The following is a 227,500-nucleotide window of genomic DNA, read 5'->3' on the forward strand; positions in this document are numbered from 1 at the left end:
GCCCTGAGTGTGTGAGCCGCCCTCTGTACAATCACTGTGGGAGCTGGGTGACCCTCGAAGTGATGTAACCATGATTCTGTCTTCCTGGGACACACTGAGGGCTGGGCTGGCAGTCCAGTGGGGGGGTACAGATGACGGGGGGGGGGGGTGGGGAATGATGAGGGGGGGTGAGGGGTTAGGACGATGGGGGGGGGGGGGGGGGGGAACGACGATGTGGGGGCGGGGAGGGAATTTGGGGTTGCCATGGCCGTGCTTACCGCAGGAAGCGGTTGAGATCTCCATGCTTCATGTACTCGAAGACCATGATGAGGGGCTCTCCCTGCGTGCACACACCGTAGAATTTAACAATGTGTTCATGCTGCAGAAAGGTGAGCAGCTCAGCCTCTCGCTGAAAGTCAATACGCGTACTGTCTGTCGCCTCCTTCAGTGTCTGTGTTCACAATCAAAAAGAGCCACTGAATACAAGGCACAGGAACCACAACCCACTCTCACATTTAACACAAACTCTCACTAAGATTCATCTTAGCACCCAATAGAACCCATCCCTCACTCACTGCCTCCCACTGTGTCTCACACTGTCTCTGTCCGTCACTGCCTCCCACTGTCTTTGTCCCTCTCCGCCTCCCTCTCTGCCTCCCACTGTCTCTGCCCCTCTCTGCCTCCCACTCTGTCTCTGTCCCTCTCTGCCTCCCTCTCTGTCTCCCACTGTCTCTGTCCCTCTGTGTCTCACACTGTCTCTGTCCCTCTCTGCCTCCCTCTCTGCCTCCCACTGTCTCTGTCCCGCTCTGTCTCCCACTGTCTCTGTCCCTCTCTGTCTCCCTCTGTGTCTCACACTGTCTCTGTCCCTCTCTGTCTCCCTCTTTGTCTCCCACTGTCTCTGTCCCTCTCTGTCTCCCTCTTTGTCTCCCACTGTCTCTGTCCCTCTCTGCCTCCCACTGTCTCTGTCCCGCTCTGCCTCCCACTCTGTCTCCCACTGTCTCTGTCCCTCTCTGTCTCCCTCTCTGCCTCCCACTCTGTCTCTGTCCCTCTCTGCCTCCCTCTCTGTCTCCCACTGTCTCTGTCCCTCTGTGTCTCACACTGTCTCTGTCCCTCTCTGTCTCCCTCTTTGTCTCCCACTGTCTTTGTCCCTCTCTGCCTCCCTCTCTGCCTCCCACTGTCTCTGTCCCTCTGTGTCTCACACTGTCTCTGTCCCTCTCTGTCTCCCTCTTTGTCTCCCACTGTCTTTGTCCCTCTCTGCCTCCCTCTCTGCCTCCCACTGTCTCTGTCCCGCTCTGCCTCCCACTGTCTCTGTCCCGCTCTGCCTCCCACTCTGTCTCCCACTGTCTCTGTCCCTCTCTGTCTCCCTCTGTGTCTCACACTGTCTCTGCCCCTCTCTGCCTCCCACTGTCTCTGTCCCGCTCTGCCTCCCACTCTGTCTCCCACTGTCTCTGTCCCTCTCTGCCTCCCTCTCTGCCTCCCACTGTCTCTGCCCCTCTCTGCCTCCCACTCTGTCTCTGTCCCTCTCTGCCTCCCTCTCTGTCTCCCACTGTCTCTGTCCCTCTGTGTCTCACACTGTCTCTGTCCCTCTCTGCCTCCCACTCTGTCTCTGTCCCTCTCTGCCTCCCTCTCTGTCTCCCACTGTCTCTGTCCCTCTCTGCCTCCCACTCTGTCTCTGTCCCTCTCTGCCTCCCACTCTGTCTCCCACTGTCTCTGTCCCTCTCTGCCTCCCACTCTGTCTCTGTCCCTCTCTGTCTCCCTCTCTGTCTCCCACTGTCTCTGTCCCTCTCTGCCTCCCTCTCTGTCTCCCACTGTCTCTGTCCCTCTCTGTCTCCCACTGTCTCTGTCCCTCTCTGCCTCCCTCTCTGTCTCCCACTGTCTCTGTCCCTCTGTGTCTCACACTGTCTCTGTCCCTCTCTGCCTCCCACTCTGTCTCCCACTGTCTCTGTCCCTCTCTGCCTCCCACTCTGTCTCTGTCCCTCTCTGCCTCCCACTCTGTCTCCCACTGTCTCTGTCCCTCTGTGTCTCACACTGTCTCTGTCCCTCTCTGTCTCCCACTGTCTCTGTCTCCCTCTGTGTCTCACACTGTCTCTGTCCCTCTCTGCCTCCCACTGTGTCTCTGTCCCTCTCTGCCTCCCACTCTGTCTCCCACTGTCTCTGTCCCTCTGTGTCTCACACTGTCTCTGTCCCTCTCTGCCTCCCACTCTGTCTCCCACTGTCTCTGTCCCTCTCTGCCTCCCACTCTGTCTCTGTCCCTCTCTGCCTCCCACTCTGTCTCCCAATGTCTCTGTCCCTCTCTGCCTCCCACTCTGTCTCCCACTGTCTCTGTCCCTCTGTGTCTCACACTGTCTCTGTCCCTCTCTGCCTCCCACTGTCTCTGTCCCTCTCTGCCTCCCACTCTGTCTCTGTCCCTCTCTGCCTCCCACTCTGTCTCCCACTGTCTCTGTCCCTCTCTGTCTCCCTCTGTGTCTCACACTGTCTCTGTTCCTCTCTGTCTCACACTGTCTCTGTCCCTCTCTGTCTCACACTGTCTCTGTCCCTCTCTGTCTCCCTCTGTGTCTCTCACTGTCTCTGTCCCTCTCTGTCTCACACTGTCTCTGTCCCTCTCTGTCTCCCTCTGTGTCTCTCACTGTCTCTGTCCCTCTCTGTCTCCCTCTGTGTCTCACACTGTCTCTGTCTCCCTCTGTGTCTCACACTGTCTCTGTCCCTCTCTGTCTCCCTCTGTGTCTCACACTGTCTCTGTTCCTCTCTGTCTCACACTGTCTCTGTCCCTCTCTGTCTCCCTCTGTGTCTCTCACTGTCTCTGTCCCTCTCTGTCTCCCTCTGTGTCTCACACTGTCTCTGTTCCTCTCTGTCTCACACTGTCTCTGTCCCTCTCTGTCTCCCTCTGTGTCTCACACTGTCTCTGTTCCTCTCTGTCTCACACTGTCTCTGTCCCTCTCTGTCTCCCTCTGTGTCTCTCACTGTCTCTGTCCCTCTCTGTCTCCCTCTGTGTCTCACACTGTCTCTGTCTCCCTCTGTGTCTCACACTGTCTCTGTCCCTCTCTGTCTCCCTCTGTGTCTCACACTGTCTCTGTTCCTCTCTGTCTCACACTGTCTCTGTCCCTCTCTGTCTCCCTCTGTGTCTCTCACTGTCTCTGTCCCTCTCTGTCTCACACTGTCTCTGTCCCTCTCTGTCTCCCTCTGTGTCTCTCACTGTCTCTGTCTCCCTCTGTGTCTCACACTGTCTCTGTTCCTCTCTGTCTCACACTGTCTCTGTCCCTCTCTGTCTCCCTCTGTGTCTCTCACTGTCTCTGTCTCCCTCTGTGTCTCACACTGTCTCTGTCCCTCTCTGTCTCCCTCTGTGTCTCTCACTGTCTCTGTCCCTCTCTGTCTCACACTGTCTCTGTCCCTCTCTGTCTCCCTCTGTGTCTCACACTGTCTCTGTCCCTCTCTGTCTCACACTGTCTCTGTCCCTCTCTGTCTCCCTCTGTGTCTCTCACTGTCTCTGTCCCTCTCTGTCTCACACTGTCTCTGTCCCTCTCTGTCTCCCTCTGTGTCTCTCACTGTCTCTGTCCCTCTCTGTCTCACACTGTCTCTGTCCCTCTCTGTCTCCCTCTGTGTCTCTCACTGTCTCTGTCCCTCTCTGTCTCCCTCTGTGTCTCACACTGTCTCTGTTCCTCTCTGTCTCACACTGTCTCTGTCCCTCTCTGTCTCCCTCTGTGTCTCACACTGTCTCTGTTCCTCTCTGTCTCACACTGTCTCTGTCCCTCTCTGTCTCCCTCTCTGTCTCACACTGTCTCTGTCCCTCTCTGTCTCCCTCTCTGTCTCACACTGTCTCTGTCCCTCTCTGTCTCCCTCTCTGTCTCACACTGTCTCTGTCCCTCTCTGTCTCCCCCTGTGTCTCACACGGTCGCTGTCCCTCTCTGTCTCCCTCTCTGTCTCACACTGTCTCTGTCCCTCTCTGTCTCCCTCTCTGTCTCACACTGTCTCTGTCCCTCTCTGTCTCCCTCTCTGTCTCCCTCTGTGTCTCCCACTGTCTCTGTCTCCCTCTGTGTCTCTCACTGTCTCTGTCCCTCTCTGTCTCCCTCTCTGTCTCTCACTGTCTCTGTCCCTCTCTGTCTCCCTCTGTGTCTCTCACTGTCTCTGTCTCCCTCTGTGTCTCTCACTGTCTCTGTCCCTCTCTGTCTCACACTGTCTCTGTCCCTCTCTGTCTCCCTCTGTGTCTCACACTGTCTCTGTCCCTCTCTGTCTCCCTCTCTGTCTCTCACTGTCTCTGTCCCTCTCTGTCTCCCTCTCTGTCTCACACTGTCTCTGTCCCTCTCTGTCTCCCTCTCTGTCTCACACTGTCTCTGTCCCTCTCTGTCTCTCACTGTCTCTGTCCCTCTCTGCCTCCCACTCTGTCTCCCAATGTCTCTGTCCCTCTCTGTCTCCCTCTCTGTCTCTCACTGTCTCTGTCCCTCTCTGTCTCCCTCTGTGTCTCTCACTGTCTCTGTCCCTCTCTGTCTCCCTCTCTGTCTCTCACTGTCTCTGTCCCTCTCTGTCTCCCTCTGTGTCTCACACGGTCGCTGTCCCTCTCTGTCTCCCTCTGTGTCTCACACTGTCTCTGTCCCTCTCTGTCTCCCTCTGTGTCTCACACTGTCTCTGTTCCTCTCTGTCTCCCTCTGTCTCTGTCCCTCTCTGTCTCCCTCTGTGTCTCTCACTGTCTCTGTCCCTCTCTGTCTCCCACTGTGTCTCCCACTGTCTCTGTCTCCCTCTGTGTCTCTCACTGTCTCTGTCTCCCTCTGTGTCTCTCACTGTCTCTGTCTCCCTCTCTGTCTCTCACTGTCTCTGTCTCCCTCTGTGTCTCTCACTGTCTCTGTCCCTCTCTGTCTCCCACTGTGTCTCACACTGTCTCTGTCCCTCTCTGTCTCCCTCTGTGTCTCTCACTGTCTCTGTCCCTCTCTGTCTCCCTCTGTGTCTCTCACTGTCTCTGTCTCCCTCTGTCTCCCTCTGTGTCTCTCACTGTCTCTGTCTCCCTCTGTGTCTCACACTGTCTCTGTCCCTCTCTGTCTCCCACTGTGTCTCACACTGTCTCTGTCCCTCTCTGTGTCTCTCACTGTCTCTGTCTCCCTCTCTGTCTCCCTCTGTGTCTCCCACTGTCTCTGTCTCCCTCTGTGTCTCTCACTGTCTCTGTCCCTCTCTGTCTCCCTCTGTGTCTCTCACTGTCTCTGTCTCCCTCTGTCTCCCTCTGTGTCTCTCACTGTCTCTGTCTCCCTCTGTGTCTCACACTGTCTCTGTCCCTCTCTGTCTCCCTCTGTGTCTCTCACTGTCTCTGTTCCTCTCTGTCTCACACTGTCTCTGTCCCTCTCTGTCTCCCTCTGTGTCTCCCACTGTCTCTGTCTCCCTCTGTGTCTCTCACTGTCTCTGTCCCTCTCTGTCTCACACTGTCTCTGTCCCTCTCTGTCTCCCTCTGTGTCTCTCACTGTCTCTGTCCCTCTCTGTCTCCCTCTGTGTCTCTCACTGTCTCTGTCTCCCTCTGTCTCCCTCTGTGTCTCTCACTGTCTCTGTTCCTCTCTGTCTCCCTCTGTGTCTCTCACTGTCTCTGTCTCCCTCTGTGTCTCACACTGTCTCTGTCCCTCTCTGTCTCCCTCTGTGTCTCTCACTGTCTCTGTTCCTCTCTGTCTCACACTGTCTCTGTCTTCCTCTGTGTCTCTCACTGTCTCTGTCCCTCTCTGTCTCCCTCTGTGTCTCTCACTGTCTCTGTCTCCCTCTGTGTCTCACACTGTCTCTGTCCCTCTCTGTCTCCCTCTGTGTCTCTCACTGTCTCTGTTCCTCTCTGTCTCACACTGTCTCTGTCTTCCTCTGTGTCTCTCACTGTCTCTGTCCCTCTCTGTCTCCCTCTGTGTCTCTCACTGTCTCTGTCTCCCTCTGTGTCTCACACTGTCTCTGTCCCTCTCTGTCTCCCTCTGTGTCTCTCACTGTCTCTGTCCCTCTCTGTCTCCCTCTGTGTCTCCCACTGTCTCTGTCTCCCTCTGTGTCTCACACTGTCTCTGTCCCTCTCTGTCTCACACTGTCTCTGTCCCTCTCTGTCTCACACTGTCTCTGTCCCTCTCTGTCTCCCTCTGTGTCTCTCACTGTCTCTGTCCCTCTCTGTCTCCCTCTGTGTCTCTCACTGTCTCTGTCCCTCTCTGTCTCCCTCTGTGTCTCTCACTGTCTCTGTCTCCCTCTGTCTCCCTCTGTGTCTCTCACTGTCTCTGTCTCCCTCTGTCTCCCTCTGTGTCTCACACTGTCTCTGTCCCTCTCTGTCTCCCTCTGTGTCTCTCACTGTCTCTGTTCCTCTCTGTCTCACACTGTCTCTGTCCCTCTCTGTCTCCCTCTGTGTCTCCCACTGTCTCTGTCTCCCTCTGTGTCTCTCACTGTCTCTGTCCCTCTCTGTCTCACACTGTCTCTGTCCCTCTCTGTCTCACACTGTGTCTCTCACTGTCTCTGTCCCTCTCTGTCTCCCTCTGTGTCTCCCACTGTCTCTGTCTCCCTCTGTGTCTCTCACTGTCTCTGTCCCTCTCTGTCTCACACTGTCTCTGTCCCTCTCTGTCTCCCTCTGTGTCTCTCACTGTCTCTGTTCCTCTGTGTCTCCCACTGTCTCTGTCTTCCTCTGTGTCTCTCACTGTCTCTGTCCCTCTCTGTCTCACACTGTCTCTGTCCCTCTCTGTCTCCCTCTGTGTCTCCCACTGTCTCTGTCTCCCTCTGTGTCTCTCACTGTCTCTGTCCCTCTCTGTCTCCCTCTGTGTCTCCCACTGTCTCTGTCTCCCTCTGTGTCTCCCACTGTCTCTGTCTCCCTCTGTGTCTCTCACTGTCTCTGTCCCTCTCTGTCTCCCTCTGTGTCTCTCACTGTCTCTGTCCCTCTCTGTCTCACACTGTCTCTGTCCCTCTCTGTCTCCCTCTGTGTCTCTCACTGTCTCTGTCCCTCTCTGTCTCCCTCTGTGTCTCTCACTGTCTCTGTCCCTCTCTGTCTCCCTCTGTGTCTCTCACTGTCTCTGTCCCTCTCTGTCTCACACTGTCTCTGTCCCTCTCTGTCTCACACTGTCTCTGTCCCTCTCTGTCTCCCTCTGTGTCTCCCACTGTCTCTGTCCCTCTCTGTCTCCCTCTGTGTCTCACACGGTCGCTGTCCCTCTCTGTCTCCCTCTCTGTCTCACACTGTCTCTGTCCCTCTCTGTCTCCCTCTGTGTCTCCCACTGTCTCTGTCCCTCTCTGTCTCCCTCTCTGTCTCACACTGTCTCTGTCCCTCTCTGTCTCACACTGTCTCTGTCCCTCTCTGTCTCCCTCTGTGTCTCACACTGTCTCTGTCCCTCTCTGTCTCCCTCTCTGTCTCACACTGTCTCTGTCCCTCTCTGTCTCCCACTGTCTCTGTCTCCCTCTGTGTCTCTCACTGTCTCTGTCCCTCTCTGTCTCACACTGTCTCTGTCCCTCTCTGTCTCCCTCTGTGTCTCACACTGTCTCTGTCCCTCTCTGTCTCCCTCTGTGTCTCCCACTGTCTCTGTCTCCCTCTGTGTCTCTCACTGTCTCTGTCCCTCTCTGTCTCCCTCTGTGTCTCTCACTGTCTCTGTCCCTCTCTGTCTCACACTGTCTCTGTTCCTCTCTGTCTCACACTGTCTCTGTCCCTCTCTGTCTCCCTCTGTGTCTCACACTGTCTCTGTCCCTCTCTGTCTCACACTGTCTCTGTTCCTCTCTGTCTCACACTGTCTCTGTCCCTCTCTGTCTCCCTCTGTGTCTCACACTGTCTCTGTCCCTCTCTGTCTCCCTCTGTGTCTCTCACTGTCTCTGTTCCTCTCTGTCTCACACTGTCTCTGTCCCTCTCTGTCTCCCTCTGTGTCTCTCACTGTCTCTGTTCCTCTCTGTCTCACACTGTCTCTGTCCCTCTCTGTCTCCCTCTGTGTCTCCCACTGTCTCTGTCTCCCTCTCTGTCTCACACTGTCTCTGTCCCTCTCTGTCTCCCTCTGTGTCTCCCACTGTCTCTGTCTCCCTCTGTGTCTCTCACTGTCTCTGTCTCCCTCTGTGTCTCTCACTGTCTCTGTCTCCCTCTGTGTCTCTCACTGTCTCTGTCTCCCTCTGTGTCTCTCACTGTCTCTGTCTCCCTCTGTGTCTCACACTGTCTCTGTCCCTCTCTGTCTCCCTCTGTGTCTCCCACTGTCTCTGTCTCCCTCTGTGTCTCTCACTGTCTCTGTTCCTCTCTGTCTCACACTGTCTCTGTCCCTCTCTGTCTCCCTCTGTGTCTCACACTGTCTCTGTCCCTCTCTGTCTCCCTCTCTGTCTCCCTTTCTGTCTCTGTCCCTCTCTGTCCCTCTCTGTGTCTCCCACTGTCTCTGTCTCCCTCTGTGTCTCTCACTGTCTCTGTCCCTCTCTGTCTCCCTCTGTGTCTCTCACTGTCTCTGTCCCTCTCTGTCTCCCTCTGTGTCTCCCACTGTCTCTGTCTCCCTCTGTGTCTCTCACTGTCTCTGTCCCTCTCTGTCTCCCTCTGTGTCTCTCACTGTCTCTGTCCCTCTCTGTCTCCCTCTGTGTCTCCCACTGTCTCTGTCTCCCTCTGTGTCTCTCACTGTCTCTGTCCCTCTCTGTCTCCCTCTGTGTCTCACACTGTCTCTGTCCCTCTCTGTCTCCCTCTCTGTCTCCCACTGTCTCTGTCTCCCTCTGTGTCTCACACTGTCTCTGTCCCTCGCTGTCTCCCTCTTTGTCTCACACTGTCTCTGTCCCTCTCTGTCTCCCTCTGTGTCTCACACTGTCTCTGTCCCTCTCTGTCTCCCTCTGTGTCTCTCACTGTCTCTGTCTCCCTCTGTGTCTCTCACTATCTCTGTCCCTCTCTGTCTCCCTCTCTGTCTCCCACTGTCTCTGTCTCCCTCTGTGTCTCTGTCCCTCTCTGTCTCCCTCTGTGTCTCTCACTGTCTCTGTCCCTCTCTGTCTCCCTCTGTGTCTCTCACTGTCTCTGTCCCTCTCTGTCTCCCTCTGTGTCTCCCACTGTCTCTGTCTCCCTCTGTGTCTCTCACTGTCTCTGTCCCTCTCTGTCTCCCTCTGTGTCTCACACTGTCTCTGTCCCTCTCTGTCTCCCTCTCTGTCTCCCACTGTCTCTGTCTCCCTTTCTGTCTCTGTCCCTCTCTGTCCCTCTCTGTGTCTCCCACTGTCTCTGTCTCCCTCTGTGTCTCACACTGTCTCTGTCCCTCGCTGTCTCCCTCTTTGTCTCACACTGTCTCTGTCCCTCTCTGTCTCCCTCTGTGTCTCACACTGTCTCTGTCCCTCTCTGTCTCCCTCTGTGTCTCACACTGTCTCTGTCTCCCTCTGTGTCTCTCACTGTCTCTGTCCCTCGCTGTCTCCCTCTGTGTCTCACACTGTCTCTGTCCCTCTCTGTCTCCCTCTGTGTCTCCCACTGTCTCTGTCTCCCTCTCTGTCTCACACTGTCTCTGTCCCTCGCTGTCTCCCTCTGTGTCTCACACTGTCTCTGTCCCTCTCTGTCTCCCTCTGTGTCTCTCACTGTCTCTGTCTCCCTCTGTGTCTCTCACTATCTCTGTCCCTCTCTGTCTCCCTCTCTGTCTCCCACTGTCTCTGTCTCCCTCTGTGTCTCTGTCCCTCTCTGTCTCCCTCTGTGTCTCTCACTGTCTCTGTCCCTCGCTGTCTCCCTCTGTGTCTCCCACTGTCTCTGTCTCCCTCTCTGTCTCACACTGTCTCTGTCCCTCGCTGTCTCCCTCTGTGTCTCACACTGTCTCTGTCCCTCGCTGTCTCCCTCTGTGTCTCCCACTGTCTCTGTCTCCCTCTCTGTCTCACACTGTCTCTGTCCCTCTCTGTCTCCCTCTGTGTCTCTCACTGTCTCTGTTCCTCTCTGTCTCACACTGTCTCTGTCCCTCTCTGTCTCCCTCTGTGTCTCACACTGTCTCTGTCTCCCTCGCTGCCTCCCACTGTCTCTGTCCCTCGCTGTCTCCCTCTTTGTCTCACACTGTCTCTGTCCCTCTCTGCCTCCTTCTGTCCCTCTCTGCCTCCCTCTGTGTCTCTCACTGTCTCTGTCCCTCTCTGTCTCCCTCTCTGTCTCCCACTGTCTCTGTCTCCCTTTCTGTCTCTGTCCCTCTCTGTCCCTCTCTGTCTCCCACTGTCTCTGTCTCCCTTTCTGTCTCTGTCCCTCTCTGTCTCCCTCTCTGTCTCCCACTGTCTCTGTCTCCCTTTCTGTCTCTGTCCCTCTCTGTCCCTCTCTGTGTCTCCCACTGTCTCTGTCTCCCTCTGTGTCTCCCACTGTCTCTGTCTCCCTCTGTGTCTCACACTGTCTCTGTCCCTCTCTGCCCCTCTCTGTCTCCCACTGTCTCTGTCTCCCTTTCTGTCTCTGTCCCTCTCTGTCTCCCTCTGTGTCTCACACTGTCTCTGTCTCCCTCGCTGCCTCCCACTGTCTCTGTCCCTCGCTGTCTCCCTCTGTGTCTCACACTGTCTCTGTCCCTCGCTGTCTCCCTCTTTGTCTCACACTGTCTCTGTCCCTCTCTGTCTCCCTCGCTGCCTCCCACTGTCTCTGTCCCTCGCTGTCTCCCTCTTTGTCTCACACTGTCTCTGTCCCTCTCTGCCCCTCTCTGTCTCCCACTGTCTCTGTCTCCCTTTCTGTCTCTGTCCCTCTCTGTCTCCCTCTCTGCCTCCTTCTGTCTCCCTCTGTGTCTCACACTGTCTCTGTCTCCCTCGCTGCCTCCCACTGTCTCTGTCCCTCTCTGTCTCCCTCTCTGTCTCCCACTGTCTCTGTCTCCCTTTCTGTCTCTGTCCCTCTCTGTCCCTCTCTGTGTCTCCCACTGTCTCTGTCTCCCTCTGTGTCTCTCACTGTCTCTGTCCCTCTCTGTCTCCCTCTCTGTCTCCCACTGTCTCTGTCTCCCTTTCTGTCTCTGTCCCTCTCTGTCCCTCTCTGTGTCTCCCACTGTCTCTGTCTCCCTCTTTGTCTCACACTGTCTCTGTCCCTCTCTGTCTCCCTCGCTGCCTCCTTCTGTCCCTCTCTGTCTCCCTCTGTGTCTCTCACTGTCTCTGTCCCTCTCTGTCTCCCTCTCTGTCTCCCACTGTCTCTGTCCCTCTCTGCCTCCCTCTGTGTCTCACACTGTCTCTGTCCCTCTCTGTCTCCCTCTGTGTCTCTCACTGTCTCTGTCTCCCTCTGTGTCTCACACTGTCTCTGTCCCTCGCTGTCTCCCTCTGTGTCTCCCACTGTCTCTGTCTCCCTCTCTGTCTCACACTGTCTCTGTCCCTCTCTGTCTCCCTCTGTGTCTCTCACTGTCTCTGTTCCTCTCTGTCTCCCTCTGTGTCTCACACTGTCTCTGTCTCCCTCGCTGCCTCCCACTGTCTCTGTCCCTCGCTGTCTCCCTCTTTGTCTCACACTGTCTCTGTCCCTCTCTGCCTCCTTCTGTCCCTCTCTGCCTCCCTCTGTGTCTCTCACTGTCTCTGTCCCTCTCTGTCTCCCTCTCTGTCTCCCACTGTCTCTGTCTCCCTTTCTGTCTCTGTCCCTCTCTGTCCCTCTCTGTGTCTCACACTGTCTCTGTCCCTCTCTGTCTCCCTCGCTGCCTCCCACTGTCTCTGTCCCTCGCTGTCTCCCTCTGTGTCTCACACTGTCTCTGTCCCTCGCTGTCTCCCTCTGTGTCTCACACTGTCTCTGTCCCTCTCTGTCTCCCTCGCTGCCTCCCACTGTCTCTGTCCCTCGCTGTCTCCCTCTTTGTCTCACACTGTCTCTGTCCCTCTCTGCCCCTCTCTGTCTCCCACTGTCTCTGTCTCCCTTTCTGTCTCTGTCTCCCTCTCTGCCTCCTTCTGTCCCTCTCTGTCTCCCTCTGTGTCTCACACTGTCTCTGTCTCCCTCGCTGCCTCCCACTGTCTCTGTCCCTCGCTGTCTCCCTCTGTGTCTCACACTGTCTCTGTCCCTCGCTGTCTCCCTCTGTGTCTCACACTGTCTCTGTCCCTCTCTGTCTCCCTCGCTGCCTCCCACTGTCTCTGTCCCTCGCTGTCTCCCTCTGTGTCTCACACTGTCTCTGTCCCTCTCTGTCTCCCTCTGTGTCTCACACTGTCTCTGTCCCTCTCTGTCTCCCTCTGTGTCTCACACTGTCTCTGTCCCTCGCTGTCTCCCTCTGTGTCTCACACTGTCTCTGTCCCTCGCTGTCTCCCTCTGTGTCTCACACTGTCTCTGTCCCTCTCTGTCTCCCTCTGTGTCTCACACTGTCTCTGTCTCCCTCGCTGCCTCCCACTGTCTCTGTCCCTCGCTGTCTCCCTCTTTGTCTCACACTGTCTCTGTCCCTCTCTGCCTCCCTCTGTGTCTCTCACTGTCTCTGTCCCTCTCTGTCTCCCTCTCTGTCTCCCACTGTCTCTGTCTCCCTTTCTGTCTCTGTCCCTCTCTGTCCCTCTCTGTGTCTCCCACTGTCTCTGTCTCCCTCTCTGTCTCCCACTGTCTCTGTCTCCCTTTCTGTCTCTGTCCCTCTCTGTCTCCCTCTCTGCCTCCTTCTGTCCCTCTCTGTGTCTCACACTGTCTCTGTCTCCCTCGCTGCCTCCCACTGTCTCTGTCCCTCGCTGTCTCCCTCTGTGTCTCACACTGTCTCTGTCCCTCGCTGTCTCCCTCTTTGTCTCCCACTGTCTCTGTCTCCCTCTTTGTCTCCCACTGTCTCTGTCTCCCTCTTTGTCTCACACTGTCTCTGTCCCTCTCTGTCTCCCTCGCTGCCTCCCACTGTCTCTGTCCCTCGCTGTCTCCCTCTTTGTCTCACACTGTCTCTGTCCCTCTCTGTCTCCCTCTGTGTCTCCCACTGTCTCTGTCCCTCGCTGTCTCCCTCTGTGTCTCACACTGTCTCTGTCCCTCTCTGTCTCCCTCGCTGCCTCCCACTGTCTCTGTCCCTCGCTGTCTCCCTCTTTGTCTCACACTGTCTCTGTCCCTCTCTGCCCCTCTCTGTCTCCCACTGTCTCTGTCTCCCTTTCTGTCTCTGTCCCTCTCTGTCTCCCTCTCTGCCTCCTTCTGTCTCCCTCTGTGTCTCACACTGTCTCTGTCTCCCTCGCTGCCTCCCACTGTCTCTGTCCCTCGCTGTCTCCCTCTTTGTCTCACACTGTCTCTGTCCCTCTCTGTCTCCCTCTCTGTCTCCCACTGTCTCTGTCTCCCTTTCTGTCTCTGTCCCTCTCTGTCCCTCTCTGTGTCTCCCACTGTCTCTGTCTCCCTCTTTGTCTCACACTGTCTCTGTCCCTCTCTGTCTCCCTCTCTGTCTCCCACTGTCTCTGTCTCCCTTTCTGTCTCTGTCCCTCTCTGTCCCTCTCTGTGTCTCCCACTGTCTCTGTCTCCCTCTGTGTCTCTCACTGTCTCTGTCCCTCTCTGTCTCCCTCTCTGTCTCCCACTGTCTCTGTCTCCCTTTCTGTCTCTGTCCCTCTCTGTCCCTCTCTGTGTCTCCACTGTCTCTGTCTCCCTCTTTGTCTCCCACTGTCTCTGTCTCCCTCTTTGTCTCACACTGTCTCTGTCCCTCTCTGTCTCCCTCGCTGCCTCCTTCTGTCCCTCTCTGTCTCCCTCTGTGTCTCACACTGTCTCTGTCCCTCGCTGTCTCCCTCTGTGTCTCACACTGTCTCTGTCCCTCTCTGTCTCCCTCTTTGTCTCACACTGTCTCTGTCCCTCTCTGTCTCCCTCTCTGTCTCCCACTGTCTCTGTCCCTCTCTGCCTCCCTCTGTGTCTCTCACTGTCTCCCTCTGTCTCCTTATCTCTCTCTTTATGCCTCTGTTTCTCCATCGCTCTCTTTCTCACTCTCTCTGTCTCCCTCTCTCCATCTCCCTCTCTCCATCTGTCAATCTCTGCCAGTCTCTCTGCCTCTGTCTCAGTCGTTTCTCTCCCTCGATGTTTCTCCCTCCCATACACTGACGAGGAATTGGAGCCTAGAGGAGGGAAGGGGAGGGGAGGGGATGGGAGGGAGGGGGGAAGGAAGGAGGGAGGGAGGGGGGAGGATGGGAGGGAAGGGGAAGAAGGAGGGAGGGGAGGGGGAAGGGAGAGGATGGGAGGGGAGGGGAGGGGAGGGAGGGGAGGGGAGGGAAGGGGAGGGGAAGAAGGGAGGGAGGGAGGGAGGAGAGGGAGGGGAGAGAATGGGAGGGAGGGGAGAGAAAGGAGGGAGGGGAGGGAAAGGAGGGAGGGGAGGGAAAGGAGGGAAGGGAGGTAAGCAGAGAGGAAGGGAGGGAGGGGAGGGGGGACAGAGGGGAGGCGGAAGGGAGAGGGAGGGGAAGGAGGGGAGGAGAGAGGAAGGGAGGGGAAGTTGCAGGAGAAGGTGAGGGCTGTAAGTGGATTGTTTCCTACCTTGACTGCCACCAGCATTCGGCCGTGCTCGGGGCTCAGGTTGTCACAGTCAGCGAGGAATACTTTCCCAAAGGCTCCTTCGCCAAGTTCCCACTTCAGCACAATGTCTCTCCTCTTGATGTGCTGCACACCTAGAACAGGAGGACATTTATCAGGCAAGAGCTCTCCTGAAGCAACATCAGACACTGTACATATCAAAACTGCTGTACTATGTGCAGTCATGCTTTGGTTCCCAATGAACTACATTTTGAAGTGTAGTCAGTGTTGTAACTTAGGAAAGACGGCAGCCAATTTACGCACAGCAAGATCCCACAGATAGCCATGGTAATGACCCAGATCATCTGTTCTTAGTGATATTGGCCCCAGGACACCAGGGAGAACTACCCCCTGTTCTTCATCCAATTGTGGCTCTGGGATCTTTCACATCCACCTGACAGGGCAGACAGAGCCTCGTTTCAACACCAGTACTGACCCTCTGACAGTGCAGCACTCCCTCAGTACTGACCCTCTGACAGTGCAGCACTCCCTCAGTACTGACCCTCCGACAGTGCAGCACTCCCTTAGTACTGACCCTCCGACAGTGTGGCACTCCCTCAGTACTGACCCTCTGACAGTGCAGCGCTCCCTCAGTACTGACCCTCCGACAGTGCAGCGCTCCCTCAGTACTGACCCTCCGACAGTGCGGCACTCCCTCAGTACTGGCCCTCCGACAGTGCAGCTCTCCCTCAGTACTGACCCTCCGACAGTGCAGCACTCCCTCAGTACTGACCCTCCGACAGTGCAGCGCTCCCTCAGTACTGACCCTCCGACAGTGCGGCACTCCCTCAGTACTGACCCTCCGACAGTGCGGCACTCCCTCAGTACTGGCCGTCCGACAGTGCAGCTCTCCCTCAGTACTGACCCTCCGACAGTGCAGCGCTCCCTCAGTACTGACCCTCCGACAGTGCGGCACACCCTCAGTACTGGCCCTCCGACAGTGCGGCACACCCTCAGTACTCACCCTCCGACAGTGCAGCGCTCCCTCAGTACTGACCCTCCGACAGTGCAGCACTCCCTCAGTACTGACCCTCTGACAGTGCAGCACTCCCTCAGTACTGACCCTCTGACAGTGCAGCACTCCCTCAGTACTGACCCTCCGACAGTGCGGCACTCCCTCAGTACTGGCCCTCCGACAGTGCAGCTCTCCCTCAGTACTGACCCTCCGACAGTGTAGCACTCCCTCAGTACTGACCCTTCGACAGTGCGGCGCCCCCTCAGTACTGACCCTCTGTCAGTGTAGCACTCCCTCAGTACTGACCCTCCGACAGTGCAGCGCTCCCTCAGTACTGACCCTCTGACAGTGCAGCACTCCCTCAGTACTGACCCTCCGACAGTGCGGCACTCCCTCAGTACTGGCCCTCCGACAGTGCAGCTCTCCCTCAGTACTGACCCTCCGACAGTGTAGCACTCCCTCAGTACTGACCCTTCGACAGTGCGGCGCTCCCTCAGTACTGACCCCCTGTCAGTGTGGCGCTCCCTCAGTACTGACCCTCTGTCAGTGCGGCGCTCCCTCAGTACTGACCCTCCGTCAGTGCGGCACTCCCACAGTACTGACCCTCCGTCAGTGTGGCTCTCCCTCAGAACTGATGCTCCGACAGTGCGGCGTTCCCTCAGTACTGACCCTCCGACAGTGCGGCACTCCCTCAGTACTGACCCTCTGACAGTGCAGCACTCCCTCAGTACTGACCCTCCGACAGTGCAGCACTCCCTCAGTACTGATGCTCCGACAGTGCAGCACTCCCGCAGTACTGCACTGGCGGTGTCGGCCTGGATTTTGTGCTCAAGTCCCTGGAGGGGGACTCAAACCCACGACCTCTTGACTCAGAGGCGAGAGAGAGAGAGAAAGTGACCCACTGAGCCTCAGCTGACACCTTCAGAAAGGGGGAACAGTCACACGGAAATCCCACTGCACCCTCCCATCACTGGACAGTGATCAGGAGGAGCAGTGCCTGCATTATACCCCAGACGCCCACCCTCCCTCCCTAACCCTGGGGCTCTGCGGAACATTATAGTTACCACTAGCCCCACTCAGACTGAGGTTAGCTGACCCGAGTAACAGACTGGGGGAGGGTGTAAACTACCACCTCCCTCATTAGTGTGGGTCACGTTACTCCCCACAGGGACAGGAGGATGGTCCTCTTTCCGGTGTCTATCTCGATAGGGAGAAGGGTATCTCACAGGTGTTCTTGTCCTTCAGGAAGCTGTTGGTCTCCCAGATTGGTCTCCCAGAAGTACTGTGGGTTCTCAATGGTGTGGCTCTTTGCTTCCTCCGGGTTTCCAGTTACCATGGAGCTGGGGCTCACACCCATGTTCATGAAGTGCAACGAGACGCCATTTTCCTCCTCCTGGGCCAGCATCTTGGTGTCTCCTTCAACACCAGGACAGAAAACAAAATGGGTGGGTCTGTTTGTTCCAGGGTGGAGACCCTCCCTGCTCCCAAGTCAGCTCGCTCCAATTCATCCCCCACCCCAGATACCCCTCCGTACCCTCCCCAGATACCCCTCCGTACCCACCCCAGATACCCCTCCGTACCCTCCCCAGATACCCCTCCGTACCCACCCCAGATACCCCTCTTTACCCAACCCAGATACCCCTCCGTACCCACCCCAGATACCCCTTCGTACCCTCCCCAGATACTCCACTGTACCACCCCACATACTCCTCTATACCCACTCCAGATACCCCATGTACCCACCCCAGATACCCCTCCGTACCCTCCCCAGATACCCCTCCGTACCCACCCCAGATACTCCACTGTACCACCCCACATACTCCTCTATACCCACTCCAGATACCCCATGTACCCACCCCAGATACCCCTCTGTACCCTCCCCAGATACCCCTCTGTACCCTTCCCGGGCCCAGATACCCCCATGTACCCTCCCCAGATACCCCTCCGTACCCTCCCCAGATACCCCTCCGTACCCAACCCAGATACCCCTCCGTACCCAACCCAGATACCCCTCCGTACCCTCCCCAGATACCCCTTTTTACCCAACCCAGATACCCCTCCGTACCCTCCCCAGATACTCCGCTGTACCACCCCACATACTCCTCTATACCCACCCCAGATACCCCATGTACCCACCCCAGATACCCCTCTGTACCCTCCCCGGGCCCAGATACCCCTCCGTACCCTCCCCAGATACCCCTCCGTACCCAACACAGATACCCCTCCGTACCCAACCCAGATACCCCTCCGTACCCTCCCCAGATACCCCTTTTTACCCAACCCAGATACCCCTCCGTACCCTCCCCAGATACCCCTCCGTACCCTCCCCAGATACCCCTCCGTACCCTCCCCAGATACCCCTCCGTACCCAACCCAGATACCCCTCCGTACCCTCCCCAGATACTCCGCTGTACCACCCCACATACTCCTCTATACCCACCCCAGATACCCCATGTACCCACCCCAGATACCCCTCTGTACCCTCCCCGGGCCCAGATACCCCTCCGTACCCTCCCCACATACTCTGCTGTACCACCCCACATACTCCTCTATACCCACCCCAGATACCCCATGTACCCACCCCAGATACCCCTCTGTACCCTCCCCGGGCCCAGATACCCCTTCGTACCCTCCCCAGATACCCCTCCGTACCCTCCCCAGATACCCCTGGGTTGGGTAAAAAGGAGTAACTGGGGAGGGTACGGAGGGGTATCTGGGTTGGGTACGGAGGGGTATCTGGGGTGGGTACGGAGGGGTATCTGGGGTGGGTACGGAGGGGTATCTGGGTTGGGTAAAGAGGGGTATCTGGGTTGGGTAAGGAGGGGTATCTGGGGAGGGTACGGAGGGGTATCTGGGTTGGGTACGGAGGGGTATCTGGGGAGGGTACGGAGGGGTATCTGGGTTGGGTTAAGAGGGGTATCTGGGGAGGGTACGGAGGGGTATCTGGGGAGGGTACATGGGAGTATCTGGGGAGGGTACATGGGAGTATCTGGGGAGGGTACATGGGGGTATCTGGGGAGGGTACATGGGGGTATCTGGGGAGGGTACATGGGGTTATCTGGGGTGGGTACATGGGGTATCTGGGGTGGGTATAGAGGAGTATGTGGGGAGGGCACGGAGGAGTATGTGGGGAGGGTACGGAGGGGTATGTGGGGAGGGTACGGAGGGGTATGTGGGGAGGGTACGGAGGGGTATGTGGGGAGGGTACGGAGGGGTATGTGGGGAGGGTACGGAGGGGTATGTGGGGAGGGTACGGAGGGGTATGTGGGGAGGGTACGGAGGGGTATGTGGGGAGGGTACGGAGGGGTATGTGGGGAGGGTACGGAGGGGTATGTGGGGAGGGTACGGAGGGGTATGTGGGGAGGGTACGGAGGGGTATCTGGGGAGGGTACGGAGGGGTATCTGGGGAGGGTACGGAGGGGTATCTGGGGAGGGTACGGAGGGGTATCCGGGGAGGGTACGGAGGGGTATCCAGGGAGGGTACGGAGGGGTATCCGGGGAGGGTACGGAGGGGTATCCGGGGAGGGTACGGAGGGGTATCCGGGGAGGGTACGGAGGGGTATCTGGGTTGGGTAAAGAGGAGTATCTGGGTTGGGTACCCAGATACCCCTCCTTACCCACCCCAGATACCCCTCCTTACCCACCCCAGATACCCCTCCGTACCCACCCCAGATACCCCTCCGTACCCACCCCAGATACCCCTCCGTACCCTCCCCAGATACCCCTCCGTACCCTCCCCAGATACCCCTCTTTACCCAAACCAGATACCCCTCTTTACCCAAACCAGATACCCCTCCGTATCCTCCCCAGATACACCTCCGTACCCTCCCCAGATACCCCTCCGTACCCTCCCCAGATACCCCTCCGTACCCTCCTCAGATACCCCTTCGCTCCCTCCTGAGATACCCCTCCGTACCCAACCCAGATACCCCTTCGTACCCTCCCCAGATACTCCTCTTTACCCAACCCAGATACCCCTCCGTACCCTCCCCAGATACTCCTCTTTACCCAACCCAGATACCCCTCCGTACCCAACCCAGATACCCCTTTTTACCCAACCCAGATACCGCTCCGTACCCTCCCCAGATACCCCTCCGTTTCCAACCCAGATACCCCTCCGTTTCCAACCCAGATACCCCTCCTTACCCAACCCAGATACCCCTCCTTACCCAACCCAGATACCCCTCCGTACCCTCCCCAGATACCCCTCCGTACCCTCCCCAGATACCCCTCCGTACCCAACCCAGATACCCCTCCGTACCCAACCCAGATACCCCTCCGTACCCAACCCAGATACCCCTTCGTACCCAACCCAGATACCTCTCCATACCCTCCCCAGATACTCCTTTTACCCTCCCCAGATACTCCTCTTTACCCAACCCAGATACCCCTCCATACCCAACCCAGATACCCCTCCGTACCCAACCCAGATACCCCTCCATACCCTCCCCAGATACCCCTCCATACCCTCCCCAGATACCCCTCCATACCCAACCCAGATACCCCTCCGTACCCAACCCAGATACCCCTTCGTACCCAACCCAGATACCCCTTTTACCCTCCCCAGTTACCCCTTTTACCCTCCCCAGTTACCCCTCTGTACCCACCCGATACCCCTCCGTATCCTCCCCAGATACCCCTCTGTACCCAACCCAGACACCCCCTGTACCCACCGCAGACACCCCTCTTCATCCTCCCCAGATACCCCTCCGTACTCTCCCCAGATTCCCCTCTGCACCCACCCCAGATACCCCTCTGCACCCTCCTGAGATACCCCACTGTACCTTCCCCAGATACCCCTCTGTACCTTCCCCAGATACCCCTTTGCACCCTCCCTAGATACCCCTCTGCATCCTCCTCAGATATCCCTCTGTTCTCTCCCAGTTACCCCTCTGTTCCCTCCCCAGATACCCCTCCCTACCGTTTCTCCGAGATAATCCTCTGCACTCTCTAACTATCCAGATAGCCCTATGAACTCTGAGCTCAGATAAAAATGATGCATAGGCCTGAAACATCAACTCGGTTTCCCTCTCTGCACAAATGCCGCCTGACCTGCTGAGTATTTCCAGCACTTTCTGCTTTTATTTCAGGTTTTCAGCATCCGCGGTATTTCGCTTCTGCCTGAACTTCGATAGCCTGGTGAACTGTGGACCCCAGATAGGCCCCCTTTACCCAAACAGACCTTCCAAACTCTTGAAAAACAGACTGGCTCTTACTGCTGTTGAACTTGGAGTTCTGCCTGTATTTGTGGATGAAAATCAGCATCAGTGTCAGGAACAGTGAGGCCAATAGTGCCAGGGTTACAGCCACCCAAATCTGTAAAATCAGAACAGCACACAGAGGTTAGAGTTTGGAAAAACAGGGTGACCCCACACTCGACCTCCCCTGCCCCCTGGAGGATGTCGAGGTCTTGGAGAGGGTGCGGAGGGAGATTTACCAGAATGGGAGCAGGGATGAGGGACTTCAGTTAATGCGGAGAGACTGGGAGAAGCTGGGATTGTTCTCCTTAGAGCAGAGAAGGTTAAGGGGAGATTTAATAGAGCTGTTCGAAATCAGGAAGGGTTTTGATGGAGTAAATGGGGAGAAACTGTTTCCAGTGGCAGGAGGGTCGGTAACCAGAGGGACACAGATTGAAGATAATTGGTAAAAGAACCAGAGGGGGAGATGAGGAGAATTTTCTTTTAACGCAGCGAGTTGTTGTGATCTGGAACGCGTTGCCTGAAAGGGCGGTGGAAGCAGATTCAATAGTAACTTTCAAAAGGGGAACTGGATAAATACTTGAAGGGCAAAAATGTGCAGGGCTGTGGGGGAAAGAGCAAGGGGGAGTGGAGGGGTAGTGGATCTAATTGGAATAGCTCTGTTACAGAGCCGGCACAGGCACAGTGGGCCGAATGGCCTCCTTCTGTGCTGTAAGATTCTATGATTCTATTCTATTTTCTGAAAGAGAAGAGACGGCCGGTTCCTCACCCCAAAGGAAGGCTCCTCATCCCTCGCTGCCAAGTTCTGCGAAGTGCTGCTCTGCTTCACTGTCACCCGTAGAGAAAGGAAACCATATTGTCAGTGACTGGCAGCAGAACTGCAACCTGACCAACTGAGAAAGCGATCATGTGACCCCCTCCCAACCCCCACCCACCCTCAGTTCATCCCACATTTTCTGTCTCCTCCCCCAATCCCAGCTCTCTCCCAAAGGTGTTGACTTTCCCGCCTGTGCACGGGTTCCACTCGCCCTCATGGACTGTCCTCGTGTGTTTAATGTTCTTTCTTGGGATATGGGGAGTCGCTGGCAAGGCCAGCATTTGATGACCACCCCTCATTGCCCCTTGACAACTGAGTGGCTCGCTCGGCTATTTCAGAGGGCAGTTAATAGTCAACCACATTGCTGTGGGTCTAGAGTCACACGTAGGCCAGACCGGGCGAGGCTGGCAGATTTCCTTCCCTGAAGGACATTAGTGAACCAGATGGGTTTTTACAACAATCGATGATACTTTCATGGCACCATGACTGAGACTAGCTTTCAATTCCAGATTTTCATCATCAATTAACAGAATTTAAATTCTACCAGCTGCCCGTGGTGGGATTTGAATCCATGTCCCCAGGGCATTAGCTTGGGCTTCTGGATTACTAGCCTAGCGACATTACCATCACGTCACAGTCTGCCCTATGAGCCCAATGGTGCTGACTCACTTTATCCAGGCCCAGTGTCTCGCTCAAGGCCTGCTCGCGGGAATGCTGCCCCATGTGAGCGATGAGACGCTGGTCAGTGCCCGCGATTCCCCCATTGCCCCCTTGCTCTCCCCACCCCACTCAATCCTGTGCGGGGAGTGCCTCCTGATTCCAGGCAAGCCCCTGCTGAGGTGTCGGAGGCCACAGGGTGAGAGATAAAACTCCAGGCTCGGAACACTCGCTGTGCAGACATTGCCTCCGAACGGCGTTCTCTCCCCGCCTTTCGCCCGAGCGGCCCGGGATCCTGTCGTCCCGCCGCGAGGGGCAGCACAGTGAGATCCCGTGGCCGGAACTGGAAGAAGAGCGGGTGGGGTGGGGGACTTCCCTTTAGTGTGTGGGTACCCAATATGCATCCCTCAACTGTCATCACTTAAAAATAAAAACCCTGATTAATGCATCGCTGTTTGTGGGATCTTGCTGTGCGTGAATTGCCGCTTTCCTGCGTTACGAGAGTGCACGGAGCTTGCCTCGCTTACCTGGCTTGGTGGGCTCGATCTGGCAGACGTCAATCGGCCCCTCCATGAAGTAGCCTTCTGCCGTCCGCCTGTCACTGCCCAGCTCGTTCTCCACCACCAGCGTGTAGTTGCCGTTGTTGCAGTGGGTGGGGCTGGCCAGCTCCAGGCAGCCGTGGATCTCGTTGGGGGCCTCGTCGTAGATGACCGTCCAGCTGATCAGGTTGTCGGGCAGCTCCTTGGAGTCGTGGATCCAGCGGGTGGTGGGCCGGGGGTTCCCCCGCACCACGAACGCGAAGCACCAGTTGTGGTGGTTGACAGCATCCAATAGGCTGAGGATCTCTGGCTTATCTGTGGGAGGGTTTGGACAGAGAAGGTCAGCTCTTCCCCGTGGGGGTGGGGGTGGGGGGGGGGGGTGGTTAGGGTCAAAGGGCAAGCGGAATAGGAAGAGCCAGGACAGTCTTCAGACTGATCCGAAATAGAAATAGTCTGGGAAGGAGCCGGGAACTGAGAGATCACCGGGGAACGAGGACACAAATTCCCCAACAGATCACCAACAAACTGGGACCCCTCTCCCCACTGGACCACCAGAGAGCTAGGACCCAGCTCCCAAATTGAATGGATTAGCCAGTGTCGAGCTCTCAAAAGGCTTGCTCAGCACAGGCTGGGGAGAGGTGCCGGGCACTTGACGTCCTACGTGGGTCGGTCCCACATCGAGCAGGAGAAGCCCTGAGGAATTTGCCCGGAGTAAAATCAAGTTGACGGTAAGTTTCTGTCGATTGTAGGTGGATGGGAAGACTGACAAGGGTTGGGGGGGGGTGAACAAGGTGGAGGAGGAGGAGGGTGTAAAGAGTCTCGGTTTCAACACAGTGAGGATGCGAAAAAAGGAGAGTGAGGAGGACGGGTGATTTCGATCAGACAGACGATAAGAGAGGAGAGTTCAGGGGGGATTGATCATTGTAGAATTGAAGGAGGGATTAAGAGAGAGACTGACAGAGAGAGAGAGAGAGAGGGAAAGAGAGAGAGAGAGAGAGAGAGAGAGAGGGAAAGAGAGTGAGGGAGAGAGAGACGAGAGAGAGAAGCAGAGAGCGAAAGCGAAAAAGACAGAGAGAGAGAGAGAGAGAGAAAGAGAGACAGATAGATAGAGAGAGAAAGAGACAATGGAAGAGAGGGAGAGAGAGAGAGAGAGAGAAAGAGAGAGAAAGCGAGAGAGCGACAGAGAAAGAGAGAGAGATATGGGCAGGAAAGAGAGATGGGAGAGGGAGACAGATAGAAAGAGACGGGGAGAAAAAGAGAGACGGGGAGAAAAAGAGAGACGGGGAGAAAAAGAGAGACGGGGAGAAAAAGAGAGACGGGGAGAAAAAGAGAGACGGGGAGAAAAAGAGAGACGGGGAGAAAAAGAGAGACGGGGAGAAAAAGAGAGACGGGGAGAAAAAGAGAGACGGGGAGAAAAAGAGAGACGGGGAGAAAAAGAGAGACGGGGAGAAAAAGAGAGACGGGGAGAAAAAGAGAGACGGGGAGAAAAAGAGAGACGGGGAGAAAAAGAGAGACGGGGAGAAAAAGAGAGACGGGGAGAAAAAGAGAGACGGGGAGAAAAAGAGAGACGGGGAGAAAAAGAGAGACGGGGAGAAAAAGAGAGACGGGGAGAAAAAGAGAGACGGGGAGAAAAAGAGAGACGGGGAGAAAAAGAGAGACGGGGAGAAAAAGAGAGACGGGGAGAAAAAGAGAGACGGGGAGAAAAAGAGAGACGGGGAGAAAAAGAGAGACGGGGAGAAAAAGAGAGACGGGGAGAAAAAGAGAGACGGGGAGAAAAAGAGAGACGGGGAGAAAAAGAGAGACGGGGAGAAAAAGAGAGACGGGGAGAAAAAGAGAGACGGGGAGAAAAAGAGAGACGGGGAGAAAAAGAGAGACGGGGAGAAAAAGAGAGACGGGGAGAAAAAGAGAGACGGGGAGAAAAAGAGAGACGGGGAGAAAAAGAGAGACGGGGAGAAAAAGAGAGACGGGGAGAAAAAGAGAGACGGGGAGAAAAAGAGAGACGGGGAGAAAAAGAGAGACGGGGAGAAAAAGAGAGACGGGGAGAAAAAGAGAGACGGGGAGAAAAAGAGAGACGGGGAGAAAAAGAGAGACGGGGAGAAAAAGAGAGACGGGGAGAAAAAGAGAGACGGGGAGAAAAAGAGAGACGGGGAGAAAAAGAGAGACGGGGAGAAAAAGAGAGACGGGGAGAAAAAGAGAGACGGGGAGAAAAAGAGAGACGGGGAGAAAAAGAGAGACGGGGAGAAAAAGAGAGACGGGGAGAAAAAGAGAGACGGGGAGAAAAAGAGAGACGGGGAGAAAAAGAGAGACGGGGAGAAAAAGAGAGACGGGGAGAAAAAGAGAGACGGGGAGAAAAAGAGAGACGGGGAGAAAAAGAGAGACGGGGAGAAAAAGAGAGACGGGGAGAAAAAGAGAGACGGGGAGAAAAAGAGAGACGGGGAGAAAAAGAGAGACGGGGAGAAAAAGAGAGACGGGGAGAAAAAGAGAGACGGGGAGAAAAAGAGAGACGGGGAGAAAAAGAGAGACGGGGAGAAAAAGAGAGACGGGGAGAAAAAGAGAGACGGGGAGAAAAAGAGAGACGGGGAGAAAAAGAGAGACGGGGAGAAAAAGAGAGACGGGGAGAAAAAGAGAGACGGGGAGAAAAAGAGAGACGGGGAGAAAAAGAGAGACGGGGAGAAAAAGAGAGACGGGGAGAAAAAGAGAGACGGGGAGAAAAAGAGAGACGGGGAGAAAAAGAGAGACGGGGAGAAAAAGAGAGACGGGGAGAAAAAGAGAGACGGGGAGAAAAAGAGAGACGGGGAGAAAAAGAGAGATGGGGAGAAAAAGAGAGATGGGGAGAAAAAGAGAGATGGGGAGAAAAAGAGAGATGGGGAGAAAAAGAGAGATGGGGAGAAAAAGAGAGATGGGGAGAAATAGAGAGATGGGGAGAAATAGAGAGATGGGGAGAAATAGAGAGATGGGGAGAAATAGAGAGATGGGGAGAAAAAGAGAGATGGGGAGAAAAAGAGAGATGGGGAGAAAAAGAGAGATGGGGAGAAAAAGAGAGATGGGGAGAAAAAGAGAGATGGGGAGAAAAAGAGAGATGGGGAGAAAAAGAGAGATGGGGAGAAAAAGAGAGATGGGGAGAAAAAGAGAGATGGGGAGAAAAAGAGAGATGGGGAGAAAAAGAGAGATGGGGAGAAAAAGAGAGATGGGGAGAAAAAGAGAGATGGGGAGAAAAAGAGAGATGGGGAGAGAAAGAGAGAGAGACAGAGAAAGACAGTTAGAGAGAGAGAGGGAGAGAGAGAGGGAGAGGCAGAGAGAGGGAGATGGGAGAGGCACTGGGATGCCGTGGTTCGAACTCGGAGAGGATATATAAATAGAAGGCTGAAACTTACACAGCACTGAGAGGGTGACTGAGACTTCGACAGGTCCCACTAGGTTCTCAGCCATGCAGGTCAGATTGCTGCCGTTCTCCTCGGGTACAATATGGAGCAGTCTGAGAACTGTCTCCTGAGGGTTCTCGTCATCCACCTGAAGGGCAAAGACAAGTAAACCAGTCACTCGGAAGATCCTGGGACGTGTGCCCCTCCCCTGCTAACCCTCACACAATCCTCGACGGACCCAGAAAACACTCTTCCGCCAACAGGTGATCCTCCTCTCACCTCTCCTCCTGGGCTGGCTGTGAAACTTGGCTTCATAGGTTGGATCCAATTGTGTTGCAGTTAAATTACTCACCTCACAACCCCTCGCCCACCAACCCAGCAACACTCCTACCCCCTGCATTACCTGGTCCGAGCTGTGTGAATGAGCATATTGTTATGGCCAAGGGTCTCACAAGGGATGGAGTGTGAGTTATGCAATTGAGCTCAATGCCATTGGTCTGGATGGAGGACAGAGAGATTGGGAGTAGAATTGGCAATGGGTTCTGCTCTCAACACAAGTCCTGTAAGCTTTGGTGGGACAGCCCCATTTTGGATGAGGGCAGGCCCTTGCTCAGCTGGCGATGGCCCACTCCAGTGAATCAGGGAAAAACTCTCCACTGGTTGGCGTCATACCTAGCACAAAGGAAGATGTTTGTGGTTGTTGGAGGTCAATCATCTCAGTCCCAGGACATCACTGCAGGAGTTTCTCAGGGTAGTGTCCTAGGCCCAACCATCTTCAGCTGCTTCATCAATGACCTTCCTTCAATCATAAGGTCAGAAATGGGAATGTTCGCTGATAATTGCACAATGTTCAGCACCATTCGCAACTCCTCAGATACTGAAGGTCCACGTCCAGATGCAGCAAGACCCTTACAACATCCAAGGCTTGGGCTGATAAGTGGCAAGTAACATTCACGCCACACAAGTGCCAGGCAATGACCATCTCAAACAAGAGAGAATCTAACCATCTCCCCTTGACATTCAATGGCATTACCATCTCTGAATCCCCCACTATCAACATGTTGGGAGTTACCATTGACCAGAAACTGAACTGGAGTAGCCATATAAATACCATGGCTACAAGAGCAGGTCAGAGACTAGGAATCCTGTGGCAAGTAACTCACCTCCTGTCTCCCCAAAGCCTGTCCACCATCTACAAGGCACAAGTCAGGAGTGTGACGGAATACTCTCCACTTGCCTGGATGGGTGCAGCTCCAACAACACTCAAGAAGCTCGACACCATCCAGAACAAAGCAGTCTGCTTGATTGGCACCCCATCTACAAACATTCACTCCCTCCACCACCGACGCACAGTGGCAGCAGTGTGCACCATCTACAAGATGCACTGCAGCAACTCACCAAGGCTCCTTAGACAGCACCTTCCAAACCCGCGACCTCTACCAACTAGAAGGACAAGGGCAGCAAATACATGGGAACACCACCACCTGCAAGTTCCCCTCCAAGACACACAACATCCTGACTTGGAACTATATCGCCGTTCCTTCACTGTCGCTGTGTCAAAATCCTGGAACTCCCTTCCTAACAGCACTGTGGGTGTACCTACCTTACATGGACTGCAGTGGTTCAAGAAGGCAGCTCACCACCACCTTCTCAAGGGCAATTGGGGATGGGCAATAAATGCTGTCCGAACCAGCGATGCCCACATCCCCTGAACAAATGAAAAAAAACAGTGGTTCAGTACTCTGGAGATCCTCAATGCTTGGGCTTGCCTTAGAGAATGAACCAGTTACTCAGGTAACAGCTGCTCAGTGCCTCATGGAGCCTCCGTACTCCTGGTGACAGGCAGCACTGTCCAGGGTGAAGGGAATCTTCCAATCTTCTCAGCCGAGCGAGCCCCCACTCACCCACACGCACCGCTCCCCCCAAACCAAAAGAGACCCCACGGCTCTGCGTTACCTCGACAGAGTGATTAGACTTCAGGCCCGTGAGGATCCAGCTCACGGATGGGCGGGGCACTCCCGAGGCGTTGCACCACACCGTCAGGTTCTCGCCTTCATACACGGTCACATTCTCCAGGCTTATACTGGCCTTGGCAAAATCTGCAAGGTACCCGGAAAGGTCAGTGAAAGTCACGGAAAAGGTCATGGAAAAGGTTACATGGAAAAGGTCGCGAAAATGTTCAGGGTAATTGTCATGGAAAAGATCATAGAATCACACAGAACAGAAGGAGGCCATTCAGCCCATCGTGCATGTGTTGGCTCTTTGAAAGAACAATCCAATTAGTCCCCACCCGCCCTGCTCTGTCCCCATATCCCTGCACATTTTTCCCCTTCCAGTATTTATCCAATTGCCCTTTTGAAAGTTACTATTGAATCTGCTTCCACTGCCCTTTCAGGCAGCTCGTTCCAGATCACAACAACTCGCTGCGTAAAAAAAACATTCTCCTCTTCACCCCCTCTGGTTCTTTTACCAATTATCTTCAATCTGTGTCCCTCTGGTTACCGACCCTCCTGCCACTGGAAACAGTTTCTCCTTATTTACTCCATCAAAAACCTTCCTGATTTTGAACGCCTCGATTAAATCTCCTCTTACCATTCTCTGCTCTAAGGAGAACAATCCCAGCTTCTCCCAGTCTCTCCACATTAACTGAAGTCCCTCATCCCTGGAAACATTCTGGTAAATCTCCCTCCGCACCCTCTCCAAGACCTCGACATCCTTCCGAAAGTGGAGTGCCCAGAATTGGACCCAATCCTCCAGCTGGGGCCTCACCAGCCCAAGCCTGTTTCAGAGTCAATGAAGCTCCAGTTGGGCAGATGAGCTGGTGTGAGACATCCATTCAGCATGTCCTGAAACTTGGCAAGAGATGAGGATGTGCCATAGGTATCAAACATATATGTCAGTGCACAACACCCTCGTTTCTGAGTCAGAAAGTTGTGGGTTCGAGACCCCGGCAAAGACTTGAGCACAAAATCTAAGCTTAAATTCTCACTGGAGTATGAAACAGCAGAGTAATGTCAGAGGGTCAGTACTGAGGAAGCGCTGCACTGTCGGAGGGTCAGCACTGAGGGAGCGCTGCACTGTCGGAGGGTCAGTACAGAGGGGGCGCTGCAATGTCGGAGGGTCAGTACCGAGGGAGCGGTGCACTGTCGGAGGGTCAGTACCGAGGGGGCGCTGCACTGTCGGAGGGTCAGCACTGAGGGAGCGCCGCACTGTCGGAGGGTCAGTACTGAGGGAGTGCCGTACTGTTGGAGGGTCAGTACCGAGGAAGCGCCGCACTGTCGGTGGGTCAGTACCGAGGGAGTGCCGCACTGGCGGAGGGTCAGTACCGAGGGAGTGCCGCACCGTCGGAGGGTCAGTACCGAGGGAGTGCCGCACCGTCGGAGGGTCAGTAACGAGGGAGTGCCGCACTGTCGGAGGGTCAGTACCGAGGGAGTGCCGCACTGTCGGAGGGTCAGTACCGAGGGAGCGCCGCACTGTCGGAGGGTCAGTACAGAGGGGGCGCTGCAATGTCGGAGGGTCAGTACCGAGGGGGCGGTGCACTGTCGGAGGGTCAGTACTGAGGGAGTGCTGCACTGTCGGAGGGTCAGTACTGAGGGAGTGCTGCACTGTCGGAGGGTCAGTACTGAGGGAGCGCTGCACTGTCGGAGGGTCAGTACTGAGGGAGCGCTGCACTGTCGGAGGGTCAGTACTGAGGGAGCGCTGCACTGTCGGAGAGTCAGTACTGAGGGAGTGCTGCACTGTCGGAGGGTCAGTACTGAGGAAGCGCCGCACTGTCGGAGGGTCAGTACTGAGGGAGCACTGCACTGTCGGAGGGTCAGTACTGAGGGAGCGCTGCACTGTCGGAGGGTCAGTACTGAGGGAGTGCCGCACTGTCGGAGGGTCAGTACTGAGGGAGTGCCGCACTGTCGGAGGGTCAGTACTGAGGGAGCGCCGCACTGTCGGAGGGTCAGTACTGAGGGGGCGCTGCACTGTCGGAGGGTCAGTACTGAGGGAGCGCCGCACTGTCGGAGGGTCAGTACCGAGGGGGCGCTGCACTGTCGGAGGGTCAGTACTGAGGGAGCTCCGCACTGTCGGAGGGTCAGTACTGAGGGGGCGCTGCACTGTCGGAGGGTCAGTACTGAGGGGGCGCTGCACTGTCGGAGGGTCAGTACTGAGGGAGCGCCGCACTGTCGGAGGGTCAGTACCGAGGGGGCGCTGCACTGTCGGTGGGTCAGTACTGAGGGAGTGCTGCACTGCCGGTGGGTCAGTACTGAGGGAGTGCTGCACTGTCGGAGGGTCAGTACTGAGGGAGTGCTGCACTGTCGGAGGGTCAGTACTGAGGGAGTGCCGCACTGTCGGAGGGTCAGTACTGAGGAAGCGCCGCACTGTCGGAGGGTCAGTACTGAGGGGGCGCTGCACTGTCGGAGGGTCAGTACTGAGGGAGCGCCGCACTGTCGGAGGGTCAGTACAGAGGGGGCGCTGCACTGTCGGATGGTCAGTACTGAGGGAGCGCCGCACTGTCGGAGGGTCAGTACCGAGGGGGCGCTGCACTGTCGGAGGGTCAGTACTGAGGGAGTGCCGCACTGTCGGAGGGTCAGTACAGAGGGGGCGCTGCACTGTCGGAGGGTCAGTACTGAGGAAGCGCCGCACTGTCAGAGGGTTAGTACTGAGGGAGTGCTGCACTGTCGGAGGGTCAGTACTGAGGGAGTGCCGCACTGTCGGAGGGTCAGTACTGAGGGAGTGCCGCACTGTCGGAGGGTTAGTACTGAGGGAGTGCCGCACTGTCGGAGGCTCAGTACTGAGGGAGCGCCGCACTGTCGGAGGCTCAGGACTGAGGGAGCGCCGCATTGTTGGAGGGTCAGTACTGAGGGAGGGCTGCACTGTCGGAGGGTCAGTACCGAGGCGGTGCTGCACTGTCGGAGGGTCAGTACTGAGGCAGGGCTGCACTGTCGGAGGGTCAGTACTGAGGGAGCGCTGCACTGTTGGTGGGTCAGTACTGAGAGAGTGCCACACTGTCGGAGGGTCAGTACTGAGGGGGGCGCCGCACTGTTGGAGGGTCAGTACTGAGGGGGGGCGCCGCACTGTCGGAGGGTCAGTACTGAGGGAGCGCCGCACTGTCGGAGGGTCAGTACTGAGGGAGCGCCGCAGTGTCGGAGGGTCAGTACTGAGGGAGCGCCGCACTGTTGGAGGGTCAGTACTGAGGGAGCGCCGCACTGTTGGAGGGTCAGTACTGAGGGAGTGCCGCACTGTCGGAGGCTCAGTACTGAGGGAGCGCCGCATTGTTGGAGGGTCAGTACTGAGGGAGGGCTGCACTGTCGGAGGGTCAGTACCGAGGCGGTGCTGCACTGTCGGAGGGTCAGTACTGAGGCAGGGCTGCACTGTCGGAGGGTCAGTACTGAGGGAGCGCTGCACTGTTGGTGGGTCAGTACTGAGGGGGTGCCGCACTGTCGGAGGTGCCAGCTATTGGTTGAGCTGTTAAACTAAAAGCGGGCGGGGGCGGAGTTCTCTTCGATGTCCTGGGGCCAATATTTATCCCTCAATCTATATCATTTAAAAAAAACAGATGATCTGGATCATATAAATTGCTATTTGTGGGATCTTGCTGTGTGCAGATTGGTTGCCGTGTTTCCTATATTACAACATTGAATACACTTTTTAAAAATTACATAATTGGCTGTAAAGCACTTTGGGACGTCCTGAGGTCACGAAAGGCGCTACAGAAATGCAAGTCTTTCTTTTCCGTCAACTGCTTCGTCTCAACTTCCAGACGGAAGTGGCACCCTCCATCTGATGAGTGCCCTGTCTCTCCTGGACGGACACTGATCACAGACTTTGCACACATTCTCTGCGCCACAGCAAGCAAACATCACACACACACACAACAGTGAAACCCCCAAGCACGCGCACAAACACAAAACACATATACGCAAACACACACACTCACACACTGCCCCACACCCCCCACCCTCCACCGGCCGCTAGTTCCCGGGCAATGTGGCTTCAGTCGCAGGTGACGGGGAGCTGGATGCTTACCACAGTCTGGCACCTGCATGCCCTCCAGCGGGATGGCACTGCCATTCTGCCAGCAGCTCAGACTCTGGTTGCCCAGCGCTGTCTCTCCGCTCTCCTGCCATTTCTGCAGCCAGAGAATCTCACAGGAGCATCTGAAGACATTCCCTGTGAGTACCCTAGGGAAGAGAAAGGGCCGAATCAGTGAAATTCATAACGTATAGGATCTGCATGTGTGTGTCTGCGTGCATGGTGGACATAATTACAGACAGTCGGTCACTGGGCGACGGAGCCACACAATTAAGAACCTGCGTGGGGGAATCTTATTTTCGACAACAGTGTAAAGCAGGTGACGGAGAATCGGCTGCCCGTTTCACACCCTGTCACGCCAACTCTCACAAACTCACCGCGTGATTTTCCCAACCTTGCTCGTCACCTCCCGCTGGGCCTTTCAAACCCCGCAATTTTGGTGGCAGTCCAGCCCTGCTAGTGTAGTGGTCCGCACGATGGGGCCTGGGAGTTCCGTGAAACAATCTCAACGCTGAGAATTTTCCAGCATTTTCTGCCCTATATCCATCACTTGTCAGGTTTGATTCTTGTAATGGTGGAAAAAGCTGTCGGTCCGAAGTAAAGCTTCCACCTTGTTGCGACCACGTGAATAACCAGCACAGGCCTGTGAAATATCCCCGAGAGTGTCACGCACATTTCAAGAGACAGAACCAGGAGGGAAGGAAACTTGTCTGTTTATGGGAAGTTTAATTTCTTTTAAATTAAAATTGTAACCTGCCGTGAACCTATTAAACATCTAAACACGCGGTCAGACTGTTATTTAGCCAATAGTCCTTTGATTTGGAAATGATCTGTGAACTGAGTGGGGTATATATAGCATTAACAGGAAATCTAACTATTTTGAACAATGCATATACTAGAATGTTACATGAGTCATAATTATCCTTCATCTCTGGTTTGTCTGCTCTGTCTCATTACTGCTTACATTAGTGAAATAGACCTCAAGATTCTACTTTAAGTAAACCCCTGGTTTTCTTAAAAGCATTATTAAAACACTTTACATGCAGCACTTTCCTATTATGAGTATTAATATTTAGATTGGGGGGGGGGGGGGGGGTGTCCGTGATTACTAGTCCATTTGGAAAGGGATTTCTCTGACCCAAACAGTTACAGGACCACAGTGCTGGTAATCGGATTTGCGTGGGTTTTATATGCGGCAAAACTTCAAATGAGTTTTATTCTCGTTCTCAAAATTGTTTATATATTTTTTTACGGTTAAGGGTCAGGGAGAAATTCATACCGCCGGTTGGCTGTGTGCGCATTTGCAAGATTATTTAGGGAGGTGTAAAGACACCAAACGTTTTACTGGACTGAGGACGCAGCCCTCACAGGGGAAGCTCTTTGTGCAACAAGCTGCATTTGGCGTTGACTGGACGTCCGCTTTGCGGAACCCCTCCGCCCGGTCCGCAAGCATGACCCCGAGCTTCCGGTTGCTTGCCATTTCAATTCGCCACCCTGCCCACATCACTGTCCTTGACCTGCTGTAGTGTTCCAGTGAACCTCAATGCAAGCTGGAGGAGCAGCACCTCATCTTCCCATTAGACTCTCTACAGCCTTCCAGACTCGACATTGAGTTCAACAATTTCAGAGCATGACTGGCCTTTTTTAAAACTTAATTTAATTCTATTTTATTTTTAACCATGTGCCTGTCTTAAACTTGTTTTTCAGGCTTTTGCTTTTGGACATAGCTGTTCATTGTTCTGCTATTAACACTCTCTGGCCTCACACTTCGTGGGGTACTAGGAGTATTGACAGGCAGAGAGATCTGGGCGTACAGGTCCACAGGTCACTGAAAGTGGCAACGCAGGTGGATAAGGTAGTCAAGAAGGCATACGGCATGCTTGCCTTCATCGGTCGGGGCATAGAGTATAGAAATTGGCAAGTCATGTTGCAGCTGTACAGAACTTTAGTTAGGCCACACTTAGAATATTGCGTGCAATTCTGGTCGCCACATTACCAGAAGGACGTGGAGGCTTTGGAGAGGGTACAGAAGAGGTTTACCAGGATGTTGCCTGGTCTGGAAGGCATTAGCTATGAGGAGAGGTTGGATAAACTCGGATTGTTTTCACTAGAACGACGGAGGTAGAGGGGCGACATGATAGAGGTTTACAAAGTTATGAGTGGCATGGACAGAGTGGATAGTCAGAAGCTTTTTCCCAGGGTGGAAGAGTCAGTTACTAGGGGACATAGGTTTAAGGTGCGAGGGGCAAAGTTTAGAGGGGATGTGCGAGGCAATATCTTTACACAGAGGGTGGTGAGTGCCTGGAACTTGCTGCCGGGGGAGGTGGTGGAAGCAGATACGATAGCGACGTTTAAGAGGCATCTTGACAAATACATGAATAGGATGGGAATAGAGGGATACGGTCCCCGGAAGTGCAGAAGGTGTTAGTTTAGGCAGGCATCAAGATCGGCGCAGGCTTGGAGCGCCGAATGGCCTGTTCCTGTGTGGTACTGTTCTTTGTCTATTAATACAACTATTACCACTCCCTTTGCCTTTGTTCTGTGACATCTTTGTCATTTAATCTCTCCGGCCCTCTGCCCTATCCCACACCTTCCCTTTTGTTCGTTTTCCCTCCTCCCCTTTCACTTGCTCAAAGCATTTCTAACCTTTGCCAGTTCTGATGAAAGGTCACAGACCTGAAACGTTAACTCTGCTCCTCTCTCCACAGATGCTGCCAGACCCGCTGAGTATTTCCAGCAATTTTTGTTTTCATTGCATTTTACGTTCAGTGACCTTTCCAGCTCTACCAACCTCTGTATTTCAGGTTCAGTGCAATCTCCCCTGGATCACTGAACCAAGGGATTTGATAATATTTCCTCCCAGGCCTTTTTGATTTGTTAACTACTGCCCAGATTTACATATCACTGTGGTAACACTTTCCCACAGGGAAAATAAGATTATTAAGGCCCGTTAATACTCAACAGCAGATTACAAGGAGAAATGATTCCTTTCCGACAGTTCTGTATCCGTCTTTTCAGATATTTTTCCCATATTGGTTTATGTGTGAAAGATTTATATTCTGAACCTCTTGATTTTTGAGAGTTTGTCTATTGATTTATGAGGTGTTGGGGTTTGCATTACCAGGATGCTGCTGCCACTTTATATTTCCAGTAAAGCTAACAACATTCTGGGATGGCAGTTATACTCACAATTCCGTGAGGTGAAGGGATGCGAAGGACTTCCAGGATAGGGTGACCAGGGCGTTCGATGACAGGTTTCTGAGGGTAAAAGCAAAGATTATTTATCTGAATTCTGCATCCCTCCCGTCAAACAGCAAACACGGTCCTCAGCATCCACAAGGGACTGGAGTTTTAACGAATCATTCAGGCCTGTACTGTTCCTGAAGCCTAGTACTGTCGCCTGGTACTATACCGAGGCCTGGCACTGTCTCTGGGGCCTGACACTGTACCCTGAGGCCTGGCACTGTCACCTGGTACTGTACCCTGAGGCACTGTCACCTGGCACTATCACCTTGGGCCTGGTACTGTCTGCTGTGGCATGGTATTACACCCTGGGGTCTGGTACTGTCCCTGGGGCCTGGTACTGTCACCTGGTACTATCCCCTTGGGCCTGGTACTGTACCCTGAGGCCTGGCACTGTCACCTTGTACTATCACCTTGGGCCTGGTACTGTCTGCTGTGGCATGGTATTACACCCTGGGGTCTGGTACTGTCCCTGGGGCCTGGTACTGTCACCTGGTACTATCCCCTTGGGCCTGGTACTGTACCCTGAGGCCTGGCGCTGTCACCTGGTACTATCCCCTTGGGCCTGGTACTATACCCTGGGGTCTGACACCATCCAGAGCGATAGATTTAGAGCAGAGAGAGAGAGATAAAGTAATAAAGAGATAGACAGGCATAGATAGACAGAGAAATAAGGAGACAGATATTGAGAAAGATAGAGAGACAAAGAGAGATAGATAGATAGAGTAATACAGACATAGATATTGAGATAGATATTGAGAGAGATAGATAAGACATGGACATCTGCAGAATTTTATTGCGTTATTAAATTAATTCATTTCCTCTTTGATTTCGAAGGCTCAGTGATTGACACTTGCTGATGACCTTTGAGACAAAATGGAGACAAAGAGACAGATAGATCCATGGACAGAGGGAGATAAACAAGTGGGTGCAGAAAAATGAAGAGAGAGCGAGAGAGAAAAAGAAACGGGGAGGCTGAGACAGTGAGACAGGGTGAGGGTGTGAGAGAGAAAGATCCCACAAACACGGGAGCGCGGGTGCAAACATCTGCCTGCTTCCCCCGCCAGTGCCCCCACAATCGGCATTCCGGGTGCCCACCCGGAGTAGAGGGTACGGAATGGGCCGACACCACTGCTTGGGGTAAGGGGGATAACTGATGTACGGGGGTGGGGGCATGCAGCGCGGGAAAGACAGGGTCAGATACCAGGGAGGTATGCGTAAAGTGGCGGGGGGTGGTGTGGACAGGCTCACTGCGGCACGACTGTCTCCTGAACAAGCAGCCCACTTTCGCCAGTTCTGGTAATCATGGCAGCTGAAAGCTTCATTGATTTTCAATTAGCAACTAACTGCTGCACAGGATTAAATATGGATCAGCTAAATAAATACTGGAAATACAAGGAGCTTAACATGAACCCATGGGGATTACCTCAGACTCGACAGAATCTGTGGAGCCTGGGTGGTTAGACAGGTTAGACATTGACCTTTCACCCCACTGAGGCCAGGCTTTAAATCCAGGCCCAGACGGATGGGCTGATTGTCTCCGCTTTCTTCTGTGGAGCCTTCAATCGACAGAGGCTGCAAGACAGCTGGATAAATATCACAAGGGGGCCACTCTTCTGAGGTGGGGGCTGAGGCATATTGACAGGACAGTGTAGAGGGAGCTTTACTCTGTATCTAACCCCAGTGCTGTACCTGTCCTGGGAGTGTTTGATGGGGACAGTGTAGAGGGAGCTTTACTCTGTATCTAACCCCAGTGCTGTACCTGTCCTGGGAGTGTTTGATGGGGACAGTGTAGAGGGAGCTTTACTCTGTATCTAACCCCGTACTGTACCTGTCCTGGGAGTGTTTGATGGGGACAGTGTAGAGGGAGCTTTACTCTGTATCTAACCCCGTACTGTACCTGTCCTGGGAGTGTTTGATGGGGGACAGTGTAGAGGGAGCTTTACTCTGTATCTAACCCCAGTGCTGTACCTGTCCTGGGAGTGTTTGATGGGGACAGTGTAGACGGAGTTTCATTGCCCCTACAACCCGATCCAGAAGCACCCATCAGCTAATAGTTAGTTACAGACCTAGAAGTCATTACTCAAATGTCCAAAAAGGTCCCCAAATTCTACCGTACTAACTCCCAGTGCCAGGCCCAACATGAGCCTGTGTTCTCTCACACTGACCAACGCCTGGTCAGAGCAACGATTGGAATACCTATCCATGGGTGACTGAAATAAGAAGTTGACATTCCTCACTACAAACTGTGAGTCTTCTCTTTCACAGTTTTTGTCTGACTCTCCCTCTCTCTGTCTGGCTCTCCTGCTTTCACTCTGCCCCCATCCTTCCCTCTCTGTTTCTTTTTCTCTTTCTCTCATTGCCTTTCTGTTGTGCTCTCTCTGTCCCATATCTCCAATTTCAGTACATCTCTTTCTCTCTCCTATTCCCTGTCTCTCCAACTCTCTCTGCCTCTCCTTTTTCATACATCTCTCCCTCTCTCTATCACTTCTGATCTTTGTCACTTCTTCTAACTCTCCCCCCCTTTGTTCTCTCCAACATCTTCTAATTTTCTCTCCCTCTTTGTGTCAAACTTTCTCTTTCTCCCTCTCTGTTAGTCTCTCTCTCCCCTCATCGCCCTCTGTGTCAGTCTCTCTCTCACTCTCTGTCTCTCTCTCCCTCTCCCTCTCCGTGCTGCGTGTCAGTCTCTCTCTCTCTCCCCCTCCCTTCTCCCCCTCTCTGTTAGTCTGTCTCTCCCTCTGTGTGTCCATCTCTCTCTCTCCCCCTCGCTCTTCCTCTCTGTCATAGTCTCTCTCTCTCTCTCTCTGTGTCAGTATCCCTCCCTTTCTGTCCCTCTCTGCATCAGTCACTCTCTCTTGCTCCTCTGCATCTCTCCCTCTCGCCTGGTCTCTTCCTCTCAGTGTCAGTCTCTCCCTTTCTCTCTCCCTCTCTCTCTCCCTCTCTGTGCTCTGTGTCAGTCTCTCTCTGTCTCTCCCCCCTTCTCTCCCTCTCTGTGTTAGTCTGTCTCTCCCTCTGTGTGTCCATCTCACCCTCTCAGTGTCTCCCTCTCCCCGTCTCTTCCTCTTTTGAGTCTCTTTATTTCTCTCTGTTCCACAGATAAAATTTCTTCAAAAATGGAACAGAAAACCCTGATTGGCCATATGGTGAAATGCTGTATTGGAATCCTGTCCTGCGCACTGGGGTGAATCTCAGAGCATCGGAGTGGCCAACCTGGACACGAGGGAGAGATCCTGGGCTGGGGTTGTGGGTCAGGCCAGACACCTCTGCACAGGAGGCTGAGGACACCCGGTTCGGAGCATGGGGGGAGAGATAGAGAGAAGAGAGACTGACACAGAGAGGGACAGAAGGGGGGGAAAAGAGAGATAGCGGGAGAGATACTGACACAGAGAGGGAGAGAGACAGAGAGAGACAGACAGACACAGAGAGGCAAAGAGGGGGAGAGAGAGTGACTGATACAGAGGGGGACAGAAGGGGGGAGACAGAGAGAGAGAGAGAGAGAGACAGACAGAGAGAGGGAGAGACATACTGACACAGAGTGGGAGAGACAGGGAGAGAGACAGACACAGAGAGGCAAAGAGGGGGTGAAAGAGAGAGTGACTGATACAGAGAGAGACAGAAGGGAGAGAGAGGGAGACAGACACAGAGAGAGCGTGACTGACACAGAGAGAGACAGAAGGGGAGAGAGGGAGGGATATTGACACAGAAAGGCAGAGACGGGGAGAGAAAGGGAGTTCCAGTGGGCAACCAACTGTGCCAAGTAAATGGGGACTGAGAGAGAAAGACAGACAGAGTGTGGAGGGAATAGCAGAGACAGAGGTGGAGAAAGTCAACTCACAAGTACTGCAGCTGAGGGTTGTGATGAAATGCATCCATGTCAATGAGCTGAAGTCCAGAGTTTGTTATTGTTCTGTAACGAAAGTAACAGTAAATAAATCACAACACAAAACTAACCCTGTCAGTGTTACATACAGAGTAAAGCTCCCTATACACTGTCCCCATCAAACATTCCCAGGCTCGGGGTTTGCGCTCCAGTAACTTGCACAAGCGGCCAAACCGCCTTCCCAATCTCCTGACTCTTCCTCATCCTTGTGAATGTGCAACACATGGAATCACAGACCACATCCACCACCTTCAACATTCACTCCGTCCACCACCAACACACAGTGGCAGCAGTGTGTACCATCTACAAGATGCACTGCAGCAACTCGCCAAGGCTCCTTCAACGGCACCTTCCAAACCCGTGACCTCTACCACCTAGAAAGACAAGGGCAGCAGACGCATGAGAACACCACCACCTGCAAGTTCCCCTCCAAGTTACACACCATCCTGACTTGGAAATATATCGGCCGTTCCTTCATTGTCGCTGGGTCAAAATCCTGGAACTCCCTTCCTAACAGCACTGTTGGTGTACCTACCCCACACGGTCTGCAACGGTTCAAGAAGGCAGCTCACCACCACCTTCTCAAGGGCAATTCGGTATGGCAAATAAATGCTGGCCTGGCCAGCGACGCCCACATCCAAAGAATGAATTTAAAAAAAACAAGCTGACAGTGTCCACAGGATATTTGGCTATCGATGGCATCACAGCAGAGTCCTCACCTGACATCAATGTGCACCTTTTTCAGTGGAACCCAGGAGGCCATTCAGCCCCTCCAGCCTGTTCTGCCATTCAGTTAGATCATGGCTGATCTGCACCTTCACCCCATCCACCTGTCTCAGGAGAACCTCGATAGTCATTGTTGCTGCTGCTGGTCACCGATTTACCCTCCCTCCCGAACCCGGGACGCCGAGGGGTACTGCCGATGTCTGGCTGAGATCAGCAAGCACGACATGGACCGGGGAAGGGACAGCGGGCTTTGTTACATGGCTTGGCACCACACCAAGGCTGAGTAATCAGGAGCTGAGACACTCGGAGGACTCGGGCTACTCTCTGAAGAATCGAAGAGGTGACATTGAGCCCAGCCAGGGATGAGACGATGACTTACAGGTTCCTCAGCTTGGTGTAATCCTCCAGGTCACTTCCAGACAGACTCCTCAATCCAACCTGGCTCTCAATATGTCTGCAGAAAGCACAAATATCAGATATTAAAGAGAGAGCATAGGAACAGGAGGAGGTCATTCAGCCCATCGAGCCTGCTCCGTCGTTCAGTTAGATTATTCCAGATCTGTACCTCGACTCCATCTACCCCTCACCCAACAAATATCTGTGAGTCTCAGTTTTGGCATTTTCAATTGACACCCACAGACGAACACACAAGCATGCAATGACAGACCATGCATGCACAAAAACGCATGCAAACACTGACACTCACATGTACTTACACAAACACACACTCACCTATACACATGCACACAAACACAGAGTGCCCGCACGTTGTAGCTCTTTGAATCACTGGACCTATTCGGTCGCGGACTGTCTTGTTATTCCTCTATTTCAGGGGTGGAAGGTGCCCTGGGGAGCTCGGTGGAACTGCAAATAGTGTCAGCAAATGGAGGCCTGATTAATGGGCTCCAGTCCCTCGCGGGCATCTGCCCTCACTTACCCATTTCTGGAGCTGTCCCAGGCTCCATCAAACAGATAAATGGGCCAGATTACTATACTGGAAGGCTGGCTGGGTTAAGCAGCTGATATTGTGGCCGTATCACTGTGTGGGAAACACATTGAAAAAGGTAGGCATGCTTTCACCCAACAGGACTAACAACCTAAGAGAAAGAGAGAGACAGAGGAAAAAAATGGAGAGACATGAAGAGAAAGGAACTCAATCTCTCCCTGTGACACTCGCCCTCTCTCTCTCTCTCTCTCGCACGCACCCTCTCTCTCTCTCACCCTCTCGCACGCACCCTCTCTCTCTCGCACGCACCCTCTCTCTCTCTCTCGCTCGCACCCTCTCTCTCTCTCTCGCTCGCACCCTCTCTCTCTCTCTCTCTCTCTCTCTCTCGCTCGCACCCTCTCTCTCTCTCGCACGCACCCTCTCTCTCGCTCGCACGCACCCTCTCTCTCGCTCGCACGCACCCTCTCTCTCTCTCGCTCGCACGCACCCTCTCTCTCTCTCGCTCGCACGCACCCTCTCTCTCTCTCTCGCTCGCACGCACCCTCTCTCTCTCTCGCTCGCACGCACCCTCACTCTCTCTCTCTCGCACGCACCCTCACTCTCTCTCTCTCGCACGCACCCTCACTCTCTCTCTCTCGCACGCACCCTCACTCTCTCTCTCTCGCACGCACCCTCACTCTCTCTCTCTCGCACGCACCCTCACTCTCTCTCTCTCGCACGCACCCTCACTCTCTCTCTCTCGCACGCACCCTCACTCTCTCTCTCTCGCACGCACCCTCACTCTCTCTCTCTCGCACGCACCCTCACTCTCTCTCTCTCGCACGCACCCTCACTCTCTCTCTCTCGCACGCACCCTCACTCTCTCTCTCTCGCACGCACCCTCACTCTCTCTCTCTCGCACGCACCCTCACTCTCTCTCTCTCGCACGCACCCTCACTCTCTCTCTCTCGCACGCACCCTCACTCTCTCTCTCTCGCACGCACCCTACTCTCTCTCTCTCGCACGCACCCTACTCTCTCTCTCTCTCGCACGCACCCTACTCTCTCTCTCTCGCACGCACCCTACTCTCTCTCTCTCGCACGCACCCTACTCTCTCTCTCTCGCACGCACCCTACTCTCTCTCTCTCGCACGCACCCTACTCTCTCTCTCTCGCACGCACCCTACTCTCTCTCTCTCGCACGCACCCTACTCTCTCTCTCTCGCACGCACCCTACTCTCTCTCTCTCGCACGCACCCTACTCTCTCTCTCTCGCACGCACCCTACTCTCTCTCTCTCGCACGCACCCTACTCTCTCTCTCTCGCACGCACCCTACTCTCTCTCTCTCGCACGCACCCTACTCTCTCTCTCTCGCACGCACCCTACTCTCTCTCTCTCGCACGCACCCTACTCTCTCTCTCTCGCACGCACCCTACTCTCTCTCTCTCGCACGCACCCTACTCTCTCTCTCGCACACACGCTTTCTCTCACTCACATGCACGCTCTCTCTCTCACACCCTCCTCTCTCTAAAATTTACTAAATTCAGATGAGGGGATTGTCCTATGATGAGAGGCTGAGTAAATTGGGCCTATGGTCTCTGGAGTTTAGAAGAATTAGAGGCAATCTAATTGAGACATACAACATTCTGAAAGGGCTCGACAGGGTAGAAGCGGAGAGATTCTTTCAACTGGTCGGGGAATCTAGAACACTGGGGCACAGTCTCAGGATAAAGGGGCAATCATTCAGGACTGAGACACAAACTCCCCGAACAACAGTTGTCAAACCACCGAGAAAATGTACAGACTTTTGAGCCTCTTTTTCTGTAAACTTCACAATCTCTATCCATGTGTAAATAACTTTGATGTTATCTAATTTTATATGTCCAATTAGCATACAAGACATATCTTTGGAAAGATAAGGGATGTTGAGTGATTGCCTTTAAAAGTAATGGACCTTAAAGATCCTAGTATGCTAATGAGCCAAGCACCGGGACGCAATCATGTGACTCGGAGCCAGATTCACTCTGTAACCGTAACACGAAGATGCAAGACCTGTAAATAGTTTCCTTCTCTCTCTCTCACTGTGACACACATACTCGCACTCTGTGACACACTCACTCGCTGTGACACACACGCTCTCGCTCTCTCTCTGTGACACACACTCTCTCTCTCTCTCTCTGTGACACACACACTCTCGCTCTCACTCTCTGTGACACACACACTCTCACTCTGTGACACACACACTCTCTCTCTCTCTCTCTCTCTCTCTGTGACACACACACTCTCTCTCTCTGTGACAGACACACTCTCTCTCTCTCTTTCTGTGACACACACACTCGCACTCTGTGACACACTCACTCGCTGTGACACACACGCTCTCGCTCTCTCTCTGTGACACACACTCTCTCGCTCTCTCTCTGTGACACACACTCTCTCTCTCTCTCTCTGTGACACACACACTCTCACTCTCACTCTCTGTGACACACACACTCTCACTCTGTGACACACACACTCTCTCTCTCTCTCTCTCTCTGTGACACACACACTCTCTCTCTCTGTGACAGACACACTCTCTCTCTCTCTTTCTGTGACACACACACTCGCTCTTACTCTCTGTGACACACACACTCTCGCTCTCCCTCTCTGTGACGCACACACTCTTGCTCTCTCTCACTCTGTGACACACACACAGTCTCGCTCTCGCTCTCACTCTCTGTGACACACACACTCTCGCTCTCTCTGTGACACACACAGTCTCGCTCTCACTCACTCTCTCTCTCTGTGACACACACACTCTTGCTCTCACTCTCTGTGACACACACACTCTCGCTCTCACTCTCTCTCTCTGTGACACACACACTCTCGCTCTCTCTCACTGTGACACACACACTCTCGCTCTCTCTCTCACTCTGTGACACACACACTCTCGCTCTCTCTCTCACTCTGTGACACACACACTCTCGCTCTCTCTCTCACTCTGTGACACACACACTCTCGCTCTCTCTCTGTGACACACACTCTCGCTCTCTCACTCTCTCTCTGTGACACACACTCTCGCTCTCACTCTCTCTCTGTGACACACACTCTCGCTCTCACTCTCTCACACACACTCTCTCGCTCTCTCTCTCTCTCAGTGACACACACACTCTCGCTCTCACTCTCTCTCAGTGACACACACACTCTCGCTATCTCACTCTCTGACACACACACTCTCGCTCTCTCTCTGTGACACACACACTCTCGCTCTCTCTCTGTGACACACACACTCTCGCTCTCTCTCTGTGACACACACACTCTCGCTCATTCTCTCTCTCTGTGACACACACACACTCTCGCTCTCTCTCTCTCTCTGTGACACGCACACTCTCGCTCTCTCTCTCTCTCTGTGACACACACACTCTCGCTCTTCTCTCTCTCTGTGACACACACACTCTCAATCTCTATCTCTCTGTGACACACACACTCTCGCTATCTCACTCTCTGACACACACACTCTCGCTCTCTCTCTGTGACACACACACTCTCGCTCTCTCTCTGTGACACACACACTCTCGCTCATTCTCTCTCTCTGTGACACACACACACTCTCGCTCTCTCTCTCTCTCTGTGACACGCACACTCTCGCTCTCTCTCTCTCTCTGTGACACACACACTCTCGCTCTTCTCTCTCTCTGTGACACACACACTCTCGCTCTTCTCTCTCTCTGTGACACACACACTCTCACTCTCTATCTCTATCTCTCTGTGACACACACACTCTCTCTCTCTCTCTCTCTGTGACACACACACTCGCTCTCACTCTCTGACACACACTCTCACTCTCTCTCTGTGACACACACTCTCAATCTCTCTCTGTGACACCCACACTCTCAATCTCTCTCTCTCTCTGTGACACACACACTCTCTGTGACAGACACACTCTCACTCTCTCTCTCTGTGACACACACACAGTCTCGCTCTCACTCTCTGTGACACACACACTCTCACTCTCTATCTCTCTGTGACACACACACTCTCTCTCTCTCTCACTCTGTGACACACACACAGTCTCGCTCTCACTCTCTGTGACACACACACTCTCACTCTCTCTCACTCTGTGACACACACACAGTCTCGCTCTCACTCTCTGTGACACACACACTCTCACTCTCAGTGACACACACTCTCACTCTCTCTCTCTCTGTGACACACACACTCTCACTCTCACTCTGTGACACACACACTCTCACTCTCACTCTGTGACACACACTCTCACTCCCTCTCTTTCTGTGACAGACACACTCTCTCTCTCTCTCTTTCTGTGACAGACACACTCTCACTCTCTCTCTTTCTGTGACAGACACACTCTCACTCTCTCTCTCTGTGGCACACACACTCGCTCTCACTCTCTGTGACGCACACATTCTCGCTCTCTCTCTCTCACTCTGTGACACACACACAGTCTCGCTCTCTCTCTCTGTGACACACACACACTCTCTCTCTCTCTCTGTGACACACACACTCTTGCTCTCACTCTCTGTGACACACACTCTCGTTCTCACTCTGTGACACACACTCTCGCTCTCACTCTGTGACACACACTCTCGCTCTCACTCTGTGACACACACTCTCGCTCTCACTCTGTGACACACACTCTCGCTCTCACTCTGTGACACACACTCTCGCTCTCACTCTGTGACACACACACTCTCGCTCTCACTCTGTGACACACACACTCTCGCACTCTCTGTCACACACACACACTCTCGCACTCTCTGTGACACACACACACTCTCGCTCTCTCTCTCTCCGACACCTACTCTCGCTCTCTGTGACACACACACTCTCACTCTCTCTGTGACACACGCACACTCTCTCTCACTCTCTGTGACACACGCACTCTCACTCTCACTCTCTGTGACACACGCACTCTCACTCTCACTCTCTGTGACACACACACTCTCTCTCTCTCTGTGACACACACACTCTCTCTCTCTCTGTGACACACATACTCTCTCTCTCTCTGACACACACACTCTCGCTCGCTCGCTCTCTCTCTGACACACACGCTCTCGCTCTCTCTCTGTGACACACACGCTCTCGCTCTCTCTCTGTGACACACACGCTCTCGCTCTCTCTCTGTGACACACACACTCTCACTCTCTCTCTCTGTGACACACACTCTCTCTCTCTCTCTGTGACACACATTCTCTCTCTCTGACACACACACTCTCGCTCGCTCTCTCTCTCTCTGTGACACACACGCTCTCGCTCTCTCTCTCTCTCTCTGACACATACTCTCGCTCTCTCTGTGACACACACACTCTCTCTCTCTGTGACACACACACTCTCACTCTCTGACACACACACTCTCTCTCTCTCTGTGACACACACACTCTTGCTCTCATTCTCTGTGACACACACACTCTCGCTCTCACTCGGTGACACACACACTCTCGCTCTCACTCGGTGACACACACAATCTCGCACTCTCTCTCTGTGACACACACAATCTCGCACTCTCTCTCTGTGACACACACAATCTCGCACTCTCTCTCTGTGACACACACACTCTCGCTCTCTCTCTCTCACTCTCTCTGTGACACGCACACTCTCGCTCTCTCTCTCTCTCTGTGACACACACACTCTCGCTCTTCTCTCTCTCTGTGACACACACACTCTCAATCTCTATCTCTCTGTGACACACACACTCTCACTCTCTATCTCTCTGTGACACACACACTCTCACTCTCTATCTCTCTGTGACACACACACTCTCTCTCTCTCTGTGACACACACACTCGCTCTCACTCTCTGACACACACTCTCACTCTCTCTCTGTGACACACACACTCTCAATCTCTCTCTGTGACACCCACACTCTCAATCTCTCTCTGTGACACCCACACTCTCAATCTCTCTCTCTCTCTGTGACACACACACTCTCTCTCTCTCTGTGACAGACACACTCTCACTCTCTCTCTCTGTGACACACACACAGTCTCGCTCTCACTCTCTGTGACACACACACTCTCACTCTCTATCTCTCTGTGACACACACACTCTCTCTCTCTCTCACTCTGTGACACACACACAGTCTCGCTCTCACTCTCTGACACACACACTCTCACTCTCTCTCACTCTGTGACACACACACAGTCTCGCTCTCACTCTCTGTGACACACACACTCTCACTCTCAGTGACACACACTCTCACTCTCTCTCTCTCTGTGACACACACACTCTCACTCTCTCTCTGTGACACACACACTCTCACTCTCTCTCTTTCTGTGACAGACACACACTCTCTCTCTCTCTTTCTGTGACAGACACACTCTCACTCTCTCTCTTTCTGTGACAGACACACTCTCTCTCTCTCTCTTTCTGTGACAGACACACTCTCACTCTCTCTCTCTCTGTGACACACACACTCGCTCTCACTCTCTGTGACGCACACACTCTCGCACTCTCTCTCTGTGACGCACACATTCTCGCACTCTCTCTCTCACTCTGTGACACACACACAGTCTCGCTCTCTCTCTCTGTGACACACACACACTCTCTCTCTCTCTCTGTGACACACACACTCTTGCTCTCACTCTCTGTGACACACACTCTCGTTCTCACTCTGTGACACACACTCTCGCTCTCACTCTGTGACACACACTCTCGCTCTCACTCTGTGACACACACTCTCGCTCTCACTCTGTGACACACACACTCTCGCACTCTCTGTGACACACACACACTCTCGCACTCTCTGTGACACACACACACTCTCGCTCTCTCTCTCTCCGACACATACTCTCGCTCTCTGTGACACACGCACACTCTCTCTCACTCTCTGTGACACACGCACTCTCACTCTCTGTGACACACACACTCTCACTCTCACTCTGTGACACACACACTCTCTCTCTCTCTGTGACACACATACTCTCTCTCTCTCTCTGTGACACACATACTCTCTCTCTCTCTCTGTGACACACATACTCTCTCTCTCTCTGACACACACACTCTCGCTCGCTCTCTCTCTCTCTGTGACACACACGCTCTCGCTCTCTCTCTGTGACACACACGCTCTCGCTCTCTCTCTGTGACACACACACTCTCTCTCTCTCTCTGTGACACACACACTCTCTCTCTCTCTCTGTGACACACATACTCTCTCTCTCTCTGACACACACACTCTCGCTCGCTCTCTCTCTCTCTGTGACACACACGCTCTCGCTCTCTCTCTCTCTCTGACACATACTCTCGCTCTCTCTGTGACACACACACTCTCTCTCTCTGTGACACACACACTCTCTCTCTCTGTGACACACACACTCTCACTCTCTGACACACACACTCTCTCTCTCTCTCTGTGACACACACACTCTCTCTCTCTCTCTGTGACACACACACTCTCTCTCTCTCTCTGTGACACACACACTCTCTCTCTCTCTCTGTGACACACACACTCTTGCTCTCATTCTCTGTGACACACACACTCTCGCACTCTCTCTCTGTGACACACACAATCTCGCACTCTCTCTCTGTGATACACACACTCTCGCTCTCTGTGACACACACACTCTCGCTCTCTCTCTCTCTGTGACACACACACTCTCGCTCTCTGACACACACACTCTCGCTCTCTCTCTCTCTCTCTCTCTCTCTCTCTCTGTGACACACACAATCTCGCACTCTCTCTCTGTGATACACACACTCTCGCTCTCTGTGACACACACACTCTCGCTCTCTGTGACACACACACTCTCGCTCTCTCTCTCTCTGTGACACACACACTCTCGCTCTCTCTCTCTGTGACACACACACTCTCGCTCTCTGACACACACACTCTCGCTCTCTCTCTCTCTCTCTCTCTCTCTCTCTCTCTCTCTCTCTGTGACACACACACTCTCGCTCTCTCTCTGTGACACACACGCTCTCTCTCTCTCTCTCTGTGACACACACACACTCTCTCTCTCTCTCTCTGTGACACACACACTCTCTCTCTCTCTCTCTGTGACACACACACTCTCTCTCTCTCTCTCTGTGACACACACACTCTCTCTCTCTCTGTGACACACACACTCTCTCTCTCTCTGTAACACACACTCTTGCTCTCTGACACACACATTCTCTCTCTCTCTCTCTCTGTGACACACACACTCTTGCTCTCATTCTCTGTGACACACACACTCTCGCTCTCACTCTGTGACACACACACTCTCGCTCTCACTCTGTGACACACACACTCTCGCTCTCACTCTCTGTGACACACACACTCTCGCACTCTCTTTCTCTCTCTGTGACACACACTCTCGCTGTGACACACACTCTCGCTCTCACTCTCTGTGACACACACACTCTCTCTCTCTGTCACACACACACTCTCGCTCTCACTCTGACACACACACTCTCGCTCTCTCTCTGTCACACACACACTCTCGCTCTCTCTGTTACACACACACTCTCGCTCTCTCTGTTACACACACTCTCTCGCTCTCTCTGTTACACACACTCTCTCGCTCTCTCTCTGTGACACACACACTCTCGCTCTCTCTCTCTGTGACACACACACTCTCGCTCTCTCTCTCTGTGACACACACACTCTCGCTCTCTCTCTCTGTGACACACACACTCTCGCTCTCTCTCTGTGACACACACACTCTCGCTCTCTCTCTCTGTGACACACACACTCTCGCTCTCTCTCTCTGTGACACACACACTCTCGCTCTCTCTCTCTGTGACACACACTCTCTCGCTCTCTCTCTCTGTGACACACACTCTCGCTCTCTCTCTCTGTGACACACACACTCTCGCTCTCTCTCTCTGTGACACACACACTCTCGCTCTCTCTCTCTGTTACACACACACTCTCGCTCTCTCTCTCTGTGACACACACTCTCGCTCTCTCTCTCTGTGACACACACTCTCGCTCTCTCTCTCTGTGACACACACTCTCGCTCTCACTCTCTGTGACACACACACTCTCGCTCTCACTCTCTGTGACACACACACTCTCGCTCTCTCTCTCTGTGACACACACACTCTCGCTCTCTCTCTCTGTGACACACACACTCTCGCTCTCTCTCTCTGTGACACACACACTCTCGCTCTCTCTCTCTCTCTGTGACACACACACTCTCGCTCATTCTCTCTCTCTCCGTGACACACACTCTCGCTCTCATTCTCTCTCTGTGACACACAGTCTCGCTCTCTCTGTGACTCTCTCTGTGACACACACACTCTTGCTCTCTCTCTCTCTCTGTGACACACACTCTCGCTGTGACACACACTCTCGCTCTCACTCTCTGTGACACACACACTCTCTCTCTCTCTGTGACACACACACTCTCGCTCTCTCTCTGTGACACACACACTCTCGCTCGCTCTCTCTCTCTCTGTGACATACACACTCTCTCTCTCTCTCTGTGACACACATACTCTCTCTCTCTCTCTCTGTGACACACACACTCTCGCTCGCTCTCTCTCTCTCTGTGACACACACACTCTCGCTCGCTCGCTCTCTCTCTGTGACACACACACTCTCGCTCGCTCGCTCTCGCTCCGTGACACACATACTCTCTCTCTCTCTCTCTGTGACACACACACTCTCGCTCGCTCTCTCTCTCTCTGTGACACACACACTCTCGCTCGCTCGCTCTCTCTCTGTGACACACACACTCTCGCTCGCTCTCGCTCCGTGACACACACTCTCGCTCTCATTCTCTCTCTGTGACACACTCTCGCTCTCACTCTCTCTCTGTGACACTCAGTCTCGCTCTCTCTGTGACTCTCTCTCTGTGACACACACTCTCTCTGTCTCTCTCTCTCTCTCTGTGACACACTCTCGCTCTCACTCTCTGTGACACACACACACTCTCTCTCTCTCTCTCTGTGACACACACACTCTCGCTCTCACTCTCAGTGACACACATACTCTTGCTCTCTGTGACACACGCACTCTCGCTCTCTCTCTCTGACACACACACTCTCGCTCTCTCTCTCTGACACACACACTCTCGCTCTCTCTCTGTGACACACGCACTCTCGCTCTCTCTCTCTGACACACACACTCTCGCTCTCTCTCTCTGACACACACACTCTCGCTCTCTCTCTGTGACACACACACTCTCTCTCTCTCTCTGTGACACACACACTCTCGCTCTCTCTCTCTCTGTGACACACACACTCTCGCTCTCTCTCTCTCTGTGACACACACACTCTCGCTCTCTCTCTCTCTGTGACACACACACACTCGCTCTCTCTCTCTCTCTGTGACACACACACACACTCTCTCTCTGTGACACACACACACACTCTCAGTCTCCCTGTGACACATGCACACGCTCTGTCTCTGTGACCTACACAGTTACTCACACACTCCTTGTTTCACCTTCCTCACTAACCTTGTCCAGTGGTCCTCCTAGTAATTGTATTAATCAAAGACTATAGACTTAGGCCTGCATTTTTTATCTATCAATATATATTACATTAACCCTAGACAGGGACATGACGACAATACAAGCACAGCCCATCCTGTGTATTTAAAGGGACAGTGTCCGAACATAACCCTGAGTCGAACCATTCACTCCATCTCTCTCACTGCTGCTATTTGTAGGCACACTCAGTTTGATAGATTCCACTTTTTTCAAGACAATGATCAGGAGCAGGAACCCTGACTGATTTCCCCCTCTCTCTAACCCAGGGGTCAGTGGACAGTGATCAGACAGTGATCAGGAGCAGGAACCCTGGCTGATTACCCCCTCTCTCTAACTCAGGGGTCAGTGGACAGTGATCAGGAGCAGGAACCCTGGCTGATTACCCCCTCTCTCTCGAACCCAGGGGTCACTGGACAGTGATCAGGAGGAGGAACCCTGGCTGATTTCCCCCTCTCTCTAACCCAGGGGTCACTGGACAGTGATCAGGAGCAGGAACCCTGGCTGATTTCCCCCTCTCTCTAACCCAGGGGTCACTGGACAGTGATCAGGAGGAGGAACCCTGGCTGATTTCCCCCTCTCTCTAACTCAGGGGTCACTGAACAGTGATCAGACAGTGATCAGGAGCAAGAACCCTGGCTGATTTCCCCCTCTCTCTAACTCAGGGGTCACTGAACAGTGATCAGACAGTGATCAGGAGCAGGAACCCTGGCTGATTTCCCCCTCTCTCTAATCCAGGGGTCACTGAACAGTGATCAGGAGCAGGAACCCTGGCTGATTACCCCCTCTCTCTAACTCAGGGGTCAGTGGACAGTGATCAGGAGCAGGAACCCTGGCTGATTTCTCCCCATTTCTAACTCAGGAGTCACTGGACAGTGATCAGACATTGATCAGGAGCAGGAACCCTGGCTGATTACCCCCTCTCTCTCGAACCCAGGGGTCACTGGACAGTGATCAGGAGGAGGAACCCTGGCTGATTACCCCCTCTCTCTCTAACCCAGGGGTCACTGGACAGTGATCAGGAGCAGGAAGCCTGGCTGATTTCCCCCCCTCTCTAACCCAGGGGTCAATGGACAGTCATCGAGAGCAGGAAGCCTGGCTGATTTCCCCTCTCTCTAACTCAGGGGTCACTTGAACAGTGATCAGACAGTGATCAGGAGCAGGAACCCTGGCTGATTTCCCCCTCTGTCTAATCCAGGGGTCACTGGACAGTGATCAGGAGCAGGAACCCTGGCTGATTTCCCCCTCTCTCTCTAACCCAGGGGTCACTGGACAGTGATCAGGAGCAGGAACCCTGGCTGATATCCCCCTCTCTCTAACCCAGGGGTCACTGGACAGTGATCAGGAGCAGGAAGCCTGGCTGATTTCCCCCCCTCTCTAACCCAGGGGTCAATGGACAGTCATCGAGAGCAGGAAGCCTGGCTGATTTCCCCTCTCTCTAACTCAGGGGTCACTTGAACAGTGATCAGACAGTGATCAGGAGCAGGAACCCTGGCTGATTTCCCCCTCTGTCTAACCCAGGGGTCACTGGACAGTGATCAGGAGCAGGAACCCTGGCTGATTTCCCCCTCTCTCTCTAACCCAGGGGTCACTGGACAGTGATCAGGAGCAGGAACCCTGGCTGATATCCCCCTCTCTCTAACCCAGGGGTCACTGGACAGTGATCAGGAGCAGGAACCCTGACTGATTTCCCCCTCTCTCTCTAACCCAGGGGTCACTGGACAGTGATCAGGAGCAGGAACCCTGGCTGATATCCCCCTCTCTCTAACCCAGGGGTCACTGGACAGTGATCAGCAGCAGGAACCCTGGCTGATTCCCCCCTCTCTCTCTAACCCAGGGGTCACTGGACAGTGATCAGGAAAAGAAACCCTGACTGATTTCCCCCTCTCTCTAACCCAGGGGTCACTGGACAGTGATCAGGAGGAGGAACCCTGGCTGATTACCCCCTCTCTCTCTAACCCAGGGGTCAATGGACAGTGATCAGGAGGAGGAAGCCTGGCTGATTTCCCCTCTCTCTCTATTCCAGGGGTCAAAGGACAGTGATCAGGAGCAGGAACCCTGACTGATTTCCCCTCTCTCTCTCTAATCCAGGGGTCACTGGACAGTGATCAGGAGGAGGAACCCTGGCTGATTTCCCCCTCTCTCTAACCCAGTGATTCCCTAGCCCACCTGCACCCACAGCTCTGAAACTGATCAGTTAACTGCACAGGAAAGTGAGCTTTCCTTGTCAGTGTGGCTCAGTGGCTGATGCAGCTGAGACAGTGTGGAACTGGGATGCCTTTCTGATTAAGCAGCACAGCCACCAGTAGCGCCTTTAACATAGTAAAACATCCCAAGGTGTTTCAGCAGAGAATTGGACTATTCAGTCACCCAAGGACCCACAACCCTAGTGGAAGAAAGTCATCCTTTTTCCCGAGGGACTGCCTAAGAAGAAGCTGATCAAACAAATAATTGACCCCGAGCCACATAAGGAGATTCCGAGAGGGTGACCAAAAGCTCAGTCAAAGAGGTCGGTTTTAAGGAGCGTCTTAAAGGAGGACAGTGAGAGAATTCCAGAGCTTAGGGCTCCAGGCAGCCAATGGTGGAGAGATGGAAATTGGGGGATGCACAAGAGGCAGAATTGGAGGATCACAGAGATCTCAGAAGGTTGTTATTTGGGATAGAAATGCAATACTGTACCAATGTGCATCCTGGCTTGCCGTATTCATGTGACCTCTATCATGGGAAACCCTGACTGGGGGCAGCCTTTACAGTCAGTTTCAATAAAGACTCAGTACACACCAGACTGGTGTCCTGTGAGCTCGTAACATGGTGTCAGAGTGGAGCTGAGACTTACTGGTGAAGAAGCACAGCTACAGAACAAAGGCCACAGGAATGGTCACAACTGCTAAAGGCCACCGGAAGCCACAGAAAAGGAACAAAGAAACAGCTGAAAGCGCAGGGTAAGACAATGGCTGCAAATTTTCCTCTGCCTGCGCCGGTCGAAATGAAAGGTGATATGAAACAGAACTGACAGTTCTTCCACTTGCAATGGCAAAATTATAAAATTGCGCCAGATTTAGTTGACAAAACAGAGCAGCTGCGAGTAGCTACACTTTTATCACTGTTGGGGAGAAACTGTTACAAAGTGTTATACCATGCTCAGTCTCCCTGAAGAAGGAAAAAAACGGACAGCAGAAATTTTGAAAGCCTTGAAGGCACAATTTGAACCCCAAGTGAATGTAACCTATGTGTTCAATATTGGGGTCCAAGGTGAAAATGAGTCCATTGATCAATGTGTGACTGCATTAACACAGCTCGCAGAATCCTGTGAATTTGCGCAACTAAAAGATGATCTAATTAAAGACAGGATTGTATTAGGCGTAAGAGATCCCGCAGTGAGCGCACGTCTACTGAGAGGGGAGAAACTGACTCTCAGGATAGTGATCGACATGTGCAGAAGCGCTGAGGTTGTAAATCAGCAGCTAGAGCATATTCATGGCAAAACAGACCAGGCCTCGCATTATGCTAATAGACATTCCAGGCCGAAAGGGCAGGAAGATCACGGACAAAGGGCAGGATGAAAATACTGAAGAGGACATCACGCACAGGAAAAGAAGGCATGTCCAGCGTGGGGAAAGCAGTGTTCTCACTGCACGAAGCTGAATCATGTTGCACACTAGTGTTTGGTTAGAAGGAAGCACAACAAGCAGGTACAGATGGCCACTGGAGAGATACAAGTCGAAGATTCTGACGAATCACTGTGCACCATACAACAGGTTGGTTCAGTCAGGTCGATAGTTGATCAATGGTTTGTGACTGTCGGAACGATGACTGCAGACGGAGAATATCAAGTCAGCATAAAGGGCCAGATAGACACCGGTGTGTCATGGAACATCATGACCTTCACAGACCTGTGCAAAGCGGCTCAACATGGCGATCTAAAAACGAAGGCTCAAAAGTAAGGTTGAGGCTATATGACGGCACCATACTAATGCCTAGAGGGCAAATTACTCTGAGAGCCCATTGCAATGACAAAAACAAAGTTCCAAATCACAGATGGCAAGCAAAAGCCACTCATCTCAGCCGAAGCAAGTTTAAAGCTTGGACTGGTAACCCTCAGTGTGCAAGAAGAAAAAACCCAGGAGATGTCCGACAGGAGCGGGCGCCGGAACGAGAATGCCTTGCCAGTCGCAAGGCGACGTGAGTCAGACAGGCAGCGAGGAAGAGGAAGATCTGGCAGTCGTCTGATCAGGCGCCCGAGGTGGAGGCTGTGGGGAAGTACTGCTCGGAGTAGAGCTGGCAGACAAAATCAAGGTGAAATGGCAGAAAGCCAAATTTCATTTTGGCAAAACTGCTGAACCACTGCCACAATTGAGCATCGGAGAGCCAGTCAGGGTACAGACCTTGAACGCGCTCAACAAGAGTCAGCCCAAGTGGCAACTTGGGACCAGCACACAGCAGTTGTCACCTTGATCGTGGCAGTGAAGGACCAGAGATACTGTCACAACCGCAGGCAAACACGCACAACTAAAGTGATGGAAGGTGTCATCGACAGTGCTATCAAGCTGCACTTGCTCAGCAATAACCTGCTCAGTAACGCTCAGTTTGGGTTCTGCCAGGGTCACTCAGCTCCTGACCTCATTACAAGCACAACTGGAGAAGCTGTTCCTTCACGGCAGGCGGCCAATCAGGAAGATGAGAACACATCAACTGAAGAACAACCATCAGCCTCAGCGGTCCACAGCACCCCAAAAATGGAAATGGAATAACAGTTAACAGGACAACTGACAAGGGAACGCCATTCACCGGAGAAGGAAAATCAACCAGATGAACAACCAATGACGACCCGTGTACACACCATTAAGAAACCGGCATGATTTAATGACTGTCTGCAATGCATGTGCACAGACTGATAAGAATGCCGAACTACAAAGTTGTGTGCATAGTGGGTAACTTGGGCAACTCACAGTGTCAATGATAATGCGTGCAAAATTTCTGATCCTTCTTTTTGTATGAAAAGGGGGATGTTTGGAACAGAAATACAACACTGTACCAATGTGCCTCCGGGCTTGCCGTACTCAGGTGACCTCTCCCACGAGGAAACCCTGACTGGGGGCAGCCTTTACAGTCAGTTTCAATAAAGACTCAGTGCATATCAGACTGGTGTCCTGTGAACTCGTAACAGTTATAGGGCTGGAGGAGGTGACAGAAATAGGGAAGGGTGTAGGGGCTGGAGGAGGTGACAGAAATAAGGAAGGGTGTAGGGGCTGGAGGAGGTGACAGAGATAAGGAAGGGTGTAGGGGCTGGAGGAGGTGACAGAAATAAGGAAGGGTGTAGGGGCTGGAGGAGGTGACAGAGATAAGGAAGGGTGTAGGGGCTGGAGGAGGTGACAGAGATAAGGAAGGGTGTAGGGGCTGGAGGAGGTGACAGAGATAAGGAAGGGTGTAGGGGCTGGAGGAGGTTACAGGGAGGGGTGTAGAGGCTGGAGGAGGTGACAGGGAGGGGTGTAGGGGCTGGAGGAGGTGACAGGGAGGGGTGTAGGGGCTGGAAGAGGTGACAGGGTGGGGTGTAGGGGCTGGAAGAGGTGACAGGGTGGGGTGTCGGGGCTGGAGGAGGTTACAGAGATAGGGAAGAGTGTAGGGGCTGGAGGAGGTGACAGGGAAGGGTGTAGGGCTGGACGAGGTGACAGGGAGGGGTGTCGGGGCTGGAGGAGGTTACAGAGATAGGGAAGAGTGTAGGGGCTGGAGGAGGTGACAGGGAGGGGTGAAGGGGCTGGAGGAGGTGACAGGGAAGGGTGTAGGGCTGGAGGAGGTGACAGGGAGGGGTGTAGGGGCTGGAGGAGGTGACAGGGAGGGGTTTAGGGGCTGGAGGAGGTGACAGGGAGGGGTGTAGGGGCTGGAGGAGGTTACAGAGATAGGGAAGGGTGTAGGGTCTGGAGGAGGTGACAGGGAAGGGTGTAGGGGCTGGAGGTGGTGACAGGGAGGGGTGTAGGGGCTGGAGGAGGTGACAGGGAGGGGTTTAGGGGCTGGAGGAGGTGACAGGGAGGGGTGTAGGGGCTGGAGGAGGTGACAGGGAGGGGTGTAGGGGCTGGAGGAGGTGACAGGGAGGGGTGTAGGGGCTGGAGGAGGTGACAGGGAGGGGTTTAGGGGCTGGAGGAGGTGACAGGGAGGGGTGTAGGGGCTGGAGGAGGTGACAGGGAGGGGTGTAGGGGCTGGAGGAGGTGACAGGGAGGGGTTTAGTGCTTCCACAGTGTGGGCCAGTGTTATTCTGGAGGGCCATTGTGGTGGGTCACACTGTTGGTATCCCTCACCCACCACCTGCACACCCACTCACACATGCGCTGTGCGCATACACACACACACACACACAGTTCAGTCCTTCATTTCAGATGGAGGGTTAAAGAGAGAGGGGAGCAGTCAGAGGGTACAGATAGACTTTGCATGGACGCTGTTTCACAGGAACTCCTCGGGAAGCAGTTATCCTTCTGGAAATGGGCGGGTGGGGGGGGGGGGGGTTGGGGGTTGATGCTTAGTTGGTGCCTTGCGCTGTGTGCAATGGTGACAGGATACCACAAAGAATGAAACAGGGAAATGTTCATATTCTGCATTGACTAAAACCAGTAAGATCTGGGAAACTCCAGGGTCACGGCTCGGCTCTCTGACCCTGGGTAAGGGAAGGAGTGACTAAATCAGACAGGGATCACTATTCAGTGACCCCTCCTTGCGTAAATTGTGTTTGGCATCCCATTGGCATCATCCTGCTATGACTCACTAACCTACACTGGTCCTGGTCCAGCAACCATTTTAAAATGTCTTCCAAACCCTCCACGGCCCTCGCCCCCTCCATATCTCTGTAACCTCCTCCATCCGTACACCCCTCCCTATCTCTGTAACCTCCTGCATCCGTACACCCCTCCCTATCTCTGTAACCTACTCCATCCGTACACCCCTCCCTATCTCTGTAACCTCCTCCATCCGTACACCCCTCCCTATCTCTGTAACCTCCGCCAGCCCCTACACCCCTCCCTATCTCTGTAACCTCCGCCAGCCCCTACACCCCTCCCTATCTCTGTAACCTCCGCCAGCCCCGACACCCCTCCCTATCTCTGTAACCTCCGCCAGCCCCTACACCCCTCCCTATCTCTGTCACCTCCTCCAGCATTTACACCCCTCCCTATCTCTGTAACCTCCTACAGCCCCGACACTCCTCCCTATCTCTGTCACCTCCTCCAGCCCCGACACCCCTCCCTATGTCTGTAACCTCCTCCATCCCTACACCCCTCCCTATCTCTGTAACCTCCTCCATCCCTACACCCCTCCCTATCTCTGTAACCTCCTCCATCCCTACACCCCTCCCTATCTCTGTAACCTCCGCCAGCCCCGACACCCCTCCCTATCTCTGTAACCTCCTCCAGCCCCTACACCCCTCCCTATCTCTGTAACCTCCTTCAGCCCCTACACCCCTTCCTATCTCTGTAACCTCCTCCAGCCCCTACACCCCTCCCTATCTCTGTAACCTCCTCCAGCCCCTACACCCCTCCCTATCTCTGTAACCTCCTCCAGCCCCTACTCCCCTCCCTATCTCTGTAACCTCCTCCAGCCCCGACGCCTCTCCCTATCTCTGCAACCTCCTCCAGCCCGTACAACCCTCCCTATCTCTGTCACCTCCTCCAGCCTGTGCACCCCTCCCTATCTCTGCAACCTCCTCCAGCCCCTACTCCCCTCCCTATCTCTGTAAACTCCTCCAGCCCCTACAACCCTCCCTATCTCTGTAACCTCCTCCAGCCCCTACTCCCCTCCCTATCTCTGTAAACTCCTCCAGCCCCTACACCCCTCCCTATCTCTGTAACCTCCTCCAGCCCCTACTCCCCTCCCTATCTCTGTAAACTCCTCCAGCCCCTACACCCCTCCCTATCTCTGTAAACTCCTCCAGCCCCTACACCCCTCCCTATCTCTGTAACCTCCTCCAGCCCCTACTCCCCTCCCTATCTCTGTAAACTCCTCCAGCCCCTACACCCCTCCCTATCTCTGTAACCTCCTCCAGCCCCTTACTCCCCTCCCTATCTCTGTCACCTCCTCCAGCCCCTACACCCCTCCCTATCTCTGTCACCTCCTACAACCCTCCGAGATCTCGGCACTCCTCCAATTCCGGCCTCTTGAACATCCCCCGATTCCCATTGCTGCACCATTGGCGACCGTGCCTTCAGCTGCCTGGGCCCCAAACTCTGGAATTACCTCCCTAAACCTCTCTCTCTCCTTTAAGACGCTCCTTAAAACCAACCCCTGACCTAGCTTTTGGTGGCCTGTCCGAATCTCTCCCGATATGGCTCGGGGTCTGATTTAGTCTGATAACGCTCCCGTGAAGCACCTAGGGACGTTTTACAATGCTAAAGATCCTATAAAAATACAAGCTGTTACTTTGGGGGTAAAGACAGGATGTGGGATCAGCTGTGAGGCCCTCTGCAGTCGAATAACCAGCCACTTGGGCGAGGTGCTGGAGAGCGGTCAGAGCTCGTGTAAGTTAGTACCTCAGCGAGAGTTGGTACCTAGGGGGGTGGGGGGTTAAGCAGGATGAGGAGCAGAGGATATGACAAAGATTAGATCCGAATTAACTGAAGGCAACACTTACATTTCAGTGATGTTTGCCCTCTCCTCCCGATCGATCGAGGGGAAGGAGTTTGCCCGACCTGTCTCTGAGCACTGGATGAAGGACGTCGAGCATTTGCAATGTGTGGGACAAGAAGCCACCATCCCGCAGGAGACGTGGGGAAGCAGTATCAGCAGAGCCTGAACGAGGAGCCCGGGAGTCGGAGAACTCTCATCCATTCTTTGTATCTAAACTCCAGGACCTGTGGCAAACTTTGGGAGACAGCACCGGAGAAATAGAGAGAGAGAGAGAGAAGCACAGAAAGAGAGAGGGAGGGGACACACACACAGAGTGAGAGACAGAAAGAGAGATACAGAGAGAAAGACTGTCAGACACTACACATGCCCTGTTTACAGCACCACTCAACAGCATCACTGAATCACTGACTACAAAAGAGGGGGCAGTCACCCAGCCGTTCTTAAAGGGAAGTGTGCAAATTAAAGGGATGATGCCTCTGAAGGCTCTTTGCTCCCTTGTGTCTGTAACCTGTCAAAATATGCTGTGTCTCTGCTTTCTTTTTTTGCCAAATAGAATTATACAATTAACTGGGCTAGGGTTTGAGCTCTCTCAGTGTTAATGTGGTGCTCTTAGAGGCACACTGATTGCTCTTAGTCAAGATGCATTTTCAAACACAATTCCCTCTGTGCGGTTCCCTGAGCTCCCTGGTTGAAGCCACTGGCTGCCTTTTCCTGGGTCAGGTCCCATCGGCACAGGGTGCCCTGAGACACATTACTTAGATTAATGAGAGGCAGAGTCACAGAGCCGGACAGAAAGATGAGGGGAAAGAGAGAGAAGAATAGATATTTTCATTTATATAGCGCCTTTAACGTAATAAAACGTTCCCAGGAGTGATTATCAAATTAAATCTGACCCCGAGCCACATCAGGAGATATCAGGGACAGGTGATAGCTCAGTCAAAGAGGTGGTTTTAAGGAGCATCTTAAAAGGAGGAGAGAGAGAGGCGGAGAGGTTTCGGGAGGGAATTCCAGAGCTTAGGGCCCCTGGCAGCTGAAAGCACGGCCGCCAAAGGTGGAGCGATAGGAATCGGGGGGATGTGCGAGAGGCCGGAATTGGAGGAGCGCAGAGATCTCGGATGGTTGTAGGGGCTGGAGGAAGTGACAGAGATAGGGAGGGGTGAGGCCATAGAGGGATTCGAAAACCAGCATGAAAGCATAAAAAGCACAGAAAATCAAAGGTTAAAAGTTACACCCACAAGATGGGAAAGAGACAAAAATACGGAGAGCCTAGAGTTAGCAGCCTATTCAACCATGAAGGTATAAAAGTCCACCTCGTCCAATCCCCGCTCAGCACCAACACACAGTTTCCAGCAGGGGTCACTGGACATTGATCAGGAGCAGGAATCCTGGCTGATTTCCCCCTCTTTCTAACCCAGGAGTCACTGGACAGTGATGAGGAGCAGGAACCCTGGCTGATTTCCCCCTCTCTCTCTAACCCAGGGGACACTGGACAGTGATCAGGAGCAGGAACCCTGGTTGATTTCTCCCTCTCTCTACCCAGGGGTCACTGGACAGTGATCAGGAGCAGGAACCCTGGCTGATTTCCCCCTCTCTCTAACCCAGGGATCACTGGACAGTGATTAGGAGCAGGATCCCTGGCTGATTTCCCCCTCTCTCTAACCCAGGGGACACTGGACAGTGATCAGGAGCAGGAACCCTGGTTGATTTCCCCCTCTCTCTAACCCAGGGGTCACTGGACAGTGATCAGGAGCTGGAACCCTGGCTGATTTCCCCCTCTCTCTAACTCAGGGGGTCTGTGGACAGTGATCAGGAGCTGAAAAATAAACAAGAAAAGCAGCGACAGAGAGAGAGAGAGAGATAGGTTGAAAATGCAAGTGCTCTCATCAATAACACCTGGGTTCAAATCCACCCCAGACTGATGGACTGAAAGTCTCTACTGTCGGTTGGCTGCACAGATCACTGTGTGAATATGGAGCCTTTTCAAATCAGTTTCTAGTAAGTATAGATATCTCTGTGGGAAAATAGAAAATGTCAACGTCAGATAGGGGGCACTCCTGTGAGTTTGGGACTGAGAGATTCATGGGCAGTGTAAAGGGAGCTTTACCCTCGATCTAACCCCGTGCTGTACCTGTCCTGGGAGTGTTTGATGGGGATGGTGTAGAGGGAGCTTTACTCTGTATTTAACCCCGATTTCTTTTTCTTTTTTCTTTGGGACAGTGTAGAGGGAGCTTTACTCTGTATCTAACCCCCGTGCTGTATCTGTCCTGGGAGCGTTTGATAGGGACAGTGTAGCGGGAGCTTTACTCTGTATCTAACCCCCGTGCTGTATCTGTCCTGGGAGCGTTTGATGGGGACAGTGTAGAGGGAGCTTTACTCTGTATCTAACCCCCGTGCTGTATCTGTCCTGGGAGCGTTTGATGGGGACAGTGTAGAGGGAGCTTTACTCTGTATCTAACCCCCGTGCTGTACCTGTCCTGGGAGTGTTTGATAGGGACAGTGTAGAGGGAGCTTTACTCTGTATCTAACTCTGTGCTGTACCTGTCCTGGGAGTGTTTGATGGGGACAGTGTAGAGGGAGCTTTACCCTCTATCTAACCCCGTGCTGTACCTGTCCTGGGAGTGTTTGATGGGGACAGTATAGAGGGAGCTTTACTCTGTATCTAACCCCCGTGCTGTACCTGTCCTGGGAGCGTTTGATAGGGACAGTGTAGCGGGAGCTTTACTCTGTATCTAACTCCGTGCTGCACCTTACTGCTTGATGGTAACACTGAGTGCCTGAATTGGAGTCTTTCATTCAGTACCGATGGATGAATGTAGCAAGTAAGAATGGAAAGGGTGAATCAGGGTACTGGTTGGAATACTGCTGCTGGCTTGATTGATTGTCGTGAGGACATGCTAGTTTAGCTCTGCTGTATATTACAAGGTTACTGAGCATATTGTAGCTGTATCTAGTTTCAACTTTGCACCTGAGAAACACTCATTCAGTTCAAAACCGCAATATTCTGAAATATCTGCTCAATGCGTGGTTACTACTCTGTCTGGTTAAGCAGATGGTCAAAGCTTTATGAAACCAATCAGCTTGGGGGGAAAGAGACAAGAGTACAAATTTCCGTGTGGTCAGGTTGCTGGAGATAGCAAGAAAGAAAAGCTTGCAATTCTACAGCATGTCCCCGAGTGTCATAGAGAGAGACAGCACCGAAACAGGCCCTTCGGCCCAACGAGTCCACACCGACCATTTATACTAATCCTACATTAATCCCATTTTCCCTCTCACATCCCCACCTTCCCTCAATTCTCCTACCACCTACCGACACTAGGGGCAATTTTTATAATGGCCAAGTCTTTGGAATGTGGGAGGAAACCGGATAACCCGGAGGAAACTCGCACAGGCAGTACCCAGAACCAAACCCGGGTCGCTGGAGCTGTGAGGCTGCAGTGCTAGCCACTGCGCCGCCCCTAAAGTGCTTCCCAGCCGATGCAGTACCTTGTTTTCCTGACGTGTAGTCGCCGTTTGCAATGCAGCAGCCGATTTGCACGCAGTAAGCTCCCGCCAACAGCAACCTGACGATGCCCAGATTATCTGCCTATTTTTCCTGTCGCGACTTTGGTTGAAGCTGGTTGGGCTTAATTGTATTGAAGGAATGCGTTGAATTTTTGGCCAAAAGGTGACCCCACATTGGAAGGTGAATGGAGCACGATATCGGTGGTGGGGAACTACCCTGGAAGGTACAGAATTGAAAACAGGCCTGGCAAGAGACAGACTCCCAAGAGTGAGTAATATCCAGATAGGGAGAAACTGTGCTGGTTTACAAGGTAGTTCGGTATCTCAGGTGCCAACTGCAAGGAGACCCAGAGTGACTTCAATAAAGAAGTGCGGTGTGCGTGTAACGTCTGGAAAGCAAAGGAGTGAGATGGCAGGGGTCGAGGCCAGAGCTGTCACGTAGTCAGGGACTATTGTTAGTGGGTCAGTACTCGGAGAGGGAGCTACGCCAGCCATTTCCCAGGACACAATACCTACCGTCCCGAAAGGTCAGCTTACCCCTGTGGCTCAGAGGGTAGTATGCTTGTCTCTGAGTTACAAAGCTTGTGGGTTCAAGTCCCGGTCCGGAGACATAAACACACCAATCCAGCTGAGGCTCCCAGCGCAGTACTGAGGGAGCAATGCACTGTCAGAGGTGCTGTCTTTTCAGATGAGATCTAAATCATTTGCCCTCTCTGGTAGAAGGAATGGATTCCACGGTGATTGCTTTGAAGAGGAGGCAGGGGGTTTCTCCCAGGGACCAATATTTATCCCTCGACCAACATCACTAATAACACACAGATGATCTGGGTCATTATCACATCGCTGTTTGTGGGATCTTGATGTGCACAAAATGGCTGCCGCATTTCCTACATTACGGCGGTGACTACAGTTCAGAGGGTAATTCATTGGCTGTAAAGGACATCCTGACACAGTCCATACCCATGGTCCACAAATTGCTTACTTAGCTACACAAAGTCCGATCGTGGCTGAAACACGACACCAGACCAGGACTGCTATCTGCGTTTTAAAATTCAGCTGGCATAGTGGAAAAACAGATCCGTGAAGCACCGACTACAGTAACAGGAAGAGGCCCTACAGCCCCTCGATCCCATTCCAACCAATCAATCAATCAATAACATCATGGCTGATCTGTGACCTAACTCCATCCACCTACCTTTGCCCCCATACCCCTTAATACCTCTGGTTAACAAAAATCTGATCGATCTCAGATTTAAAATTAACCATTGATGCAGCAAGAGTTGCAATGTGTGGAAGAGAGTTCCAAACCTCTCCCACCCTTGTGTGTCTGACTCTAGTTTTTAGACTCAGTCCTCTAGTCCTGGACTCCCCAACCAGTGAAAATAGTTTCTCTCTATCGACCCGATCTGTCCTCCCCTTAATATCTTGCAAACTTTGGTCAAATCCCCCCTTAACCTCCTAAATTCCTCGTTTGTGTAATCTCTCCTTGTATTGCCATTGGCTGCCTGCGGGCTCGACAAATGTCTGTCAAAGCGCTGGTTTTAAAACCAGCAATAGACTATTCCACTAGTTGTGGCAGCGCAGCTAGCCTGATGTTGGGACATTTGTGATCAGACGTGGGGTTCCTGGATCATTTCACCACCCCACCACTTCCCCACCCCACCCCGTACAATACTTAGCCCAAGGAAGCTGGGATCAACCTTAGCACAACCTGACCACAGTGTAGATTGCACAATGATCCTTCTGCCAGGGTGTCAGCAACCCCACATGATGGGCTCAGGCTCATTACCCAGGAAAAAAGCGAGGAGCGCAGGCAAGGTCGATCAGGAAGGATTTGCTGGGCGATGCTATGCTTGGGTTTAAGAGCCTATAAACTAGTAAGCCTCCGAGAGCTCTGCGCTCCACCAATTCCGGTCTCTTGCACATCTCCCAATTCCCATCACTCCACCACTGGTGACCGTGCTTTCAGCTGCCTGGGGCCCCAAGCTCTGGAATTCCTCCCTAAACCTCTCCCTCTCTCCCTCACTCTTTAAGAGGCTCCTGACACCCGGACCCTTTGACCGAGGTCTAGGTTCACCTGGTCTGGGGTCCAACTCTGTTAAAGCACAATGTGGCACCTTATGATGTTACTGGTTCTAGATAAACGCAAGTTGCAGTTGGAGGAATGGCAAATGGAGAGAGTGGAGCGACCCTCACAGTTTGGAGGCTCCAGAGCAGGAGAGGTTAGTGTAGGAGACGGCACTGTGAGTTTCAGTTTATGAGCAGAGTAATCTGTCTCAGACTCCATTAGCTGCTGAGGCAGTGTGCACGGGATGGTTAAAAAGCATTCTGTAATGCAGCTCCTGAATCCACGGCAGGCTAATTATAGATCGGGGTTAATCCATTAGAGAGAGGAGTTCAGAATGAAAGACACACGTACCATGTTATCCCGCTACATCTGTCTCCTGACCCTTTCTGGGCTGTGACCCTGTTGCATTGATTTTTCAATTAATAATTAATAACAGGCATTAAATTCAAGCTGAATCCATCCAAATGTGTCACCTTCTGCACTCACTGATAACGACTCAACAAGCTTTCCGCTCTCGGATGCTGCAACTGCCTACATATTATCCACTTAAAACACACGTCTAATACAGCCCCCACAATCACAACACTCTCAGATATATATCCCACATCCCTCACTGTAACACTGCGATAGACCCCACATCCCTCACTGAAACACTGATATACCCAATACACCTCACTGTAACACTCTGATATACCCCACATCCCTCACTGAAACACTGATATACCCAATACACCTCACTGTAACACTCTGATATATCCCACACCCCTCACTGTAACACTGATATACCCAATACACCTCACTGTAACACTCTGATATATCCCACATCCCTCACTGTAACACTGATATACCCAATACACCTCACTGTAACACTCTGATATATCCCACATCCCTCACTGTAACACTCTGATACACTGCACACTCTACACTGTAACACTCTGATATACCCCACATTCCTCACTGTAACACTCTGAAATACCCCACACCCCTCACTGTAACACTCTGAAATACCCCACACCCCTCACTGTAACACTCTGAAATACCCCACACCCCTCACTGCAACACTCTGATATACCCCACACTCCTCACTGCAACACTCTGATATACCCCACACTCCTCACTGTAACACTCTGATATACCCCACACTCCTCACTGTAACACTCTGATATACCCCACAGAGCGGCACAGTGGCGCAGTGGTTAGCACTGCAGCGTCACAGCTCCAGGGACCCGGGTTCAATTCTGGGTACTGCCTGTGTGGAGTTTGCAGGTTCTCCCTGTGTCTGCGTGGGTTTTCTCCGGGTGCTCCGGTTTCCTCCCACAAGCCAAAAGACTTGCAGGTTGGTAGGTAAATTGGCCATTATTAATTGCCCCTAGTATAGGTAGATGGTAGGGAAATATAGGGACAGGTGGGGATGTTTGGTAGGAATATGGGATTAGTGTAGGATTAGTATAAATGGGTGGTTGATGGTCGGCACAGACTCGGTGGGCCGAAGGGCCTGTTTCAGTGCTGCATCTCTAATAAATAAATAAAAAACTGTGGTTAACTCTTACATGCCGTCTGAAATAGCCGAGCACGCCACTCAGTTGTACCAAACTGGTACGAAGTCAATGAAAAGGAATGAAACCGGATGGACCACCCAGCATTGACCGAGACACTGGAAACGACAACGGCAAACCCAGTCCTGTCGACCCTGCAAAGTCCTCCTTACTAACATCTGGGGGCATGTGCCAAAGTTGGAAGAGTTGTCCCACAGACTAGTCAAGCAACAGCCTGATTTAGTCATACTCACGGAATCATACCTTACAGACAATTTCCCAGACACTGCCATCACCATCCCCGGTTATGTCCTGTCCCACCGGCAGGACAGAACCACCAGAGGTGTTGGCATAGTGGTATACAGTAGGGAGGGAGTTGCCCTGGGAGTCCTCAACATCGACTCCGGACCCCATGAAGTCTCATGGCGTCTGGTCAAACATGGGCAAGGAAACCTCCTGCTGATTACAACCTACCCCCCTCCCTCAGCTGATGAGTCAGTACTCCTCCATGTTGAACACCAGGTGGAGGAAGCACTGAGGGTGGCAAGGGCACAAAATGTACTCTGGGTGGGGGGACATCAATGTCCATCACCAAGAGTGGCTCGGTAGCACCACTACTGACCGCGCTGGCCGAGTCCTAAAGGACATATCTGCTAGACTGGGTCTGTGGCAAGTGGTGAGGGAACCAACACGAGGGAAAAACATACTTGACCTCGTCCTCACCAATCTGCCTACCACAGATGCTTCTGTCCATGACTGTACTGGTAGGAGTGACCACCGCACAGTCCTTGTGGAGACGAAGTCCCGCCTTCACATTGAGGATACCATCCTTTGTGTTGTGTGGCACTATCATCGTGCTAAATTGGATAGATTTTGAACAGATCTAGCAATGCAAAACTGGGCATCCATGAGGCGCTGTGGGCCATCAGCAGCAGCAGAACTGTACTCATCCACAATGTGTAACCTCATGGCCCGGCATATTGCCCACTCTACCATTACCATCAAGCCAGGAGACCAACCCTGGTTCAATGAAGAGTGCAGGAGGGCATGCCAGGAGCAGCACCAGGCATACCTCAAAATGAGGTGTCAGCCTGGTGAAGCTACAACACAGGACTATCTGCATGCCAAACTGCGTAAGCAGCATGCGATAGACAGAGCTCAGAGATCCCATAACCAACGCATCAGATCTAAGCTCTGCAGTCCTGCCACATCCAGCCGTGAATGGTGTTGGACAATTAAACAATTAACTGGAGGAGGTGGCTCCACAAATATCTCCATCCTCAATGATGGGGGAGCCCAGCACATCAGTGCGAAAAATAAGGCTGAAGCATTTACAACAATCTTCAGCCAGAAGTGCCGAGTTGATGATCCATCTCGGCCTCCTCCTGAAGTCCCCAGCATCACAGATGCCAGACTTCAGCCAATTCGATTCACTCCGCGTGATATCAAGAAACGACTGAAGGCACTGGATAATGCAAAAGCTATGGGCCCTGACAATATTCCGGCAATAGTACTGAAGACCTGTGCTCCAGAACTTGCCGCACCCCTAGCCAAGCTGTTCCAGTACAGCTACAACACTGGCATCTACCCTGCAATGTAGAAAATTGCCCAGGTATGTCCTGTACACAAAAAGCAGGACAAGTCCAACCCAGCCAATTACAGCCCCATCAGTCTACACTCAATCATCAGTAAAGTGATGGAAGGTGTCATCAACAGTGCCATCAAGCGGCACTTGCTTAGCAATAATCTGCTCAGTGACGCTCAGTTTGGGTTCCGCCAGGGCCACTCAGCCCCTGACCTCATTACAGCCTTGGTTCAAACATGGACAAAAAAGCTGAACTCAAGAGGTGAGGTGAGAGTGACTGCCCTTGATATCAAGGCAGCATTTGACCGAGTATGGCATCAAGGAGCCCGAGCAAAACTGAGGTCAATGGGAATCAGGGGGAAAACCCTCCACTGGCTGGAGTCATACCTAGCACAAAGGAAGATGGTTGTGGTTGTTGGAGGTCAATCATCTGAGCTCCAGGACATCACTGCAGGAGTTCCTCAGGGTAGTGTCCTCGGCCCAACCATCTTCAGCTGCTTCATCAATGACCTTCCTTCAATCATAAGGTCAGAAGTGGGGATGTTCGCTGATGATTGCACAATGTTCAGCACCATTCGTGACACCTCAGATACTGAAGCTGTCCATGCAGAAATGTAGCAAGACCTGGACAATATCTAGGCTTGGGCTGATAAGTGGCAAGCAACATTCGCACCACACAAGTGCCAGGCAATGACCATCTCCAACAAGAGAGAATCTAACCATCTCCCTTGACATTCAACGGCATTACCATTGCTGAATCCCCCACTATCAACATCCTAGGGGCTACCATTGACCAGAAACTGAACTGGAGTTGCCATACAAATATCATGGCTACAAGAGCAGGTCAGAGGCTAGGAATCCTGAGGCAAGTAACTCACCTCCTGACTCCCCAAAGCCTGTCCACCATCTACAAGGCACAAGTCAGGAGTGTGATGGAATACTCTCCACTTGCCTGGATGGGTGCAGCTCCAACAACACTCAAGAAGCACGACACCAACCAGGACAAAGCAGCCCGCTGAATTGGCACCCCATCTACAAACATTCACTCCCTCCACCACCGACACACAGTGTCAGCAGTGTGTATCATCTACAAGATGCACTGCAGCAATGCACCAAGTCTCCTTAGACAGCACCTTCCAAACCCACAACCACTACCAACTAGAAGGACAAGGGCAGCAAATGCATGAGAACACCACCACCTGCAAGCTCCCCTCCAAGTCACGCAACATCCTGACTTGGAACTATATCGCCGTTCCTTCACTGTCGCAGGGTCAAAATCCTGGAACTCCCTTCCTAACAGTACTGTGGGTATACCTACCCACAATGGTCTGCAGCGGTTCAAGAGGCAGCTCACCACCACCTTCTCAAGGGCAATTAGGGATGGGAAATAAATGCTGGCCTGGTCAGTGACGCTCACATCCCTGAATGAATGGGAAAAAAACTCCTCACTGTAACACTCTGTTATACCCCACACTCCTCACTGTAACACTCTGATGTACCCCACACTCTACACTGTAACACTCTGACGTACCCCACACTCCTCACTGTAACACTCTGACGTACCCCACACTCCTCACTGTAACACTCTGATATATCCCACACTCCTCACTGTAACACTCTGATATATCCCACACCCCTCACTGTAACACTCTGATGTACCCCACACTCTACACTGTAACACTGATATATCCCACACTCTACACTGTAACACTCTGATATATCCCACACCCCTCACTGTAACACTGATGTACCCCACACTCTACACTGTAACACTCTGATATACCCCACACTCTACACTGTAACACTCTGATGTACCCCACACTCTACACTGTAACACTCTTATATATCCCACACCCCTCACTGTAACACTCTGATATACCCCACACTCTACACTGTAACACTCTGATGTACCCCACACTCTACACTGTAACACTCTTATATATCCCACACCCCTCACTGTAACACTCTTATATATCCCACACTCCTCACTGTAACACTCTGATATATCCCACACCCCTCATTGTAACACTCTGATGTACCCCACACTCTACAGTGTAACACTCTGGTAGACCCCACACCCCTCACTGTAACACTCTTATATATCCCACACTCTACACTGTAACACTCTGATATATCCCACACTCTACACTGTAACACTCTGATATACCCCACACTCTACACTGTAACACTCTGATATATCCCACACTCCTCACTGTAACACTCTGATATATCCCACACCCCTCATTGTAACACTCTGATGTACCCCACACTCTACACTGTAACACTCTGATATATCCCACACTCCTCACTGTAACACTCTGATATATCCCACACCCCTCATTGTAACACTCTGATGTACCCCACACTCTACAGTGTAACACTCTGGTAGACCCCACACCCCTCACTGTAACACTCTTATATATCCCACACTCTACACTGTAACACTCTGATATACCCCACACTCTACACTGTAACACTCTGATATATCCCACACCCCTCACTGTAACACTGATGTACCCCACACTCTACACTGTAACACTCTGATATACCCCACACTCTACACTGTAACACTCTGATATACCCCACACTCTACACTGTAACACTCTGATATATCCCACACCCCTCACTGTAACACTCTGATGTACCCCACACTCTACACTGTAACACTCTGATATACCCCACACTCTACACTGTAACACTCTGATATACCCCACACTCTACACTGTAACACTCTGATATATCCCACACCCCTCACTGTAACACTCTGATGTACCCCACACTCTACACTGTAACACTCTGATATACCCCACACTCTGCACTGTAACACTCTTATATATCCCACACTCTGCACTGTAACACTCTTATATATCCCACACCCCTCACTGGAGCAGCCTGATATACTCCGCACACATGAGGGCAAGTGGAGGCAGAGAGACAGACAAAGTCACTGACAATGCCAGATGTGGGCAGAATTGGAGCAGAACCTGATCCATCCTCACTTAAAATGCTCACATTTTCAGGGGAGGTTGAGTGAACCCCGGCTGATTATCCACCCCGTTGCACCAATGGACACTGAGGCCAATTATAGCCCCTGCCCAGCTGAGACTATCGAACTCAGTATGGACCGGGAGCAGTACGTGGGTCTCTCGTAGTCTGGAGCACTCAGGCTCCATCCTGGTGTTGCACTCACCCCTAGCCGACCACCATGCTGCTGCAGGCAGTGTGTGTTCCTTTAAGTGCATGCCGGCGGGTGTGCATGTTGGCAGTCCAAATTAATCATGTGTCCCAGGGAGCTGTTGAATACCATTATCGAGCAGACTTTCCACTAACTACTCCACACTCCAGAGAATGCGATCACTGCACATTACCCAAACACTAATGGACACTCGGACAGACAGCTATAGAATCCCAACACACCCACCCCCCATGCACTTTCTCAAAAACAACCACCACCACTGGCATTTATTTCCAACCTGTAACGCAGGGAGGGGTATTGGGGATTGAGGAGGTTACAGAGATAGGGAGGGGACTAGGTGCTGGAGGAGGTTATAGAGATAGGGAGAGGTGTAGAGGCTGGAGGAAGTCACAAAGATAGGGAGGGGTGTAGGGGCTGGAGGACGTTACAGAGACAGAGATGGATGTAAAGCTGGAGGAGGTTGCAGAGATTGGGAGGGGTGTAGGGGCTGGAGGAAGTCACAGAGATAGGGAGGGGTGTAGGGGTGGGAGGAGGTTACAGAGATAGGGAGGGGTGTGTAGAGGCTAGAGGAGGTTACAGAGATAGGGAGGGGTGTAGGGGCTGGAGTAGTTGACAGAGATAGGGACGGTTGTTGGGGGCTGGGGGAGGTTAGAGATAGGGAGGGGTGTAGGAGCTGGTGGGGTTAGAGAGATACGGAGGTTTGTCAGGGCTGGAGGAGGTTACAGAAATAGGGAGGGGTGTAGGGCCGGAGGAAGTCACAGAAATAGGGAGGGGTGTAGGGGCTGGAGGTGGTTACAGAGTTAGGGAGCGTTGTAGAGGCTGGAGGTGGTTACAGAGATACGGAGGGGTGTAGGGGCTGAAGGAGGTTACAGAGATAGGGAGGGGTGTCGGGGCTGGAGGAGGTTACAGAGATAGGGAGGGGTTTCGGAGCTGGAGGAAGTTACAGAGATAGGGAGGGGTGTAGGGGCTGGAAGAGGTTAGAGATATAGGGAGGGGTGTCGGAGGTGTAGGAGGTTACAGAGATAGGGAGGGGTCTAGGGGCTGGAGGAATTTACAGAGATAGGGAGGGGTGTCGGGGCTGGAGGAGGCTACAGAGATAGGGAGTGGTGTCGAGGCTGGAGGAGGTTACAGAGATAGGGATGGGGAATGTGGGTGTTGAGGAAGTTACAGAGATAGGGAGAGGTGTAGGGGTTGGAGATGGTTAAAGAGATAGGGAGGGGCATCGGAGCTGGAGGAGGTTGCAGAGATAGGGAGGGATATCGGGGCTGGAGGAGGTTACAGAGATAGGGAGGGGTGTAGTGACTGGAGGTGGTTAAAGAGATAGGGAGGGGCATCGGAGCTGGAGGAGGTTGCAGAGATTGGTCGGTGACAGACAGCAATACTGAGAAAACATCTGGGTCAGGGCCCCCATAATTCAGCAGTGTCGGCAGCAGAGCTTTATAAGCATTGTGTGCGCAGAACAAAATGACTTGTTTGCATTACTGGCATCACAGAGCTGCTCCTTGTCTGGAGGAGGGACTGATGGTACACTGTGAATGGTACATAGCCTACCCACCAGTGAGGGCAAGACTGGGCTCAGCTGTCATTCCCCCCTTGGTGAAATGGCCAGGTGACCCTTGCTGTTTGAACTGAGACGCAGAGAGTGGGAAAGATGAGGCAGGAAGGCTGGGGGACCCACCGAACCATTACGCCAGTGTGATTAAGGTGTCAGCAGTGTCTCAGGGGGCAGTACCCTCGCCTCCGAATCAGGAGGTTTCGGGTGCGAGTCCCACTTCAGAGACCTGAGCGCATCGTCCTGACTGGCTCTCCCACTGTCAGAACCGAGGGAACGCTATTGGAGGGGGCCGCCTTTTGGATGAGATGTTAAACTGAGTTCCCGACTGTCATCTCCAGTGGATGGGAAGGATCCCGCGGACGAAGCGCAGGGGAGCTCCCCCCCGGGGCTGACATCCATCCCTCAGCCAGCGCCCACTAACAGACTGTCTGCCCATTTATCAGGTGGCTGTTTGTGGGATCTTGCTGTGTGCAAATTGGCTGCTGTGTTTCCTACATTACAACAGCGACTACCCTTGGGGAGGTGTGGGGGGGGGGGGCCGGGTGGGTGGTAAAAAGAGCTTCAGGGGTGCTCAGCGCTTTGGGACATCCCTGAGGTTTGCGACAGGCGTTACAGAAATACACATCCTTCAGGTCTCGGCACCTTCGGGGAGCTGAGCAAACCTGCGAGAATATAACAGCAGTTATCTTCCTAACTGCCCCATCACAACGGAACAGCACATGTTCGGAATGGAAGTGCAGGGATCGAATTCCACCACCACTCCCTGAGCTGGTGCTCTATCTAATACCCGCTGCCTAGCCCCCGTGTAGTGTTCAAGAAGAATTAAATATAGTCCTGTCCCAGTTGCCTTGTGGCACAGTAACAGACAGGAACAAATCAGGCTACGATGATTGCTTGACAACAGTGTTCGCCAGCAATTATCTGCACACTTCATCTTAGCCCAGACAGCACAGGGCCTTCTCCCTGAGACAACCCACCCTACACTTGTCACATGGAATTTACAACAGGCTGCGAAACGGGCCCATCAATCTTTGTCTAATTGCCATTAGGTTCCTGCTTGTCTGTCAGGCTGAGTAATGCAAAGAGTGTCTTTTTTTTTTGCTTTCTCGCTCTCTCTCTCTCTAGAGCCCACCCGACTACTTAACGATCTGGAACTTTTAACGTTGCTCAATTCAATCCCATCTCCCAACCCCACCTCGAGACTTTGCAAACATTCTGTAAACAAACAACTTTTTTTTTAAAAAAGCACAGTGTCTGGAAAGCGTCAGTGCTTGCCCCACCATTTTGGATTTCACTCAGGTTTTGAGCGACAGGCACCAAGGGTTGTTAAATATCAAATAGCAAAGAGGGCTTTTTTTTTTTGCGAAAGCTCTGTATTATTACAGCAAGGCAGGTCAGCTAAAGGGTTTGGAACAGTCTTTAACCAGAATGAATTAATTTCAAAGTAAGTAATTGCACAGGAGGAGACCAGCGCCAGTGAATCAGAGGGGTCTGGCATCTCCTGCTGGGTCCTTCACACAGCCCATGGCCCTCTAGACTGGGCCTCATTGAACGTGATGCTGCTGCCCTCTGATGGAAGGTTCCTGGTAGCAATGAGAGGCAGGAATCCCAGTATCCTCAGTGTGAGCGATGGAGTTAACAGCAAGTCTGGCCCAGGGGATATGTATCTCACCCCTTTTTTTTTGACGGGGACAGTGTAGAGGGAGCTTTACTCTGTATCTAACCCCCGTTTTTTTTTTTTTTTCTTTTTTACAAGGTGACCTTTATACCCCAGGCCCCTTTTATATTTTCACATCGAGGGGGCCTTTATCCCTCAGGCCCCCTTTATGTACATATTTACAGTTTTAAAATAACTGTATTAAAACAGATAAATAAACAAAAAACTCAAATTAAAATGCCATTCTCGGCGTCGACGATGCACTCCAGTCCCTGCGGTGCCCACCGGTCGCGGAAGGCCTCAAGCGTACCGGCGGACACCGCATGCTCCTTTTCCAGGGACACCCGGGCGCGAACGTAACCGCGGAAGAGGGGCAGGCAATCGGGGAGGACGGAACCCCCGACGGCCCGCAACCTGGACCTGTGAGTTGCCACCTTGGCCAGGCCCAGGAGCAGACCGACGAGGAGATCCTCCTCCCGGCCCAAGCCCCTCCGCACCGGGTGCCCAAAGATCAGGAGCGTGGGACTGAAGTGCAGCCAGAATTTGAGGAGCAGCCCCTTCAGATACTCAAATAGGGGCTGCAACCTCGCACACTCCATATAAATGTGGAACACGGACTCGTCCAGGCCGCAGAAAGTACAGGTGGCCTGGGAGTCCGTGAACCTACTTAAAAGCCTATTGCACGGGACTGCTCTGTGCAGCACCCTCCACCCCAGGTCCCCGATGTAAAGGGGGAAGACTCCCGCGTAGAGAGACCTCCATCGGGGTTTCCCCTCGCCGCCAGATGGCAACGCGGACCGCCAGGGCGTGTCCGGCCGGCTGACGAGGGCGAGGAAGTGGAGAGTGTGCAGGAGCAGCCCGTACAGGAAACCCCTCCGCGCCGATTGGAATGGCACGGAGGGCATTTCCGAGAGGCGGCTCGGGTTGTGCGGGACCGGCTCCCGAGGAGGGTTTCGGGGCCTGGGTCCGATGAGCAGTTCCGGCCGAGTGGGGGTCAGCTCGGCCGGGATCGCTCCGCACTCCCGAGCCTCCTCGCCACCCGCAGTGAGGGGCGTCCCGGGGGTTTCGGCTACTCCTCCGCCCGCCGGACCGTCCCCGGAGTCGGCCGCCCGGACAGCCGAGGCGCTCTCCTCCGCCGGCGGGGGAGCGCCCTGACTGGAGGCGACCATGTTCCAGACTCGGAAAAGATCCCAGTAAAAGACAGGCAACTCCCTCAGAGAGGCGCGGCTAACGGACTCCACCGGGAGCTGCGTGTCGTCTTGAAGGCAGTGACACTGGCGGAAAAAATACATCGCCAGCGCACACCATCTGGGAGGACGCTCGACGTACAGGTATCTCTGCAGGGTCCGAAGGCGGAGAGTCGCAGCCTGGGTGCGGACGCACACCAGCGACTGACCGCCCTCCTCGATCGGGAGACTCAGGACCGCGGCAGAGACCCAGTGTTTCCTCTTGCCCCAGAAGAAATCGACGAGTTTCTTCTGGATCTTGGTGGCAAATACAGGGGGCGGGGCCAAAGTGACCAACCGGTACCACAGCATGGAGGCCACCAGTTGGTTTATGACCAACGCTCGGCCCCTGTAGGAAAGCACTCGGAGCAGTCCTGTCCAGCGCCCCAGCCGAGCGGTGACTTTCGCCTCCAACTCCTGCCAGTTTGCCGGCCAGGCTTCCTCAGCGGGGCTAAGGTGGACTCCCAGATAGAGGAGGTGCGTGGTGCTCCACGCAAAAGGTGTCATCTCCTCCGGCAGGGAGTCCACCCGCCACTGACCAACCAGGAGTCCGGAACATTTCTCCCAATTGATCCTCGCGGAGGACGCGGCAGAAAAGGTCTGCTGGCAGTCGCGCATCCTCCGCAAGTCAACGGGATCTGTGATTGCGAGGAGCACGTCGTCGGCGTAAGCCGAGAGGATGACCCGCATGGCCGGCTCGCGCAGAGCCAATCCCGTCAACCTCCTGCGAAGCAGGCACAGGAAGGGCTCCACGCAGATGGTATACAATTGGCCGGACATGGGGCACCCCTGACGCACTCCTCTCCCAAATCGAAGGGGCGCCGTCAAGGACCCGTTAACTTTGACTAGACACTCTGCGGCGGCGTATAAAAGTCGGACCCGGGCCACAAAATGCGGCCCGAGTCCGAAAGCGCGCAGAGTCCCGAAAAGGTAATCGTGATCCACCCTGTCGACCACCTTCTCCTGATCGAGGGAGAGAAAGGCGACCGACTGACCAGTCCTCTGGGAAAGATGGATCAGATCCCGGACCAGGTGGATGTTGTCCTGGATGGACCGGCCCGGGACCGTGTAGGACTGGTCGGGGTGGATCATGTGGGCCAGCACGGAGCCCAGGCGGGTAGACATAGCCCGGGCAAAGATCTTATAATCCGTGCTGAGGAGGGAGACCGGACGCCAGTTTTTAAGCAGGCGGAGATTGCCCCTCTTCGGCAGCAGGACGATGACCGCCCTGCGCCACGAGAGGGGCATCTCCCCGGTCGCCAGGCTTTCCCCCAGGACCCGCGCGTAATCGTCCCCCAGGACGTCCCAGAACGCCCTGAGGAACTCCACGGTCAACCCATCCAGCCCTGGGGATTTGCCCCTCGAGAGCTGGTGGAGGGCGCCAGTCAGCTCCGCCGTGAGCGGAGCCTCCAATCCTTCGGCGCCCTCCGGGCTGACCTGCGGCAGGTCCTCCCACAAAACTCTGCGCGCATCCTCGCTGGACGGATCCGGAGAGAACAACGCACTGTAATACGTCCGGACCAGGAGGCCCATTCCCTCCGGATCTGTGATGGAGGATCCGTCGTCGGCCAGCAGCTCGACGAGCTGCTTACGGACCCCCCGCCATTTTTCCAGCGAGTAGAAGAAGGGTGAGGCGCGGTCCAAATCTTCCAGGATCTGGATCCGCGACCTCACGTACGCGCCTCAGGACCCTATGAGCTGCAGGTTCCTCAGCGCGCCCTTCTTCTCTTTGTACGCCTGCCACAGGGCCGGGTCCGCGACGGCATGACCGAGGCGGGACTCCAAGTCGAGCACCTCCCTCTCAAGGCGCCCGATCTCGGCTTCCCGCCTCTTGGTCGACCCCTTCGCGTACTCCTGACAGAAGACGCGGATGTGAGTCTTGCCCACATCCCACCATAGCCTCAAGGAGGGGAAGCCCCCCTGCTTCCTTCTCCAGTCGGCCCAGAATCGACAGAACGAGTACCGAAATCGCACGTCCTCCAGCAGCCGGTTGTTAAAGTGCCAGTACGCGGACCCAGCCCGCGTGCGGAGCGGAGTAAACTCCGCCCACACCAGGCGGTGGTCCGAGCACGGCACCAGCCGCATGGAGGCCGCCGAAACGCGGGAGACGTACGCCTGCGAAATGTAGAGGCGGTCGATTCGCGACCCCCCTCCTCCAGACCTCCACGTGAAGGCGCTGGAGTCGGGATGGAGATTCCGCCAGACGTCCACCAAGTTAAGGGAGCTGATCAGTCCCCTCAACTTCTCCACCGACGCTTGGCCGCGCTGGGGACCGGAGCGATCCCCCACCTCGAGGATGCAGTTAAAATCCCCCCCGAGGATGATGCACTCGCCGCTATCGATGGAGCTCAAGAGAGCGGACACTTCTTCAAAGAAGCGCGCTTGCAACGCGCCGGGCCTGGGCGCGTACACGTTCACAAAGTGGAGCGGCACGCTACCCAGGCGAACGGCGAGGTGGAGCAAGCGGCCCGGCACTAGCTCCTTGACCCCCAAGATCTCCGGCTGAAAAGTCGGGGCCAACAAGATAGCCACCCCACTAGAAATAGGGGTGAGGTGACTCATGTAGACCCCACCCTGCCACTCCAGGAGCCAGGTGGCTTCGTCTCCCGGAACGGTGTGGGTTTCCTGCAGAAAGCTCACCGCGTATCTCCCTTCCCTAAGGACTGAGAGATTGTGAAATCTGCGGTGAGACCCCCTGCTGCCGTTGATGTTGAGGCTGGCTATGGTTATCTTCCTGTCAAAGGTACTTAAAACCCGTCATCAACACCTCACTGTGAGGAGGGAGTGGAAGTGCACCTGGCCATCCACTCCCCCAGCAACCCATTGAGGAACACATTAAAACGGCGCCTCTCAACCAGTTTCACGTCCGCGCGCTTGCCCGCTATCTTAAGGGCGGCACGGACGGACTGGATGATCAGCGCCAGATTCGACCAACGGTCGAGGGCCAGCTGAACTTTATTGCGGCAACCTCTGCAAGCCGCGAGGAAATCCCGGAGTTCCGCCGTGGGGATGAGAGGAGATTCGGTGGGAGGCACGAGGGACTCCACCACCTCACTGGCGATGGAATCAAGATCATCCTCCGTGCCCCGCACCGAATCCCCATCCTCCTCCGGGTCGTCACCGCCAGCGGCCGACACATCCACCACACACTGTGGGGCGGACGTCCCGACCGCGCCAGCTGGTCCCGCCTCCGTCACGATCCCACCCCCAGGATCGATGGCAGAGGAGTCCTCTCTGGGTTCTATTGTGAAACTGGAGCCTGTAGGCACCAGCGGTTCAGGACCCCCCTCCACCTCCATCCCCAGGCCAATGACTGGTCCAGGGGAGACAGAAGTTCCGGACTCCGGGAAAGCAGCCGGAGCCGAGACTGGAGGCGGCGAGAGGAGGCCATCTCCCACTCCGCCAGCACCCACAGGCCCAGCAGATGGGGCAGCATTCTCAGTTATAACTGGGTCAGGTGTCTCCTGGTTGGTGGTGGACTCCGGCTGGGAGGCCCGACCCTCTGGGGCCTCGCCCTCCCCTTCATTCAGGACACCCGACCCAGTCGCAGTGGCGGAATGGGCGGTTTCCCCAGGCTCCCCCACCACAAGCAGGGCCCCACTTACTCCTTCAGGAGGGGCCTCACGTACCGGGGCCATCCCCTCCCCTCCATCCTGAGGAATAGGGAGCACCTGCCTGGACTTTGCAGCCTTGGTGGTGGCGGTAGGGGGCACCTGAGGACCAGAAACAGGAGGCAGCTCCCCTCCAACAGATGGGCCCTGCACCTCAGGGCCCTGTGTTATTTCTGTGGAGGGGTGCCTTCTCCTCTTTTTCGCACTTGGGCGCGGAGACTCAGAGACCTCCATGTCATCAGAGGCCTCCGCCTCCGCACCCTTTTTTCCTTTTTTAGTCACCCTGGGCCTGAGCCCAGCCCTGGGACAGGTGGATTCCATGGGAATGGGCTTTGGGCTGAGCTCAGGCTCGGGTTGAGTCAAAGTGTCCAGGGGACGCGCCTCACGATGTTTCTTTTTTCCCCGCGTCTTCCTTCCGCTCGGACGGACGCTCCCCTCCCCGCCAGAGGCTGTGAAAACCACAGCCTCCGGAACCGACTGAGCGGTGTCTGTTGGATGTGCGGGGGGAGTGGGAGGAGGTGCTGTGGAACCACTCTGGGCCGCCGAGGTGGAGCTGGCGGCCGGGAGGTTGGGGCAGTTCTTCCGAACATGCCCCACCCCCTTGCAGACGTGGCACCGCGCCCCGTCCGAGGTCCAAAAGACGCGGTAGGCCGTCCCCTGGAACTCCACATTAAATTGGCCCTCCGTGTCCTCCTCCCGCGCCAGCTGCATAAATAACTGGCGGCGGAAGGAGTAGACATGTTGGAGGCTGTGCTCCCGAAGACCAAGCCGGACTGGGGTGATCCCCGACCTCACCTCCCCCAGATGGTGCAGGTGGGGAAGGAGGAGCTCACTGGGAATGAAGGGTGGGACGTTGGACAACATTATCCGATGCGCAGTGGCCCCCAGAGGGTCCACTGGCAGGAAGGTCCCCCCCACAGTGAGCCCTTTACTCAGGGCCAGGGACACCGCCCGCTCGGTCTTCAAAAAGAACACAGCCTTCCCATACATCTTTGAGGCCACAACAATGGCCGAGGGGCCGACAACCACGGCCATTGCCTTAACGCAGGCCTCAATAGACATGTTGGGGTGGGGATAGCTCTTCACCCCATGGCTGCATGTCAATAATTTAAAGGGTGACGGGGCCACGTGGGCAGCCACAGAAGCTGCAGCTGCGTAGGTAGTAGAGGGCCCCGCCACCGGTGATGAAGGGCTTGCCATGGGTCCAAGAGCTAAACCCACCCCAAATTGTGGACTTGCACACTAAATAACAGATTCACAGAAAAATTTGAAAAGACAAACAAACAAACAACAGGTTAGTGGAGAGGCTGAGGTAAGAGAGGAGAGGTAAAGACAGGCTGGAAGGGATGACTTGCTTTCTGGAGGTGGTGCTCACAGTACACTTAAAACAGTCTTTGAAGTTGGTCTTCCGGTCTTCTGGTTGGGGGAGTCGTCTTCACCTGGGTCAGCTGAAGCTGCCCAGGCACTATCTATCCCCTTCCGTCTGTTTAGCTGGGCAGCTTCAGCTGACCCAGGCTTGGCAATTGGGGTGGGGAGGGAGCTTTCCTGTGTGCTTTTGCAGCAGCACAGATTCCTGTTGAATTGGCAGCCCCACCCCTTGTTGTTCCAGCCACTTGTTCCTCCCCCAACAGTCCAAAGTAAATTACTGGTGTTCAGCACCCACCTCCAGACAAAGCCTTGTTTCCACAAAATGTCCCTTTCTTCTCTTTAATGGAGACTGTTGTTGGAGTTTTCCACTGCTTGTTGGTAGCTGCTCTCCCTTGCTCAGTGCAGCTCCTCTCTCCACCTCTGCAACCTCCAACTGCCACCAGCACTCTCAGCTGCACCTCGTTGAGGCTCTCAACACTCAGGCTCCCAAATCAGAGAGCAGCCAATCCCAGTGCTGTACCTGTCCTGGGAGTGTTTGATGGGGACAGTGTAGAGGGAGCTTTACTCTGTATCTAACTCCGTGCTGTCCCTGTCCTGGGAGTGTTTGATGGGGACAGTATAGAGGGAGCTTTACTCTGTATCTAACCCCCCGTGCTGTACCTGCCCGTTTGCCTCCTTTTTGAAAACTTGCCAAAGCACTTAGAATATTCCATAGTGGAAGGAGGGCAGGGTGTTTTCCTTTGTGCCCTATTCCTAATGAACGATACGGTTCCTATTGCATATTGCTGATGATGACTTGACGATAAAAGGAGGCGGAAAGCAAGTTCCCCAGTGACTAATTGACAGCGTGAACATTGGTGAGCTTCTGAATCAGGCTGTTGGTGAAGGCTCTCTCACGCTGAATGGTAGTGGCTAATGTAACAGCAGGAGGGAGAGACAACTCTCTAACTATTCAATGCCTTTGTCGGGGGTTGCTCCAGAGGCTCTGACTGTGAAAAGGAAATTGGAAAGCATTGACTGCATCGGGTTGTTTTCACCTGGGGAGGTGACTGGCAACTGCTGTGCTAAAGCTGTCAGTCACACTCGCCTCTTAGCAACAACCGAGAGATAAGGCCCAAAATCCCCTTTGCTGAGACCATTATTCTCATCTATCTGTCTGTCTCTATCTGCCTCTCACTTCCTCTCTATCTCTCGCTGTCGCTGATAATGCCTTCCTGTCTCTGCGTTTATTTTTCTGGCTCTTTCTTATTCTCTGTCCTCCCACTCTGTCCCTGTCTCCTTATCTCCCCCTGTTCCAATTAATCTCTGTTTCACCATGTCTCTCTATTTCTTCCTCCCTGTCTATTTCTCTCTCTCTCTCTCCGAATCCAAATCTCATGAAGATAAAGGGCACACTCTACAAGGCTTTGAGCTGACAGATTGTTAAAGGGCCCTTGTTTGGTCTCCCTGCTCAGGACCGGCCTCTGGTAAGTGATGCTCCCAGAAACCCACCGCCCCCCCACAATCTTCAATCATTGTACAGCAAGGCTTTTCAACACATATCCTCCACCCCGGATTCTAGTCTCGAGGTGGACCTGCGGGGTCGGACTGACCGATCTTAGATGTTTACAGCTGAATTATAAATCAGCCCTTGACGGACTCTGCATCTTTGCAAACTGTGAGAGGAGAGATGATAAACAGCAGGACCATGGCATTATACTGGGCCGTTATAGGGAGGTTTCTATAGAGAACAGACCGCAGAGCAGCGGGGGCACTATGGGGGGCACTTTAATAAAGGACACTATTAGGGACCTCTGTAATGGAGGCAGATTTGCTATCTCACTATCGGGGACCCCGTTATAGAGGCAGCCTCACTATCGGGGACCCTCTCACTATCAGAGACCCCGTTATAGAGGGTCTCACTTTCACGTACTCCAGTAATAGAGGGTGTCCTGATCTCGGTGATCTTGCTGAGAGAGCTGTGACAGTGCAGCCCTGTAATAATTTATCACACATTGCTGATAACACAGCAGTTGTGCTAAAATCTGAAGATGAAGAGATAAGTTGGAACAGGCTGTCAGTACTGGGAGGAGCTGTGGTCCAGACAGTGACAGACAAGCACCCAGCCACGTAATCTCCAACTTCCCCAAATCTCACCATTAACTGCCAACGCACAATAATACCCCTGTTAGGTATTCGCTTGTCGCTCACTGAGAGAAGCCATGTAAATTAGATCGAAAGAAAGAATATCTTGAGTTCAGAAACACAAACAGCAATGTGACAATGACCAAATTATCTGTTCTTCTCGTGATGTTGGTTGAGGGATACATATTGGCCCCAGGACACCGGGGAGAACTCCCCCCTGCTCTTCGTCCAATAGTGGCAGGGAGATCTTTTACATCCACCTGAGGTGGAAAACTGGGTCTCAGTTTAACGTCTCTTCCTGAAAGACGGCACCTCCGACAGTGAGGCACTCCCTCAGTACCGACCCTCCAACACTGCGACGCTCCCGCAGTACCGACCCTCTGACAGTGCAATGCCCTCTCAGTACCGCCCTTCCGACAGTGCAGCGCTCCCTCAGTACTGACCCTCCGACAGTGCAGCGCTCCCTCAGTACTGACCCTCCAACAGTGCAGCACTCCCTCAGTACTGACCCTCCGACAGTGCAGCGCTCCCTCGGTACTGACCCTCCGACAGTGCAGCGCTCCCTCAGTACTGACCCTCCGACAGTGCAGCACTCCCTCAGTACTGACCCTCCGACAGTGCAGCGCTCCCTCGGTACTGACACTCCAATAGTGCAGCGCTCCCTCAGTACTGACACTCCGACAGTGCAGTGCTCCCTCAGTACTGACACTCCGACAGTGCAGTGCTCCCTCAGTACTGACACTCCAATAGTGCAGCACTCCCTCAGTACTGACATTCCAATAGTGCAACACTCCCTCAGTACTGACATTCCAATAGTGCAACACTCCCTCAGTACTGACATTCCAATAGTGCAACACTCCCTCAGTACTGACACTCCAATAGTGCAGCACTCCCTCAGTACTGACATTCCAATAGTGCAACACTCCCTCAGTACTGACCCTCCGACAGTGCAGCACTCCCTCAGTACTGACCCTCCGACAGTGCAGCACTCCCTCAGTACTGACCCTCCGACAGTGCGGCACTCCCTCAGTACTGACCCTCCGACAGTGCAGCACTCCCTCAGTACTGACACTCCGACAGTGCTGCACTCCCTCAGTACTGACCCTCCGACAGTGCAGCGCTCCCTCGGTACTGACCCTCCGACAGTGCTGCACTCCCTCAGTACTGACCCTCCGACAGTGCGGCACTCCCTCAGTACTGACCCTCCGACAGTGCAGCGCTCCCTCAGTACTGACCCTCCGACAGTGCAGCGCTCCCTCAGTACTGACTCTCCGACAGTGCAGCACTCCCTCAGTACTGACCCTCCGACAGTGCAGCACTCCCTCAGTACTGACCCTCCGACAGTGCAGCACTCCCTCAGTACTGACCCTCCGACAGTGCGGCACTCCCTCAGTACTGACCCTCCGACAGTGCGGCACTCCCTCAGTACTGACACTCCGACAGTGCTGCACTCCCTCAGTACTGACCCTCCGACAGTGCAGCGCTCCCTCGGTACTGACACTCCAATAGTGCAGCACTCCCTCAGTACTGACACTCCAATAGTGCAGCACTCCCTCAGTACTGACACTCCGACAGTGCTGCACTCCCTCAGTACTGACCCTCCGACAGTGCTGCACTCCCTCAGTACTGACCCTCCGACAGTGCAGCGCTCCCTCAGTACTGACCTTCCGACAGTGCAGCGCTCCCTCAGTACTGACTCTCTAATAGTGCAGCACTCCCTCAGTACTGACACTCCGACAGTGCAGCGCTCCCTCAGTACTGACCCTCCGACAGTGCAGCGCTCCCTCAGTACTGACACTCCAATAGTGCAGCACTCCCTCAGTACTGACACTCCGACAATGCAGCGCTCCCTCAGTACTGACCCTCCGACAGTGCAGCGCTCCCTCAGTACTGACCCTCCGACAGTGCAGCGCTCCCTCAGTACTGACCCTCCGACAGTGCAGCGCTCCCTCAGTACTGACTCTCCGACAGTGCAGCGCTCCCTCAGTACTGACTCTCTAATAGTGCAGCACTCCCTCAGTACTGACCCTCCGACAGTGCAGCGCTCCCTCAGTACTGACCCTCCGACAGTGCAGCGCTCCCTCAGTACTGACCCTCCGATAGTGCAGCGCTCCCTCGGTACTGACACTCCAATAGTGCAGCGCTCCCTCAGTACTGACACTCCGACAGTGCAGTGCTCCCTCAGTACTGACACTCCGACAGTGCAGTGCTCCCTCAGTACTGACACTCCAATAGTGCAGCACTCCCTCAGTACTGACATTCCAATAGTGCAACACTCCCTCAGTACTGACATTCCAATAGTGCAACACTCCCTCAGTACTGACATTCCAATAGTGCAACACTCCCTCAGTACTGACACTCCAATAGTGCAGCACTCCCTCAGTACTGACATTCCAATAGTGCAGCGCTCCCTCGGTACTGACCCTCCGACAGTGCTGCACTCCCTCAGTACTGACCCTCCGACAGTGCGGCACTCCCTCAGTACTGACCCTCCGACAGTGCAGCGCTCCCTCAGTACTGACCCTCCGACAGTGCAGCGCTCCCTCAGTACTGACTCTCCGACAGTGCAGCACTCCCTCAGTACTGACCCTCCGACAGTGCAGCACTCCCTCAGTACTGACCCTCCGACAGTGCGGCACTCCCTCAGTACTGACCCTCCGACAGTGCGGCACTCCCTCAGTACTGACCCTCCGACAGTGCGGCACTCCCTCAGTACTGACACTCCGACAGTGCTGCACTCCCTCAGTACTGACCCTCCGACAGTGCAGCGCTCCCTCGGTACTGACACTCCAATAGTGCAGCACTCCCTCAGTACTGACACTCCAATAGTGCAGCACTCCCTCAGTACTGACACTCCGACAGTGCTGCACTCCCTCAGTACTGACCCTCCGACAGTGCTGCACTCCCTCAGTACTGACCCTCCGACAGTGCAGCGCTCCCTCAGTACTGACCTTCCGACAGTGCAGCGCTCCCTCAGTACTGACCCTCCGACAGTGCAGCGCTCCCTCAGTACTGACACTCCAATAGTGCAGCACTCCCTCAGTACTGACACTCCGACAATGCAGCGCTCCCTCAGTACTGACCCTCCGACAGTGCAGCGCTCCCTCAGTACTGACCCTCCGACAGTGCAGCGCTCCCTCAGTACTGACTCTCCGACAGTGCAGCGCTCCCTCAGTACTGACTCTCTAATAGTGCAGCACTCCCTCAGTACTGACCCTCCGACAGTGCAGCGCTCCCTCAGTACTGACCCTCCGACAGTGCAGCGCTCCCTCAGTACTGACTCTCCGACGGTGCAGCGCTCCCTCAGTACTGACTCTCTAATAGTGCAGCGCTCCCTCAGTACTGACCCTCCGATAGTGCGGCACTCCCTCAGTACTGACACTAGGAGTGTTGGCCTAGATTTTCTGCTCAGGTATCAAGAGAACCTCTAACCTTCTGAGTCACCCTCTTTGACTGAGCTTTTGGTCACCTCTCCTCATATCACCTTCTGTGGCTCGGTGTCAAACCCCTGTCTGATAACGCTCCCCTGAAGCGCCTTGGGATGCTTTACTATGTTAAAGGTGCTATATAAATGCGAGTTGTTGTTGTAGCATGGGAATGTGCCAACCACTGAGCCACAGCTGACACCTCTGATCTGGCCCATTCAAACTAGTGACGACCGAGGGTTCCTTCCTCGGTCTGCGTTGAGACTGGGCCTACACTGTGCCCCTGGGCTAAGGAAAGGAAGAGTTGGCCAGGGGGTCCTAACTGTTGACTGCCACCTAGTAATTGGGCTTCAGGCAACGGCAGGATCAAGCTTCGATGTGATGATCCCTGCAGTCGAATATCCCGCGGACACGCACAGTCTCGGCTTCAGGAAGCTGTGTTTGTTGCCCCTCTCCCTTTTACCCTGGTATTTGGCACTGTTTCGATACTAAATGAGGGAAACGGTTTATCCAGTGATTGCAGCTTCTAACGAGAGCCTTCAAAAACGGAGCATGCATCAGTGACAGCACCATCTGTCACCCGCAGCTCCCCACTATCCAATCCCGGCTGTCGGGGGTTGCTGCCGCTATTTGTATCATACGCGGTGCAACTCAGGAGGATTTCTGACGCTGTCCCACGCTGCAGGAACTCCTTGCACACACATACTCCACTGGGGTAAGGCTTTCAAAGCAGACTCACAGTGACTGGAAAGAGCCGACATGTTGGCCCATGTTTCCTGGCTCAGACTCATAGACACTTGCTGAAAGCAGACGGGGCAATCACAGAGACATGGTTGAGGGAGGGGCAGGACTGGCAGCTCAATATTCCAGGGTATAGAATCTTCAGGCGTGACAGGGGAGGGGGTAAAAGAAGAGGTGGCATTACACTGTTGATCAAGTAAGGAGGGATGATATCTTAGTAGGTTCCTCAAATGAGGCCATATGGGTAGAACTTAAAAACAAAAAGGGGGCAATCACTTGGCTGGAAGTGTGCTACAGGCCTCCAAACAGTCAGAGAGAGATAGAGGAGCAGATATGTAGGTAAATCTCAGAGAAGTACAGTGGTGCAGTGGTTAGCACCGCAGCCTCACAGCTCCAGCGACCCGGGTTCAATTCTGGGTACTGCCTGTGTGGAGTTTGCAAGTTCTCCCTGTGTCTGCGTGGGTTTCCTCCGGGTGCTCTGGTTTCCTCCCACATGCTGATAGGTAAATTGGCCATTATAAATTGCCCCTAGTATAGGTAGGTGGTAGGGAAATATAGGGACAGGTGGGGATGTGGTAGGAATATGGGATTAGTGTAGGATTAGTATAAATGGGTGGTTGATGGTCGGCACAGACTCGGTGGGCCGAATGGCCTGTTTCAGTGCTGTATCTCTAATCAAGTGTCAGTGGGGGAGCATTTCAGGGATAGTGACCATAACTCTAAGATTTAAGGTAGTTATGGAAAAGGACAGAGATGGACCGGAAATAAAGGTACTGAATTGGGGGTAGGTCGATTTCAATATGATAAAACTGGATCTGGCCAAAGTGGCCTTGGAGCAGCTACTTGTAGGAAAGTCTACATCAGACCAGTAGGAGTCATTCAAAAAGGAAATAGTGAGAGTTCAGAGCCAACATGTTCCCGTTAAGGTGAAGGGTAGGACCAACAAGTCCAGGGAACCCTGGATGTCAAGGGATATAGAGGATTGGATAAGGGAAAAAAAAGGAGGCTTATGGTAGATTCAGAGTGCTGAAAACAGCGGAGGCCCTAGAGGAGTATAGAAAATGTAGAGGGGTACTTAAAAAAGTAATTAAGAGAGCGAAGAGGGGCATGAGAAAACACTGGCGGGCAAGATAAAGGAAAATCCCAAGGTGTTTTATAAGTATATTAAGGGCAAGAGGATAACCAGGGAAAGAGTAGGGCCCATTAGGGACCAAAGTGGCAATCTGTGTGTGGAGCCGGAGGACATAGGTGAGGTTTTAAATGATTACTTTTCATCTGTGTTCACCATGGAGAAGGATGATGTAGGTGTAGAGATCAGGGAGGGGATTGTGATATACTTGAACATATTAGCATTGAAAGGAAGTATTAGCTGTTTCAGCGGGCTTAAAAGTGGATAAATCCCCAGGCCCAGATGAGATGTATCCCAGGCTGTTATGTGAGGCAAGGGAGGTGATGGCAGGGGCTCTGACACAAATTTTCAAATCCTCTCTGGCCACAGGAGAGGTACCAGAGGACTGGAATACAGCGAATGTGGTACCGTTATTCAAGAAGGGTAGCAGGGATAAACCAAGTAATTACAGGCTGGTGAGTCTAACATCAGTGGTAGGGAAACTATTGGAAATAATTCTGAGGGACAGGATTAATCTCCACTTGGAGAGGCAGGGATTAATCAGGGATAGTCAGCATGGCTTTGTCAGGGGGAGATTGTGTCTAACTAACATGATTGAATTTTTCGAGGAGGTGACTTGATGTGTAGATGAGGGTAAAGCAGTTGATATAGTCTACATGGACTTCAGTAAGGCTTTTGATAAGGTTCCGCATGGGAGATTGATTGAGAAGGTAAGAGCCCATGGGATCCAGGGCAATTTGGTAAATTGGATCCAAAATTGGCTTAGTGACAGGAAACAGAGGGTAATGGTCGAGGGTTGTTTTTGCGAGTGGAAGCCTGTGACCAGTGGTGTACCGCAGGGATCGGTGCTGGGACCCTTGCTGTTTGTAGTGTACATTAATGATTTAGACGTGAATATAGGAGGTATGATCAGTAAGTTCGCAGGTGACACGAAAATTGGTGGTGTCATAAATAGTGAGGAGGAAAGCCTTAGATTACAGGACGATATAGATGAGCTGGTAAGATGGGAGGAGCAGTGGCAAATGGAATTTAATCCTGAGAAGTGTGAGGTGATGTATTTATGGAGGACTAACAAGGCAAGGGAATATACAATGGATGGTAGGACCCTAGGAAGTACAGAGGGTTAGAGGGACCTTGGTCTACTTGTCCATAGATCACTGAAGGCAGCAGCACAGGTAGATAAGGTGGTTAGGATGGCATATGGGATTACTTGCCTTTATTAGCCAAGGCATAGAATATAAGAGCAGGGAGGTTATGATGGAGCTGTATAAAATGCTAGTGAGGCCATAGCTGGAATACTGTGTACAGTTCTGGTCACTACACTATAGGAAGGATGTAATTGCACTGGAGAGGATGCAGAGGAGATTCAGCAGGGTGTTGCCTGGGCTGGAGCATTTCAACTATGAAGAGAGACTGGGTAGGCTACGGTTGTTTTCCTTAGAGCAGAGAAGGCCAAGAGGGGATATGATTGAGGTATACAAAATTTATGAGGGGCATTGATAGGTTAGATAGTAAGAATTTTTTTCCCTTAGCGGAGGGGTCAATAAGCAAGGGGCATAGATTTAAGGCAAGGGGCAGGAGGTTTAGAGGGGATCTAAGGAAAAAATTTTCACCCAGAGGGTGGTTGGAATCTGGAACGCACTGCCTGAAGAGGTGGTAGAAGCAGAGGCAGGAACTCTCACAACATTTAATAAGTATTTTGATGAGCACTTGAAACGCCATAGCATACAAGGCCAAGTGCTGGAAAATGGGGTTAGATGCTTGATGGCCGGCACAGACAGGATGGGCCGAAGGGCCTGTTTCTGTGCTGTATAACTCTATGACTCGTAGTGTTTGATTCTGTGCATCAATACTGAGGGGGGGAGGGAGATGGACAGAGGAGAGAAAGAGAGACAGAGGAAGAAAGAGAGATACAAGACACACCGACAACGGGAGAGAAAGAGAGAGAGAGAGAGAGATGGAGAGACAGCAGAGACAGAGATGGAGACAGAGAAAGATGGGGAGAGACAGAGACAGCAGTAGGACAGAAAGAGACAACAGGGGGGACACACGTCTTCACCAAGACCTCAGTACTGTGGATGTGGAGGCCAGACACTGAAGTCTGCAACAAAGAAATAACCCAGGCCTTCCTGGGCCATGGGAGGGCCTGGTGGAGAAAAAGGAGGAGGAAGGGGACTTGTTACAGAATGGCACAGGCTGGAAGCTGGGAGCTGATCTCTGGGATGTCCTCTTGCATGGGGATGATGTGAGGCAGCATTGTGTGCAGAGCCAGGAACTCCTTCTCCGGGTCCGTTTGGAAGACTGTGATTTAGCTGTTGTTAGATTTCAGAATCGACACCAAGTCTCAGTCTGCCTCACGCTGCTGGAGCCTCTCAGCGATGAAAGGATGTCACCCCTGCCCTTACGTAGCGCCTACCGCTCATTCCTGGTGAGCAATGCATTACCAGCCACTCGCGCACATCAACAACAGTAACTTGCATTTATGTTGTGCCTTTAACCTCGTAAAATGTCCCAAGGCACTTCAGAAAAGTGTAAATCAGAGCCACAAAGGGAGATATTAGGACAGGAGACTAAAAGCTCGTTCAACGAGATCAATTTTAAGGAGTTTCTTAAAGGAGGAGCGAGAGAGAGGCGGAGAGGTTTAGGGAGGGAATTCCAGAGCTTCGGGCCCCAGGCAGCTGAAGGCAGGGCCACCAATGGTGGAGCGATGGGAATCGGGGGATGCTCAAGAGGCCTGAATTGGAGGAGCGCAGCGATCGCAAAGGGTTGTAGGGGCCGGAGGAGGTTACAGAGATAGGGAGGAGTGTAGAGGCTGGAGGGGGTTACAGAGATAGGGAAAGGTGTCGGGGATGGAAGAGGTTACAGAGATAGGGAGGGGTGTAGGGGATGGAGGAGGCTACAGAGATAGGGAGGGGTGTAGAGGCTGGAGGGGGTTACAGAGATAGGGAGGAGTGTAGAGGCTGGAGGGGGTTACAGAGATAGGGAGGAGTGTAGAGGCTGGAGGAGGTTACAGAGATAGGGAGGGGTGTAGGGGCCGGAGGAGGTTACAGAGATAGGGAAGGGTGTCGGGGATGGAGGAGGTTACAGAGATAGGGAGGGGTGTAGAGGCTGGAGGGGGTTACAGAGATAGGGAGGAGTGTAGAGGCTGGAGGGGGTTACAGAGATAGGGAAGGGTGTCGGGGATGGAGGAGGTTACAGAGATAGGGAAGGGTGTCGGGGATGGAGGAGGTTACAGAGATAGGGAGGGGTGTAGGGGATGGAGGAGGCTACAGAGATAGGGAATGGTGTCGGGGATGGAGGAGGTTTCAGAGATAGGAAGTAGTGTAGGGGATGCAGGAGGTTACAGAGATAGGGAGGGGTGTAGGGGCTGGAGGAGGTTACAGAGATAGGGAATGGTGTAGGGGATGGAGGAGGTTACAGAGATAGGGAATGGTGTAGGGGATGGAGGAGGTTTCAGAGATAGGAAGGGGTGTAGGGGATGGAGGAGGTTACAGAGATAGGGAAGGGTGTCGGGGATGGAGGAGGGTACAGAGATAGGGAGGGGTGTAGGGGATGGAGGAGGTTACAGAGATAGGGAAGGGTGTCGGGGATGGAGGAGGTTACAGAGATAGGGAGGGGTGTAGGGGATGGAGGAGGTTACAGAGATAGGGAATGGTGTAGGGGATGGAGGAGGTTTCAGAGATAGGAAGTGGTGTAGGGGATGGAGGAGGTTACAGAGATAGGAAGGGGTGTAGGGGATGGAGGAGGTTTCAGAGATAGGTAGTGGTGTAGGGGATGGAGGAGGTTACAGAGATAGGGAAGGGTGTCGGGGATGGAGGAGGTTACAGAGATAGGGAGGGGTGTAGGGGATGGAGGAGGTTACAGAGATAGGGAAGGGTGTCGGGGATGGAGGAGGTTACAGAGATAGGGAGGGGTGTAGGGGATGGAGGAGGCTACAGAGATAGGGAGGGGTGTAGGGGATGGAGGAGGCTACAGAGATAGGGAATGGTGTAGGGGATGGAGGAGGTTTCAGAGATAGGAAGTGGTGTAGGGGATGGAGGAGGTTACAGAGATAGGAAGTGGTGTAGGGGATGGAGGAGGTTACAGAGATAGGAAGTGGTGTAGGGGATGGAGGAGGTTTCAAAGATAGGTAGTGGTGTGGGTGCTGGAGGAGATTTCAGAGATGGGAAGTGGTGTCGGGGATGGAGGAGGTTACAGAGATAGGGAAGTGGTGTAGGGGATGGAGGAGGTTACAGAGATAGGAAGTGGTGTAGGGGATGGAGGAGGTTTCAAAGATAGGTAGTGGTGTGGGTGCTGGAGGAGATTTCAGAGATGGGAAGTGGTGTCGGGGATGGAGGAGGTTACAGAGATAGGGAAGTGGTGTAGGGGATGGAGGAGGTTACAGAGATAGGAAGTGGTGTGGGTGCTGGAGGAGATTTCAGAGATAGGGAAGTGGTGTAGGGGATGGAGGAGGTTACAGAGATAGGAAGTGGTGTGGGTGCTGGAGGAGATTTCAGAGATGGGAAGTGGCGTAGGGGATGGAGGAGGTTTCAGAGATAGGAAGTGGTGTAGGGGATGGAGGAGGTTTCAGAGATAGGAAGTCGTGTAAGGGATGCAGGAGGTTACAGAGGTAGGGAGGGACTTGAGCACAAGTTTAAGAATTGTAAAATCAAGGCATTGGTCATTACAGCATATGGAATAGCATCTCACACCTGTCAATATCACCACACTATCTCAGTTCCCCATGTACTTTGGGAGGTCACTGAGAGCTGTCATGAAGCCCATTCTGGCTGTTAGTAAGTCACCAGGTTTCTGTTAAAATGATGAGTGATGCCCTTGGATGAGGTGAGCGTGACAAGGGTTCCACTGTAAGTTGCAGCCTGGATGTGTGCCCTGCCGATGGATGGGCGTGCACTAGATGCGATGAGAGAGGTGTGTGGTAGTGTGAGGGCCTGACCTGGGGCAAGCAGAGAATACTGCACAGCTTGACAGGCGGAATTATGTGCCATGTCTTACCTGGTCTGGCCTCCTCTGCCTGTTCCCTGGTCCTGCTGATACCGTACCAGCCAGTGTCCCCTCACCTCCTGCCAGGCATGGCCCACTGCCATCCCGTGGGAACAGTGCTCTGGAGCTCCGAGTTGAATAGCACACACCTCCTGCACCAGTGGCTTCACTTCATCAGCCATCCAACAAGGGCCCCCCCCCCCGCACCCCCCACTTACCTACACACTGGGTTTGCTCTCCTTTCGCCGCTTCTTATGACGAGATGACAGACAGGCAAAGACATACTGGTGTATCCAGCCCATCCCTTCCAGCTGTGATGCCTTGTGCCTCACCCCACAGGCACTCTCCACGAGACGAGAAAACAGATTACAAACCTAGGCAAGAGAGCACATCCCAAAGTGCTTCGCGGCTGATCAAGTGCTTTTTGAAGTGAAGTCGCTGTAAGGTAGGAAAGGTGGCAACCAGTTTGCGCACAGCAAGCTCACATAAACAGCAATGTGATAAATGACCAAAATCATCTGCTTTTTAGTGAAATTGACTGAAGGATAAATACTGGCCTGACATTGACTATTGGTACAGACACTGAAGATACTCAGAGGATTTTAATGCAATGCTATTTTGGTAGAAACACTCCTCTGATCACGCTGCATTAGAAACTATTACAGATAAAGTCTCGTTACGTTTACAAAAAGTATTAGGGTATTATCCCGCAGAATCACAAGTTTAAACATACAAAAAGACACCGAGAGAGGAGTCTGTCCCGACACAGAGCCCCACCCAGAGCCACTCCTCCTGCTCTCCTATCTGGGTAAATGTAATAGAATGGCGACTACCGTTTTTATATTGTCAACACTCTGCTGCCTGGGAGGCCTTGCTCCAGCACGTTGATTTCTTGTCTATGATCCCTCCGTGTCCTTGCTTCATAGACTCCTCCAGTCTTGTCCTCCATCGCAGCCTCTGCCCTTTCTACGTGAGGGCTGATTAGGCCTGACCCCTCCCTCCACTTCAGCCAACTGGCCCGCACACTCTCCGGATCCTATTGTTAATTTACCCCATGCCTGCACCCCCCACCTCAGCCATCAGCAGCACCACACACCAACCCCGCTGCATTCCGAACTTACCCCCACTAGATCGGGCCTGCAGCCCCTTCCCGTAACCTTCTCCCAATTCCTGCCCGTAATCCGTGCTGTCCTTCAGCTGCTTCAGGCCACATCGTCCTCCCAAGACTGTTGGTTTTCTCCAGAATTCACCGATTGTTTGATCTACTTTGACATCTTCTCTTAACTCTCATAGTTAATCCATGGAGCAAAGGAAGATTCTGGCTGTGCCCACCTGCCACTTGCATCGGTACCTCATAAGAAACCAGAGCAGGAGTAGGCCATTCGGCCCCTCATGTGGAAGGCGGGGGCAAGACGAGGCACATGTTCTCGACTTAATTTGGCATGGATCATGTGCTCCTTTCCCCTCCCTACTCGGAAGTACCCACCTGACGTCCCTCCCCGTCCATCATGGGATAGCAAGGGCGCCCCAGCTTTTGCACTCCTTGATCACCAATCCGAGCCAAAGCTTTCGGAAGAGCCGGGCTGGAGGCGGGCTCCAGAAACTGAATAATAATAATTTATAAAAGACGCAGAGCGTAAAACTCCTGAAGTGCAGGTCCCTGAGTGAGAGGATCATTAGCAAAAAAAAAAGACCCAAAATTATCCATATGACGATGACATTCAGTACAAAACACGGCGCGTGAAATCTACAAAGACAGAAATGAAAACGGCGGAAGGGTACAGGTATGGTCCCTGGACTGGCGATTACTGGGAGAAACAGAGTTGTACTCCCTCATGACCCCACATTCGTTCCTCATTGCATCAAGTGTGTGGCAACACTCTCCTTCTCCTCCTCCTCCTCCTCGCAAGCGCACAGTTCAGTAACTTGCGTCAAGCTCTCCTAGATGTCCACTTGGGTCGGAGCACTGGGTTGTGGGGGGCCTTTGAGGGACTCCAAGCTGGCCGCAGGCTCAGCCATGACCTCCATGTGGTCCTCCCGCTCTTTGCTGGCGCCAAGCTCTTTCATCTGCGGGTTCTGGTAACTTCCATTGCCGACGGGGCCTTTACAATTCAAGGGTAGGGTCTCCAGGTCGCTCCCACTGACCACAACGCTCTCTGGCTCAGGTGAACCGCCCTCTTGAACTTTCCCCCTTGATCTCAGCCCCTCAGAGTAACGATACACAGCGAAAAGGACCACCACTACCACAAACAATGCAAGGAAGACGCTCACCACCACCAGCTCGCTCCAGTAAGTCTTCACCGCATCCATGTGAGACTGCGGACCCCCGTTAGCTGCCAACGAAACGGTGGACTCCTTTTTTGAGATGGGCTCTTCCACAGAACCGCCAATAATCTGAAGCGAATAGCTCACCAGCAATGTCCTGAAGTGGTTTTCTGTGGCCCAGCACTGCCACAAGCCCTGGCGCCTGGTAGTGGCGAAAAAACCGAGGCCGGCGGGCTGGCTCATCAACTCTGACATCGGCACCTCTCCTCCATTGTGCGTCCAGCTCTTTTGTGCCAGGTTTGAGCTGGCTTTGCAGGGCAGGCTGACAAAGGAGTGTGCACGGACAGCCTTCTCAAGAGGAAATCCAGAACCTGTAAGATAAGTAAACAGGTGAATGCAAAAGGGCAAAATAAACTGCAAACTGCCCACACGTCAAAGTGCACACCTGTAACTACTGGTCGCAGTTCATTATCTTATCTTTTCATTCACCTGTCCCCTCCTCTCCTCTGACTCCCGCTGAGCTACAGGTACCTCAGGCACTGCACACCCGACAGAACGTTTCTCTAGCGTCCATGTATGAAACGAACCGAGCAACAAGAGGAGGCCATTCAACCCCTCAGGTCTGTTCTGCTGTTCAATAATATCATGGCTGATCTGCGACCAAACTCCACATAACCACCTTTGTCCCACATCCCTTAACACCATTGGTTAATAAAAATCAATCAATCTCAGATTTAAAATTAACAATTGATCCAGCATTAATTGCCACTTATGGAAGAGAGTTCCAAACTTCTCCCACCCTTTGTATGTACAAGTGTTTTCTACTTTCATTCCTGAAAGGTCTGGCTCTAATTTTTAGACTCTGCCCCCTAGTCCGAGACTCCCCAACCAGCACAAATAGTTTCTTTGTCTCTTACCCTATCAGTTCCCCTTAATATCCTGAAAACTTTGATCAAATCACCCCTTAATCTTCTAAATTCCAGGGAATACAATCCTAGTTTTCTGTAATCTCTCCTCGCAACTTAACTCTCAGAGTCCCGGTACCATTTGGCAGGGCTAGGGATAGTGAGTGTGCAGTGATGAGGAAAGGGACGAATTGCTGATATCCCTGTCTCTAACCCAGGGACAGCAGAGCTAATTGTGGTTCAGTAGATCAGCCCCAAACATGGATGGAACCTTGAATCTTCTAGGTCTCAGTATACCCCCCCCCATCACCGCACCACAACCCCCCACCGCCACAGATATATACACACTCAGCCTTCACTGTCTCTTGAACTCAAATTAGTAGTTGAACAAACCTTTAACGTTTCCCTTTGGCACATATGCCCTCGGCCTTAGTGGGGGTGAGCAGACAGAGGCTGCGTCTGCGTTCTCAATATCCTGAATCCATCTGTGCATTCAAAAAGGAAGAACTGATTTCAGGTGGAGTGTGTCTTAAATATTCGCCCACAAGGTGTTAATGAAGAGAGGGATAGGGGTGGCAGTGGGGACAGAGATAGCAAGAAAGAGAGACACGCTGCTGTATCCACTCAGGCACAGAGACAGAGAGACAGAGCGAGAGAGAGCGCGAGAGAGAGAGCGCGAGAGAGAGAGCGCGAGAGAGAGAGAGCGAGAGAGAGAGAGCGAGAGAGAGAGCGAGAGAGAGAGAGCGAGAGAGAGAGAGAGAGAGAGAGACCGAGTAAGGGACAAGACAAAGTTGGAGATAGACAGGGAGAGTGAAAGACAAAAGGAACAGAGAGACAATGGCCGACAGTAACTCTGAGAGAGGAAAAGACTGGGACAGTCAAGAAAGAAAGACACAAAGATATGACCAAGAGTGACAGCTGAGAGGGTTAAGCCCGGGGGATAGAGTGACGAATACTATTATTCCTGGCTTGGCCTCTGTGACACCTTTCACTCACAGAGGTCCAGGTTGGAGCCACAGCACAGCCCAGTCCCAGGCTTGGTGACACAGAGACACTGGGCCCAGTTCCAGCCTCAGACACACAGCCAGCACCATTCTGCACCAGCCTTGACCTGCAAAAGGTTGGGCCAGAGACAAATTGGGTGGCAATACGTGGTCGGATGTCAATGCTGCTACCTAGCGCCTGTGGTATACTCACACATTTGGTTGGTGTGTCATCTCCTTGCAGGCCTGGTCCCTTTTGTGCCAGGCGCAGTACGGGTCTCTGGATAACACACACTCCCCACAGCTCTGGTAAGCAGTACAGTTAGAGACAGGCACCTGCAGAACTCCTGTCGATGATCCGATATAAAGAGCCCTCTATAATAAAGCACAGAGTGTTGGTCACAATCTTTTGGAGTGAGTATTACCAATAGGGATCCTGCACCAAAACTCAACTTGTTAATCCTACACCACAGTCCCTATCCCGAAGAAGGTGCATCCTGCTTTCACAACTGTTCCTTCAACTGCAGATGTTACAAGATCATGTCAATCTGCACCACAAGTTACATACAGAGTAAAGCCCCCTCGACACTGTCCCCATCAAACACTCCCAGGACAGGTACAGTACAGGGTTAGATACAGAGTAAAGCTCCCTCTACACTGTCCCCATCAAACACTCCCAGGACAGGTACAGTACAGGGTTAGATACAGAGTAAAGCCCCCTCGACACTGTCCCCATCAAACACTCCCAGGACAGGTACAGTACAGGGTTAGATACAGAGTAAAGCTCCCTCTACACTGTCTCCATCAAACACTCCCAGGACAGGTACAGCACGGGGGTTAGATACAGAGTAAAGCTCCCTCTACACTGTCCCCATCAAACACTCCCAGGACAGGTACAGTACAGGGTTAGATACAGAGTAAAGCTCCCTCTACACTGTCCCCATCAAACACTCCCAGGACAGGTACAGCACGGGGTTAGATACAGAGTAAAGCTCCCTCTACACTGTCCCCATCAAACACTCCCAGGACAGGTACAGCACTGGAAGAAAAAAAAAAGAAAGAAAAAAACGGGGGTTAGATACAGAGTAAAGCTCCCATCAAACACACCCAGAGGGAAAAAAAAAAAAAACAGGTTAGATGCAGAGTACAGTTACACTGTCCCATCGAGTGCTCCCAGGATGGGTACGGCATGTGGAGGGTGAAGTTCCATCAAGGGATTAAGGATGATGTGTGTTTAAGAAGTTTAGTGTTGATGGTCAAATGTACAGATACAGTGCCAGGGCAGTGCAGTGGGCCTGCGAGGGCAATCGGTAGCAGGCAATGCCCTAAATCTTCCAGCAGCTTGGCTGTATCCCACGCCTTCACACTGATAAAAATCCAGCAAGATCGGAAGCAGGGAAAGAGGAAGTGAGAAATCACTTTGAGGCAGATCTTGACTCTGTGTGGCAGAGTGAAATATCCGATAGTGAATCGGTAGCCTGTTTAACATTTCTCCGGGGTGAAACTGGCTTCACAAATCCATCCCATTCTCTCCTATTTTATCCCCAGGAGGGTCTGTTATTTTAAAAAAGAAGAATTGAACCCAAGTCCAGCTCACCCACATCCTTGATGTCTGCATTGAGAAATGACCATCCTGGACACATATGCAACAACGCAGCAGCAACCACATCAGGTCCTTGGGCTTCCCCTGGCAACAGTCCGCTGGTAACCACCCTCTGTCAGCTGTGGATCAGTGGGTAGCTCTCTCTCTCGCCTCCGAGTCAGAAGAGTGAGGGTTCAAGTCCCTTCCCCAGAGATTTGAGCACAAAATCTAGGCCGACTCTCCCAGTGCCGTTCTGAGGGAGTGCGGCACTGTTGGAAGTGCCTCTTTCAGATGAGATGTTAAACTGAGGCCCACTCAGGTGGGTGTAAGTGATCCCACGGCCACTATTCACAGAAGAGCAGGGGGGTGCGAGTTCTCATCCATGCTTTAAGGTCCAATATTCATCCCTTAAATAACACCTAAAACAGCAACCGGAGTTTCCGGTTGCTTGCCATGTCAACACTCCCTCCTGCTCTCATGCCACATACCAGTCCTTGGCCAGATTGCTTGCTCTAGTGTTCCAGTGAACATCAACGCAATCTCGAGGAGCAGCACCTGATTTTCCGAGTAAGCACTCTACAGCCTCGTGGACTGAACATTGAGTTCAACAATTTCAGAGCATGACTGGCCTTTTTTATATATATATATCTCGCTTTCTTTCTTTGATTTTATTTTTTACCATGTACCTGTTTTTTCATTTGGAGAGAGCTGCTCATTATTCTGCCATTAACACTCTCTCAGCACTAATGCTTTGTCTTTCACCACGACCACTAACACGCTCTTTGCCTTGGCCCCATGACCTCCTCGTCAGTTAATTTCTCCTGCTCTCTGCCCGATCACACACCTTCCCCTTTGTTCTCTCCCCCACTCCCCTCCTCCTTCACTTGCTTAAAACCTAATCCTTTACTAACCTATGCCAGTTCTGATGAAAGGTCACAGACCTGAAACGTTAACTCTGCTTCTCTCTCTACAGATGCTGCCAGACCTGCTGAGTATTTCCAGCACTTTCTGTTTTCCTTTCAGATTTCCAGCAGCTGCAGTATTTTGCTTTTATGTTACCTCAAACAGACGGCCTGGGCATTACCTAATTCTGAGATCATGCTGTGTGCAAATTGGCTACCATGTTTGCTACATTACAACAGTGACTACACTTCAAAAAGCATTTCATTGGCTGTGAAGGGTTTTAGTGTGAGGTTGTGAAAGGGGTTATGGATATACAGGTCTTTGCTTCTCTGCACCGTTAATGAGCTTTGCACGATCTCAGTCCAGACTTCAAGTGCGATCGCAGATATTGAGCACCTGCGATCTACTGGACAGCTGTAACTATCATTATCAAACCCAACCTGTCACCCACACGCACGCACTCACTTGCCAGCAAGGGTCACTGGATAAGGATCAGGAGCAGGGATCCCTGGCTGACATCTGTCTTCCCCAGCCCGGGGTGGGGGAGGTGAGCTGTCGCGTCCTGACTTCGCAAATGGCTATGACTCGACCTATCACACAGTTCACTGCCCACAAGTTGAGGGAGACAGAGAGAAACGGGAACTGGAAGTTGGAGTGCTGACCTTTTCAGGAGAGATTTTGAGGCTGTACACAAGCTGTGGGGTTGCAAACAGTTGGAGCTCTTCGATGATGTAAGAGGTTCCATTCACATGCAGGGCCTTGTGCAAGAAACCATGGTCTGGTGAAGAAAGATAACAAAGTCATATAGGCACAGTGTTTAGCACATTTACTTTCCTTTTTTTTTGGTTCACATGCCTGCATCTTGTTTACTCAATTGACCCATGGGCATCACCAGCTGCAAGTACCTATGCAGAATGACTGTCAGACGTGTTTAAGACAGACACACAGTGTAGAGGGAGATTACTCTTTATCAAACCCCACACTGTACCTGTCCTGGGAGTGTTTGATGGGGACAGTGTAGAGGGAGCTTTACTCTGTATTTAACCCCGTGCTGTCCCTGTCCTGGGAGTGTTTGATGGGGACAGTGTAGAGGGAGCTTTACTCTGTATTTAACCCCGTGCTGTCCCTGTCCTGGGAGTGTTTGATGGGGACAGTGGAGAGGGAGCTTTACTCTGTATTTAACCCCGTGCTGTCCCTGTCCTGGGAGTGTTTGATGGGGACAGTGTAGAGGGAGCTTTACTCCATATCTAACCCCGTACTGTCCCTGTCCTGGGAGTGTTTGATGGGGACAGTGTAGAGGGAGCTTTACCCTGTATGTAACCCCGTGCTGTACCTGTCCTGGGAGTGTTTGATGGGGACAGTGTAGAGGGAGCTTTACTCTGCATCTAACCCCGTGCTGTCCCTGTCCTGGGAGTGTTTGATGGGGACAGTATAGAGGGAGCTTTACTCTGTATCTAACCCCGTTTTTTTTTTTCTTTTTTTTTTACTCTGTATCTAACCCCATTTTTTTTTTTTGGGACAGTGTAGAGGGAGCTTTACTCTGTATCTAACCCCGTGCTGTACCTGTGCTTGCAGTGTAGATTTCTGATATTCCTTGGCACTAACATGTGACCTCGATGAGCACAAGAGAAATAAACAAAACAGCTGATTATTTTTTCCAGTGTCTCAGGGACATGTCCCTACCTGTGATGAGGAACATCACTCTGTACATCACAGCCTTGAGTGACCGTACATTGTCCACCGCAATCTTCACGTACTTCTCATTCATCTTCAACAGTGGTCGGTGTCCAATGGGATGCACTACTCCATCCATCAGAAAAAGGTCTTTGACGAGGCTGAGCGTCGAATCCATCGAGGGTTCTATGTTACACTGAGGAAATCATGGACACAAGCATGAGGTGAGGACGCACAAACAGCCAACACAGACCGACAGACAGGTGAGAAGAATTGAAGCAGAATACCTTCCCCACTGTATCTAACCCCGTGCTGTACCTGTCCTGGGAGTGTTTGATGGGGACAGTGTAGAGGGAGCTTTACTGTGTATCTAACCCCGTGCTGTACCTGTCCTGGGAGTGTTTGATGAGGACAGTGTAGAGGGAGCTTTACTCTGTATCTAACCCCCGTGCTGTACCTGTCCTGGGAGTGTTTGATGAGGACAGTGTAGAGGGAGCTTTACTCTGTATCTAACCCCCGTGCTGTACCTGTTCTGAGAGTGTTTGATGAGGACAGTGTAGAGGGAGCTTTACTCTGTATCTAACCCCCGTGCTGTACCTGTCCTGGGAGTGTTTGATGAGGACAGTGTAGAGGGAGCTTTACTCTGTATCTAACCCCCGTGCTGTACCTGTTCTGCGAGTGTTTGATGGGGACAGTGTAGAGGGAGCTTTACTCTGTATCTAACCCCGTGCTGTACCTGTCCTGGGAGTGGTTCATCCCAATTTTCCCTAAGGTTTTCTCCTATGCCACACCCAAGTGGCCATCCTTCACCTGTGAGCTGGGATACTGAGTGCTGGCAGGCTAAACAACTACCAGAGCATCGCAGACCATCACCACACACGCCCTCACTGCCCAGCAGCGGTCACTTTGCAGTGATCAGATGCAGGAACCTTGGGTGGTTCTTCCCTCCCTTTTCAACGACCATCAAGGCCAAACATAGCAGCAGCTGCTGCCCCTCGCTGCCCAATGTGGTTGCAGGCCCATTGTTGCAACAGTCTTGGCATGGTGAAGGCAGCACGCCCTTGAACGGAGAGGGCCCTAGACCATTCATGGGAAGGGGATGGAGCAATGACTGCTGGCAGGGGCAGGCATGGTGAACGGCAGGACTGTGCCTCTGGGGAGAGTTAGCACTCCTGGCCCCTAGTTAACATATTCACGTGGCCTAACACCCATATTGGGCCACCTCCAATGACGCCCAAAGCCCAGCAGCAGGTCAAATGACTGCACAGGCCGTCCCACCACTGAACTGGTATGACTTGCTCCAGTTTTACATCTGAGAAATGGGTGCAAGGCATACCAATTTCCACTTCTATGTACAAAGGCATTGAGTCTGCCATACTCCAGGCATAAGGTAGCAAATATATATTAATAGAGAGACAGAAATTCAGTCATTTCATGTTGGCACTGTCTGGTCTTGGAGCCTAGAGATAATAAGCTCTGCTCACGTATAAAAATCCCCAGCCCAACAGGAAATCGCCTCTCATTGATCTCAGAACTTCCTCATTATTATCAGTTGAAATCAGTGAAGCTAAGGTGACAAATTAGGTTAAACATTGCAGTGTCTCAGCAGCAATGTAATTACATTGCATCGTGTAACCTCCCAGCCCTGTCTTTCTGAAGTAATATAGTCTCAAAGTTAGTGGGAGCAAGGCCACAGCAGGACCAATTAAATCTGAAATATGCACACAAAATATTGTAATTCCAATTTGCAGGTCGATGCCTCATTATTTATTTGAAAGGATGAGTCCTTTTATTGCAGTAAAACGTAACTCACAGCCCCAGGCCTATGCTCCAACTTGCTGCGAGAATATGTTGACCAGCTCAGCGTCTCTCTGTTCAGTTGCTTGTACTGTCCGCTGAACACCTCTTGAACATCGCGTAAAGTAAAGGCACAGACTGCAGAGCTGTTAGAACCACCCCGGTACCTAGAAAGTGAGGATTGGGATGGATAACATTAAAGAATGAAAACTGGGAACAAGTTTTCACCCAATGGGTAATTGAGTAGTGGACTCCGTTGCCAGGGAAAGATATCGAAGCAAACAGTATAAATGGAGACAGTCAGTTGTGTTCCTTACCCTGAAATTCTTTTCCTATCCCTTCTGCTTTGCCACATTTTTCCCTACTTCAAGACATGGGTCAAATTCTCCTTATTCCACTGTCTTGTGAAGAGTTTTCTTGTGTGCACTTTGATAAATATTGGGTGTTAGATGGTGTTTGAGTTGAATGTTGGGAGTCAATGGTTGTTGGATGTTGGGTGGTTGAAGCTGTTAAGTTGTGGAAGCTGTTAGATATTATTGGGTGTCAGATGGTAGTTGATGGATATTAATGGGCATTGGAAGTTATTGGGAGATGGGATATTATTGGGAGTCAGATGGCATAGGATGTTGGATGTATTTGATGGATATTATTGGGATTTGGGATGTTATTGGGCAATGAATATTATTGGGCGTTGGACATTATTGGGTGATGGATATTATTGGGTGAACAAAGAACAGTACAGCACAGGAACATGCCATTCGGCCCTCCAAGCCTGCGCCGATCTTGATGCCTGCCTAAACTAACACCTTCTGCACTTCCGGGGTCCGTATCCCTCTATTCCCATCCTATTCATGTATTTGTCAAGATGCCTCTTAAACGTCTCTTTCGTACCTGCTTCCACCACCTCCCACGGCAAGAAGTTCCAGGCACTCACCACCCTCTGTGTAAAGAACTTGCCTCGCACATCCCCTCTAAATTTTGCCCCTCTCACCTTAAACCTATGTCCCCTAGTAACTGACTCTTCCACCCTGGGAAAAAGCTTCTGACTATCCACTCTGTCCATGCCGCTCATAACTTTATAAACCTCTATCATGTCGCCCCTCCACCTCCGTCGTTCCAGTGAAAACAATCTGAGTTTATCCAACCTCTCCTCATAGCTAATGCCCTCCAGACCAGGCAACGTCCTGGTAAACCTCTTCTGTACCCTCTCCAAAGCCTCCACGTCCTTCTGGTACGCAATATTCTAAGTGTGGCCTAACTAAAGTTCTGTACAGCTGCAGCATGACTTGCCTATTTTTATACTCTATGCCCCGACCGATGAAGGCAAGCATGCCGTATGCCTTCTTGACTACCTTATCCACCTGCGTTGCCACTTTCAGTGACCTGTGGACCTGTACGCCCAGATCTCTCTGCCTGTCAATACTCCTAAGGGTTCTGCCATTTACTGTATACTTCCCACCTGCATTAGACCTTCCAAAATGCATTACCTCACATTTGTCCGAATTAAACTCCATCTGCCATTTCTCCGCCCAAGTCTCCAACCGATCTATATCCTGCTGTATCCTCTGACAATCCTCATCATTATCCGCAACTCCACCAACCTTTGTGTCGTCCGCAAACTTACTAATCAGACCAGCTACATTTTCCTCCAAATCATTTATATATACTACAAACAGCAAATGTCCCAGCACTGATCCCTGCGGAACACCACTAGTCACATCCCTCCATTCAGAAAAGCACCCTTCCACTGCTACCCTCTGTCTTCTATGAATGAGCCAGTTCTGTATCCATCTTGCCAGATCCCCTCTGATCCCTTGTGACTTCATCTTTTGTATCAGTCTGCCATGAGGGACCTTGTCAAAGGCTTTACTGAAGTCCATATAGATAACATCCACTGCCCTTCCTTCATCAATCATCTTTGTCACTTACTCAAAAAACTCAATCAAATTAGTGAGACACGACCTCCCCTTCACAAAACCATGCTGCCTCTCGTTAATAAGTCCATTTGTTTCCAAATGGGAGTAAATCCTGTCCCGAAGAATCCTCTCTGATAATTTCCCTACCACTGACGTAAGGCTCACCGGCCTATAATTTCCTGGATTATCATTGCTACCCTTCTTAAACAAAGGAACAACATTGGCTATTCTCCAGTCCTCTGGGACCTCACCTGTAGCCAATGAGGATGCAAAGATTTCTGTCAAGGCCCCGGCAATTTCTTCCCTTGCCTCCCTCAGTATTCTGGGGTAGATCCCATCAGGCCCTGGGGATTTATCTACCTTAATGCTTTGCAAGACACCAAACACCTCCTCCTTTTTGATAATGAGATGACTGAGACTATCTACACTCCCTTCCCTATGCTGATCATCCACCAAGTCCTTCTCCTTGGTGAATACTGATGCAAAGTACTCATTTAGTACCTCGCCCATTTCCTCTGGCTCCACACATAGATTCCCTTCTCTGTCCTTGAGTGGGCCAACCCTTTCCCTGGTTACCCTCTTGCTCTTTATATACGTATAAAAAGCCTTGGGATTTTCCTTAATCCTGTTTGCCAATGACTTTTCATGACCCCTTTTAGCCCTCCTGACACCTTGCTTAAGTTCCTTCCTACTGTCTTTATATTCCTCAAGGGATTCGGCTGTTCCTAGCCTTCCAGCCCTTATGAATGCTTCCTTTTTCTTTTTGACGAGGCGATGGGACATTACTGGGCGTTGGGACGTTACTGGGCGTTGGGAGATTACTGGGCATTGTGCTATTATTGGGATTTGGGATGTTATTGGGCAATGGATATTATTGGGCGATGGACATTATTGGGTGATGGATGATATTGGTTGTTGGACTATTTTGGGTGCTGGCTATTTCGGTGTTGAATGTTAGTTGAGTTTTGATGGCCATTCGTTTTCAGTGTTAATGTAGTTATTGGTGTGCAACTGAGAGGGTGAGTAGGTGAAATTGATCTTTAGGAAACAGTTGGACTTGTTTCTAAACACTCACAAAGTCATGTCAGGATCAGCACGAATGCTACATTTACAATAATTACACAGTGCTTGCCAGATATAACTGAAATAAAAAAACCAAATTACAAAGGAAATTAAGTCTGCAATGAATGAAGTTATTATAAAGTACTGCTTCTCAAGTCATCGGTCACCAGGCTGTTACTAATAATTTGAGATACCCAAAATCCAAGAGCCAACGTGCAACACGTAACGGCCAGCATACAACAACTAACATATAATACGCAACACGCACTAACAACTACCCAGCAACAGATCACCCCCAACAACACCCAGCATTTAACTTACCACACCCAACAACGGAGCACACAACATCCAAAAAGAAAAAGGGTCCAACAAAAAAGACTGATTTGATTTTTGTCCTACCACTGCGAGCTAAAGACTCCGTAGAACACTGGTTCATCCCCATCCTGTGAAACAAACACATCCTGAAGTATGTTGAACGGGAATTGATCCTCGGGGAGGTAACACAGCATCTGAGCCTTGAGGAAGGTGGTCCATCTTTTCTGCAGCACCCGCTCTCCACCGACATCGCTCTGAGTAAGAAGCCAAGTTTGTTTAGTTTGTGCTGAATTAAAAATGCCTTAAAACCTTATATTGGATGATTTTCCACTTTGGTTTTCCTAGTCCTTCGTTCTCGCTCTCTGCCTCGCTCTCTCTTCCAACTCTTACATAGCATGGTCATGAAAGCTGTGGGGCTGAGAAGCTTTCGGTAAGACTGGGATACGGTGCACAGCACTGGAAGCCCTCAACCACACAGCCTTCCTTGAGCAAGCCTGGCCAGGGAGTCTCAGCACTGCATTCAACCGTAAGAGGGAAACACAGTTGAGCTGACCCTGTGCTGAGCTGATGTCAGCTCAGGCCACCAGTTGAACCTGAGGCCGTCCTTTATTTAGGGGTGGCTCAGTACCACACATATTAACTGGGCAATCTGGGGAGGGCCGTCTCTCAATAAGTCTTAAGTTAATGCAGAGATAATGTACTCTTACAGCAGATACCTGGAACAGATAAACCTTTCAGTGTGCTGACACCCCTTGCCTTAATGAGCACAAACATTTCCATGAAAGGTTTTTTTTAAGGTTATCCACAGGGGTCGTGGGCTCTGCCATTTTCAGAGGCGATGTCGTCACTGTGAACCTCCTCACCTTGCACACTCTGGCCACCATGGACAGGCTCATCTTCTGCAACAGGTCCGACGTGCTTCTGGTTTCGGTGAAAAAGAAGTAGACCTTGTCGCCCTCGCTCTCCGGGATGAAGGTGGACCCCACAAATATTGGTTCTGAAGGGAAGAGATTGTTGGGAGTAACTGTCAGGAGGTGGGAAATTTCACCCCTATGATGCAACCCATCCCGAGAACATTCGCTCATTCCCAGTTGGGAGGTCTCCGCTGGTGTGCTGACTCCCAGGGACTGCGCCACATTCCAGAGGGTTGGAATCACGAATCACTACCCCCTGGCCAAAGCTCGGACAGGATGGTCTGAAATTTTCCCAGAGCTGCTCTGCCCTCCTGTTGTTAGTTCCGCTGGAAACCAATCCATTTCCAGTTACACCAGAGTTACAACGGCCGAGTAGGAGCGGCTTGGAAAAGAATTCTCCACCAATGGGTCATTGCCAAGAGACTCGGAGTCCTGGACACATTATTCAAACCTCACAAATACAATTCACTACAGGCTTTCTGGTCAGAGAGGTTAAGAGAAAGACTTGCATTTCTATAGCACCTTTCATGACCTCAGGACGTCCCAAAGTGTTTTACACCCAATGAAGTAGTTTTTTTTGAAGTGTGGTCACTGTTGTAATGTGAGGAACGCCATAGACGTGGCTGAGGAGAAAATGTTGACCAGGACACCGAGGAGAACTCCCTCCTGCTCTTTTTCAAAATAGTGCTTGTGGGATCTTTTATGAAGCTGAGGTCTACCTGCGAGGTGGCGACGGGAAACTCGATTTAATATCTCATCCAAAAGACGACCCCTCGGACAGTGCAGCACTCCCTCAGTACTGACCCTCCGACAGTGCTGCACTCCCTCAGTACTGACCCTCCGACAGTGCAGCACTCCCTCAGTACTGACCCTCCGACAGTGCAGCACTCCCTCAGTACTGACCCTCCGACAGTGCAGCACTCCCTCAGTACTGACCCTCCGACAGTGCAGCACTCCCTCAGTACTGACCCTCCGACAGTGCAGCACTCCCTCAGTACTGACCCTCCGACAGTGCAGCACTCCCTCAGTACTGACCCTCCGACAGTGCAGCACTCCCTCAGTACTGACCCTCCGACAGTGCAGCACTCCCTCAGTACTGACCCTCCGACAGTGCTGCACTCCCTCAGTACTGACCCTCCGACAGTGCTGCACTCCCTCAGTACTGACCCTCCGACAGTGCTGCACTCCCTCAGTACTGACCCTCCAACAGCGCTGCACTCCCTCAGTACTGACCCTCCAACAGTGCTGCACTCCCTCAGTACTCACCCTCCAACAGTGCAGCACTCCCTCAGTACCCACCCTCCGACAGTGCGGCTCTCCCTCAGTACTGGCACTGGGAGTGTCGGCCTGGAATTTGCACTCAAGTCTCTGGAGTGGGACTTGAACCCACAACCTCCTGGCTCAGAGGTGAGACATGCTATCCTCTGAGTCGTGGCTGACACTTAGAGAGAAGCAGAGGCCTATCCCAACACAAACACGAAGACTCTAACTGCACGTTGTCAACTCTAACTGCAGTGGTATTTTGTCGGTAAATTTGGCCCTCAAGTGCTGCCACGAATCATAGTTGATAGATCATCACGGGCTGGGTGCAGAATCAATCCGTTCCTGATGTAATAATAAATGAACAACTTTTTAAGTAAGAAACATTGCGTGGAAAGGGTTAAGCTAGCTGTCCCAAAGTTCTGCTATGAGTGCTTCTGATCTCTCTCAATGTTTGCATTATACTTCCCTGTTGAACAGGAAAGTACAAGTCATTTTCGATACAATGACTACTGAACTGCTGGACTAAGACTGGCAGTAGTCAGTTTATTCACTCTGAGAAGCCCAATTAAAGGACATGCACCACATATTTCCGAGAACCATTAAGATGTGAGCACGGTGGTTGGAAACATCTGCAAATGCGTTATCCTTTTCAGAAGCAGCAGACTTGGGACAGAGCTTAGAATGAGAAGGTTCACTTGGTACAATGGAACTGAGCTGTAACAAGAGTCGGGTGAGAACAGGGTCGGGTTCCGCTGTGATGCCAACACCATCCCCCACCCTCGCAAACCATCGGAAGTATCTCCTGCCAAGGCTCATAAAATAGGTGGCAGAGGTCAGATGGTGCCTATCTCCCCAGCAACCTTCAGGACGGGGTGGGGGGGGGGTGGTGGAATTAAACTAGGGAGGCAGGGCAGGGTGGGAAGTCACTTATTCTCCAAACGCAGTCTGTGCCATTCCCAATTAATTCCCAATTAACTTCGATTCCCCGTGCCCTCTCCCTGAAAGATCTCCCTCAACAGTCGCGACCCCTCCCCTTTCCCCATTTACCCATCGCCCCATGCCCTCTCCCTGAAAGATCTCTCCCCTCCGTTCCATTTCTTTCCCATCTCCTCACATACCCTTTAAGATATTTTTCCACCTCCCTTTGAAAAACCACCATGCGTTCTGCTTTCCCCTGCTGCATCTGCTCGGACATTCCTAACCCTTCCCTTGGTTCTTCTGTGCTGGAACTATTCTCTACAGTCGTGTCAATGGAGGCCGATTTTCCTACCTTGCAACCAGTTGGAAGAAGGCTCCATTTTTAATGGCACTCTGTGTCCAAGGTTGCGGGCGATGATGGACTGAGTCCCCAAGAAGTTATTAGTTGTCCCTGTGTATAACTCTCCATCTGGACCATAAAACAGAGACAGAACTGAGGAGGTTAGAGAGGCAGACCTGTATTTAAACACAGCACCTTACCATCTACCTTACCATACCAAGAGCTTCATATGAATACTCCTCCGAAGGGTACTGACTTTCGTTACGTACGGGAACAGAGCAGCCATTTTTTTGTGCACAGCCAGATCTCACAAAGAGTAACAAGATCAATGACCAGTCAGTTTCTTTTCCTCGGGTGGTTTTGGTTGAGGGGAAATGTTGACTAAGGACTCTGTTCGGGAACTGATCTGCTCCCGCAACTTGGTGGACGTCCATCCCGACTCCGACGCCTTCACCTGGAGGTCTGGAGGAGGAGGGTCCCGAATCGACCACCTCTACATTTCGCAGGCGTATGTCTCCCGCATCTCGGTGGCCTCCATGCGGCAAGTGCCCTGCTCGGACCATTGCCTGGTGTGGGCTCTGAACGCCAGCAGGGTCCACGTATTGGCACTTTAACAACAGGCTACTGGAAGACGAGCGATTCCAGAACTCGTTCCGTCGATTCCAGGCTGACAGGAGAGGGAAGCAGGGTGGCCACCGCAGGGGCTGGAGTGCATCATCGATGCCAAGAATGGCATTTTAATCTGAGTTTTGTTTTATTTATATAACAAAACAAAAATGGGGTTAGATACAGAGCAATGTCCCATCAGACTGCCCAGAATGAGTTGCAACCTAAGAAGGGAATACAATAGTCACACAGTGTGACACTCTAATTTCCCAAATTAGCCATTCCCTCTGAATGTGTTTGTGAAATTAGGGAACTGTTTTGAGATTGCAGAGTCACTGTGAGCAGCCATCAAGGAGAGGCTTTCACTTCATCACTCTGGGGTGAATGTACACCCAGGTCACAGCAAGGAAAGGACCCAACCTACAGTACTGACCAGATCCCATAGGATTCCTGGTCAAACCACAGATGCAATGCCCGTCCCTGTGCTACATCACACAGAACCCGCCTTGTTCGGGATGGAGCAAAACGGCGACGTGGGTGGTGGGTGATTGTCTGCTGTGTGCCACTTACCAACCATGGTCGCTGTGTATTTCTGCATGGGGTCAAACGGGCAGCGGCCTTTGCCATCCTCGGTTAGGGGGAAGCCATTCGAGTCAGTGAGCAGCGAAAAGGTTTCGACATCCTGGAAGACGGAATGATTCGTCAGAGTTTTGCTCTTTTCATGCAGACTGTCTCTGCATCGTACACACACTGAACAATAGGCACAATTAAAGCAGTGCTGTCAAGCATTCAGTAAAACTTTCTCAGTGGTGTTTGTATATGTGTGTGTGCTGTGAGAGGCATTGGCTGTGTTGCTAATGGTAATAACACTCCTGAATGAGGTTTCCTGAACCCGCTTGGCAGTGCCAACCCAAGGTCGCAATGTAAGGGAGGTGATGTTCATTTCAATAGCCGTCCCCGCCTCCTCCACCTTGCACTGTGCTGTTCAGCTGGGACACAGGCTCGGCTCTCCTTGGCTGTACTGCATCACGCCTCCCACCCGAAGCCTTGCCTGCCGACAAAAGTTCAGCTGCTGGCACACTTGCAATATCTGTTTCAACAGATTCTGCACAACACCACACAGTGCTGGGACACATGCTCCACCCACACTCCCATCCCCACACAGTGCTGGGACAAATACTCCACCCACACTCCCATCCTCACACAGTGCTGGGACACATGCTCCACCCACACTCCCATCCCCACACAGTGCTGGGACACATGCTCCACCCACACTCCCATCCCCACACAGTGCTGGGACAAATACTCCACCCACACTCCCATCCTCACACAGTGCTGGGACACACGCTCCACCCACACTCCCATCCCCACACAGTGCTGGGACAAATACTCCACCCACACTCCCATCCCCACACAGTGCTGGGACAAATACTCCACCCACACTCCCATCCCCACACAGTGCTGGGACAAATACTCCACCCACACTCCCATCCCCACACAGTGCTGGGACAAATACTCCACCCACACTCCCATCCCCACACAGTGCTGGGACACATGCTCCACCCACACTCCCATCCCCACACAGTGCTGGGACACAGGCTCCACCCACACTCCCATCCCCACACAGTGCTGGGACAAATACTCCACCCACACTCCCATCCTCACACAGTGCTGGGACACATGCTCCACCCACACTCCCATCCCCACACAGTGCTGGGACACATGCTCCACCCACACTCCCATCCCCACACAGTGCTGGGACAAATACTCCACCCACACTCCCATCCCCACACAGTGCTGGGACAAATACTCCACCCACACTCCCATCCCCACACAGTGCTGGGACAAATACTCCACCCACACTCCCATCCCCACACAGTGCTGGGACAAATACTCCACCCACACTCCCATCCCCACACAGTGCTGGGACAAATGCTCCACCCACACTCCCATCCTCACACAGTGCTGGGACACAGGCCCCACCCACACTCCCATCCTCACACAGTGCTGGGACACATGCTCCACCCACACTCCCATCCTCACACAGTGCTGGGACACAGGCCCCACCCACACTCCCATCCTCACACAGTGCTGGGACACAGGCCCCACCCACACTCCCATCCTCACACAGTGCTGGGACACAGGCCCCACCCACACTCCCATCCTCACACAGTGCTGGGACACAGGCCCCACCCACACTCCCATCCTCACACAGTGCTGGGACACAGGCCCCACCCACACTCCCATCCCCACACAGTGCTGGGACACATGCTCCACCCACACTCCCATCCCCACTCAGTGCTGGGACACATGCTCCACCCACACTCCCATCCCCACACAGTGCGGGGACACAGGCTCCACCCACACTCCCATCCCCACTCAGTGCTGGGACACATGCTCCACCCACACTCCCATCCCCACACAGTGCGGGGACACAGGCTCCACCCACACTCCCATCCTCACACAGTGCTGGGACAAATGCTCCACCCACACTCCCATCCTCACACAGTGCTGGGACACAGGCCCCACCCACACTCCCATCCCCACACAGTGCGGGGACACAGGCTCCACCCACACTCCCATCCTCACACAGTGCGGAGACAAATGCTCCACCCACACTCCCATCCCCACACAGTGCGGGGACACAGGCTCCACCCACACTCCCATCCTCACACAGTGCGAGGACACAGGCTCCATCCACACTCCCATCCTCACACAGTGCGGGGACAAATGCTCCACCCACACTCCCATCCTCACACAGTGCTGGGACACAGGCTCCACCCACACTCCCATCCTCACACAGTGCTGGGACAAATGCTCCACCCACACTCCCATCCTCACATAGTGCGGGGACACAGGCTCCACCCACACTCCCATCCTCACACAGTGCGGGGACACAGGCTCCACCCACACTCCCATCCTCACACAGTGCTGGGACACAGGCCCCACCCACACTCCCATCCTCACACAGTGCTGGGACACAGGCTCCACCCCACACTCCCATCCTCACACAGTGCTGGGACACATGCTCCACCCACACTCCCATCCCCACACAGTGCTGGGACACAGGCCCCACCCACACTCCCATCCTCACACAGTGCGGGGACACAGGCTCCACCCACACTCCCATCCTCACACAGTGCTGGGACAAATGCTCCACCCACACTCCCATCCTCACACAGTGCGGGGACACAGGCTCCACCCACACTCCCATCCTCACACAGTGCGGGGACACATGCTCCACCCACACTCCCATCCCCACACAGTGCTGGGACAAATACTCCACCCACACTCCCATCCTCACACAGTGCTGGGACACAGGCTCCACCCATCCTCCCATCCTCACACAGTGCTGGGACACAGGCTCCACCCACACTCCCATCCCCACACAGTCCTGGGACACAGGCTCCACCCACACTCCCATCCTCACACAGTGCTGGGACACAGGCCCCACCCACACTCCCATCCCCACTCAGTGCTGGGACACATGCTCCACCCACACTCCCATCCTCACACAGTGCTGGGACACATGCTCCACCCACACTCCCATCCCCACACAGTGCTGGGACACAGGCTCCACCCACACTCCCATCCTCACACAGTGCTGGGACACAGGCTCCACCCACACTCCCATCCTCACACAGTGCTGGGATACAGGCTCCACCCACACTCCCATCCTCACACAGTGCTGGGACACAGGCTCCACCCACACTCCCATCCCCACACAGTGCTGGGACACATGCTCCACCCACACTCCCATCCTCACACAGTGCTGGGACACATGCTCCACCCACACTCCCATCCCCACACAGTGCTGGGACACAGGCTCCACCCACACTCCCATCCTCACACAGTGCTGGGACACAGGCTCCACCCACACTCCCATCCTCACACAGTGCTGGGACACAGGCTCCACCCACACTCCCATCCCCACACAGTGCTGAGACAAATACTCCACCCACACTCCCATCCTCACACAGTGCTGGGACACAGGCTCCACCCATCCTCCCATCCTCACACAGTGCTGGGACACAGGCTCCACCCACACTCCCATCCCCACACAGTGCTGGGACACAGGCTCCACCCACACTCCCATCCTCACACAGTGCTGGGACACAGGCCCCACCCACACTCCCATCCCCACTCAGTGCTGGGACACATGCTCCACCCACACTCCCATCCTCACACAGAGCTGGGACACATGCTCCACCCACACTCCCATCCCCACACAGTGCTGGGACACAGGCTCCACCCACACTCCCATCCTCACACAGTGCTGGGACACAGGCTCCACCCACACTCCCATCCTCACACAGTGCTGGGACACAGGCTCCACCCACACTCCCATCCTCACACAGTGCTGGGACACAGGCTCCACCCACACTCCCATCCCCACACAGTGCTGGGACACATGCTCCACCCACACTCCCATCACCACACAGTGCTGGGACACAGGCTCCACCCACACTCCCATCCCCACACAGTGCTGGGACACAGGCTCCACCCCACACTCCCATCCGCACACAGTGCTGGGACACAGGCTCCACCCACACTCCCATCCCCACACAGTGCTGGGACACAGGCTCCACCCACACTCCCATCCCCACACAGTGCTGGGACACAGGCTCCACCCCACACTCCCATCCGCACACAGTGCTGGGACACAGGCTCCACCCACAGTCCCATCCTCACTCAGTGCTGGGACACAGGCTCCACCCACAGTCCCATCCCCACACAGTGCTGGGACACAGGCTCCACCCACAGTCCCATCCTCACTCAGTGCTGGGACACATGCTCCACCCACACTCCCATCACCACACAGTGCTGGGACACATGCTCCACCCACACTCCCATCCCCACACAGTGCTGGGACACAAGCTCCACCCACACTCCCATCCCCACACAGTGCTGGGACACAGGCTCCACCCACACTCCCATCCCCACACAGTGCTGGGACACGCTCCACCCACAGTCCCATCCTCACACAGTGCTGGGACACGGGCTCCACCCACACTCCCATCCCCACTCAGTGCTGGGACACAGGCTCCACCCACACTCCCATCCCCACACAGTCTTGGGACACATGCTCCACCCACACTCCCATCCTCACACAGTGCTGGGACACAGGCTCCACCCACACTCCCATCCCCACACAGTGCTGGGACACAGGCTCCACCCACACTCCCATCCCCACACAGTGCTGGGACACAGGCTCCACCCACACTCCCATCCCCACACAGTGCTGGGACACAGGCTCCACCCCAACCCCATAGATTGCTACGACACAGGCTCCACCCACACTCCCATCCTCACACAGTGCTGGGACACATGCTCCACCTATACTCCCATCTCCTCAAAGCACTGGGGCACAGGCTCCACCCCACCCTCACAAAGAAGGGGAAAGATACAAGGAGACACATGCATGCACACACACACAACAGTGTGACACAGAGAGAGAGATAGAGTGTAAGAGACGGTAATAAAATTTGTGATTGAGTCTTTCGAGTTACTCCAACCCAGGAGCATCGATAGTTTAAATGAATTATAGGAAGCTATGTTATCTGCAGGTGTACAGAAAACTGACTGAAGCTGACCAGCATACATTGCAAAGGTCAAAAGGGTTTTGGAACTAAAGTAAAGGGGTGGGGGGGGGGGGTGGTGGCACAGTGGTTAGCACTGCAGCCTCACAGTTCCAGCGACCCAGGACCCAGGTTCGGCTCTGGGTACTGCCTGTGTGGAGTTTGCAAGTTCTCCCTGTGACCGCGTGGGTTTCCACCGGGTGCTCCAGTTTCCTCCTGTTTCAGTGCTGTATGACTCTATGACTCTATCCTGTTAACAGCTGCAAGTTGTTTTCATTACAGTTAAACAGATGAAAAACTGTTGAAAAAACATTTTAAAGTTATGGAATGTTTAGCAAAAAGCAGAAAAGTTGTAAAAATCATGTCAGAAACAATACACAGACATACTTCAAAGCTATGTTTCGCTTTGATGCAAAGTTAGTGTTTTGGAGAAGCTTTGTGTACACAAAAACATGCAGTATTGGTGTCTGAAACACAAAGACAGGAGACTGAATGTGTTTTGAGAAATGCTAATTCAGCTGCCTAAATGGTCCAAAGTGTTTGGAAAAGCTGCGAGAGAGGCAGTTTGCCTTCTTTTGAAATGTGGAGAAACTAGAAATTCTCCAAGCAATAGTGTGTAAAAAGTCAGCAATTTAAGGGACTTGGATTATTTAATTGTCCTGTGGTTCTAAAATGTGTTTTTTAAAATTCTCACATGGGAGATGGGCATCACTGGCAAGGCCAGCATTTGTTGCCCATCCTTAATTGCCCATGACAACTGAGTGGCTTGCTAGGCTATTTCAGAGGGCATGTAAGAGTCAACCACATTGCTGTGGGTCTGGAGTCACATGTTGGCCAGACCAGGTAAGGGCAGCAGATTTCCTTCCTGAAAGGACATTAGTGAAGCAGATGAGTTTTTACGACAGTTAGTGATAGCTTCATAGCACCATTACTGAGACTAGCTTTCAATTCCAGACTGCTGTAGTGGGATTTCAACCGGTGTCCCCAGGGCATAAGCCTGGGCCTCTGGATTACTAGTTCAGTAACGTTACCACGGCGTCACCGTTTCCCCTGCGCATGACCAGGAAAGGAAGCTGCTATTGCGTTTACTGATGAAGATCATAAAAAGCATCTGTAACATCCACGAGAGGTGATGAAATTACTGAAGGAAATGTAAATATGATCATCATCAAGGCAGCCTCTAATATCTAAGTGCGAACAAGGAATTCGATGCCTCATTGGACAATTGTAGCTTCAGGTGGATTTTGATAGGGCAGTGCAATCTTGTCAATGAAACATCATGCCCACTTTGGAAAGTTGGTATAAAAATCATTGCAAAGAATGATTCGATGCTTGAGCCAAGCAACTCGGTCAGCTGCTCAAGAGTGCAATCTGCAGGAAGTGACCATTCGCTGGGTGATCCTATTTATAACTCCTTGTAACGTATTAGTGACTAACGGGTGCATTGTCTTGTTAACTGGTATTCCTAGAAAGCCCAGTAAAGACATGAGTGCTTGATTTGGGCTTTGAGTGTTGTCTCATTATTTCTGATAATTCTCATATTCGAGTAGTAGAGCAACCTGTCATGGGGTAGAAGGTTAGGTCTTACAAAGAGATAGAGACAGAGAGAGCGGGGGATGCACAGAGGGAAGAGAGAAAACCCCCCAGAGAGAGAGGCAGATCAACACATATGCGTAGACAGGGAGAGAAATACAGAGACTAAGTAAAACAGGATGTGGGAATAGTGAAATGCTGCGCTGATATGTAAGTGGGATTAGCCTAGAGTTTGAGTTTCAAAAGTTGATGATGCTCTTACAATATACGTGCAGGTCGGGCTGAATGCATAAGTCCCACAGGTATAAATGTGGCTCTTGTTCACTGGCAGGATGACACGGATGAAGTTAAAACAATCGCTCTGCAAGGAAAATGAACAGGAATTAGGTGTTATTGTACCCAGGAATTCTCAGACTGTCTGTACGTTTAGAGGCAAGAGTGTAGGCGAACATAAATACTCAACAATCTCAATTTACCCCACTCTTGTCCCGAAGGCTTGCTGGGGTCTGGATTACACAGCCACCATCCAGTACCCCAACTGAATGGCCTGATCCTGCCTGTCAGCAGCACCCACATCCTCTGCAGGCCAAGGGCACAGGACAGCAACCAGGCTCCTTTCCTGCCCTCCCTAATCCAGAGCCGACTGCAGAGTCCTAGCCCACGCCCTGGCTCCGACCAGGGAACGCAGTGCAAGTGAGGGATGGGATCCTGGATCTTCCACCACCATACCGGGGAGGAGGCAACGTAAGAGAGAGCTGATGCTCAGTGAGTTGGGAGACCAAGGATCACACACCGTGGCATTGTGCATTAGCCCGCCCTCCTTTCCCCTCGTCAGACCCAGATAGGGCTGCCAAAACTCCCGGATTGTCCTGGAAGCTCAGGAATTAAAGGTCAATTTATAGGGACCACCGTATCCAGCAGAACAACACACCTAATGATATCATGGGGAGGAGGGGGTAGAGTACAAGGTCTCTCGCCTGTTGAAAGCAGGGCGGTAGTCTCTCGAAGATGGCAGGGTACGACCTACCACCCCATCCCTGCCATTGCTGTGCCTGATGCCATTTCCCCCCTAGCCCTACCGCTGTAGGGTCTGAGTCAGGGCACAGGCCCCTTTAATTGGGGTGCCATGTCGCTCCCGTTCACGCCCCCCCCACCCCACCTAGTTTCACACAGCGGAACAGCCCAAGAAACACCTGAAGGTGAGGCTTTCTTTCTTTCTGTGCGGCCACAAGGAAACAGGAGTGCTCTTCATGATGAGCACAGTGCCCACAGTCAGGTGAAAATACTGACTGAAATCGGGTTTAAAACTCAACAAGAGTCTGTGATTTGTGGACTGAGAGGTGACAGGACTGATGAGAGGGGTGGATTGACGCTGGGTTGCAGTCACGGTTAGGGGTAAATGGATAAGTCTGCACATCTTACCTCTTTGCTCTTCCCCTTAAAGGAACACTCCTGCACTTTGTTCTCCGTCGCCTTCCAGTGTAGCTGAAACGAGCAACAAAAAAATAGAAAAACCGTATGAAATGCTTTTGAAAGGTGGCGCCTGGCCGCCCTCTGCTCCTACTCCGACTCTCGCTGAGGAACGGGTTCCACGGACATCAGAGATCTTCCAGCCTCTCGCAGGTAGTCACTCCTCACCTATGTGTTGGCAGGCCATTCAACCCTGAGCCTGTCCTCGTCCTTGTCCAACGGCCACATTTTGCAGATGGGGGGGGGGGACCAGGTGCTGGTCATTGGATAGCGACCGGGAACATGATTTTCCATCGTCTCTCTGTCCCAGGGCCACTGAGCTCTAGCGCGGAGCTCCAAACCCCACCACGCTGACTGAGAACAGCTTCAGCATCTGCTCGTACCTGGGATCATACTGTGCCCCCCCAGGGACTTGGCCAAAACCTTCAGCACAATCTCACAGCCAAAATGATGCTGGGCACTGGATAATTCTGTTGGGGGGGGGGGACTGAGGCAGCTGAGAGCTGACGGAGGAGACTGGACAAGGGTTAATTATTATTATCCTTTTAATTACGGATTAATGAAAGCCAGACACAGTAATATGTCTGACAATGAATGTCATTCATTATTGTCTCAAAATATTCATCTGAAGATAACCCTTTCCAGAGCAGTGCATCCAGTCCCACAGCGAGAGACTCCCCAGGAATCAGGACCAATTGCCTGTCCAAGTCGATCACAGTACCTTCGTTCAAGGTTACTACATTCCCCAACTTCCGTTTTGCTTTGTAGCCCTCCTTTCGATTACTTGTTTTTTTAAAAATCACTGTATAGGGGGCAATTTTAACATGCACTAGAGCCCCATCCCAAATTGGGACATTGACAGGATCGGGTGCAACGCTGATTTACCTCCCCCGACTGAATTTACTCTCCTCTAAAGGCAGCATCAGCACGTCTGATTCCCCACAGGCGGGTTATGTTAAAATTGCTCCAGTAGTGATTGCCAGCTGCTATGCTGTTGCTCCAGTCTCTGGAGGGGGCCCTCCAACCCATGATCTCCTGGCCCAGAACTGAGAGCCCCACCCATTGAGTCGCGGCCTGACGCGGGGCGGAAGAGCGAGGTGCGGCACTTGCCTCTTTTATCAACTCCATGCTCCCGACGACAGCCGTGCTGACAGAGAAGAGAATGTCGCGGGCCCCCACGTAGAGCGTCTCCTTGTCCTTACTGAGCAGCAGGGTGCTGTAATTCTGATAGCCTTCCTTGGAAAATTGTGAGAACGTCCGACTGGGGTCGCCTGCAGTGGAGAGAACACAGAGTTGGGGAGAGCTGCCTGCGGAGAAGCCTAAGTGACTAGACCTCGCAGGGCGTCACTCTGAAGGGTCCTCGGCGGGATTGAGACCTCTCCTTCGACCCCTCAGCGCGTTTCAAAATGCCCTCCTTCGCGTTGCCATGCCATGCGTGGGCAAGCCGTGCCAATGAGAGGGAGGTGTGCAGACGGACTGGGGTTGCCACATGTTGCCGAGGTTGAAACAGGAAGGGGAGGGGGAATACTAATATACGAATTAGGAGCAGAAGTAGGCCATTCAGCCCCTCTAGACTGCTCCGGCATTCAATAAGAACATGCCTGATCTGCTTGTGTCTTGAATTCCACACTCCTATCTACCCCCAATTATCTTTGATTCCTTTGCCTAACAAGAATCTATCTACCTCCACCTTTAAAATATTCAATGACCCCACCTCCACCACCTTCTGAGGCAGAGTTCCAAAGTCACACAACCCTCTGAGAGAAAAAAGGCGACCCCTAATTTTAAAACAGTGCCCCCTAGTTCTGGTCTCACCACTAGAGGAAACATCCTTTCCACAAACACCTTGTCAAGACCAGTCAGGATCTTATAAACGTCAATCAAGTCTCCCTTCCTCATAAGCTACCTCTCATTCCAGGTATCAGTCTAGTAAATAAAAACAAGAAATGCTGGAACCACTCAGCAGGTCTGGCAGCATCTGTGGAAAGAGAAGCAGAGTTAACGTTTCGGGTCAGTGACCCTTCATCGGAACTAGTAAACCTCCTCTGAACCGCCTCCAATGCATTTACATCCTTCCTTAAATAAGGAGATCAAAACTGCACACATTATTCGAGATGTGGTCTCACCAATGACCTGTATAACTGAAGCATAACATCCTTACTTTTATTTTCAATTCCTCCTGTAATAAAGGATAGCATTCCATTGGCCTTCTTTATGACTTGCTGTATCTGCATACTAACTTGTTGTGACTCATGCACTAGAAAACCTAGATCCCTCTGCACCTCGGAATTCTGCAGTCGTTCTCCGTTTAAGTAATACTCTGCTTTTTCATTCCTCCTGTCAAAGTGGACAACTTCACATTTGGATGTGGGGTGAAGGAGATGCAGGGAGTTTGTGAGGAGAGTCCAGTCATGACTGGAGAATCTCTCACTGACATTTGTGCGAGATGGGAAACAGGAATAACTGGGAGAACTTTGATCTGCAGTTTAAAAAAAAAACAGACTTCTGTTCTTGAATGTCACCTAAAACTTGCCGGACTGTCCTGCTCAAGAAGAGCTCCACCCTGTCCAAACCCAGATGTGTAGCTGAGGAAGAAGAAAATCTCTCACTGAAGACCTAGCAGCTGGTAGTATATTAGCACAGGCAGTGGCTTAAGCACATTTGAGGGATCGCCACAGGCTGAAACCACAGGCTTGGGTGGGGTTGAAGATGAATGTGGGACATATACATTAAAAAAGACATTTTTTTAAAAAAAACAACTTCAAACCATTTGTTTACTTCCGTCTTCCCAATTGTATAAGTACCACCACGACATCTGCCACAGATACATCAATCAACTGAAAACAGCGATGAGTTACAGCATGTAGGCAATGCCAACTCAATACCCAAAACCCAGATCCTAAAGCCGTGAAACTGCCTTTACAAAATTGGTCTTCAAAATAAATTTTAGTTGAGCTCACCAACGTGAAGCATCCCAAGGCCGAGGAATGGGATGTTCTGATTTCAGGAACTCACCGGCTCATCAAACACTCCCAGGACAGGGACAGCATGGGGTTAGATACAGAGTAAAGCTCCCTCTACACTGTCCCCATCAAACACTCCCAGGACAGGTACAGCACAGGGTTAGATACAGAGTAAAGTTCCCTCTACACTGTCCCCCATCAAACACTCCCAGGACAGGTACAGCATGGAGGTTAGATACAGAGTAAAGCTCCCTCTACACTGTCCCCATCAAACACTCCCAGGACAGGTACAGCACAGGGTTAGATACAGAGTAAAGCTCCCTCTACACTGTCCCCATCAAACACTCCCAGGACAGGTACAGTACGGGGGTTAGATACAGAGTAAAGCTCCCTCTACACTGTCCCCCATCAAACACTCCCAGGACAGGTACAGTACGGGGGTTAGATACAGAGTAAAGCTCCCTCTACACTGTCCCCCATCAAACACTCCCAGGACAGGTACAGTACGGGGTTGGAAAAAAAGAAAAGAAAAAAAAAAAACAGGGTTAGATACAGAGTAAAACTCCCTCTACACTGTCCCCATCAAACACTCCCAGGACAGGTACAGCACAGGGTTAGATACAGAGTAAAGCTCCCTCTACACTGTCCCCCATCAAACACTCCCAGGACAGTTACAGCACGGGGGTTAGATACAGAGTAAAGCTCCCTCTACACCGTCCCCATCAAACACTCCCAGGCCAATCTTCCTGTGAGCGCCTCGGCAGCGAGTACTGGCAGACTATTCAACCACAGTGGGCATCTCAGTCCAGTCAGATCCTGTCCTCACTTGATGTCCCCCCACCCAGTTCCCAGCAGGCGGTGGCCGTTCACTGGATAATGATCAGGAGCAGGAAGCCATGTTGATTATGCCGCATTCTCACGCAGGACCACTGAGGGCCAATGACGGGGCCAGGGCAGTTCACGCGGCAATCGGACCATCCTGGCACAGTACGGGTTCAAAGGGGACCAGGGTGGCGATGTGGAGGGACAAGGGGAAAAATGAATGCAAAGTGTGCTGCAGGAGGCTAGCCCAAACGCGGGAGGGGAGCCAGGCACTAATTGGTGCTCACCGTAGCTGAAGGAGATCCGAGCAATCATGTCCTCCATCGGGTGCATCAGGACTGTGTTCTCCAGCACAGCCAGTGCTAGAATCGCGACGCTCAGCCAGGAGTCCATGGCGATGTGAGGGAGCCAAATCTCGTCTTTGAGCTGTGGCAGCGCAGCAGCAAGTCTGAAAAGACACAGCATCTGTCACATCAACCGCAGCCCCAGATGAGGCAATTTCCTGTGCTTAGCTTGGTTAATCATTTGAGAAGGGCCCTGCAAAGAATTTTTTTTTTTCCTTTTAAAAAATGAGCCAATTCACTTCATCCGCCAATTTTCTCAGTTCCCCTCGGCCTTAAGACATTGAATGCTGAGGATTTACAGTGAGACGTCGACAGGAGCCACGCCGAGGCCAGGTGGAGGCAGTAGAAGGAGCGTACAGGCCACCCCGTCCCCCTCCCCCACCCACCCAAGCAACTGGCCTATCCAACAACCAAACACCACCTGCCCCACATGGGGTAGAGTCTGCAGTTCGCGCATCGGACTCCTCAGCCACGTTAGAACGCACTGAACTGGAGTGGGTTCAGTCCCGAGGGACTGCCTAAGAAGTAGTAGACTGAGGCTGACCAACTCCCTTCAGTACCACAGCCCCACAGGCATTCTTTATATTTAACACTAGACACTGAACGTAGACTGGAAATGGGTGAGTTATCACGGGTTCCCAGGACAGGTACAGCACTGGGTTAGATACAGAGTAAAGCTCCCTCGACACTATCCCCATCAAACACTCCCAGGACAGGTACAGCACTGGGATTGGCTGCTCTCTGATTTGGGAGCCTGAGTTCATCAACGAGGTGCAGCTGACTGTGGCTGTGTGCAGAGGTTGGAGGCTGCAGGCTGTGTAACTGCTGCAAGAGGGAGAGACTCAAACTGAAACAAAAGTTTTTTCCAAATTTCAACAAAGGAAGGAAGGCAGAGAACTGGATGCTCTTTTTGTGAGTTTGCTTGGTACTGAAAGTCTTTTTCATTGATTGTTGGGGGTGGGGAAAGAAGAGACCTGAAGACCTTGGGTGGGGCTGTATTGTTCAATAGGGAGCTCCTGTGTTTAACATCTTTGGATAGGGAGCTCCCTCCCCACCCCAACTATTAAGCCTGGGACAGCTGGAGCTGCCCAGGTGAAGAGACTTTTATCTGAACATCGAGTGAGGCGTGTGCCTGGGCAGCTTACAGCTGACCCAGGTGAAGACATCACCCCACCCCACCCTCCCAACTGGAAGACCAGCTACAAGACTTGTGCAATACTAACAAAGACAGATTCCTCTTGGCCTTCCTCTCCCTCAGCCTCTTCCCCTGTGCTACATCCTTTAAGTGTTACATTTTTGATTTATTGTATTTGTTCTTTTCTTTTTTTTTCTCTCAGCAAAGTGCCTGTAACTCTTCCACCCCATGACTTCTCAGTCCTCTCCGGTGGCGGGGCCCTCCTATGCTGCAGCAGCTGCGACAGCTGCTCCTGTGGCCCCGTCACCATTTAAAATCTTAACATCAAAGCATGGGGTGAAGAGTTACACCCATCCTAATTTGACTATTGAGGCTTGTGTTAAGGCAATGGCCGTGGTTGTCGGCCCCTCGGCCATTGTTGCAGCCTCAAAGATGTATGGGAAGGCTGTGTTCTTCCTGAAGACCGAGCGGGCTGTGTCCCTCGCCCTAAGTACGGGGCTCACAGTGGGTGGGATTTTCCTGCCAGTGGACCCTCTGGGGGCCACTGCACATCGGGTAACCTTGTCGAACGTCCCACCCTTCATTCCTGATGAGCTCCTCCTCCCCCATCTACACCATCTGGGGGAGGTGAGGTCAGGGATCACCCCAGTCCCGCTTGGTCTTCGGGAGCACAGCCTCCGACATGTCTACTCCTTCCGCCGCCAGCTATTCATGCAGCTGGCGCGGGAGGAGGTCTTGGAGGGCCACTTCAGTATAGAGTTTCAGGGGACGGCCTACCGCGTCTTCTGGACCTCGGATGGAGCACGGTGCCACGTCTGCAAGGGGGTGGGGCATGTTCGTAAGAACTGCCCCAACCTCCCGGCCGCCAGCTCCACCTCGGCGGCCCAGAGTGGTTCCACAGCACCTCCTCCCACTCCCCCCGCAGATCCAACAGACACCGCTCAGTCGGTTCCGGAGGCTGTGGTTTTCACAGCCTCCGGTGGGGAGGGGAGCGTCCGTCCGAGCGGAAGGAAGACGCGGGGAAAAAAGAAACATCAAGAGGCGCGTCCCCTGGACTCTTTGACCCAACCCGAGCCTGAGCTCAGCCCAAAGCCCATTCCCACGGAATCCACCTGTCCCAGGGCTGGGCTCAGGCCCAGGGTGACTAAAAAGGGAAAAAAGGGTGCGGAGGCGGAGGCCTCTGATGACATGGAGGTCTCTGAGTCTCCGCGCCCAAGTGCGAAAAATGGAGAAGGCACCCCTCCACAGAAATAACACAGGGCCCTGAGGTGCAGGGCCCATCTGTTGGAGGGGAGCTGCCTCCTGTTTCTGGTCCTCAGGTTCCCCCTACCGCCACCACCAAGGCTGCAAAGTCCGGGCAGGAGCACTCTATTCCTCAGGATGGAGGGGAGGGGATGGCCCCGGTACATGAAGCCCCTCCTGAAGGAGTAAGTGGGGCCCTGCTTGTGGTGGGGGAGCCTGGGGAAGCCGCCCATTCTGCCACTACTACTGGGTCGGGTGTCCTGAATGAAGGGGAGGGCGAGGCCCCAGAGGGTCGGGCCTCCCAGCCGGAGTCCACCACCAACCAGGAGACACCCGACCCAGTTATAACTGAGAATGCTGCCCCATCTGCTGGGCCTGTGGGTGCTGGCGGAGCAGGAGATAGCCTCCTCCCTCCGCCTCCAGTCTCGGCTCCGGCTGGTTTCCCGGAGTCCGGAACTTCTGTCTCCCCTGGACCACTCATTGGCCTGGGGATGGAGGTGGAGGGGGGTCCTGAACCGCTGGTGCCTACAGGCTCCAGTTTCACAATAGAACCCAGAGAGGACTCCTCCGCCATCGATCCTGGGGGTGGGATCGTGACGGAGGCGGGACCAGCTGGCGCGGTCGGGACGTCCGCCCCACAGTGTGTGGTGGATGTGTCGGCCGCTGGCGGTGACGACCCGGAGGCGGATGGGGATTCGGTGCGGGGTATGGAGGATGATCTTGATTCCATCGCCAGTGAGGTGGTGGAGTCCCTCGTGCCTCCCACCGAATCTCCTCTCATCCCCACGGCGGAACTCCGGGATTTCCTCGCGGCTTGCAGAGGTTGCCGCAATAAAGTTCAGCTGGCCCTCGACCGTTGGTCGAATCTGGCGCTGATCATCCAGTCCGTCCGTGCCGCCCTTAAGATAGCGGGCAAGCGCGCGGACGTGAAACTGGTTGAGAGGCGCCGTTTTAATGTGTTCCTCAATGGGTTGCTGGGGGAGTGGAGGGCCAGGTGCACTTCCACTCCCTCCTCACAGTGAGCTGTTGGTGACGGGTTTTAAGCACCTTTGACATGAAGATAACCATAGCCAGCCTCAACATCAACGGCAGCAGAGGGGCTCACCGCAGATTTCACAATCTCTCAGTCCTTAGGGAAGGGAGATACGCGGTGAGCTTTCTGCAGGAAACCCACACCGTTCCGGGAGACGAAGCCACCTGGCTCCTGGAGTGGCAGGGTGGGGTCTACATGAGTCACCTCACCCCTATTTCTAGTGGGGTGGCTATCTTGTTGGCCCCGACTTTTCAGCCGGAGATCTTGGGGGTCAAGGAGCTAGTGCCGGGCCGCTTGCTTCACCTCGCCGTTCGCCTGGGTAGCGTGCCGCTCCACTTTGTGAACGTGTACGCGCCCAGGCCCGGCGCTTTGCAAGCGCGCTTCTTTGAAGAAGTGTCCGCTCTCTTGAGCTCCATCGATAGCGGCGAGTGCATCATCCTCGGGGGGGATTTTAACTGCACCCTCGAGGTGGGGGATCGCTCCGGTCCCCAGCGCGGCCAAGCGTCGGTGGAGAAGTTGAGGGGACTGATCAGCTCCCTTAACTTGGTGGACGTCTGGCGGAATCTCCATCCCGACTCCAGCGCCTTCACGTGGAGGTCTGGAGGAGGGGGGTCGCGAATCGACCGCCTCTACATTTCGCAGGCGTACGTCTCCCGCGTTTCGGCGGCCTCCATGCGGCTGGTGCCGTGCTCGGACCACCGCCTGGTGTGGGCGGAGTTCACTCCGCTCCGCACGCGGGCGGGGTCCGCGTACTGGCACTTTAACAACCGGCTGCTGGAGGACGTGCGATTTCGGGACTCGTTCTGTCGATTCTGGGCCGACTGGAGAAGGAAGCAGGGGGGCTTCCCCTCCTTGAGGCTATGGTGGGATGTGGGCAAGACTCACATCCGCGTCTTCTGTCAGGAGTACGCGAAGGGGTCGACCAAGAGGCGGGAAGCCGAGATCGGGCGCCTTGAGAGGGAGGTGCTCGACTTGGAATCCCGCCTCGGTCATGCCGTCGCGGACCCGGCCCTGTGGCAGGCGTACAAAGAGAAGAAGGGCGCGCTGAGGAACCTGCAGCTCATAGGGTCCCGAGGCGCGTACGTGAGGTCGCGGATCCAGATCCTGAAAGATTTGGACCGCACCTCACCCTTCTTCTACTCGCTGGAAAAATGGCGGGGGGTCCGTAAGCAGCTCGTTGAGCTGCTGGCCGACGACGGATCCTCCATCACGGATCCGGAGGGAATGGGTCTCCTGGTCCGGACGTATTACAGTGCGTTGTTCTCTCCGGATCCGTCCAGCGAGGATGCGCGTAGAGTTTTGTGGGAGGACCTGCCGCAGGTCAGCCCGGAGGGCGCCGAAGGATTGGAGGCTCCGCTCACGTTGGCGGAGCTGACTGGCGCCCTCCACAAGCTCTCGAGGGGCAAATCCCCAGGGCTGGATGGGTTGACCGTGGAGTTCCTCAGGGCGTTCTGGGACGTCCTGGGGGACGATTACGCGCGGGTCCTGGGGGAAAGCCTGGCGACCGGGGAGATGCCCCTCTCGTGGCGCAGGGCGGTCATCGTCCTGCTGCCGAAGAGGGGCGATCTCCGCCTGCTTAAAAACTGGCGTCCGGTCTCCCTCCTCAGCACGGATTACAAGATCTTTGCCCGGGCTATGTCTACCCGCCTGGGCTCCGTGCTGGCCCACATGATCCACCCCGACCAGTCCTACACGGTCCCGGGCCGGTCCATCCAGGACAACATCCACCTGGTCCGGGACCTGATCCATCTTTCCCAGAGGACTGGTCAGTCGGTCGCCTTTCTCTCCCTCGATCAGGAGAAGGCGTTCGACAGGGTGGATCACGATTACCTTTTCGGGACTCTGTGCGCTTTCGGACTCGGGCCGCATTTCATGGCCCGGGTCCGACTTTTATATGCCGCCGCACAGTGTCTAGTCAAAGTTAACGGGTCCTTGACGGCGCCCCTTCGATTTGGGAGAGGAGTGCGTCAGGGGTGCCCCATGTCCGGCCAATTGTATACCATCTGCGTGGAGCCCTTCCTGTGCCTGCTTCGCAGGAGGTTGACGGGATTGGCTCTGCGCGAGCCGGCCATGCGGGTCGTCCTCACGGCTTACGCCGACGACGTGCTCCTCGCAATCACAGATCCCGTTGACTTGCGGAGGATGCGCGTCTGCCAGCAGACCTTTTCTGCCGCGTCCTCCGCGAGGATCAATTGGGAGAAATGTTCTGGACTCCTGGTTGGTCAGTGGCGGGTGGACTCCCTGCCGGAGGAGATGACACCTTTTGCGTGGAGCACCACGCACCTCCTCTATCTGGGAGTCCACCTTAGCCCCGCTGAGGAAGCCTGGCCGGCAAACTGGCAGGAGTTGGAGGCGAAAGTCACCGCTCGGCTGGGGCGCTGGACAGGACTGCTCCGAGTGCTTTCCTACAGGGGCCGAGCGTTGGTCATAAACCAACTGGTGGCCTCCATGCTGTGGTACCGGTTGGTCACTTTGGCCCCGCCCCCTGTATTTGCCACCAAGATCCAGAAGAAACTCGTCGATTTCTTCTGGGGCAAGAGGAAACACTGGGTCTCTGCCGCGGTCCTGAGTCTCCCGATCGAGGAGGGCGGTCAGTCGCTGGTGTGCGTCCGCACCCAGGCTGCGACTCTCCGCCTTCGGACCCTGCAGAGATACCTGTACGTCGAGCGTCCTCCCAGATGGTGTGCGCTGGCGACGTATTTTTTCCGCCAGTGTCACTGCCTTCAAGACGACACGCAGCTCCCGGTGGAGTCCGTTAGCCGCGCCTCTCTGAGGGAGTTGCCTGTCTTGTACCGGGATCTTTTCCGAGTCTGGAACATGGTCGCCTCCAGTCAGGGCGCTCCCCCGCCGGCGGAGGAGAGCGCCTCGGCTGTCCGGGCGGCCGACTCCGGGGACGGTCCGGCGGGCGGAGGAGTAGCCGAAACCCCTGGGACGCCCCTCACTGCGGGTGGCGAGGGGGCTCGGGAGTGCGGAGCGATCCCGGCCGAGCTGACCCCCGCTCGTCCGGAACTGCTCATCGGACCCAGGCCCCGAAACCCTCCTCGGGAGCCGGTCCCGCACAACCCGAGCCGCCTCTCGGAAATGCCCTCCGTGCCATTCCAATCGGCGCGGAGGGGTTTCCTGTACGGGCTGCTCCTGCACACTCTCCACTTCCTCGCCCTCGTCAGCCGGCCAGACACGCCCTGGCGGTCCGCGTTGCCATCTGGCGGCGAGGGGAAACCCCGATGGAGGTCTCTCTACGAGGGAGTCTTCCCCCTTTACATCGGGGACCTGGGGTGGAGGGTGCTGCACAGAGCAGTCCCGTGCAATAGGCTTTTAAGTAGGTTCACGGACTCCCAGGCCACCTGTACTTTCTGCGGCCTGGACGAGTCCGTGTTCCACATTTATATGGAGTGTGCGAGGTTGCAGCCCCTATTTGAGTATCTGAAGGGGCTGCTCCTCAAATTCTGGTTGCACTTCAGTCCCACGCTCCTGATCTTTGGGCACCCGGTGCGGAGGGGCTTGGGCCGGGAGGAGGATCTCCTCGTCGGTCTGCTCCTGGGCCTGGCCAAGGTGGCAATTCACAGGTCCAGGTTGCGGGCCGTCGGGGGGTCCGTCCTCCCCGATTGCCTGCCCCTCTTCCGCGGTTACGTTCGCGCCCGGGTGTCCCTGGAAAAGGAGCATGCGGTGTCCGCCGGTACGCTTGAGGCCTTCCGCGACCGGTGGGCACCGCAGGGACTGGAGTGCATTGTCGACGCCGAGAATGGCATTTTAATTTGAGTTTTTTGTTTATTTATCTGGTTTTAATAAAGTTATTTTAAAAATATAAGTGTGTATATAAAGGGGGCCTGAGGAATAAGGGCCCCCTCGACATAAAATATATAAAAGGGGCCTGGGGTATAAAGGTCACCTTGGAAAAAAAAGAAAAAAAAAAAAAACGGGGTAGATACAGAGTAAAGCTCCCTCGACACTGTCCCCATCAAACACTCCCAGGACAGGTACAGTACGGGGTTAGATACAGACTAAAGCTCCCTCTACACTGTCCCATCAAACACTCCCAGGACAGGTACAGTACGGGGATTGGCTGGGCAATTTGGAGCATTTCCTGCAAGCAATCAGGGGGAGCAGCTGCACCTGTGCTGCAGCAACTGCAGAGTGGAGAGTGGAAACTGCAGCAACTGGAGAAAGGTGAATACAGAGTGGAGAGTGGAGACTGCAGCAACTGGGGAGAGAGACTGGAGAAAGGTGAATACAGAGTGGAGGGAAACCATCAAGGAAGGCTGCAATTTTTCTGGAGAGGTGGGTGTCAGGGCACCTGAAAGACTATTAAGTTTTAAACTGTTTGGGGGAGGGAGAAGAGGCCTGAAGACTCAGGGGTGGGGCAGCCAAATCCAGTAGGGGCCCCTGTATTTGTATCGGTGTTTGCACACAGGGAGCTCCCTCCCCACCCCAACTGCCTGCTCGGGACAGCTGGAGTTGCCCGGGTGAAGACTGTCTTGTTAAAATCAGAAGAGGAGAGTACCGGGCGGTTCCAGCTGTCCCGGGCGAAGAAGCCTCCCCCAACTGGAAGACAACAAACAGTTTTGGACTAATTGTTATAAAGGTGCTCCAACTGGCAGTTGGATCAAACATCCTTTTCAGCCTTTCTCTCCCTTCCTCCACTCAGTCGCCTCAGTCACCTATCCTCCCCATTTCCTTTACCATCCTACCCCATCCTCCTCTACTCCCACTCCACCTTGTTTAAAGTTTGCTTTTTTTAAAATTGTGTAAATTTGTTTTGTTTCTTGGGGGTGGACGTGGCTCTTAGACCCCATGGCAAGCCCTCCTTCGCCGGTGGCGGGGCCTTCCCGTACATATGCTGCTGCGGCTGCTGCAGCTGCACCTGTTGCCCCGTCACCTTTTGCTTTATCAACATCGAAGCATGGGGTCAAGAGCTACGTCCACCCGAACATGACTAAAGAGGCATGCGTGAAAGCGATGGCCGAGGTTGTCGGCCCTTCGGCCATTGTTGCAGCCTCTAAAATGTACGGGAAGGCAGTGTTATTCCTGAAGACCGAGCGGGCGGTGTCCCTGTCTCTGAGCAAGGGGCTCACCGTGGGCGGGACCTTTCTGCCAGTGGACCCCCTGGAGGCCACTGCGCAAAGGCTCATTTTATCCAATGTCCCACCCTTCATCCCTGGTGAGCTCCTCCTTCCCCACCTGCACCATCTGGGGGAGGTAAAGACGGGGCTCACCCCAGTCCCGCTCGGTCTTCGGGAGAACAGCCTCCGACACGTGTACTCCTTCCGCCGCCAGTTATTCATGCAGCTGGCGCGGGAGGAGGTGACAAGAGGGCCACTTTAATGTAGAATTCCAGGGGACGGCCTACCGCATCTTCTGGACCTTGGACGGGGTGCGGTGCCATGTCTGTAAGGGGGTGGGGCATGTTCGCAAGAACTGCCCCATCCTCCCGGCTGCCAACTCCGACTCGGCGGCCCAGGGTGGCGACGCTGCACCTCCTCCCACCCCCCCTACACGTCCACCAGATACCATTCAGTCGGTACCGGAGGCTGTGGTTTTCACGGCCTCCGGCAGGGAGGGGGGTGACCGTCCAAGTGGAAGGAAGGGGCGGAGGAGAAATAAACATCGAGAGGCGCGTCCCCTGGACACCGTGACACTACCCGAGTCTGAGTTCAGCACAAAGCCCGATCTCGGGAAGTCAACTTGCCCCAGGGCTGGGCTCAGGCCCAGGGTGAATAAAAAAAAGGAAAGTGTGGAGGTGGAGGCCTCTGATGATATGGAGGTCTCTGAGCCTCTGCGCCCTGGTGGGAAAAAGAGGAGAAGGCACCCCTCCACAGAGGTAATGAGGGGCCCTGAGGCGCAGGGCCCATCTGTTGGAGGGGAGCTGTCTCCTGTCTCGGGTCCCCAGGTTTCCCCTACCGCCACCACCAAGGCTATAAAGTCCGGGCAGGAGCTCCCTATTCCTCAGGATAGAGGGGAGGGGAAGGCCCCGGTACATGAGGCCCCTCCTGAAGGAGTAAGTGGGGCCCTGCTTGTGGTGGGGGAGCCTGGGGACTCCGCCCATTCTGCCACTGCTACTGGGTCGGGTGCCCTGAGTGAAGGGGAGGGCGAGGCCCCAGAGGGCCGGCCCTCCCAGCCGGAGTCCACCACCAACCTAGAGACACCCGACCCGGTTATAACTGAGAATGCTGCCCCATCTGCTGGGCCTGTGGGTGCTGGCGGAGCGGGAGATGGCCTCCTCTCTCCGCCTCCAGTCACGGCTCCGGCTGGTTTCCCGGAGTCCGGAACTTCTGTCTCCCCTGGACCACTCATTGGCCTGGGGACGGAGGTGGAGCGGGGTCCTGATCCGCTGGTGCCTACAGGCTCCAGTTTCACAATAGAACCCAGAGAGGACTCCTCCGCCATCGATCCTGGGGGTGGGATCGTGACGGAGGCGGGACCAGCTGACGCGGCCGGGACGTCTGCCCCACAGTGTGCGGTGGATGTGTCGGCCGCTGGCGGTGACGACCCGGAGGAGGATGGGGATTCGGTGCGGGGCACGGAGGATGATCTTGATTCCATCGCCAGTGAGGTGGTGGAGTCCCTCGTGCCTCCCACCGAATCTCCTCTCATCCCCACGGCGGAACTCCGGGATTTCCTCGCGGCTTGCAGGGGTTGCCGCAATAAAGTTCAGCTGGCCCTCGACCGTTGGTCGAATCTGGCGCTGATCATACAGTCCATCCGTGCCGCCGTTAAGATAGCGGGCAAGCGCTGCGGACGTGAAACTGGTTGAGAGGTGCCGGTTTAATGTGTTCCTCAATGGGTTGCTGGGGGAGTGGAGGGCCAGGTTCACTTCCACTCCCTCCTCACAGTGAGCTGTTGGTGACGGGTTTTAAGTACCTTTGACATGAAGATAACCATAGCCAGCCTCAACATCAACGGCAGCAGAGGGGCTCACCGCAGATTTCACAATCTCTCAGTCCTCAGGGAAGGGAGATACGTGGTGAGCTTTCTGCAGGAAACCCACACCGTTCCGGGAGACGAAGCCACCTGGCTCCTGGAGTGGCAGGGTGGGGTCTACATGAGTCACCTCACCCCTATTTCTAGTGGGGTGGCTATCTTGTTGGCCCCGACTTTTCAGCCGGAGATCTTGGGGGTCAAGTAGCTAGTGCCGGGCCACTTGCTCCACCTCGCCGTTCGCCTGGGTAGCGTGCCGCTCCACTTTGTGAACGTGTACGCGCCCAGGCCCAGCGCTTTGCAAGCGCGCTTCTTTGCAGAAGTGTCCGCTCTCTTGAGCTCCATCGATAGCGGCGGGTGCATCATCCTCGGGGGGGATTTTAACTGCACCCTCGAGGTGGGGGATCGCTCCGGTCCCCAACGCAGCCAAGCGTCGGTGGAGAAGTTGAGGGGACTGATCAGCTCCCTTAACTTGGTGGACGTCTGGCGGAATCTCCATCCCGACTCCAGCGCCTTCACGTGGAGGTCTGGAGGAGGTGGGTCGCGAATCGACCGGCTCTACTTTTCGCAGGCGTACGTCTCCTGCGTCTTGGCAGCCTCCGTGCGACTGGTTCACTCCACTCCGCACGCCGGCACGGTCCACATACTGGCACTTTAACAACCGGCTGCTGGAGGACAAGTGATTCCGGGACTATTTCCATTGATTCTGGGCCGACTGGAGAAGGAAGCGGGGGCTTCCCCTCCTTGAGGCTATTATGGGATGTGGGCAAGACTCACATCCGTGTCTTCTGTCAGGTGTACGCCAAGGGGTCAACCAAGAGGCGGGAAGCCGAGATCAGGCACCTAGCGAGGGAGGTGCTCGACTTGGGAGTCCCACCTCGGTCATGCCGTCGCGGACTTGGCCCTGTGGCAGGCGTACAAAGAGAAGCAGGGTGCGCTGAGGGACCTGGAGCTCATAGGGTCCCGAAGCGCGTACGTGAGGTCGCGGATCCAGATTTGGACTGCGCCTCACCCTTCTTCTACTCGCTGGAAAAATGGCGGGGATCCGTAAGCAGCTCGTTGAGCTTCTAGCTGACGACTGATCCTCCATCACGGATCCGGAGGGAATGGGCCTCCTGGTCCGTACCTATTACGGTGCGTTGTTCTCTCTGGATCCGTCCAGCGAGGACGCACGCAGAGTTTTGAAGGAGGGTCTTCCGAAGGTCAGCCCAGAGGGCGCCGAAGGATTGGAGGCTCTGCTCACATTGGCCCTCCACCAGCTCTCAAGGGGCAAATCTCCGGGGCTGGACGGGCCGACCGTGGAGTTTCTCAGGGAATTCTGGGACGTCCTGGGGGATAATTATGCGCGGGTCTTGGGGGAAAGCCTGGTGACCGGGGAGATGCTCCTCTCGTGGCACAGGGCGGCCATCACCCTGCTACCCAAGAATGGCGATCTTTGCTTGCTTAAGAACTGGCGTCCGGTCTCCCTCCTCACTATGGATTGCAAGATCTTTTCCCGGGCTATGGCTACCTGCCTGGGTTCTGTGCTGGCCCACATGATCCACCCCGACCAGTCCTACACGGTCCCGGGCCAGTCCATCCAGGACAACATCCACCTGCTCTGGGACCTGACCCTCATTCCCAGAGGCCTGGTCTGTCGGTCGCCTTTCTCTCCTTCAATCAGGAGAAGGCATTCAACAGGGTGGATCACAAATATATTTTCGGGACTCTGCACGCATTCGGACTTGGGCCGCATTTTGTGGCCCGGGTCCGACTTTTATACACCGCCACAGAGTGTCTGGTTAAAGTTAACGGGTCCTTGACGGCACCCCTTCGCTTTGGGAGAGGAGAGCATCAGGGATGCCCCATGTTCGCCCAATTGTATACCATCTGCACGGAGCTATTCTTGTGGCTGCTTCTGAGGAGGTTGACGGGTTTGGCTCTGCGCGGGCCGGCCACGCGGGTTGTCATCTTGGCTTATGCCGATGACGAGCTCCTCACGGTCACAGATCCCGTTGACTTGTGGAGGATGCACGATTGCCAGCAGACCTTTTCTGCTGCGTCCTCCGCGAGGATCAATTGGGAGAAATGTTCCGGACTCCTGGTGGGTCAGTGGCGGGTGGACTCCCTGCTGGAGCAGTGGACAGCTTTTGCGTGGAGCACCACGCACCTCCTCCATCTGGGAGTTCACCTTAGTCCCGCTAAGGATACTTGGCCGGCAAACTGGCAGGAGTTGGAGGCGAAAGTCACCGCTCGGCTGGGGCGCTGGACAGGACTGCTCCGAGTGCTTTCCTACAGGGGCTGAGCGCTGGTCGTAAACCAATTGGTGGCCTCGATTCTGTGGTACCAGTTGGTCACTTTGGCCCCGCCCTCTGCATTTTCCACCAAGAGGAAACACTGGGTCCCTGTTGAGGTCCTGAGTCTCCCGATTGAGGAGGGCGGCCAGTCGCTGGTGTGCGTCTGCACCCAGGCTGTGACTCTCTGCCTTCGGACCCTGCTGAGATACCTGTGCATTGAGTGCCCTCCTGTATTTTTTCCGCCAGGTTCAGTGTCTGACCCCGAGAGAGAGAGAGACAGCAGAGAAATACAGAAACATCTCAGTGCAGGGTAGTGGACAGCCCCCCAGTAGCTCATCCCACCAGCCAGTGGGATACTGAGCCATGCGGAATAGGAAGATCCCAGGACCATCCCTGCTCCGTGCTGAATTTGCAGATCGAGTTGTCAGAGGGGTGGGGGTGGTGGGCTGTGAGAATGTTGGGAAGACAGGACCAGGCTTAGGTACGATGCCTCCCATAGTGGAATTGTTTACTTGAACTTGAAGGGGGAAATTGGGCACTGGCGGGGAGGGGTGGGGGGGGGGGGTGGGATTTGGAAAGTCTGCATGGTTGGAAAAACTGACTCGCAGTATACAGCCTGACTATTTTCCAGCAAGATGGAGAGGTTGTAGAGGGCATGGAGGTGAAATGGTCACAATAGAATCAGGAAGTGAAGACTGGCTCACAAAGCACATGTGGTTACTCTGTGTCACACGCACTGAGGGGCTCAGAGGTGTAAATAAGCTGAGCTCAGCAAAGCTACAGAGCAAAACATGTCAAGGCAAAAGAACCTGAGGCGACATGAGAACAAACTTTTTTTTTTAAACGCAGCGAGTGGTTAGGATCTGGATTGTGCTGCCTGAGTGTGTGGTGCAGGCAGATTCATTCGTTGCTATCAAAAGGGAAGTGGATAATTATCTGAAGAGAAGAGATTTGCAGGGTTACAGGAAAAGGCAGGGGCAGTGGGGCGAGCTGTGTTGCTCTTGCAAACAGCTGGCACGGACACGATGAACCGAATGGCCTCCTTCTGTGCTGCAGACATTCTATGATTCTAAGGTAAACTCCGACTGCCCAAATCATGCGCCCCCCCCGCCTTTCACATTGCTCGGGGCTGAGACAGGGCCTGTTGTTTGGTGTCCCAAGACTCAAGTGGTCTGGTCGAGTTTGGTCATCTGACAGGAGGGTTTCTTTTCTAGGTTGATTCAAACTGACTGGCAAACTTCTGACATCAGCACTGAATGATATCAGACAAACCCCCACTTCAGACTCCCGTGCCTCTTCATGCCTAAGCAACCTATTCATTCACGGAGGGCATCACAGCCGAGGCCGATCCTGTCCTGATCTGATGGTCATACACGTACATACACACATGCACACTCACAGCCTCTACAGCAGTGAGGTCTCTCTCACACACACACCCACCCTCTACAGCATAGTGAGGTCTCTCTCTCTCACACACATACACACTCACCCTCTACAGAGTGAGGTCTCTCTCTCCCACACACACACACTGAAGTCTCTCTCTCACACACACACACACTCTGAGATCTCTCTCTCTTGTGCACGCACACACACAGTGAAGTCTCTCTCTCTCTCCCACACACACACACACACACACAGTGAGATCTCTCTCTCTTGTGTACGCACGCACGCACACACACAGTGAGGTCTCTCTCTCTTGTGTACGCACACACACAGTGAGGTCTCTCTCTCTTGTGTACGCACACACACAGTGAGGTCTCTCTCTCTTGTGTACGCACACACACAGTGAAGTCTCTCTCACTCACACACACACACAGAGTGAGGTCTCTCTCTCACACACACACTCACACAGAGTGAGGTCTCTCTCTCTCACACACACACACTCACACAGAGTGAGGTCTCTCTCTCTCACACACACACACTCACACAGAGTGAGGTCTCTCTCTCTCACACACACACACACACACACACAGAGATCTCTCTTTTGTGTACGCACGCACGCACACACACAGTGAAGTCTCTCTCTCACACACACGCACGCACACACACACACAGTGAAGTCTCTCTCTCACACACACGCACGCACACACACACAGTGAAGTCTCTCTCTCACACACACACACACACACAGTGAGGTCTCTCTCTCTTGTGTAAGCACACACACAGTGAAGTCTCTCTCACACACACACACGCACACACACACACACACACACACACACACACACACACACACAGAGTGAGGTCTCTCTCTCACACACACACTCACACAGAGTGAGGTCTCTCTCACACACACACACACACACACACACACACACAGAATGAAGTCTCTCTCTCTCACGCACACACACACACAGATCTCTCTTTTGTGTACGCACGCACGCACACACACACACAGTGAAGTCTCTCTCTCACACACACGCACGCACACACACAGTGAAGTCTCTCTCTCACACACAGTGAGATCTCTCTCTGTTGTGTATGCACGCACACACACACAGTGAAGTCTCTCTCTCTCACACACAGTGAGATCTCTCTCTGTTGTGTATGCACACACACACACAGTGAAGTCTCTCTCTCACACACACACACAGTGAAGACTCTCTCTCTTGTGTACGCACGCACACACACAGTGAAGTCTCTCTCTCTTGTGTACGCACGCACACACACAGTGAAGTCTCTCACACACACAGTGAAGTCTCTCTCTCTTGTGTACGCACGCACACTCAGTGAAATCTCTCTCTCACACACACACACAGAGTGAGGTCTCTCTTTCTTGTGTACGCACGCACGCACACACACAGTGAGGTCTCTCTCTCACACACACACAGTGAGGTCTCTCTCGCTCACACACACAGTGAAGTCTCTCTCGTGTAAGCACGCACGCACGCACACAGTGAGGTCACACACACACACACACACACACACACACACACACACACACACACACACACACACACACACACACACACACACACACACACACACACACACACACACACACACACACACACACACACACACACACACTCTTACCAACAATAACAATGGTTTGCAATTATATACCATAGTAAAAACATCCCAAGCCTGCTTCCCAGGAGCAATTATCAAACCAAATTTGACTCCGAGCCACATAAGGAGATATTAGTACAGGCAACCAAAAAACTCGGTCAAGGAGGTCGGTTTTAAGGAGCGTCTTAAAGGAGGAGAGAGAGGGGGCGAGGTTTAGGGAGGGAATTCCAGAGCTTAGGCCCCAGGCAGCTGAAGGCACTGCCGCCAATGGTGGAGCGATGGGAATTGGGGGATGCGCAAGAGGCTGGAATTGGAAGAGCGCAGAGATCTCGGACGGTTGTAGGGTTTGGAGGAGGCAACAGAGATAGGGAGGAGAGCGAGCAGGAACTGGAACCATGGAACCAATTGTCTTGCCCTGGCAGGAATTGCAGTCTGGAAACGAATGCTGGGCATTCCTCTGCTCTGTATCACTCAGCAGTACACAGGGTTATAATCTGTACCTACTGATCCATCAGTGGAACTAAAGGCAGGCATTTTAATAAGAAATCAACTCCACAAGTGATGAACAGAGCAACAGAAAATACATTTAGCCAGAATTCTACACCTTCCTTCCTCCAAATACCTCATTTGACACTCTCTTCCTCCTGCCCGCATCCTCACTCCACTGAAGACAAGACTCATCACACAGTCTGAATTTGGGTTTACCGCCTCTGTAATGAAAGACTGGCATTTCTATAGTATCTTTCAGAACCTCAGGATGTCCCAAAGTGCGTTACAGCCAATGAAGAGCTTTTTGAAGTGTAGTTACTGTTGGAAAGAAGGAAACACAGCAAGATCCCACAAACAGCAACGTGATAATGACCCAGATCAGGTTTTTAGGTATTGATTAAGGGATAAACTTGAGCCCAGGACAGTGGTAAGCATGCCCCTGCTCTTCCAAATGGTGGCCATACAATTTTTTAAACACCTGAGAGGTCATAGGGAGGCCTTGGATAAATGTCTCATCAATGCGGCACTCCCTGAGTACTGACACTCGGACAGTGCGGCACTCCCTCAGTACTCACCCACCGACAGTGCAGCACTCCCTGAGTACTGACACTCGGACAGTGCGGCGCCCTCTCAGTACTGACCCGCCGACAGTGCGGCGCCCCCTCAGTACTGACCCACCGACAGTGCGGCGCTCCCTGAGTACTGACACTCGGACAGTGCGGCGCCCCCTCAGTGCTGACCCGCCGACAGTGCGGCGCTCCCTCAGTGCTGACCCGCCGACAGTGCGGCGCTCCCTCAGTGCTGACCCGCCGACAGTGCGGCGCCCCCTCGGTGCTGACCCGCCGACAGTGCGGCGCCCCCTCAGTGCTGACCCGCCGACAGTGCGGCGCCCCCTCAGTGCTGACCCGCCGACAGTGCGGCGCCCCCTCAGTGCTGACCCGCCGACAGTGCGGCGCTCCCTCAGTGCTGACCCGCCGACAGTGCGGCGCTCCCTCAGTGCTGACCCGCCGACAGTGCGGCGCTCCCTCAGTGCTGACCCGCCGACAGTGCGGCGCTCCCTCAGTGCTGACCCGCCGACAGTGCGGCGCTCCCTCAGTGCTGACCCGCCGACAGTGCGGCGCTCCCTCAGTGCTGACCCGCCGACAGTGCGGCGCTCCCTCAGTGCTGACCCGCCGACAGTGCGGCGCTCCCTCAGTGCTGACCCGCCGACAGTGCGGCACTCCCTCAGTGCTGACCCGCCGACAGTGCGGCACTCCCTCAGTACTGGCACTGGGAGTGTTGGCCTGGATTCTACGCTCACACAACCTTCTGAATGAGGTGGGAGATAGATCTACCCCACTGATCAACGGCTGACTGCTTGTCAGATTCTGTAAGTCCCCACTCAATCACTTCCTTTCAAGACCCAAGAGCCTGAGGACGGCACATTCAGCCAGAACGTGATTTTGTCCCTGTTCACTTCATTCGAGGGCTGAGATTTCTCAGTCCTCCAGCATAGCTCACTCCTCAATACACACACCATGTACAAAAACGCACTGAAGCTCCGAGAATGGTCAGTGAACATCAGTCCAGCCAGCGCAGCTTGTAATTCCAGCACAGTGCTCAGTACCGACTCTGGGGGAACCCATCACTCTTTCACTCATGAGTCGCATCACCCATGGCAACGGCCTTCTGCCTCAAAGAATATCTGCTCTCGGAGCACGCACGTCAATCACTGCTTTGTAAAATTAAAACAAGAAGGTGCAGGGAAGCTCCACATGGCACAGGATGAAGCTATTAACCTGCTGCCGCCCGCTAATTATTGCTGTTCATGGCTTCAGCAGGAATGATGGTGTTGCCTCCCATTGATGCTCTGAGCTGCTATCTGATGCTTGGCTGCCTCACAGCATTTGTAATTCCTCCCTTCCCCCTCCTTCCCTTCCCCTGAGGGACTGTCACCTCAAACCATCCCCCCCCCCGCCACCCTCCCCACACAATGACTCAGACCCTGCCCTTCAAATATTAACGCACACAGGCCTGGTTTCTGACAGAAAGGCTTCAATCTACTCCGGGTGACTGACACTGCCACCTGGGATGGCGTCCTTTAAAAATTTATCATCCCCTTTATCACCGGTTTTATTTTTAAAGATTATTTCTTACTCACAGGAGGTGGGCGTCGCTGGTAGGGCCTCCTGCATTTGTTGCCCATCCCTGGGCGGGGATGGGGCTGCCTTCTTGACCCAATGCGGTCCGTGCGGTGTAGATATGACACAATGGAGCGTCTCGCTGGGCCAATTCGCCGGGGCAGACCACGTCGGCCCGGGGATGGAGTCACATATCGGCCCAGACCGGGCGAGGACGGTAGGTTTCATGTTGTTTCTCGCCACCACGCGGACTGCAGCGGTTCAACGTGGCGGCCCCCAACCCCCATCGCCTCAAGGGAGGGGGCAAAAAATGCCAGCGACGTCCACATTAAAACAAACGTCAACCACTGATGGAAGGTTATAAAGCAAAATGTATGCTAGAATACAAATTTCTAGATACAACTGAGAGAGAGAGAGGGGTGGGATTTAGTTTTTAAAAGAAAGGAAGACAGATGGTTTCTCTGAAGTCGAAGAAATTAGAGAAATATATTAAGGAATTTCTTTTGTCAAAGCTTTGGATAAAATAAAAATCAGAGAGTTTAACCTAAGTGCAGAGTTTCAGGGACAGCGATTCAAGGAATTATAGAACGATACAGAGCAGGAGGAGGCCATTCAGCCCATCGTGCCTGTGCTGGCTCTTTGAAAGAGCTATCCAATTAGTCGCACTCCCACCCGCCCCTGCCCCCGCCCCCCGCCCACTCTTTCTCCCATTTCCCTGCAAACCTTTCCCCACTGAAGAAAAATCCTACTCTCACGGGGCAGATCGCACAGCCTGGGGCACTAGGCCTCTGTTTCACATCTGCAGCAGGCGAACAAAGGGGGGGGGGTGGGAACCTCGCGCCCACGCTCATTTTACACACCTCACCTGGGCTCCCGGCTTTTATTCACGCACTACGCTGCAGGGTTCGCCATCGAGTGAGGAGGGAGGTGCTCCGACGACTGAAAGGGCAAGGTACAAGAGACTGAATCCTCAGTGAACTGGACTCTGCATCACAAAGAAGATTACGGATTTACTTTCGCACGGCTGCAACTGTCTGGAGAGGAATTAGTGCTGTGACCATGAGACCACAAACCCCCACCAACAGCACTCCCGTCCCCATCCCCGGAAGATCTCTGCAAGCCAGGGCCATGCTCGGTTTTTGTTTTTTTTTGCACAATCCCTGCCTCCGAGTCAGAATCGAGGGTGCCAGACCCACTCCAGAGACTCGTGCATGTAATCCAGACTGACACACCTCAGCGCCAGTACTGAGGGAGTGCTGCACTGTTGGAGTCGCCGTCTTTTGGATGAGGCGCTAAACCGAGGCCCCGTCTTCCATCTCGGGTGGATGCAAAAGATCCCACGGCCGCTATTTTGAAGAGGAGCAGGGGTGGGGGGAGTTCACCCCGGTGTCCTGGGGCCCAATATCTTATCCCTTAACCAACATCACTAAAACAGATGATCTGGTTATTATCACATTGTTGTTTGTGGGAGCTTGCTGTGTTGCTCTTGCAGGAAGCAGGCAAAGACACGATGGGTCAAATGGCCTCCTTCTGTGCTGTAATTATTCTATGATTCTAAATTGGCTGCTGCGTTTTCTACACCAGTGACTGCACTTCAAAAGTGCTTCACTGGCTGTGAAGCACTTTGAGACATCCTGAGGTTGTGAAAGGTGCTACAGAAATGCACATCTTATATTATTGGTGTCTTTTTCTTTTGCCCATTACCCCCTGCATCACTGCACCCCCCCACACCCCCCCCCTCACCCCAAAGATACTGCCTCAGTGTTGGGGCTATATCCCCACAGGTGGCCAGCTGCATCCAGCAATCATTCATCCCTTGGAAGCCTACAGAGTGCTGGCAGGCTACTTGACTGCGAGTGGCATCACACGCCCTCGCACACTCGTGATCAGGTCCAGGCGCGCTGCCTCCTCTTTGGAAACTCTTGGTAGCCCAGGGATACCGAGGCCAACTGCAGAAACAACAACAACAACTTGCATGTACACAGCGCCTTTAGACATACATCCCCAAGGGGCTTCACAGGAAGGTTATCAAACAAAATTTGACACTAAGCCACATAAGAAGATATTAGGACAGGTGATCCCAGCAGCTCGGTCAAAGAGGTCGGTTTTAAGGAGCGTCTTAAAGGAGGAGAGAGAGGTGGAGAGGTTTAGGGAGGGAATTCCAAGCTTAGGGCTCCAGGCAGCTGAAGGCACGGCCGCCAATGGTGGAGCGATGGGAATTGGGAATGCTCAAGAGGCCAGAATTGGAGGAGCGCAGAGATCTCGGAGGGTTGTCGGGGCTGGAGGAGGTGACAGAGCACCCCTAAATGCTCCCACCACCACCCCGCACACGGCCCACCCCAGTTGAGTTTGGCTGATGCAGCAGAGATCAGGGCGTGGATCTCAGTCACCACACCGAGTGGTGCTTTTGCTCTCTGCACTGCAAGCCAAGTTTGTCCCAGTAAAGTTTCACACCAAAGGAATTCGGAAAGATTCGCATTGGACGTAGCGTCGATCCCTTCACAGTATCTAATACGGCACGGGTGATTCAGAATTGGCTGCTGCACAACTGAGCCAATGACCACAATTATGCCACTATAAACACACAGATAATAAAGAAATCAAGTGGAAATATTTTACAGTGGATACCTAATTGGTCGTCTAATTGAACCCGGAGGGTTGTGATACTGGGATTATCATCGTTATTATGGCCTCAAGTCTCTGGAGGGGGGATGTGAAATCAGTTTGCAGTATCAGCCCAGATCTCTGAGACACAGGCCCACAGCACAAGATAGCAGAAAAAGATTCCTATTGCTTCTGCCAGGCTGCACTTGACTGTACCTCTGTGCTTCTGCCTTCAAAGAGCTAAAAGAAGGGCAAGGCTCCATGAACGTCTGATAGTCTGATACCAGACACCGGTGCTCTTTTTTCAGAGGTTAAGATGCCAGTGTATAAATGGATGCAGCTGTCCCTACTCTGTCACAAACTGTCACATCAACATTAAGCTGCTTGCCGACCCACAAAGTACTGAGGCAGAGGGAGACTCGGCAACCAGCGACGAGGGATCCCACTACTAATGTACATTATCAATACATAATTAATCATTTTAGGAATCATTAGTGAACCTGCTATCAACAACATAGGGTTTGTTGTGGAAAGTGACTGGCTTCTGATAAAGTGTATGACGCTTTATTGCATTATTGTCCGCTTTCTGTCTCTCTTTCTCCTTCCGTTTCTCTCCCTCTGTTTCCGTCTCCTTCTCTCTCTCTCTCTCTTCCCTGAGTTTCCTTCTCCTGTTGGTTGGTCAGTCCACCGTCTCTCTCTTCCTCCCCTCTGTAACTCTCTCCCTGCCTCCCAAGAAGTGTCATCTGAACCATGGCAAATGGTCCGACTGTTCCGCCACGAAGACTCAGTTTGTTCTGAGAAAGGTGGGGAGCTGTCTCTTGTTACATTCCCCTCCCCCCCCAGCAGGATATTTCCAACCAAGACTGCCAGAGAAATGATTACAACTCCATTCCAAATGAGCCCAAAGTTGGAGCTTGAACACCAAAAAAGCTGATGACTTGCAAGTTATTCACACCCAGAGGATCTTGGCAGTGGTCTAAAGGAAAACCTTCAGCCTGCGACTGTGGAGCTTTCCCACCGGGACAGGGAGCTGAGGGGGCTCTCTCGACATTATCAGGTAAGCAGCTTCCTGTGCCAAGGTTACAGAAAATAACGAGGATTTACAGATACTTCTCTCCAATATCCAGGGGCTAGCGAGCAATTCGGCAATTTCCTCCTCTTCAGGTAATGCAATCAGCAGAGTACAAACGGAGGCCATCTGGCCCATCGGGCCTGTGCCAGCCCTTTGACATCCCCAGTTTTTCACCCTCACCCTGAAAATTTCTCCTTTCAAAGTGTATACCCAGCGCTGACCCGTCCTACAACCTTCTCGGTGATTGGCGGGCCTGCTGCTGGATTAAATGATTGGGTTGCAAACCCTGAGAGGATGGATTGGGCATGGGCTGTGGGAGGAGATTAAATGGCCGCGATAGATAGGGGAGCATGTACATGGGCTGCAGCGGGAAGATGAGTGGGTGAGGCAATGATCGGGTAGATTGCTTATGGTTTACGGGAGGGGTGGGGCCTAGTATGAATGACCTTTATCTCATTCTGTGCTTTCTATGCTCAGATGGAAGAGATGACAGTCACTGGAAATGCCCAGGTGGGCGTCAAGGGTCTGAGCTGCCTGAGGCCTACTCTTGTACTGATCCTACTGGTGTTCCTGGGTGGCTGTACACAGGGATGTCCTTCATCCTGTGACTGCTGGACGAGGAATGGAACTGTTCTCTGTCGTGGGAGGGAGCTCACTGCTCCTCCTGAAGGTGTCCCCTCAGAGACCAGGGTGCTGGATCTCAGCAGGAACCTCATCACATCAATCAGGCCGGGCGAGTTCGTCAACTTGCCGGAGCTGGAGGATCTGGACCTCAGTGAGAACCGAATCTCCAACATGGATCCTGCAGCGCTGGACGGCTTGCAGGGCTTACGCACGCTGCGGCTGAGAAAGAACCGCCTGAGGACTATCTGGCCGGGGATGTTTGCAGCGATGCCCAAGCTCACTGTGTTGGACGTCTGCCAGAATCCTCTTATCATTCTGCTGGATGAGACGTTCGAGGCACTTCCTAGTCTCCGCCAGCTGGAGCTGGGAGAGGATCTGGTCTACGTGGCGCCCCGAGCCTTCGTTGGTCTGAGCGGCCTGCAGCACCTCTCCCTGGGGAAGACCCATTCCAGTGCCGTCCCCACCACCGCACTTTCTCATCTCCGCAGTCTGACCGTACTGAGGTTCCGCAGGTTAAACACCACCACGCTCCAGGACGATTCGTTTCAGCAGTTGTACAATCTCCGAGTTCTGGAGATCGAGCGATGGCCGAGGCTCAGCACGCTGACCCCAGACTCCCTTCACGGTCTCAACCTAACCTCACTCTCCATCACCAACTGCAACCTCCCCTCAGTCCCATATGACTCCATGAAGCACATGGTGTATCTCCAGTTTTTAGACCTGTCCTACAATCCCATCACGGTGATCCAGGGGGGCTTACTGGAGGAGTTAGTCCGCCTCCGGGAGCTGCATCTGGTCGGTGGGAAGCTCTCTGTGATCGAACCGTCTGCCTTTCGGGGTCTGAGCCGCCTTCAGGTGCTCAACATCTCCGGCAATGGGCTGGAGACCCTGGAGGAGTCAGCGTTCCACTCCGTGGGGAGCCTGGCAACCCTCCGCCTGGATGCCAACCCGCTGGCCTGTGACTGCAGGCTCTTGTGGCTCGTTGCGAGGAGGGCACGGCTGAGCTTCGAGGGCCGAGAGCCTGTCTGCGCCAGCCCCGAGTCAGCCCAGGGCAAGGCCTTCAAGGACTTCGGGGCGATCCTTCCGCCCGGTTATTTCACTTGCAGCAGAGCCAGGATCCCGAGCTCAACGTTGCAGCTTGCCACGGTGGGCGAAGGGGAGACGGCAAGCTTTCAGTGCAAAGCCGAAGGGGTGCCAACTCCTGCCATCGAGTGGTCCACACCTCAGCAACGAGTCATGAGTAGCGGGCGCCACGGCAGACTCAGGGTGCGCAGTGACGGCTCCCTGGAGATTTGGTACGCTCAGTCGCAGGATAGCGGCACCTACCAGTGCACTGCCAGTAATGCCGGGGGCACTGATACCGCCAGGGCTATTCTCCAGGTGCGAGGGTTTATACCAAACATAACCCTTGACCTTTCCACCTGGCAGCCGGGGGTCAACACCAGTCATGGCTCAGTGGTGCCGTTGGGCTCTGTCCTCAATGAGAAGACCCTGTCGGTCGTCTTCACCATCGGATCACTATGCTTCCTAAGCGTCGTTGCCCTTTGTTTCACTCTGCTTTTCTTCTGGAGCAAGGTGAAGGGGCCAATTAAACGCACCAGTGAAGTCGAAGTGGTGCAGCATTCGACCGGGGCGGACGCGCAGTCAGAAGCCATCAAGTACACGACAAAAATGTTCTGAGGAAGGGGAGAGAAGGGGCCCCACAGTTGCTGCAGGACGAGGTTCCCCACAGTGGATCTGTGAGCGCCTGCACGGCTCAAGGTGCGTTTACTGAAGTTTACCGAGCAGAAGGCGCTGCGCTCCATTATCCCAGCCTTGTGCCGAGCTGGCTGATCTCGCCCAGGGCAACACAAAGGTCGGTCCTACACTTGGCCTTAGCACCCCTGAGTTGTGTGGTTTGTGGCCGGGGTTGGGGAGTGGCAGCTTGGGGGTGTGGAACCAGCCAGGGTTCCCACTCTTTCTTGCTATCCAGTGACTCCTGCCTAGTGAACATACTTGTTTAATCATTGGCTCTTGGCTGTGGTGGTGCCCTGTGTGTTGAACGTCCCTCCCACACTACTGTCCAAGGCTCGCAGGCAAAGCATGGCGATTTGTGAGGTAAAGGAGGAGTGAAGAGTGGCTGTGGAATCTGTACCCCCCCCCCCCCCCCCACCAACCCCACGCTGTAGGTTTGCACCTTCAGGAGAGGGACGGCAGTTCAAAATTAGTAAACGCAAGCCTGTCTACCATTGCCCATTTCGAAGGCCATTCATTTGACATCAATTGCCCTTTGAATTTGGCCAATAGCAACATGGTTACCAAGGGATTTGTGTGACCTTGCCCTGTAATACTCACCCAATAGAAATACGTCGATAGTCATGAACAGCACGGGAGGAGACCCGTTCGGAGCTGGCCCAGACCAGTTAGGCCGACTGGCATGTTTCTTTGCTCTAGACTCGATACATAGTGCAGTGGACATGGACTCACAGTCCCTGGAACAAGTCTGTCAATGGGTTGCCTGCTGAGTGTTTAATGGGCTGTTTCAATCTGAAGTGTTCCCAGATTCGGTGACGCCCTGTTTCAAAAAGGCATTGAAAGAGCAGAATGTCTTGTGATGAGCCTCCAATTTGTTAGACATGGAGGTTAAAGAGAATGAGTGTTGTCTAATACATGTCTCGCCAGAGGTTTCCTGTCAAGAGTCACATCATTAAGATCCCCTTTAAAAAGAGGGTGGGGGTCCCTCTTCATTCAGATCCCTAATAAAAAAGGCACCTTTCCATCAAAGGCTCCGATAAAAGAGGGCATCTGACCATCAGTGACCCCTTTCAAAGAGGCTCTTAGAATCTGACCCTTTTTTTAAAGAGCCAATCTCACCATTTTAAAGAAGGCGTCTCACTGTCGAGGACCCCCTTTTCAGGACCCCCTCTATACAGGGAGTCTCCCGATCAGGACCCCCTCTATACAGGGAGTCTCCCGATCAGGACCCCCTCGATAGAGGGAGTCTCCCTATCAGGACCCCCTCGATAGAGGGAGTCTCGATATCAGGACACCCTCGATAGAGGGAGTCACTGTCAGGATCACCTCGATAATGGGAGTCTCGCTATCAGGAATCCCTCAATAGAGGGAGTCTCACGATCCGGACCCCCTGTCGAGAGGGAGTCTCCCTATCAGGACCCCCTCGATAGAGGGAGTCTCGATATCAGGACACCCTCGATAGAGGGAGTCTCGATATCAGGACACCCTCGATAGAGGGAGTCACTGTCAGGATCACCTCGATAATGGGAGACTCGCTATCAGGAATCCCTCAATAGAGGGAGTCTCACTATCCGGACCCCCTGTCTAGAGGGAATCTCGCTATCAGGAACCCCTGGATAGAGGGAGTCTCCCTATCAGGAACCCCTCGATAGAGGGAGTCTCCCTATCAGGAACCCCTGGATAGAGGGAGTCTCCCTATCAGGAACCCCTCGATAGAGGGAGTCTCCCTATCAGGAACCCCTGGATAGAGGGAGTCTCCCTATCAGGAACCCCTGGATAGAGGGAGTCTCCCTATCAGGAACCCCTGGATAGAGGGAGTCTCCCTATCAGGAACCCCTGGATAGAGGGAGTCTCCCTATCAGGAACCCCTCGATAGAGGGAGTCTCCCTATCAGGAACCCCTCGATAGAGGGAGTCTCCCTATCAGGAACCCCTGGATAGAGGGAGTCTCCCTATCAGGAACCCCTCGATAGAGGGAGTCTCCCTATCAGGAACCCCTGGATAGAGGGAGTCTCCCTATCAGGAACCCCTGGATAGAGGGAGTCTCCCTATCAGGAACCCCTGGATAGAGGGAGTCTCCCTATCAGGAACCCCTGGATAGAGGGAGTCTCCCTATCAGGAACCCCTGGATAGAGGGAGTCTCCCTATCAGGAACCCCTCGATAGAGGGAGTCTCCCTATCAGGACCCCCTCGATAGAGGGAGTCTCGATATCAGGACACCCTCGATAGAGGGAGTCACTGTCAGGATCACCTCGATAATGGGAGTCTCGCTATCAGGAATCCCTCAATAGAGGGAGTCTCACGATCCGGACCCCCTGTCGAGAGGGAGTCTCCCTATCAGGACCCCCTCGATAGAGGGAGTCTCGATATCAGGACACCCTCGATAGAGGGAGTCTCGATATCAGGACACCCTCGATAGAGGGAGTCACTGTCAGGATCACCTCGATAATGGGAGACTCGCTATCAGGAATCCCTCAATAGAGGGAGTCTCACTATCCGGACCCCCTGTCTAGAGGGAATCTCGCTATCAGGAACCCCTGGATAGAGGGAGTCTCCCTATCAGGAACCCCTGGATAGAGGGAGTCTCCCTATCAGGAACCCCTGGATAGAGGGAGTCTCCCTATCAGGAACCCCTGGATAGAGGGAGTCTCCCTATCAGGAACCCCTGGATAGAGGGAGTCTCCCTATCAGGAACCCCTGGATAGAGGGAGTCTCCCTATCAGGAACCCCTGGATAGAGGGAGTCTCCCTATCAGGAACCCCTGGATAGAGGGAGTCTCCCTATCAGGAACCCCTGGATAGAGGGAGTCTCCCTATCAGGAACCCCTGGATAGAGGGAGTCTCCCTATCAGGAACCCCTGGATAGAGGGAGTCTCCCTATCAGGAACCCCTGGATAGAGGGAGTCTCCCTATCAGGAACCCCTGGATAGAGGGAGTCTCCCTATCAGGAACCCCTGGATAGAGGGAGTCTCCCTATCAGGAACCCCTGGATAGAGGGAGTCTCCCTATCAGGAACCCCTGGATAGAGGGAGTCTCCCTATCAGGAACTCCTGGATAGAGGGAGTCTCCCTATCAGGAACCCCTGGATAGAGGGAGTCTCCCTATCAGGAACCCCTGGATAGAGGGAGTCTCCCTATCAGGAACCCCTGGATAGAGGGAGTCTCCCTATCAGGAACCCCTGGATAGAGGGAGTCTCCCTATCAGGAACCCCTGGATAGAGGGAGTCTCCCTATCAGGAACCCCTGGATAGAGGGAGTCTCCCTATCAGGAACCCCTGGATAGAGGGAGTCTCCCTATCAGGAACCCCTGGATAGAGGGAGTCTCCCTATCAGGAACCCCTGGATAGAGGGAGTCTCCCTATCAGGAACCCCTGGATAGAGGGAGTCTCCCTATCAGGAACCCCTGGATAGAGGGAGTCTCCCTATCAGGAACCCCTGGATAGAGGGAGTCTCCCTATCAGGAACCCCTGGATAGAGGGAGTCTCCCTATCAGGAACCCCTGGATAGAGGGAGTCTCCCTATCAGGAACCCCTGGATAGAGGGAGTCTCCCTATCAGGAACCCCTGGATAGAGGGAGTCTCCCTATCAGGAACCCCTCGATAGAGGGAGTCTCCCTATCAGGAACCCCTCGATAGAGGGAGTCTCCCTATCAGGAACCCCTCGATAGAGGGAGTCTCCCTATCAGGAACCCCTGGATAGAGGGAGTCTCCCTATCAGGAACCCCTGGATAGAGGGAGTCTCCCTATCAGGAACCCCTGGATAGAGGGAGTCTCCCTATCAGGAACCCCTGGATAGAGGGAGTCTCCCTATCAGGAACTCCTCGATAGAGGGAGTCTCCCTATCAGGAACCCCTCGATAGAGGGAGTCTCCCTATCAGGAACCCCTGGATAGAGGGAGTCTCCCTATCAGGAACCCCTGGATAGAGGGAGTCTCCCTATCAGGAACCCCTGGATAGAGGGAGTCTCCCTATCAGGAACCCCTCGATAGAGGGAGTCTCCCTATCAGGAACCCCTCGATAGAGGGAGTCTCCCTATCAGGAACCCCTGGATAGAGGGAGTCTCCCTATCAGGAACCCCTGGATAGAGGGAGTCTCCCTATCAGGAACCCCTGGATAGAGGGAGTCTCCCTATCAGGAACCCCTGGATAGAGGGAGTCTCCCTATCAGGAACCCCTGGATAGAGGGAGTCTCCCTATCAGGAACCCCTGGATAGAGGGAGTCTCCCTATCAGGAACCCCTGGATAGAGGGAGTCTCCCTATCAGGAACCCCTGGATAGAGGGAGTCTCCCTATCAGGAACCCCTCGATAGAGGGAGTCCCCCTATCAGGAACCCCTCGATAGAGGGAGTCCCCCTATCAGGAACCCCTCGATAGAGGGAGTCTCCCTATCAGGAACCCCTGGATAGAGGGAGTCTCCCTATCAGGAACCCCTCGATAGAGGGAGTCTCCCCATCAGGAACCCCTCGATAGAGGGAGTCTCCCCATCAGGAACCCCTCGATAGAGGGAGTCTCCCTATCAGGAACCCCTCGATAGAGGGAGTCTCCCCATCAGGAACCCCTCGATAGAGGGAGTCTCCCTATCAGGAACCCCTCGATAGAGGGAGTCTCCCTATCAGGAACCCCTCGATAGAGGGAGTCTCCCTATCGGGAGTCTCGCTATCAGGACCCCCTCGATAGAGGGAGTCTCGCTATCAGGCACCCCTCGATAGAGGGAGTTTCACTATCAGGGATCCCTCGATGGAGGGAGTCTCACTATCAGGGATCCCTCGATGGAGGGAGTCTCACTATCAGGGATCCCTCGATGGAGGGAGTCTCACTATCAGGGATCCCTCGATGGAGGGAGTCTCACTATCAGGAACCCCTCGATAGAGGGAGTCTAACTATCAGGACCCCCTTGATAGAGGGAGTCTCACTGTCAGGACCCCCTCGTTTGAGGGAGTCTAACTATCAGGACCCCCTCGTTTGAGGGAGTCTAACTTTCAGGACCCCCTCGTTTGAGGGAGTCTAACTTTCAGGACCCCCTTGAAAGAGGGAGTCTCACTATCAGGACCCCCTCGATAGAGGGAGTCTCACTATCAGGACCCCCTCGATAGAGGGAGTCTCACTATCAGGACCCCCTCGATAGAGGGAGTCTCACTATCAGGACCCCCTCGATAGAGGGAGTCTCACTATCAGGACGCCTAGTCTGGAGTGAGTCTCAGCATCAGGACCCCCTCGATAAAGGGAGTCTCACTATCAGGACCCCCTCGATAGAGGGAGTCTCACTATCAGGACCCCCTCGATAAAGGGAGTCTCACTATCAGGACCCCCTCGATAAAGGGAGTCTCACTATCAGGACCCCCTCGATAAAGGGAGTCTCACTATCAGGACCCCCTCGATAGAGGGAGTCTCACTATCAGGACCCCCTCGATAGAGGGAGTCTCACTATCAGGACCCCCTCGATAGAGGGAGTCTCACTATCAGGACCCCCTAGTCTAGAGGGAGACTCACTATCAGGACCCCTAGTCTAGAGGGAGTCTCACTATCAGGACCCCCTTGATAGAGGGAGTCTCACTATCAGGACCCCCTCGATAGAGGGAGTCTCACTATCAGGACCCCTAGTCTGGAGTGAGTCTCACTATCAGGACCCCCTCGATAAAGGGAGTCTCACTATCAGGACCCCCTCGATAGAGGGAGTCTCACTGTCAGGACCCCCTCGATAGAGGGAGTCTCACTGTCAGGACCCCTAGTCTGGAGTGAGTCTCACTATCAGGACCCCCTCGATAAAGGGAGTCTCACTATCAGGACCCCTAGTCTGGAGTGAGTCTCACTATCAGGACCCCCTCGATAAAGGGAGTCTCACTATCAGGACCCATTTTAAATCCCGAACAATTTTGAACCCTATCCAATATCTATCTTCGCAGCTTTTGTTTTGTTTCTAGAAGGCCGGAGATGTAACTGGACAGGTAGGTCAGCACGAGCTCCGGGTGGAGGCTTTGAGCTGCGAGTTCAAATTCAGGCTTGCTGCCCTGTCGGCCTTAAGTACACTTGTCCTGCCAGTTCGTCTCTCTCTGCCGCGACTAGTTAAATAAAGATAACGTTATCAATTAGAGAGGAAGCTCCCCCTGATGGTTCAGCTGGTAACTGGATCACCCAGAGTGGTGCTGAGCACACTGACTGGGAACGTCCCAGGTTCCGCCCTGGCGGTTCGATCGCCTCACTATTCTCACTGATGGGGTTGTCAGTGGTCTCAATGCTAAAGAGAGGTAGAATAAAAGGGCAGCCGAGCAAATACGGAAGTAGAACACAAAGGCAGTCTGCTCAGCTAAACTCATCCGTCTAGGGTCAATTTATACCCCATCCCCCAGCCCCTTCGTTCCCATCTCAGAATCAAACTGTTCCTTAAATGATTCTGGGAATTGTAGTTTGGGGGTGGGGTGGGTGGAGTTCCCTTGCCAGTTCCACATTACTTATGCGCAGTGTAAGACTGATCCTTTGTTAGTTTGGACCTGGTTCCCTGAATTTCCCTCCAGGCCTCCCCGTCTTTTTTTGTACCCAGCTCCTTGCCCAGCACTTTCCTCTCAAGCACAATGCCCGAGATCGGCGAGGGGAGGGGAGGGAGGCAGAATTCGGGAAACCCCCCGACACCACCCACCCACCACGGCCGACCTCGACCTCTGGAACATCGTTCACCGGTGGCTTAAACACCCCCACGACAAAGGGTAGCAAAGACCCAAGGCCCGGTCAGATTTGGCTTCTGAGCAACCTGCAGTTTTGGCGCAGATGTCCGACCGATTCGCCATTTACACGCGGATGCTGTGGGCCTGAAGCGATGGTGGATTTACACACCGCGGTCAATGGTGTTAGTCATTGGTGGACAAGTAGGGCAGGGTGGAGAGATCCAAAGGGGCACGTTTAACTGCTCCAGGGTTTCCATCAGGATGGGAGCTGTACCCTCACCTTCCCTCCCCTCACATTCCTGCCCTCTGTGGAGTAGGTGAGGGGGGAGTTCGGCTCCTCCGGCCCCCAGGACAGAGTCTAACATGGCTGGGTACAAATCTAGCCCGAGGCTGAGGCCATAGTCTACAGCTGCTGAGCTGTAGACCCACTGGGGCAGATGGCAATGGGGTTGTGGCCCCCAGGAGGGCCTGGAGTAAAAATCTTGATTCAAAAAGTGCGTTACTTTGGCAATTAAAGATCTTAACAGCGTTGTTTCCGTTAGAATTTTATCGGATTGTCTAGGTTTCTTCAGAAAATGAATGTTGATTCTTAATAAAAGTATTTTGGACATTATTATGGAGTGCCGTGTTTTCGTATGGAGATGTCCATCAAAGAGCCTCTATGCAATGGCCCTGCGGGTATGTGTGCTGCCCCCACAGACCTGTGTGGCCCCCGGGGACCCCTCCCCAATCAGGGCTGAGGTGGCTGGGCAGGGACGGTGAGGCGCCGGGCTACTTGCATGCAGAAGGCATCACAGCTGAGCCTCACCGATGTCTCACATGCATCGGGGTTAGGAGGAGGGGTCTAGGCGGACTTGCTTCCGCTGTTCCGGCAGCTATCAGTGATCGTAGTACAGACCAGCGATTCGATATGGGACCTTCTAGTGCACATGGCTTAGAACCACACTGGGTGGTTGCAGTAACTCACTGGGGCATTTACTGGGGAGAGGAAACTGTCTCCTGTTCTGAAATCCATACATGTTGGGACAGGAACTTAATCAGGCATAGACCCACCCTGGTTATAAAAGCAAAATACTGCAGATGCTGGAAATCTGAAATAAAAACAAGAAATGCTGGAACCACTCAGCAGGTCTGGCAGCATCTGTGGAAAGAGAAGCAGAGTTAACGTTTTGGATCAGTGACCTTTTTTCAGAACTAGCAAATATTAGAAATGTCAAAGCTTATAAGCAAGTGAGGCGGGGGTGGGGCAAGAGATAACAAAGGAGAAGGTGTAGATTGGACAAGGCCACATAGCTGACCAGAAGATCATGGAGTAAAGACAAACAATATATTAATGGTGTGTTGAAAGACAAAGCATTAGTACAGATAGGGTGTTAACAAACTGAACAAAGATGAAATAAACAAAAAAAATAATAAATTGTAAAAATTGTAAAAAAGAAAAAATAACTAAAAATAAACGTAAAATGGGGGGCCCGTCATGCTCTGAAATTATTGAACTGTCATGCTCACATCTCTATCCTGGGATTACTGCAGTGTTCCAGTGAATATCAACGCAAGCTCGAGGAACAGCATCTCATTTACCAATTAGGCACACTACAGCCTGCCGGACTGAACATTGAGTTCAATAATTTCAGAGCATGATGGGCCCCCCATTTTACTTTTATTTTCAGTTACTTTTTCTCTTTTACATTTTTTAAAAATTTTTTGTTTTTGTTTATTTCATTTCATCTTTGTTCAGTTTGCTTACCCACCGTTTTTTTTCATGTTTGTACTTGCTGCTGTTCAATCTTCAGTCCATTAACACCCTATCTGTACTAATGCTTTGTCTTTCAACACACCATTAACATATTGTTTGCCTTTGCTCCATGATCTTTTGGTCAGCTATGTGGCCTGGTCCAATCTACACCTTCTCCTTTGTTATCTCTTGCCCCACCCCCGCCTCACTTGCTTATAACCTTTGACATTTCTAATATTTGCTAGTTCCGAAGAAGGGTCACTGACCCGAAACGTTAACTCTGCTTCTCTTTCCACAGATGCTGCCAGACCTGAACAGACCCACCCTGGATAGTGGGTCCCATGCCTGGACATCGAGCAAGGGCAGGACTGGGAGGCCCCCCCCTTCTGTCGAATGCCCCACCGACACACACGAAGCATGATCGTGTGGGCGGCCTCCATACATGGAACTGTCGCCCGTGCATAGCTCCAGGAGGTGAGGCGATGAAGAACGACAGCATCCTGGTCAACCTTTTCATTAACGTTAGCACTGAAGGATATTTCCATTCCATCAAACTAACACCTGTATTTGCTGTGTGAGCAGGAGCTTGTTTTACCAAAATGGGGGCACAGGATCATTCAATTGAGGGAAGAGGGAATAAGGACCCCCTGTATTTATATTGCAATTATATAGAAATTTCACAGGGAGCAGTAAGGGGAGTTATTCTGACAATGGGGTAGTAGGCATATTTTGAGACCGTCTAGAGGGAGCTTTACACTGTATCTAACCCCCTGTGATTACTCAGCACTGACCCAGTGACAGACACTGTGTCACACAGAGTGATGATGCTTTCACCTACTTGTCTGTTAGAACCAGATGCCACACACATTGCTCTGTTAGCAAAGCAATAAGAGTGCAGCATGGCAGACACCTGGAGAGGGTTACAGACTTTCCAATTACCTTCATCGCCACAGGATATCACATTCACATCAAATTAATATCTCCCGGGCCGCAGCTACAGATGGGATTGCAACTAGTGCCCAGTCAATAGTTGGCCTCAATCATACAGGGGCGTTTGCTGGGATTCCCACCGCTAAGGTACATTGCAATCGATGACGTGGGCTTCAGGTCGACTGCAGGCCTGGTTACGTCAGGAGACTGTTCTGCTTCCTCCCCCAGGAACACAGTGTCCTCTCCGGGCTCCTGTACATCACCAATCACTCTGGCAGCGGACTTACTCCCTGCTTTCCATATCCAGTGGGTTTCCTCTTTCTCCTGAAGGTGCTGCCTTTTGCTGGGGTATAAATTCCACAGGTGCCCGCCCGTGTTGCCTCACTCACCTAAGTGCTCGTTCCCCATTTGAGTGTCTGACCAGGGAGTGTTGTCCAGCCATTCAACCGTGGGGGGAGGGGGGGCTAAATTCCCTAGTTTCCACACCTAGGGGGAGGGCTTGTGGGGGGGGGGGGGTGGCGGGGGAAGGGTGGGTAGGCTGATGGGACCTGGGTGTCGGGGGTGTTGGGGGTGGGAAGCAGGGGAACAGGTGAGAGGTAGCCTCTGCTATCGAGGTTAACTGACCAATTCACATATCTATCCAGCTAACTCAGCATCCTTCAGGGTCAGGTGTGAAGGTGGGGGGGGGAGGGTTCCAATGTACCCTGGTTTTGAACAGAGTCGGGGGTGTTTAGGTGGCATCAGAGGGAGAAAGACCCGTGGAAACTCACCGTGCCTCGATCGCCGCCTGTAAGAAGGAAGGGCAGGTTAACGCGCAGTGTGTGAGAGTGCGAGTCACCATGGGCTATTCTACCGTGACAGGCGTCCCACTTGAGCCTGAGGCCTGCCCTCACCTCAGGTGGGTGGGTGGGGTGGGGGAGGGGGAGTTCACCAGACAATTACGAGGAATGGGAATCCTGACCGACATCCCCAGGGGTCACCTGCTGTTCTCTCCAACCCTCCATCCCCCCGCTCAACACAAGGGCCGACACCTCGCAAAATCCGGAAAGGCGGGGGGCGGAATATGGAGACAAATCCAGGAAGAGAACAGGCCAGTGCCTAAAGGGTGTGACAGCCTTAATTTTTTTTTTTGCTCGTGAGTACATCTCGTAACTTAAAGCCTAACATTTTAAAACATCATGTCACACGAAATATAACAAATCAGATAACCCAGGGTCGGGGGAAGGGGAGAGGAGGTTGGTGTAAGGCAGAACATGACATGGCAGCTTCCCTGCCAGTCAGCCCCTGAGTCATTGCAGGGAAGGGGATTTACTGGAACTGGGGCAGCTTCAACTCTCTCTCTCTCTCTCTTCCTCCCTCCTCCTCCCTGCCTGTATCACAGGGACCCCACCCCAGCCTCTGCTCTGTCTGCTGCAGCAGCTCAAACAGACGCACAGATACGTTGGCAAGGAGTGTGTGTGTGTGTGTGTGAGAGAGAGAGAGAGAGAGAAAGAGAGAGTGGGGAATCCTCCTGCTTCCAGTTCCATGTGAAGACATCAAGCCGGGAAGGAGGAAGACTGGGGAGGCTGATAAACGCTCAAGAGATGCTGAACGCAGCGCTTCTGGTGCTGACTCACCTCCTAATCCTGGGAGCAGCCGAGAGGACCCCGAGGCTGAAATTTACCCTGCGAGGTACTTTTTTTTTAAGAAGTAGAATTTACAATGCAGAGCTGTTTCAGGCGGGAATTTTTATTTTAAATAATCCCTAAATGCATTCACCCGCCTCCCTGGCGATACCTCCTCGGTTAACTGCCTGCTCTAATTTTATCATGGATATCCCTTTTACCTGTCCCGGGATCTTGCTCTGCTGCCTGCTGCAATGCACCAGTTTCAGCTCTAATGCGACACAATTGCACCCGGCTGAGGAGCTGGGGGAGTCTCTTTATATTTCATGGATTCTGCAGTTGACAGATCTTGGGGAGGGAACTGTTGCTGTTTTATTGTGTCTGTGTGGGGTGCGGCTGCGGGGGGGCAGTGGGGGGGGGGGAACGGGGACTGCACTGCCCATTTATAAATGTATTGTTATGGAAATGTGTTGGAGGATAACAGGAGATTGAGGGAGGTGCAGATTGCAGGTTGGTGCTGCTATTTACCAGTGTTTTCTCTCTCGCTCTCTCTCCCAGGTCTGCCTCATGTGGAATTTGTCTCTCTGCAAAAGTACACGGTACAATTCCACGACCAGAGGTCGGAGACCCTCTACATCGGACTGACTGGGAGTGTAGTATTCGCCTCTTTCGGACAATTCAATGTGTCTCAGACACTGGTACAGACTGAGCCTGGCTGTCCCTCTGCTGCCTCTCTGTGTCCTGGGAGGAGGATGGGGTCTGTGTGTTTGGAGGGAGGGGGAGGTCGGGGGGGTCTGTGTGTTTGGAAGGGGGGGGTGTCGGGGCGGGAGTTCTGTGTGTTTGGAGGGGGGGGGTCTGTGTGTTTGGAAGGGGGGGGGTCGGGGGGGGGGGGGTTCTGTGTGTTTGGGTGCCAGACCACAGTGTAGGTTTGGCACTGAGTGGGTTCACCATCCTGCTATAGGGTTGCTGAGGATAACCAGTGGTAGACGCTGGGGGGGTGCGGTCTCACTGCCCCAGCCCCACTTCAAAGAGTGAGTCGTCCCCTCGACAGATCAAAGCTGCCTCTCACTGGGAGGAAAGATCAGTGTTGAATGAGAGCTTCCAACTGTCGAGGAAAATGGATGGGGAGTGGGGAGGGGAGGGTAGTGAATAGGGGGGGGGGGAAAAGAGAGGAGAGAGGAGGGGAGAGGATAGAGGAGGAAAGGGGAGGAAGGAAGCAAGGTGCAAGGAGAAAAGAAAAGAATCGAAGGGACAGGAGGGGACTGCAGAGGGGAGAGGAGAGAGGAGGAGGGGTATGAGGGGGTGGGGAGAGAAGAGGAGGGGTGCGAGGGGGAGGGGAGCACAGAGGGGAGAGGAGGAGGGGTGTGAGGGGGAGGGGAGCACAGAGGGGAGAAGAGGATAAGTGCGAGGGGGAGGGGAGCACAGAGGGGAGGAGGAGGAGGGGTGTGAGGGGGAGGGGAGCACAGTGGGGAGAGGAGGAAGGGTGCGAGGGGGAGGGGAGCACAGAGGAGAGAGGAGAAAAGGCGATGGAGGAAGGAAGGGTGAGGTGCAAGAAACAGGAGGGGGAGAGGGGAGGCGGAGAAGGGGGAGGAGGAGGGGAGGGGGAGAATGGGGAGGAGGAGGGGAGGGGAGGCGGAGAAGTGGGAGGGGGTACAGCACAAGGGAATGTGGGGAAAACACTGAAAAGAAAATAAGTGCTGCAAATGAAATATTTAATATAAAATGTGTTTCCCTCAGATCCCCTTACCTCTGGATGATAACACAAAGGACAGCTGCAAGAGTAAAGGGCCCCCAACCCCGGTAAGACACAGCAATCAACTAACATCTGTAACACAGCTCTACAAATGACTGCCAGACTTTTAAATATTCAGAATCTGTTACTAGTTTTGCGCTGCTACATCCATTCAAAATACTCGCGCTGTAGATAACTGTCAGGGTCACTGCATATTTGTGAATCAGGACCCTCCCTAAGGCACCGGGATTAATGATACAAGAACTCAGCTGATATCTGCTTGGAGATTTTGATGCCGTTATTTGCATAATTGTCAGCGATCAATTTTGATTCACTGGGTTCTGCCTGTTGCACTCTGCACACAGGACTAGGAGGCCATTCAGCCCCTCCAGCCTATTCTACCAATTACTGCTCCAGGTATCTGCGGGATGCAGGTTCGATCCCGAGGGCCCAGCATCCGATTCGCATCAGCTAACTAGATATTTGGCTGCTCCTTTTTTTTTTTAAGAATTACATAGTATTTTCAGCACAGAAATTGTCTGTTCAGCCCGTCAGGTCCATGCCCAGTTCTGTTGTCCTCCTACTACCTTTTCCACCTTACTCTTCCTTCTCCCCCTGGAATGCAAAGAGCCTGCACTTAAATACCCCCTGTGGTAGCACATTCAATTCTCGCCACTCTCTGAGTAAAGAAATTCCTCCTAAATTCTTTCTTTGATCTGTTAGGGACTGTCGTACATTTACACCCCCTTGTTCCGGACTCACCCACACGTGCACACAATTGCTCCACTGCACCCGATTGGGCTCCTTCAGAATTCAAAAGAGCTTTATCGAGTCTCCTCTCACTTCCCTGGAGAAAGGTTTCCCAGTCTGCTCAATCTTTCCTGACAGTTGCATCCTCTCAGTTGTGGTTAATATTCTTGTACCTTCTCCATTCCTTCAATATCCTTTTGATAATGTTGGAGAGCAGAACGGCAGACAATACTCGGAGTGTGGTCTCACCAAGGAGCTGCATCAGTTTAACATTACCCTCCTTGCTTTCGGAACCTCGGTTTACACTTCTTCATGGCTTTATACGTTAACTTGAGCATCATTTAAGGCACTCTCATCTCGGGAACAGAAGGCCACACACAGGGGTTAAGCACCACATCGAAGGCTCAAGCACAAACTGACACTCCCAGTGCAGTGCTGAGAGAGTGCTGCACTGTGGAAGGTGCCGTCTTTCGGATGGGACACGTTAACTGAGAGGGCAGACGCGGTGGGGGTGGGAGGGGGTCTCGGCTTAACAACGGAAATTCGATCGGAAAAGTGCAGCCTTGGCAAACGGGGAAGGTCGCCGTGCTAGTTCAGCACCTAAAACTAGAACCTGTGCGAGTTGAAACAACTCCGAAGTGGTTTCGCTGAATTGACAGCCTGCCCTGGTGAGGCCTTGTGTCTGTGGAAGGGTCTGGCCCCTCAATTTACGAGTAGGTGTCCCGTTCAAATTCTAAACGTTTTGCCTGAGGGCGCTGCCAACATAGGTTGAACCACTTATGATTGAGGCTCCCTGCTTTGATTCTAATGCTCAGCTTCCGCTCCCCTTTTAACAGGACTTCTGTGAGAATGTGATCACGGTGATACAGAGGCTCAACAGCAGTACGATTATCATCTGCGGGACCCACGCTGGAAGCCCCGCCTGCTGGTTTCTGGTAAAAAAAAAAAGCTGTTGTTTGTTAATTTAAAACAAGCCCATTTAGTTATTTGTAACACTTGGTTCCCTGTTTAACGTGCAGAGCCACTGCCGCGTCAGTGAGCGTCCACAAAGAGAGTCTGCTTGCCTTCGACCCACTGTTCAATCTCTGTTTTCCAGCACAACAATGGAACTGAGCTAGCAAATGACAAAGAGGGACATGGGATCATGAGGGACGGGAAAGGGATCTCACCCCCATCACCAATTCACCGTCCTATAAGCATCACAGTTGGTCAGTATGAAAGTGGAAGAAAGTTTCAATACGGTTTGTCTTTGGGTGAATGCACTAGCTCATGTGGTACTGAGCCCAACAGAGCTCTCAGGTCTCCCATTACGTCTCTGCGCTATGCTTTATGAGCTGACCTCAGCCTGGCCAGGGGTTGGTGTCGTGGTTCAGTGGGTACCGCACTCGCTGCTGAGTCAGAAGGTAGTGGGTTTAACTCCCCACTCCAGAGAGTTGAGCACACATTCCAGGCTGTCATTCACAGTACCGTACTGAGGGAGCGCTGCACTGTCGAAGGGTCAGTACTGAGGGAGTGCTGCACTGTCGAAGGGTCAGTACCGAGGGAGGGCTGCACTGTCGAAGGCTCAGGACTGAGGGGGTGCCGCACTGTCGGAGGCTCAGGACTGAGGGGGTGCCGCACTGTCGGAGGGTCAGTACCGAGGGAGGGCTGCACTGTCGAAGGCTCAGGACTGAGGGGGTGCCGCACTGTCGGAGGCTCAGGACTGAGGGGGTGCCGCACTGTCAGAGGCTCAGGACTGAGGGGGCGCCGCACTGTCGGAGGCTCAGGACTGAGGGGGCGCCGCACTGTCGGAGGCTCAGGACTGAGGGGGCGCCGCACTGTCGGAGGCTCAGGACTGAGGGGGCGCCGCACTGTCGGAGGCTCAGGACTGAGGGGGCGCCGCACTGTCGGAGGCTCAGTACTGAGGGAGCGCCGCACTGTCGGAGGCTCAGTACTGAGGGGGCGCCGCACTGTCGGAGGCTCAGTACTGAGGGAGCGCCGCACTGTCGGAGGCTCAGTACTGAGGGAGCGCCGCACTGTCGGCGGGTCAGTACTGAGGGAGCGCCGCACTGTCGGCGGGTCAGTACTGAGGGAGCGCCGCACTGTCGGCGGGTCAGTACTGAGGGAGCGCCGCACTGTCGGAGGGTCAGTACTGAGGGAGGGCCGCACTGTCGAAGGGTCAGTACTGAGGGAGCGCCGCACTGTCGAAGGGTCAGTACCGAGGGAGCGCTGCACTGTCGAAGGGTCAGTATTGAGGGAGGGCCGCACTGTCGAAGGGTCAGTACCGAGGGAGGGCTGCACTGTCGAAGGGTCAGTACCGAGGGAGCGCTGCACTGTCGAAGGGTCAGTACCGAGGGAGCGCTGCACTGTCGAAGGGTCAGTACCGAGGGAGCGCTGCACTGTCGAAGGGTCAGTACCGAGGGAGCGCTGCACTGTCGAAGGGTCAGTACCGAGGGAGCGCTGCACTGTCGAAGGGTCAGTACCGAGGGAGCGCTGCACTGTCGAAGGGTCAGTACCGAGGGAGGGCCACACTGTCGAAGGGTCAGTACCGAGGGAGCGCTGCACTGTCGGAGGGTCAGCACTGAGGGAGCGCTGCACTGTGGGAGAGTCAGTACTGAGGGCGCGCCGCAATGTCGGAGGGTCAGTACTGAGGGAGCGCTGCCCTGTCGGAAAGGCAGCACTGAGGGAGCACCACCTTTTAGGAGGGTCTGTACTGAGGGAGTGCTGCACTGTTTGAGGTGCCATCTTTCAGATGAGATGTTAAACCGAGGCCACGTCTGCCCTCTCAGCTGAATGTAAATGATTTCCCGGCCACTATTGGAAGAAGAGCAGGGAGGGAGTTCTCCCCGGTGTCTTGGGGCCACGATTTCGCCCTCAAGCAACGTCACTAAAATGCTATCACATTGCTGTTCATGGGAGCTTGCTGTGCACAAATTGGCTGCTGCTTTTCCGACATTACAACAGTGACCACACTTCCAAAGTACGTCATTGGCATAAACTACTTTGGGATGTCCTGAGGTCATGAAGGGTGCGAGAGCTCTTAACTTTTTTTCACATCGGGCTTTTAACCTGGAATGAACCATGTATTTCTCTAATTCTCACTGCCCCCTGGAGGAGGTACAATGGGATTCTATACAATGGGAGTGAATAGGAAACGGTTTCGCTCTATTGGGATTCTATACAATGGGACTGAATAGGAAAAGGTTTGGCTCTATTGGGATTCTATACAATGGGACTGAATAGGAAAATGTTTGGCTCTATTGGGATTCTATACAATGGGACTGAACAGGAAAATATTTGGCTCTATTGGGATTCTATACAATGGGAGTGAACAGGAAAAGGTTTGGCTCTATTGGGATTCTATACAATGGGACTGAATAGGAAAAGGTTTGGCTCTATTGGGATTCTATACAATGGGACTGAATAGGAAAAGGTTTGGCTCTATTGGGATTCCATACAATGGGAATGAATGGGAAAAGGTTTGGCTCTATTGGGATTCTATACAATGGGACTGAATGGGAAAAGGTTTGGCTCTATTGGGATTCTATACAATGGGACTGAATAGGAAAAGGTTTGGCTCTATTGGGATTCTATACAATGGGAGTGAATAGGAACGGGTTTGGCTCTATTGGGATTCTATACAATGGGACTGAATAGGAAAATGTTTGGCTCTATTGGGATTCTATACAATGGTACTAAACAGGAAAAGATTTGGCTCTATTGGGATTCTATACAATGGGAGTGAATAGGAAAAGGTTTGGCTCTATTGGGATTCTATACAATGGGACTGAATAGGAAAAGGTTTGGCTCTATTGGGATTCTATACAATGGGAGTGAATAGGAAACGGTTTCGCTCTATTGGGATTCTATACAATGGGACTGAATAGGAAAAGGTTTGGCTCTACTGGGATTCTAGACAATGGGAGTGAATAGGAAAAGGTTTGGCTCTATTGGGATTCTATACAATGGGAGTGAATAGGAAACGGTTTCGCTCTATTGGGATTCTATACAATGGGACTGAATAGGAAAAGGTTTGGCTCTATTGGGATTCTATACAATGGGACTGAATAGGAAAATGTTTGGCTCTATTGGGATTCTATACAATGGGACTGAACAGGAAAAGATTTGGCTCTATTGGGATTCTATACAATGGGAGTGAACAGGAAAAGGTTTGGCTCTATTGGGATTCTATACAATGGGAGTGAATAGGAAAAGGTTTGGCTCTATTGGGATTCTATACAATGGGAGTGAATAGGAAACGGTTTCGCTCTATTGGGATTCTATACAATGGGACTGAATAGGAAAAGGTTTGGCTCTATTGGGATTCTATACAATGGGACTGAATAGGAAAAGGTTTGGCTCTATTGGGATTCTATACAATGGGAGTGAATAGGAAAAGGTTTGGCACTATTGGGATTCTATACAATGGGACTGAATGGGAAGTGGTTTGGCTCTATTGGGATTCTATACAATGGGAGTGAATAGGAAACAGTTTTGCTCTATTGGGATTCTATACAATGGGACCGAATAGGAAAAGGTTTGGCTCTATTGGGATTCTATACACTGGGACTGAATAGGAAAAGGTTTGGCTCTATTGGGATTCTAGACAATGGGTGTGAATAGGAAACGGTTTCGCTCTATTGGGATTCTATACAATGGGAGTGAATAGGAAAAGGTTTGGCTCTATTGGGATTCTATACAATGGGACTGAATAGGAAAAGGTTTGGCTCTATTGGGATTCTATACAATGGGAGTGAATAGGAAAGGGTTTGGCTCTGTTGGGATTCTATACAATGGGACTGAATAGGAAAATGTTTGGCTCTATTGGGATTCTATACAATGGGACTGAACAGGAAAAGATTTGGCTCTATTGGGATTCTATACAATGGGAGTGAATAGGAAAAGGTTTGGCTCTATTGGGATTCTATACAATGGGAGTGAATAGGAAAAGGTTTGGCTCTATTGGGATTCTATACAATGGGAGTGAATAGGAAAAGGTTTGGCTCTATTGGGATTCTATACAATGGGAGTGAATAGGAAAGGGTTTGGCTCTATTGGGATTCTACACAATGGGACTGAATAGGAAAAGGTTTGGCTCTATTGGGATTCTATACAATGGGACTGAATGGGAAGTGGTTTGGCTCTATTGGGATTCTATACAATGGGAGTGAATAGGAAACGGTTTGGCTCTATTGGGGTTCTATACAATGGGACCGAATAGGAAAAGGTTTGGCTCTTTTGGGATTCTATACAATGGGAGTGAATAGGAAAAGGTTTGGCTCTATTGGGATTCTATACAATGGGAGTGAATAGGAAAAGGTTTGGCTCTATTGGGATTCTATATAATGGGAGTGAATAGGAAAAGGTTTGGCTCTATTGGGATTCTATACAATGGGACTCAATAGGAAAAGGTTTGGCTCTATTGGGATTCTATACAATGGGAGAGAATAGGAAAGGGTTTGGCTCTATTGGGATTCTGTACTATGGGACTGAATGGGAAGTGGTTTGGCTCTATTGGGATTTTATACAATGGGACTGAATGGGAAGTGGTTTGGCTCTATTGGGATTCTGTACAATGGGACTGAATGGGAAGTGGTTTGGCTCTATTGGGGTTCTGTACAATGGGACTGAATGGGAAGTGGTTTGGCTCTATTGGGATTCTGTACAATGGGATTGAATGGGAAGTGGTTTGGCTCTATTGGGGTTCTGTACAATGGGACTGAATGGGAAGTGGTTTGGCTCTATTGGGATTCTATACAATGGGACTGAATGGGAAGTGGTTTGGCTCTATTGGGATTCTATACAATGGGATTGAATGGGAAGTGGTTTGCTCCATTGTAATTCGGTATACAGCAGAGCACAGTATTGAGTCCTTGTATCAGCAAGGTGCGTGCTAACGGAGTGTATCCGTGCACTGATGTGTCTATGCACTCATCCCAGGTGTGCCAACATGACAGGTTGTCTATATCCCATTACTAAGTAACTGAATGGCAGTGGAGGCCCAGCTGGATTTCACGACAACTCTGTTACTCAATTGTATTTCCCTTCTTTGTTGGCTGCAGAGGGAGACCTGTACTCAGCAATTACTGGCAGCAGCCTCAGCACTGGTGTGATTCAGCGGTGTTATGGAAGGCTAAAGCAAATGAAGACTGAAGACAAATGGCTTCTGAGTAAGTATCGCTCAACAGACTGAGACAGACACCAGAGAGACGGCAGTGGTGCAGGGAGCCCACGCTGACCTGCTATGTTGCATTTTCCCAAAACAGAACAGATTGAGAAAATGGGTTTTGAGGCGCAAGGTGTGAACCGTGGCTCAGTGGGGTGCGCTCTCAATGGCTTTGGGCCAGAATGCTGTGGGATTGAATCCCACTCGTGGAACTTGAGCACAAATCCCAGTCTGAACCTCCCAGTGCCTGTCATGAGGGAGCCTCCGCTGCACTGTTGGAGGTGCCGTCTTTTGGACAAGGCCTTAAACCGAGGCCCCGTCTGCTCTCTCAGAACACTATTTCATTAACCCGTCTTCTCAAATGCAGACCGATGTAGTGCGCATTTCCAGTACTTTTTGTCAATTGTGCAATTGCTCGTCATCAGTGGCCAGCCTCAATCATGGTTTCAATCGGCTTCTTCCCTCTTAGATCCAAGGTTTGTGGGATCAGCTTGGATTAAACTGAAGGATAGCAGCAAGGATGAGATTTACTTTTTCTTCACCGAGACTGACAACAACGTTGCCTTGGATGGGGAGCCCCACAGGTCCCGCATTGGGCGTGTGTGTAAGGTAAGGCTCGGAATTAAAACCATCAAATCAGTTCTCAATGGACAGCCTCTATTAGGACTTCCGCTCAGGCCTCTGTCCATTACAAACTCAGTCAACACAGCCAGGGCCTCTGTCCATTACAAACTCGGTCAACACAGCCAGGGCCTCTGTCCATTACAAACTCAGTCAACACAGCCAGGGCCTCTGTCCATTACAAACTCGGTCAACACAGCCAGGGCCTCTGTCCATTACAAACTCGGTCAACACAGCCAGGGCCTCTGTCTAAAGATGTCTTTGGGAGTCAAGACATAATTTCCATTGGCAGTCAGCAGTGGTGAAGGATGAATGGGGAAGAAGGAGCAGAGGTTTGGAGTAGCGGGTGAGGGGGGGTACAGGCCTGAAGAACATCACTGAGGCAGGGCAGGTTGAGGCCAGAGTGGTCAATGGATGGATTTTCAAATTGAACTTAGAAGGGGCACAAACAGCAGGCAGAGCCTGGGGAGAGCAGGGGAATTGAAAGTGATGGGCTTTAACAGGGTAAATTATAGTTTATTGGACACTAGGGGAGTAGGGTAAAAAAATGAAGTCGAAGATTATCTTATTAAATGGTGGAGCAGGCTCAAGCAGCCACAAGGCCTTCTCTGCCTCTTCACTCTTGGCCTTTAAAGACAAATCCTTTCCGAAGGGCCGCTGCCGCCATTCATCTCCCGCAGAGATTGGTCACATTGGAAAGCGATTAACTCCATTTACTTTCTATTGGGTGTTCCCAGATTGACGAGGGAGCATCTAGAGCTCCTGTGGACACATGGACAACTTTCCTGAAGGCTCGCCTGATCTGTGGCTTCCCAACTCAATCGAGGCATTTCAACAAGATCGAAGATGCCTTTGTCCTCCTTTCGGAAGATGACCCCAGGAACAGTGTCGTGTATGGAATCTTCTCCAGCTTGTGGTGAGTGGAAGCTCTCGTGGGGAAGAAGCCGGGTATAGATATTGCAGAACCAATTCTTTATGTTTGATTATCCGTTCCATTTGCCTTCATCAACTCCATGCCATTTCTCTGACATGTGCAGTCACCCATCTTCCTCTTTATTTATTCTCGGGACATGGGCATCACTAGTGGGGCCACCATCTACTGCCCATCCCTAGTTGCCCCTGGAGAAGGTGGCAGCGAGCTGCCTCCTTGAACCACATACTGTCTAAATGGTGAGAGATTGCAGAGCTCGGAGATGCAGAGGGATCTGGGTGTCCTAGTGCATGAATCACAAAAGGTTAATGTGCAGGTACAGCATGTAATTAGGAAAGCTAATAGAATATTATTGTTTATCATGAGGGGAATTGAATACAAAAGTAGGGAGGTTATGCTTCAGTTATACAGGGCATTGGTGAGACCACATCTGGAGTACTGTGTACAGTACTGGTCTCCTTATTTAAGGAAGGATGTAAATGTGTTGGAGGCAGTACAGAGAAGGTTTACTAGACTAATACCTGGAATGGGCGGGTTGTCTTATGAAGAAAGATTGGACAGACTAGGCTTGTATCCACTGGAATTTAGAAGAGTAAGAGGCGACTTGATTGAAACATACAAGTTCCTGAGGGGTCTTGTCAGGGTGGATGTGGAAAGGATGTTTTCCCCTTGTGGAAGAATCTAGAACTAGGGGTACTGCAGGTTGGTAGGTAAATTTGCCATTATAAATTGCCCCTAGTATAGGTAGGTGGTAGGGAAATATAGGGACAGGTGGGGATGTAGTAGGAATATGGGATTAGTATAAATGGGTGGTTGATGGTCGGCACAGACTCGGTGGGCCGAAGGGCCTGTTTCAGTGCTGTATCTCTAAACTAAACTAAACTAAACACTGTTTAAATATAAGGGGTCGCCCATTTAAGACAGAGATGAGGAGAAATTTTTTCTCTCAGAGGATCATGAATCTTTGGAATTCTCTTCCTCAAAAGGTGGCAGAAACCAAGTCTTTGAATATTTTTAAGGCAGAGATAGATAGGTTCTTGATAAACAGGGGGTGATAGGTTATCGGGGGTAGGTGGGAATGTGGAGTAATCAGTTCAGCCATGAATGGTGTAGCAGGCTCGAAGGGCCGAGTGGCCTACTCCTGCTCCTAGTTCATATGTTCGTTTGCTGCTAATTTTCAAGTCCTTGTGAGAATTTAGACCACAGCTGTCCATAGGCGAGGATTGCGGGGGGGGGGGGCGGCGGGGGGGTGCATATTTGATGCCCCAACTCCTATCAAATGAAGCCCAGGCAACTTTTTGTGATCAGATTTCTTACTGGCTGGCTTGTCCTCTTTAGAAGTTAGTGGGCCTGGAGGGCCGTGCTTAACACTGTTGGATTTTTGGTTGGAAAATAACGAATCTGAGCACCAACATTTGTTTGCATCGATCTCAAGCTGCTAATGCTAATAAATGGGACTGTGGATTGAGACTTGTAGGGTAAAGTCCCACGGGGAATTTTGTTCAGAGGATGTGCAGGGCAGAGGTGGGTGCAGCACTGATTCTCTAACCGATGAGCCCACTATAGAGACCCCCGGCCGCCCTATTTGGAGCGCGAGATCAGTGCATTTCCTCTTGTCAGATGCCCGTGAGACTCCTCGGTCCAAGCCAAGCAGTCCACAAAAACAAGATACTTTGCGTATTTAAGCATATTGCAGGAGGGCCTTTTCATAGAATCACAGAAATGTACAGCATAGATGGTGGCCATTCAGCCACTGAGCGTGTGCTGGCCCTTTGAAAGAGCAGCTGTGCATACTCCCACACCCCCTGCTTTTTGTCCGTAACCCTGTAAGTTCTCATCCTCAAATGCCTGTCCGACTCCCATTTAAGAACTATTCATGGAAACAGCTTCCACCACCTTTTCAGGTCAAGCATTCCAGATCCCGATAACTCAGTGGAAAAACTCTCCTCATCTCCTAGCATTTTTCCCAGTGATTTTAAATCTATGACTTCTGGTTATTAATCCACTCACCAGAGGGAGTAGTTTTTCTCGATTTACTCTATTAAAACCTCCCATCATCTTGCAAACCTCCATTAAGTCACCTCCTAACCTGCTCTGCTCCAAGAAGAACAGTCCTAACTTTACCAACTTCTCCTCAAAACAGAAGTTGTTTAACAAAATTTAGCATTGTTCCGGTTTGCCTCCCGAGTCCTGGGCTCGCAGACCCATCCAGGTGAGAGAAAAGTAGAGCAGCAGTGGAACAAAAGATGGAAGTCCCAAACTTCTTCTCTGTACTCCCTTCAGAATGACCGGTGTCAAGAATAACCCTAACTCTGTTGCATGCTGCTATAAACAAGGTTCAAATGGATTAGGGAAGAATAACAGGGTGTGACGGGTTGCCTGAGGCAGGGCGTGGGGAGTAGACAGTGCCAGCTGGAACACGGGCAGAATAAGGATGTCAAACCCACAGCTGGCGTGGTCGGGCTCCTGTTGGTGGCTTGCTACTCCCTGCAGGGGGAGTTTCTGATCTTGCTCGTGTTGGCGGGCAGGGCTCACGGCAGGCTCCAAGCAGAGGCTATGCTCGCCAGAGAGATAAACAGGATGGAGCTGTGGTGTCTGCATTGGGCCTAACGTGCACGCCGCCCACTGCTGCAGTGGGGGAACTGCACGCCAAGGCTGGCTGAACCAGCAAGCCTCGAGTTGAAGGTCGAAAGGGTGAGGGGCACAGGGGGTATGGGAGGATGTGGTGCCTGATATAAATAATTGCAGGACAGTATGAAATCACAGAACTGACTTGCTGATATTCTGTTTTCTGTAGGAACTCCACCGCAATCTGTGCCTATTCACAAGCCGACATAGACCGGGCGTTTAAAACCTCCAGGCTGAAGGGTTTCACTGGCAACCTGCCGGGGAATCAGAGGCCAGGAACGGTACGGCAGTGTGTTGTGTGACGTTCAATTTGTCCGAGCACTCCTGTGGCTCAGCTAGAGGAAGTAATAAAAATGGGCAGCTGAGCTGGACAGTTCGTGGGTTCAAATTCCAGTCTGTGTGGACCGAGGCGATGGTCGCTGGGAAGGTGGTGGGTGTCTCGGGGTGGGGAGGGGAGGGGAAGGGAAGGGTGGGGGAAAACAGTCGGGACTCCTGCTTCCCATCACCTTCCAGTGGTCCCTGCTGGAAAGCGCGTATATGAGGGCTTCATCAGCAGTGTCCTCGCTGCAGTCATCAGCACACACCGAGTTACTGTATGGAAATGGGTCAGGTAGTTTATATATAGAACAGATACCCGGGAGTGAGTTACAGCCTGGAATCTGATCGAGGGGTTCGGGTGGTTTATATATAGAACAGATACCCGGGAGTGAGTTACAGCCTGGAATCTGATCGAGGGGTTCGGGTGGTTTATATATAGAATAACAGATACCCAGGAGTGAGTTACAGACAGGAATCTAATCGAGGGGGTTCAGGAAGTTTATATATAGAATAACAGATACCCGGGAGTGAGTTACAGACTGGAATCTAATCGAGGGGTTCAGGGGGGGTTATATATAGAATAACAGATACCCGGGAGTGAGTTACCGAATGGAATCTAATCAAGGGGTTCAGGTGCTTGATATATAGAATAACAGATACCCGGGAGTGAGTTACAGACTGGAATCTAATCCAGGAGTTCGGGTTGTTTATATATAGAACAACAGATACCTTGGAGTGAGTTACAGACTGGAATCTAATCGATGGGTTCGGGTGGTTTATATAGAGAATAACAGGTACCCGGGAGTGAGTTACAGACTGGAATCTAATCGAGGGGTTCGGGGAGTTTATATGTAGAATAACAGATACCCGGGAGTGAGTTACAGACTGGAATCTAATCGATGGGTTGGGGGGGTTTATATATAGAATAACAGGTACCCGGGAGTGAGTTACAGACTGGAATCTAACCGATGGGTTTATATATAGAATAACAGGTACCCAGGAGTGAGTTACAGACAGGAATCTAATTGAGGGGTTCGGGTGGTTTACATGTAGAATAACAGAAACCCGGGAGTGAGTTACAGGCTGGAATCTAATTGAGGGGTTCGGGGGGGTTTATATATAGAATAACAGATACCCGGGAGTGAGTTACAGACTGGAATCTAATCGAGGGGTTCGGGGAGTTTATATATAGAATAACAGATACCCGGGAGTGAGTTACAGGCTGGAATCTAACTGAGGGGTTCGGGGGGTTTATATGTAGAATAACAGATACCCGGGAGTGAGTTACAGACTGGAATCTAATCGAGGGGTTCGGGTGGTTTATATAAAGAATAACAGATACCCGGGAGTGAGTTACAGACTGGAATCTAATCGAGGGGTTCGGGGGGTTTATATATAGAATAACAGGTACCCGGGAGTGAGTTACAGACTGGAATCTAATAGAGGGGTTCGGGGAGTTTATATATAGAATAACAGGTACCCGGGAGTGAGTTACAGACAGGAATCTAATCCAGGAGTTCGGGTTGTTTATATATAGAATAACAGATACCCTGGAGTGAGTCACAGACAGGAATCTAATCGAGGGGTTCGGGTGGTTTATATATAGAATAACAGGTACCCAGGAGTGAGTTACAGACTGGAATCTAATCGAGGGGTTCGGGTGGTTTATATATAGAATAACAGATACCCAGGAGTGAGTTACGGACTGGAATCTAATCGAGGGGTTCGGGGAGTTTATATGTAGAATAACAGGTACCCGGGAGTGAGTTACAGACTGGAATCTAACCGATGGGTTCGGGGGGTTTATATATAGAACAACAGATACCCGGGAGTGAGTTACAGACTGGAATCTAATTGAGGGGTTCGGGTGGTTTATATGTAGAATAACAGATACCCGGGAGTGAGTTACAGACTGGAATCTAATCGAGGGGTTTATATGTAGAATAACAGGTACCCGGGAGTGAGTTACAGACTGGAATCTAATCGAGGGGTTCGGGGAGTTTATATATAGAATAACAGGTACCCGGGAATGAGTCACAGACAGGAATCTAATTGAGGGGTTCGGGTGGTTTATATGTAGAATAACAGATACCCGGGAGTGAGTTACAGGCTGGAATCTAATTGAGGGGTTCGGGGCGGTTTATATGTAGAATAACAGATACCCGGGAGTGAGTTACAGACTGGAATCTAATCGAGGGGTTCGGGGAGTTTATATATAGAATAACAGGTACCCGGGAGTGAGTTACAGACAGGAATCTAATTGAGGGGTTCGGGTGGTTTATATGTAGAATAACAGATACCCGGGAGTGAGTTACAGGCTGGAATCTAACTGAGGGGTTCGGGGGGTTTATATGTAGAATAACAGATACCCGGGAATGAGTTACAGACTGGAATCTAATCGAGGGGTTCAGGGGGGTTTATATATAGAATAACAGATACCCGGGAGTGAGTTACAGACTGGAATCTAATCGAGGGGTTCGGGTGGTTTATATATAGAATAACAGATACCCGGGAGTGAGTTACAGGCTGGAATCTAACTGAGGGGTTCGGGGGGTTTATATGTAGAATAACAGATACCCGGGAGTGAGTTACAGACTGGAATCTAATCGAGGGGTTCGGGTGGTTTATATGTAGAATAACAGATACCCGGGAGTGAGTTACAGGCTGGAATCTAATCGAGGGGTTCGGGTGGTTTATATATAGAATAACAGATACCCGGGAGTGAGTTACAGACTGGAATCTAATCGAGGGGTTCGGGGAGTTTATATATAGAATAACAGGTACCCGGGAGTGAGTTACAGACAGGAATCTAATTGAGGGGTTCGGGTGGTTTATATGTAGAATAACAGATACCCGGGAGTGAGTTACAGACTGGAAGCTAATCGAGGACAGATAGCAAGGGGTTTGGATGATCTGCAAAAGAGCCAGATAGAAAATATACTTTGACTGGATGGAAATAGTAAAACTGCCTGGGACAGTCATCAGAAAACATCTGTTATTATTTCCCTTGCCTCAGAATGAGTAGCACCCATCGCACCAGTCGTCAATGTACTCCAGAACCTCACTACTCTCTGGGAAATGAAGAACCACCCAACATGCAGTCTATTCCGACTCTTACCCAGTTTAAACTCGCATCCCTGGTCCGTCCCAATCTGTTGAATGGGAATAATCCACCAATAGGCAAGCTAATAACGAGCAATATTGAAGCCTTATAACGAGCAAGATTTTATTTCCCCGCCGCTACGTTTCGTAAGCTCTCCCGCTCTGTCTCCGTTTCCGCAGTGTACCACCAGCATCGTCCCTAAAAACATTCTGACGATAATCAAGAACTTCCCTGAGATCGAGGACCCCATCTACCCTATCAAGGAACAGCCTCTCTACGTCATGAAGCACAGCAGCTACACCAGGATCACTGTCGACAGAGTTAAGGGTGCCAACCAGAAGCTCTATCATGTCTTGTTCCTCGGCACAGGTACGTGACGTGCTACATGACTGGTAAACAGGCAGTTACTTACACCAGTTGGGTTGGGATATGTACACTAAACTGTATCAGGTGGGACCAGGTTATATGTTCTGTGAATGGATGCATTTAATTTAGGCAGGATATGGCTCTGTAGGTGGGATATGAAGCAAGTATATTTTATTTAGGTGGGGTATATGAGGGCATATGTTCTGTGGGTGTGTCAGACAAGTGTTTATTATCTGTAGTGTTAATCACTTTTATTTCTTTGTTTTTTTTAAAGGAAACGGGAAGATCCATAAAGTTCTTTACAGCAATGGGAAGTCCTTCATCATTTCTGAGCTCAGCCCCTTTAAGACTGAAGCCCCCATCTCCGCCATGACCCTGGACTCTAGCATGGTAATATTCAGATAAGCAGCATGCCGTCTGAGTCCCTGATGCCTCGATGGGTGAGGTGGCACTGAGCCACTCCGGCCAGGAGCTGCCCAGTTGAGTCGTCCCGGCTGGGGATGCTACAGTCTGCTGCTACTTGCCAGCCAGTCCTGCAGGAAAGCGAATGCATGTGTTGCAGGATTGAGTTGCTCGATACCAGGGCTCAGCTACGATGCCTTTCAGTAGGTCACACACCCTGCCAGCTCGTGTCTAAATTTACCTGGGCAGCACGAGACAGCGCCTTCAGGAGGGACAGGGAAATTGGAGAACAATTACTGAAATAAACTTGTGCATGCGCACGTTCCCTGGTCCATCTTCCTGTCGTCATGGTTTCTGGTCACCCTCCATGACGACATTTAACACTAAAGCTACAACCCTCCAAAGATCCCTGCACTTCTCCAATTCCGGCCTCCTGAGCAGCCCCAGTTTCCATCGCTCCACCATTGGCAGCCATGCCTTCAGCTGCCTGGGCCCGAAGCTCTGGAATTCCCCTCTCTCAATCTCTCCGCCTTTCCCTCCTCCTTTAAAACATTCCTTAAAACCAACCTCGACCAAGCTTTTGCTTGCCTGTCCCTAATACCTCCTTATGTCGCTCGGTGTCAAATATTTCTTTGATAACCGCTCCTGTGACATTTTATACTACGCTAAAAGGCGTTATACAAATATCTTAGTTGTTTTGTACCAGGTTAGAATGGAAGGCTTGTAGGTCAACAGTTGATTGCAACAATGAAGACTCAGGATCTAGACAATAGTGGCACTGTGGAGAAAGTTTCAGAAGTCTCTCTCCAGGGCAGGAACCCCTCCTGTACCTTTACCCTTGCAATACCTCATTTGTGAGCCAGGATAACAGAGCATTCGCAAGCTGTTTAACCCTAGGGGCCTCAGCACTGAACCCTATCCTGTCATCACCCAGGCAATCTCCAGTCTGAGTCACTAGATGGGGATCAGGAAGTGGAACGTCAGCTGATTTACCCCTCCACCCAGGGCACGTACTGTTTCCCCCATTTGGGATCAGCCCAGAATGGGAATCTAGCGTCTGGGTGTGACTCAGCACCACAACGGGGAGGTGCAGCTACCCAGCAAGGGATTGGGGATTGTCGGTAGGCCTGGGGAGAGTGGGAAGCTTCACATAGCTTGCGTTGGACTGACTTGAGATACAGATGCATTTAGCTCCTGCTACATGCAACCAAGTAATGTCACGTAGCAACATTAATAGACCTTGAACTTCATTTGTCATGGTTTTGCCTACTCACGTAATCATTCCGGTCACAGAATGTGCTGTTGTTTTCAGCAACATTGTACGCAGGACACAAAGTGCTAACTCTGGTTTGTTGACTGATTCCTTTCAGGGCCAAATGTTTGTTGGGACCCCACTGGAGACTGTCCGACTACCGCTAGCAAACTGTGAGGGGTATGGAAGCACCTGTAAGCAATGTGTCGCTGCCAGGGACCCATACTGTGGATGGGATAGAGCCAATGAGAAGTGCGCTCCAATTTCTCATGCTCTGAACAGTAATGACAGGTAGGCCTCCCTATACAGGCCTCGTTTGCAGACTGATTTTTGACCAACCTCATTTGACAGCTTTCATCGTCCCCTGTCACTCTCGTGTTGAGTTGTTCATGTGTCCTCTGTCTCTGTTATTTGGTCTGTGTGTATTGCTCCATCGAAGAGGACCGTTCTTAGTGAAGTTGCCTCATTGATTTCTAGATCAGAAAAGCAAGATCTTTTAATATTAGTAGTTTGAGAGAGATGTGCAGATTCATGAGCATGAATTTCAACTTGTGTCCCTAAAGCTTCCTGTTATACTCCTAAGAAGAAGCCCATGAAGGTCAAACACTGTTGTACCTGTCCTGGGAGTGTTTGATGGGGACAGTGTAGAGGGAGCTTTACTCTGTATCTAACCCATGCTGTACTTTACCCTGGGAGTGTTTGATGCCAGAGTTGGGTGTTTGAAATGAGAGTGTCCATAGCCTCACCTCTGTGAATATAGAACTTGACCCCACCTCAAAAAAAAAAACCTGAAATGGCATGCTTGACATCCTGATTGAATCTCTTATCAGTGATATCTTGTTTCTCAATGTGCTGTGTTAGCAGTGGCGTCCAGACTGTATTATGGGACTGAGCAAACTACAGGGTGTGTTTACTGTGTGTTTTATTCCCCTTTGCAGTGAGATCCTCCAGAATGTTGAACAGCTCAATGTCTCCATTTGTGACGGTACATCAGGTAATCCCAGTTTTAGATGCTGGCCCAGGCTACCCATCTTACATAGGCCCAGTGCAAATACCTGTGTCTTCCCTCACCTTAAGGTGCTGACTCTACCTGCCACAGGCACCCTCCAGCACTTCAGCCAGCTGGCTATTTTTCACATAGGCGATGAGGTTCCAGGAGCTATTCAGCTGTGAAGGGCATTGCAACCAAGCTCGATCCTGATTTTATATCCCTGCCCTTTCTAGATGGACTGCGATCCACAGAGGATTCCTGTCTGATTCTCTCCCTCCCTAACTTAGGATGCACAGGGATCATTTGCTCCCCCCCAGGCTGCTGCTCCAGCTGAGATTAGCTGGGAATTCTGTGGTGAGTAACTCACCTCCTGACTCCCCAAAGCCTGTCCACCATCTACAAGACACAAGTCAGGAGTGTGATGGAATACTCTCCACTTGCCTGGATGGGTGCAGCTCCAACAACACTCAAGAAGCTCGACACCATCCAGGACAAAGCAGCCCGCTTGATTGGCATCCCATTTACAATCTTCAACATTCACTCCCTCCACCACCGCCACACAGTGGCAGCAGTGTGTACCATCTACAAGATGCATTGCAGCAACTCACCAATCCTCCTTCGACAGCATCTTCCAAACCCGCGATCTCTACCAACTAGGCAGATGCATGGGGACACCACCACCTGCAAGTTCCCCTCCAAGCCACACGCCATCCTGACTTGGAACTATATCGCCATTGCTTCACTGTCACCGGGTCAAAATCCTGGAACTCCCTACCCAACAGCACCATGGGAGCATCTCCACTGCATAGATGGCAGTGGTTTAAGAGGGTGGCTCACCACCACTTTAAGGGCATTTAGGGATTGGTAGTAAATGCTGGCACCCAGTGACATCCACATCCCAAGAATTAATGATTTAAAAAAGCTAAGCAAACAGAGACCAGAGAAGGAAGCTGCGGTCTCAGCACCTCAATCTCAGCTGCCTGGTGCCTCAATATGCTTTGATCTCGTCTCCTAATTCACAGCTTCTGAGCTTTCCCTGAAATGGCCAGGAAATACATTATGCCGATGTTTGACAATACACATGGGTGAGGCAAACTAACAGTGCCTGGCCATTCACAAAGTGGGGGGCGGCGGCGTGGAGGGGGTGGGGGGAGGGGGGGGTGGTGGGAGGTCACAAGGTTGACAGGACGAAACCCAGTTCTCAAGTAGTTGCTCAGCACAAAATGTCCATAATTTAGCACTAAATTTCCAGTCTAATTAAAGCAGTCAGAGGATGGCTGGTGTGGCAAATGAGGAAAAATGTCTCATTCGTGCAGGTTGAGGTTCTGGCTGAGGCACATTGTTGGGGCAGTGTAGAGGGAGCTTTACTCTGTATCTAACCCCCGTGCTGTACCTGTCCTGGGACTACTTGATTCTAACAGTGGGCACAATTGGTGAAACAAGCCATTCCCCTTTCCAATAAAGGTGAAATATTCCCGTCTGTGTGTTCCCTTGTCCAGGCAACGGTGGTGGTTGAGGGGCAATGTGGGGTGGGGATGTATAGGGAATCTAAATTGAACGTGTAGGAATGAATTCCAATGTATTTCTCTTCTTCCCCACCCCAGATATTGTGGCATTTGACGAGCAGCCCAAAGAGTTAACCATCAAATCGGGTGCCTACCTCTACTTGCCATGTCCAGTGAAGTCATACCACGCCGTGTACACGTGGAGCTACAACCAGAAGGATCAGTTCACCTGCACCATCAAGGATGGCTCCTGCCCGCTCATGCTCAATGGGGAGGTCCCAATCAGTGAGGGGCTCTTCAAGTGCACGGCCAGCGAGGATGGACTGAAGGAGGAGCTCGCCGTCTATAAAGTCAGACTGAACGGTGGAAATGCGCCAGCATTGGAGAGCATGACCTTCGCTTTCGGGCTTGCTGTGACTTTTGCCTTGATGTAAAGGGGGGGGGGGTGGGGGTGGGGGGAGGGGGCCGGTGCACGCATGGAGTACCAGAATTTTTACACTGAATGCAAACTCTCGAGTGCTAGAAAAAGCTGGCACCTTATCAGAAATGTGCTTTATTTATGGCAGAATCGATCGCCGCCTCTCCCACTCTGTTAGCCACCCACGTCCTGCCCACCTCTCGTTCCTCTCCGACGCCCATCTACACTTTTCCCCAACAGCGACCAGCCATAGGCCACCTGTAGCTCCCACTCAGTAGCTGACGGGGGCTGCTCACCCTGTTTCAGTCGATTCCAGGAATACGAATCACACCTCTTTTGGCCAGTTTGATGCTGATCCTTCGCTACCTAAGTGGTGGTAGTGCTGGGGAAAGGGGTAAGATCCTGGGGAAGCAATTATGAATTGAATTTGCAGCACTCTGCATCCAAGAGTAACTCCACAGCACAAAGTGACCTTTGACTTGGCACCTTCAGAGTGTTTGATGGGGACTTTACTCTGTATCTGACCCCGTTTATTTTCTGTTTTTACAATGTAGAGGGAGCTTTACTCTGTATCTAACCCCGTGCTGTATCTGTCCTGGGAGTGTTTGATGGGGACAGTGTAGAGGGAGCTTTACTCTGTATCTGACCCCGTTTATTTTCTGTTTTTACAATGTAGAGGGAGCTTTACTCTGTATCTAACCCCGTGCTGTATCTGTCCTGGGAGTGTTTGATGGGGACAGTGTAGAGGGAGCTTTACTCTGTATCTAACCCCGTTTATTTTCTGTTTTTACAATGTAGAGGGAGCTTTACTCTGTATCTAACCCCGTGCTGTATCTGTCCTGGGAGTGTTTGATGGGGACAGTGTAGAGGGAGCTTTACTCTGTATCTGACCCCGTTTATTTTCTGTTTTTACAATGTAGAGGGAGCTTTACTCTGTATCTAACCCCGTGCTGTATCTGTCCTGGGAGTGTTTGATGGGGACAGTGTAGAGGGAGCTTTACTCTGTATCTAACCCCGTTTATTTTCTGTTTTTACAATGTAGAGGGAGCTTTACTCTGTATCTAACCCCGTGCTGTATCTGTCCTGGGAGTGTTTGATGGGGACAGTGTAGAGGGAGCTTTACTCTGTATCTAACCCCGTTTATTTTCTGTTTTTACAGTGTAGAGGGAGTTTTACGCTGTATCTAACCCCTGTGCTGTACTTGTCCTGGGAGTGTTTGATGGGGACAGTGTAGAGGGAGTTTTACGCTGTATCTAACCCCTGTGCTGTATCTGTCCTGGGAGTGTTTGATGGGGACAGTGTAGAGGGAGTTTTACGCTGTATCTAACCCCTGTGCTGTACTTGTCCTGGGAGTGTTTGATGGGACTGTGTAGAGGGAGCTCTGCATTTAACCCCGTGACAACTGATATCAAGGCAGAGTGTCTGTCAATGTATGCTGCCTTCCACAAATTGAGAGAGAACCATGGATCAGGTTTTACAATTTCCATCAGAGGATTGACAAAATAAGATAATTGAACGTAATTGTTTCAGTCTCCCAGATGACCCCCCTCATGCTGGCTCAGTGGGTAGCTGCCCTGCTTGTCGTGGGATTGTACTAGACAGGCTGAAGAAAACCACAGCTTGGAACCCCATTCTGTGGGCGTTAACAGGTTTCACTCAGGCTGCTGCAATTAGTCTCACCACACCAGGGTTCAGGAAACTAAAACAAGCCACGGGTTCCCACTGCTGATCACTGTCCAGTGATGCCTGCTGTAATTGTGTGTGTTTGCATGTGCATCATGTGTGGAAAGGGTTAAGTTTGTATTCAATACCCTTCACATATGCTAACCTGCCAACAGGATGTGAAGGTATTAGAGAGGGTGCAAGGACGTGAAGGCAGAAAAGATTCACGAGAATGGTTCCAGGGATGAGGAATTTCAGTTATGTGGAGACGTTGAGACTGTTCTCCTTGGGGAAGAGAAGTTTAAGAGGAGATTTGTTAGAGGTGTTCAAAATCATGAGAGGTCTGGACAGAGTAGATGGGGACAAAGTGTTCCCATTGGTGAAAAGATCCAGAACCAGAGGACACGGATGATGATTGGCAAAAAAAGGACAGTGGCAGCATGAGAAGCGAGTGGTTAGGATCAGGAGTGCACTGCATGAGAGTGTGGCGGAGGCAGATTCAATTGTGACTTTCAGAAGAGCAATTTGCAGGGCTACGGGAAAACGTTGGGGTGGGGGGGAAGAGCGCGGGACTAGCTGAATTGGTCTTGCAGAGAGCCGGCACAGACACGATGGGCCGAATGGCCTCCTTCTGCTCTGAAACCATTCTATGAGCAGAGAATGGCCTTGTGCCTGCGCAACTACAGATCAATGTCATCAGAAGGGGAGAAAGACTGGGGAAAAAAAACTATGGGGGGGGTGGGGTGCAGGGGAGTGGCGAAAAAGTCGCCAAAGACTGAGAGAAGTCTGTCCGTCATTTGTAACAAAGCGGGCCCGGCACTTACAGCTCCTTGTGGCACTTGGCTGGACATGAATGTAAAGTCGCTCTGAAAGCACCAGACTGATTCCTTGAGCTGCACTAGCGCAGAGTAACCAAACACTATACACTCCCCAGTCGTACAGGTAATGCTCACTTAGGATATTCCAGTTACCTGTATGATCCTTATGTATTATTATCCGTCAGCTTTTTTTCCTTGCTTATGTTTTATTCCTTCCTCCTGTGTGCTCAGAGTTCCCCAACTGATGTCTTCTAGGGTTCTGACAAAGCGAAAAGGTGGCACATTTTGAGTGGACTTCTTTTTGGCGGAGTGGGGTGGTGGGCCTGTCGGTAGCTAGAGTGGGAAGTGGGGGCACCCAGAGAGTTGCTTAGCACTGTGACTCTGCACTGTGCCTCTTGACTGTCCGGCTTCTAACGGGGATATCACAATACTGAACAGTGGCAGGACTCTCATGCCTGAGGGAAGGGTTAGGCGGAGGGAAATCTGAGATTCGCTGGTTCTACTGAAGTCTGCACTGCCATCCCTACCGTGGACCAGAAATTCATCCTTTGGAGAGGTTGGAGCTGGTAATAGTATTTCTCTTTCAGTGGGGAGTCAGGAGAACGTGTGACAAAACTAATTTTGTTTCATTTGCCATATTTTTGGGTGTGTATTTGCATGATTTCAGAATGTGATATTCATTTATAGACTATTTACAGAACCAGAGTGCAGCTTTTTTTTTTATTTAAAAGCAGTGAGCTAAGGATTAAAAACTTCGGAGGACAGGAAGTTCCTGCGTGGTGCTGTTGAAAGTTTTGTGATCGCTTCTCTTATCTACCAAGAAATAATCTGCCGCCAGAGCACCAACTTTTTTTTTTAAAAAGTTAATTCCCATCTATTACCCATTTCCGGAACGCCTTGCATTTCCGTAGCTCCCGTAACGTAGTAAACTGTCCCAAGGCCGGCTTATGCAGGAGTAAAATTAGAGAAAATTTGACATGTGCTGGGCGAGAGCAGGTTCTTCTCGAATGTGATGCCCCTTCACAGTCAAATAGCTTCTTCACTCTTGCCATCAGCACTCGCATGTGACTAGTGGCGATGTGGAGCGACTGGGACCTGTGGAATCAAGTACATACAAATGCACGAATTAGGAGCAGGAGTAGGCCACTTGGCCCCTCGAGCCTGCTTCGCCATTTAATAAGATCATGGCTGATATGATTGTAACCTCGACTCCACATTCTACCACAAGAGGAAACATCCTTTCCACATCCACCCTGTCAAGACCACTGAGAATCTTATATGTCTCAATCAAGTTGCCTCTTGCTTTTCCAAATTCCAGCGGATACAAGCCTAGCCTGTCCAATCTTTCTTTATAAGACAACCCGCCCATTCCAGGTATTAGTCTAGTAAACCTTCTCTGTACTGCCTCTAACGCATTTACATCCTTCCTTAAATAAGGAGACCAGTACTGTACACAGTACTCCAGATGTGGTCTCACCAATGCCCTGTATAGCTGAAGCATAACCTCCCTACTTTTGTATTCAATTCCCCTCGTGATAAACGATAACATTCTATTAGCTTTCCTAATTACATGCTGTACCTGCATACAAACCTTTTGCGATTCATGCACGAGGACACCCAGATCCCTCTGCATCTCAGAGCTTTGCAATCTCTCACCATTTAGATAATATGCTTCCTTTTTTTATTCTTCTTGCCAAAAAGTAAGAGGGAAGCTGCGGGAATACCGTATCCCAAACAAAAAGCTGGAGATGAAAGAAGAATGGCCTAGCATATGAAAGGCTTTGCTGCTCACTGAGAACACTAAAGCCCCTCAGAGGTATTTGGAAAGACACACCGCAACCTCTGCTCCCCAGCTCCCCTCCCTTCAAGCATTTGTACAAGGCCACGGACCAAGGGCTGGATAGCTCTTTTTTCGGCCGTCAGACACAATGGGCTCCTGCTGCACCACATGATTCCATCATAACAGCTACCGCTGTTAAACTTTGAACACCACACAGGCAAAAGATTCACCTAAAACTTGTTGCAGTGACATCGGCCTTCATGCAGTCTGTCTACGAATGTGCGGCCAGGGCATTTTAAAACACCGTTTCCCATTTAAGATGCTTTGCACTGAACTGGATATTACCCTGCAGCTCCAGTAATGCTAGCAGTTTAATTTTGTAAGTGTATTCTGCGATCAGAATATTTGGCCCAATATAAATGAATGTTTTAATAAAGGATTGAATGTTAAAAGTGTCTGCCTTTGGTTCAGTCGTGTATATCTGTGTGTGTATACAGGCTTGTGTCGTATAGCTGTGTGTATGCAGGCGTGTACTTTTCATCTTTCTTTCCCTGAGGGCACTGATTTTCATTGGGATGCGGGTGAGGGGCAGGCTTTACAGCTGTACAGAGCTTCACAGCTGATCCCCAGTCACCTGAAATCCCCACAAGCATTCGCACAGGTAGAGCCAGTTACAACAACTTGAGCCCTTGTGTTAAACTTGCATTGAAGCAAGACTTCTTACAGAAATAACCCAGCGGTTTGGGGGTGGGTGGGGGCCTCACAAACTTATACTTGCACCTTTATAGGTGCACTAGAACCCTAGAAAGGTTACGGCACAGAAGGAGGCCATTCAGCCCATTGTGTCTGCGCCGGCTGAAAAAAAAAAAATGCCGCCCAATCTAATCCCACCTTCCAGCACCTGGTCCATAGCCTTGCAGGTTACAGCACTTCAGGTGCATGTCCAGGTACCTTTTAAATGAATTGAGGGTTTCTGCCTCCACCACCATTCCTGGCAGTGAATTCCAGACACCCACCACCCTCTGGGTGAAAACGTTTTTCCCTCATGCCCCCTCCAATCCTTCTACCAATCACCTTAAATCGGTGTACCTTGGACATGCACTTCAAGGTCTCTCACTTCTTCTTCCCCTCTCAATATCCTCCCGGTTATTGTGTATTCCCTCGCTTTGATTGCCCTCCACACATGCATTACCTCACATTACCTCTGAATTGAATTCCATTTGATACTTTTCCACCCACTCAACCAAACCATTGACATCATTCTGAAGTCTACAGCTATCCTCTACACTGTCAACTGTGTGGCCAACTTTTGTGTCATCAGCAAATTTCCCAATCATGCCTCCCACATTTAAGTCCAAATCATTAATATACACCACAAACAGCAAGGGACCCAACACTGAACCTTGTGGAAACCGCCTTCCATTCATAAAATAAATCCATCAACCATTTGCCTTTGTTTCCTGTCACCGAACCAATTTTGGATCCAACTTGCCACATTCCCGTGTCCCATGGGCTTTTAATTTTCTGTCCACTCTACCATGCAGGACCTTGTCAAACACCTTACTAAAAGCATGTAAACCACAGCCACTGCACTACCCTCATCAATCAAAGAACAAAGAACAGGCCATTCAGCCCTCCAAGGCTGCGCCGATCTTGATGCCTGCCTAAACTAAAACCTTCTGCACTTCCGGGGTCCGTATCCCTCTATTCCCATCCTATTCATGTATTTGTCAAGATGCCTCTTAAACGTCGCTATCGTATCCGCTTCCACCACCTCCCCTGGCAGCAAGTTCCAGGCACTCACCACCCTCTGTGTAAAGAACTTGCCTCGCACATCCCCTCTAAACTTTGCCCCTCTCACCTTAAACCTATGTCCCCTAGTAACTAACTCTTCCACCCTGGAAAAAGCTTCTGACTATCCACTCTGTCCATGCCGCTCATAACTTTGTAAACCTCTATCATGTCGCCCCTCCACCTCTGTCGTTCCAGTGAAAACAATCCGAGTTTATCCAACCTCTCCTCATAGCTAATGCCCTCCAGACCAGGCAACATCCTGGTAAACCTCTTCTGTACCCTCTCCAAAGCCTCCACGTCCTTCTGGTAGTGTGGCGACCAGAATTGCACGCAATATTCTAAGTGTGCCCTAACTAAAGTTCTGTACAGCTGCAGCATAACTTGCCTATTTTTATACTCTATGCCCCGACCGATGAAGGCAAGCATGCCGTATGCCTTCTTGACTACCTTATCCACCTGCGTTGCCACTTTCAGTGACCTGTGGACCTGTACGCCCAGATCTCTCTGCCTGTCAATACTCCTAAGGGTTCTGCCATTTACTGTATACTTCCCACCTGCTCCTCCCTGTTACTTCCTCAAAAAAATTCAATTAAGTTAGTAAGACATGACCCTCCCTTAACAAATCCATGCTGACTATCCCTGATTAATCCGTGCTTTTCTAAGTGGCAGTTTATCCTATCTCTCAGAATTGATTCTAATAATTTGCCCACTACTGAGGTCAGACTGACCAGCATATAATTATTTGGCCTATCCCTCGCGCCCTTTTTAAAAATGGTACAACGGTCACAGACCTCCAATCCTCTGGTAACTCACCTGTATCTAGTGAGGATTTGAAGATGACACTCAACATCTGCTATTTCCTCCCTGGCTTCCTTTAACAACCTGGGATGCAATCCATCCGGCCCTGGTGATTTCTCCACTTTCAAAGATGTCAGACCCTCTCGTACTTCCTCTCTCATTATGCTAATATATAATTCCAATCTAATATTTATCACTCCTCTTTTACTACAATGTCTGCATCATCCCTCTGCTTTGTGAGGATAAAGACAAAAATCTCATTAAGAACCCCGCCCACATCTGAATCCACGCATAAGCTCCCTTGTACATGTCTGATAGACCCTACCCTTTCCTTAGTTTTCCTCTTGCTATTAATGTACTGATAAAACATCTTTGGAGTTTCCTTGATTTTACCTGCCAATAAATTTTCATGGTCTCTCTTCATTTTCCTAATTTCCTTTTTCACTTCACCCTGCACTTTCTATACTCCTCTCGGCTTTCTAAAGTATTACATGTTTTGTGACGATCATAAGCTTTCTTTTTTTTGTTTTATTTTACCCTGTAGTGTCTAGATAACCAGGGGGCTCTAGATTTGGCAGTACCAGCCTTTTTCTTTGTGGGCACATGTCTACACTGTGCCTGTAGAATCACACCTTTGAATGCCTCCCATTGGCTTGCCATTGATTTTCCATCAGTCCACTTTCACCAGCTTTGTAAAATTTGCTTACCTCCAATTTAGAACTTTTACTCCTGTTCTATCTTTGTTCTTTACCAGGCTTCTGCTAAAACTAACTGGTATTATGGTCACTATCTCCAAAATGGTCACCCACTGCTACTTCCATTTGTCCAACTTCATTTCCAAGACTAAACCGAGCCCTGCCCGTTAGGCTTGTTACTCCTGCCATCCTTTTTTTTTAAAAACGATTTGTAAGGTGCTATATAAATGCAAGTCGTTGGTTGGGGGGGGGGTGACGCCAACGGCGCATGCGCAAACAGCCCCACCCACCACGCGCGCCTCGTGGGAGTAGGTCACGTGGCCGAAGCGGCGCGCGAGTCTCATGCGCAAGCGCGCTCCGCCCTCACCAGCCAACCGCCGCCGTCCTTCGACCTTGGCTTCGATTGCTCGACGTCTCTTCTGCGCACGCGTACGTGCGAACGAGCTTTTTTTCCCCCTCAACACTGCCACGCAGGCTCGGGATGTGCCGAGCGTCAGTCAGCAGCACACGAAAAGAAATTACCGACAGCGACGGACGGTGAAGGGATGAGGCGTGATGGAGGGAAAGAAAAAAAGGCTGTCTATTAGCTGCAAAAACGGATTATTGCTTCAGATCCCAGCCACACCTGGCAAACTACAACTCCCAGCGTGTATTGCGAAACCAGGCTTTTGATCCCGGATGTGCACGCACTGATTGGTCAGGATTGAGGCAGGCCCCGCCCACCCCGCTGACGGGCAGTTTGGGCCCCCAACCCCCTGAATGTATCCCGCGTGCCATGTGGTCTAAGCGCGCTAATTGGTCAGAGTTCAAGGCGGGTCTTGCTTTTACCCCCGCACTCATTGGCCGGATGGTCTCCCTTCCCCGAGCAGTGTCCCGGATGTGGTGGCGGTTTCCCCATGCCGATTGGTTGGGATTCAAGAAAGCACCCGCCCACCACTCTCATTGGTCGGGTGGGATCTGGGATGTAGTGTGGGGAAGGCACGCTGATTGGCCGGAATGTGAGGCGGGGCCCCGCCTCTCAACGCTGGTTGGTTGTTCCTATCGTGGCGGCTCTGGCCGGTGATTGGGCGGCGGGCGGTGATTGAAGGGGCCGGCGCGCTGCTGGGGAACGGGGAGGAGAAACGGTGGCGGCTTCTGCAGACCGGGAAAGAGTGAGTCAGATAGACAGTTGAGGTAGCGGCACCCTGCGGTGGCAGGGTAGTGGGGGTGTTAGATAGGCAGGCTCCAACCAGTGAGGGGAGGGGCGAGTGTCACAGGTGAAGGGGCAATTGGGGGGGGGAGGGGCAGGACAGGGGCTATCTGGGAGGATGGGCAGTGGAGCAATGAGGGGGGCTGTGGGGGAATGGAAGAATTGGGGCAATGAGGAGGAGAGGCTGGGGGGCAATGTGGGGGCAGTGGGGGAGGGGCAGAATTGGAGCAATGTTGGGGAGAGCAGTGGGGCAATGAAGGGGCAATGAATGGGCAATGGGGGAGGGGCAGAATTGGAGCAATGTTGGGGAGAGCAGTGGGGCAATGGGGGAGGGGCAGAATTGGGACAGTGTAGGGGAGGGGCTGTAGGGGAGGGGCATGGCAGGCAATGTAGGGGAAGGGCTGTGGGGCAATGGGGAGGGGCAGGTTGGCAATTGGGGGGGGGAGGGGGACGGTGAGGTAAGTGTGGGATAGGGTCTGTGGGGCAATGGTGGCGGCCAGCGGAGCATTGGGAGAGGGTTGAGGTGGCAGTCTGGCGGAGGGGCTGTGGGAATTGGGAGGGGAGGCTGAGGAGGAGGGTTGGAGGAAAGTGAGGGGGGCAATGGGGAAGGAAGGGGAGGAGAGAGGCTGTGGGGTCAATGGGATGTGGGGGCTTGTGGAGGGTGTGCTGGCAGTCGATGGCTGGGGATAGTGGGGGCGGAGGGGGAGAGGAAGAGGGGCAATGGAGAGGATAGGTCTGTGGGGGGCAATGTTGGAGGAACTGGATGAGGAAGGGTGCAGGGGACGGATAGGGTTGACGGAGTTCCGTCCGGAAAGGTCCAGGGGACGGACAGGGTTGACGGAGTTCGGTCAGAAAGGGTCCAGGGGACAGACAAGTTTGAAAGGGTGGGGTGAGGAAGGGTTGACTGGGTGGGGTGAGGAAGGGCCCAGGGGATGGGCAGGGTTGACTGGGTGGGGTGAGGAAGGGCCCAGGGGATGGGCAGGGTTGACTGGGTGGGGTGAGGAAGGGCCCAGGGGATGGGCAGGGTTGACTGGGTGAGGAAGGGCCCAGGGGATGGACAGGGTTGACTGGGTGGGGTGAGGAATGGTCGAGATGCTGTAATGAAGGGCAGGAAGATCTGTGACATTAAAGCTCCAATTGTCCCCGAGCATCCAAAGCCTTTTTTCGGGGGAGAGAGTTCCAGATTTCCCGTCACCTTGCCCTGTATCTACCCTATTGAATCCTTTTAAACATTATTAACATCTCAATCAGGTGCGTCGGATGTACTCTGCACTGAAATCCCAGTTGTGGTGACGTTATTCTTGGACTTGGTCCCTGGCTTATGTGCTGCTGATGTGTTTGGCTCCCTTGCTTACAGGGGTATTTGTTTTCCTGCAGAAGGTTCAGAATTACACTGAGCGTGGGAATGTCGTCAGTGGGAAACCCATGGAGTAGCCTCACGGCAGTACAGAAGGCAATGTTGGCGATCGGGGTTCCAGCCAGCGCTGTGGTTGTGTATATATTGTACAGGAGGTTCCGGGAGAGTCGAGGTATGGATGAGCAGGCGAGAGTTTAGTGCGTTTCGAATTCTGACTCCTGCTGCGTGCCTGTCACTTTGGTGTTGCACCCTTCCCAAGTCTTCCCTCTTAAGGGTTCCACAGGTGCCATCCGGAGCCACAAGTGCTCATTCTTCAGGACGAGGCACTTTGACCGAATCTGAGGGACCACATGACCTTTCCCTAATTTTCGATTTAGTTCCCCTGCCCCCACACGCGCACACACACACACACACGCACAATTTCCTTGCAAGCAACTGACTTCACAAACTGATATGGAACAAAAGGAGGCCATTCGGCCCGTCGTATCTGTGCTGGCTCTTGGCAAGAGCTATCCAATTAGTCCCATTCCCCTCCCACCGCCCCAGCTCTCGCCCCATCGCCCTGCAAATTTTTTCCCTTCCAGTATTTATCCAATTCCCCTTTTGAAAGTTACTATTGAATCTGCTTCCACCGCCCTTTCAGGCAGCGCGATCCAGATCACAACAGCACGGCACATTGTTGTCTGGCTCAGTCGCGGTGCGGTATTTTTTCAGGGTAGCCTCCACCCTGCGCTGACTGTCTTCTGGTGCTTCTGGTGTAGATGAGCCCTATGTGCTGGTTGGGGATGATCAGATTGCCATGGACATGAGAGTCCCTCGAGATGCTGTGAAGATTATCATCGGGCGCCAGGGTTCCACTATAAAACAGGTGAGCACGCGATTCAGACACATTGACATCGTATCTCTGGTTAATTCTGTCCCTCTGAAGTTAAACTGCTCGCTTTGCTTTTTTACAATCTTATTAAGCTGAATCGGTGCTTTTAGTGACTTGTTTATTTGAGGGCCTCGGTCCATCAGCTTCTTTACCCGATTTAGACTCTCATTTTCCAGTCAGAGTGTGGTCACCTTGCTGATCCCACCGAAATGCGCCATCTCCCGCTAACCTACAGTGAAGTTCATTTGCCAATTACGCGCCCATCCTGCAAGTTATGCGAGGGCGCGCCTGAACTGTTGAACGGTGTTCTTATTAGATTTTAAAGGAATGAAGGATATGGCGATAGGGTGGGAAATTGGAGTCGAGGTGGAAGATCAGCCATGATCTTGTTGAATGGTGGAATGGACTCGAGGGGCCGAATGGCCTCCTCCCCCTGCTCCTATTGCTATTGCTTATGGGTAGGCTCATTCAGAAAGTAAGGAGGCATGGGATACAGGGAAAGTTGGCTGTCTGGATACAGAATTGGCTGGCCCACAGAAGTCAGAGGGTGGTAGTAGATGGAAAGTATTCAGCCTGGAGCTCGGTGATCAGTGGTGTTCCGCAGGGATCTGTTCTGGGACCTCTGCTCTTTGTGATTTTTATAAATGACTTGGATGAGGAAGTGGAAGGCTGGGTTAGCAAGTTTGCCGATGACACGAAGGTTGCTGGAGTTGTGGATAGTGTGGAAGGCTGTTGTAGGTTGCAACGGGACACTGACAGGATGCAGAGCTGGGCTGAGAAGTGGCAGATGGAGTTCAACCTGGAAAAGTGTGAAGTAATTCATTTTGGAAGGTCGAATTTGAATGCGGAATACAGGCTTAAAGACAGGATTCTTGGTAGTGTGGAGGAACAGGGGGATCTTGGGGTCCATGTCCATAGATCGCTCAAAGTTGCCACCCAAGTTGATAGGGTTGTTAAGAAGGCGTATGGTGTGTTGGCTTTCATTAACAGGGGGATTGAGTTTAAGAGCCGCGAGGTTATGCTGCAGCTGTATAAGGCCCTGGTTCGACCACACTTGGAATATTGTGTTCAGTTCTGGTCGCCTCATTATAGGAAGGGTGTGGAAGCTTTAGAGAGGGTGCAGAGGAGATTTACCAGGATGCTGCCTGGACTGGAGGGCATGTCCTACGAAGAAAGGTTGAGGGAGCTAGGGCATTTCTCATTGGAGCGACGAAGGATGAGAGGTGACTTGATAGAGGGGTACAAGATGATGAGAGGCATAGATAGAGTGGATAGCCAGAGACTTTTTCCCAGGGTGGAAAGGGCTATCACCAGGGGGCATAATTTTAAGGTGATTGGAGGAAGGTTTCGGGGAGATGTCAGAGGTAGGTTCTTTACACAGAGTGGTGGGTGCGTGGAATGCACTGCCAGCGGTGGTAGTAGAAGCAGATACATTAGGGACATTTAAGTGACTCTTGGATAGGTACATGGATGATAGTAGAATGAAGGGTAGGTATTTAGTTTGATGTTAGAGTAGGTTAAAGGTTCGGCACAACATCGTGGGCCGAAGGGCCTGTACTGTGCTGTACTGTTCTATGTTCTATGTCAACTGACCTCACCCCCCTCCCCACCTTCATCGGATTCCTTTTAGCTTATCTCAGACTTTTTCTCTCCCTTTCCCCAACCTCAGCTGCGGAAGGAAACGGGCGCCCGCATCGAAGTGGAGGACAGTGAGGAGACAGGCGGGTACGAGGGGCCTGCGGAGCGAGTGCTGACCGTCGTCGGGTCGCCCGTGCAAGTGTGCAAGGCCAAGGTGGCCATCCACCAGCTTCTGGCCGACAGCATGAAGATAACGGAGGAGCTGCACGTCCCCCATCGAGCGGTGGGACGGATCATAGGTAATGCCCCGTCTCTGCTAATGCACCCGACAAGCCCTCTCTTCAAATGGTCGGGGTTATACCCCGTCGACTGTAGGAGACTAAAGGAAAGGCTTGCATTTCTATAGCGCCTTGCACAACCTCAGGGTGACCCAAAGCACTTACACAGCCAATCATGTACTTATGAAGTGTAGTCGTTGTTGTAATGTAGGACGCACAGCAAGCTCCCACAAGCAGCAGTGTGACACTGCCCTGGTAATCTTTTTGTATGCATTGGGGGGTATGCATCAGTCAGGATAGTGGAGAGAACTTCAAAATAGTGCCTTGTTCTGTCCACCTGAGAGGGCAAAGGAAACCTCAGTTTAATGGCCCCCTCCGACAGTGCGGCGCTCTCTCAGTACCGCACTGGGAGTGTCGGCCTGGCCCGAGTCTCTAGAGTGGGGCTTGAACCCACATCCTTCTGACTGGGAGGCAAGAGCGCTACCCACTCCAGCACAACTGACACTTCAAAGTGTCAGGGAGTGACCAGACAAGAGCATCAATTGACGCTTTGCACTAGAGAGACTGGGAGAAGCGGGGATTGTTCACCTGAGAGCAGAGACGGTTAAGGGGAAATTTAATCGAGGCGTTCAAGATCATAAAGGGTAAATAAGGAGAAACTGTTTCCACTGGCAGGAGGGTCGGTGACCAGGGGAACACAGATTTAAGGTGATTGGCAACAGAACCAGAGGGGGAGATGAGAGTTTTTTTCACACAGTGAGTTGTGATCTGGAACACAGTGCCTGAAAGGGCGGTGGAAGCAGATTCAATAGTAACTTTCCAAAGGAGAATTGGATGAATACTCGAAGGGCAAGAATTTGCAGGGCTGTGGGGGAAAAGAGCAGTGGAGAGTGGGGACGAATTGGATAGCTCTTTCAAAGAGCCAACGCAGGCAGGATGGGCCGAATGGCCTTCTCCTCTGCTGGATCGTTGTACTTTTCAGATGGAAAGTTTGTACAGCCAACCGAGCAGTGCCGGTTTTGATTTGGCTGCAGGTCGCGGAGGGGAGAGCATCCGTGAGATATGCCGGACCACGGGAGCGAAGATCGTGTGTGAGAAGGAGACCAGCGAGCAGATTCTGGATACGAGGCGCTCGGTCAAGATCAGTGGCACAAAGCAAGAGGTGGCTTCGGCCAGAGTGAGTTTGTGCATGTTTGTTACTCTACACTAGACAGCGTCCTTCGGTATTACACTCGGGTGACGAGGCTGGTTTAAGAGTTCGGTTCAGGGGCAAGAGCCATTGGTAGATCATCCACCACCTTTGGCATTCACTCCCTTCACCACCAACGCACAGCGGCAGCCGTGTGTACCATCTACAATGAAAGATTTGATAAGATCGGGGTGTTTTATACCCCGATCTAAGGAACAGACTTGGCAGCACAACAGCTTATTGTGAATCGACTTTATTGCTATAAATGTAAGGACAAGTATAAGTTTTCAGATAAACCACAGTCACAAACTCAAGCAGTAATTAACAGTCTAACACAGATACTACCCGTATCAGAGACTGGACAGCGGAGGGCACGACTAGTTTCTTTTGACGCTTTGGGGTCCTCAAGCTTTTCGGTCGGTCTCTCGCTTTCTCGTAGTTTCTCTTGTCTCTTGGTGTTCAAAGATTCTGTGCCGTGCCGCGTCAAAGACGAGGCTCCTTTTATCCTGGCGGCTTTCCAGTTAACCCTCCCCTCTCCCAATCAGTGATTGGTCTTGTATTGAAGGATGCCTTTCTTAACCAACCAAGGATCATTTTGTGATGGGTGCTAACCTTTCAGATTTGTGCAAGTAGTACCCCTTTGTGTTGACTACTTTATCTCAATGCTTTTACATTTCGAGGCTCCTTATCTCATTCCAAGGCAAATCTACACAAGTTGTTTTCACTGTCTGCTCTCAAGGTTCTCACCCTTTTGCTGCAAGTAAGCATTTTAGAACTTGACATAATCTCCCAGAATCCCTCTGCCTTGACATCTTGTCCATACTGTGCCCTATTTCCTATGTTTTTCCACTTTACCACACTACAAAGAAGGGTTCTAACAAAACGAAGTGTTAGTTTATAATAAGTTAGTTTATAGTAACTGGATTTTAACAATTAGTACACTGGTTAGTACCTTTTGGTAACCTAATAATCATACAACAGGATTCACTGCAGCAACTCGCCACGACATCAGCACCTTCCAGACCTGCGACCTCTTCCACCTAGAAGGGCAAGGGCAGATGCATGGGAACACCACCACCTGCAAGTTCCCCTCCAAGTCACACACCATCCTGACTTGGAACTATATCGCCGTTTCTTCACTGTCACTGGGTCAAAATCCTGGAACTCCCTTCCTGACAGCACTGTGGGTGGCCCAACACCACATGGAGTGCAGCGGTTCAAGAAGGCAGCTCACCACCACCTTCTCAAGGGCAATTAGGGATGGGTAATAAATGACGGCCTGGCCAGCGATGCCCACATCCCGAAAATGAATGAGGAAAGATTATATATAGACCTGGGTTACACAGGAGCAGGGAGACTGACACCGGGCCTGCTCCTTGTATTGCCCTGGCTGAGATTAGTTAACTCCACGGGGACCAGGAATTGAGCATGCGTCATTCCTGTTATGCGGGAGAGCTGGGTGTCCTGTTTATATGAAGGAAGTGTTCTGGGATACAGCTTCCAAAAAGCAAGAGGGGGATCCGAGTTTCTGTTGTCAAAGCGTCCTCTCGCTCTCTGAACCAGCCTCTTCTCTTCCTCAGGCCCTGATCGTGGCGAAGGTGGAGGAGGAGGAGACCTTCCGCCAAAAGCTGGCCTCCTCGGCGGCCAGGAGGAGGCAGCGCAAGCATCCCATTGGTGCGCGGACGGAGCAGGTGTCGCCCACCCACTCCGGAGAGGGGATTGCAGCCTCGCCAGCGAGCGAGGGCGGAGAGTGGGCGCTGGACACCAGCGAGGACGAGGTGGATCACAGGACAAACCCCACCATCACCACGGAGCAGGAGAAGGAAGAGGGGGCCTCCGAGAAAGACGGCCAGCCAGGAAACCACTCGAGCCAAGTGTCCAAATTTGAGAGTAAGAACCGGTTGTTTGCTGCCCCAACGGGAGGAGGCCATTCAGCCCCTCAAGCCTGTTACACAGGAATGGGAGGAGGCCATTCAGCCCCTCGAGCCTGTTACACAGGAACGGGAGGAGGCCATTCAGCCCCTCGAGCCTGTTACACAGGAATGGGAGGAGGCCATTCAGCCCCTCGAGCCTGTTACACAGGAACGGGAGGAGGCCATTCAGCCCCTCGAGCCTGTTACACAGCCCTACAGGCTGATAGTTCTGGCTATCTTGCTTTGTTTTGGGATATTTAATAGTGTCATGTTGTATTGGAAATATTACATTTGTATAGCGCCTTTTGCAATCTCAGGAGATCCCAAAGCGCTTTGAGCCAATGAAAGTATTTTTGAAGTGTGGTCACTGTTTCATTAGGCTTGCTTTGAGTTATTTGAGGTATGTTATAGTGTCTCCAGTGCTTCCCCAACCCTTTAACCTTTCTCTTTTTCGAACACCACATCCGACTCTCTGCCTCCTCCTTCTAGTCTCTTTATTGCCCGTCCCCAGTTGCCCTGACTTTAAGAGTCGTGTGGCGACTGGAGTCACGTATAGGCCCAGTCCAGGTGAGGCCAGCAGGCTTCTTTCTCTAAAGGGGCGTGAGTTGAGCCAGTTGGATTTTTGTGAGAACCTGACAGCCACTTTATTTCCAGGCTATTACTCCAGGCCTGTGGATTGCAAGTCCAGTAACATGATCACCTCACCACTCTCCCCTATTCCCACAGGGCTTCAAATCTTCACTCCCTCTGCCTTCCTGATATACAGTCTCGACAGGTTAAAAATGGCAACTACCTCACCGCCAGCTCAGAGCGTGCGGTGCAGTAAGGCGCCTGTGAAATATAAGCGCTAGGATGGGCGAGTCGGGCCGAATGGCCTGTTTCTGTGCTGTACCATCTATGTAATCTCAGAAATGTACAGCACAGGAGGGGGTCATTTGGCCCATCGAGTCTGTGCTGGCTCTTTCAAAGAGCAGTCCACTTTGTCCCCCCCACCCCCCCAACTCTTTTGCCCACATCCCTCCAAGTATTTATTCAACTCCCCTTTTGAAAGCTGCTTTGAATCTGCCCTTTCAGGCAGCACATTCCACTTGTTCCGTTTTAAAATAAAAGCTTTTCCTCGTGTCGCCTCTGGTTCTTTAACCAATCATTATCTAATTTTCTCTCCCTTGTTCCGCCTGCGAAGCGTCTGCGTTTCCGGCGGAGACTTAGGGTGCGTAACCTTTCTCTTTATTCTCCCTCCCCTCGCCCACAGTTCCCAGCCCTGACTTCAGTTTCCTGCCGGACGAGCACTTGGAAGTTTACGTCTCTGCCTCGGAAAACCCGAATCACTTCTGGATCCAGATCCTGGGCTCCAGATGCTTACAGCTCGACAACCTGACCTACGAGATGTCTCGCTATTATAGAAGTTGCAGTGGTATGGTGAGTGCAGGTTAGAAGGAGCACTGCGTGGGTGTGGGAGGGGGAGCAGAGCAGGACGTGCATTTCTGTAGCACCTTCCGCAGCCTCAGCATGTCCCAAAGCGCTTGACAGCCAATGATGTACTGCCTGAAGCAAAATGCAAAAGGTCCCTCCAGCTTCCCTTAAATTTCAGCCATAGCTCAGCGGGAGAACTCTCACTTCCAAGTTTAAAAAGTTAAGGGTTCCAGTCCCCACTGCGGAGACTGGAGCGCAAAATGCAGGTTGGCACTCCCAGTGCTGAGGGAGCGCCGCGCTGTCGGAGGGTCAGTGCTGAGGGAGCGCCGCGCTGTCGGAGGGTCAGTGCTGAGGGGGCGCCGCCCTGTCGGAGGGTCAGTGCTGAGGGGGCGCCGCCCTGTCGGAGGGTCAGTGCTGAGGGAGCGCCGCCCTGTTGGAGGGTCAGTGCTGAGGGAGCGCCGCGCTGTCGGAGGGTCAGTGCTGAGGGAGCGCCGCCCTGTCGGAGGGTCAGTGCTGAGGGAGCGCCGCCCTGTCGGAGGGTCAGTGCTGAGGGAGCGCCGCCCTGTCGGAGGGTCAGTGCTGAGGGAGCGCCGCGCTGTCGGAGGGTCAGTGCTGAGGGAGCGCCGCGCTGTCGGAGGGTCAGTGCTGAGGGAGCGCCGCGCTGTCGGAGGGTCAGTGCTGAGGGAGCGCCGCGCTGTCGGAGGGTCAGTGCTGAGGGAGCGCCGCGCTGTCGGAGGGTCAGTGCTGAGGGAGCGCCGCGCTGTCGGAGGGTCAGTGCTGAGGGAGCGCCGCGCTGTCGGAGGGTCAGTGCTGAGGGAGCGCCGCGCTGTCGGAGGGTCAGTGCTGAGGGAGCGCCGCGCTGTCGGAGGGTCAGTGCTGAGGGAGCGCCGCGCTGTCGGAGGGTCAGTGCTGAGGGAGCGCCGCGCTGTCGGAGGGTCAGTGCTGAGGGAGCGCCGCGCTGTCGGAGGGTCAGTGCTGAGGGAGCGCCGCCCTGTCGGAGGGTCAGTGCTGAGGGAGCGCCGCCCTGTCGGAGGGTCAGTGCTGAGGGAGCGCCGCGCTGTCGGAGGGTCAGTGCTGAGGGAGCGCCGCCCTGTCGGAGGGTCAGTGCTGAGGGAGCGCCGCCCTGTCGGAGGGTCAGTGCTGAGGGAGCGCCGCCCTGTCGGAGGGTCAGTGCTGAGGGAGCGCCGTCCTGTCGGAGGGTCAGTGCTGAGGGAGCGCCGCCCTGTCGGAGGGTCAGTGCTGAGGGAGTGCTGCAGTGTCGAAGTCTTTTGTGTTCTGTTATTTGGGATGAAACATTAAACTGAGGCCCCCATCTGCCCGTCTCGGGTGGATGTAAAAGATCCCACGGCCGCTATTAAAAGAAGAGCAGGGGGTGGAGTTCTCCCCAGTGTCCCTGGGGCTGATATTTATCCTTCAACCTGCATCACTAAAAAAACAGATGATCTGGGTCATTATCCACATGCTGTTTGGGGGAACTTGCTGTGCACAAATCGGCTGTCACGTTTTCTACATTACAACATTCAGGGAAAAAAAATACTTCATTGGCTATAAAGTGCTTTGGGACATCCTGAGGTTGTGAAAGGTGCTATAGAAATGCAAGTTCTTCCTCTCTTCTCTCTTCCCTTCTTGACATCAGATTAACCCTTTCTTTACCAAATCTCTGCAGAGGGAGGACTTCACCCCGAAGCTGGGCGACATTGTGGCGGCTCCCTTCCAGGGTGACAGCTCTTGGTACCGGGCGCGAGTGCTGAGCTTCCTGGAGAGCGGGATCGCTGACCTCTACTACGTGGATTACGGCGACAACGGGGAGATTCCGATCGGGAAGCTGCAGATCCTGAGGTCAGTGGTGATGTCTTGCAACCCCCTACCTTCTCTCTCCTTTTCTGGAGGGGCTGGGCCGTGCTGAGGGAGGTCATGGGGTGGGGGGGGGAGGAGTGTCAGGCTCTCCGCCCCCACGATCCCTCGTGGACATACTTGCCAAGTTTATCATGAAAACCAAACCGACTGATTCTGCACCCCCAGCGATTGTTTCAGGTGATATTCTTTCTGAGAACCCTGTGGATCTCTTTTGTGACCATTTACCCCTGGCCTTTCTACCCTGACTGGCTTTGAACTAATGCTGTGGGTTTGCTTTAATACGTTATAAGCCCGGCTTAGTTCCCCCGGTTCCGCTGCCACAACCCGCATTGTACAGAGCCCGAGCTGCTCTGTCATCTCTTGCACTGCTGACATCCTGGCCGGAGACTGACAGACACGTCTCAGGCCTGTCTGAGTTTGCCTGGAGAGTGGATAAATCCCCAGGCCCAGATGAGATGTATCCCAGGCTGTTATGTGAGGCAAGGGAGGAGATAGCAGGGGCTCTGACACAAATTTTCAGATTCTCTCTGGCCACGGGAGAGGTCTAGAGGACAGCGAATGTGGTACCGTTATTCAAGAAGGGTAGCAGAGATAGACCAGGTAATTACAGGCCGGTGAGTCTAACATCAGTGGTTGGGAAACAACTGGAAAAAATTCTGAGGGACAGGATTAATCTCCACTTGGAGAGGCAGGGAATAATCAGGGATAGTCAGCATGGCTTTGTCAGGGGGAGATCGTGTCTATCTAACGTGATTGAATTTTTCGAGGAGGTGACTAGATGTGTAGATGAGGGTAAAGCAGTTGAAGTAGTCTACATGGACTTCAGTAAGGCTTTTGATAAGGTCCCGCATGAGAGATTGGTTAAGAAGGTAAGAGCCCATGGGATCCAGGGCAATTTGGCAAATTGGATCCAAAATTGGCTTAGTGACAGGAGGCATGGGTAATGGTCGAGGGTTGTTTTTGTGAATGGAAGCCTGTGACCAGTGGTGTACCACAGGGATCGGTGCTGGGAGCCTTGCTGTTTGTAGTGTACATTAATGATTTAGACATGAATATAGGAGGTATGATAAGTAAGTTCGCAGGTGACACGAAAATTGGTGGTGTCGTAAATAGTGAAGAGGAAAGCCTTAGATTACAGGACGATATAGATGGGCTGGTAAGATGGGCAGAGCAGTGGCAAATGGAATTTAATCCTGAGAAGTGTGAGGTGATGCATTTTGGGAGGACTAACAAGGCAAGGGAATATACAATGGATGGTAGGACCCTAGGAAGTACAGAGGGTTAGAGGGACCTTGGTGTACTTGTCCATAGATCACTGAAGGCAGCAGCACAGGTAGATAAGGTGGTGAGGAAGACATATGGGATACTTGCCTTTATTAGCCGAGGCATAGAATACAAGAGCAGGGAGGTTATGATGGAGCTGTATAAAATGCTAGTTAGGCCACAGCTGGAGTACTGTGTACAGTTCTGGGCACCACACTATAGGAAGGATGTGATTGCACTGGAGAGGGTGCAGAGGAGATTCACCAGGATGTTGCCTGGGCTGGAGCATTTCAGCTATGAAGAGAGACTGAAAAGGTTAGGGTTGTTTTCCTTAGAGCAGAGAAGGCTGAGAAGGGGACATGATTGAGGTATACAAAACTATGAAGGGCATTGATAGGTTAGATAGGAAGAAACTTTTTCCCTTAGCAGAGGGGTGAATAAACAGGGGGCATAGATTTAAAGTAAGGGGAAGGAGGTTTAGAGGGGATTTGAGGAAAAGTTTTTTCACCCAGAGGGTGGTTGGAATCTGGAACGCACTGCCTGAAAGGGTGGTAGAGGCAGGAACCCTCACAACAGTTAAGAAGTATTTAGATGAGCACTTGAAACGCCATAGCATACAAGGCTACAGGCCAAGTGCTGGAAAATGGGATTAGAATAGTTAGGTGCTTGATGGCTGGCACAGACATGATGGGCCGAAGGGTCTGTTTCTGTGCTGTATAACTCTGACTCCAGTAGCATTCTCTCTTTCACGTCAGAAGGTCAGAGGTTGAAGTATCTCTCCCAGAATTGAGTGCATAATCTAGGCTGGCAGTCCTGTGCAGGACTGAGGGAGTGCTGCGCTGTTGGTGGTATTTTTTAAATGATGAGGCATGAGAAAGTGTATTTCTTTCCTTTTCTGCCTCTGCCTCTCGCACGCGCTGTCTGGCTCGCGCGAATATGGAAGTTTCAGAAGGGAAGTGAAAAAGCAAGTAAGAGAAGCAAAGAGAGAGTATGGGAAGAGACTGGCAGCTCACATAAAAGGGAATCCCGAAGTTTTCTATCTGCATTTAAATAGTAAAAGGGTGGAGAAAGGAGTAGTGGCGCCGATTAGGGATCAAAAAGGGGATTTATGCATGGAGGCAGAGTTATTAAGTGAACACTTTGCATCTGTCTTTACCAAGGAAGAAAATGCTGCGCAGATCATGGTGAAGGAGGAGGTAGTTGAGACACTTGAAGGGTTTAAAATTGATAAGGAGGTGGTATTGGATAGGCTGTCGGTATTTAAAATTGATAAGGCACCAGGACCGGATGAGATGCATCCAAGGATACTGAGTGAAGTGAGAGTGGAAATTGCAGAGGCCCTGGCCATAATTTTCCTGTCTTCGTTAGACTTGGGGGCGGCGCCAGAGGACTAGAGAATTGGAAATGTAACACTCTTGTTCCAAAAAGGGTGTAACGTTAAGCCTAGCAACTGCAGGCCAGTCAGTTTAACCTCAGTGGTGGGGAAGCTCCCAATCTTTGCAAGACGCCAGAATCTTCAGCAATGACGGAGTTTAAATCTAGTAATGATTTCCTCTTGTCTGGTTTCAGGACTGATTTCCTGAGTCTCCCGTTCCAGGCTGTCGAATGCAGCCTTGATGAAATCCAGCCAGTCGGTGAGTTCACAATTCAATCTCTCGACCGACTACACGGGTGGAGGGGCTGGGGTGTGGGGAGGGGGTGCTGCCTGAGGAGTTATCGGACTGTGGCAATGGGACCCTAGTTCTTCTTTGAAGAGTAAGAGGTGAGCAGCACCTCTTTGGGGTCCTACAGGGCCATGTTTGGCCATACAGCCCCTCGAATCTACTGCACCTTTTGTGGTATCATAGAACAGTTACAGCACAGAAGGGGACCATTCGGCCCATCTGCTCCGTGCTGGTGTTTCTGCTCCACACGAGCCTCCGCCCACCCCCTCTTCATCCCACCCTATCAGCATATCCTTCTATTCCTTTCTCCCTCATGTGTTTAACCAGCTTCCCCCTTAAAAGTATCTCTGCGATTCCCCTCAACCACTCCCTGTGGTAGTGAGTTCCACATTCTCACCACGCTCCGGGGAAAGAGGTTTCTCCTGAATTCCCCATTGGATTTATTAGTGACTGTCTTATATTGAGAACCCACTAGTTTCAGTCTCGCCCACAAGTGGAAACATAGGAACGGGGGTGGGGGGGGGGGGAGGCGCCATTGAGCCCCTCCAGCCAGTTCCATCATTCAGTGAGATTGTGGATGATCTGAGCTGACACCTCTGCCCCTCATCGCTTAATAACAATCTATTAATCTTGGGTTTAAAATGAATCATTGACCCAGTCCTCATCGCTGTTGGTAGAAGAAACCTCTACCATCCAAATGCCTTAAACACAAAAGTGAAGAGGTATCAGAGTACGACCGCAGTCGATGCAATCGTCACGAGGTGAGGGAGGGGAGCGCCCAGAGGTGAAGGTGTTTTTTTTTTTAAGTGATTGAATACAAGGCCTGTGGTGCTTGTTGCAGGGGAGGTGTGGTCGGATGAAGCGATGAATTGTTTTGACTGTCTCACCTACTGCGCCGAGTGGAAGGTTCTCCTCGCCAGGATCTGCAGCTACTCCCAGAGTGGGGACGTCACCAGGCCGCAGGTGAAGTTGTTCGACCGCACCCGTGACCAGGTAAGGAGTGTCTTTTTCTCCACCCCCCCACCCCTCACCCACAGCAACCCCTCGTGTGGGCCCGCAGAACTCATTGTTTCAGCCACAGAAGGGTCACCGCCCACAACACACACAACGACCCCCCCGAGAGACCATCACTCTTAGACTGGGAGTTTGTGGGAGCCCCAGTGGTGATCGACTCTGCCCCCTCCGAATACTCACGGGCGTGCGCTTTGGAGCAGGGATCACGGGTTGGCAGTCATGCAATAGCACAGTTCAGAAGGAGGCTATTCGGCCCAGCGAGTCTGTGTTGGCTCTTTCAAAGAGTAATCCAGTTAGTCCCCCTCCCCCGCTCTTTCCCCATGCCCCTGTAATTTCTTTCTCCTTCAAGTATTTATCCAATTTCCTTGTAAAAAGCTAACAAATCTATATCCCCCACCCTATCAGGCAGCACATTCCAAATCCTGACTATTCGTTAGTTTGCCAGTCGCCTTAAATCTGTGCCCCTCTTGTTATTGACCCTCCTGCCAGTGGAAACAGATTCTCCTTACCTACTCCATCCACACCCTCCCCGACTTTGAATGCCTCAGTTGCATCTCCTCTTCGCTTTCCTCACTCTAAGCTGTTCAAGTCTCAAGTAGCTAATCCCGCATGGCTGTAACCATTCTAGTAAATCTCTTCTGTACCCTCTCCAAAGCCTTCGCGTCCTTTCTAAAGTGCGATTCCCAGAATCGGGAGCAGGGAACGCTGCCGACTCCAGCTCCTGCCCTTTCTCTGTAGCTCCGCGATGTTGAAGCGAATTCGAGTGCCCGCTTCACTGCTGCAGCTGAGATCCGTGAGCTGCAATCCGTCAGACAGCTGTCTAAAGGCTCTTACATCTCCCGACCTCTCCCGTCTCCACAGAACCTCGACATTGGGGAAGAGCTAATCCGGCTGGGACACGCGACCCGCTGCCCTCAAACCCCGGGAGCCACGGTCGGAGACGGCCTGGGCGCGGGCGGAAAATCCACGACGACCACTCTTCAGGCGCTGCTGGTAATGTAAACGTCCCCCGATCCCAATCATCCCAGACTCACGGGTGGATGTAAAATGTCCCAGGGCGCTGTTGGGAAGGGGAGTTCCGGACCAACCCCTCAACCAACATTGTCCCGTTGCTGTTTGTGGGATCTTGCTGTGTGCTGATTGGCTGCCAGGTTTCCTACATTACAACAGTGTCTACACTTCGAAAAGTACTTCATTGGCTGTGGGATGTCCTCAGGATGTGAAAGGTGCTATATAAATGCAAATATTCCTTTGAGGTTCGTGGGGTAATCAGTTCTTGAAGAGGTGATGGAAGTGTGGTGGATGTGGTGTATAGGGACTTTCAGACGAGTCTTCTCCCATCCCCTCCTCCTCTTGCCCTATCAACAAGTCCTTCTATTCCTTTCTCCCTCATTTATCCAGCTTCCCTTGCCATTCACCTCAACCACTCCCTGTGGTAGTGAGTTCCACATTCTCACCACTCTCTGGGTAAAGAAGTTTCTCCTGAATTCCCCCATTGGATTTATTAGTGACAGTCTTGTATTGATAGTCCCTAGTTCTAGTCTCGCCCGCAAGTGGAAACATCTTCCCTACGTCTGCCCTAGGCCCCTTCGACCAAACCCGTGACCTTTACCACCTAGAAGGACAAGGGCAGCAGATGCGTGGGAACACCACCACCTACAAGTTCCCCTCCAAGCCACACACCATCCTGACTTGGAGATATATCGCCGTTCCTTCACTGTCGCTGGGTCAAAATCCTGGAACTCCCTCCCTAACAGCACTGTGGGTGTACCTACCCCACACGGACTGCAGCGGTTCAAGAAGGCAGCTCACCACCACCTTCTCAAGGGGTAACTAGGGATAGGCAATAAATGCTGGCCTGGCCAGCAAGGCCCACATGAACAATTTTTTTTTTAAATCCTAATGAGCCCTTTGATAACGTTCAAGACCTCTATCAGGTCAACCCCCCCCCCCCCCCCCTCCCCCTCAGCCTTCTCCTTTCTAGAGAAAAGAGCCCCAGCCTGTTCTGTCTTCCTGTTGTTTATAATCTTTCAGTTCTGGGATCATTTTCTGTGAATCTTTTTGCGCCACCTTCGATATCCTTTTATAAAATGGAGGCCAGAGCTGTAGCGAGTTCGTCTGCGGCCTACTAACAGGATGCCTTTGTTTGGGATTAGAATGACGTGGCTGGAGGACTGGATGGAAGCTTGGTTTCTGAACTGTGTACCAGGAGTCCAGAGGAGCAGCTATCTACCTCTTGGCAGACTTACTCAGGTAACGTGTGCGCGTGCGTAGGCGAGGCACCCCCGTCAGCTAACTGTGTACGTTCTGTTTTCACCTCTGACCTGCCCACTGCATGGGCGATCCTGACTGTCTGGTGTCTCTGCATCACCTCACAACCACACACCGCCCCCTCCCCCCTCTCAGGTGGACGTAGAAGACCCCTCGGCCACCGGGGGCACAATTCTCCCCGGTGCCCTGGGGCCAATATTTATCCCTCAACCAACATCACTAAAAAAAAAAACACACGATCTGGGTCATTATCACTTTGGGAGCTTTCTGTGCGCAAGTTGGCACTCGTGTTTCTCTGCATTGCATTTTAAAAGTACTTGATGGGCTGCGAAGCCCTGGGACGTCCCGGGATTGTGAAAGGCGCCACAGGAATGCAAGTCCTTTCTCTTCGCTCTGTAATTTCACTTGTGACGGTTGTTCTTTACGCTCTGGGTCACGGTTTACAATCTCTTCCAAACACCGCCTGCTGTTTCCACCCGAGATTGCCTTGCTGATCCCTCACTTGATTGCTTTGTGCGCTCGTCTTATTAACGCGCAAACAGACCGGGGCGGGAGAGCAGGCTGACAGAAACAGGTTGAATTGTTTGTCCGCTGGTCTTGCTCAGGCTGCAGCGATGAGGTGTTCCAAAGTGTTGTGGACCGCGCTTCCTCTCCCCTCTCAGCCGGCCACAGCAGCTGGGCGGATCTGCGGTTTAGCCGAGTGAGTGTAGGCGCCACCTCTGTCTCCGCCTGCGACCTCAACTACGTCGGAATCGACATCGGAGGGGCCGTCTGGCGGGCCTCCAGCCCGGCCGACTCCCTCGTCGCCGCGCCCTCCGGCTGGGCCACCTTTCTCCCGGGCACCGCCAGTTCTGCTGATTACTGCCAGCTTACCCCGTCCCCCACCTCGCGCCTCGCGACCTTGAGCGACCAGGAGGATGCGGAGGATAGTGTGCTGCTCAGGGTACTGGACTACGCGCTCTCGCCCCCGTCCGTCGATGACGTCGCCGTCAGGGACACGATCGGTTCCGTCACCTTCAGCTTCTCCGACAGCAGGGACGCGGACCGGAGTGGCAGCGAGACGGGTAAGTGAGCTGAGATGGGTGGAGGAGCACAGTCACATGGGAGCACGGGGCTGGAGGAGTAACTGCAGGTGAGGCACGACAGCCCGACCCAGAGTGTGGGCATGTGCACACCAGTGTGATAAAACACGGCTGCGTGGCACAAGGTGGCGGATAATGCACTGCGGCTGCACGTAGGCTGAGGGGAACCATAGAGTGGGTCGATGCCTTCAGCAAGTACGGGAACACGAGAGAGCTGGGGAACCACTTGAGCAATTGGGGACACAGTGAATTACCCATCACCTTACCTTCCCATCCTTTACCCTGTTGCTCACTTTCCCCTTGTCTCCCAACACTCCACTGTCAGGGTGTCCACCTGCAAAAGGAATGAAGTCTCTCTTTCATGCTGTCCATCTCTCGCTGTATTTCTCTTCACACTCTCTTCCGCCCATTCTATCATCTTTCTCCCATTCTCCCCATCTCTTCCCTTTTGCGCTGTCCCTTTTCTCTGTCTGTCTCTCTCTCGCTGTCTGTCTGTCTCTCTCTCGCTGTCTGTCTGTCTCTCTCTCGCTGCCTGTCTGTCTCCCTCTCGCTGCCTGTCTGTCTCCTCTCATATCTGCTTGCAGCTGGTTATTCAGCACCATGGACAGTGCACTGTGAGCAGTAAAGTTTGGTCCCGTCCCCTGTGGCGAATGGTGAAAAGCAGAGAAAGGGAGACAGATATTTTATAGAGGACAAAAACCCTGTGTTGTTTGCACCATGTCACAAAGCGTTGTATTGCGGGGAGGGTATTACTGTGGTGGGTGGGGGGTGGGGGGGAGGTTTCATGCTCTGCGCGATGTCTCTGGATCCACACTTTACACTGAGTCTGAGAGCGTGAGCGACAAGGGAACTGATCAGCACCGAAATCTGATTGTGCACCAATCATCGGACTTTACTGAGCAGCAGAGTGTCCTGGGGTTGCGGGCAGGAAGCTGTGCTCATCCACAGGATAACACCAGCAGCCCCCTTCTGAAGGGCAGGTAAATGTGTGTGGAATGGGTGAGAGAGCATGTTACATTTATATTCCTTACGCTGCCCCCCTCTCTCTGGTGTTGCCCGGTTTCCAGCTGTCTGGCAGGTAGACTGTTTTCCACAACTCCAGTCCTCATGGCCTGTGTATTTGTTATCTGTTGCAGAACCCTCCCTCTATGGCAGCGAAGGGGTGCTCATGGTCAAGGATGAGTTTTTATAGGAGTGCGGCCAGTCACTCAGTCCCGGGTACGTGTCCGTGTCCGTCTCTGTCTCTTGATCGGGGGCAGGGGGGAGAAATCTGTACCCACGAGGTAATATTTATTTACTTGAATTTGTTCCTGCGTTCAGTGCGTTTCAACGAGGTGCGAATTAGTGAGTGAGCACAGAACAGTCTCTCCAAATAACCGTGATCCCTGGGACCATTCCGGTAAATCTCCCTCTCCAAGGCCTGGACGTCCTTCCTAAAGTGTGGGGCCCAGAATTGGACCCATTCCTCCAGCTGGGGCCCAACTAGCTTTTTCCGTAACTAACTTCCTGACTTTTCCGCTCAATATGCCTGTACGTATAAAGCCGAGGATTCCCTCTGCTTCCTTAACTGCTTTGTCCAACTCCCTTCTCAGATTGGACTTGTGATAAATTAACAACCACTCCCCCCGGATATTATCCTGGTTTCCTCCCCCCCCCCGTGTTGACGCCAGGACTTCAATAGTGTGTCTGGTTCTTACTTGCTGATGATGCATAATTACAGGTGAATAACTCACTGTCACTGTTTGTCCACACACTGGGCACTTGGGAGAGGTACTGAACGGGCGAGAAGGGAGGAGGTAAATTTTAAACTCCTGATCCGAATGAATGTTCTGAACTTGTATTTATATAGCACCTTAACATAGTAAAAAGCCCCAAGCCGCGTTAATCAGACAATGTTTGACCCCGAGCCACATCAAGAGATATTAGGGGACGGGCGACCAAAAGCTCGGTCCAAGAGGTCGGTTTTAAGGAGCGTCTTAAAGGAGGAGAGAGAGAGAGAGAGAGAGGCGGAGAGGTTTAGGGAGGGAATTCCAGAGCTTAGGGCCCCCCGGTCAGCTGAAGGCACGGCCGCCAATGGTGGAGCGATGGGAATCGGGGGGGGATGCGCGAGAGGCCGGAATTGGAGGAGCGCAGAGATCTCGGAGGGTTGTCGGGGCTGGAGGAGGGTGCCGAGATGGGGAGGAGGTGAGGGCCATGGAGGGGATTTGAAAACAAGGGATGAGAATTTTAAATTGGAGGTGTTGCCGGACCGGGAGCCGGCGTAGGTCAGCGAGCACGGGGGGGGGGGGGGGGGGGTGGTGACGGGTGAACGGGACTCGGTGCGAATTAGGACACGGGGGCAGCAGAGTTTTTGTTTAACGGATGGTTTTGTTCCTCACAGGTTTGTGTGACAGAGCCACAAAAGGACGGATATCAGCAATCACTACATCGCCTGAAAATTACTTGAATGTACAGTTCAGACCAGAACAGTGTTGGGAGTTTAATTATTTTGTTTGTTTTAAAAGCCTTAAATCTGAGCAGCCTCTGCAAGGCTGGAGGCAGTAGAGGTTGTTCACTGGGAAGGATAGTGGGACGGGGGCTGCAACACGCACATTTCCATCGTACACACAAACACAAACCCTTCCTTCCCCCCTCCGCCAGGATTACTCCCATGTTTTCGGTTGTAAAAAAACACTCGGATTGTTTTACATTAATAACTTTGTACAAAAATGATTTTATATTCGAAAATATATCTCCCACTCGCCCTGCCCCATCGCTCTGAGATTAAACATCGCACTAAAGCTGCGTGGGCCACAGTGTCATCAGCTTGATGATTCCTTGTCTGCTGATTTTAGCAGGGTTGTGGTTATCCTCAGCGCAGCTGGAGACAGAGGGGGTGAGAAAATCCACCACTGCTGATCTGTCTCTCTCTCCCGCTCTCTCCGTCTCTCCCGCTCTCTCCGTCTCTCCCGCTCTCTCAGTCTATCCCGCTCTCTCCGTCTCTCCCGCTCTCTCCGTCTCTCCCGCTCTCTCCGTCTCTCCCGCTCTCTCCGTCTCTCCCGCTCTCTCCGTCTCTCCCGCTCTCTCCGTCTCTCCCGCTCTCTCCGTCTCTCCCGCTCTCTCCGTCTCTCCCGCTCTCTCCGTCTCTCCCGCTCTCTCCGTCTCTCCCGCTCTCTCCGTCTCTCCCGCTCTCTCCGTCTCTCCCGCTCTCTCCGTCTCTCCCGCTCTCTCCGTCTCCCCCCCCCATTTTCGTCCTGTCCCAGTCTCATTCTCTCTGTCTGACCTATTGTGTATCTCCTGCTGGAATGTATGTGCAGGTAGATGTCTCATATCTCAGGAGCCGGCTTCGGCTGTGGCACCTTTCACAGTCGAATAGCTCACGCGTTAAGATTGGCGACTTGGGCGGGAGACCAGCGAGAGCTCGGTGCCTGGGGAACCTGCATAGCCCAGCAACTGTCGGGAGAAATTAGCCTGGGAGATTTAATTTGCAATTACGAAGCATTAAGCAGCGTTCCCCATGGGAAAAGCCAGTCATTCCCAGGGCACATCTCCCAACAGTTCAGCAGTACTGGTGACAAGTTGACTTTTACCAAACCCACCCTGCCCAGCTTTTTCTTTACCCAATTCCGTGTTTGATGAAACGACTGTGCAATAAATAGAAAAACTGGAATAAACTGATATTAAAGCTTGTTGACATTTGCAAATGCCTTTTCCCACGACTCACTTTCTTCATTCATTCGCTGGGCTGATATTCAAATGACGAAGAAAGGACTTTCATTTCTGTAGCGCCTTTCACATCCTCAGGCTGTCCAGAAGTTCTGTTGAAGTGTAGTCACTGTTGTAGGAAACGCAGCAGCCGATTTGTGCACAGCAAGCTCCCACAGACAGCAGTGACATCATCTGTTTTTAGTGATGTTGGTTGAGGGACAAATATTGGTCCCCAGGATACGGGGGAGAACTCTCTCCGCCCCCAACCCGTCTCCTCTTCCAGTAGTGGCCGGGGGTTGTTTACATCCACCAGAGTGGGGCTTCCAAAAGATGGCACCTCCGACAGTACAGCCCTCCCTCAGTATTGTTCCTCTGACAGTGCGGCACTCCCTCAGTATTGTTCCTCTGACAGTGCGGCACTCCCTCAGTACTGATCCTCCGACAGTGCGGCACTCCCTCAGTGCTGATCCTCCGACAGTGCGGCACTCCCTCAGTGCTGTTCCTCCGACAGTGCGGCACTCCCTCAGTGCTGTTCCTCCGACAGTGCGGCACTCCCTCAGTGCTGTTCCTCCGACAGTGCGGCACTCCCTCAGTGCTGTTCCTCCGACAGTGCGGCACTCCCTCAGTGCTGTTCCTCCGACAGTGCGGCACTCCCTCAGTGCTGTTCCTCCGACAGTGCGGCACTCCCTCAGTGCTGTTCCTCCGACAGTGCGGCACTCCCTCAGTGCTGTTCCTCCGACAGTGCGGCACTCCCTCAGTGCTGTTCCTCCGACAGTGCGGCACTCCCTCAGTGCTGTTCCTCCGACAGTGCGGCACTCCCTCAGTGCTGTTCCTCCGACAGTGCGGCACTCCCTCAGTGCTGTTCCTCCGACAGTGCGGCACTCCCTCAGTGCTGTTCCTCCGACAGTGCGGCACTCCCTCAGTGCTGTTCCTCCGACAGTGCGGCACTCCCTCAGTGCTGTTCCTCCGACCGTGCGGCACTCCCTCAGTGCTGTTCCTCCGACCGTGCGGCACTCCCTCAGTGCTGTTCCTCCGACCGTGCGGCACTCCCTCAGTGCTGTTCCTCCGACCGTGCGGCACTCCCTCAGTGCTGTTCCTCCGACCGTGCGGCACTCCCTCAGTGCTGTTCCTCCGACAGCGCGGCACTCCCTCAGTGCTGTTCCTCCGACAGCGCGGCACTCCCTCAGTGCTGTTCCTCCGACAGCGCGGCACTCCCTCAGTGCTGTTCCTCCGACAGCGCGGCACTCCCTCAGTGCTGTTCCTCCGACAGCGCGGCACTCCCTCAGTGCTGTTCCTCCGACAGCGCGGCACTCCCTCAGTGCTGTTCCTCCGACAGCGCGGCACTCCCTCAGTGCTGTTCCTCCGACAGCGCGGCACTCCCTCAGTGCTGTTCCTCCGACAGCGCGGCACTCCCTCAGTGCTGTTCCTCCGACAGCGCGGCACTCCCTCAGTGCTGTTCCTCCGACAGCGCGGCACTCCCTCAGTGCTGTTCCTCCGACAGCGCGGCACTCCCTCAGTGCTGTTCCTCCGACAGCGCGGCACTCCCTCAGTGCTGTTCCTCCGACAGCGCGGCACTCCCTCAGTGCTGTTCCTCCGACAGCGCGGCACTCCCTCAGTGCTGTTCCTCCGACAGCGCGGCACTCCCTCAGTGCTGTTCCTCCGACAGCGCGGCACTCCCTCAGTGCTGTTCCTCCGACAGCGCGGCACTCCCTCAGTGCTGTTCCTCCGACAGCGCGGCACTCCCTCAGTGCTGTTCCTCCGACAGCGCGGCACTCCCTCAGTGCTGTTCCTCCGACAGCGCGGCACTCCCTCAGTGCTGTTCCTCCGACAGCGCGGCACTCCCTCAGTGCTGTTCCTCCGACAGCGCGGCACTCCCTCCGTGCTGTTCCTCCGACAGCGCGGCACTCCCTCCGTGCTGTTCCTCCGACAGCGCGGCACTCCCTCCGTGCTGTTCCTCCGACAGCGCGGCACTCCCTCCGTGCTGTTCCGCCGACAGCGCGGCACTCCCTCAGGGATTATAGATATGGGGAGGCAGTGGCGTAATGGTCGTGTGAATGAACTGGGCAGAGGCCTGGGCTGATGTCCGAGGGACATGGGTTCAAATCCCACCACAGCAGCTGGTGGAATCTAAATGCAGTTAATTCATGAAAATCTGGAATCGAGAGCCATGAAACTATCATCAATTGTCATAAAAACCCATCTGGTTCACTAATGTCCCTGAGGGAAGGAAATCTGCTGTCCTTACCCGGTCTGGCCTCCATGTGACTCCAGACCCACAGCAATGTGGTTGACTCTTAACTGCCCTCCGGAATGGCCCAACAAGACGTTCAGTTGTCCAGGACAATTCGGGATGGGCAACAAATGCTGGCCTTGCCAACGACGCCCACATCCCACAAAAGAATTGTTTAAAAATGGATTCTGTGGCTGACACTGCAAATCCCACGTAGCCTTGTGCTGTAGCAAATTCTTTTAAGCTGCACCAGCTGCCCTCTTCCTGTACTGTTCCCTGGCTCTAGTTTGTGTTCCAAACCCAGGGGGCCCCAGGAGATAAGGCATAGCGTTTTTACAGTTTAAAAACCGCAGTGCCTTTGAGAGGTATGGGGCCCTTCCTGTGTAATGCCAGGAGGGATATTTTAAAATCGGAGGGTGTTATGGTTTGCGGTTTGTAAACCCAGCCCTCCCTGTCCATTTTTAGACTGAGTAGGTGGACTCGAGCTGTATTCTCAGCTGTAATCCGCCATTTCCATGTGCGCAGGATCCCCAGTGATACCTTTACTCTCTCCCACGCTGCTAATTTCCCTTTGCATTATCTCTGCCTTCACTTCAAGTTCAAGGGGTTATGAATATACCAGATTAATGGGGAGGAAAGGACCAGCCGAGTGTTGTCTATAAAGACACTTGCCTTTATGATGTGATCTCTGCCCCAGTCAGGAATCAGTCAAGCTCCCTCTTAATGAACAGTGTTGGCACCCACCACACCAGCCGGCAATATATTCCAGAGGTTCATCGTTCTCTGGGAAGTGAAGAATCACCCGACATCCAGTCTATTCCGACTCTTACACAGTTTAAACCCACGTCTCCTGGTCCTCGCCAATCTGTTAAACTGGAATAATCTGTCAATAGGGATGCTATCTGGCACAATGCCACTGGTGTGTAGGTGCCTATGCCTTTAAGGTATCTGGCACACTGCCACTGGTGTGTAGGTGCCTATGCCTTTAAGGTATCTGGCACACTGCCACTGTGTGTAGGTGCCTATGCCTTTAAGGTATGTGGCACACAGAGGTCCTTGAAATACTACAAGTGAACAGATGGTGGCACCAGCATAACACAAACGATTGCAGTGGGATTAAACCTGAGAAAAGCAAATTGCTGCAGATGCTGGAAATCGGAAATAAAAACGAGAAATGCTGGAAACACTCAGCAGGCCTGGCAGCCTCTGTGGAGAGAGAAACACAGTTAACGTTTCAGGTCTGTGACTTTTCATCCGAACTGGGAAATGTTGGAGGTGTAATGGGTTTTGAGCAGGTGGGGAGGGGGTGGGGAAGAGGAGCAAGAGGGTCTGTGATGGGATGGAGGGTAGGACAGATTAAATGGCAAAATGTTTCATGGTACAAAGCCAAAGGGAGTGGTAATGGGACAAGTGAAAAAACAAAACAATAGATGGATCTGAATGAATTTTATTTTGAATTTCGAGCATCTGCAGTATTTTGCTTTTGTGCTATTGTTTCATTCACAGAATAGTTACAGCACAGAAGGAGGCCATTTGGCCCATTGTGTCTTTGCTAGCTCACTACAACAACAACTCACCTAGTCCCGCTCCCCCACCTTTTCCCCGTAGCCCTGCAAATCTTTTCTCTTTCGATAATTATCCAGTTCTTTTTTTGAGTGCCTCAATTGCACCTGCCTCCACCGCACTCTGAGGCAATGCATTCCAGATCCTAAACACTCGCTGTGTAAAAAAAGATTTCCCTCATGTCACTGTTACTACTTTTGCCAATCACCTTAAATCGGTGCCCTCTGATTCTGGATCCTTCCGCCAATGGGAACAGTTTGTCTCCATCTACTCTGTCCAAACCCCTCATGATTTTGAACACCTCTATCAAATCCCCTCTTAATCTTCTCTTCTCCAAGGAAAACAGACCCAACTTGTCCAACCTCTCCACGGCGCAGTGGTTAGCACCGCAGCCTCACAGCTCCAGTGACCCAGGTTCAGTTCTGGGTACTGCCTGTGCGGAGTTTGCAAGTTCTCCCTGTGACCGTGTGGGTTTCTGCCGGGTGCTCCGGTTTCCTCCCACAGCCAAAGACCTGCAGGTTGATAGGTTAATTGTCCATTGCAAATTGCCCCTCGTGTAGGTAGGTGGTAGGAGAATTGAGGGAAGATGGGGATGTGGTAAGGGAATATGGGATTAATGTAGGATTAGGATAAATGGGTGGTTGTTGGTCGGCACAGACTCGGTGGGCCGAAGGGCCTGTTTCAGTGCTGTATCTCTAAATTAATAAATAAAAATAAGTAACTGAAGTTCCTCATCCCTGGAACTATTCTCGTGAATCTTTACTGCACCCTTTCTCATGCCTTCACATCCTTCCTTCAGTCAGGTGCCCAGAACTGGACACAATACTCCAGTTGAGGCTGAACCAGTGTTTTATACAGGTTTCTCATAACTTCCTTGTTCTTGCACTCTATGCCCCTATTCATAAAGCCCAGGATCCCATATGCTGTATTAACCACTTTCTCAACCTGTCATGCCCCCAGGTCCCTCTGCTCCTGAACCCCTTTTAGAATTGTATCCTTTATTTTATATTGCCTCCCCTCGTTCTTCCGACCAAAATGTATCACTTCACGCTTTCCTGCATTAAATGTCATCTGCCACTTGTCTGCCCATTGCACCAGCCTGCCTGCGTCCTCTTAAAGTCTATCGCTATCCTCCTCACAGTTCACAATACTTCCACGTTTTGTGTCATCTGCAAATTTTGAAATGTTTCCCTGTACAGCCAGGTGTAGGTCATTAATACAGATGAAGAAAAGCAGGGATCCTAACACCAGTCCCTGGGCATCCCCATTATATACCTTCCTCCAGTCTGAAAAAAGAACCATTCACAACTACTGTCACTCAGTCAATGTCATATCCATGTTGTCAATGCCCCTTTTATTCCATGGGCTCTAACTTTGCTGACAAGCCTGTTATGTGGCATGTTATCAAATGCCTTTTGAAAGTCCATGTGAACCACATCAACCGCATTGTCCTCATCCACCCTCTCTGTTACCTCCTCAAAAAAAAACTCAAGCAAGTTAGTTAAACACGATTTTGCCCTTAACAAACTCGTACCATGCTGGCTTTACTTAATTACATCTGAGTGACTATTAATTTTCTCCCGAATCATCGTTTCTAGAAGCTTTCCCACCACCAAGGTTAAACTGACTGGCCTGTAGTTGCTGGGTTTAGCATTACACCCTTTTTTGAACAAGGGTGTAATATTTGCAATCTCCACCTCTGGCATCACCCCTGTATCTGAAGAGGTTTGGAAGATTATGACCAGTGCCTCTGCAATTTCCACCCTCACTTCCCTCTTTCCTTTGATGCATCTCATTGGGTCCTGGTAACTTGTCGACTTTAAGTCTACCTAATGCCTCCTCCTTATCAATTTTTAGCCCATCCAGTGTCTCAACTATCCCTCCCTTTTCACCATGACTTGGGAAACTTCTTCTTCCTTGGGAAAGACAAAGTATTCATTTAGTACCTCAGTCATACCTTTCCCCCTCGTGGCAGTGTACCTTAACTGTACCCAAACCGCCTCATTTATAAAGGCGGCCCATTGTTCAGTTGCAGGTTCGGCTTCCAATCTTTGATTCCAATTTAATTGGGCCAGGTCCATTCTTACTCCATTGATGTTGGCCCTCCCCCAGTTAATTATTCTTACTCTGGATTGCGCCTTGTCCTTTTCCATAGCCAATCTAAACCTTATGATGCAGTGGTCACTGTCCTCTAAATGTCCCCCTACTGTCTCTTGATCCACTTGACCCACCTCATTCCCCAGAATCAGATCCAGAAATGCCTCATTCCTTGTTGTAGTGGAAACATACTGATGTAGAAACTTCTCCTGAAACACACTCCAGAAACTCTTGCCCCTCTCTGCCCTTTACACTATCACTAACCCAGTCTATATTAGGATAAGTAAAGCCCCTCATTATTACTAATCTATAATTCTTGCACCTCTTGGTAATTTACTTGCAAATTTGTTCCTCTATATCTTTCCCACTAGTTGTTGACCTATAGAATGTATAGACTCAGCAATGTAATGGTACCTTTATTGTTTCATAGCTGCAACCATATAGATTCTGTCCTTGATCCCTCGAGGACATCCTCTCTCTCCAGCACTGCAATATTCTCCTCAGTCAATACTGCCACCCCTCCTCCTTTCTTTCCTTCCCTATCCTTCCTGAACACCTTGTATTCAGGAATATTTAGTATCCAGTCCTGCCCCTTTTTTTTGAGCCAGGTCTTTATCACCATGACATCATATTTCCACGTGGCTATCTGTGCCTGAAGCTCATCAACCTTATTTAACACACTCACCCCTCCCCACCCCCACCACCACCCCCCACCCCCCACACTTCACATACATGCACAGTAAACCTAGTTTACATTTTATTACTTTCCCTCTTATTCTAACCCCACCTAATGCTTTACTATTTCCCACACTAATGCTGTCTGTCTCTCCAAGTTCTCTGTGCACTTTGGTCTTGCTCTCTAATGTTACCTGCTGGTTCTCACACCCTGCCACGTTAGCTAAAACCCCTCCCTGATAGCACTAGCAAGTCGCCCTACGGGGACGTTTGTCCCGGCTGTTGCACCATCTTTCCAGCCACACGTTCATCTGTTCTATCCTCCTATTTCTATCCTCACTCGCATGTGGTACTGGGAGTAATCTGGTGATTACTACGAGGTCCTAGTTTTTCTAGCTCCCTAAACTTTGCCTATGTCGTTGGTACTGATACAGGTGACAACTGCTGGCTGTTCACTCTCCCCTCTCAGAGTGCTCTGCAGCCGCTCAGTGACTATCCTAGACTCTGGCAGCAGGGAGGCAACACACCATCCTGGATTGACATCAACAGCTGCAGAAATGCCTGTCTGTTCCCCTAACTATCGAATCCCCTATCAGTCCTGTCCCCACTGTGTAGCTGAGCCAACCATGGTGCTGTGGACTAGGCTCTGTCTGTACTCCCCAGTGGAACCATTGATCTCACCAGTATTCAGAACCGAATACTGGTTGGAGAGTGAGATGCACTCAGGGGACTCCTGCACTCCCTGCCTGGTCCTTCTTGACTGCCTGGTGGTCACCCATCCCCTCTCTGCCTGCATACCCTTACGTTGGCCACATCTATTACGTTCTATACATGAAACTCTCATTCTCACGGATGCGGTGCAGTGAATCTAACTCTAAAACCCGGAAGCTCGAGCTGCTACAGGTGATGATACTTTCTGCACATGTGGTTGTCTGGGACACGGGAAGCGTCCTGGAGTTTCCACCTAGGACAGGCTGCGTGCTCCATGGGACTGAGCTGCCCTGCCATGCCTCTATTCGTTAAGACTTATAAACCGACTTAACAGAAATAAACTTAAGAAATAAATAAATAAACAGTCACCAGCTACTGGCCAATCAGCTGCTTCCCTCATACAGAATAGAAAAGCAGAATATTATTTACATGGAGAGAGACTGCAGAATGCTGCAGTACAGAGGGATCTGGGTGTCCTTGTACATGAATCACAAAATGTTAACATGCAGGTACAGCAAGTAATTAGGAAGAGAAATGGAATGTTGGTATTGATTGCAATGGGAATGGAGTATAAAAGTAGGGACATCATGCTACAACTGTACCGGGCATTGGTGAGACCGCACCTAGAATACTGCATACAGTTTTGGTTTCCTTATTTAAGGAGGGATATACTTGCATTGGAAGCAGTTCAGAGAAGGTTCACTTGGCTGATTCCTGGGATGAAGGGATTGTCTTATGAGGAAAGGTTGAGCAGTTTGGGCCTGTTTAGAGTTGAGAAGAATGAGAGGTGATCTTATTGAAATGTGTAAGGTTCTGAAGGGGCTTAATTGGGTGGATGGTGAGAGGATGTTTCCCCTTGTGGGGGAATCTAGAACTCGGGTGAACAGTTACAGAATACGGGGTCTCCCATTTAAGACGGAGATGAGGAGGAATTTCTTCTCTGAGGGTCATTAATCTTTGGAATTCTCTTCCCCAGGGAGCAGTGGAGGCTGGGTCATTGAATATATTCAAGGCTGAGTTGGAGAGTTTTTTGATCTAAAAGGGAGTTGAGGGTTATGGTGGGGGGCAGACAGGAAAGTGGAGATAAGGTCACAATCAGATCATCCATGATCTTATCGAATGGCAGAACAGGCTCGAGGGGCCGAATGGCCTTCTCCTGTTCTTATTTCTTATGCTTTTATGTTGAAGATATCGTACCTGCTGTATTCAATACCTGTCCAGCTCTTTAAAGCCCAAAGTGGCCGTAACTGTTCCTATCTGTGCAGAGAGCCCTTGGCAGTAATATAATATAATGAAAATGGCCTGGCTGAAACTCCCCGGGTCTGGATATCTCAGTACAGATCGGGGAAGGGGTGGTGGGAGTGCTGGAATCTGGGCTTTCCCAGCAAGTGTCCTGTAAGGGAACTGAATGACCTCAACGAAGGAACGAGTTCACAGAGGGAGATGAGGCTGATGTGATTGTAGTGTGTGCGAACAAGAGGAGGCCATTCAGCCCTTCGAGACTGCTGTACCATTCCATTAGATCATAGCTGGTCTGTACCTTAACCCCATATACCCTGCCTTAGCTCCATAGTCCTTGCTGCCCTTACCCAATAAAAATCTATCAACCACAATCTTTATAACTCCATTTTTTAATGAAGTGCATTTCTATAGCGTCTTTCACAACCTCAGGATGTTCCCAAAGTGCTTCGCAGCCAATGAAATACCTTGAAAAGCAATGTTGGGAAATGAAGACTGGGATGTAGAGCAGGAGGAGTTCAGTTCAGTTCTCCTGAGGGGCCCAGTCCAGATAATGGGTTGTTTTGTTATAAATGTGTGACGTGTCCAAGAATGTAACCGTTTAACGGTGTTTCTCGGATTTCCGTCCTGTTTCTGTGTGTTTCAGAGCAGGGGAACTGGGCCCAGATGCTGCTGCTCTCTGCTGCTTATCGGACAGTGAACAGGGAGGTTTCGGTTCCTCCCCGAGGCTCCTCTCCCACCCCCTGCAGTGAGTGACCACACCACCTGCACCACATCACAAACAAGACAAAAACAGCATCGATTTGGGTATCAGGATCTAAAATAAGGCTTTCAGAACACCGCCCAGGTCCCCTGTGGTTGATGACGAGGGCCTGATCTGAGCTGCATTCAGTGCCATTCTCAGACCCAGTCTGGAACCTGGCTGTTCGGCCATGTGAATCATCAACATTGTGGATTTAACTGGACGGATAAACGTTTGATGGCCTTTAAGATACTCCTTAAAACCTACCTCTTTGACCGAGCTTTTGGTCACCTGCTCTAATATCTCCGAATGTGGCTCAGCATTAAACTTTGTTTGCTGACACTCCTTGCGACGTTTTATTACATTAAAGGCGCCATATAAATGCAGATTGGTTGTTGTTTGCAAATGACAATTCGTTGAAGACCTTAATAACTAACCGACTGCAGGCCATGAAGTACATCAACTAAAGCCACAATTAAAACTCAAGGCTTCTGATGTAAGTACAGTACTGAAGGAATACCGCACTGCCGGAGGGGCTATCTGTCACTTGGAATCTGCCCTCTGTTAAAGATACTGCAACCCCTATTTAGAAAAAGAGTTGGGAATTCTCCCCCATCCCCGTGTCTTGGCTGATATTTATCCTTCAATCAATATCACAAAAAAAAATCACCTGGGTCATTATCTCATTGTTATGTGTGTGGGATCATGCTGTGCACAAATTGGCTGCTGTGTTTCCTACATTACAACAGTTGACTAGACTTCAAAAAAAATACTTGGTTGGCTGTAAAGCGCTGTGGGACATTCTGAAGCTGTGAAAGGAGGCTCACTGTCACCTTCTCAGGGGGACAAATAGTGATGGACAATAAATGGCTGGTCTTACCAGAGATGCCCACATCTCGAGAATGAAGAAGTGCAGGTTCTGTCTCTCTGGACGCTGTGATGACCCCTTGTAAAACATACTGAAACTAAATAGTTCTAAAAACATCTGCATAAATACAGCATCCTCAGACTCGAGATGAGGATTAAACCTGCATTTAATACCTCTTTAAGTGCGTGGCCCCTTTAAGGTGTGCTGAGGGACTGGGCTTTTCCAGCACTCTCTGTCCATTTACTCTTTGAGGTGATGCAACCGATACCCACTCCACAGCCGGAGGCTCAGTTAACAGCCCTTCCCTCTTATGGCCCCTAGTTCTGCTCTCACCCGCAAGTGGAAACGTCTAGCCTTATCGAGTCCTTTCATAACCTTAAAGGGCTCCATCAGGTCCTACCCTCCCCCCCTCTCAGTCTTCTCTTTTCAACCTATCCTGGTAGCCTATCTCAGTACTGGTACCATCCCAGCACATCTTTTCTTGCACCTTCTCCAGTGTCATTTTATAATATGGAGACGGGAACAGTGCACAGTAATTCCAAGTGTGGTCTAACTGAGGTTCCCTACAAGTTTGACTTAATGTATCTGCTTCTCAATTCTATCCCTCGAGAAATTAACCCCGGTCTTTGGATTGCTTTTTATATGGCCTTATTCAGCAGCATTGCTGCAGTTACTCTGTAACCCTCGATCCACAACCCTATTTAGACTCTTTCTTCCCCACCTCCCCCTCCCTCCAGGACTAGGTGACCTCATTCATCCTCCCAAAAAGTAGCACCTCACACTTATCCATACTGACCTTCATTTGCCAATTACACACCCATTCTGCATGTCCTGTCATTTGTGATGGACCTAATATTAACTGCAGCCTCCCCCAATTTGGAGTCATCAGCAAACTCTCAAATTGTACCTGGGGCTAGTCTGTCCCGTGCCATCCCATCTCTCGGACCGGGATAGTGAGCAGTACTCCCTGGGAGGGACGGTATTTTATTCCAAACAGAGGCTTTTCCTGTAAATCACATACAATGATGGTCTAGTATGGGAGAAACTACACTTTAGGATGGGAGGGTTGTTGAGAGTGTGCAGAGGAGGTTTACTGGAATGGTTCCAGGGATGGGGGAATTCTAGTTATAAGGTCAGCCTGGAGAAGCTGGGATTGTTTTCCTTGGAGCGAAGGAGATTGCAGGGAGATTTAATAGAGGTGGACAAGATTATGACAGATCTGGATAGAGTAGACAAGGAAAAACAGTTCCCATTAACTGATGGTACAAGGGCTAGGGGACACAGATTGAACGTTTTGGGCAAGAGATACAGGTGCGGGGGAGGGGGGGGGGGTGGTTGTGAGGAAGAATTTATTTATTATTAAATGCAGTGAGTGACAATGACCTGGAACTCACTGCCAGCAGAGTGGTGGAAGCAGGAGACAATGATTTCAGTAAGAAACGGGGCAGGGGGAGGGGGCACTTGTAGGAAATAAATTCGCAGGGGGCCACGGGGGGATTGGGACTGACTGGATTGCACTACGGGGAGCTGGCACGGGTCCGAGGGGCCGAATAACCTCCTTCTGTGCCAGAAATAAAATCGAATTCGTTTAAAATAGTTAACTCTGCTTGAATATTTTTTTATTAAATCTGCCCAAAAGAAAAATCCTCAAATCGCCAATATTCGTACAGTTAACCACTGACTTGCACCAATATCCACCTCAACTCACCCCCACCTCCCCCCTCCCCAGAAGAAAAATAACAGAGCAATTTGAATTCATGTCATCTTTATTAAAACAGTCACACACAGAGATACACTTTTCAATTCTAACAAATGGTACTGCTGAGAGAAAGGAGAGAGGGAGCAGAACCCATCCAGCTCCAAATGGGAATGTACTCCCGGGATAGGTGGTCCTGATATTCACTGTCACCCACCTGCGCCCCCCAGTTAAAATTGAATCCAAAATTGGATCGTTAAACTGCGATTGAAGTGACTGTTTCAACATCGTTGGCCACATTTGCTACAGTGATTACATTGTAAAACAACAACAACAACATTCCACATATTGAATAATATTTCATCAGCAATAAATCAAACTCTAAACCCCAGTTGCCCCCTCTCAGTCGGAACAAGCGGTGGAGCTGATGGTTTTGAGGAGAGGTGAGCTCAGAGAGCCGTGGTCCACACTGCAGGTATAGCTGGAGCCCTTATTCCAGGCAGTGGCGGGGACTCTCAGGTAACTGCTCAGGCTGTAGCTTTGATCACTGTCCGTGGACACGGTGCCTGTGGTCACCCCGCTGTCTGTCTCTTTATCATCCACTCTCCAGAGAACCCGCACGAAACCCGGCTTAAAGCGGCTCACCAGGCAGGACAGAGTAGCCCATCCCGAGTCTATTTCTTCCGAGGAAGGAGGGAGCAGGAGAACTGATGGTTTCCGATCCTCACTACCTGTGTGTGTGAGAGACAGGGTGGAAGAAAGGAATCTCACTGTTAGTATCAATCATTTTTTCTAAAAGGCACATCCAGAATTAGTAACACATACTATAATTTAAAACAAACATTTAACTTGACTTCAGACTTAGGTAGAGACAGTAAATAATATAACAGCCTGAGTGTTTCCAGCACTCGATTTCAGATTTCCAGCATCTGCAGGATTTTGCTTTGATTGGATTAAAATTAAATATTTAGTCCAATCTTAACTCCCTGTCAATTGAGAGCTGGACTTGTACATGGATTCGAGACATTCAATATAAATTAATTAACTGAATATTAAATACAACAGACAATATCGAATTGTTTAAAATTCAGGGGCAGATTAAAATCAAAAGTTTAAAAATTGAGGAAGTTTCACATTTCGGATAGGCTGTACTGGAGGTCTTATGGAGGTGCTCGGAGTATGTATTGGGAGTAACTCAACCTCCCAGATCCACACTCAGAGTTCGGTGATCACCTCACCAGGAAAAATTCTTTATTTAAAAAAAAAGACTTTTAAAAGTAATAAAGTTCGGGGCGGTTTCCATTTAGAAAGTAGGTTAGACACTTCACATGAACGAACGACAGCCGGAAGGAGGGGGCTGGGAAGGGAGACGGGGGGTCGTGGGTAGAGGGACCGGGTGCGTTAGGAACAGACAAGATGGGGGGGGGGGGGGGGGGGGCGCAGAATGAGGCCATTCGGTCCATCGAGTCCGTGCCGCAGCCTAACCCACTTCCCAACTTTGGGAGTCTTTTTTTGAGGTGGGGGAGGTGGTGCTAGTGTCAAACTCGACCCCCTTTGAGTGTGAGTAAAATTCCTGTTTGTAAATCTTCCAGCAACACCCGGGGCAGGCTCGCTATTTATACAACAGTGCAGCGAATAGACGGAGAAGTCCACACCTGCACACTGCAGACCTGGCCGAACAGACTCGAGGGGCTGAATGGCCTTTCTCCCCTTTTCATTCTGCATTTTTATTTTGCCAATGGAGTTTTTCCTCGGTTCTGAGGAAAGGTCAGAGACCCGAAACTGTTCACCGTTTCTCCCTCTCTCTCCGCAGAGGCTGCCCAGACCTGCTGAGTATTTCCAGCATCTTCTGTTTTTTTTTATTTCAGATTTCCAGCATCCGCAATTGTTTTGCTGCTATTTTAGTGTTCATTTTTCTACCCTCCAGAACCCAAATTCCCAGCACTGAATCAGTGGACAGAAAAATAAAAATCTGACCCAATTTTTTTTCACCGTTATCAGGGCAGATCCGATTCTGCAACAATAAATGAATAAATAATTGAAACAATATGAATGATAGGATGAGGGAATTACTTACTCCGTAAACTCAGGGCGGTCCCAGGTCCGAAGGTAAACACAGTGCAGTGTTTTAATGGGACGGGTCACCTAAAACCCAGGCTGGGAAGAAAGAGGGGAAATATTAATAATCTGTCCTTTATCACATTCCCTTTCACATTCTGCCTTTCACAGGGGCCGGAATGCTGAGAGTCTGGAGAAAGATTTTCACATATCAGTGAGGAAACCTTGAGAATATCAGTGTTTACCTACCCAGCTAATAGTCCAAATATTGGGGAAAATCCAAATAAACCCATGGAAACCCAGTGAGATTTTCCACAAGTTACATAAGGAATATTTCTGAAACTCATCCCACAGTCTCAGGCAGGAATATTTCAGTAGCTGTTGGAATTCTGAGTGGTTCTGTTGATACAGTTTTTGTATTGCCCTGTCTCACTGTGTATATAGCTGCTGAGCCATCCCCGGCAGCACAGTAATAGACGGCGGAGTCTCCCGGTTCCAAGCTGCCGATGGTCAGAATGTGACTGTGACTGGAGGTGTCTCTGGAAGGTTTAAAACGGTCCGTGAAGCCGGTGCCTCGATAGATCCTACCATCTGTATAGTGGGCTAACACCCACACCGGAGCCTCCCCGGGTCTCTGTCGATACCAGCTCATGTAGTAACTGCCCACATTGCCGTTCTGCATCGCACACTTTAACTCGGAGGTCTCACCGGCGGAGACTGGGTCTGAAATTGGGGTCTGATTGAGGACAGGAACCGCCAGGACACCTTCAACACAAAACACAGGAGAGAGAAAAACACATTCAGTTTATTGGAGCAAAAAAAACACACTGATAAATAAACAGGCCGGGCAACCAAATCCCTTTGCTTCCTAATCTAATGGTTTAAAAATGAATAATTGAGTAACGTTCTGTTAACATAAGTCTCTCACCTGTTAAATGGAGTAGCAGGGTCCCCAGGAGATACATTACTGCAGCCATTCCCTCCGGGGGGGGGAAAAACCCGTGAAGAATTAGTGAGCAGGGTTTTACTGTAACTCCAGAAAGTGGATCCAGTTACAGTGCCGGACAAGGTGAGACCAGTATCTATTATATGAACCTGTATGCAAATACAGGGAGGGTTGAGAGGAGCAGGGGCGGCGGGGGGTGGGGTTGGGGGGGGGGGGGGTGGACCAGACCAGATTTTTTTTATTGAGCCTCTATTGGTCCCCAATTAAACATTTCCATGTATTTATTTCCACCGAGTTGAGGGTTAATTCACAATAATTTCTGATTTTAACCCCTCCTTCTCATGTCAAGAGTGTGAGATTTAAAAGAACAACTGTAGAAATTGCACATTTTATCCCAGATGGGCAAAGACAAAAGCCCTTCAGAATCCAGTGCCTTAAATTCATCCAGAACAAGTTTAACCCAGCGATCGTTAAGGATTTGTTTTTTTTTATATTTGGGTCTGCAATGTGTACTTAAACACATATCTTTATATCCAACACGCTGGTGTTTGAAACAAAGCAGTTCATTGGGAGGATTGGAATGGAAGAGATTGACTGGACTGCTTCTCTGAGCTGCTCTTTTTTCCTATCCGCCACTGTACAAATGCACTGCTTGTCCTGGCGTTTGAGCCGAGTGTGGGGTCAAAACACTCGTTTCTCACTCAGGCCGACGTTCAGAAACAGCCAGAATCAACTCCAATATCCGTTTTAATTGGTAATGCAACGAGGAGTGAGATTCTGACCGGGCAAGCTGACTGCTCGGATAGTTTCTGTGTTGTGTCCGGATCCTGTGTTAAGTCCAGTTTCAATGAAATGTGTTTTCCTGCTGCAACAGTTCCTGCCCTGACTTTTTTTTGTTGCAACTAAACCACATGTATCGGAACCTCAGTCCCAGGAATACATTTGTTTTAACATTCCATTTCAGATGTTTTATGTCAATCACTCGATGCCAAGGGAAAACTTGCAACAAGTTGCTCGTGAGAGGAGTTAGTTTCTTTAAAATGAATATTTTCTATCTTTTTGTTTAAATTCACTTCATGGGATATGGACATCACTTGGCCCTGCCCGCATTTATTGTCCATCCCTCATTGCCGTTGAGAAGATGGTGGTGGAGCCGCCTTCTTGAACTGCTCCAGTGCAGTGGTTTTTGTCCAACAGAACGTCCATTTCTAAGGGCAGTTCAGAGTCAACCACATCCCGTGGGTCTGGAGTCACATGTAGGCCAGACCAGGTGAGGACGGCAGATTTCCTTCCCTAAAAGGACATTTGTGAAACCGATGGTTTTTTGTTAATGAACATTTAATGGTAGTTTTATGGTCACCATTACTGAGACTAGGTTTCAATTCCAATTTCTTTTTATTAATTAGTTGAATTTAAATTCCATGGTGGGATTTGAACACGTGTCTCCAGAGTATTATCCTGGGCCTCTGGATTAGTAATATCTAGTGACATTACTACTACGCCACCTTGTGATGGATCAATATTAATTCTAGAAATGTGATAGGATTTGAGCCAGTGAAAGGGGGAGGGTAGGAAGAAGAACAGCAGGGAAGGTCTGTGACAGGGGTGGAGGGCAGGAGAGATTAAATGACAAAAAGGGTTTCAAGGTGCAAAGCCAAAGGGAGTGGTAATGAGAGATGTGTCTGGAGGAGGTGTGAATGGCAGGATCGGAACACAAAGTAAAGGAAATAAGAGGTAAACAAGAGAGATAAAATAACAAATCAGCAAAGAACTGGGCAACAAAAATTAGGGCAGGGGGGTTACAAGCTAAAATTGTTGAATTCAGTGTTGAGTCCGGAAGGTTGTAGAGTGCCCAGTCGAAAGATGAGGTGCTGTTCCTGCAGTTAGCCTCCGATTACTGACATGTTCAGTCAAGTCAGTGTCGACTAGCTGCCCCCTAGACAGAGAATTTGACCCTTCCCCATTAAAAATCCGTTTCTGATTGGTCTCCACAGCAGAAACAGACCCACCTCCCTCCCCTCCCACCAGGCAGATTCTCTGGGTCATTTTCAACTAAACCTAACCTGCATTACTATAGAGACCTCAGGATGTCCTAAAGACAGAAAAATAAACACCTGTTTTGAAGTCTGGTCATTGTAACATCGTAAACCAATGCACAATGGAAATAAATATTTGGAAATGATTAATCAGGGACAAATATATTTTTAATAAAGTGTTTTCCCCTGCTCCCCTTGACCCCCTCCCTGTATTTGCATATTGACTAATATATAGATACTAGTATTCTCCGGGTTCCCGGAGTTACAGTAATCTTGTTGAAGTGAAAGCACAATTGCTAAATGTGTGAGAAGCTGAACTCAGCTTTGCCCATGTAGTTGAATGGAGAGTGCACATATGTAGTTAAATGGAGTCATCCACGTATGTAGTTAAATGGAGTCATCCACGTATGTAGTTAAATGGAGTGGGCCAGTGTGTAGTAAAATGGGGTTGTGCACATGTCTAATGGAAAGCAGTTCAGCACCTCTAGGTTCATAGAATCTCTCACTTTGCACAGCAGATGTCACATGGCTGCAGCTTTGCCCAGGGAGCCTACCCGGTTCACACAGGATAGGCCAGGTGTTAAAGCAAGAGCATTTGGTGCTGCCTATTGAAGCTTGCACAGCAGTTAAAGGAAAATACAATTAAAGCTCACAAGATGGGAATCTTGT

At 52.2% G+C, this 227,500-nt stretch overlaps 5 protein-coding genes across 10 annotated transcripts in view; 3 read left to right on the forward strand and 2 right to left on the reverse strand.

The window, feature by feature from the left end:
- ntrk1 (neurotrophic tyrosine kinase, receptor, type 1) overlaps positions 1-59,972 on the reverse strand; it is a 70,668-nt gene extending 10,696 nt beyond the window's left edge. Inside the window, exons 1-14 of the mRNA XM_068022722.1 lie at positions 59,604-59,972; positions 40,038-40,112; positions 38,888-38,959; positions 34,999-35,067; positions 31,804-31,958; positions 27,748-27,890; positions 25,804-25,939; positions 22,418-22,744; positions 21,186-21,244; positions 20,435-20,534; positions 16,507-16,634; positions 16,445-16,475; positions 14,228-14,358; positions 258-430 (exon numbers count right to left, since the gene is read on the reverse strand). Coding sequence (XP_067878823.1) covers positions 258-430; positions 14,228-14,358; positions 16,445-16,475; positions 16,507-16,634; positions 20,435-20,534; positions 21,186-21,244; positions 22,418-22,744; positions 25,804-25,939; positions 27,748-27,890; positions 31,804-31,958; positions 34,999-35,067; positions 38,888-38,959; positions 40,038-40,112; positions 59,604-59,800 — 1,796 coding nt within the window. The 5' untranslated portion in view covers positions 59,801-59,972. The remainder of the gene's footprint in view (positions 1-257; positions 431-14,227; positions 14,359-16,444; positions 16,476-16,506; positions 16,635-20,434; positions 20,535-21,185; positions 21,245-22,417; positions 22,745-25,803; positions 25,940-27,747; positions 27,891-31,803; positions 31,959-34,998; positions 35,068-38,887; positions 38,960-40,037; positions 40,113-59,603) is intronic.
- A 33,918-nt stretch (positions 59,973-93,890) lies between these two features.
- On the reverse strand, positions 93,891-187,974 carry LOC137357001 (semaphorin-4B-like). Of its 4 annotated transcripts, none has more exons than XM_068022933.1 (15): positions 187,709-187,974; positions 177,220-177,353; positions 120,439-120,599; positions 119,281-119,343; positions 118,121-118,219; positions 111,317-111,428; positions 110,153-110,269; positions 107,569-107,702; positions 106,790-106,959; positions 103,429-103,579; positions 101,625-101,811; positions 100,604-100,719; positions 97,671-97,831; positions 96,867-96,958; positions 93,891-95,939 (listed from the first exon to the last, which is right to left on the reverse strand). In XM_068022933.1, exons 3-15 carry the CDS (start codon positions 120,454-120,456, stop codon positions 95,245-95,247), a joined length of 2,115 nt encoding a protein of 704 aa, XP_067879034.1. In that variant the 5' UTR covers positions 120,457-120,599; positions 177,220-177,353; positions 187,709-187,974; the 3' UTR covers positions 93,891-95,244. The 4 variants fall into 4 exon arrangements, with proteins under 4 accessions (XP_067879034.1, XP_067879031.1, XP_067879030.1 ...); XM_068022930.1 differs by lacking the exons at positions 177,220-177,353; positions 187,709-187,974 and adding exons at positions 123,401-123,561; positions 139,690-139,742; XM_068022929.1 differs by lacking the exons at positions 177,220-177,353; positions 187,709-187,974 and adding exons at positions 123,401-123,561; positions 123,844-123,929.
- LOC137356884 (leucine-rich repeat and immunoglobulin-like domain-containing nogo receptor-interacting protein 1) lies at positions 145,794-147,656 on the forward strand. Its single transcript, XM_068022723.1, has one exon. It carries the CDS (start codon positions 145,794-145,796, stop codon positions 147,654-147,656), a length of 1,863 nt encoding a protein of 620 aa, XP_067878824.1.
- si:ch211-113g11.6 (uncharacterized protein LOC559008 homolog) lies at positions 158,536-179,810 on the forward strand. Its single transcript, XM_068022725.1, has 14 exons — positions 158,536-158,699; positions 159,191-159,330; positions 160,370-160,432; positions 161,951-162,049; positions 162,211-162,322; positions 167,156-167,263; positions 167,729-167,868; positions 168,618-168,796; positions 171,609-171,720; positions 175,040-175,229; positions 175,501-175,616; positions 176,999-177,171; positions 177,819-177,874; positions 179,476-179,810. Exons 1-14 carry the CDS (start codon positions 158,612-158,614, stop codon positions 179,808-179,810), a joined length of 1,911 nt encoding a protein of 636 aa, XP_067878826.1. The 5' UTR covers positions 158,536-158,611.
- On the forward strand, positions 187,821-209,952 carry LOC137357002 (tudor and KH domain-containing protein-like). 3 transcript variants are annotated; one of them, XM_068022936.1, is made up of 14 exons: positions 187,821-188,037; positions 189,908-190,059; positions 190,649-190,755; positions 192,431-192,638; positions 193,652-193,794; positions 195,387-195,696; positions 196,972-197,138; positions 198,799-198,971; positions 201,822-201,886; positions 202,758-202,909; positions 203,792-203,923; positions 205,087-205,183; positions 207,420-207,501; positions 208,664-209,952. In XM_068022936.1, exons 2-13 carry the CDS (start codon positions 189,936-189,938, stop codon positions 207,473-207,475), a joined length of 1,734 nt encoding a protein of 577 aa, XP_067879037.1. In that variant the 5' UTR covers positions 187,821-188,037; positions 189,908-189,935; the 3' UTR covers positions 207,476-207,501; positions 208,664-209,952. The 3 variants fall into 3 exon arrangements, with proteins under 3 accessions (XP_067879037.1, XP_067879035.1, XP_067879036.1); XM_068022934.1 differs by lacking the exon at positions 187,821-188,037 and adding an exon at positions 188,290-188,492; XM_068022935.1 differs by lacking the exon at positions 187,821-188,037 and adding an exon at positions 189,569-189,781.
- Positions 209,953-227,500: the final 17,548 nt, after the last annotated feature.

This window comes from Heterodontus francisci, chromosome 46 (genome assembly GCF_036365525.1).
Source record: "Heterodontus francisci isolate sHetFra1 chromosome 46, sHetFra1.hap1, whole genome shotgun sequence".
Lineage (NCBI taxonomy): Eukaryota > Metazoa > Chordata > Chondrichthyes > Heterodontiformes > Heterodontidae > Heterodontus > Heterodontus francisci.

Bases quoted from the DNA above. Each gene is read 5' to 3' on its own strand.
- LOC137357001 (XM_068022929.1), bottom strand. From the start codon at position 123,914: ATGCGCGAACTGCAGACTCTACCCCATGTGGGGCAGGTGGTGTTTGGT. The intron at 106,960-107,568 runs GTGAGGAGGTTC...CTTCTTACTCAG, and splicing joins TGGTGGCCAGAGTGTGCAAG to AGCGATGTCGGTGGAGAGCG. The intron at 103,580-106,789 runs GTAGGACAAAAA...CTCACTTTCTAG, and splicing joins GGAGTCTTTAGCTCGCAGTG to GTACCGGGGTGGTTCTAACA.
- LOC137356884 (XM_068022723.1), top strand. From the start codon at position 145,794: ATGACCTTTATCTCATTCTGTGCTTTCTATGCTCAGATGGAAGAGATG.
- si:ch211-113g11.6 (XM_068022725.1), top strand. From the start codon at position 158,612: ATGCTGAACGCAGCGCTTCTGGTGCTGACTCACCTCCTAATCCTGGGA. The intron at 168,797-171,608 runs GTGAGTGGAAGC...TGTTTTCTGTAG, and splicing joins GGAATCTTCTCCAGCTTGTG to GAACTCCACCGCAATCTGTG. The intron at 175,230-175,500 runs GTACGTGACGTG...TTTTTTTTAAAG, and splicing joins TGTCTTGTTCCTCGGCACAG to GAAACGGGAAGATCCATAAA.
- LOC137357002 (XM_068022936.1), top strand. From the start codon at position 189,936: ATGTCGTCAGTGGGAAACCCATGGAGTAGCCTCACGGCAGTACAGAAG. The intron at 193,795-195,386 runs GTGAGTTTGTGC...TCTCTTCCTCAG, and splicing joins AAGAGGTGGCTTCGGCCAGA to GCCCTGATCGTGGCGAAGGT. The intron at 203,924-205,086 runs GTAATGTAAACG...GTTTGGGATTAG, and splicing joins CCACTCTTCAGGCGCTGCTG to AATGACGTGGCTGGAGGACT.